The sequence below is a fragment of the Cynocephalus volans genome, chromosome 11 (genome assembly GCF_027409185.1).
Source record: "Cynocephalus volans isolate mCynVol1 chromosome 11, mCynVol1.pri, whole genome shotgun sequence".
NCBI lineage: Eukaryota > Metazoa > Chordata > Mammalia > Dermoptera > Cynocephalidae > Cynocephalus > Cynocephalus volans.
In genome coordinates this window covers 51,611,187-51,899,544 of record NC_084470.1, presented here as the reverse complement: position 1 = coordinate 51,899,544, position 288,358 = coordinate 51,611,187, and the positions used below count along the sequence as shown (strand labels likewise).

General features: G+C 41.4%; 5 protein-coding genes across 6 annotated transcripts; all 5 read right to left on the bottom strand.

The window, feature by feature from the left end:
* Positions 1 to 158,584: 158,584 nt before the first annotated feature.
* On the bottom strand, positions 158,585 to 169,612 carry ZNF621 (zinc finger protein 621). Of its 2 annotated transcripts, none has more exons than XM_063115112.1 (5): positions 169,538 to 169,612; positions 168,694 to 168,771; positions 162,617 to 162,743; positions 161,945 to 162,037; positions 158,585 to 160,287 (listed from the first exon to the last, which is right to left on the bottom strand). In XM_063115112.1, exons 2-5 carry the CDS (start codon positions 168,715 to 168,717, stop codon positions 159,230 to 159,232), a joined length of 1,302 nt encoding a protein of 433 aa, XP_062971182.1. In that variant the 5' UTR covers positions 168,718 to 168,771; positions 169,538 to 169,612; the 3' UTR covers positions 158,585 to 159,229. The 2 variants fall into 2 exon arrangements, with proteins under 2 accessions (XP_062971182.1, XP_062971181.1); XM_063115111.1 differs by lacking the exon at positions 169,538 to 169,612 and adding an exon at positions 169,258 to 169,424.
* Positions 169,613 to 171,026: 1,414 nt separating this feature from the next.
* ZNF620 (zinc finger protein 620) lies at positions 171,027 to 181,474 on the bottom strand. The gene is made up of 2 exons (XM_063113377.1): positions 181,273 to 181,474; positions 171,027 to 173,090 (listed from the first exon to the last, which is right to left on the bottom strand). The coding sequence occupies exons 1-2, from the start codon at positions 181,472 to 181,474 to the stop codon at positions 172,090 to 172,092; spliced, it is 1,203 nt and encodes a 400-aa protein (XP_062969447.1). The 3' UTR covers positions 171,027 to 172,089.
* Positions 181,475 to 181,610: 136 nt separating this feature from the next.
* Positions 181,611 to 209,402, bottom strand: ZNF619 (zinc finger protein 619). Its single transcript, XM_063113376.1, has 6 exons — positions 209,259 to 209,402; positions 204,905 to 205,058; positions 204,219 to 204,332; positions 201,140 to 201,990; positions 200,822 to 200,971; positions 181,611 to 181,712 (listed from the first exon to the last, which is right to left on the bottom strand). The coding sequence occupies exons 1-6, from the start codon at positions 209,400 to 209,402 to the stop codon at positions 181,611 to 181,613; spliced, it is 1,515 nt and encodes a 504-aa protein (XP_062969446.1).
* A 12,890-nt stretch (positions 209,403 to 222,292) lies between these two features.
* Positions 222,293 to 226,011, bottom strand: RPL14 (ribosomal protein L14). Its single transcript, XM_063114880.1, has 6 exons — positions 225,950 to 226,011; positions 225,336 to 225,437; positions 224,491 to 224,585; positions 223,060 to 223,159; positions 222,898 to 222,951; positions 222,293 to 222,618 (listed from the first exon to the last, which is right to left on the bottom strand). The coding sequence occupies exons 1-6, from the start codon at positions 225,950 to 225,952 to the stop codon at positions 222,340 to 222,342; spliced, it is 633 nt and encodes a 210-aa protein (XP_062970950.1). The 5' UTR covers positions 225,953 to 226,011; the 3' UTR covers positions 222,293 to 222,339.
* A 25,614-nt stretch (positions 226,012 to 251,625) lies between these two features.
* On the bottom strand, positions 251,626 to 287,798 carry ENTPD3 (ectonucleoside triphosphate diphosphohydrolase 3). The gene is made up of 10 exons (XM_063115399.1): positions 287,759 to 287,798; positions 284,537 to 284,664; positions 274,349 to 274,466; positions 265,309 to 265,459; positions 263,009 to 263,168; positions 261,688 to 261,921; positions 256,720 to 256,992; positions 256,444 to 256,554; positions 255,862 to 255,999; positions 251,626 to 251,862 (listed from the first exon to the last, which is right to left on the bottom strand). Exons 1-10 carry the CDS (start codon positions 287,796 to 287,798, stop codon positions 251,626 to 251,628), a joined length of 1,590 nt encoding a protein of 529 aa, XP_062971469.1.
* Positions 287,799 to 288,358: the final 560 nt, after the last annotated feature.

Sequence of the window (288,358 nt, the reverse complement as noted above, 5' to 3'; positions counted from 1 at the left end):
GAAACAGAATAGAGAGCCCATAAATACACCTGCATAAATATAGTCAACTGATCTATGAAGAAAGGGCAATACAATGGAGAAAGACAGTCTTTCAACAAATGGTGCTGGAACATCTGGATGTTTGCATGCAAAATAAAAGAATCTAGATACAAACCTCACATCCTTCACAAGAATTAACTCAAAATGGATCCTAGAACTAAAGGTAAAACTCAAAACTATAAAACTTCCAGAAGATAATATAGGAGAAAATCTAGGTGACCTTTGGTTTGGCAATGACTTTTTAGATACAGCACCAAAGACATGATCCATGGTAGAAATTGATAAGCTGGATTTCATTAAAATTAAAAGCTTCTGCTCTGTGAAATACAATGTGAAGAGGATGAAAAGACAAGCCACAGACTGGGAGAAAATATTTGCAAAAGACATCTAATAAAAGACTTACCCAAAATATACAAAGAACTCTTACAACTGAACAATAGGAAAATGAACAACCCAATTAAATTATGAGCCAAAGATCTGAAAAGACATCTCACCAACGAAGATATACAGATGGCAAGTGAGCCTATGAAAAGATGTTCAACATCATGTCATTAAAGAATTGCAAATTAAAACAACAGTAAAATACCACTGTATGAGTGTACTTCAAGAAGTTCATGGAAAAATAGAATTAAAAGATAATACAAATCTTTCCGTGAACTTTTCAAAGTACCCTTGTATGCCTATTAAAATGGACAAAATCCAAAACACTGACAACACCCAATGCTGGCGATTGTGTGGAGCAACGAGAGCTCTCACTCGCTGCTGGTGGGAATGCAGAATGGGACAGCCACTTTGAAAGATAGTTTGGCAGTTTCTTACAAAACTAAATATACTCTTACCATACAACCCAGCAATCATACTCTTTGCTATTTATCCAAACAATTTAACAACTTATATTCACAAAAAAATCTACACATAGACATTTACAGCAGCTTTGTTCATAATTGCCAAAACTTGGAAGCGACTAAGATGTCTTTCAATAGGTGAATGAATGAATAAACTGTGGTATATTCAGACAATGAAATGTTATTCATTGCTAAAAAGAAACGAGCTATCAAGCCAAGGAGTAAGCTTAAATACCTATCATTAAATGAAAGAAGCCAATCTAAAAGGCTGCATACTATATGATTCCAACTTTATAACATTCTAGAAAAGGCAAAACTATGGAGAGACAATAAAAAGATTAATGGTTGCCAGGAATTGGAGGGGAGCACAGAGGATTTTTGGGGCAGTGAATCTATTCTGTGTGATACAGTGGTGGATACGTGTCATTACACATTTGTCCAAACCTATAGAATGTACAATGCCAAGAGTGAACCCTAATGTAAACTATGGACTTTGGGAGATGATGTGTCAATGTAGGTTTATAGATTGTAATGCACTTAACACTGGGGTGTGGAATGCTGATAGTGGGAGGGAGGCTGGGCTGTGCATGTGTGGGGACAGGGGTATATGTAACCCTCTGTACTTTCTGTGAAGCTAAAACTGCTGTAAAAAATAAAGTTTATTAATTTTTTAAAAATCTACTTAGTTTTGGGGTTTGGGGGCTAAAAAGGAGACCAAAAGTGACTTGTGAATCACTCAGGAAATGGCTTGTTAATGGGCTCAAGGGAGATCAGAAGCAACTGGAAAATGCCCTAGAGAAGTTTTGGGCAAGAAATTGGGTCAGACCAATCAGGATTGGTTCCAAGTCAGTTGTGAGTCGTTCAAGGCCTGCTGACTACTCGACATTGCCCTCTCCTGGGAAACCCCATAATGGCTTAGAAACTGGAAACCGGGCATTCTTTGTGGGATGGGAACATCCCCTGAATACCTCTTAGGAGATTTTTTTCCTTGTTCAGGAGCTCAGCTGGTCCAAGATGTCCATATTCTGTTATATATGTAGGAGAGGGCAGGTCTGCCTCTTCAGGTCCTTGAATCCATACGTGTTTAGGTTGAGAAATGCCTAGTCCTGGCCTCTTCCTCTACCCAAATTTCCCTCCTTAGCTACCCTTATTTCAAGATATATCTCTATAGCCAACGTTACCAAGCGGTCCAGGGAAACAAGTTCATCACCCTGAATAGTCCTCTCTCTACCTTAGTATTTTATCTATGAGTGTGGAAGTCCGGAGAACCCTGATATGTCCTCCCTCTGATACTGATTGTGGACTCTCACAGGCCCCTCTGACTGGGGAACACGGCAGACTTTTAAGTCCCTCACACTCAGCATGGCAGATGCAACATGGCAGGTGGGACTGCAATGGGGGCCAACAGATGCAGCCCAGATTAACTACAGGTGGATCTATGCAGGAAATGAACCAAGAGACAGAGTGGCTGAACCATCCTGGCTTGCCTAAGACCGTGAGATCCCCTGAGACATGAGGCTTCCATTGTTAAAACCAAGAAAGTCCGGGGAAAACCGGGATGAGGTGGTCACCCTACCAAGGGATGAGGGTGGATATTGTGCCCTAAGAGACTCCAGCCATAGAGTAGCAGAGGGGAGGGAAGATCCTGAGAGAAGAGAAGGGCTGCGGGGAGGAAGCTCACCAAAGGAATAGAGCATCTTCTAAGATGAATTTCTACGTTAAGAAAAGGATATTTGAATTTAGGAATTTCTTGAAGGGTTGAAGATTTCAGGGAAATAGTCAAAGTTGATGAGTCCCAGCTCCTAAGCCAAAATCAGGAGACGACCTCAGAGGCAGTGAACTGGGAAACTCTCAAAAATTAAATGGGGATCAGGGTAGTCTAATGTCTCCAGTGATTGCAGGATACCCCTGAAGAGAATATTTCTGGTCAATTAAAGCTCAAATTGGCAGGAGACCACAGGGCCAGCCACAGAGCCATCCCTTTGACGGGTCCCTTGCCTCAGATAGCTTGTCTTCTAAGGTCTCACAGTTCCATGCCCAAAGTAGTCTATATCCATCCTTATCCCAAGTTTCTTTTTTACCTGAAAAAAAGTCCTATTTAAAAATACTTTTTTTTTTTCTTCATGAAACTCTCTTGAAAATAAAGTACAACATAAAACACTGTAATATAGTTCAAGATTCTGTCAAGGTTAGAAAATCCAATAATAATCTGACCCCAGGGCCTGGCTCAAGCTCTCATTGCCCTGATCCCTCACTATTTTCACTGTTATACAGTTATAGGGGGAAGGTGGTGGTCTACAGGCCTACTAGAGCTGGGACAGGGCCTCCAATATCACAGAAGTAAGATGGCACCCACCTTCTCTGCTGAAATTCCATAAGAATAATAATAGCAATGTTGACTATTGTTTATTGAGGATACACCACCTATGCAGGCCTTAGAAAGTAACTTAACACAAGTCCTAGATTGCAGATATTTCATGGAGATATATTAATACCTTTCTAATAGAGTTGTCCCAAAGAATGAAATGAACAAGTAAAGTGCTTCACACATGCCAGAGTTATATACTGTATCAGAAGACCTGCTACAGTTGCCACATGGGCTTGGTGTTCCCTGAGAACCCCCAGTCCTGGAAATGTCATGTCAGTCAAGAGGACAGTGGACCTTAAGTCATCACCTGAACACCAAATGGTAGGTCAACAATTCCAACTCTCTCTGTAGGACCCCTATTTAGAAGAGGGACAATTCCCACACTCCCAGTGGGAATTTCTTTCAGAGGAGCTGACAAGGATCAGGAAATCCCTGCTGCCCAGCAGTGAGGGGAGATGTGTGTGGCTGAACCTCAGGGAAAGGCCCATCAGGGATGGGACCAATGACCAGAGATGGGACCCCAGGGACAGAGGCAGAAGCACGAGTCATGCCCTGCAGACTCCAGGTTGTAGCTGGCATGCAGCCACCATGATGAGTATGATTATAAGGAAAGAATGGCTAGAGATTTTAAAAATATTTTTATAATTACACAAAACTATATAAAATGCTAACATCAATACATTTAAATATGTTAATATTGTTAAAAATTCAGTCAACTCAGACAAAGTAAAAGCTGCCATGACCACTGGGGGAATCACTCACCAATTCTAGTCCTCTCCCAAGAAGTACCTTTTATTAAGAGTTTTGTACGTAACCTACCAGAATTTTTACTTACATTTATTGTTTGTCTTGTGTGTATTTCAAAATAATAGAGTTATATCAGCAGTACTACTGTACAATTTGATGTTTTTACCCTACCATGTCCTGCAAATCTTGCCACATGAATTCATATAGATTAACCTCATTTGTATAACAGATACGCCATAGTTTTAATAGCCATTTGATAATTCCCCTGAAGTCATTATTAAAGTTCAAACAGTGCAGCAATAAATATCATGCAGATATATATCTGTGCCCAGGTGGTAGTCTTTCTCTACACAAAATACCATGAAGTAGAATTACTTAGGCAAATTGCATATGCATTTTGAATATAAATATGTACTGCCAAGCACAGCTCAAAAGGGTGCACAAGCTGACATGCAAGAGTAAGTGTGTATGTTTCCCCACAGCATCACCAACTCTGCATATTATTGATCTTGTCCATTTTTGCCAACCCAATAGGTGACAGAGTATGGTTTTGTTTTGTTTACATTACTTGTTGTGTTGGTCATTGTTCAGTCAGGAAAACAAACCACACTAGTTATCTTAATGGAAAGATTTTGATATAGGTAGTTGGGTAAACAGATGCTGGAAGTCTAGAAAAGTCAGAGGTAAGACAAAGGCAGCAATTGCAGGAAGCACATCCACTCCAAGGCTGGGGAAGCAAAAGGAAGGGTTTAGAGTTCTGGGATTCTAGAAGCTTTGCAAGCCAGGGCTTAGACTACAGAACAGGATTCATTGCCTGGATGGTGTGAATAGCTCAGGAGCTTGGAGAAGAGGCCTCCAAAGCTTAGACTTCAAATGCAAGGAAGAAACTCTTGCCTGGGTGTGGCAGGTACTGCCAAGGGGTGCAAGAAGTTTGGCTCAGGGAATACTGTTCCTGTGGTGACACAGAAATAGGAGATGTAGAAGAAAGGGCAGATCCCTTCTCTATTCCTCTTCCTTCCAGTCCTTGTGGCAGAAGCTAACGGGGAGCCAGCTGGCGAAGAGAAATACAGTTTACAGAATCCCACTTTCAGCTCTAATGGCCTCTGGGCAGGTAGGTCCTGTGCATCAAATGCCCTCACTTTATGTTTACCTTCTCTCTTAAACAGGGCTGCCTCACTTCAGTTTCTTACATTCTTTTTTTTTTTTTTGTCCTTTTTTGTGACTGCGCTCAGCCAGTGAGTGAACCAGCTCCCAGCGCCGCACTCTCCCGAGGGAGCCACGGGGTCGGCCCGAGTTTCTTACACTCTTAACACAACCCCTGAGGCAAGTATCTCCCTATGTTCCACGCTTCTTCCTCTTTTCTACCTTCTCCTCCATATCCCTTCCCAATCTCTCCTGCACCACCGCATATATACACATCCACACATACACACAGAAACACCTCCCTCAGCCAGGACCAGCCTTTTTGTTCTTAAGACAAGGAGCTAAAATGCCTTGTCTGTTGATCCCATAATCCCAGGATTTCATATCTTGTCTGCAGCAAACTGGTTCTCAATCCTAGCTTCATAACTGCATAACCTGAGTAGCTCTCAGAAATGTAGGTGCCTAGGTCCCATCTCATGCCAACTGAATGAGAAACTCTGCAGTGTGTCTGTCTGGACATGGGTGCTTTTCTTGTGAGGCCAACAGGCAGTATGTGGGAATTCTCAAAGATACCATCCCTGTTTCACTCACAAGAGTTCTTTTGGGGCTTGCTCCTTAAAGGAACCTACTTTTCTGGGAATCCCTGTAAGTGGAACAATAACCTTGATTTTATTATTTCCTTTTGACCATGTAGGCCAGCTGACAAAAAAGAAAAAATCCTACATTATTTCCTTTTGTGTTTGTTCCCACATGTGGACACAAAGCTGCCCACATATGGGAGGCAGTAAGACTCAGGACAAGAACATAGTGCCCACCTCGTCATGTGCTCTCCAACTCTGACCCCTTGACCAACACTCACAGGTGAAAAATAAACTCCACAAATTAATAAAGACCTAAGTAAATGAAAGAATATACCATGTTCATGAATAGAAAGACATAATATTGTTAAGATGTCAGTTTTTCCCAAAGTGACCTGTAGATTCAATGCAATCTCAACAAAATCCCAGCAGATTTTTTCTTGAAAATTATGTTAGCTTCCTAAGGCTGCTGTAACAAATGACCACAAATTTGGTGGCTTAAAACAACAAAAAGTTATTCTGTCATAGTTCTGGGGGCCAGAAGCCCAAAGTCAGTAACTCTGGGCTGAAATCAAGGGATCGCACTCCCTCTGGGGGCCATAGGGAAGGATTTTTTCCTTGCTTCTCTCAGCCTAAGGTGGCTGCCCACATTTCTTAGCTTGTGGCTGCATCACTCCAGTCTTCAAGGCAACTGTCTTGAAATCTTTCTCTTCCTCATCGTCATATCACCCTTTCCTCTGTGTTGTCAGTCTCTCTGCCTGACTCTTCTATAGACACGTGATTGCGTTTAGGGCCCACCTAGATAATCCAGGATAATCTCCCCATCACAAGATTCTTAGCTTAATCACATCTGCAAAGACCTTCTCCCATATAAAGTACTAGTCACAGGATCCCAAGGACTAGGACATGGAAATTTTTGGCTGGGGTAGAGAGGCAGGAGGTAGAAGTATGTGCATTTTTCAGCCTACCACAAAAGTTAACAAGCTGATTCTAAACATCTATGGAAATGCAAAGAACTAAGAATAGCCAAAGCAATAAATGAATCTGGAAGACAAATACTAACAAATTTCAAGCATTATTTTAAAGCTATGATGAGGTATTGGAGAAAAGATAAATAATAGACAAGTAGAAGAGAACAGAGTCTAGAAACAGGCTCACACACATAGGATCACCTGATTCATACAATTCAGTGACAAAACTATAACTTTCCAACAGATGGTACTGGTCAATTGACTAACCACATACATCCTAACTCACACTGTGCTGAAAAGTAATTCAAGATGGTTCACAGAACTGAATATAGAAGGAAAAACCGTCACAGTTCCAGAGGAAACAGCACTTTATCTTTTTGATATGACATTTATGACCTTGGGTGAGCAGAGATTTCTTAAATGGGACACACGTAAGAGTAAAAATATAAGTAAACTAACATCCAGGAAGCTAGAAAAAGAACAACAAAATAAAATTAACAAATATGTGTCACATTAATATAGATGCAGAAATTAATGAACTAAAAAAATAAAAGCAGTAGTATCCTTAATTTATAAACAAAAAGGTAGTTAAAAATACTCATAGTAAATTAAAAAAAACAAAAACAAAAAAACACCTCTCACAAAGCTGATGGGGGGTTGGGGCATGGTTGGTAAAATCTAGGTGCTCCAGTCCCTCGCCCTGGCCTCTCTGACACCTCCTGTCCTGTCCTGCTCTGCTGCCTGGCAGCAGAACTACTGGGGGGTGGGCAAAGAGCATGGGAAACCCAGAGTCACCTGCTAAGCCACAGAAGTGTCTTTATGTGTAGAGATTTGTGTAAACCCGGGCCCTGGGTCAGTGTTTATGGGGGACATTTTCTGAAAAAGCCAAGTAGGGCTCAGCTGCTCCCAGTTGGGGGTTTCTTCCCTGGGAAGACAGAGCTGAAGCTGATGCTAAAGAAACAATCACATCTGAGAGGAATTAAAAAGAGAAAAGAAGCAGAAGCAATAAAAAGTTACCTCCTAGTATATAAAACAATGTTAGAATTTCTCAGAATAAAACTAATTTAAAAATCTGGAAACATGGCCTAGGCCTCAGCCCCTGAGCAGAGCCTGGCACAGCCATGCCCAAGTCACCTGCATGCAGGAAGCCTGGGTGAGCATGGATAGGAACATTCTAGATTTCCTCCAGGGAAATGTATTCTTTGTGAGACACTTGTAGAAAACAATGTTTAGGTCTCTGGAATATTCTGTTTATATAATTAGAGACAAAGGGAAGAAGAAATTTCCTACAGTTTGCCAAGAATCCTTTCTCCTCTTCAGAGAACACTGTCTGGGTCCTCCTCAAGAGGGAAGCGGGAGAGAAGAAACTCACCGAAAATGCAGCTCCCTCAAAAGAGTCAGACTTCTATCTGCAAAAAGCCAAGGACTTCAAAACTCCACCTCAGATGATTTAAGTAGCAGAACAGATGAAGAAAGAAAAACAGAAGTGGTGGGAGGAGAAACACTTAGAGAAACTGGAGAAGAAATGGACCACCCAGAACCAAGCCAGGGTGAAGATGCTGAGCAGGGACACAGTGAGGACAGCCTGCCAAAGTACTGAACTCTAAGCAGATAAAACCGTAAACCATTTCCACATAAATAGGACAGAACTGCTAGTGCAGATGGAGAAAATCATAATGAACACTGAAAATACTAGAAATATAAGTTTCCATGATGGTGTCCTATTACCATCAAATTACTTAGGCAAATTTGAGTAGGAGGGAAAAGCTACTGTACAGTTTACCCCCAAGAACAAAATTTGGTTAAATTCTAAAGTAAAAACTAGACCATCTCTTTCCAACTTCAACTGGAAATATTTTGTTGTTTCTGTTTGTTTTTTGTTTTGGATGACAAAGTATTTAATATTTAATAAGTCTGAAGCCAAAACCCAATAAATGAATGTCTTACATAATGCTTAAAAAAAGAAAAAGACAAGGAACTCAGGGAGGGGGAGAGGAGATCAGAGGGAAAGAAAAGTCCAATAATAGAGCCTACTTATTCCCTGAAAGTCTAGGACCAGAGGTTGCGCCCAAGTTCAGGAAAAGGTTGAAGAGAACACAGCAGCAGCATTCCCAGCATGGTCTTCCAAGCACGGCACGCAAAGGTGATTTATAGGAGTGCAGGAAGAAAACGTTACATCTTCCATTTCTGTTTATGTTCAAATAAGGACAGAAATTAATATTTTTAACTAATATATGGATTGACACTGCGGCCCTTCCTCATCACTATGTCAGAGAGTCACATGTCACTTGGGATCTACGGCTGGATTTATTCACAGCACATAGAGGTCAACAGTGGAATCCCCTTGACCAATTGCACTGTCCGGAAGTGTGACCAGTTAAGTGGCTAGACAGAGTATATTGTCTAGTTTTAAATAAATACTTATAAAACAGGCAAGTGACTTAAAACCATTCCTTCAAAGAAATAGTTATTGAAAATCATTCTAAATATGGAAATGCAAACAAGAAAATTATCCAGCTGATACATTTTCTCCTGCGCCATCCTAATTGATAGCCACAGTCATATTTGCTATTAAGCACTTGAAATTTTGCTGGTGTGACTGAGGAACTGAAGTTTAAATTTTATTAATTTTAGTTAATTAAAATTTGTATTTAAAAGCTGATGCTTGATTCCATTGTTGGAAAACTTTTAATTATATTTGGAACCACTTGAGTAACTGAATCTATTCTGGCAATGGTAATTTGTGAGACTGAAATACAGATTAAGAATTTCCAATGATTTTTTGGCGGTGGAATTAAGATGTGCCATTAAGTGTGAAATACATACTGGAGTTCCAAGACTTGGTATAAAAAAAGAATATAAAGTATCTCGTTAATAATTTTTGTATGGTTAGGTGTTGAAATGGTGATTTTTAAATATATGGGCATTAAAAATATACATTAAAATTAATATCACCTTTTAAAAACTTCTTTCGAGGTAGCTACAAGAAAATTAAAATTCCATATGTGGCTTGCACTATATTTCTACTGGACAGCACTGGTAGAATGAGTTGCTTGCCCTAATACAGATTTCCCATCCTTTGTGGCCCAAGAGGGTCTTGGAAAATCTACAACCTTGTCTACCTCCACTGGAGTTCTTTGTTTCACAGCAAGTTCACTAGACAAAGAGAAACATACACAACATGGGTACAAAAACCACTGGGGTCATTTTCTCTGTGCCAGGGGCAGGCTGCCAATACCATCATTTCCACTGGCAAAGCTCTTCACACTTTAAAACAAGATGTAATGACTTTCCCACCACCTTTCCCCTTCCTACCTCATGGGACTATTATGAAGCTAAGGTGAGACACCAAGTATATGTGACAATGTGGTGACATCTGAACAAGGGATGGTTAAAGTTTCCACACGTTACCTCCCCTAAGCTTCACAGCACTTATGTAACAGACAATAACTCCATTTCTCAGGAAACCGTGGCACAGAGAGGCTACGTCACTTCCCAAGTCACACAGCCAGTATATAGTGGTACTGGCATCTAGACTTCACCTCTGCCCTATCAAGGAGTCATTAATGCTGGTGGAGTGGACAAGGGACCTCTCTGGCAACAATTTTCAAATGAGAAACTGAGGCTGGAAGTCTCTCTGCCCTCTGATCTGCAGGCTGCCCTCTCCCATCCTTGGAGGGCTGCTTCTCTCTGTGGGAGCCACAGATTCCATAATAGCTTAGGGGGAAGCAATGGGAAAAGAGGAAAAACTTCCTGAATATACTCATTGTCTTTCCAGACCTTTCTGGTAGGAGGGCTGGTTCTTGGGAAAAAAGACCTCATTCCCGAGCTGGCTCTGCATGCTCAGGTATGCACCCAGTGGTATCAGCATGGCCAGAAACCACTCTTATGTCCAAAGCAACAGTGACTCTTCAGGGCTGCTTGAACCTCTGGCCATGAAGCCGCCCTTATTCTTCCTCCCCACAGCCCTCCAGCCTGCTTTGGTTACCTCCAGCCCCGAATGCCTGTCCCTGCCTTCCCAGTCGTGCCCAGCGCTAGGCCTGGCACGACTGATGGAGAAGGGCAATATCCACTTCCAACGGTTCAGGCTTGTACACGGGACCCGGCTCAAGCCGTGGATTCCAGGCCCAGCCTCCCCTTCTGAAAGGTGGTAGTTTGACTTGGAATGAGATGCGCCTGCACCTGCCAAGTTCAACACACAGTGGAGACAAACACAGCTCTATCCCCAAAAGGCCCCGCCTAAGGCAAAGCACAGCCAGGGCAGTTCATCTGGCGAACAAAGCCAAGGCGTGGGGGCCTGGATCCAGGGCAGCCGGATGAAGGGGGACAGGGTGGGCACGGGTGCCAGGGGCCTTGAACTGAGGCTGGGGGTCAGGGGAGATGGGTTGAGTTTCCACTGCTGTCCGCCCCCTCCTTCCATCTAAATACTTTCTCTTTAGTTTTAAAATAACCCCATAAGGTTTGATTGATGTTTTTTCTTGTTTTAACAGGTCCTCCTCAGGGAGGGATGTCATAAAAAAAAGCACTTTCAGGAGCTGGCAGGGCTCAGAGTAAAGCAAGCTGCCCCACATGCACTCCCTTCCTCACCAAGCACCAGCAGCCCAGGCGAGGACTTCCTTCCCCTCCCCTGGCTCCCTCTCCCTCCTCCACCATTTCACCCAGGGGAAAAAGCACCAAATTTCAAAGAGATTCAGCCCAAACCAGTGGCATCCCATGAATGCAGAAGAAAGCCCGGCTAGGATGTCCACCAGTTCTGAGTTGTGTGACCTGGGGAGGAGGACAAGGGAGGACAGAAAAGACCACAGACAAACTACTTCGGGATGGGTCCTACCCTGTATGATAATCAGTGGCTTTAGCCTCCTTGAAGAGCTGTTCAGAAGCTTTTACACTAGCTGATTTGAGTTCCAGCCTCTGCTCTCTAATGGAGATGAATAAAAGACCCCAGGTAACCCACCTGGATAGCAGCACCTTGATAACAGAAAGGGTCTCCAGGGCCCTTTCTGGATGTGGCTGAAACTGATCTGGGATACTGTATAAGTGGCTTTATATTTAGAACTCATCTTCATTAATTATTAGAAAGTTACTAGCTATACCAGTCCTCCTGACACTTCTAATAGCAACTTAATGTTTATTTATTAAACTCCCATTATGACTGCTTAACATAACAAAACACTGTCCCCCGCCCCCCGCCCCAACCTTGGGAAGAGACAGCAGGCACAGTACAATGGGTGACTTTGCTGGGCTTAACAAAGATTTCAAGAGCAAATTCAAATGGAGGGAAAAGTCATGCTTTAAATAAACAAACCATAAATTGAAAAAAATACTAAATATACAAGAGTACAGAGGCGACCATTGTACAATTTAACAGCGCTCTCCCTCTTGTAGGTGATTTAAAATACTGTAATATTATGTTTTGCACTTGGACTCCGTATTATAGAATTCCCATTGTGGCAATGAGTAAACTCTCATATGTACATACTAATTACAAGGTTGTGAACATGAAACCTTGTATACTGTAACTTCTGAGCAAATAAAGTGACTTTTAAGCCCTAATATTCACAAAGCTTAATTTTCACTTTACGCTGTTGTTAGAATGTAATAGTTGAATAGAGATGGGATCCCACTGTGCTGCCCATAATATCTGCATTGAAATCTTACTATGTGCCAAGCACTTTACAAATATATTCATTTAATCCTTAGAACAGCTCTTGAGTTTTGTTATTATCCTCCTTTTGCAGATGAGGCACTGAGATTCAGAGAGGCTCAGACATGCCAAGATCATAGAGCTAAAACGTACTAAAAGCTAAGATTTAACCAATGGGCATCAGACTCCAGATCCCATGGCTTAATTTCTATGCTGTATTTCCCTGGTTTGATAGACCACTAATTTGTTGACTATTGACTTAAAGCTTTAGCTCTCTCGCTGAGCTTTCTGGTTTGGAAGGGGAGATATTATTTGGGCATCCTCAGTACCCCTCAGATCCCTTTTACTGTTTTTCATTCTCCTCCACCAGCTTCAATGAGCTTTTGCCTAAGTATTAGTAAATATTAGTCTTATTGCTTCTGTGACAAATTGCCACAAACTTAGTGGCTTAAAACAACATAAAATTTATTATCTTACATTTGCGAAGGTCAGAAATCCAAAATGGGTCTCATGAGCTAAAATCAAGTTGTTGGCAGGGCCTCCTTCTTGAGGATCTAGGAGAGATTCCACTTCCTTGCCTTTTCCATGTTCTAGAGGCTAAATTCTTTGGCTTGTGGTCTCTTTCCATCTTCAAAGCCAACTATTGAACTACTCTGACCTCTGCTTCTGTCATCACATCTCCTTCTCTGTCTCTCCTGCCTCCCTCTTCCATTTATAAAGACGCTTGTGACTACATTGGGCCCACCTGGATAATATAAAATAATCTCTCCATTTCACAATTCTTAGTTTAATCCCAACTGCAAAGTCCCTTTTGTCATTTAAGATAAGGTATTTACAGGTACCAGGGATTAGGATATGGACATCTTGGGGGGGCATTATTCTTCTACTGCTATTCTTCTGGCTTGTAAGGGCTACACCTGTTTCTCTCTTCCAAGGGCTTTCCTCGGGCTACTGAGAGAGCTGGAAGTACCTGTTAGGGTTACCAAATATCCTAGCTTGCCCCAGACTGGGCCAGCTAGGGCAGCTGGTCACTGCATCCTAGAGCAGACCTTAGCCAGTAACTGACAGTGCTGGATTATGAAAACCCAGCTCCCTTGCTTCAAGTTTGGACACACTCTGAGGGATAATTTTACACTTCAGAGCTCCCCTACAGGATTAGGCTGAAGCTGCTGACTTTGTCTAAAATTATACCCTTGATGGCTTCTCTCCCTTCTCTGTCCTGCTTTCCCAGTCCCTTACTAGACTTTACTGGGAGCAATTTCTTAACAAATCGCCTGCACACACACTTCTGAGGTAAGAAATCTAAGAAGAAAGGGTTATAGTAAAATTGTTGTCACTTATTCGACACACATTACTGAGCTCCTATAATGTATCAGGCACTAAACTGGGGATGAAAAGTCACACAGAAGCTTATCTCAGTCCTCAGGAAGCTCACAGAAAAGGAGACAATAGAATAGAGCCTATAACACAGCGTGCTGAGCACAAGGAGAGGTGACCAAAGGATACCACAGGAAAGCAAAGGAAGGACACAGATTTCACCGGGAGAGGTGTGGGCGGGGTTGATAGTTTAAAAGGCTTGAACTTTATTTTAAAAGCTACACAGAGCCATTAAAGGAGACACATGTCAATGAAGTTTTGCAAGTTAGAAAGCTGGTAGAGGACAGGGGACTGAGAGTCATGTGTCTGCCTCAGGGCCTCCCAAAGGTAACATTCTAGAATGAAGATTGGATTGTGCTGCTTACCAAGTACCATTCAGAAAGATCACTCTTCTGCTGGGGCCCCCAAGTTCACTCAAAGGGTTTATTACCTGTGTTTACCTCCTCTTCCTCTTACTTTTCAGTAAAAGCTTACAAAATGTGTAAACTCACAGAACAAAGAGAGAGACATCTGAATAATATCAACAAATTGTTGAAAGACAGAAAGTTGTTACCAGAGTGGTCTCTGAGTTGGCTGTCCAAAGGAAGCTACCTGAGAAGGTTTCTGCAGAGGAAGATACTGCAAACGGGAGTCATTGGAAATCTGTATACAGTGTAGTTATGCTTGTAGCCCTCTAACCCATGCAAGGGGAAGAGGGTTTGATTTCTGAATGAATTGAAGTCAAGAGTTTCAGGATTCAAGATCTCAAGCTTGGAGGAGGCTTAGAAATGTGATACAGGGCTAAAAGCAAGAGGATAAGTAGAAAACATATATTCCAAAAATTCAGTTTCCCATTCTCATTCTTCCCCCCACCTGCACCACACACATTCCCTTCCCCAAGGACATCATTCAGACAGGATCAGGCGCAGTCAGGGTGGTATGGCCATAGATATCACTCAGCTATAAACCCTAGGCAGGAGATGGATAGTTCTTCTCTTGAGAAACTGAATGCCACAAGGGAAAAGACCTCTAGATACTGACATTTGAGGGTTCCTCTTTATCTTACAATAAAGACAGACCATCAACCTCATCCATACACCAGAGATTCCAGCTAGTTAATCCATCCTTTTGGTGTCTTATTCCTAAATATAAACTCACCAAGGATCGACAAATGTTTGGTGAAATCCCACAACACAAGATAGAACAGAACCAATAGAAAATAGGTGCCCAGAGGAAACAGACATAGTTTGGGGAACTAAATAATACTCATTAAAAGTCCCTCTGAAAGTAGACTAGGAAAACAGAGGGGAAAAATAAGAGAAAGGAAAATTAGAGAATCATGCTAGAAAGTTCAACATTTGAATAATAGGAGTTACAAAAAGAGAACACAAAATATAGGAAGAAATTTTCAAAGAAGTAATTAAAGAAGTTTCCAAATCTAAAAAAATAAGCCAACAAAGTGAAAAGTCCACCAACAGCCTAACAAAATCAATAAAAGTATTCAGTACAAGGGGCATCATTGTAAAATCTCTGAATCTCGAGGAAAAGGGAAGATTCTAAGGCTTTCAGAGAGAGTATAATCTGCTACCTACAAAGACATAGGGGGGATATGCTGTAAACATCTGATGAGAAATTATTCTAAACCTGGAATTCTATGCCCAGGCAAACCATCAGTCACGTGTGGATATGAAATAATATTTCATGCATGCAAGGATCCTAATATCTTATATTCCATGCCTTTTCTAGGAAAGCTACTACAGATGTGCCCCAGAAAAATGAGAGGTATAAGACCAAGAAAAAAGAAAGCATGGAATCCAAGAAAGAGAGGATCCAAAAGAGGAATGTCAGTTACACAGCAGGTTTAAAGTGACCATCTTGGGAGGAGCAGCCAAGTGCAACTAGTAGTTGTTATTTGGTTGTTGGTTTTTTTATACTGTTAACTATCTGGAAATGTTAATACACTGACAGATCAGATAAAGCATCTGAGGATAATATTAAGGATGGGTACACAGAAAGGAGGTACCCAGAAAAGTTAGCAAGTGAAAAAAGGGACATTTACTAACTGTAGAAAAAAATAAGAAACGAAATATAATGATAGTACCCTACTGGGCTCTGTAATGAACAATATTTGCACAACCCTAAAATGTAAACTTTGATTATTGAATAAACCAAAATTTTGATAAATAAACATATAGACCAAATAGCAGGAGGTGTTGCTGGTGTTATAGGCTGAATTGTGTCCAATTGTGTCCAAAATTCATGCATTGAAGTTCTAACCCCCAGTACCTCAGAATATGACTGTATTTGAAGATACAGTTTTTAAAGAGGTAGTTAAGGTTAAATGAGGTCATGAGGATAGGCCTTAATCCAATGCCCGGTGTCAGTATAAAAAGAGGAGATTAGGACACAGACACCACACACAAGAGGAAGACCATGTGGAGACACAGAGAGAAGATGGCTGTCTACAAGCCAAGGAGAAAGGTCTCAGAATGGAACCAGCCCTGCTAATGCCTTAATTTTGAACTTCTGGTTCTCAGCACTGTGATGAAATACATTTCTGTTGTTTTAGCCACCCAGTCTGCAGTACTTTGTTATGGTGGCCCTAGCAAACTAATACAGTTGGCAAAGATGTTAAGTCAGCCAAACCTTCACAAATTATAATGGAAAACAAATATGCTAAAATGTCAAAAACTGATAAATCAAGAAATATAAAGCTAAGCATGTTATTTTAAAATATGAAACTAAATGTCATTTAAAAAGCTAGAGTTTAAAGAGTTGTCTCTGGGGAGTGGGATGGGAGATAAGGATTCATACTACAGGCCCGCAATCCACAATCTTGAATTCTTAGCACCAGATGTATTTCAGAACTCAGATATTTTCTGATTTTTAAAAGGTAATATCATGCACATACTATATCATACTTATTCTCATCAGGATGTGGGGGAGCACCCCATAATTGACACAATAGTTTTGCAATGAATCTTTAGGTTAGGTTTTGCCAACAGAATGAGCTTTGGTAACAAAAGTACCCCCAAAATCAGTTTTCAATACTTTTTTGATTTAAAAAAAAAAATGCAGACCAGCAACATAGACTTGTATTTGATATTTTTAACTGTGTATAGTACTTTGATAAATATCAAAATCATTTTTTAAAAGTCATTCTGGTGGAAGGGTAGAAGGAGATGTGGGGAGCAGGAGTCACAAGGAAGCAAGACTAGAGTTGGAAACTGATGACAAGGCCGTTGTGACAATGAGGTGGCAGTTGTAAGGATCTGAACTAAGGCAGCAGTGATTGCTAGGGAGAGGAAGAAAGGGATTTGAGAGATATTGCAAAGATAGAATCGCAGGCTTTGTCAACGAATCAAGTGAGATAGGTGAGAAAGAAGGCACAGTCCAAGACAAAGCTCAAGTTCTTGACTTAGGAAATTGAGTAGTTGGAACTGCCATTAATTGATCCAAGAATATAGGAGGATGGGGGGACCAATGAGGGTTGGGCCTGTGAGATTTTTCATTAGGAGACATTTAGGAGGCATTTGAAAACATTTCCGCTAATCATATAGATTTTATATACCCAAGGACAGGTTTTCAAAGGGGAGGGATCAGGGAAAGCAAAGGAGAGACAGGATTTAAGGATCCAGCCCTCTTCCCTGTTTTGCTTTCTCTTCTCAATGAAGTCCTGACTTAGAGGATAAAACGACCAAGCTCCTGAAGTCAGTCCATTGAACCTGGGAGGCAGCTAACATGGTGTAGTGCCCCTGGTTTTCTCTCCTGGGAAAAGGAAATAGCTTCCCAGAAAAGCCAATTCTAGGGTTCAGTTAATGGCTGAAGTGATAATTGACCACTCTCTTTGATAAGAGAAGCTGAGAATAATTCATTTTCTCCTATCTTCACAGATCAAAACTGGGAAAATGGTCAGAAAGAAACTACCACTCAAAAAAGTGCCAGTGTTAAATTGTTTCAGGGATGAGTTATTTCAAAATCAAACCTTACATAATGTTTAGGAAATATCAGAATAAAGAAAGAAGGAAAGTATCTCCATTCTTTTAAAGACACTGACATAGTGCTGATACCAGAACTCGTCCATAATAATTTTTAAAAATCACTTGGTGAATAGCCATGAAAAGTCTAAATATAATCTCAGCAATAGAACCTAAAAGTATTTTTTAAATTAATTCAAAATTAGGAAATTTAGTAATATATTTCTTTATACTAATGGAAGGGGAAACCATGTGATCTCTTGAGAAACTTCAAAAAAGCATAATATCTTGATTTTTTAATTTGATAAAATTAATAATACATACATACACAAAAACAATAGCTTGTACCTGCATTATGATTAAAGTTCCAAACAATATAAACATGATACACAATAAAACAACAAAAAGCTAACATAAGTAGCATTAATATTCTAAATGAGAAGGCAAGTTTACCATTATTTGCAGATATGGTCATTGCATTCTTCAGAAACCCCCAAAAATCAACTGAAAAACTATGGGAAATAATAAGCAAATTCAATAAAGTGTTCAATTACAAAGTAAATGCAGAAAATCAGTAGGCTTCTTATACACTAATAGTAAAATGTAATTCACTTAGAAAATGCGATACAAAAACAGATCCCACTCACATTTATATATGATACTTACAAATAAATTCATCAAACATATACATGACCTATAAGGTGAAAACTATAAAATTGTGCTAAGGGATCTAAAAGAATGTAGAAATACTATGGATGGCAACTGCATGTTCTCGATGAGGAAGATTAAAAGATGTCACTTCTCCCTGAATCTGTACATTGAACAACTGTCAATCAAAATTCCTAGGTACAGTTTTTCGAAACTTGTCAAAATGATTTTAAAGCTCACCTTGGAAAACAAATGTGTAAGAACAATTAGAATAGCCAGAAAAGGAGACTAAACAGGGGGATTTGCTCTATCAAATACTAAATGTAATATAAACTTATAGTTATTAAAACAATGATGAATGAATGGGTAGACTGATCAATGAAACGAAATAGAAGGTTGTGTACTTGAAGGTGGACTTTCAAATCAGTGAATCACTGGGAAAAATAAATACACATGATTGCCTTTCTTCTTACATGAAAACAAGATCCTTTTCTTAAAAGCTTGCTTCCTAACTCTGAATTGCTACTGGAAAAACCAATGTAACCTGTGTTATCTAATTTAATTCTAAAATACAAACCTATGAGGTAGGTTTTATTTTATTTTATATTGTACAAATAAAAAAACTGAAAGTTAGGAAGTTTAAGAAACTTACCCAAGTTAAGTGGTAGATCTGGGAATAAAAGGCAGGTTGGGGAGGTGCCAAATCTCATTCCCCAAACCGCTCTAGAGGCCCCTTCCCATCCAGTCTCTCACTGGCCTCACAAGGTAGAGGCCAAGTATAATACTTCTGAGAATGTATCCCATTGAGTCATATCTGCAGCGCTGGCATGACAAAAACAAATCTTCCCTTAACCAGTGCCCCAAGGTTGACAGGATAATTACAGATTAAAATACTGAAATGTGCACAGGTTCTGCTAACTGTAAAACACCACACCACCATATCATGCCATTTTTAGAAAGCACCCTCTCATGGAGCACCAGAGAATGTTAGGTACATTATTCAACTGAAAATGATTCAGATTTCCCTCCCTGCCTATCTGCACTCACCAAGTCGCCATTAAGCAAATGGGACCAGTCTGGAGTTCTAGACTTCACCTAATAGGCCCAGCAAATCAACCCCTTTCTGTGAAGTCTATAAAGATTCTACCACCAGGCCCTCTCATATGAACACCCCTTTAATGGTGCACTTGTCACACTAGATTCTAAGAGTCTTTCTACTCGTCTACTTACGGTGTCTTTGAGGACAGGAAGTCATATTCACATTCCTGAAACCTGTAAAGGTGCCTGGCACTTGGAAGGTATTTAATGTTCATTGAATGAATAAATGAATGAGAAAATGGGTGGTGAATGAATGATAGACAAATGGATAAAGGAATTACTCTACAGACTAGAACAAAACAGGAGTCAAAAACCAGAGAGGATACTAGTAGGCTTAGTATGGTCCCTTGCCTGAGATATGTTTCCATTCATAGAGCAGGACCAGGGAACTCCCCTGTCACATACCTCTATAATGGCACACTCTTCCAGAGATATTTTTTATGTATCTGTTTTTCACACGTTGACCTCTTGCTCCTTCTCAGAAGGACCAAGTCTTCATGTACGTTTGTATTTCCAGCAGCTGGATCAAAGTCTAGAGCGACGTAGAAATTCACTTCTTGCTGCCTCAATGCATGAACTAATGACTGAATGAGTTTTGTTCTCCTGATCTACCAAAAGTCTGAACATAAGACCCCAAATGACAGTCCTCTGATACCATGATGAGGAACTCATACGTTTTCTGTAGTTTGCAGAGGCTACCTCCCATCTCCCCTTTGGGAGGTCTAGGAACACTACACTGTGGCTGAGAGTGCTGGGGAGGACCTTGGTTATACTGACTGAAAAGTGAGGTAGCCATGGTGAATCTGGCTCAGGAAGCATATACCCAGCATCCTTCATGTCCCATTGGTCATTCGGGGTTGTGGCCAACAAAGGAAATAAGTTGTGCTGAGAGGAAAAATTAAAGACAAATATTAAGCATGCAGCTTAGCTGTGAGTAAAGAACCCTTCCTCCTTAAACAGAAGTTGTGGCAGTGAGCATGACCCCAACCTTCAGAGGCTGCAGATGCTATATCAGAGTGGCTATCTAGGAAGAGTTCTCCATTCAAGCTCTGCTACGGATCAGGGAGGCCAGACAGCTCATCCAGAAGCTGGGAGAGAATTATTATTGAGCCATTTGGAGAAATGCACTATTATTATAATTATAGTAAGTAGTGCAGTATTATTATTTAATCTTAAGGGGTCCAAAATTGTCTTAGGCCATTGTTAGTCTTTTGAGAAATATGGACCTTCCTTTGCTAATAATCATAACCTAAAACATTTGTAGAATTAATGTATAATTGTATTCTGTTCATATTTTAACTGCATAAAATTCTCCAAGAAATTCTTTAACCAGAATTTTTTGATAGCAAAAAAACCTTTTATATTTAAAAAAATAAATTCAGGTAGAGGCCACCACTAGACCTTTTTCTATAACTCAGGAAGAAGATAACATCTCAAGATAGCCTCAAAAGATCCTATTTTATAACTAATTTAAATCACTTGTACCAAATCTAAAGCCCTTAGAGCAAATCTAAAGCCCCAAACTATGAGAATCTTTGTTTGTGGTAGGAATTGAGATGAGTCTACACCCAAATCAATGTAAAAGTGGCTTCGGATGTATAAAACTGCTTTTTGTATACATATACACATACACACAGACACACATAAAATTTTCTTCATCATCTTGGTAATATTTTCTATTTGCTCTAATTCTTTTTTCTCCTTATATCAGGTAGTATGGAATCCTTTAACTTTTTTTTATAGGTAATTTCCAATTCACTGATCAGCTTAAACCTCCCCTAAACTAGGGACAATTCTCCTTAGATGTGTAACTACAAAGACAGACACCGAAGAATAGACCAAACCACTCACTCGGGTCACAGATATAAGATTAGTGGACGTTTACTTAATCAGGATTTTTTAATCAAACTTTTGGAAACAGACACAATATTTACTTGAACCCTCTGTAGTGTCCTCTCCTACTTCTATGCCTCAGAACATGAGATGTCACCCTAAACAAAATTCTCGTCTTAATTTCTTGCCTAATAATATAAATACTGATTTTTTTTTTCTTCTACTACTTTCATTCACTGAACACCAATTCTGGGTCCATATTAGAGCCTAAAGATATAAAAATGAATAAGACACAGTCCTTGCTCTCCAAAACACAGTCAAATAAGGCATGCAAATAAGATAAAAAGCGCACTATGAGAAGAACACGAGACCATTGCTGAGTGTTTTCCAAACACGAGTCATGGAGCTGAGCACATCCCCTGCAGCCTTTCACCATGGTCCTATCATATAGACCCAATGGTTATCCCCATCTGACAGAGGAGGGGACTGAGGCTTGGAAAGACCAAGACCATGCTCAGAATCCTGGAACTAGGAAGTGGTGATGTAACTGTAGCCACTTTTAAAAATCTCCTCTAACTTGCTTTGTGGAAAATAACTTTATTTTTCTTGCTTTGTAGTTAGCTCTAAGTCATTAACTAAGATTAAATCACAGCACGGCACAGTCACACGAATGCAGCTCAGTTGGGAATGAGGTGAGGTCACCTGGACCCTAAGATAACGTCAAGGGTGAGAACAGAAAGCAGAAGGAGCCTTGGTGCCATAGATGACTTCAGAAGGCAGCTGACTGTCACGCCTGGAGATTTCGCACCTGGCCCTTATACGTAGCCCCCATCCCCAACCCCATAAAACCCCCCTTTCCCTTGCAGCTGGGGAGGCAGTTGGAATTTTACCCTCTATCTCCTGGCTGATGTCTTCCATAATAAAGAGATTTTCCTTTAAGTACTACCTGGCGAGCATTATTGGCAACCAATCCTGTAGTGTCCAGTGCTCAGATGTAGTCAGGTCCGGAATTTCCCAGACCAAGACAGCCTCCGAACGTGAGAAGCGGCAGAAAGTAGAAGCTCCTCCCGGGTTAAATCTCCCAAGTTGGCTGAGGATGAAAGAGAAGCCCTCGAGACTCATTCACCTATGTAAGAGCATGTTACAACGAGGAGAGAAGGGTCAGCTCGGCCTGGATAATGCGGACAAGACTTCAAGGAGCAGGAAGTCTTCAGGTTGCGTCTTGAAGGATGAGCAAGAGGCTCTGGGTCAACATTTGCCTGGCTGGGAATTTAAAAGAGACAAGGTTGCAGAAGGTTGAATTTCTAAAATGGTTTCTTTTTGGTGTTTATTTCCTCTTTTAGCCAAAACAAAGCAATAACTAGATCACTGAAAAATTAAATGATATGTAATAGGGCACACATGGAAGACCCTCTTCTAACATCCCTTTCTCTCACTTGATCTTCCTCCCTTCCTAAAATATCAGAATTAGAGATTCATTCTTTTGGATTAAGGTAAATTGTCTGTGTCTGGTGGTTGCCTATTAATTGCATGAATGAGACAAACAAGTTGTTATTCATTAACACCCTAGTATAAATCAGTGTATCAGCTCAATGCTGGACCTGGAGATTGACCGCCAATTACTGTCTGGGTGACCTTGAGCAGTTTCCTAACTGTAAAATGGGTATGATACTAACAATACCTGATAGAATTGTTGCAAGGATTAGAGATAATACATGCAAAGCATTTAGTACAATGCCTAGCACTTTGTAAGCACTCAGTAAATGTTAGCTAATCTTATAATTAACAGATCCTGAAGAATGGAGGGTTAGAGGGAAAGTGGATCAGAGGAAGGCCAGTAAAAGCAGATTGGGGGAGACCATCACTGTCTTTCTGGAGTGGGGATCATATATAAGGACTTAAGCATCGGAAAGCAGAGATTGGGCAAGGGGAGACAGGAGGGTCCCATCCATGGTGTGGTACCTGTTATGTCTGATATGGTTACATGTTGGTTTCTCCACAAAACTTATCAGTCTTGTTTATCACTGTATCCCCAGTGCCTGCTAGGTACTTAGTGAGTGTTTGTTGACTGACTGGCTAACCAAATGAATGAGAGATTACCTATATTTTTTATCAGTTGGTAAGTAATTTTATTATTCTTTTGCTTTTATTTAGTTTTTAATTGACACATATCGATTGTACATATTTATGGGGTACAGAGTTATATTTCTGTGTGTGTGTGTGTGTGTGTGTGTGTGTGGGTGTGGGTGTGGGTGGGTGGGTGTGTTTAAAAATAATACACACGAATGCAGAACAAAGGCAGGAAGGACACACCATAAAATATTAATCAGTTATACTGGATTCACAATACTTCGGATGATTTCCTTTCAATTTCTCTAAATCTTTTTTCAAGTTTTTTTCACCAGACTTCAATTAGTTTTTATAAATTAGAGGGGAAGATTACCAGATAGTTCTTGGTTTTCTGTACCATCAGAGGTTAGATTGTTCCAATCTCTCCTTAAGGAGGGAACTTTAGGAAACAGGGCTCCTCAAACTTTAATGTGCTTACAAATCACCTGGGAATCTGGTTAAAATGCAGATTCTGATTCAGCAGGTCTGGGGTGAGGCCTGAGGGTCTGCATTTCTAAGAAGCCCCTAGGTGATGCTGATAGTGTGGGTCTGTGGACCACACCGTGAGAAGCAAGGTTATATAGAGTAATGTAAATAAACCCCAACCTAGACATACATAGAAGAAAGCAAAATTAGGAAGAGAAGACATGTGGATGGGCAGACGGCATCGCTTCCTGAAGCCAACGTGACTTCAGGACGTTTCTCTCTGGGGCTGTGCATTCTTCAGGATTCTATTTTGCTCACTTGGTCTATTTGGAGGATATATTGTTCAAAAGAAAGGATTAGAGTCTATTAAAGCCCTGGGGATACTCATATTTTCTCAACAAAAGGCAGGGCTGTGGCAGGCCTAGCTCATTTTTCCTTACTCTGTCTGCCATTAAACACCACCACTGTTGCTGTCAGTCACATTCTCTTTAGATTAATGTCTCCTAAATTAATTTTGTGTTCAATAGGCCTCCATAAATGTGTTTGTTCAGCAGACCAAACTGGACCCTTCCATTTAACTAAGGGTGGACACGCAGCCACACAATCTTTGTCCGCATCCACACGCTGTCAGCCGGGCTCTTTCATTAGTCACTGTCACCAGTGGTGGCCACTGGTCCCTGCTAAGCTCCTCCAGATAATCAAATGTTGCTCCTGTTGAAATATAATCCTCCCCAGAGCATAGAGGGGCATTTTCTAAATTGGCTGAAGAGGATTACAAAGCATTGAAGAAGAAAATAAGTAGAAGTGGAAACAGTCCTCAATATAAGATTCTCTGACAGCAGCAAACCTTCACTTTCTTTAGCCCTCATTTTCTCACAGAATGTTTAATGTGCATCCCTCCCACCCACCTTGTCCCACTCTGTTCCCATAGTCTATGTCAACCCTGCTAAATCCTAATATTACAGAATTTGGAGTTGGTCCCAAATCTTCATTTTGCAGATAAGGAATCTGGACAGACAAATGGCAGAATCTGGACAGACAAACTTTTCCAAAGCCCTCCAGGTATTGCCCCAGACACCAGATTTACCTCCATGACCTCAGCTGTCTCACTTAGTTTAATTTCTTGAGAGAACGGATTTGGAAGTAGAGAAACCAGGTTTGTTCTTGTGTTGTGTCAAGGTATTCTTTGTAAATAGCTTCAAGTATCAAATTGTGCTTTAACAATAATAATAATTTTTTAAAGTAGCCTTTGATTTTTACTTTTTAATTATAGAAATTTTCAAACATGCCCAAAAGTACAGAGAATCATATGATGAACCCACTGGCCATTCAATGCCAATGGTTATCAATGTTTGGCTATTGTTGTTGTATCTATTCCCTATTTCACCATATATTTGTGTTTCAGCAATCATTTTTAACACTTTAATTTTTTTCTGGGTTTTTACCTCTATGCCTCCAAATATGCATTTGATGTTATCTCCAGATTTATCAATTCTGTACATCACCTATTGATTTTCTATTAAGGCAAATTAAGACATATTTCTCATCTCCATCCTAATGTCCCATCCTCTGGTTCAGTGTCTCCAAAGAATAAGTTCTGGGTCTTCTGCGGAAATAGAATGGAGATCTAATATTTAACTGCTTCTTGCATGACTTTCAAATAATTCCTGTCTTCGGTGCTCCAATTTGCCCAGCATTCTAAGGCTCCAGGGGCTCCCTGTATCTGAGCCTTTCTTATATTCTTTATGACAAAAGCAAGCAAAAAAAGCCTGCATGCGCGCGCGCGCGCACACACACACACACACACACACACACACACACACACACACACACACACACATCTTGCAACCACTCAGCGTTAAGCTTCTTCTTCTCAGCTAAGCCATGAACCTTTCTTGACTGCTTACTCTGTCTTGGTGTCCTGTGATTTAGGGTTCCAGATGTTTTGTAATTTCCTATTTCTTGTTCTTCCTGTTGATTTGGGATAATTTTTTAAGAGGAGAAAGATCAGATAAACATCTTTATTCCATCATCTTCCAGAATATTCTACAGACCAAGATTTGAATCTGGCTCTGTCATATATTAGCTATGGCATTTTGAGAGAGACATAAACTTTCTGAATCTCAGTTTTCTTAACTTTACTAAAAGCATTCACTTCCTAGGGTGGACAGATTGAATGAGCATGGCCTGGGACACAGAGGAGGCCTGTTACATCAAGAGCTGGATAAAGGTCGGCATACAAGGCTGTGCTGGGGCTTCCTTGGGCAGCTGGAGAGTGGCACAGGTCCGAGGGATGACTTGATATCTTGCTCACCATTCACCTCATTTCTGACTCAGCTTGTTGCCCAGAGACCATGCAGGGGCTGGTGGTGACAGAAGGCTCACTTTCCAGATCTGCACAGTGACCATCCTGTGTTCTCACCAGAGGGAGTATTCCACTACCCTGAGGAAGGACCAAGAGTCAAAATGCATGGTCATCCTCACAGAATTGATATTCTGCATTTCAATTTTAGTGTTTTATTGTGTTTTATTTCTTTTTTAATAAATCAAAAGTAATCCATATATATAACTGTTTGATCCAGCAATCCCACTTCTATAAATCTATCCCGAAAGTACACTGGTAAAAATAAGAAAAGATATGTGCAAATGACTATTTGCTGCAGTGTTATTTATAATAGCAGAAAATTAGAAACGATTTAAATGCCTATCAGCAGAAAAACTATTGAATGAAATATGGTACATCAACAAAGTGGAGTGTTATGACCTGTCAAAAAGGAAGAGTTCTAGATAGTATAAAGAAATGGTTTCTAGTGTGAATACATAAATAACAATTTCAATGTATTGAAGTTTGTATAGTTTCTAAAAAGTGGTAGATATAGATACGCATGTATATGCAAATACATATTTTTTAATGGAAAGACAAATAATACTATTTTTTAAATGGTTATTTGTAGACAGAATGGGGATAAAAAGGGTAAAATTTAGGCTTCTCTGACTATATCTAGTTTTGAGGATTTGACTTGAAACCACACAAAAATGTACATAATTACAAAACAAAATTAAATTTTAAAAAAATCAGTAAGATCATAAGCAAAATAAAGCAGATGTACACAGATGTATATCCATTGGTAGCATACCCCCAGAGGGAAAATATTCTAAATGACTCTAAATTACCTGTACATCCCCAGTAGAATATTCCTAAAAGACAGAAAGAACTGTAAAATAATTCTGCAATTGTTTTCAGTAGTCACCTCATTGGTGGGAGTATTGGTATTGTTACTCTGAGTCTGTTGGATGTGTTTTGTAAAAAAAGAAAAAAAGGGGGAGATATTTATGATGATGTCGTTGAGAATCAGGACGTTCAGTGTGGGGGAAAAGAGACAAACGTGTCTGATCAGCGAGGTTTATTGTGTAATCCTAAATTTGAATTGACAGTGTCCATGTAAACTTATAAGGTATTTTACTTTTTATTTTTTCATTTTTTAACTTTATTCTGAAATAATTTTAGATCCACAGGAAGTTGCAAAAATAACATAGAGAGGTCTGTATGAACCCTTCACTCAGTTTCCCTTAATGGTGACGTGGTACATAACTAGTACAATATCCAAATCAGCAATGTGTACAACATGTATATATAGTTCTCTACTATTTTATCGCATGTATGAATTTCTGTAACCACCACCACAATCAAGGTACAGAATTATTCCATCACCACAAAGATCTCCCTCACGCTAACCCTTCATAATCATACCCACCTCCTTCTACTCATCATCCCTAACCCCTGGCAACCACTAATCTGTTCCCATCTCTATAATTTTGTGATTTCAAGAATGTTATATAAATGGAATTGTACAATACGTGACCTTTTCAGACTGGCTTTTTTTCACTCAGCATAATGCCCTTGAGATACACCCAAGGTGTGTGTCTCAATAGTTTGTTACTGTTTATTGATGGGTAATATTTCATGGTACGTTTGTAACCCAGTGTGCTCAGCCATTCATGCATTGAAAGATACTCTGGGTGTTTCCTGGTTTCAACTGTTACAAATAAAGCTGCAATAAACATGCATGTTCTGGTTTGTGTATGGACGTTAAGTCTCATTTCTCTGGAGTAAATGCCCAGAAGTGTGATTGCTGGGTTGTTCTGTAAGTATATGTTTAGTTTTCATGAAACTGCCAAGCTATTTTCCAGAGTGGCTGTACTGTTTTACATTCCCACCAGCAATTTATGAGAGAACAAGTTTCTCTGCATCCTTGCCAGTGTTTGGGATAGTCACTATTTTTATTTTGCTGTTCTAATAAGTCATATAATGATATCACATTGTGGTCTTAATTTGCATTCCCCTAATGGCTAGTGGTATTGAACATCTTTTCATGTGCTTATTTGCCATCTGTATATCCTTTTCAGTGAAATGTCTCTTCATGCCTCTTGCCCATTTTCTAATTTGATTGTTTGTTGACTTTACGGTTGAGTTTTGAGATTCCTTTACATATATTTATATGAGTCTTTTGTCATATATGTGGTTTGCAAATATTTTCTCCAAGAATGTAGCCGTCTTTTTATCCTCTTAACAGGATCTTTCACAGGGCAGAAGTTTAAATTTTGATGAAGTCCAACTTACTGATTTTTTTTTCTTTTATGGATCATACTTTAGGTATCACGTCCAAAAACTCTTCACCGAGTTATAGGTTCCAAATATTTTCCCCTATATTTTATTTTAAATGTTTTATAATTTTATGTTTTACATTTAAATCTATGATCTGTTTTGAGTTAATTTTTAATAGACTATTTTTTTATAGCAGTTTTAGGTTAACAGAAAAATTGAGTGGAAGGTACAGAGGTTTCCCCCAAAGTTCTGATGCAAGTTCAGATACAAATTCTGGTGTCTGCACTATGTCGGTGTCTTTAAAAGAATGAAAATGCTTTCCTTCTTTCCCCATTTTCTGACATGTGTCCTAAATCATGTATTAAGTTTGATCATAATAAAAACTCACCCCTGAAACAAATTTAAAACTGATACTTTTTAAACACTGTATTTTGTAAAGTAGTTTTAGTATCACAGCAAAATTGAATAAAAAGTACAGATATTTCCCATATACCCCATCCCCCCACACATGCACAGTGTCCCCCACTATCAACATCCCCTGCCAGAGTGGTACATTTGTTACAACTGATGAACCTGCATTGACATCATTATCACCTTAAGTCCATAGTTTTAGAGTTCATTCTTGGCGTTGTACATTCTATGAATTTGAACAAATGTATAATGACATGTACCCACCATTGTAGTATCATCCAGAGTAGTTTCAATGACTTAAAAATCCTGTTTCCACCTACACATCCCTCCTTCCCTACTGACTTCTGGCAACCACAGATCTCTTCACTGTCTCCCTAATTTTGCCTTTTCTAGAATGTCATATAGTTGGAATCATACAGTATGTAACCTTTTCAGATTGGCTTCTTTCACTTAGTAATATGCATTTGTTTCCTCCATGTCTTTTCATGGCTTGGTAGTTCTTTTTAGCACTGAGTAATATTCCATTTTCTGAATGTTCCATAATTATTTATCCATTCGCATACTGAAGGACAACTCAGTTGCTTCCAAGTTTTGGCAATTATGAATAAAGCTTCTATAAATATACATGTGCATGTTTTTGTGTGGACATAGGTTTTCAACTCCTTTGGGTAAAATACCAAGGAGCATGATTGCTGGACCGTATGGTAAGAATATGTTTAATTTTGTGAGAAACTGCCAAACTGTCTTCCAAAGCGGCTGTACCATTTTTCATTCCCACAAGCAATTAATGGGAATTCCTGTTTTTTGCTTCACATTCTCACCAGCATTTGGTGTCATCAGTGTTTTGGATTTTGACCTTTCCAAATGGTGTATAGTGGTACCTCATTTTTTTGCATTTCCTTGATGATATATGTTGTGGACCATCTTTTCACATGCTTATTTGCCATCTATGTATCTTCTTCGGTGAGGTGTCTGGTCAGTTTTTTTGGCCTATTTTTTAAATTGGATTTTTTTATTGTTGAGTTTTTAAGAGTTCTTTGTATATTTTTTAAAATATCAGATATATGTTTTGCAAATATTTTCTCCCAGTCTTTGGCTTGTCTTTTAATTACAGTGACAGGGTCTTAAGCAGAGCAGAAATTTTTTATTTTAATGATGTCCAACTTAGTTCTTTCTTTCATGAATCATGCATTTGGCATTGTATCTTAAAAGCCATCGCCATCATCTAGCTTTTATCCTATGTTACCTTATAGGAGTTTTATACTTTTGTGTCTTACATTTAGGTCCACGATCCATGAATTAAGTTTTCTATAAGGTGCGAGGTTTAGGTTGAGGTTTGTTTTCTTCCCTATGGATATCCAATTACTCCAATACTATTGAAATGATTATCCTTCCCTCACTGAATTGCTTTAGCATCCTTGTCAAAAATCAGTGTGGTTTATTTCTGGATTTTCTATTCTGTTCTATTGATCTGTGTGTCTCTATACCTCTGCCAATAACACATTGCCATAATTCTTGTAACAATGTGGTAAATCTGAAAATCAGGTAAACTATTTCCTCTCCTTTTTAAAAACTTGTTTTATCTATTTTTATATCTTTGCCCTTTCATACAAATTTTAGAATAAGCTCATGTATTTCAACAACAACAACAAAATCTTGCCGTAATTTTAACAGGAATTGTGTTGACCTGTAGATCCATCTGGGGAGAAGTGACACTTTTCTTTGTTGAGTCTTTCATTCCACGAACATGGTGTTTCTTTATTTAGATCTTTGATTTTTTATTAGCATTTTGTATTCAAGTCTTGTACAAGTTCTGTTAGATTAATACCTAAAGATTTCTTTTTTAAGTTATTATAAACTGTATGCTTATTATTTCAGTTTTCATGCATTTATTACTAGTGTATCAAAACACAGCTCATGTTGGACGTTAATCTTGTATTCTTAGACCTTACTCAACTCCTGTATTTTCAAAGATTTTTTTGTAGATTTCTGGGGATTCTTTACATAGATCATTATGTCTTCTGAAAATAGGGACAGTTTTATTCTTTCCCAATCTACTTTTTATATTTCCTTTTCTTGCCTTATTGTGCTGCCTAAGACATCAAGTATTGTATTGAATTAGGATGGTAAGAGTGCCAGGTAAGGTGGAAGTGTAGGCTCCCTGCTCAACCTTTGCTAATGGGGGTGAGGAGGAGGCATGTTTTTTTCCTGTATTCTTTATCTGGATTAGGACAATTGTTATGAAAGAGTTTCCTAATTCCAGGCTGCATCTTTCACAGTCCTTTGTCTAGAGTGAGCAGGCTTTTCTTGGGCCTATTTTTGGTCTGTGCCTATTGACATTTCTGGGTTGCCAGCTTCTTTAGCAGCTAGTCCAGGATATAAGGCGACAAAAAGAAAACCCAGGGTACTCACTGCTGGGTTGTTCCTTGAATCTCGAGGTCTCTGGCTGATCTACCTTCTTCTCTTTACCTTTCAGAGCCTTTTTATGTTTGGTTATGATGTCCAGAGTTTTCAGATGTATTTAGAATGAGTTGTAGGGAGAAATGTGTCTACTCCATTTTACTTCGAACCGAAAGTATGAGTCATTTTTAAAGTGGATACAAATATTTTCTATGTTTGCCTCTTTGAAAAATTAAAGAAGGGTTTTCTGAACATGATCTTCACTTGATATTTCAGTCAGTAATCCTCAGCTGAAGACAGACACAAAGTCTCAGATGTGTAATTACTTAATACTCCAATCAGATAGGATTTTGCTCCTGAGGACAGAGAGAGGGCTCTGTAATCTCTTCAGAGACTGTCAGAAGCTCAAGATTGCTCTTCAGATAGTTTCTAACACAAAGGACATTCTCATACAAAAGACACCTAAGATAGAAAGACAGCCGATGAACAAATTTTGGAGTACACTGTTTTCTTCAAGTATCCTGAACTCCCATAATCCACTTAATGGCCACTGAATCATTGTGTTTGGGATTTTACCCAAGAGTCCTCAACCAGACCCAGAAAGATGGTCTGTGAGCTTCAGACAGAAACTCTAGTTCTCATTCTAAACCCTGTCAGCATCATAGTGTTTTATTCTCTCCTAAGTGTTCCCATCTTAGATGTCTGTATGTGCCAAGAGAATTGCTTTATAAAATTGGAAAGAGGACCAGAAAAATCAAAAATCAAACTCTCTGGATCTGGGCCTAGACTTCCCTTACCTGGTTGATGTCTTTGTTTCTGGGTACCGGTAGCAATTAGAAGCCCTGTAGGAAGAAGGGTGATAGAAGAAGGAGGCCAGCCACACAAGAGAAGTAAAAAATGGAATTGATGCCTCATGGTTCACTAAGTTTCCCCAGAAAAAGGAAATGGTTATCCATCATCTGAAGCACACTGCTGCCTCAGGCCGTGGGCACTGGGCTGTGTGTTCTGTACTAGAGAGTTTCCGGCCCTCCTCACGGTGTGATGGAATAGTCACAAAGAGTTCCTAAGGTTGAGGGAGGGGAAAGTGTGGCCGCACCCCATCATCCAGCCCGGAGGATGCCACCAGCCTCCTGGGACTCCAGATTCCTCTCAGCCTCCTCTGGGCCTTCCTACTTGTCAGCGATGTACTCTTATCACATCTATACCTTAGTGTGATTTTCCATTTATTCTACTTATAACTCAGACAAGGTAGAAAGCTTTTAACCTCTTGGAGACCTGGCTTGGACCCCTCCAATAACACAGCTTTGAAAGTCTGGAGTTTTCTCAGAAATTGTACTAATTCCCAGACACTACTAAAATGAAACCTTTCTGGAGGTGTGGTACAGACAGAGCAAGTGCACATATGTTCAGCACACAGCTCCATGAATTTTCACAAACTGAATTCTCTTGTGAAACTACCACCTAGATCAGGAAACAGCATATTCCTGACACCCTGGACATTTGCCTGGTCACCCCCTCCTCATGTCCACTCTGACGGTCCCACTGCAGCACCTTCTGAGGGCGAGATTATTTTTCTGGGAAACGTTTGAAGACTTTCATGAGTATTAACTCATTGAGTCCTTACCACGACCCTGAGATAGTTCTGCTACTGACCCATTTTACAGGGGAGGAAAGTGGGCAACATACAGGATAAGCTTCCTGCCAAGATCCCACTGCTGGGAATTAGCAGAGCTGGGATTCACACAGCTGTCAGGCTCCAGAGCCACAATCTTGAACTATTGAACTGTGCTGCCAAAAGTGTCACGGCAGCTGGAGAAAGAGTGTGAGTGCAAGAAAACGGGGCTCTGGAGCGTGACCTCTCACCTCCACATGGCGCTTTGCATGTGGCTTTGCACGTGCCTGTTCTGTGCACATCTTCTCACTCACTGCGTAGAACCTGTTAGGGGCATGTGGCTAGGGTGGGGAAGTGACTGGACGACGGCCACAGCTGGGAGGGGAGAGTCAGGTTTGAGCCTAAACCAAACCAAGGACCATTTTTGTGCTCTCATTTTGCATGGGGAAACTGAGGCCAAGAGGGGTTAAGTGGATTACATTGCTCCTCCCTAAGTGGGCCTGGCAGGGGCTTTGCTTGTGGCTGGGCTTTTATTCTTAAGTCCTCAGTCAGGCTTGTGTCCGACAGAATGTCCAGAGGCCACCAACTCCACAGTCCCGGGTGCAGCAGTGACCTCGGCTGCACTTATGCTGGTGAGATATTTGCCCGGGAGCCAGGCAGACAGGATCCAGGAGGAAGAGAGGACAACAGGAACTGTGTACAGCACAGAGTGAGCAGGGCAGAGGCCTCTGAATTTGCGGCCCCTGCAGGGGATGACTTGTGGGTCTCTGACCTGCAGAGACAGCCCAAAGTGTCCTTGGCGGATGGCACTATGGCATCCACTTGGTCCTGTTGTCTTGGGGTGGCCATGGGCACACCCAGGTTCCAATCCCTGCCCTGTCACCAGGTGTGCACACTGATGGGTCACTTCAGCTCTCCGAGTCTTGCTTTCTTCATTTGTAAACAGGGTTGACAGTAACACTGATCAGGCCAAATCACTGCATGGAGTTAATAGAATAATATATATTTATCTTACCGGTGGCACATGATGGGCCATCAGGACATTTTGTTTCCCTTCCCTGTGACCACTTCTGCTCAACTCTGTTCTCCTTGATACTAAACTAGAGTAAGAGTTGAGGAAATTTACTCTCTTGCAATGTACAGGGAGAGAAAAGTCATGTTTTGTTAATGCTTTCCTAGTGCTGAGGGATTCAATGATCTTGCAGGCTGACACCAGGAACCACCTGGACGGATTCAGTGAGGGGCAGCAGCACTGGATGTGCTCCCTGACCCAGCTGCAGGCACCATTGGTGTGACCTGAAACCCACTTCCTGAAGTTCTCTGCAGGCTCTCAGTGTACCCCCTAGCCCTGCACTGTCCCAGGGTAGTCAGTAGCCACATGCAGCTGTTCAAATTAAGTTTTATTTAAGTAAAATTAAAAATCCAGTTCCTTGGTCGATAGCCACATTTCAAGGACTCCATAGCTACCTGTGGCTAGTAGCGCCTACATGGGACACTGCAGCTCTAGACAGTTGTTGGCTGTGGCAGATTCACTTCTCATTCACCCTGATACTTATGGTGTAGCCTTTTGTGGTCCCAGTGTTATGTGGAGACAGCACGCCTGGGATGAGCCTGGACCTTGTCAGCCCATCGAGGTGCCCCTATGACAGTCAAGGTCTGTGTGTTTGGACTGAAAAGCCCAATTGAAAGCCAGTTTTGGTGCTTGCTGACCCCTTTTGGTTCCTACTTTCACACTGTTTTGGCTTCTGAAAAATGCCACTTTTGTGCCAGCCCAGCAATGTACATAAATACATATTCTCAAATATTTTATCTCAGATTTTCGGTGTTTGGTCAGGAAATTAGTTCAGGATACTGTTGTGTCCTGCTGCTTGAAACAAGAGTCCTTACCCTCTTTGGTATGTTTTGTATCAAATCCTACTTTTCTGCTAAATCTGGCTCCTGTGATAATCCCCAGATTCCTGCAATTCTAATGCGTTGGAAAACCCTGTGACCATTTTCCTGCCCACAGCTGTTACTTGCTACCTCTGAGCTCAGTTTTTGTTTTCTTTTTCTATCTTTGTATCCTACACCTCATCCCAGCTTCTCTTGCCCTCTCTCTGTCTTTTCTGGTGGCTTTTTAAATTAGTTTACCCAAATAATTGCATTCAATAAGAATAATTGTGGTTTGGATTTGGGGGACAATAGAGTGTTGACAAATGAGCTGATAGTGCCAGGCAGAACTCTCAGTGCAGTCATCTCTAATTCATGGCCATAAACTCACAGGCCAAACTGCTAAATGTGCAGCCTTTACAGTGGCTCGTGTGGCTTGTGCAAGTGTGAATGTCAGGGTTATTATATCTTAAGTGCAGCCAGGTTGAGCCTTCCAGAAGCCATCAGAGTGTACCCAGGGGATCATTTTATTTATGTTAATCAAAGGACAGCTAGACTTCGACCAGAGTGTCTACCTCTGCAAATGTCATGCTGGATGCATTCTAAAATTGGTTCCTGAAGATAGAAGCAGCCTAGATTCTGGTCTTTAATGGAGTGAGCCCCCCCAGGCCTTCCTCACTGCCCTCTTGCTCCCGGCCATCGTTCCTGCTCAGGAGCCAGTGTCCTGACTGTAAAACGAAGAGCGGAGGGGGGCTGGCTGGTGAGCTCAGTTGATCATAGTGTGGTGTTATAACAGCAAGATCAAGAGCTCAGATCCCAATACTAGCCAGCCGCCAAAAAAAAAAAAAAAAGACATAAGAGTGGAGGGAAGAGTGGATGAGTGTCCTCGAGTGGGAAACGAATGCAGTTCCAGGTCCCTCTGGGGGACAGCTTAATTCTGCTGTCTGGTAAACCCAAGTGGGGAAATCTTGGGTGGTCTCCAAGGGCCACAAGAATCCAGCACAAGTTTCTTGTACTCACAAATCCATATTTTCACTGACACACTATAAAATGTCCCAAAGGCCAACAGATGCTTAATAGGGACTGTGCTGTCCCATGCAAGATCTTATTCCAATATCAGCTCCAGCAAGTCCAAAATTTGAATTCAATCTCAGCTCTTAGCTTTCTCATCTTTAAAATAAAACTATGACAATCTTGTGAGAGTTAAAGGATGAAGGGTTTTACAGGATAATGTATTTGAAAGTGCTTCATATGTAAGGCAGTCCACAAATGATTCTTGTATTTTATTATTAATTTTTGCCATGACATCCACATAAGATTTGTAGCCTGGAATTCAGTATTTAGAAGACCCTATGAAATAGTGATTCTTGAACTTTATTGAGCATCAGAATCCCCTGAAGACTTGTTAAAACCCAGGTTGCTAGATTCCACCTCCAGAGTTTCTGATTTAGTAGCTCTGGAAAAGGGCCCAAGAATTTGCATTTCTAACAAGTTCCCAGGTGTACTCATTTTCCGTTGCTGGGTAACATGTTACCATAAATGTAGCAGCTTAGCTGATAGCTCACAGTTGTGTGGCTCAGAAACCCAAGCGCAAGTTAGCCGGCTCCTTGGTTCAGGTTCTCACTGGGCTGAAATTAAGGTGGCAACTGAGCTGCTTTTCATCCGGGAACTCTGGATCCTCTTCCAGGCTCATGTAGTGACTGTTGGCAGAACTCAGTTCCTTGTGGGTATAGGATTTAGGGCCCCATTTTCTTGCTAGCTGTGAACCAGGGACTAGAGGTCATCTTCAGGTCCTTGTCCTGTAGCCCCTCCAAAGACCCTCTCACAATACGGCAGTTCACTTTGTCTCAAGACCAGCAGAAGAAATTTCTTTCATGCTTTGAACTTGTTTTTTCAAAAAGGGCCCAGCCCCTTCTAAGAGCTCACTGGATTGGATCAGGTCCACCCAAATAATATTTTTGACCAACTCAAAGACAACTGATTAGGGATCTTATTTATATCTGCAAAATCCCTTCACATAATAGTGGAATGAGATACCCCATCATATGCACAAGTGCACTTACATTCGAAGGGAGGGGATTACACAGGACATGTACACCAGGGAGTCAGGTTGGGGCCATCTTAGAATTCTGCCAACCTCGTCAGGTAACACTGATGATTCTGGTCCAGGGACCACATTTAAGAACCACTACTTTAAAGAAGCATCTAAATGAATACACATTTATGTGATGATGATAACAGTGAGTACAAGAAAACAATGATTATGCATTTCTAGATAAAGGAGAGTTGGAGGGGAAACTCACCCACTACACAGAACACTTATTGATTCTGAATATAATTCTTTTAATTATGAAGATACATTTAAGCTCAAAAAGAGGATAAGTAGGACAAAAAATTGGATGTAAATATGCAGTGGTGAGTCGGAGGAAAAACCTTTGGCTACTGGACTCTGGGATCGTAGGTACACATAGGGGATCGAGTTCAGCTTCTCTGGGGAGCCATTCTGTTTGAGCCCTAGGCAGCATCTGAGATCATCGACTATGCCTGCTCAACTCCATTTCACATTTCCCCAACATAGGTGACAACGGTGCTTCCTGGTTATCCTCCAGAGCCACTCTGCTCCTTCTCAGTCTCCTTTGCATGCCCCTCTTCCTCTGCCCTCAGGATGTTGCTGAGGGCTACATCCTTGGACCTGTCTTTTCACGTGACGTGATCTCCTGGGATACTCTAACAGAACCCATGGATTCAAAGACCTTCCTTAGGTTGAGACTTCTCAGTCTTTAACCCCCAACCAGGTCTCTTTTCCTGAAGAACAGACCCACATATGCAACCACTTCCGAGATAGCACAATCTGTGTGTCTTCCAGCCCTTCAAAATCAGCACGCCAAATTCGAACTCATCACCTTTCCTCCCTGCAAAATGCCTCTCTGCCCATATTTCTCATCTCAATAAATAACACTGTCATCCATCAAGATGTAACTTGGAATTCTCCTTTGGCTTATCCCTCCTCCTCGCCTCCACATCTAATGGATCGTCACCACCTGTCAGTTTTACCCCCTCAATATCCCTCCGTCCATCCACTTCTCTCCATTTCCCTGGCCACCCCCGTTGTACAGGCCGTCATCCGCTTTTGCCTACGTTATGGAAATGATTTCCTAATGTCTCTGCTTCTATTGTAAATTCTTTTTAACCCATGCTTCACTTCTTAGCCAGAGGGTTCCTGCTAAAATGCAAGTTTCATAATATCACTCCTTTACTAACAGCTTCCCTGGCTTCCCACTGCTCCTGACAGTAAAGTTTAAATTCTTTACCATGGCTTCAAATTCTCCATTACCTGGCCCCACCTTAGCTCTCCAGTCCTGTTCCTGGCAGTCCCTACCCCACCGTCTATAATGCAGTCGTGCTGAATTTTTGTTCATTCCTCCTACCCACCACCCTCCCTTCTCTTGTTTAACTCCTAGTCAATCACCAGGTCTTTGCTTACATACCCTGTCCTCCAGTAGGCCTTTCCCGATCTCTAGATAAGGCTGTAGACCCCACAAAATATATCACAGCACCCCATTATAACGTTCATCACACATTATTGTGAGTGCTGAAAGCTCCTTGAGCAAAAACACAGTGAGGGCCATCATCTGATACTCTCCTGTATCCTCAGTGCTTCAATGCTGTGGGTAATCATGTTATTCTAGAACTGGTAAATGCCTCAGTTTCCCAGAAGCAGTTCCTTGCTAGATCTATCATAAGAGGTGTCACAAGGACTGAATTTCCTTAGGAACAGGGACACAGTCACTAGGACTCAAGCAAGCAAAGAGTTTTTCATGAATGAAATATGATTTTAATTTGCACAGTATGCACATTTATAATAATAATAGCTACATAAGACATGCAATCATAAGTCCTTAATGCTAACCTGGGGCAAAATATCTAATACAAATTAAATTGGCTCTGCTCCTAGGAATTTTAGTATATTGCATTGTGGATTTTTAGCCAAAATTGTACAGAATATAGTTGATTAATATTCTAATTAAAATCAGAATAGGCCATAGGAAATTATTGGTTTTCCCCAGTAATGAATAAACAAATGCATTCCCGATAAAAGTAGGCTTCCACCAGACATTTTGATAGACTAGGCTGTCTTCTGTGGGAACCACATAGCAAGCTTCTGTGGTTTGAATATGGTTTGTCCCCTTCTCAACTCATATTAAAATTTGATTTCCAGTGTAATGGTATTCAGAGATGGTGGGATCTGTAAGAGGTATTTGTGTCATGGGGGCTCTGCTACAGTCATGGGACTGAGTGAGTTACCACAAGAGCAGGTTGTTATAAAGTAAGGCTTCTCCTCATGTTTTGTCTCTTGCATGTGCTTGCTTGCCTTTCCACTTTTCCACCATGTTATGGCACGGTATGAAAGCCCTTGCCAGAAGCTACCACCATGTCCTTGAACTTCCTAGCCTCAAGAACCTGAGCCAAATAAACTTCTATTGTTTATAATTTACCCAGTCTATAGTATTCTGTTACAGCAACAGAAAACAGACTAAGACACAGGCCTACCCAGAAGGTCTCCAGGCCTCGAAATGCTGGTTTCTCCAAAAATCTACCCTATGAATGAGTTCTTAAAAACAGACATATTTGTGGCCTTTAGAGGAATCCTAAATGCATGCAGTCATTTTCTTCTTTCCTATATACCTCAACATGGAGAAACTATCCCACCCACATTCCAAAGGGGCAACTCAATGCACAATATGACTTTGCCAACAGATGGTTGGAGCAGACATGGATACTTGTAGCAAACTGGGCCAATTCAAACGATGTGTGATCATGGGGAGCTGAGTTGGGAGGCCAAGTGGTCTTGGAGTCTGAGAAAGTGTTATGAGGGCAGCCACGATGGCTTATTGTGAGCCTCAGTGAATGAGCAGATATCCAAGTCTGCAGGGGGAGGCAAATGCAGCAATTGCCATAGCAGAGATAAGAAACCACGAGGACCCAAATGGTGAGAGAAATCAGAGTGCACAAAACTTCCCAGAGTGCTTAAAACAAACCTTCCTTTTCTTTTTTTTTTTTTCCTCCTTTTTTATAAATTTTGCCAAAATACAATGCAGTTGATTATTGTGGCCCATTACCGACACCTCCCTCCCTCCTACCTTTCCCCCCTCCCTCTCAACAACCTCCTATGTGTTCGCTTGTCGTATCAACTTCAAGGAATTGTAATTCTTGTGTCTTCTTCCCCGCCCCCCAGTTTCTTTGTGTATTTATTTATTTATTTTTAGCTCCCACAAGTAAGTGAGAACATGTGGTATTTCTCTTTCTCTGCCTGACTCGTTTCACTTAATATAATTATCTCTAGGTCCATCCATGGTGTTGCAAATGGCAGTATGTCATTCTTTTTTATAGCAGAGTAGTATTCCATTGTGTAGATGTACCACATCGAACTCTCCTTTTCTTAAATTAGGTTGAGCAATTTTCTGTTCATTTGCTATCCAACAACTCTGAAGAAAAAGGATGGTAGAAGCGTAGGTGATGTGATCTGCCCAGTTTCTTAACTTCACTCCTGGCTGGTTAAGAACTGTACCAGTGGCTTGGGTGAAGACAGAGATGGTGTCCTGAAGAAGACTGTGGGGAGTGTGAGGCTGAGCAGAGCAGCAAGAGGCAGGTGACAGAATCAGTAGCGAGTAACAAGAAATACAGGTAAATTTAACACACAAAAAGTTCAGTATGGGTAAATGTAAAAACCCATACTTGGACTGGTGAAAAAAAATCACCAGACAGCTCAGGACGAATGGTGGAAATGGAGAACTGATATAAGAGTAATGGTGCATTGAAATGACTGAGGGAATTTAGTCAAAAAACATGTCTGACTTGGGGCTTTATACTCATGAATTCAGCAACTACTGTGTACACCTACTGTGTGCTAGGTCCTGCATTAGGTGCTACATATCCACACATCAAAAATTTTATTGTGGCCTTCTTAATATAAATAAATATCATAGAAGGCCTCATTTTTAGCAAAGTGATTGAAAATGAAGAAGGGGTCGAAGAGTTACAAACTCACCAGTTTGGGCCCTGCCCCTTTTAACTTTGTCTAAACAGTCTCTTTTATAGCTATAAGGATCATCAATTCCTGCCTCTTCTGGGGCTCCCTTTTTATCATTATAACATATGGCTTAGTTTGGATTTTCCTAAAAGCAGACCTTCAGACAGGATTTGAGTGCAAGTAGTTGATTTTGGAGGTGTTCTGGGAAATACTAGTAGAGTGGGGAATGAGACAGGAGGAAAGGCAGCCAGTAATGTAACCAAACAAGTTACCACTAGGACAACTGGGGCTCATCTTGGTGGGGAACTCTGCGAGCCAATGTAACATACATATCTCAGAGTTATCCCTATTACAGAGTGGGGCATCTGGGACATTTTTCCCAGACTCCTATCAATGATTGGTCGAGGGTTGCTTCCAGGACATCAATATTCTGGCTTGCCTTGCATGAAGGCTGTGTGCTCAGGATCCAATAAAAATCTTTCAAACAGAGATTCACAAACGTCACAGTAGCAGCCTTTGCCTTGTAAGGGTAAATTCTGAGGGAATGGGATGGGGCACTAATAACTTCAAAACTCAAGTTTTCTTGAGGATTCATTATCCTTCTCCACAATTGTACTCTTTTGGCTTGGTATGTGGATCAAAAGATGGGCTGATTCTTTTAGAGCAAGCAGAAGTTGGCAGAATCAGGAGTCTATGAGAAAGGTAGGGGTTAGAGGGTGTGTTGTACAAAGTTTTTCTGCCATGTTGCGGGAAAAACATGTTTGGTAGAACTCTAAGTTCCATCTACTTACTAAAAGCACAAATGTTCCACAGTCTGAGCATCTGGAAACTCCCTTGCAGTAGCAAATTCTAAGCAGGCTGTTCATTTTCTAACATGATCCAATGAGTAGACAAGGCACTGAGACACTGAATGAATTGGCTGAAAGCAAAATTCTTCCTGTTTCTTCATCACATCTTTGACCTTGCTCTCTTTTGCATTTAAAATTGAAAATACAATTGGATTTTTTTTTAAAAAAAGAAAGTTGTATTTTTACCTGGGCTAGTGGAAAAGAAATGTGCAACTAGCAGAAATATTACATTAAAATCTAGTGTGCAGACTGTTTAAATGATTGAGGGGCAATAAAGATGGGGTAGCAATCCTTTTTATTTTCTTTTTCTTTTTTGTAATAATTGTCTTTATGCCCAAAGAAATGTTCCATCTGAATTTTTGTAATATGGAAGGAAAAATTCTTAGAAAAAGTCTTTTTCCAGCCCAACTGGAAACTTCCCTTCACCTTTATTTAGCTCATAAACACTGGCCTCTTTAATGACACCTCTTTAATGTCACCTTGAGAAACAAGGTGGTTTGTTCATTAATCCCTGGAGCAGCAGGAGTGCCTTGTCCCCTCCAGCCTCCCTCCTCACCAGTGGGATGTTTGAGCTCAGAATCATGCCTGGTTAGACTTCCTGTGTTTCATTCTCATTCCTATTTGGTGATGATTTTTTTTTACCTGGCTCATAATTGGCAGAAAATATTCAAAGCTGCATCGTCTAAAGTCAGTAGGATTCTAGAGCAGTTGTTACAAGGTCAAACAGTTTGTGACATCTCAATTCCTACCAGGCTAAAACATGATCTAATTTAAATTAAATACAGTACTTAGAGAATTGGTGATGCTTAAATGCCCACCAGCCTCTAGCACTAGGCCTTGACACAAAAAGCACTCAAATAGTGGTTATTAAATAAAACCAACTCTTGGTATCCTAGTCCATTTTGTGTCACTATAGCAAAACACCTGAAACTGTATCATCTGTAAACAATAGAAGTTTATTTGGCTCATGGTTCTGGAGGCTGGGAAATTTGAGAGCAAGGCACTAGCATCTGGCAAGGGCCTTTGTGCTGCATCATCTCTGGGCAGAAAACAAAAGGGCAAGAGAAGGCAAGAGCAAATGAGCAAGAAGGCAAGAGGGGGCCAAACTCACTTTTATAACAAGCCCACTCTTGATAACTAACCTATTCCTACATAACAGCATTGATACTTTCAAAAGGGCAGAGCAGTCACGACCTATGAGGGTACTTCAAAAAATTCGTGGAGAGATAGAATTAAAACATAATGCAAATATTTCCATGAGCTTTTTGGTTTTTTGTTGTTGTTGTTGTTTTTGCGTTTTGTGACTGGTAAGGGGATCGTAACCCTTGGCTTGGTGTCACCCACACTGCACTCAGCCAGTGAGCGCACTGGCCTTCCCTATACAGGATCCGAACCTGCGGCCTCACAGCGCCACACTCTCCCAAGTGAGCCACGGGTTCAGCCCTTTCCATGAGCTTTTTGAAGGACTCTTGTATTAGGACCCACCTCCCAACACTGTTGCATTGGGGATTAAGTTTCCAGCACATGAACTTTGGAGGACACATTCAAACCACGGCATTGGCCAGAGGATGATGGTCCATGAAGAGAAGCAAAGCCAACAGTAGAAAAAACACTGGTACTCTTCAAAAGCATGAATTTACTCCTTTATTCTGTTTCTTACTAAGTCTCTCTCAATTGTCTCATTCAATAATTTATTCAATGAATGTTTTTTGAGCACCTGCTATACATCAAGCACACTGTACATTCTGAGGATAGGAAGATGACCCTCAATTAACATGTGTCTACTCTGTGAAAATGACATGGTCCTCAGAACCATAACTGCAGCCAGATCACCTGTCATGGACACCAATCTATGAGGTTCATTTGTCAGATGTGCTATAAACTGTTTTGCTCTCAATTTTCCTCTGTGCTGCACTGACAGTGTAAACGTCACTTGGTTTGGCCAAATTGAAAAACAGCATAAAAGAGGGTGGGGGCATTTTTCATGAATTTACTATTATTTTGGGATATGAGTTTATTTGATGTTCTAGCTGATGACTCTTGAACCAAAAGCCTTCACTTGAGATATGCCATTACTGTCCTAGATCAGCCAGTCACAGAGAGCAGTTGATCAGTGGAGTAAACGTGACAAAAACCAGGCACTTGCTGATGGCCTGTAAACATCGTTTAACCACAGTTTGAAGTATGAAGAACATGAGGAGAGTTATAAGGCCAGGTATCTCGCCAATTAGAAGAGCACGTCATACCTACTGACGCATCTAAGGACATGTAACATGCATATTTATTCTGAGCACTTACTTTGTGCCATTCACTGTGCTTAGTGTTTTATTCAAATTATCTTTGACAATCTTCACAATAACTCTTATTGTCTTTCCCATTTGACAGCTGACGAAACTAAAGTCTTCTCAACAGGTTAAACATCTGCCCATGCTCACAGAGTTAAGAAAAGGTAGATCCAGGAGTCAAACCCAAATAGTCTGAGTTCAGAGCTCTAGCTCTGAACCACACAGCTTTGACAGCTCTGCCACACACATCATTTCATTTGAGTGATACCACCAACCCATGGCAGCCAGAGACCTCTATTCCCAATTTGACAGGTGGGGAACTACAGCTCAGATCTTGGAGCTGTAATGGGCAACATGCTACAAGAGATCAGAGCACAGATACATAACCTCCAGTTGGCAGAGACACAAAGAATCTGGAAGGACCACAGCTCTTACCTTGGAGTGTTCTAAGATACTACACAACAGCTGAGCTCTGCCCACACTCTCTCAGCTCTGCTGAGTACTTTGACTCATGGTAAGAGTTTCTAGAGAAATGAAATCCCAATTGCTGAGCCTAAACATGCCCTGGACTCTCCCAGAAACCAGATTCAATGGAAAGGAGCAAATATTCATATAAATTGTAAATGCATTCGGCCCTTGGCCCAATAATAATCCCACCTCTAGAATTGTGTCCTACTAATATTTTTGCACTCATGAAAAGATTATTCTCTGCTGCACTGTCTATAACAATAAAAGAGTGGAAACAAAAGGGAACTGGTTTAATTATGGTAGTCATTTAATAAAATACTACATAGCTGTGAAAAAGAGTGAAGAAGCTCTTTATATACTGATAGCAAATGGCATCTAAGATATATTGCTTAGCAAAGAATGTAAAATGCAGAAAAGTGTTTTAATATGCTATCTTTTGTGCAAGAAAGGGATGAATATGTATACATATATATGCATATATTTACATAAACTCTAGATGGATACATGAAAAGGTAACAAAATGGTGACTCCTTCATGTGTTAGGGGAATAAATACAGGAAATGAGGGCATGGGTGGAAGTGAGTCCTACATATCTTTTAATAATGTTTTGATTTTCAAATCATATGTATAAATTACCTATTCAAAAAAGGATGACCACCTTGAGCCCCAACTAAAGATGATTTGAACCTTTTTGAAGAATCACCATCAAGTCTGGTCATGAGCAAGTGTGTGGCAAAATATACATATGCAGATTTGAGAAACATTCTCTGCCCTCCCACTCCATTGGCTCAGATTGGAGTATTCTATCTGTTATGGACTGGATGTTTGTGTCCTTCCCAAAGTTAATACATTGAAGCCCTAGCCCCCAATGTGACGGTATTTGGACATGAGACCTTTGGGAGGTGATTAGGGTTAGATGAGGTCAGAGGGTGGGGACCTCATGATGGGATTAGTGCCCTTGTAAGAAGAGGTACCAGTGATATCTCTCTCTCTCTCTTTCTCTCTCCACATGCACACAAAGAAGAGGTCGTGTGAGCACACAGCAAAATGATGTCCACCTACAAGCCAAGAGAGGAAGCCTGAGAACAAAACCTACCTTGCCAGCACCTTGATCTTAGACTTTCCAGCTTCTAAAGATATGAGAAATAAATTTCTGTTATTTAAGCCACCACTGTATGGTACTTTGTTACAACAGCCCAACCAGACTAATAAAACATCTGCTTCATTCAGTATGGACCAAGCTTCTGTGATAAACACATGTAATGGTCTGACATGGTAAGATTTTATTTCTTGTTCATGTATCTGGAAGCATGTTCAAGTCTGCAGGTGACTTCCCTCCACATGGTCATTCAGAGAACAGGATCTTTCCATCTGGCACTCCCTCTCCCCCAGTTCTGTAAGGTCTAGATGTCATCTGTATCCAATTGGCAGAAGAGGAATAAGTGCAGAGAGGGCACACATGCTCACATGCCCCCTAAAAGCCTTGGCCCAGAAGTGGTCCACATCACTTCCTCTCATATCACATGACCACACCAAGTACAAGGAGCAGGGGCTGGAAAATGCAGCCTCTGGCTGGGCAATCTCTTTCTGTCTCAACATTACTGTGGAAGGGAGGAACAGACAGTTACCCATCTCTGCCACCATCTCTTTCTCCATTACTAAAGAAATTCTGGAAGGGTCACTGGTGCCAATTGCCCAGAAAAACTTTCCAAGGAACCTCTGTGTAGTCTCTGATGATATAAAGGAGACTTTGATGTGCTTTGGCCCCAAAGGAGTTTATCTCCAATTGTAAGGATGAAGGCAGAGTCCAGAGAGCCACAGGAGTTAGCTGGAGATCTCTCTTACCCTGAGCCTCCGTGTGACCCAGTGCTATGGTTTAATGTCCCCTTCAAAACTCATCTTGAAGTTTAATTGCCATTGTGCCAGTATTAAGAGGTGGAACCTTTAAAAGGTGATTAGGTCACAGGGCTCTTCCCTCATGAATGGACTAATGCTGTTAGCACTAGGGTGGGTTACTTATTGCAGGAGATCGGCTCTCTTTTTCTCTCTCTGTCTCGTGTGTGTGCCTCTTTGCCACGTGATGCCTTCTGCCATGTTATGACATAGCCAGAAGGCCCTTGCAAGGTGCTAGTTTCATGCTCTTTGACTTCCCAGCCTCCAGAACTATAAGTGAAATAAATCTCTTTTCTTCGTAAACTACCCAGTCTATGGTATTCTGTTTAGCAGCAGAAAACTAAGAAGCCCAGTATAGAAATCAGAATCACTACTGTTTCCTATCACCCATCTCTGATTCTCTCATCAGTGTTTCCATGTTCTACTCAGACTTTCTCTGTTTAGTTTATTGTCTGTTTAATGCCAAGAGGGCCCTTCAATGACCAACTGTATGTTCTCTTCTTGACCCTCCTGACTCCAATTCCAGAATTCATTTCCACAAGAATGTCTTCTTTATTCCCAGGAGACAAATGCAGATCATTCTCCCAACCCTGTCTGCCCAGTGCCTTCACATTCACAGCCGTGCTGGAAGGAAGAAAGAAATATACCAACAGGTATCTGAGGGGCAACAATTAGGGAAGAACCTAAAGCAACACAGATATTATCTAGTCCATGAAAATCAGCAGGTGGAAGCAGCAGATGCAAATTTTGAAGATTGCTACGTTAAACTAGAGCAAACAAAAGCAGCATTCATCCAGACAGTGTAATTCTAGGAGTTACTTTTTCATTACCAAGGGCCCACTTAATTATTTATAAACATCATATGGGCTCATGTTTGCAAAGATTTTTTCCTCCCAGAGAAATTACATGTATTAGATAGCAATATCTTCATTTCCCCCGTGCCTTATTAAGCAAAGACATGCAACTACCAAGCAGGGTTTCTGATCGCTCATTTGTTCATTCAACAAACATTTACTGAACCCTTACTGTGTGCCAGGCACTGGGGATACAGTGGAGAACATGGCAGACAAAGTCGCTGCCCTCCCATTCTTACTACAGAGACAATGATCATAAACATAGAAGCACACATTTGAAAGGAGAATAAAGGAGGCCATCAGAGAGTATGAGGTGAGATTTGCATGAGGTAGGACTTCAGAGAAGGCATCTCTGCCTAAGGGACACCTAAACTGGGACTGGATCCTCCAGGGGTGCGACCACCCTAAATTCAGTAATTTCCTCTAAAAGAAATGAAAAGGAAGCTGATAATGCCTACATGTCTGCTTTGTGCCAGGCAAAGGGATGGGACATTTCTCTGCACTATCTCAGCTTCTCCCTCCCCAACGCTTCCAGGTAGGTGAGCTTCTCCAGTTTTTACAGAGTAGGAACCAAGGCTCCAAAAGTTTCAATAGCCTGACAGCATCTCCTGGTTAGTAAGAGGCAGATCAGAGAGTCAAACCTGGATCCGAAGTCCTAAAGAGCTAGTGACAGAAGACAAGGATACTTGAGGGGACCCTGCTTCAGCTCTGGAAGGAAAGCCTCAAAAAGGCACTGGCACCTGCTGTGAAAAAAGGATGGATGCAGCCAGGTAATGTGTAGATGCTTACACCCCCACAGAGGGGCATGTCAGGAAACAACCACGTGTGCTTCGCAGGCTGTGGGAACAGCCATGAGAGCAGCCCAGCTGAGGAGAAGGAGTTGTCCTTTTGTACAGATTTCTATAAGGGAAATCTGTGATTTGACAGAATTTGACCTCTCATGCTGAGCTCTTTGCAGGTCCCATCATCATTCCTGGCAGGACTCTCAACCTTCCATAAAAAGGAAAGTGTGACCTATTTTAAAATTCCTCCAGGGAAAGAGTCAGCATGTTGCCTTGGCAACCGATGCAGCCTCTTTTAGGAGTCCTTCTTGGTTCTTCCTTCCGTCTAACCTACTTCCGCCCTGAGATAATTCAAAGCTCATGTGCTGGACTCCCAGGGATGGAGAAGCAGACAGAGATGACTCCCCTCCCACTGGTCTCCTGCTCCATGAGCACTTTCAGGGATGGAGAAAGGGTAGGAGAAGAGAAGAGGGTAAATAGGATAAATAGGAGGGGACAGGGGGATGATAAAAGGAGCCTCTGCACCAAAAATGGAGGCATGGGCAGTCTTGTTGTAAATTTGTACTGGTCCAATGGTTGTACCTTCATTGGCACCACCCCTCCACCTTCCTCTCTACTGGCCACTCTAACTCCCTGAGCCAACAGCTTCTGGAAGCCTGCCTCTACCCTCCATAAACTCCTACCATCCTGACCACGTAGATCTCCTATCAGGGCTTGTATTGTGGTCTTGTCTTTAGCTTTACTACACGTGTCCTGTCACCCTTTCTCCACCCAAAAGCGCTTGGCGTTAAGAGCCCATGACTGATGTTTCTTCAGCCATCATGTCCATGCACTGTAATACACATTTCTGCTGCCCTCAAAGGAGCTCCAAGACTTCCTTCCCCTTCTCCGTGTTGTTGAGCTCATAACTACCCCCCTCACCGCCTCTCCTTATGGGGGGAAATATTTGCACTAATAGGTATCAAGATCTTAATGGGACCAGCATAAGGCAGAGTCCTTCCACCTGGCCCTATCTAAAAGGTGGGCAGCAGATCTCTGGTGAAAGTGAGGGATTGGCACAATTGCTTTCCAGGACCATTTGGCTGCAAATAACAAAAGCACAAGTCAAGCTGGCAAAGTAAAATAAAGGGGGAGAGAGAAAATTTATGGGCTTATTTAACTGAAAAACTTGGCTCCAGTGGCTCCAAAAATGTGGTCTTCATCTCTTAACTTTGTTCTATTTGGGCTTCATTCTCAGCAGGCCTTTCCTGCATGGTGGCAGAGATGACTGCCAGCAGAACTGGGTGTCTACTCTACCAATGTTGCGACCACAGCAGGAAGAAAACGCCACCTTTCCCAGAGTCCCAACCAAGTCCCAGGACTGACGCTCCTAGAACCAGCGTGGGCCACAGGTCCAGCCCTGAACCATTCCCCTGGCCAGGCCTGTCCTATGTGTCTGCTCTCTGTAGTCATCCCCACAAACCTGACACCTGGAAACGGGAGAGGTGGAACTCCAGTGTAAAATCAGAAGAAGGCAACATGGAGGCCGGCGAACAAGCACAACAGATTTTCACTGCCATGCTGCCTCCTCTCTTCTCTTCCTTTTTCTTGTTTGGAAGAGTAAGACATGGAGTTGGAAGTGTCACCCCCTTGAGAAACATCTTCAGTTCTGAAGGATTGAGCAGGGCCAGAGTGAAACCCGCATTGAAAAAAAAAATGTAAGTCACCTAAAATTGGCACTGACCCTAAATTTACAAAGAGAGGAATGAATGAGGGTCTTATTCATTCATTTTCTCATTGAAATCCCCAGCTCTGTTCCACCTGGAGGCCTTTCTCACTAGCTGTTTATTGCCAGCCGGACTTTGCAGACATCAGAACGTTTTGCTTAATTATATGCCTGTATTTAAAAAGAAATAAATAGTGGTGCTTATCACTCTGCCTGCACATGGGGACCTGGATGAGCCGGCTGGCGCAAAGCAGTTTCTAAGCAACTTGAGGAGGCTGTTGCCTAATGCAGCAGCCATGAGATTTGGAGGGAAAATAAAATAAAACCTATGGAAACTCAACGTGGAACCAATTTTGATTGGTTCATAAAGGCTGCACAGGGTCCTTTGGGAGGTTAATTCCATCTCAGACTGATGGAAAGGGGCTTGTTTCTGAAAGCTGGGGTCTCTCTGGTGTGGGACACTTGATAAGTGGGCTTCTGGAGGATTCCAATAAGCATTTTGTCCCAGGGAGACCTGGTGCTGATAACATGTGATAACAGAAATGCTGTGCTGACGTTCAGAACCCGGAGAGGCTCCAAGGAGCACCATTGTAAGCAACTCCAGGGAAGATGGTGAGGAGAGGAGGGGCAGGGCGAGGTCTCCTGTGTCCACACTGCCCTCAGCCCAGTGTGGCCTTACTGTCCCAGAAAGGGGACAGTCATTTGGGGCTAGGAGTAAAGATTTGCATCCATGGGGCTGCCCTTACAGTTTGCAAAGAGAGGGGATCATTGCAAGCAAACTGGTGTAGTGAAAAAGTGAGACCTGCATTTGCATCCTGGCTGCAACACCCACCACCTGTGGGACATTGGGAGAGTCATTTAACCTCTCTTTGCCTATGTGTTCTTGTTTTTTTTAAGTGGGAATAATAACAGGAACATAATGAGGATAATATGAGGTAATCACTATAATGCTCCCTGCTCCTAGCATGTGCTTAGCAGATACCTATTTTTTCCCTCTCCCTCAAAATACTTTCCCTTACATGCTCCTGATGCTTTTTCTGATGCTTTTCTTTCCATCACTTAATTTCAGGTGTCCATTCGACAGGCAGCCCTTAAGGCCTAATGGCTGCCAGGCACCTGGGGCTGTAGGTACAGAAGCTCCCTGGGCCCAGCCCTGGTCCTAGGGATGCTCACCACAGCCAGAGCATTGGGGGAGAACAGGCAAGATGGGTGGGCAATGACAGGGGGATGAGGCCAGTGTAGCAGGGAGCATTGTGGGGTGATTGGGAAGCACAGGTATCTCAGGTTTGAAACCAGCAGGGCAATCACTCTTAAATATATGAAAATATTCGCAACACACTTACAGTAGAGAACTTATCAACTCATCAAAGATCTAAACATTAATCATCACACTACGTTGGGGAGGATGCAGAAAAACCAGGCACTTTCACATATTGCTGACAGAAGTGCAAGTTGTAAAATTTTTGTGAAGGAAATTTGGAAACCTTCAACAATGCAAATGCATAATGCCATTTGATTCCAATTCTAGTAATTTTTCTTTAAGGTAAACTCCCACTTGTGAGCAATGACATAGGTGTAAGGATAGGGTCATGCTGCATTGTTTGTCTTAGCAAAAGATTGGAAACAAGCCAAATGGCAATCAATTTGGAGATGGCTAAATTAATTATAATATATCCATACAATGTAATAGTATGCAACTGAAAAGCTGCTTATGGAAAAAGTACTTATGTAATAAGTAAGGAAGCTACTTATGTAATATAAGGAAAGACCTCCAAAATTAAGTGTTAAATTTTTTTAAAGTGCACAACATGTAAAACATGCTACCATTTGTAATATATATTCACTTGTTTGCATATACACAAAATATTTCTGAAAGGATGCACAGGAAATAGTTAACGTTGCCTTCAAAGAAAATGTCTAGGTGACTAGGGGATACATATGAGAAGGGGATTTTTCATTCCAAATCCTTCTTTATCTTTTGAATTTTAAAAAATGTGAATTCATTGTTTAATTTTTAAATGTGTCTGAAATTTTTAAAATTGCCTATCTTAAAAATAAATTCTCTCAGAGCCTTAGGGCATTAATTTTGCCCTGTCTCTAACTAGGTTTTAGGGTAATAAATGCTAGCTGCTTTAACAAACAATTCTAAATCTCAGTAACTTAATATAATGTAAATAACTCATATCAGAGATGGATGCAGGTGGGATAGATACTCTCTTCTAAGCAGTCTGATCCCATCTTGTGGCTCTGCCATCCTGCCTTTGATGTCACCATGGTTTCACCCAGCTGACAGGTAAAGTAAAGAGAGAATTTGAGGAAACCATACTGAATACTTAACTACCCCAGCAAAGAAATGACCCTCATTATTTCTGCTCACATTACATCTGGCCAGAATTAGTAGTATGGCCTTATCTAGATATAAGAAGACTCAGAAATATGGTATTCTTGTATGCCCAAAAAGAAAATGAAATGGTTTGTGGATCACATAGCATCATCTCTGCCATTAAGGATGACACTGGGCCTTCATGATGACTGTATAAAGATTCTGGAAATTCTTTTGATCATTTCCTAAATTGACTCCTCATATCTGGTAACTTTTGCTGTATAACAAATTACCCAAAACTTGGTGACTTAAAACAACTTGGTGATTTGTTTAGCTGATGATTCTGTAAGTTGACAATCTGAGCTATGCTCAGGTGGATGGTTCTGTTGGTCTCGCCTCACTCATGACTCTGCAGTAGCTGCCAGGCCAGCTGGGAACTGGCTGATGTAGCATAGCCTCAGCTAAGATGGCTCATCTCTACTCAACATGATATCCATCCTCTAGCTTGCTAACCTGGGCCAGTCACATGGTAGCTAATCAGTGTTCCAAAGGGCAAAAGCAAAAGCTTCACCTCCTCCTGAGGCCAATGCTCAGACAGGCACAATGTCTCTACCACTGCATTCTATTGGCCAACTTAAGTTATTTGGATTCATCAGAGACTCAAAGGAAATAGACTCCAAATCTTAATGAGAGGATGTGCAAAGTTACATTGTAAGGGAATGTCAATAAGGAAAAGGAAATAATCATGGCCATGTTTGCCATCTGCCATAGTTCTGTTCAAAGGCCTTTGGGGAAATAACGACTCATATCTATGCCTCGGTCTTCCTGGTAATAGCTGACCAAGGACAGCCTTCTGCTAGTAAAGGCCAGATGGGACTACCCCCACAATCCCTAATATCCAAACCCAGCATCTACACAGCTAACTTGCAGGTGCCAAAGTAAACCAAGAAACCCTCAGGGATGACAAAACAACAGATAAATTGTGGAGAAATTTGCTAATGTCCCTAGAAATCATTTAACCTACTGGTTTTTAAACTTGTATTACATGGAACATTGGGGGTTCCAAGAAGGCAATTCATGGGTTCACTGAGAGGAAAGTAGATATTGAATAGCAGTGCAGGGGAGCCCTAGGCCTCCCACACTACTTCAACCAGAACAGCCACAATTTTTTATAACAAAGAAGCTATTAGCCACCTTTTGCAAATATCCTGCTACTTCTTTTTTTTTTTTTTTTTTTTTTTAATTTTTTTTTTTTTTTATTTTTTTTTTAAATTTTATTTTGTCGATATACATTGTAGCTGATTATTGCTTCCCATCACCAAAACCTCCCTCCCTTCTCCCTCCCCCCCTCCCCCCCGACAATGTCCTTTCTGTTTGCTTGTTGTATCAACTTCAAATAATTGTGGTTGTTATATCTTCTTCCCCCCCCCCCCGGTTTGTGTGTGTGTGTGTATGTGTGTGTGTGAATTTATATATTAATTTTTAGCTCCCTCCAATAAGTGAGAACATGTGGTATTTCTCTTTCTGTGCCTGACTTGTTTCACTTAATATAATTCTCTCAAGGTCCATCCATGTTGTTGCAAATGGCAGTATTTCATTCGTTTTTATAGCTGAGTAGTATTCCATTGTGTAGATGTACCACATTTTCCGTATCCACTCATCTGATGATGGGCATTTGGGATGGTTCCAACTCTTGGCTATTGTAAAGAGTGCTGCGATGAACATTGGGGAACAGGTATACCTTCGACTTGATGATTTCCATTCCTCTGGGTATATTCCCAACAGTGGGATGGCTGGGTCGTATGGTAGATCTATTTGCAATTGTTTAAGGAACCTCCATACCATTTTCCATAGAGGCTGCACCATTTTGCAGTCCCACCAACAATGTATGAGAGTTCCTTTTTCTCCGCAGCCTCGCCAGCATTTATCGTTCACAGTCTTTTGGATTTTAGCCATCCTAACTGGGGTTAGATGGTATCTCAATGTGGTTTTGATTTGCATTTCCCGGATGCTGAGTGATGTTGAGCATTTTTTCATATGTCTGTTGGCCATTTGGATATCTTCCTTAGAGAAGTGCCTACTTAGCTCTTTTGCCCATTTTTTAATAGGGTTGCTTGTTTTCTTCTTGTAAAGTTGTTTGAGTTCCTTATATATTCTGGATATTAATCCTTTGTCAGATGTATATTTTGCAAATATTTTCTCCCACTCTGTTGGTTGTCTTTTAACTCTTTTAATTGTTTCTTTTGCTGTGCAGAAGCTTTTTAGTTTGATATAATCCCATTTGTTTATTTTTCCTTTGGTTGCCCGTGCTTTTGGGGTCGTATTCATGAAGTCTGTGCCCAGTCCTATTTCCTGAAGTGTTTCCCCTATGTTTTCTTTAAGAAGTTTTATTGTCTCAGGGTGTATATTTAAATCCTTAATCCATTTTGAGTTGATTTTAGTATACGGTGAGAGGTATGGATCTAGTTTCATTCTCCTGCATATCGATATCCAGTTATCCCAGCACCACTTGCTGAAGAGGCAGTCCCTTCGCCACTGAATAGGCTTGGTGCCTTTGTCAAAGATCAGATGGCAGTAAGTGTGTGGGTTGATTTCTGGATTCTCTATTCTATTCCATTGGTCAGTGTGTCTGTTTTTATGCCAGTACCATACTGTTTTGGTTATTATAGCTTTGTAGTATAGCTTAAAGTCAGGTAGTGTTATGCCTCCAGCTTTATTTTTTTTGCTGAGCATTGCTTTGGCTATTCGTGGTCTTTTATTGTTCCATATAAATGTCTGAATAGTTTTTTCCATTTCTGAGAAAAATGTCTTTGGAATTTTGATGGGGATTGCATTGAATTTGTATATCACTTTGGGTAGTATGGACATTTTCACTATGTTGATTCTTCCAATCCAAGAGCATGGAATATCTTTCCATCTTCTTGTATCCTCTCTAATTTCTCTCAGCAGTGGTTTGTAGTTCTCATTATAGAGATTTTTCACATCCTTGGTTAACTCAATTCCTAAGTATTTTATTTTTTTGGTGGCTATTGTAAATGGGCAGGCTTTCTTGATTTCTCCTTCTGCATGTTCACTATTGGAGAAAAGAAATGCTACTGATTTTTGTGTGTTGATTTTGTATCCTGCTACTGTGCTGAAATCATTTATCAATTCCAACAGTTTTTTTGTAGAGGTTTTAGGCTGTCCGATATATAGGATCATGTCATCTGCAAACAGGGACAGTTTGACTTCATCTTTTCCAATCTGGATGCCCTTTATTTCCTTCTCTTCTCTGATTGCTCTGGCTAGTACTTCCAACACTATGTTGAATAGAAGTGGTGAGAGTGGGCATCCTTGTCTAGTGCCTGTTCTTAAAGGAAAAGCTTTCAGCTTTTCCCCATTCAGGATGATATTGGCAGTGGGTTTGGCATATATGGCTTTAATTATGTTGAGATACTTTCCCTCTATACCTAACTTATAGAGGGTCTTTGTCATGAATGAGTGCTGAACTTTATCAAATGCTTTTTCAGCATCTATAGAGATGATCATATGGTCCTTGTGTTTGAGTTTATTAATATGGTGTATCACATTTATTGATTTGCGTATGTTGAACCAACCTTGCATCCCTGGGATGAATCCCACTTGATCGTGATGAATAATTTTTCGTATGTGTTGCTGTATTCTGTTTGCTAGTATTTTAGTGAGGATTTTTGCATCTATATTCATCAAGGATATCGGCCTGTAGTTTTCTTTTTTGGTTCTATCTTTACCTGGTTTTGGTATCAGGATGATGTTTGCTTCATAGAATGAGTTTGGGAGATTTGCGTCCGTTTCAATCTTTTGGAATAGTTTGTAAAGAATCGGTGTCAATTCCTCTTTGAATGTTTGGTAAAATTCTGCTGTGAATCCATCTGGTCCTGGGCTTTTCTTTGTTGGGAGCCTTCTGATAACAGCTTCAATCTCCTTTATTGTTATTGGTCTGTTCAAATTTTCTACGTCTTCACGGTTCAGTTTTGGGAGCTTGTGTGTGTCCAGAAATTTATCCATTTCCTCCAGATTTTCAAATTTGTTGGCGTATAGTTGTTTATAGTAGTCTCGAATGATTCCTTGTATTTCAGATGAATCAGTTGTAATATCGCCTTTTTCATTTCTAATTTTTGTTATTTGAGTCTTCTCTCTTCTTTTTTTTGTTAGCCATGCTAATGGTTTGTCAATTTTATTTATCTTTTCAAAAAACCAACTTTTTGATTCGTTGATCTTTTGAATTGTTTTTTGGTTTTCAATTTCATTCAGTTCTGCTCTGATCTTAATGATTTCTTTCCGTCTGCTAACTTTAGGATTGGATTGTTCTTGTTTTTCTAGTTCTTTAAGGTGAAGTGTTAGGTTGTTCACTTGCCATCTTTCCATTCTTCTGAAGTGAGCATTTAATGCAATAAATTTTCCCCTCAATACTGCTTTTGCAGTATCCCACAGGTTTTGGTATGATGTATCATTGTTTTCATTAGTTTCAATAAACTTTTTGATTTCCTGCTTGATTTCTTCTTGGACCCATATGTCATTAAGTAGAATGCTGTTTAATTTCCATGTGTTTGTATAGTTTCCAGAGTTTTGTTTGTTATTAATTTCTAGTTTTAATCCATTGTGGTCTGAGAAGATACATGGGATAATTCCAATTTTTTTGAATTTATTGAGACTTGATTTGTGACCTAATATGTGATCTATCCTGGAGAATGATCCATGTGCTGATGAGAAGAATGAATATTCTGAGGTTGTTGGGTGGAATGTTCTGTAGATATCTGCCAATTCCAATTGGTCTAGAGTCTTGTTTAGATCTTGTGTTTCTCTACTGATTCTTTGCCTAGATGATCTGTCTAATATTGACAGTGGAGTGTTCAGGTCCCCTGCTATTATGGTATTAGTGTCTATTTCCTTCTTTAGGTCTAATAGAGTTTGTTTTATAAATCTGGCTGCTCCAACATTGGGTGCGTACATATTTATGATTGTTATGTCTTCTTGATGGATCAGTCCTTTTATCATTAAGTAGTGTCCCTCATTGTCTCTTTTTATGGTTTTTAGTTTAAAGTCTATTTTGTCAGATATAAGAATAGCCACTCCAGCTCGTTTTTCTTTTCTGTTTGCATGGTAAATCTTTTTCCATCCTTTCACTCTTAGTCTGTGTGAATCTTTATGGGTGAGGTGGGTCTCTTGTAGGCAGCATATAGTTGGGTCCTGCTTTTTGATCCAGTCAGCCAGTCTGTGTCTTTTAATTGGGGAATTTAAGCCTTTAACATTAAGAGTTGTTATTGAAAGGTGTTGATTTATTCCTAGCATTTTATTGGTTGTTTGGTTGTCTTAGGTGTCTTTTGTTCCTTGCTTTCTGATTTACTGTTTGGTTTCTTTGTTTGTTGGTTCCTTAGGTTGTAGATAGTGTTTTTGTTAGCTTGTTTTCTCTTCATGAATGCCATTTTTATTGTACTAGCGGTTTTAGATTTTTCTTAGGTTTTTATGGCAGTGGTAGTTATTTTTCAGGAACCAAACCCAGTACTCCCTTGAGGATTTCTTGTAAGGGTGGTCGTGAGGTAGTGAACTCCCGCAGTTTTTGTTTGTCTGAGAAATATACTATTTGCCCCTCATTTCGGAAGGATAGCCTTGCAGGGTAGAGTATTCTTGGCTGGCAATCTTTGTCTTTTAGTATTTTGAAAATATCATCCCATTCCTTTCTAGCTTTTAGGGTTTGTGATGAAAAGTCTGATGTTAACCTGATTGGGGCTCCCTTATAGGTGATTTGACGCTTCTCTCTTGCAGCTTTTAAGATTCTCTCTTTGTCTCTGAGTTTTGCCAATTTGACTATGACATGTCTTGGAGAAGGCCTTTTTGGGTTGAATACATTTGGAGATCGTTGAGCTTCCTGGATCTGAAGATCTGTGATTTTTCCTATACCTGGGAAGTTTTCTGCCACTATTTTGTTGAATATGTTTTCAATGGAATCTCCATTTTCCTCCCCTTCTGGAATACCCATGACTCGGATATTTGAGCGCTTGAGGTTGTCTGATATCTCTCTCAGATTTTCTTCCATGTCCTTGATTCTTTTTTCTTTCTTTTTGTCTGCTTGTGTTATTTCAAACAGCCCATCTTCAAGTTCAGAGGTTCTCTCTTCAACTTCGACAAGCCTGCTGGTTAAACTCTCCGTTGTGTTTTTTATTTCGCTGAATAACTTCTTCAGTTCAGCAAGTTCTGCTACATTTTTTTTCAGGACATTGATTTCCTTGTATATTTCCTCTTTCAGATCCTGTATACTTTTCCTCATTTCATCATGATGTCTAGCTGAGTTTTCTTGTATCTCATTCAGTTTCCTTAGAATTATCACTCGAAATTCCTTGTCAGTTATTTCAAGGGCTTCTTGTTCTATAGGATAGTGCTGTGCCAGGTCGGGCGCTCGCTCTGTCTCTGGTTTGTTGCCTTCCGTGTTCTCGGCGCTGCCGCCTCGGGCTGTTCAGTCACGGCGCCGCTCGGGCGCTCCCAGGAATCTTCTTTAATGCCGGCCTGAAACCTCGAATCCTGAATAGGGCAGCTGGCCGCCTTCAGTGCGGCCCCAGCCTCCGGGATCCTGGCTGCATCCACAGCAGCCCTGGCGCCGTGTTCCCTGTTTCAAGACTCGCTTTTGCAGCTAAGAATCAGTTCTTTTCCTGCTCCACACTTCAAAGCTGTTGCCGGTAAATGAGGCAGCCTCTCCTGCCGGGGGCAAAGTGGCGTTGAGCCCCCACGACCGGCCAGCAGCAGCAGTCCTCCCTTAAGAGATGGCCAGAGGAAGGTCCACAAGTTTCCCGGCTGCCTGAGGCCCAGTGGCCACCTTTTCCACCTCAGCTACTCCGCGCCAGCCGCCGCAGCCGCCGCCATCTTGAAACTCTCTATCCTGCTACTTCTTATGCAAATGTTCTCCTAGAACTGCCTTGTGGTTATGTGAATTCATTTGACTTTTACCACGCACCTTTTGGGGAACAAATATGCATTGAGAAAACACCAAGAATTGTGCTAAGTCTTTCAATATCGAGTCTAATTCTCTCTGCTGTGAGGCTTAAGGGTCTTTCAAACTTCTCCACCTCTGCCTTTATTCTGAGCACCTACTTGCCAAGTGAATCAAGCCTTCATTTCAGCTCAAGTTCCAAGTCTCCATCATTGCCCCGTTTAAGGTCTTTTCCTGCTACAGTGAACATCAACCCGCTTTTTAAAGCCAAGCGTCATCCAGTTTTACACCTCCTCAGTCAACTGTAGCCTACCCAGGTCTCCGAGACCCTTCCAGTCTGATAGGAATTGTCCAGTAAGTCGCCATTGTTCCCACTTTCCACCTACAACGTGAGCCTTTCTTTCCTAACACCTGCCGCAGGACAACCTGGTATTAACAACATACACTCCAGCACTCCAGCCAGGAATCAGGGCCATTTCTTTTCAAACCTGGTCCCCTTTGGCTCACATGACATTATCTTATTTCTGCAAAATCCGTTGTGATATGAGAAATTATAAAAATATTAATAGGAAGTGACTGAAATCTTTATTTTGAAACAAAAATTCTACAGTGATAGAATATTTAATGTGAAAATGGTTTAGAAACAGTTTAAGTGCTATATAAGTGTAAGGAATTATCACTTTAATTATTATGATGCCCCACCTCATTTTTTTTCTTATTTCAGAATGGAAGATTACCTTCTATTTGAGTCTGAATTGGAAGAAGAGGCTACATTTTACACCAGACCCTCCAAATAGTCCTCTGGTGGACAAAGACCAGAGCAGGCAGCAGCACAGAGGAGCCCAAGCAGGCAGGACTCTGTCTTAGCCACAGACAGGAGCTGATGGTGTGAAGCTGAGAAAACACTGTTGCATAAAGCTTTCTCCCCCTTGTATGGGATATCGAAGAGCAAAGCTGTGCTCTCCAGCCAGAAAACCAAAAATATTTTGCACACCCTGGCCAGAGATGTTTCAAAGTGCTGAGGAGTTAAAGACAGGAGGAGCACCAAAAGAAAAACACCATTGCATCCCCAGCAGCTAGCACAGTGCCTAGTATATAGTGTGCACCCTAGGTACACAGCAAATATTGGATGGATGGGTGGATGGATGGATAGATGGATGGATGGAAGGATGGATGAAGAATGAAGAATATGCATAAAAATGCTCCCCAAATGGGCCTGTATTTTTAGGAAGAGATGTCTCCCCACAAAGAGATCAGAAACTGCCATTTCAACAAGTACCAAGGCAGGCTTTGCTATGAACAGCTGTTCATGACCCAGTATTAGCCACAATGCCACTTCTAGCTTAATGGATACCTTTCTACAAAATTTTAAAAAGGCATCCCTCTCAGAGGATGACTAGGAAAAGGTACCACTCTGAAGCTGACACAGCCAGGGCTTGCAGCTTGGATTTCAGTGCCTACTCATTCCGTCTGCCAGGTAACTTTGTGCAGTGCACACAATGAACAACTGGACAAAGAGGTTTTGATTAGTTGTATGATGAAGCAAAAGCTAATAATTTGGGACGAGACAGAATGTGACTCTGTGGTTTGCCAGACTCCCTTCTCCAGCCCCCTTTTGGGTTGGTGAATCAGGGCATGACAGCCACTGGCCTTAGGTGAGCACACACCTAAGGTGTTCTGGCAAAGAACTAGGCTGATCTCCTACAGCCAGAGGAAAGAAATCTTGTGTAATCTTTACCCAGATCAAGATAAACAAGACTCCCATTACCCCAGAGATTTCTCTTATGCCCCTTTCTTGCCAACATCCCCTCCCCCACCTCCAGCTCCCTTGGTAGCCACTATTCTGACCCCTACCACTGTATATCAGTTTTATCTGTTCTTCAATTTTATAAAAATGGAATCATACAGTATGTTCTCTTTTGTGTCTGTCTTTAAATGTGTTTGAAATTAATTCATGTTGTTGTGAGTAGTAGGAATTCATTTCCTTTTGATGCTGAGGAAGATATTCAAATGGCCAGATCACATATGAAAAGATGCTCAAAATCATTAGTCACTGGGGAAATGCAAATTAAAAACACAATGAGATACTTCTACACACCCACAAGAAAAGTTAAAACAAAGACTGGCAATATCAAGTGTTGATGAGGATATGGAGAAACTAGAACTCTTGGACTCTAAGAGTATAAACCTGTGAGGGTATAAACTGGTAAAAACCACTATGGAAAACTGTTCAGCAGTTTCTAATAAACTAAAACATTTACTTGTTTTATGACCCACAATTTCACTTCTAGGTATTTACTCAAGAGAAATAAAAACATAAGTGCACAAAAAGATCCACACAAGAATATTCATAGTAACTTTATTTACAGAAGTCTCAAAATGGTAACAGCTGAAATTTCCATCAATCAAAGGATGGATAAATGAATTGTATATCCAAACAATGGACAAGTCACTTTTAACCTCTCTAGGGCTTCAGTTTATGAAAAGAATGTTTATGCCATGCAGAGGATTATTAGATGAACAGCGTAAAAAGTGGCTTACAAATACAGGATTTATTTTTGTTTTTTGTTGATGCATAAATAACAAATTTTTTTTGAAGGTAGGTGAAAAAAAAAAAAAGACACAAACCAACATGCTATAGGCTGCCAATGCCTAAACCTGCTTAAATTTCTCATTTGCCTGGAATCCAGCTGCCATTTCTCTGGCCTACTGCAAGCAAGAAATAGTTACTGACAGGATATAAAATCACCCCCTCCTCTGACACCAAGGTAGCCAAGAGGGTTTGCTTTAAAGTCTTAAGTTTTAAGAAACAGCCAAATTTCCTGCAAATGTTTAGTCAATTCAGAAATCTTAAAGTATATATTTCTGCATCCTTCCTGTAATCTTTATTCTGTTTTATTATTAAATGACTCATCTTCTATTCTGTTTCAATCAGCAAGTCACCTCAAAACTCTTTGGAAACAAGCAAGAAAAGGATCACATGCACACATGCACACACATGCACATGCACATGCACACAAATATAGACATCACATATGTTGCAGTCTCCATCTATGAATATACGGAAGTCTACATATTTTCTATATCTATGCACAATAAGCATAATATAGAGTGATGAGTCACTTGATAGCAAACATGCCAGAACATATATATCCAAGTAAGGCTTCCATATGGGGAGCTTCTGTTCTTATTCTGACAATGCTGTTCTAGCTCAAAATATTTTTCAGATCTTTGGAAGCCATGTTATATGAAGAATTGTGAAAAGAACAGAAGCTATCAGGCTTGGAGGAGAAAAGCCTGCTCCTAAATATTTAAAGAATCATCATGTGAAAGAATAGACTTGTTATTCCCATTTTACAGATGGAGAAACTGAGGTTAATTCACTTGTCCGATAAGAGAAGATGGCTCAGTTTGAGCCCCGGCAGTCTGCCCATGGTCTGTTTTACCACTGGCCCTCCTAGAATAGGATGGTTCAGACAAATGTTGAGGAATGATAATGCACCTCAGGTGGTCTGGTGGAAGAGCTCTGGTGTGCAGTGGGTACTCCAAGGAAAGAGTGCTCAAGCGGACCTGGGGGTTTGAGAGGTGTTGGATTGAGAAGTGTCGGTGTCGGGAAGGACTTCATGGAAGAGCTGCCATTCACAAGGAAGTGTCTTTAAAATGAATTCAGCTCTTTGCAGATCCAAAGGCTTTATTTTCTCACCTTTTTCAGTTCAGAAATAGCCAGGTGAAATTTGTAACATCCCATTCCTCAGTTGCTATCAATACCCTCGTCTGGTCCTCAAAAGACATTTTACCTCTCCTGTGCTGGATGGGGATCTTGGGCACAGCCTGGGCAAATGGCATCACTGCAGGGATATAAGTAGGCTGCCAATGTCTTCTCCCCTCTGCCTCCCAGACTCCGGAAATTCATGGTCAGATTTTTCTTTATCAGTCAGGTGATGGTTCAATGAGTGTGTGTGTGTGTGTGTGTGTGTGTGTGTGTGTGTGTGTGTGTTTGCGAGTGTGATGGAAAAGAGGCAGGGGGAGAGACTGAGGCCTGGGAGCCGCTCTCTCCCCCAGCTTCAGAGCATCTAGCCCGTGCACACATGACCAAAGCTGCCTGGTGCTTTGATCGGGACCCCATGCTGGGCCTTGTTCAGGGAATCTTTAAATTCTCTTTCATTTTATTGAGCAGCTTCCCTCCCCACCTTTCATCCCTGAGTCAGGTCTTAGGATTATTGGGTCTTTCTCTGCATTGATTTGTTTTTCTGACCTTTGTAGTAGACACAGAAATATACGGATGGAACAAGAAAAGAAGGAAGAAAGGGAAGGGGGAGGAAGGCTCCTCAGACCCCTCTGGAAGAGAGGGCACATGGTGAGGGCCTCAGGTCTGGCCACATTTTACACAAAAAAGACAAGTGGGATTGCAGCTGCTTGATGCCCAAGAAGGGAACCCTGTCTGGGAAGGAAAGACCCCTGGCTTGTAGCATCTGTCCACTGACTAACAAGGTAAGGCCACTGCCCTGCATTCCCCCATGAGCACCAGAAGGTGATGCTATGGACCTCTGTGCCTCTATGCATTTGCTTCCTATTGAAAAGATTCCTATATCAGTTCCATTTTTCATTCTTTCAGTAAATATTTACAGCACCCCGTCCATGCTAGGCGCTGCACAAGAAGCCAGGAATGCATGAGCTCTTTCCTTTCCCTTTCTCTCTGAGTCATTTTTGTATTATACCAATCACACTGGTGCATCCTCTATTGTCAACACTGAGGAGAGGGAGGAGATGAGCATTAGTAGAGTACCCACTGCCCAGTACTGTGAAAGCCATTTTATTTGTATTACAGAGTGCTAGGTGAGACTTTTCTTGTTGCTCCAAAAACATAAGCTAGGACCTACAGTGGAGTCACCAACTGGAAGGCAGTGCTGGATGTGAGAAGTGATTCCTCCTGACAGGTGGAATAAGTCCCCAAGAGTCAGTGGTAAAGATCTGGAATCCCTCTGAAAAATGGGGAGTCTTTCCCCTTAATCTCCAGGGATGCCCTGTGTCCACCTGAGCAGGGACTATGCCTGGAGAGGAGGCACATGGCAGAGGGAAGCCTAGAACAGCCTGCATCTCAGCTGTTTAGTGCAACTGATGATGTGAGCTTCCCACGGGCCAAGTGGACATCACAGAACATGACTAGACTTGACCTGTCTTTCCTGTACACCACCCAAGTGGGCTGTCCACCAGGCAGAGGGTGGCTGTGGGGCAGAATCCAGTAGTGAAAGCTGAGTGGAGGTGGAAGAAGTCAGTTTCCATTAGGAAAATACCACACTACCCTTCAAAGGACCCAGACACCCACCTGCAGGGAAGGCTAGCCTCTGAACTCCTGTCACAGAGGGTATCAACAGCCAGCCAATGCTGGCCCAAGAAACACCAACACCCAGCCAAGGGAGCCTCACAGATGGGCACTGTTGTGTAAAGAGATGCTGTCCTTTTCCTCTTCCTTCTCCAGGGACAACATCCTGTAAGAACCAGGCCCTGAAGAAGGAGTAGGTACTCCAAGCTTGCCTGGGGGAGGGAGGTAATGTAGATCAGATTTCAATTGAGTTTGAGAGTTAGCAGGTCCTGTGAGCACCCCCACCTATACCCCCTCACCTTTACCTTTCAGTGCACATGGGTCAGACTTCCAACTGCCAACTCCAGGTCATTCGTGAGATTATGGACAAAATATCATCTGGGACTGCAGCCAACCAAAGGCCTCATTGGGGCTGGAGGATCTGCTTCCAATTGTTTCATTCACATACCTGGCACGTTGGTGCCAGATGTTGGCAGGAGGCCTCAGTTCATCACCACATAACCTCTCCATTATGGGACTTCTTGAATATCCTCATGATCTGTGTCTGGTTTCCCCCAGCACTAGAAATGTTCTATTGGACACATGGCCACACACATCATTCAGTATGGGAGGAAATATGGGAACAGCAAAGTTTTATGCTCTAGCCTCAAAAGTCAGATGCAATGTTAACTGTCTATTGCTGCATAGCAAATCACCCAAGCAGCTGAAAAAAATTAACTCACAGCTTCTACAGGTCAGGAATCTGGGCACAGCTTAGGTGATTGCATCTGACTCTGGGTCTCTAAAGGATGCAGTCAAGGTGCTGGCCAAAGCTGCAGGCACCTCAAGGCTTCACAGGTAGAGGACCCATTCTAGGCTCACTCATCTGCCTGTTGCCTGGAGACATCAGCTCTTTTCCATGAGAGCCTCTCCAAGGGCAACTTACAATATGGAGGCTGGTTTTTCCTCAGTGAGGGAAACAGCAAGAGAGCACACCCGAGAAAAAGCCAGGATCTTTTTGTTACCTAATCTCAGAAGTGGCATCCATTACCTTTGAAATATTCTATTGATTAGAAGTGGCCCACACTCTAAGGGAAGAGATTACCCAAGGGCATGAATACCAGGAGGTGGAGATAATTGGGGCCATCTCAAAAGCTTCCAACCAAAGGTACCACGTTCTATTGGACACATGGTCACACATATCATTCAGTATGGGAGGAAATTACACAGGGCATGAATACCAGAAGGCAAGGATCACTGGGGGCCTATGTGAAGCTGGATGCCACAAAACTGTTTCCCAGTGTTCCCTGGTGAGATTAAGCAACTTATGATAATTCATCCTTAATGTCTGCCTTCGCCTCCCTGGTTGACTTCCCCACTCCCCTACTGGTCTTTCCTGGCATCACCTCCCAAATAAACCACTTGCACATTAATCCTCATCTCAGGGTCTACTTCTGGGAGGACCCAGACTAAGATAGAAAGTGAAACTTTAAAATAGACAAATAAAAATGTGTGCATGTGCACATGCATGTGTGTTAAGAACTGAACAAAATTCGTTTATTACTATGGAACACAGCAAAAAAATTGAAAGCTGACAGGCAACTTTCCCTGCCTGACAGAAGACAGAAGTATGCCTGAGGACCCAAGCAGAGCTGGGGGCACACTGCTCCACCTGACAGAAGGCAGAAAAATGCCCATAGTACACCACAAACACTGCTTCTGCATGGGTAGTCCACCACAGCCACCACCACAACCATTCCTGCCACAAGAGTGGCTCACCATCATAGTAGCAGCCACAGGCACTGTGCAGGAAGCTTGCCACCCAATTGACTGGATTGACTCAGGAAGAGTCATCAGCAGAGACCAGAAAAAGAGGAGGAAGCCTCTGTCCTCAAAGCTCACTCAAAAGTAATAGAAAAAGCGAGTGCTCTACCAGATAACCAGACATCAATGTAGAGATACTAGAAATATGAAAAACAAGAAAATATGACACCACCAAAGGAATACAGCGATTCTCAAGTGCCAGACCTCATAGAGCAGGAAACTCTTAAAATGACTATAAAAGAATTCCAAGTAACAATCTTAAGGGAACTCAATGAAATATGAGAAGATTCAGTTAGACAACACAAGGAAATGAGAAAAAATGCCCAGGATATGAAGAAGAAAATTTACAGAGTTTAGCACCTTAAAAAAGAATGTAGCAGAACTCATGGAATTGAAGGATTCATTCAACAGCAAAAAAAAAAAAAGACAACCAAGAGCTTGAGCAGTGTGTAGAGCAAGCAGAAGAAATAATTTCTGCTCTCAAAGATGGTCTTTTAAAAATAACTCAAGAGAACAGCAACAAAAAAAAAAAAAAGGAAAAAAGAATTTTAAAAAATGAAGAAAATCTAAGAGAGCTAGCAGACAACCTTAAGCACATAAACATCTGAATCGTGGGTGTTCCAGGAGGGGAGGAGAAAGGCAAAGGTATTGAGAGCCTATTCAGAAATAATAACAGAAAACTTCCCAGATATAGGGAGAGATACAGACTTTCAGATATAGTAGGCTCAAAGACCCCCAAACAGATTTAATCCAAAAAGATCATCTCCAAGACACATTATAGTCAAACTCACAAAACTCAAAGACAAAGAGAGAGTCCTAAAAGCAGCAAGAGAAAAGAATCAAATCAGCTACATGAGAGCCCCCATCAGACTAACAGCAGACTTCTCAACAGAAATTCTACAAGTCAGAAGAAAATAGGATGATATATTCAAAATATGAAAAGAAAAAACTGCCATCCAAGAATACTATTCCCAGCAAGGCTATCCTTCAGAAATGAGGGAGAAATAGTGTATTTCCTAGACAAACAAAAACTGCTGGAGTTTACCACCACATGACCAGCTCTACAAGAAATCCTCAAGGGAGTCCTACATGTGGAATCCAAAAAATGATAACCACTACCACAAATACACAAGAAAGAACAAAACTCACTGGTAGAACAAAAATGAAAACAAGAAAGAGAAGGAACCTAAACCTTATCAACTCAAAAAGTCAACAAGCATTGAAGACAAACAAGAAAAGGGGAAGAAAGGAACAAATGATATTTAAAACATCCAAACAAATTCAATAAATGCCAGGAGTAAGATAATACCTTTCAATAACAAACCTAAATGTAACTGGATTAAACTCCTTATGCAAAAGACAGAGACTGACTGACTGGATTGAAAAGCTGGACCCAAGTGTATGCTGTTTTCAAGAGATTTACCTGTGAAGACACAGACAGACTAACAGTGAAGGGATAGAGAAAGATATACCATGCAAATGGAAACCACACACAAGCAGGAGTAGCTATTCTTATATTGGATAAAATAGACATTAAGTCAAAAATTATAAAAAGAGACATAGAAGGCCACTATATAATGATTAAGGAATCTATCCAGCAAGAAGACATAGCAATCATAAATATGTATGTACCCAACATTGGAGCACCCAGATATATAAAGCAAACTATTAGACCTTAAAGAAACTAGTAGACCTAAGGAAAGAGAAAGACCCAATATGATAATAGTTGGAATACACCTCTCTCACAATTGGACAGATCATCCAGGCAACAAATCATCCAAGAAACATGGTACTCAAACTATATTTTTGACCAAATGGACCTGGCAGATATCTACAGAACATTTCATCCAACAACTACAGAACATTCATTCTTCTCATCAGCACATGGAACACTCCCCAGGATAGATCACATGTTAGGCCACAGTCAAGTCTCAACAAATTTTTAAAAATCAAAATCATTTCAAGTACTTTTCAGACCACAGCAGATTAAAACTAGAAATCAATAAGAAGCAAAACTCTGGAAACTATATGAATACATGGAAATTAAACAACATGATCCTGAATGATGTACGGGTCTAAAAAGAAATTAAACAGGAAATCAAAACATTTCCTGAAACTAATGAAAATAAAGATTCATCATACCAAAACCTGTGGGATACTGCAAAAGCAATACTAAGAGGGAAGTTTATTGCAATAAACTCTTACCTCAAAAGAGTAGAAAGATCTCAAAGAAACAACCTAACACTACACCTCAAAGAACTAGAAAAGCAAAAATAATCCAATTCCAAAATTAGTAGATGGAAATAAATAATTAAGATCAGAACAGAACTAAATGAAATAGAGACCCAAAAAACAATACAAAATAACAGAAAAACAAAAGTTGGTTTTTTGAGAAGTTAAACAAAATAGACAAACCATTAGCAAAGTTAACAAAAAATAGAAGAGAGGAGACCCAAGTAACAAAAATCAGAAATGAAAAAGGAGACATTACAACTGGTTCCACAGAAATTCAAAGAATTATTAGGGACTATTATAAACAATTAAATGCCAACAAATTTGAAAACATGGAGGAAATGGATACATTTCTGGACACATACAAACTACCAAGACTGGATCAAGAAGAAACAGACCAATAACAAGCAATGAGATTGAAGCAGTTAGCAGTCTCCTGACAAAGAAAAGCCCAGGACAAGATAGCTTTACTGCTGGTTATTACCAAACCTTTAAAGAAAAATTAATACTAATTCTCTTCAAATTATTCAAAAAAATTGAAACAGAAGCCATTTTCCCAAACTCTTTCTATGAGGCCAGCCTCACCCTGATACTAAAACCAGACAAAGATACAACAACAAAAGAAAACTACAGGCCAATATCTCTGATTAACATAGATATAAAAATACTCAAGAAAATATTAGCAAGCAGAGTACAGCAACACATCAAAAAAATTATACACCACGATCAAGTAGGATTCATCGCAGGGATGCAAGGATGGTTCAACAGATGCAATTCAATAACTGTGATACACCACATCAACAAAACCAAGGACAAAACCATATGATTATAACAATAGATGCAGATGAATCATTCAACAAAATTCAACATTACTTCATGATAAAGACTCTTAGCAAATTAGGTATAAAAGGAAAGTATCTCAAAACAATAAAAGCCATATATGACAAACTCACCACCAATATTATCATGAATGTTGAAAAGCCCAAAGCTTTTCTCTTAACAACAGTCACAAGACTAGGATGCCCACTCTTACCACTCCTATCCAACATAGTATTGGAAGTACTAGCCAGAGCAATCAGGCAAGAGAAAGAAATAAAGGGCATTCAGATTGGAAAAGACTAAGTCAAACTGTCCCCATTTGCAGATGACTTGATCCTATACATAGACATTCTTCACAGAAATAGAAAAAATAATCCTAACATTCATATGAAATAACAAAAGACCCCAAATAGCCAAAGCAATCCCGAGCAAGAAAAATAAAGCCAGAGGCATAATACTATCTGATTTCAGATTATACTATGAAGCTATAATAACCAAAACAGCATAGTACTGGCATAAAGATAGATGCTTGGACAAATGGAACAGAATAGAGAACCCAGCAATCCATCCACATGCTTACAGCCAACTGATCTTTGACAAAGACAACAAGAACATACATTGAGGAAAAGACTGCCTCTTTAATAAATGGTGCTGGAAAAACTGGACACCCACACATAGAAGAATAAAACTAGACCTGTGCCATTAACCATACCAAAATCAACTCAAAATGGATTAAAGACTTAAATATAAGACCAGAAACTATAAAACGCCTAAAAGAAAACATAGGGGAATCACTTCAGGAAGTAAGACTGAGCAAAGACTCTATGAATATGACCGCAAAAGCACAAGCTACAAAAGAAAAAATAAACAAATGGGACTATATCAAACTAAAAATGTTCTGCATGGCAAAAGAAACAATTAACAAAGTGAAAAGACAACCTACAGAATGGGAGAAAATGTTTGAAAACTATGACTCTGACAAGGGATTAATATCCAGAATATACAAGAAACTCAACACCTTAACAGTAAAAAATGTAAACCAATTAAAAAATGAGAAAAGCAGCTAAATAGGCATTTCTCAAAGGAAGATATACAAATGACCAACAGACATGTGAAAAAATGCTCAACATCACTAAGCATCAGGAAAATGCAAATCAAAACCACAGTGAGATATCACCTCATACCAATTAGACTGGCCGTTATCAAAAAGACAGAGGATAACAAATGCTGGCGAGGGTGCAGAGAAAGGGGAACCATTATAAAAAACAGTATGGAGCTTCCTCAAACAACTACAGATAGAACTGTCATACAATCCAGCAATCCTACAGCTGGGTATATACCCAAAGGAACGAAAATCATGTCAAAGGGATACCTGCACTCCCACGTTTATCGCAGCTCTATTTAAAATAGCTGAGTTGGAACCAACGTAAATGTCCATTTACAGACAACTGGATAAGGAAATTGTGCTATAAATACACAACAGAATACTACTCTGCCATAAAAAAAGAATGAAATTCTGCCATTCACAGCAACATAGACGAACTTAGAGAAAATTATGTTAAGTGAAACAAGCCAGGCACAAAGAGAAACACTGCATGTCCTCACTCATAATTGAAAGCTAAAAAACAAAACAAAACAAAAACAAATAAACTTTAAAAAGAAAAAAAGACAGACACAATTATCACAACAACTCCCTGAACTTTCAGAAGGAGAGACAGAACTGAAGCCACCAGAGGAGGGAAAGGGGGAAGCAATGGGACAGTTAGCACAAAACTGGTAAAAGTCCACCAAAAAATGAATACATTGTGTAATGATAAATATAGTAATCATCCTGATTTGAGCATCATGTATTACGCACAGGTATTGATATTCAATGCTGGACCCCACAGATATGTACAATCAATTATGCCTCAATAAAAAAAATTGAAAGCCATTGTAATAAGCACTACAGGATTTCAGAGCATGAGTGATTTCACTTAACCCTGATGAAGTCTAGAAAGACTCGATCTTCGAGGAGATTCAAAGAGAGTAGAGAGAAAGCAAAGAAATATGAAAAGTTAGAAAGCACATTGTACATCCAAAAACAATGATGTTCAAAACCGGGGCTGTTACTTCTTGAGTGAATTCCCCATGTGTCTTTTGGAATTACACTTTTATTTCTACCTGCTCACCTACCTTACTCAAACAAGTAATGAACTTGTATCAAGGTGCCCATATTCTGCCCAAGCTCCAGCCAAGCTGCATGCCTAGCAAATATTTCACTCTTTCATGAGGGAGAATCGCTGTGTGACCAAATTGGAGAGATAAAATGCAAAAAACTTCATAGCATTGGGGGTGGGGAGTGGAGGTTCCCAAGAGTAAGCCAAGTCACTTGAAACAATGGTACATTTTCATACATTGTTCAAAACTCACTTTGAGACTGGCTTTAGATAGACAGGTACCAAATGACTCTTGACCTCTAAGCACCCAAAAAAGCCCAGGAGAAATCAAGTCCCTCCAATGCACTCAATCGTGGGTCTATCAAGGGCTGGCTAGAGGAGCTTAAATCCAAATTAATTACTCAGACATCTCTAGTTCAGAAGTTGGGCCACAGACACTCTCATCAGCATGCAACAGCAGCACCATTCCCACAGTGAAAAGAAAAGTAACCAGGATAATGAGGACAGTAGATAAAAGGGAGACCATGGAGGAAGATCTTAATTGTATCTTAATTAAGTCATACACTTTCTCCTTCATGCAGATCCTGGCCCTAAAGTCAAAAAGAAAGTGGAGTCTGCTGGGGTGCTTCCTGTGCCCCAGCTGTGGCTGGTGTCCAGGGTCAATATACTGTGGCAGTCTATCAAAAAATGAGTGTATCAGTTAACAGTTGCTGCAATGCTATGTAACAAACCATCCCAAATCTTAGTAAGAATCACTCATTTTCACTCATGCATCTACAGGTCTGCAGGTCTATGGGTCTGAAGGTCAGCTGGGGGTTGGCTGATCAGGCTGGGCTTGACTGGGTGGCTCTCCCTCAAGCTATGGAGGTGGCTTATCTTGGCTGTCACTGCAGTTTGGCTCTTATCTACTCCACAAGTATTCATTCCAGGGCCCAGAGTAAGGGAGATACAGCTACCAAGGGGGGAACTTCTCTGAGTCACAAGAGAAAAAGAAGGTCTCTTAAGGCCTAGGCTTGGACTGGCACACCCTGGTTTCTGCCCACATCATTGGCCAAGGCCAAAGTCAAGGTGCAGGGACCTACACCCACAGTGAGACCATGGCAAGGGCAAGGATATAGGCAGGTAAAGGATTTGGGGCCAATAATACCATCAACCAAAGCCTAGGTCTTGCCTCCAAACTGAAACTGAAGCCATGCTTGTAGAAACTCTGCAGTTCCTATCCATTTGTTAAATTTCTTATAACCAGGAAGTACAAGGGTGAGAATGACACGCTCACACACCTGGACACCACAAAAACCAAAGGACAGTGATGGAGCACCGGCCTACTTCCTTTGTACTGAAGAGCCAGTCAATGTAGACCATCACACTCAGACACCTAGGCGGTCAGAATACATTGTCACTGTTGTACCAAGAGTTGTGGTGTTTCCTCAACACTGAAATGTGAGGGTCATTGTGAGTTATGTGGTCATTCCTAGGGAAGGAAGAAAAGGGCCTTTCTTCAGAGACATGTGTGCTACTCTATAATTATGAATGTTTCATGGCCATCCTGCTTCTTTTACATTGGCTTTGACCTCTGGTTGGCCGGCAAGTCTGCTTCTGGAAAAGAAAAATCCTCATTTCTTTTCTGAAGGTGAAGCTAAAAGAAAAAGAAAAGCTTTTTTACTTAAATTGACAAAAACAGGAAACAATTTCAGACCACTCCAACCCGCATAGCTTGGAGTCAGTTGTAGGAAAAGTACTTTCCCAGGCCCCACAAGCCACACTAGGTGTGCACAGCATGACAGCATACAGCCTACAGATTGTCCCCTGCACTGGGGTACCCACCCAAAGAGCAAGCAGGGGCTGAATTCCAGGCTGCTCTCTGCTTACAAAACCAATTACCCAGTCTAGGGGCTGTGTGATCCCAAAGGAAGAGGCACTTTTGATAATAAATTTTCCCACAATGGGTATCTGTTGGTAATTCACAAAAAGACATCTCACCACGAAAGGGAAATTTGTCATTGGAAGGCAAATGTTTTGCTTGCCAGACTGCCCAAAGGCTGCCCAGAGCATGGGGCCTGGAACAGTGTGATAAGCTGGGTTGTTTTTCCTACTTTTCTCTACCCACCTTAGCATTACGTGACCAATTCCTTTGCCATGTGACTCTGCAATGCACCCCAACCTCCACTGGAAGAAGTGGGACATACATCTCCACTCCACTGACAAAGACTTTGCCATGTGACTTGCTGTGGCCAATGAAATGTCAGCAGATGTGAAGTGAACAGAGGCTTTAAATGCACTTGCTTTGTCTGGGTTGGCCTCTTCAGCTGCTGCCATGTGACATGAGAAGGGAATGCTCACAGGTGCCTCGGGTACCAGACAGAGGAGCCCCCTGGCCACCCACTGTCTGAAGCAGAGCCACACGCACTGCACCACAGACCGATCAGCAGAAACCATAAATATGTGCTGTTTGTTATGCTGTATTATCACGATAAAAACTGACTAGTACACATGGTGATTCATGGAGTGGAATAAACTCTTCTCTCAAAGCAAGAAGCCTAGGTAATTCAGATAAGAGAAAGCATCCAGGGTGAAAAGAAATATCAAAGCCAAATAAATATTCAGCCAGAGGGCTGAGCAAAGAGGCAGACTCAAGCTGGAATGGAAACTGAGGACAACAGACCAGAGCAAATGAGCTTAGAAGAGGAGTCGGAAATAATGCCTAGCCAAGTTCCGGAGCTGAGCCCTCAGGACTTCTCATGACGCCCCTGAGGCATGCATTGTGAGTGATGAGGGGCCATGGAGGGTTTTGAGTGTGCACAGATATTGCAATGTCAATCTAGGTGGCCCTAAAGTGGGTACCACCGACTGGAGCAAAGGCCACTGTGCCAGGAATCATGGTGGGCAAGGAAGCCCAGAACAGAGCCTTGTGTGCTGGCAGTCCACACTTTGCTCTCAGCATGGAGAACTGCAATGCACTCCAAGCGCAGCCCCTGCAGATGGCAGACATCTTGTCTGCGGGAGTCTTTCCACTGAGTCAGCCAGTTTTTAATGACTGCTGCACACCAGGTAGCGCTGCCACCTCACTGCTCTGTGTAGCCTTGATCTCCAGCTGCAGCTGATTTGGCTTTTGCAAAGACAGGTGCATTTCTCACCACTTGTAGCAATGAACTAAAGAACATTTAGACCTTACTGTCTTGTGGGGAGAGATGTTGGAATGGAGAAAGGAAGGGAATTCCTCCATTATACGGCTTCCAATCCCAAAACAAATACCAAGGTAAAATGCTTAATTCCCAAAGGTCAGTTGGGAAAATGAGCCCATGTGCAATATGCGTCACACTTGGAAAGAAAAAGCACAAGACAGCTGGTCTCTGAGTGGCCTGCTTTCAGGGTTGTCCCAGACTCCAGGACACTGAGAACAAAGAATCTGAGCTCACTCCGTTAAATCTGTTGATAACAAAAGAAATATCTTTACTAAAAACTTCCTGAATGACAAGATTCTGTTAAAAATAAGTGGACCAACTTATTTGGAAGAATAACTAAAGGAAAAGAACTAAATTTTAGTAAAGTGATGCATATGGAGAACCCATCTTTGTGGCTTTCATCTGAGTCACTGTTAATCCCTCAGCAACACTTTGAGGTAAGTGTCACCATTTCTGGTTTGACACATGTGGGAACAGAAATCAGAGAGGTGACGCGATTAACCCACCACCACTCAGCTACATGATAGGAGCTGAATTCAAATCCAGTGCTAGTCTGGCTCCAAACTTTATATTCACCACATTATAGCAGACTGACTTTAGTTAGTCTTAATGTTTTATACAAGGCAGATATAAAATCTCGTCTACAAACGAGAAATATAACTTTCTTTAGGTTTATATTACTCAAATTAATTTTTATTTTGAGCTCATTCCACCAGGATGAGGGTAACTTTAACTCTGGCAATTGCTTGCCTCTGCCCTTCACAGGTTGTGTAGCAGGCCCTTGGGATGCTCAGCACCATGTCCTCTCAGTCATCTGGTGGCAGCCCCATTGTGGACAGGTACGCTGCCAGTGCCCAAGATAAGCACATGCTTCCATGCATCTGTGCTCTGCTGCCTCATGCGAAGATAATTCAGCCTTCCCATCCTCTAGGAAGGCAATTTTGAGGCTTGTTCTTCAGAAGGTCCCCAGAGAAGCTGAGCCCCAGTTGCCTGCAGAGATAATTTGCTTGTTAATACCTTCTTTATTGGCTTTTCCTCCTTCCCTGACTCACTAGTTCTACTGCCTTACTCCTGCCTCCTGGGATCTCCTTCCCAATAAACTACTTGCACATGGAATCCTATCTCAGGCTCTGTTTTCAGGGAAACTCAGACTAAGACGGTTTAAGTCTAAGTTCCTGGGAACATCTAGAGGGCCAAGGCCTATCAAGGACAGGATGGGATGGAACAACTGATCAGCAAGTCACCTGTCCTCTCGGGTATGAGCTAAGATATCCCCATCCCATCACCTCCCGTTCACCAGGCTCACAAGTTGCTGTTAGGTTGTCCCTTGTGCCTGTCCTGTGGCTGCCTCGGGCCCAGCAGCCTATTTTTATCCCCTATTTCTATGCTATGCTAGTATGTAGGGGGCGACACAGGGTCTCTATTGGGCTGTCTAAACATGTCACATAGCCATTCCAGCCCCCCAGGTGGGGAACTTTACCAGGAAACAGAACATAGAACCCCACTGTCAGATCTCATCTGCCCATGCTGGCTCCAGCTGCCCTGAGAAGCCGGCCCTGGGGTCCTTCTCTCTGGGACTGTCGGAGCCTGTGCTTTCCTCACGTACCTCTGGCTCCCTCCTGCCCAGCCCTGAGAGGAGCCTCCCCTCCTCACACTCTCTGCTCTCCCTTGTGGCACATCTCCTGAGCATTTCGTCTGTGCCTAGGACCTCTCCACTCCCTGAGGGCTCTGGTTTTTGGAGGCCAAAGTCAGGAAGAAACTTTCAGACTCCATTCTCCTGTCTGCTCGTCACTTTTGTCTCCTGAACCAATTATCTCAAGAGGGCCTCCTAGTTTCTTGAAAGGTAGAAGAGCAGGGGAACCACTATGGTAAAAATGAGGGAATTGAAAATATTAACACTAGCTTATATTTTCCTTAATATTATCCTTCTACACTTACGCAGCATGGTAAAAGTAACCTATAGTGCCATGTGGTGTTAGTATGAAATCCAAGCTTTTCTTCATCAAGTAATTGGACCTCTCCAGATGTCCCCCATCATTCTGGGCTAGTGTCATCATTTTCTGATGTCAGAAGAGAAACACAAAGAAAGAGGAGAAGGAGAAGTAATCTGAGGTAGCAGTTCAGGGCTCATGGTGTCCCCAGGCTGCACTGGTCCATATATCTTTCCACTTTCTTTTCCCTCTGCCCCATTTAGAGTATTGATTTTTTATCTCTTGGTCACAATATGGCTGCTGCAGCTCCAGGTATCATATCCCCACTCAAAGTAGGAAGAACACAGAAGCGAGGTGCTCCCCTGGGCCTCTCTGCCCATCCAGCCTGGCCTGGGGGAGCACACAGGTCCTTGCTCTCTGATTCCCACACAAATGCCCCAGCCCAGAAAAGCTGAACCAGACTAGAGTTGCCCTTGAATTATTTTTTTCCCCCTTAGATTTAATGAAAGTCTCTATTCCATCTAATGGCTGGACCTGGCTTCTTTCCCTTTGCACTGCTCCCTTAGTCTGTCCAGACCCTATATCCTGCTTCCCACCGTTCCCACCCAGACTTCATCCATGACCTCACCCTGGAATATCTCCTTCAACAGCAGAACTCTTTTTTGCTATTTCTCGATGCTTTCAACACACACACACACACACACACACACACACACACACAGTCACACAGAGACATATATACGTGCACACATGTACATATAGAGAGACACATACACACAAACACACATAGGCAAACACACACACACACCCCTTAACCTCTTAAAGAGAATCAGAGATTCCCACCTCCTTTTCCCCATATCCCAGTGGCCCTTCCCTGTGTGCCTTCTTGTCCTTTGTCCCTTTTTCATGGTGCTGTTTATGCCTTTTCACTGCCCTGCCTGGGGAAGTCACTTGTATCAATCCAGAAACACAAGCCAATGCCAAATAAATATGATATGAAATAATCCTCTCTAATGACATTCATGTACCACACAGAACCCATGTGGGAGTTGGGGAAGAAGCGGTGAGGCACTTTTGGCTTTATTTTCCCAGGCTTCCCTTCCAATGCCTGGGACAAACCATCTTTAACTCTGCTGCTCACTGCCCAGGACAGATCCTCAACATATCTTGCTTTGCTGCACACCTCAGTTACAGCTCCTGCCAGATTGTGACACCATTAGAGAGTGCTGTGATACCAATTGGTGATATCACCCTAGTTGTCACGTTGGGCCAGCCCATACATTCAAGCAGAGAAGATCTGGTGATTTCCCTCATTTCTATACAGATTCATTGACCGTCTATTTAAAGGAATGGGGCTTTCTCTCTCCTTGTCTCTTTCTCTTTATCGTGGGATTTCAGAATTGCTATGGACCATGACTGCTGTGTGCCTCCTGTTCCTTCCCTTTTTAAATAGGAGTGTCTGTGTGATCATCCTGTCCTGGTCTCCTCAACCTAAGGCCAGGGCCTAGCAGTGTGACTCTGGCCTTCACTATCACTATGCTGAGGTAATCACCTGGCACCTGAAACTCCCCTGACAACTGGTCTTCCCTGCATCCCAGCTAACTCATGATCCTCCCTTTCAGCAGCAACCACATGTTGTGCTTGTGCAAGCCTTCCCACACTTACTAGGCAGCATCCAGCAAGTCTCCTCACTTGTTCAGGATCCAAGTTCTAAAAATATGTCTGCAGCATGCACCAAAATAATTATGCAGGATAGGGAATGGAGATCCAAAAGCACTAACACAAAGAAGCCCAATTTGCTCCTTTTCTAATCTCTTGAGAAGAAGAATCATGTTTCTACTTCCAAAAAAGCAGCCAGTAGCCAAACTGCCCTGCAGCAGAAATAAAACAAAGAATTGCACATGGCTGCCCACCACAAGAGGGTGTGGACAGACCACCACTGGCTGTGGTTTGTTTGCTGGGGAGACTGGCCTTGGTTTGGGTGTGGCTGCACCAAGGGGCTACTTGTACTTGGGAGGAGGCTTTGAGGGGGTCCAGGGTGGAAAAGATGGTTGAGGGGAGGTAAGGACGGGAAGCTGTTTACAGTCAATACCTACATGCCACATAGTTCATTGCTCCATAGGATGGACAGTGGTCTCCTGCTGGCCAACTCATTCCTCCTTTGAGTCAGGAAAGGAGCAGGCCCACGTGTGTGTCCAGGTTTTGAACCACATGTGGAAGCCAGTGAGAAGAGGAACAATCAAGAAGGGGGGAAAGAAACAGACAGGCAGTTGTGAACCTACTATACATCATAAGTTAACCTATGAGCCAGACTTTCCCACCAGGCATTAGGCCCCCAGAAAACAGAGAATGTTTGTTAATGATCCTGGTATCTCCCATATTATGGGTATCATAAAAGTATTAGTGAGATTGAATATTAGTTAAAGTGGATAAAATCCTTGATCTAGGCCTAGGAATTATTTGACTTAATCATCACAGCCACGATTTTTTACAGATGAGGAAAAAGACTCAATGAAGTTAAAAATAGTCAAACTCATACAACCAGTAAGTGGTAGCCCTGAAATTTGAATTCTGGTCTTCCTGACTCCCAAAAACTCTGTCAGAGAGGAAATGTAGAGCCCAAGTTCTGTATTTGACAAGGTAGGATATGACCAGAAGAGGCTAGCATGAACAGCCCATGGAAAAATTTCATCATAAGAGAGGTCAGGAAGCCAGGGTCAAAGTCTGGAGGTCCCTGGGACAGCAGAGTGGTTTACTGGGTAGCTGGCATAAGAAGGGACCTCAAAAAATGAGTGTACCATTCTGAACTTGGCCCTCCCTGATTCAAACCTTCACAATAGCCAAGATATGGAAACAACCTAAGTGTCCATTGATGGATGAATGGGTAAAGAACGTGCAGTATGTATACGTACAAGGAAATACTATTCAGCTGTTGAAAAAAAGAAGGAAATCCTGCCATTTCTGATATCAGGGATGAACTTGGAGGACATTCTGCTAAGTGAAATGATCCAGGCAAAAACACAGAAAGACACATACCGTGTGATTTCACTTACACGTGGAATCTAAAGAATGGTGGTTGTCAGGGGCTGGGGGTGAGTGGCATGGGAAGATGTTGGTCAAAGGTACAAACTTTCAGTTAAAAGATGAATGAATTCTGAGGATCTAATGTACAGCATGGTGACTATAGCAGAAATTTGATAAGACAGCAGATTTTACATGTCCTCACGACATATACACGGTAACTATGGGTGGTGATGGATGTGTTAATTTATTTGATTGTGGTAATCAGTACACAATGTACACATATATCAAATCACATTGTACATCTTGAATATATACCATTTTTATTTGTCAATTAAATATTTTTAAATAAAAAAATTTTATACCCTCTTTCAGCCACCCACAGGATAAAGTCCAAACTCCTCAGCACCGTGCTTACGGCCCTTTACATCCTGGCCCCAATTTCCCTCATCTCCCCAACCCCCTCCCACCCTAACCATCCTTCCCTGTGGCCAGCCACACTTGAGTTTGGGAAGAGCTGGTGTTCCTACATGTGCCACGTATGTCCAGGCCTGTGCCTCTGCCTGAATTCTCCAGTGCCTTAGGAGCACAGCCTCAGATGCTCTGCATGGCACAGGTGCCTAGCAGGTGTGCATTGCATTGAGATTTGAACCTACACTGTGCACAGAACACTTGTGTGCTCTGTCCTCACCCCCGCTGGGCAAGGGTGAGCATAGCAGTGGGTTTAGGCACAGAACACTCTGAGGACAAGCTAGCCCGGGGCTGGAAGCCTTAGGTCCAGGTGGGGTCTTGCCAGCAGGGTTCAGGCAGTTCCAGGGACCCCACAGCAATCTTGGACCATTGAGCCAGGACCTCTAGTCACTGCCGCACTGTCACTCTCTCAGTTAAGGGAGTCCTTAGCCTTCTCTGAACTTTCTACATCCTCTCTCAGCCCTCTCACCACAGCTTCCCAAGTGGCTGTGTCTTAGTTTAGGTTCCCCTGAAACCAGTCCCTGAAACAAGAACTTGGATACAGATAGTTTATTTAAAAGGAGATGCACGCTCCCCCCCCCCCGCCCTGGAAGTAGAAATGAGGGAAGAAGGGGAGAACGAGACAGGGAAAAGAGAAAAGCCAGTGAAGTGTGGATGAATGAGCAAGTTACTGGGGCTTCATGCTGCCAAGGAACCTCTGAGATACCGAGAAGGACATGCTCCAAATCTCCCAACTGGAGCATGGGAAGTGCTTATGGTGGGCATTTATCCTCGGACTCCCAACTCCGTTGCCTGTGGGCATGTGAGGAACAGCTCTCTCTCTCCAAGCAGGGTGAGGTTCCCTGGAGACGCGGGTACATTTGGCTCTCCATGCCAGGCTCCCTGTGAGGTTGGCATTCAGCCTTAGAGAAATTACACCTCCACAGCCATCAACAAGGTAAAAATCCCTTCCATTTTTGTAGCCTTTCCCATTTCCAAAGTCTTTTCACACATGTCATTCTATGTAGTTTTCACAGCAACCCAAGGGGGGAGGTATTACAATCCAAATTTTTACAGCTGGGGAAACTGAGTCTCAGGGGGTCCACCTACTGGGAAGTGGCAGTTACAAGAGAAAGATCATCATTGCTCTTGCCAACCCATATGACAACATCCAATCCCATTTCCATTTGCTCCTCCCTGGAGGAAAGGTGTGCCCATCAGTAGCCAAGAATATGCCCTTCTCCAGTGTCATTTGGCTGGTTACTGGAGTGGTGACAGGGCCTCTTATGGGAGGATAATTTGGGTAAGAGGAAAACAGAAAATTCCTGAAAACGGACTGAAAATGGACTGAAAATTGCCTGGAATCAAACATGATCAAACTAGCTCTGCACAGGAGCTTGTAGAGCAGCTTGGTCACACTAGGAGAGTTACCTCATCTCTCTGGGCACCCCATCCCCCTCCAAGGCAGAAGGCTTGGCAGGAGAAAGGTGGCCCAGCAGGACAGTCCATCAGTCTCTGTGCCTTGAGAGCAAAGGGCAATGGGGGCAGGAGCATGCTGTCCAGACAGCAAATGAGGTGACAAGGCACCTGGGGCCAGACGGGGTGCTTAGAGGAGGGGCCAAAGGGGTCAGAGGAAAGGAACTCAAAGAACTTACCCTTAAAGCACAGAATCAGAGCAAGGAGGTAGAGGTCTCCACCAGTTTCTTCCTCTTCAAGATCTAGGTCTTACAGTCCTGGTTGGGTTTTTTCACCCTCCCGACTTGCCTTGGCCTGGGTTCCCTGGACCTATTTAATGAAGCCCCAGCCTGGAATGACAACAGCCCCATCTCTTCCTTTGTTCATTGACAAGGAATGTACCTGACATGTTGGTTTTCAAACTGCACCTGCAGAGCCTTGAGGAGCAGAGGCCTTCCAGGGGCGGCAAAGGAGGAGGTAGGTGTGCGAGAACCTGAGGGAGGGACTAGGTCCCCAGCTCAGGAGTGCTCCACTTTTGTTTTACAAAGATTCTCAGCACATTCTCTTTAAAGAACAGGTTCTGAAGCTAAAAGTGCTTGAAACCAATGAACTAAACAAATTTTGAGAATCTTTCTTAACTCTACAATCTAGGCTGTTCTACAAAAGCAGACAAGGTGGTCCTGCTACTGCAGGATTAAAGGGTTTGCTGTCCTCTTGAGGGGAGGAATTTCCCTGGGAATCGCTTTGTTCCTCTTCTTGTTGGCATCTTGGTGCCATTTAGACTGGTCTAAATTTGACTTCTGGCATTTTTAGAGAATAACTGGCATGACTGCAAGGAATGGGGTTTCTGATCTTACCAAATGTGATCACAGGCAGGTTCTGAAAGATGTTAACTGCCTTCCTTCCTGGGGGTTGACTGCCACATAGTAATAATAATCACCAGCATGAAGCCCTTTGTTCAAAACCGGAAATCCTCATTTAGTCCTCAAAGCTATCCTGAGAGGTAGGTGCTACTAACTCCATTTTCCAGATGAGGAAAATAAACCTCCAAAAAGTTGAATGACTTGACTCACCTGAGTTTACCAACCAGTAGACGGAGAGCTAGAAATAGCATTGTTTTTTCTGGCACCCCATCTACATCCATTGCTCTTCTTGAGCATGTAGATAAATCTGGAAGCTTTGGCCTCCAGCTATGTAAAAGCTGCAGTTGGTACACCAACCACATCCCCTTACCCTTACCATTTCAGTGCACAACTCCCCAACTTCCAGCTGTTGGCACTTCATCTCTTTGGCTGAGGGCTTTCTCTTGCTACTGGAATCCCCCTGCCCATGAGGCAGGCCTTCTGGAACTTAACAGCCCCACTTGCCACAAGCAACCAGTTGGTCACCAATGGCCAGCACCCACCTTTCAGGTGCAGTAACTCAAAGGCATGTTCAGTACTGTCTCCCAGAGTTGCCCAGAGGGATTAAGTCCCAGTTGCCAACAGTGAGGGACTTGCTTGATAATATCCCCTGTATTAGTTCGCTTCTGTTTCCTATAACAGAAATACCTGAAACTGGGTAATTTGTAAAGGAACTGTATTCCCCTATTCCCTTCCCCCTTTCTCTCTTCCTCTCCACCCCAACTGCTCCACAACATCTTAGAATGTAAAAATATAATAAAAATAAGTCAATAAATAAATTTTTAAAATAATAAAAGTGCAAATGATTTCCTTTCTTTGCAGCGAGTTCTTTTGTTTGCTTTCTCCTTTCCTTCTGTAGAGGAGGCTCCCCTGACCCAGAAGGTGAGCAAGATTAGAAGCAGCTTCATTTAAAAAGACAAGGGGAGGATGAAAATCACAGGGAGCCTGAAATCTAAACTTGAGCCCAATAGGCCTTTGTAGCAACCTATAAAAAAGCCCTAGTAGAGACAGACAAAGAAAGCAACGGAAGACGATCTCCAGATTGGTTTAAAGTTATTGGTTTAAAGTTAACTAGACATCTGGTCATGAAATCAAAGAGTCACCAGGTACCCGAACTTGAGGTGATGAGTGGACTTTTCATGTATCTGGGATTCACAAAATTGCAGTGACCACTGGGAAAGAAGGAGCCCCCATTAAGTGGGAGTCATGATGGAAAAAGTAGTATTTATTCCTTAGGGTTGGTTTCCTGGGACTCAGCAAGCAAGAGAAACAGGTATAAAAGAAAAAGAGAGGAGCTGATTGTTTGCAGGCCAATCTGCAGTTTTAATTCACACGGGTCCCCATTGCCTGGGACAACACAGTTCTCTGGTGCTGTTAAGTGTTTCACAAACTATAGCAGGTAGTCAGCTATAGGACATATGCTGGGCGAAGGCCCCAGGGAGCCCTGCCCAGCCTTGTCCTCCTGTATCTGTCCCCGTAGAAGAGCAGAGAAGGAAGATGGGGTAACCATACAAAAGATGGATGCTAAGAGTGGGTGATCCAGCTTGGAGGTGGTGCCAGGATCCTGCCAGACACCAGGCCCACAGCAAAATGGAGAGCAAAAGCTAACTTTGCCTCAACCTGATAATGAGCCAGCCTCATTATAAGATTAGCTGCCAGGGTGAACAACACTCTCTTAATAATGCACTCATCGCTATGACAACCACCCCACTTTGGTACCTAAAGATAACTTCATGGAGAGGCCATGTTTCCTTATTTGAAAAGAAATGCTGTTGACTGTGAGTCCCACCATTCTGCTCCTCTCTAAGGCCTATGGTTTGTGCAGTGCGTGTGCCTCTACATGTGTGCAAGCAGGCCCGTGTGCAGGTATGTGCCTGTCTGCTGTGAGCTCATGGCCGGGGTAGGCAAGGAGCCCAGGCCTTGCAGCAGGCCTGGCTGCAGGGATATCGTCCAGTCTCAAGGTTGGTAAAATTTCTGTCGGGCCCAGGCAACCAAGCGTGTTGACATAATTATTCAGCAAGACAGGCTTGGCCAGGATTAATACTGTGATTAATTATGGTGGGAGCTTCAACAAGCAAGTGCACGCTCGGGAGGGTCGGGAGGAACGTGACAGCCCCGGGCTCGCTGGCTCTCGGGCAGGACGGCCCAGGAGGGTGTTGAGTGGGGAGCCGCATGGGCCTGACTGTAATGAGAAATGAGAAAAGTGCTGAAAAATTGATGGCGCCTGCAGATTGCACAGGCTGGCGCACAGCGGGGGGCCCCGCAGCCGGCGGCCGGGCGAGGGATGCTAATGCGGGGCGCGGGCCGGGAGGGGGAGGAAGAAAAGCTGCACAAAGGAGAGAAATGCAAATGATAGGCACCGAGATCAGTGCCGAGAATCCCGGATTAACTGCGTGGAGCTGGCGCTTGCCTGAGTTTAACCCTTCCTGGACCGTGTCAGGGCTGCTGCTGGGAGCTCTGGCCTGGATCTGGGTCCAGGATGAAGTGGGGATGTAAGAAAAATGGAGTTGGGAAAAACCGAGAAGCTGAAGGAAAGAGGGTGGTGACTTCTTTGAAGTGGGGGGGAGGGGAGGAGGCGGGGTTGAGAAAGTGACAGCTGGGTGTAGGAAATGCAGCGACCCAGCTGTTAGTGGTGGCCCAACAGGCAGCCAGAAGAGCTTCTACAAGATGGGCCCATGGGAAAGGAGGCCAGGAGGAGGGAGCCTGCGGGGTGCAGGGATGTCCAGTCCTGGATCTCGGTGGTGTTTATAGAGATGTTTACAACATCACTTAAATCATGTTGTAAATATAAGACGGGCCCCTTACAGTTACACTTCAATCAAAAATGAAAAGAGGTAGAAGGAAAACTGAGGCCAGAGAACAGGACCAGAGAGCCAGTTAAGAGCTTCTCAGACTTACCTTCTTGGGGAGAGAACCCTGTGGGGAGCGTTTCATAAATAGCAGGAACCCCAAACACAGATCAGTCAGGGTCGTGGTGCTGTGCTATAGTGCTCTCACAGAAGGTCACCACGGTTTGCATTCGTATAGAAGAAAACATTTGTTAAAGCACAGACACACCCATCCCCTACCCTCCTTCCTGGGGAAGCCTGTTGGGATGAGAAGTCAGCAATGACTCCCCAAGGAGTCCCAGCCCAATGTGCGTGTATGTATGTATGTACGTGTGTGTGCATGTATGCATGTACGTATGGGTGCATGTATGCATGTACGTATGGGTGCATGTATGCATGTACGTATGGGTGTATGTATGCATGTATGTATATGTGTATGTATGTATGTCCGTGTGTGTGCATGTATGTATGTATGTCCGTGTGTGTGCATGTATGCATGTACGTATGGGTGTATGTATGCATGTACGTATATGTGTATGTATGTATGTACGTATGTGTGTATGTACAGTGTCAAGCACTGAGACAAGTGAGGAGGAAGAAGGAGGGTCTGAAATTCCAGATGATAGAATTCTGTGTAAATGCGGGAAGACCTGGAAAGATGCTGATGACACAGGGTTACACGGACAGGAGAAAACATGTGCAAGGTGTCTTCAAAAAGTTCACGGAAAGATTCATATTATCTTTTAATTCTATTTTTCCGCTAACTTTAAGTACCCTCATATGTATGTTGAAAAAGAGAGAGAACAGAATCAAAGAGATTCTGTTTATGTAATAAAGTTTGTTTTTCATATGCCTATATACTTATTTTTAAAGTCTGAATGAATGTACACACAGCTATTAACAATAGTTCCCTCTGTGGGATAGAGGATTTGAACTTTCTCTGTGGTGTGTGAAACTTTTTTACAATATTCAAGTATTAGCAAAAATGCATAGAGTTCCATTTTGGAAAAAAAAAAAAAAGGCAAAGTAAATGGGAGCCGTGGGAAGACTGAACCCCTGATGCAGAAGCCCCAGAGGGCAAGGAGACCCGTCCTTCTGCACTCTGCGGGCTCTTCTCGAGAGAGCATCTGGAAGGCCTGCAGTTTCTATGGCCACTCCGAACTCCTACTCCCAGCTCTGCCTTTTTGGTGCCCTTTTCCCCCAAGATAAGAAGGAACTGTCCCCTGTGACAAGTGCAGGGAGGCTCTAGGCAAAGCGTCTTCTCCAAAGTTCCTCTCACTTATGAATGGCACTACTACGATCCCTGCCTGTCAGCCGAGAGTTTTCCCGTCCACTTCCACACGAAGTATTCCACTTGATCCCCATTATCAATCCATTTTGCAGATGGAGGCATGGAGCTACAGATCTAGAGGAGATTTTAGAGATTGCCTTTGTGGAGGCAGAATGGGTGTGGAGGTAATATTTATCTGCTACTTATTCTGTGCCCACACGGTGCAGGACAGTTTGTGAACAAGACTTCTGCTCATTTCTGCTCATCACTTTCCTGATAAGGAAACTTTGTGAGGATTCCAACTTGCCTACAGAAACTCTCTTGAGGGACAGTGTGGAAATGGCTGTGCACCCCAGGATGTGGTCACACCATCTGTGTCCCATCTCCACAGCTGCCGTGCCTAGAACAGAGTCCGGAACAGAAGCAGGTTTGTGTTGTTGTGTTTTTGTTGTACTGTTTGTATTTTTTTCCCCTGAGACAAACAAAGCAAGGCAGATTGTCTATGCTAGAGTTCCTTTGAACCAGAAATTACAATCTTTGCTCCAAGAGACAAGAGGCTTACAAAATATTTTAAATGTCCTCTTTTTCTCCTTTCACTGCAAAGCTCCAATGAACTCCAAACCCAGGGGTATTCACTGTAACACAACAGATGAACAAAATAGGACGGGGGAGTCATTTGGGATCTTTTTTTCCTTTACACAAGCCCCACGGGAGAGCAGGACTTAGGGAGAGCGTGGGGAGGAGGCTGCCTTTGCTTAGGCAAGCACAGCTTCACTAGGCACAGCAATTATTCTAAAAACATCTGGAGCATGACATTTTAAAATGCCGGAATTACAGTGGGTCGAGTTTATGCCTGGGATATTCCTTGTGTAATGCCACTGGAGAGGCCAGTCAAGAAACCTTCCTGGTAGGTAAGATCTGTCCTCTTTCTCCACCTGTGCTGAAGCAAAGGTATAGGATTTGAATCCATTTGGTGCAGCACCCTCTGACTCTTTCTGGTCTGATTCCCAAACAGGAAAAAATCCACAAACCACGGAGGATTGCTTATGCACGGGCCACGCAGAAGGTAGCCCAACTTTTGCTTTTCTCTTTCACACATGTGTTCAACTGACATTAAAAAAATAAAGAAATACCTGGCCTGTGACACTTTTACCAATCCCTTAGTCTGAAAATTGCAAAAAGCAAAAAATTAAGCAATTCCTTGCTTTTTAGGAGTAATAGTTTACACTGATACGATGATGAAAAAATTATCTCTGTAAAAAAATGCCAAATAATAAATATAAGATAAATAAAGGAATTAGAAAATCACCAGTTTGTGGCCCTAAATGAAATAAGGAATTCAGACAAGGATCATCAATGAAAGTTAAAGCCATTAGATATTAGAGTTGATTAAAGTAATTTTTCAATTATGTAGCATGGAGAAAAATTACCTCCCATCTGTCCTTTCTTAGGAGGTCAGTAGGTTATAAGCCCGAACAAAATAAGGGAGTAGACATGGCCTATGGGAACCAGTTGATCCAACCACCAGAGAGTGTGAAGGGAGGTCTTGGAGGGACTGGCAATCACCCCAAATAGGAGAAGAGGGAAGGTTGGGGGCTGGGGGTGGCAGGTGGAGATTTTAGAGATTTTACACTTTCCACAACAACTTGGTCTTGCAACAATCAAGGCAAACAATGGAAAAACAAAAGAAAAAGCCTTTTTTTTAACTCCAGGAAAAGAAAAAAACAAAACAAAACAAAAAGCAAAAAACTGTTCAGGGAAGGTACCGTCATCCCATACACTAGTTAGCTCTGCAGTGAACAATGTTTACATAGTTACAACAATGGAATCCCTGTTTACTGATTTTCAACTTTTAAAATTGATCCAGAACAAACGAGAAGACTTCAGGATAAAAGAACACAATATAAACATCCTTCACCTTGACAATGTAGACAGCTAATACAGATAATGGGAGTGGAAAGGGGTAGGAGTTTGTAGAGACGTTAACACCACACCTTCATCTTACAAAATGAGGAGTCAGAAGGTGCTGTTATTGACCTCACCAGAAATAAAGTGTAAGCAAATCACTGGAAGTAACCAATGTAACCCATAGAAAAAATGAAGAATGATATTACATTGAGCCATTGGGGACAGATGTAGAGGTAATGGAAGGGAACCACATCTTCATCTTCATAGCAGGAGCTTCATAATTAATGTCTACAATTGATCAATTTATAAATTGCAGCAGGACATACTTTAAAGTACGGTGGTAATGTTCAGAAAAAAATAGCTCAAACTGTTAATGGGGCTGTGCTGTAGATTGGATCCCCTCCCCCAACCTCATTGAGGCTTAATCTCCACTTTAACTGTTGAGGGTGGGAAATCCTATTATAGTAACTATGGGGTGGGGCCTTGAAGAGGTGATTAGATTATAGGACCGTGCCTAGTGAATGGATTACTAATGGTGGTCAGGAGTGTGGTTCTGAAGGCCTTAAAAGAAGAGCACATGACCGGTTGGTCTCTCTCTGCTACACCATTTTCTGCCACCTAAGTTCTCTGGGTCACTGTTGCCACCACCAAGGCCTTTACCAGAGGTGTTCCCTGGACTTTGGACTTCCCAGCCTCCAAAACTGTAAGCAATAAATTTCGTTCTCTTTATAAATTACCCAGTTCCAAGTATTTTGTCATAAGCAACGGAAACAGACTAATACAGGCTATCTCTGAAGAGTGGGGCTCCAATTTGGTTTTTTTAACCAAGAACATGTATTACTTCAATTTTTAAAACTCATATTGAAAATATAGTTAAAAGGAATGCACCAAACAATTAATTTGAGGATTATTGTTGTTTTAGTCTGTTTTGTGTTGCTATAACAGAATTACCTGAGACTGGGTAATTTATAAAGAAGAGAGATTTATTTGGCTTATGATTCTGGGATAGCTGCATCTGGCATGGGCCTCAGGCTGCTTCTACTCATGGCAGAAAGTGGCAGGGAGCCAGTGGGTACAAACAGATCACATGGCGAGAGAAAGCAAGAGACAGAGAAGGTGCCAGGGTCTTTTTAAGCAATGAGCTCTCGCGGGAACTAATAGAGCGAGAACTCACTCATTAATCCCCTCTCCCCCAGGGAGAGCATGAATCCATTCATGAGAGATCCGTCCCCATGACTCAATCAGTTTCCAACACTGCCACATTGGAGATCAAATTTCCACATGAGTTTTGGAGGGGACAACACATCCAAACTCCATCAATTGTCATCCCACAGATATGTATTATCTTGATTTAAAAAACATAGCAGTAACAGAATTGCAACTCAACAATTAATGTGAGAATCACTGACACTGGGTCTTTCCACTCTCAAATCAGTATGTCTCTTAAATTATTCATGCTTTCTTTTTCGTCCCTCAGTAAAATTTTTCTTGTCTGTTTAAATATTGTTTCTGTATATTTCTTGTTGAGTTTATCCCTAAAACTTTATCTTTGTATTCCTATATTGAGTGAGGTTTTTAAAGTAAGATTTATAAGTGACTATTGCTGACATGAAAAATTATTGATTTTGCTATTTTAAATGACCCTCAAACTGTAATCTAATACTATTATAGTTCTACAGTTGAATCTCTTATTTTGTTTTCTTAGTTGGTGATAATATTTCATCTGTGAGTAATGATTAGCTCAGCTCTAATTCTGCTTAGTCCATTGCTCTATTTACACTTATTTTTTAAGTTGTTAAATAAGAGCTGCAGTGGGGAGCATCCTATTTCCTCCCTGACATTAACGGAAGCACAGCTAATGTTCCACACAAGCAGGTTTTGATCCAGCTGCTATCAGAAGATGGCAATGCACAGCCGTCAAGAGCAGCTTTCAGATCAGACTGCCTGGTCCTGGTTCAGATCTGGATCCACCATTTATTTAGCAGCATAACCTTGACTGACCTGTTACTTAACCTCGCTACACTATGGTTTCCTTGGGGATGACAGTGTCTACCTCATAGGGTAGTTGTGCTCATTGTGAGATTATATGTATAAAGTGCCTGTAACAATGCTTGGGCAAGTCTAATTCATGCGGCTTTCAAGAATCTGACTATATATAACAGTCAGTCCATATCATCTGGTTAAAATTGGCCTTTTATCAGCCCCTTGAGGCCAATGGACCCTGACTCTGTCCTCAATTTCCATGGCTTCCACTAATTCAGTAGAGCTTTGCTGATTCCCCGGGCACTGGGAAGAACTCTGAGGTGTTGTATTCATTCTACAAAAGGAATCATAATGGTGACCCTAGTTTCCTGTGGATCTTCTCTTCTCTCTTGTTGGTATCCTATTGAGAAAGGGACATGGGCTTTAAAATTAGACAACCTTGGGGTGAAACCACAGTTCTGGGACTCACTGTGTGGTCTTAGGCCTGGTCTTAGCTTCTCTTGGCTTCCAGCTCCTCATTTCTAAGTGCTATGAGAATGTCTCTCTCACAGGGCTATTTTGGAAATTAAAGGGTGAACAGGAGTGCATGCCTTGTCTGGCGCCTGCACCGCATCTTCTTCATTTCTTTCCAATTTTTCACCCAGGGCTACTTTGTCTGAAATGAGAGGTAGTGTACGGCCGGGAAGGTGGGAGAAAACCGTGCTCCCTGTGTTTAAGCTCAGCTCCACTTCAGGAGGATGTCATTTGTTCTTCTTTCCAGACTCAGCTCAGAGGACAGTCAGACATGGGAGCTCCCAGGAGATACTATCACCTCTGAAAAACCAGGAACAGTACTGCTCCCTTCACCATCAGCAGCTCTGAATCCTCAGCTGAGGAACTCAGTGTGCAGCACAGAGATATAGCTCCCTCCTCTGCAGACATCAATTCTTTCTCAGCCAGAGCTTATTCAAAGTTCTTAGACCTTCCAGAAAGGCACCAACAACTCTATACAAAATATTTTTCTTCATGTTTGGACACAACAAAACAATGCATTACAATACAGCCACATCTGCAAGCAGCAAAGAGACATTCAGATCACTCTGAGTCACACTAAGCAAATGCCACAAAAACAGACAAAAACTCCCCTGCTGCCTGTTGTGGTTGACAGAATACCAATTATCAGCATCTATGGACTCATCCACTCAGCACACATGTGAGCCTCTGCTTTATCCTGCTTGCCAAGCCATCTTCACCACGGACAAGGAGAAGAGTGCAGACATTCTGACCAATGGTGATGCTTCAACCCCAGATCCAGATGTTCATGACAGCTATCCTTGGGAATCTTTCCTGAGTGACATCTGGAGCTGTTGGACCCCTGCTAAGTGTACAGCTCCCTTCAGTTGGCTCTTCCTCCTGCCTTCTCCATCTCTCTGAATGGCCTCAACCATTCGCCCAAGCCAGAGACCTGGTAAGATCCTTAGATCTCTCTTCATCACCCTTTATCCAATCAGTCACCAAATCCTGTTGGTTTGACTTCTTTACTCTCACCCAAATGTCCATTCCTTCTCCCCTTCTTCTTTAATGCCTCCTAAATTACCGCAACAGCCTCCTGCCTGGGCCCACTGCTCTAATGTCTCCCTCTCCAGTCCATTATCCAAAGCAGCTAAGTGATTGTGGGCTTCCATACCACCACAAAGGGCTTGCCTTCTGGATGAATTCCAAATCTTAGCATGGCACCCAAGGCCCTGTGTGTTCTGCCCCTGCCCACCTCTCTTTGTCCCCTTCCATGGCCCCACTGCCACACTCTAGCCAGGTGGAACGTGGTCCAGTTCTCTCACTCTCATCAGTTTCTCCCTGACTATTCCCATTGCATCCAACCACTTCCTCCCCCTGGTTAACTTCAATCCATGCTCGGACTTAGCTCAGGTGTCATGTCCTGCAGATGCTTTTCTTGATCCTACCCACACCAAGTTTGCTGCTCTGGGCTGACCTCTAGAGTAGCATTTGTTTGTAATCCCTTGATTAATTCTCAGTGTCCTTAGCTAGACTGTGAGCTCCATGAGGGCCAAGAATCTGTCTTATTCAACATTGTGCCTTCAACACAGGATTCTGTAATAGAAAATACTCAATAAACATTTATTGAAAATATTAATTCATTTCTCAAAGAAGGACACTGGCAAAGCAATCTATTGCTACTCAAATTTGAAGAATACATTACTTTTTATAAAGCACACTCACACTGAGCCACACAATACCTGTACACAGTGTGGCAAGATGGTACTATTTCCATTTCATAGGTAAGAGCAAGGAAACTCTTTGATATGAAAATTGAAGCTCAGAGAATTTAAGTTACCTGCCTAAGACCATGAGCTGGTAAACAGACCAATATTGAAGTGATGATGTGAAAGTGGTGACTACTGTTTATTTATCATCTACTACATGCCAGGCTCTGGCAAGGTCCTTTATAGGTATCATTTTGTTTATTCTTCTGAACCCTAGTCCAGTGTTCTTCCTACAAGACTACTGAGTTTATTTTAACCATCCAGAAACATTACTGAAATGAGGGACATCAGAAAGATCTTTTTCTAAGTATAACTTGCCCACTTCTACCATGTCAAGAGCCCACCTATGGTTCCACTTCAAGTTAAGATCATAGAGTTTCCATGTTAAGACAGAACAGCAGCTCACAGATCTACCTCACCCACTACCATATAGCACACTCAAGACCATTAACTGAGCTCCAGTCAGTTGCCTCGTAGACCCCAAGATAACAGGACCCAGGAGGGGGAGGAAGGCAGGAGCAGTCTTGGCAATGCTGCTGGGGTGAGGGGGAAGGCCCAGGCTGGAGACAGGAAGGTCATGACAGATCCTATCACTATCATCTTCAAACTCACCTGAGCCTATAGAGAAGAGGCAAGTGGGCACCAAAGACTGGACATACCCCGTCACAGGTTACCTAAGACAGGCCCTGCTGAGACAACATGATCAAGTGAACCATGGGAATAAAAAAAGCTGTTCTGTCCACAGCAACAAAGGCCTCAGTGGATGCCAAAAAAAAAGAAACTCAAGGAGAAATTTGGTGTCATCCCTGTAGCGAAAATTGTGTTTATCTTCTCAACATCTTTTTCATCTTATTTCTACATGTAATTTCTAGAAAGCTTGGGGGAAAAGTTATCCCAATCTGGGGTTGGGAGTGGGGATGATTCATACCTCTAACAGAAGTACAGGTTCAGCTTTGTCATGCCTGAGCTAACTAGTTCATGGCATTTCCCTTATCTAAGAAACTGGTCCAGATGTGCAGATGACCACATTCAGGCCATTGCCATTAAGATATGCATGTAGGTTTCTGAAGGTTTCAGGCAAGGAAATTTCCTCACCTTAAGTAGTCAGTCCCTCCTCCTCCTCCTCAGGAGTATGGAAGCAAAGCCTGGGGCACCTGCAGCCACACTTGCACCATGAGGGAAGCTTATCTAAGGATGAAGCTTCACATGGAGGAAGATCCAGCCAGAGTGATCAAAGACACAGCTCCAGAACCACTGGGATGATACTCTCTCTGATACCTGCCTTCCTCTTAAGGTGACATATTTCCTGGTAGTTTAAGCCAGATAGAGACATGTACTCAGACATTTTCTACAGAAAATATTCCAGCAGATACCCAATGAAAGGGCTGAGAAAGACCCTTGTGGCAATGTCGTGAGATCCCAAAGGTGAGAGAAGCGTAATAAAAGCTTGGCATCTTGGGAGGTGGTGTTTAGGACATGGACTCAAACTGCATTCAAATCCCGGTTATGACATTTACTAGATCTGCTACTGGGCATGTTGCTTAATCTTTTGAAATTTCAATTGCTCTATCTACGAAATAGGGATAATATTTCTTACTTCATAGGATGGTTGTGAAAATTAAATGAAATATTGTATAAAGAAAACTGTATAGTGCCTGGTACACAGTAACAGTAGTTGCTATTATTTAGTAGTAGTAGTAGTGATGGTAGTGGTGGTGATTAATCGTTAATAATAATTGTTCTGGGTGCCCCATAAGACCTTTAAAGTTGTTTCATGCATTGCTGTGCCCGGGAAGTACTGATGGAATTTAGAGTTGTCTGTGACTTGGAGTTTGAGCTCATTGCACCTTATAGCTGAAAGCTTTTTGCAAATAGATATAAATCCCCGATGAAATATTGTAGTGTTAATTAAGGTGATCAGGCTGAATAATGACTCCTTCTGGGCAAGTGCTGAGTCCCCAGGAGTGGAGCAAGGACTTTCTGAAACACAGGCAGAGCAATCCACCCACTGATTTACAAATGATACCAACTCTTCCCTGGCTGTGGCTCTCAATGGCTGTTTCCCCATCTAGGGTCACCTTCACTCCTTTACAAACACACTTGCCTATGAAGTGGTTGCAGGGATTTGGGGTAAGGAATCTAGATTCTCATTCTGTTCCAGTGTGAAATTTAATTAGATAAAGCTCTGATATTCAGGAGTTCAAGTCCCTCTAAACCCTGTGAAATGTAAACCTTTTTCAGTTCTGATCTTGTCCTCTCCTGACACTTCCAGGAGGGAACAGGTGCAAAATGTATATTTATTGAGGTTAACTACCTTGGGCCAGGTCTTGTGCTAGGTCTTGTGCTGGGTATTAGGATTCCAAGATTGAGTGAGGGTTCCGGAATCGAGATTTGAACCAAAGAATTGTTTAAATGATGAAATGAGTTACTTTGTGTGTTTAGAGCAGTGCTTCTCAGACTGTAACGTGCATATACATTATGTGGGGATCTTGTTAAAGTACGTATTCTGATTCTGATTCAGCTGGTCTGGGGTGGAGCCTGAGAAACTGCATTTCTTAGTAGCTCCTGGGTTTGCCAATGGTGCTGGTCCAAGGACCATTCTTTGAGTAGTGAGGGCTTAGAAGGTTGCCTCACTTAGTGAGTGCTATAGGTGGTAGCTGTAATTGTATGTGTTTGATACCGATGAACAGAATTGAACTGAAACTTTTATATTCTGATGACAGTATATCCAGTTTTCCTATTTCTCATATTCTTTAATCCTCATAATTCAACACAGTAGGGATTCGTGTCCCCATTTACAGGTAAGGAATTTGAAGCTCAAAGGGTAACCTGCGGTGACCAGCTGTCCCAGTTTGCTTGGGATTTTCCTGGCTTTAGCGCTGAAAATATTGCATTCCAAGAAGCCCCTCAACCCCAGGAAAACTGAAAAGGTTGATCACCGCAGAACTAACAAGTGGTACACTGAGATTCAAAGCCTGGTCTCTGGACTCCAAAGTCATGTTCTTTCCTGAACACTGGTACTGCCTCAAGTATTGACAGAAGAGGTGGGCATAGTGGGGCGGCGGATAAGGGACTTCCAGCTCGTGGGTGTGCTTCTCCTGGATTTTAAAAGCTTTATTTCTCATAAAATAAAACAAGGATACGCAAAAACCCATAAAACAAAAGTATAATTTAATGAATTAGTGTAAGTCAAACACTCTTGTAATTACCACCTGTGCTTTGCATCTCACAAGAAGTCCCTCATATGCCCCACCTCAATTGCTATGCCCTTCTCTTCCCCAAAATCAGCTGCTATCCTGACTTGTTAAATAATCACTTCCTTGCATTTCTTTAGTTTTACCATCCTGGGATGAATCCTTAAACAATATAATTTAACTTTGCCTGTGTTTCAATTTATGTCATATGTCTTTTCAGTCTCTTAGATTATGGGTTTCTTCTCCATCTCCCTTGTTTCCTCCTCTCAATTTATTTGTTAAAGAAAGTTGTTTGACATGGATGGACTTAGAAAAAATTATATTAAGTGAAACAAGTCAGGCACAGAAAGAAATACCACATGTTCTCACTTATTTGTGGAAGCTAAAAATAAATACACAAACAAACAAAGTGTGGGGTGGAGGAAGAAGACACAACCATCACAATAATTCCTTGAACTTGTTAAGACAAGTGAACAGATATGATGTAGGGGGGTGAGGGGAGAGAGGGAGGGGGAAAGAGGAATGGGTAAAGGGTCATGAAAATCAGCTACAATGTATATTGAGAAGTTAATATAAAAGAAAAGAAAAAGAAAAAGAAAAAAGAAAGTTGTTTGACTCATAAAGTTTCCCACAAGCCGGTTTGTTTTTGTTTTTGTTTTTGCATCCTCTTGGTATAGTGCAAAATGTTCTTTTGTCCTCTGTATTTTCTGCAAACAGATACCTGGGTGCAAAGGCATGATCAGATTCAGGTTTGATTTAGTGAGGCAGAACTCTAGAAGTGTGTTCTTCCATCAAGAGGCACAAAATGTCTAGTTGTCTCCCTCTCTTGAAAACCTGTAAATAAAAAAAAAAGATCTATCGTTTGTCCTGTTTTTCTATAGGAACTGTTTTATTCAGTAACAAATAGTAGACAAAAGGAAATGCCTCTTCAGAGAAGTACTCCAGCTAACAAATGAAAAATAAGTGACAGAACTAGAATATCATCATTTTGTAACCTTCAATTCATCATTAATGGATCATAATCCCTCTTAATAAAATTAGGAGGGGGTCAGGTCTCCCCAGCTCAGTGACAAAGCAATACCAAGGGAGGGCAGTGGCACTCTAGAGTCACTTGGAATAGATAGCTTCTGGGTCCTATATACAGACTTTGTATACAGACCAATGTCATGGTACATACAAATGTTGTCTCTAGTCTCCTCCCTCTACATCCAGGGATATATGCTCATAATACTGTAAGAGGTAGTCTCCAGAAACGTCCCCCCACCTCTTGATGAACAAAGTTTCTCAGTATTCATGTCCTCATATTGTTACACACACACACACACACACACATGTATTGAATCTAGGCTGACTGTATATCTATGATAGACTATAATATATCTATGACTATGATATATCTATGATAGTCTATGACAGACTGTGGTTGAAGAGATACCACATGACTTCCAAGACTAGATGATAAGAAGCCTTACAACTTCAACCCTGTTCTCCGGAGAAAGCTTAAACCATGTCAGAAAGCCAGCTATGCTGAGACCACCATGCTGTGAAGAAGCCCAAGTTTAGGCATGTGGAGAAGCTGCATGGAGAGAGAAAATGTCCATCCAATTCCTGGTTGTTTCAGTTCTATCAGCCCAGGAGGCAAGCATGTAAGCGAAAACATTTTAGATATTTCTGCCCTAACTGATGCCACATGAAGAAAAACCAAGGAACCCAGCTGACAGTTAGAATCAAGGACCTAGATATATGGCCCCAGTCAAGCTTTCTCAGCCATTTATAAACATTTGAGCTACCCCAGTAGAAGCCTCTCACAACATGGAGCAGAGACAAACCATCCCTGCTGTCCCTTGCCCCAAATTCTTCATCCACAAAATTGTGAGCAGAATAGAATAGTTGTTGTCTTACGCCATTAAGTTTTGAGATGTTCTGTTACAGCAGTAATAACCAGAACATACACACAAACTTTATATCCATATGCATGAATTAGATGCCTTCTGCTATCATAGGACATAGACTAAAGAGCCTGTTGGAAAAAGAAATCCCTTGATTCCTCATTGGACAAGCTTCAAAATGTCAGAGACCAGGTCTGTTTTGGCTCACCATTGTATCCTCTGGCCCCTATGCAGCCATTCTGGTCTCAGTTTATCTCTAAAATCTCCCTGGCTTGATTCACCCTTGTGTATCCTAATCTCTTATTATTCATATTTTTTCATTTATTTCTTCTGTGTCTACCTTGGATAATTTTAAGTTCCTTAACAGTAGGGATATTATCACATTTTTTTATTATGGAATATTTTATATATACTAAAATATATATATGTAAATTATAATGCATCATAATGATATAAACACCTATGAATCCACCTGGTGCCAACTTAAAAAATAAAACATGAATAATAGAGTTGACACTCCCTGGTGCCTATCATGGCAGCCCCCATCTTCCCACAGAGGTATCCGCTTTCTTGAACTTTGTATTTAGTATTCCCTTCCTTTTCTTTATAGTTTGCCACAGACGTATGTGTTCCTAAATACTGTATTACTCAGTTTCCTTTGAATTTTATAGAAATGATGTTACCATGTATTAATTCTTCAGCAACTCACTTTTTCACTCAACATTTCTGATACTACTCCCTATTAATGTGTGTAGCATCATTTTCACGCTGTATAGTACTCCAGTGTGTGAATACATCATTCTCCTATAATGGCTATTTGTTGTTTCCATATCTTTTGCTATTAAACAATACTGCCATAAACATTATTGAGCATGTCCTGGTGCATATACTTCTACTGAAAGAGAATCATTTTTTCACTGTTGTTTGTTTTTCCAGTGCCTTAAACAGTGCCTGGCATTATGGGTATTTGATAAAGTATTGAATGAGTGAATGAATGACTATGTTGTTCAGGTTTTCCACATTCTTACAGATTTTCTTTTCTGATCTATTTATTATGCAGAGAAATATGCTAAAACATCCCACTATGATAGGGAATTTGCAGTTCTGTTAATTTTGTTATACATATTTGAGAGCTATATTATTAAATACATAATGGATTAGAAACATCATGTCATCCTAGTAAACTAAAAATTTTATCATTATATAAGAATGCTCAATGTCTAGAAATGCTTTTTGATTAAAGTGTATTTTGTGTGATATTAGTAGTATTAGATCAGCTTTGTTTGCCTACTGTAGTTTTTACTATTATTTATTTTCAAATTTATACTGTTCTTTTTCTTTATAATCATTATATAGTTGTTTTTTCTCTAGTACAGTAATATATGTTTATTTAATGGTTTAATCTACTTATATTTACTGTGATTACAAATATATTTGGATTGATTTCTATCATCGTATTTTTTGCTTGCTACTAGTCCCGTTTTTCCTTTGTGTGTGATATGTGTACGTGTGTGTGTGTTCTCTTTTGGGATCTTATCTCCAGTTGATTCAGATTCTCAGCTTATTTCCAAACCTTGCAAATAATGGCATTCAGGCACCAACCCCACCTGAGGGCCAACCTGTGTCCACAGATCTGTAAAAGATATTTTTTCCCCTTTACCCAGAATCAAGGCTAGGCTACTATGATAAATGCCCTCACCTGTCCAATGCTTAAGGATGGACATGAAGACATAAGGTACAGGGAAGCAAGACTTTAGCAATGGCCTTGCAAGTCCGGGTGTCTGTGAATGGTACAGGCACACGGAAAAAGGCCGTAGCAAGCAATTTATTCCCTAGTACACTCTCCCCACCTCCTCATTGGCTGAGTACTATAGGAAGCACAATCTTCCCAAATGATGCCTAAAATTTATTACCCCCTTGCAAGGAATTCCTTTGTCTGGGGGCTCAGGACAAGCCAGTGAAAAAGGCCCGCTTCATACCTGTGAGAGAAGAAACACCATGGAATGAAGAAAACAATAGGGGCTAGTAACTGATTACCATCTCAAGGAGAGCTCTACCTGTTCAGAGACTCTCTGGGAATGGGCTGGACCAGTCAGCCAACTTTTGGGTGGGGCCTGAATCAGTTAAAACATCCTCAGATAAGTCATTTCTGAAAATGAATCACTTAGATTATTTTCTTACAGCTAATAGACAAGTTTCCTTGCATTTCTCCTCTACAGGAGGGTTTTTCCTGGCTTACTTTTTCACTAAGAGTGTAGCCCTCTGTGGATCATAGCTTTACATGGAGTGCAGAGAGGACCATGCCAACTCTCCCCAGTCTTGGTGTCTTGTCTCCCTCCAAGTCTGTGGCCATAGATGCCTCCAGGCAGCCAGTAACATCAGGACTTACTCATTCCCAATCCCACTCTATCCCTGGTCTCTGACAACTTCATTTTCTTGCAAGGTCATCCATACATTTAAAATTATGTTTCTTATAATTTATCTAGCATTTTAGTTGTTTGGTAATGGAAAGGGCTCAGATTTTCTAATTTTCCATTTTGCCAGGAACAGAAATCTCTTCTTTTTTTTAAACTCCTTACAGTGCTTAGTAAAGATGATAAATTGTCACATACAGCGAGCAAACTACCAAGATTGTTCACATTTTAAAGGGAATAAGAGGTCAGATATTATCCACATTGAGGTGTCTTGGGGATAATATTGCTTCAGGCACTTCACCAGTAAACACTTAGAGGACGATGGCATCATCAGGAAAAGATTCCATGAAGGTCCATTCTAGGAGATTTTCTTCTTGGAACAATGACAAAGACTTGCATCCGTATGGGGGGGCAAGGTTTTTCTAAACCCCATTTGCGGTAAATAAAAGCACTCCACTGAAGATCAGTGTAATGGAAATAATGGTTACAGCAGCTTAAAGTTGCATACAGGGCATTGTTTACAAAGTACTTCTATTATACTTATTGTGTCCCCATTTTGACAGATGTTCCAAAAGGACCCCCAGGCTAGGGAGCTATGGGCAGGAATACTAGTGAACCTCCTCTGGGGTCAGAAGACCCACCACCACCAATAATACAAAGAAGCCTTTTTGAAGAAGGCTTTTGACAGGCACCCTAGAATCCAAAAACCTCTGTTTTCTCCCTCCCTGGTTTAGCTTCATCATACTGAGATCTACGAGGACACTGGGGCTCATTCAGGGTCACTGTTTTTGGCTAAACCCAGTGTTCCCACGGCCCTGGGCCTTCCATTACATTTTATCATAGATTCAACCCAAGTCCATCAGAGTTTATATGCAGTACCTTCCCTTTCCCACTAACAGCCCATTTCCCAGGCTCTTAAAGCAGAGTGGATTACTGGGAGACACAATGTGAAGGTTAATTCTAGGTGTCAACTTGATTAGATGAAGGAATGCTGAGAATCCTGGTAAAGTTACCTTTTTAGGTGTGTCCATGAGGGTGTTTCCAGCAGAGATTAGTATGACAGCCTGAGTGGCCTGGGTGGGAAAGACCCACCCTCAATGTGGGCAGAACCATCCAATCTGCTGAGGGCCTGGAGAGAACAAAAGATGAAGGAAAAGGGTGAAGCTCTCTCTCTATCTGCTGGAGCTGGGATACACTCTTCTCTCCTGTCCGTGGACATCAGAGCTCGAGACTCTTCAGCTTTTGGATTCCAGGACTTATACTAACAACACCATCAGCTTCCCTGGTTTTAAGGCCTTCAGACTTGGACTGAGCCACACTACCAGCATCCAGTTTGCAGATGGACTATCGTAGGGCTTTACTTCACAATCATGTGAGCTAATTCCCCTAATAAATCCCCTCTCGAATATTTATAACATATCCTATTGATTCTGTCTCTCTGGAAAACCCTGACTAGTACACACAGTCCACCAGTGAACATTGTGAAATTCTCCCATCCTCCCCATCCCTCCACCGATGTAGGCCTTCTCAAACAATAGGATCTCCACAGTCTTAGGACACCTCCGGTGCAGGGACAGCTGTCTTGTTGGATGAAACTCTATCTCTAAGCAGAGTTATCCTAGACACCTGGCTACCAGAGGCTCCCACTGTTACTCTTTTTGAGCAGGACAAACATAGAAGAGCAGGGTTTGGGTCGGATTGATATTTCCAGAATTATCGAGAATGACTCATTGTCATGCTCCACACTCCACATTGTGTGGGATCTTCATTTTTTCAATGCCTTGACTCTTGACATCAAAAATGAGGGACGTCAATTTGTCTTTCCTTGTCAAAAAATCTGCAGTTCTAAATCCTGCCCAACACAGAGCCTCAGAAATGTCTGGCATCTTCCCTGACACCCTGACATGACCCAGAACATTCCAGGGCATGATAATAAATCACCTAATATTTCAATATTGATGTTTAGTATTTCTTCACCCTCAAAACATATCACAATCCCAGTTTCACTCAGAACACAAATATTGCAAAAAAGCGAGGCATATGGAAAATGTAAGCAAACCAAGATCATTACACATAACAGGAAACTTGGGCTCAAGCAGGTAAGTAATTTATTCCAGGTCATACAACCCCAGAGTTACAGGACCAGGACACAATTAAGGCCATCTCTACACAAATCAACTGACCTTGCCCCTACTCTGTGCTGCTGTTTCGCACTGGGTAGCTCAATTCTTCAAAATAACTCCATTTTATAGGGAAAACTGATAGTATGGCAAGATGGAAAGACCGGGACTTTGTAAAAAATTCATTATGAATATTCATGAGATACAAAGCTGGTTGTCACCCCTCATGCCCAAGACGTGAAGGCTAGATCCGTACTGGCAGCATGCCCATCAACAGAAATTGCGATTGTACCCCGTGTTCCCCACCCAATTATCCCCAACCTCCCTCCCCTTCCTCCGCCCCCCTCCACTCCACTTTGTATCCCAAGGTATGTTCTCTCCCTCTGCAAGTCCAACGCACCATGCGGTCTTTCTTTCCTTCCTTCTTTCTCTCTTAGGTCCCTCTTATGAGTGAGCACATGTGGTATTTATTCCTCTGTGCTTTGCTTATTTCACTCAACATAAGTTTCTCCAAGCTCATCCACGTTGTTGCAAATGGGACAATTGCATTCTTTTTTATGGCAGAGTAGTAGTCCATGGTGCACATATACCATAGTTTCGTTATCCAATCACCCATCCATAGACATTTAGGTTGGTTCCATATCTTTGCTATTGTAAACAGAGCTGCAATGAACATGAGAGTGCAGGTATCTCTTTGACATGATGATTTCCATTCCTCTGGGTATATACCCGGAACTGGGATTGCTGGATCATATGGAAGATCTATCTGTAGTTGTTTGAGAAACCTCCATACTGTTTTCCATAGTGGTTGTACTAATTTAAAGTCCCACCAACAGTGCAGTAGTGTTCCCTTCTCTCCACACCCTTGCCAGCATTTGTTATTCACCATCTTTTTGATTATAGCCAGTCTAACTGGGATGAAGCGATATCTCAATATGGTTTTAATTTGCATTTCCCTGATGACTGATGATGTTGAGCATTTTTTCATGTACCTGCTGGCCATTTGTATGTCTTCCTTTGAAAAATGACTATTCAGCTCCTTTGCCTGTTTTTTAACTGGGTTATTTGGGGTTTTTTTTACTGTGTAATTGCTTGAGTTCCTTGAATATTATGCATATTAATCCCTTGTTGGATGCATAGTTAGCAAAAATTTTCTTCCACTATGTAGGTTGTCGTTTCACTCTGTTGATTTTTTCCTTTGCTGTGCAGAAGCTTTTTAGTTTGACATAGTCCCATTTGTTTATTTTTTCTTTTGTTGCTTGTGCTTTTAGGTTCACAAAAGACCCCAAATAGCCAAAGCAATCCTGAGCAAAAAAAATAAAGCCAAAGGCACAACACTAACTGACTTCAAATTATGCTACGAAGCTATAGTAACCAAAACAGCAAAACAGCTATAGTAACGAAAACATGGTACTAACATTAAAATAGACACTTGGACCAGTGAAGCAGAATAGAGAACCCAGAAATCACCCCTTAGGCTTACAGCCATCTGATATTTAACAAAGGCAACAAAAACATACCTTGGGGAAAAGACTGCCTCTTCAATAAGTGGTGCTGAGAAAATTGGATATCCACATGCTGAAGAATGAAACTAAACACGCACCTCTCACCATATACTAAAATCAACTCAAAATGGATTAAAGACTTGAAGTATAAGACCTGAAACTGTAAAATTACATAGGTGAAACACTTCAGGAATTAGGTCTGGGAACAGACTTTATGAACATGAGCCCGAAGACCAGGATTTTACCATAATGCCACGGCCTGGGTGAGCATCAAATTTATCAAAATAATGGAGAGACTGAAGGGGTGAGAGAGAGATAAAAGAGAGAGAGAGAAAGAGAGAGAGAGAAAGAGAAAGAGAGAGTCTCCTCATGACGTGATTATTTTCTTTGATTTCACTTTCCTTAAAGGGTTTTTCACCTTTCAGACCGACCTCCTATTATTCTGAAATAGGACAAACACCCACACACACCTGAATAATCCAAGAGCAAGGCATCCTAAGAAGGCCAGAGAAATTGTTCTGAACAGAAACGCACCATCCCAAGCGGTGCCTTGCTCTGTCCTGAATGGCATGTGGGAGGGACACAGCCAGCCAGCCAAGGACTCTGTTCAGATAAACCCAAGGCCCAGATAAGCAGAGGTCAGATAAACGAGGCTGCTCTGTGCTCAGCCTCCTCTCTGGGCAAAATGGCCTAAGATCAGAGAACAAAACATGCACATATCTCTAGGGCTGGTCTGGATTCTCCAATCATTTAGGCAATGGCTTATTAAGAATCTGGTCCATTTAATTAGTCTGAACCAGGAGCCAAGAATTCAACTCTCCACCCTGCCGTACCACTGACTCACCCAGCCATGGTGCCTTTTTCCTCCTGTTTCCCTTCCCACCACCTCCCGGAAGGTGGAGGTGGCTGCCTGCTGGCCTTCCTCACAGGGCTGTGATTAAGTGTACGGTAAAAGGAGCAGCAACGACAGCAGCATTGATGAATACTTACTATGTGCCATATTCTTCACATATATGATCTTAATCTGCCAACAACTCTAAGAGGTGTGCTTATTCCCATTGTACAGATATAAACAAAGGCTCAGGGAGTTAGATAACTTGCCTCCAGTCACACGGCTGGAAAACCATAGGACTCACTGCACCATGCCAGAGTGTGGTCACTGTTGTTCTCACTTTCATCACAACAGCTTCTTTCCCCAAGAAGAGCAGTGGCCTATTGGAAGACTGGGGTTTCCACTTTTTTTCTTCCTTCACTTTTCTTCCTCCAAGCACCCTATCCCCGCCTTGACTGGACTTTTAATGTTGGAATCTGATGATTGAGACCTAAATTTGGGGAGTCCAGCCCATCAGTCCCGTGTTCATCCCATTGTGCATTTGGGAGACCATGTGACTATCTATTCTCAGGTGATGTCCCCTGATCTCTGCAGAGGCACAGATTGAAATGGATTTATAAGAGGATTTTCAGAGTGTGTGTTTGTTATGCGTTTCATTGTTTCCACAGCATGCGGAATTTATGAGCATTTAAGAAAGCAGCCTCTGCTGCAGAGCACCTTCAGTTCTGCTCCCAGATGCAGAGTCCCCATGATGCGAAGGTGCCCCTGCCAAATCAAAGGATATTTAGAACAAACACTCCTTGAAATATTTGCGAAATAAGGTGATAGGAAGAAGAGCATTGTGGTCTCTGCTGCCATGAGTCCAGAGTGCCTAGTATGGCAGCAGGCTGGTGCCCTCTTTCACATCCTCTCCCTGTCTGAGCCTGGCTACTGAGATGGTCCTCATATGCCCTTGGGGATCCTCCACAGTGAGTCAAGAGCTGTATGTCAGTGATGCTATTTGCGTAAAATTCAGCATTTCCAGGACATCCAGAGCCTCCCACTTCTAAGTTCCAGTGACTTGTCTGTAAATTCTTGTAGGTTAAATTAGACAAAATGGCCCAAAATATTTATATGTCGACACTATCTCCCCTACTGGGTTTGACCTGAATCAAACCAGGACAATTTCTGAAAATAAATAGTTCTTAGGGAAGGTCTAAACCTTTTAGGAACATTAAACACAAAGAACCTCTAATAGTTTGTGCAGGGTGAAGAGACTTCTTTTCACTCTATTTTTTCTACCTGCTGTCTACCCCCATTCAACTCACCTTTGCAGAAGAAAAACATCGGGGTTACAGAATCCTTCTCCGGAGCTGAGACCCTTCGTTGTCAGTCAATACCAGAAATCTCTGTAGTGCGATTCAGAACAAGAAGGGAGTTACTCATAAGAAGAGAGCTATCACTGACAAAAAATGAAGTCAGGATTTTGTTTATGTGAGGAACAGTCATCCTTTCATATTAAAATGAAAGAAATTAATTTTCACAGTGTGGAGGTATATTTGAGTTAGTTTAGAAGAAAACAAACAATAACCCAGATTTGAAGCCCTTGCTACCAACATTCTGTTATTAGTCAGGGTTCTGCAAAGAAACAGAACCAACAGGATATGTGTACATGTACAAAGTTACTTCAAAAAGTTCATGAAAAAAATTCACATTATCTTTTAATTCCATTTTCCACGAACTTTTTGAAGTACCCTCCTATATGCTAAGGAATTGGCTCACACAATTGAGGAGGTTTAGCAGGTCCAAAATCAGCAGGGTAGGCCAGAAGGCTGGAGACCCAGGGAAGAGCTGTGGTTTGAGTCCAGATGTGGTCTGCTGGCAGAATGCCCCCTTCTCCCAGGGAGGTCAGTCTCTTTCTGTTAAGATCAACATTACTACTTCCATTTCTCCCCTTCCACCACATCCCTCTTGTAGAACCAGAATACATTCCCATCTTTGACAGAACCAAAGGGCCTGAGTAGAGGAAAAACTCCTACTGATATTGAGCATATGCCTGAGACTAAAGTGCTGGGAATGTGTTAAAAGGGGAGAAATTGGGGATTGAGGGAGGTGTGAGGAACAAGAGGACATAGCGGTCTAAACGGGAGATAGGTCAAAACCAGAAACGTAGGCAGCAAGGGCTCATGCTTTGAGCTAAACAGGAAGCACACAGTTCAATACATACATGCTGTGTTTTACATACGTGGGGTTACACTCCTCATATGCTCTGTAACTACACAGCCAAGAACAACCTAGATCAGTTGATAGTTACCTGAACCCCGCCACATTGATGTGTTGTAGAGCTAGGGCTAGGGTTCACAGACCCCTCCAGCTCATTGTCCAGACTGGGTCACAAACCCTCCACACGCAGGTCCACGAGCTAGATAATAGGAAAAGGTCCTGGGAACCGTGGGTGAAGAAATAATAGGCTTTACTCAGCGCTAGAAGCAGCCACCCTAGTGGCTTCCCAGAGCGTCTCAGAAGCGCCGTATATCAGAGCTGTTAGTCCTTTATACTCAAGTCCACAATCCAAAACACCTTCAGGGACACAGAATCCAACCCCAGGATGTGAGGAGAAGTGTTGGAATCGCCCCACTGTCTGCAATTTCCATACAGAAGTGGCGGACTGGGCTGAACTGCACATGATCTTTCACATTAGACAATAACAAGGAACACCTGGGCGCATGTGCATATTCGCCTCAGATGCTTGGCAAGATTCTGAACAGCTGAGGGGTCCTGACCATTTTTTCTATATTTTCCCAACATATGTGAATAACCCAAGCTAACACCAGCAGAAACACCTAGCCAACACCCCACATGCAAGAGCAATAAATGCTCAGTGCCATATGTACCTACAATTCTGTGATTGTTACACAACAGTTTTGTGGCAATAGATAACTGATACACCTGCTTTCCAAGTCAAGGACTGTGTGACAAATTTAAGTGTCAACAAGGATAAGCAGGCAATATAATCCAGTGAAGAGGCAAAATAGAGTCTATACTGAACTAGAAAACACATGCCCATACTCAGTCTCAACCAGTCATGCCCATATGGAAATGATGGTTTTGTCCTGCCAAATTAACTTTACAAGAGAGTTGAAAATTTTATATGAAATATATTCTTTTACATATTATCAATACATTTTATTTTCCTTGAAAAGTTGGGCAATAATAATAGGAATGCAAAGTAGAACTGCACCAAGATACAATTTCTCACCTATCCCAAGATTAGCAAAATCCAGATGTTCAACAATATATTCTGTTGGTAACACTGCAGGAAAGAAAACACTTCCATATATTGCTAGAAAAATGCAAATAGTATAACCTCTACTGATGTTGGAGGTAGGGTCTGGCAGCTGGGTAGTCGGCCTCAACCCACCCCATCTTCTTACCAGGTTCTTGACTCCACCACAGGAAAGAATTCAAGGGCAGAGCCACAGTAGACAGTGAGAACAAGTTTAATAAAATAGATAAGAGAAACAGGTTCCACAGAGAAAGTGAGACATAGCTCCAGAGACTGAGCAGGGCCCACACCAAGTTAACACACAAGCAAGTTCAGTACAAACATCCAGTCTAACACAAAAGCAAGAAAAACATACTTACAGTCAAGTACAAAGTGCAGGCTGGCTCAAGAGAATGAGCAGCTGCTTGCTGAAAGTAAGTTAGATACAAAGTAAAATATACACATCTCAGCCAGCAAAGTGCAGTTGCCTCCAGGAAAGTGAACAACCACCACCCTGCTTTCAGCTGGGATTTAGCTTTTATAGTTTATCTAGTGAATATTCAGTTAAGGGGGTGGTTCCCAATTGCATGCACCAGAATGTTCTGTGTTCCCTATTGAGCATGCCTACCCACTGGATTGCATACGCCAGCCCTCTATGGTCTCTTCCTTAGTTGGTGCTAAAAATAGGTCAACCTGACAAGGTAGCTTTCTTCCAGGGGAGAGCTCAGACAAGGGGGCCTGAGACCTCAGGGAGTGGCTGGAAACCCAGAGGCATGTCCTGAAACCCGGGTCCAAGGAAACTGAGCACCTCCTGTATCACTGTGAAGGAGAATTTGGAGATACCCAGTAAAATTACATTTTCATTTACCCTTTGACCCAATAATCATACTTCTAGGAATCTACCCCAAATATGTACTGACAAAACTACAGAAGAGATATATGCACAAGGTCACTAATTGCACCACTAATTTAAAAAGCTAAGACAGACAACAGCCAATGTCACAGTCAGAGACCAGTTGAATAAATTAGGCACATTCAGATGATAGAGTACTGTACAACTATAATAAGGAATGAGGAATATCTCCATCTTTTACTATGCAATAATCTCCATGATACATTGTTACAGTATTAAAAACAAACAGACATATGAAAAAATGCTCAACATCACTCAGCATCCGGGAAATGCAAATCAAAACCACACTGAGATACCATCTAACCCCAGTTAGGATGGCTAAAATCCAAAAGACTATGAACGATAAATGCTGGCGAGGCTGCAGAGAAAAAGGAACTCTCATACATTGTTGGTGGGACTGCAAAATGGTGCAGCCTCTATGGAAAATGGTATGGAGGTTCCTCAAACAATTGCAGATAGATCTACCATACGACCCAGCTATCCCACTGTTGGGAATATACCCAGAGGAATGGAAATCATCAAGTCGAAGGTATACCTGTTCCCCAATGTTCATCGCAGCACTCTTTACAATAGCCAAGAGTTGGAACCAGCCCAAATGTCCATCATCAGATGAGTGGATACGGAAAATGTGGTACATCTACACAATGGAATACTACTCAGCTATAAAAACGAATGAAATACTGCCATTTGCAACAACATGGATGGACCTTGAGAGAATTATATTAAGTGAAACAAGTCAGGCACAGAAAGAGAAATACCACATGTTCTCACTTATTGGTGGGAGCTAAAAATTAATATATAAATTCACACACACACACACACACAAAACCGGGGGGGGGGAAGAAGATATAACAACCACAATTACTTGAAGTTGATACAACAAGCAAACAGAAAGGACATTGTTGGGGGGGAGGGGGGGAGGGAGAAGGGAGGGAGGTTTTGGTGATGGGGAGCAATAATCAGCCACAATGTATATTGACAAAATAAAACTTAAAAAATAAATAAATAAATAAGATACAGGAAAATGTGTATCTTATTCTACTATTTCTGTAAGAAAGGGAGGGATATATAGATATAAATATACAAAGATGTAGGGCTGGCTGATTAGCACAGTTGGTTATAGCTTGGTGTTATAATACCAGAGTCAAAGGTTCAGATCCCCACACTGGCAAACTGCCAAAAACAATACGTGTGTGTGTGTGTGTGTGTGTGTGTGTGTGTGTGTGTGTGTGTGTGTGTGTGTACACTCACAACAAAGGTTTAATTCTTTTTTAATGGAAGGATAAACGATAAAGATTTTGAAGAGTTTTTTTAATACGGGAAAGAAAAGAAGGTAGACTTATTTGAATATATTTTGGTTTTTATATATGACTTTGATGCCATGTAATTAGTCTATATAATTTTAAGACAAAATTAAATTTTAAAATATTAATCCCAAAATACAAAAAAAATAAAATGAGATAAATGAACTTGTGTATCTGTTTTGGTGGCATAATACAGAGAGAGGCTGTAAAGATGTCATATAACCTAAGTACAAAAAGAACTGCAAAAACAACAAAAAAAGTATTTTCAGTAATAATATTGCTGGTGGTAGTGTGTAGTTTTGCTGCTCTAGGATGGTTGTGCTGGGAATATGGGATAAAACTACTTGAGTACATGATGTTTTAATTCTATCATCCAGGATGTTTATGAGAACAAAGATTCTGTTTGTGGGAAGAAGGGAATGCAGATTAAGATAGAAGAGATAAGTACCAACCAGGTAATCCTGGAACTGAAAGAAAGCATTGGTTCAAATTCAAAATGAATTTTATTTTATCTAGATAGATACGTCTTACGTTTCCTAGTTCTGTCCACTCAAGAGGACTAGAAATAGTGACAATGACAATAGCAATGAACACTTTTAGCATTCATATTAGGATCTCTATACACCACCATTTCTCACTAAAAAGAACCAAAGCTTCTTGGAGAAAGAGCTAATTCAAGGTAAGATACAGGAATTATACAAGAGAAGGCTGAAAGATCTAATTGCATCAGAAAGCAATATGCCAACTTGAAAAAGATTCTACTGGTCAAAGACGGGATAATTTGAACATCAATGAAAATATTAATTATATTAGTAATATATAGTAATAATCATTGTGATGGATTAAAATATATCAAATATGCCTAATTCCATGAATTCATAATGATTTTTAAAAGACAATTGAAAAAATGTGAACTTTGGATATTCAATAATATTAAAGAATCTAGGAGTAATAATGGTAATTGAGGTATGTTTTTAAAAGTCTTTATATTTTAGAGATATAGACAGTCAATCCTCATTATTCACAGATTCTGCATTTGAGAACTCACCTACTTACTAAAATTTATTTATAACCCCAAAGTCAGTACTCACAGTACTTTCATGGTCATTTGCAGACATGAGCAGAGTGGCGAAAAATTTGAGTTGCCCGATGTGCATGTTCCCAGCTGAGGCTGGGCAAAGAGAACATTCTGTCTTCCTGATTCAACTCTCATACTGCAAGTAAGGGTTATCTCGTGGTTTGTCTAATGCCATATTTTTTGTACCTTAGTGCTTTCTGTTGATTTCACTGTTTAAAATGGCCCCCAAGAGTAGTGCTGAAGTGCTGTCTAGTGTCCCTAGGATCAAGAAGGCTGTGAGGTACCTTACAGAGAAAGTACATATTTTCGGTAAACTTTGTTTGGCATGAGTTATAGTGCTGTTGGCTGTGAGTTCAATGTTAATGAATCAATAATATATATTAAGAAGTTGTTCTCAAACAGAATGCACATAAAACAAAGTAATGTACTGATTGATTGCCAAAACTGTGACCAGAGGCTCACGGAAATCTCAACTCTGCATTTCCTCTAAGAGTCATGGTTCAGCATTAGCTAATTCAGTGATTCCAATGACTTTATAGAACTTAATCATCATGAATAACAAGAATTGACTTTGCTAAAATAATTATAGAGTATATGGGGGGAAATACTCTGTAAAGTGAATAAAATATTTCTGCCAGCTTGGATTTGGCCCACTGTCTCTGGTCTACTTTATACTCCTTAACTAGTGCACATTTCAGATTTCAATCATTCCCTTATTGATAGACATTTGGGTTGTTTCCAGCTTTTCACTATTATGATCATTGGTAGGTGAACATCCGCACATGTGCAAAAGTTTCTCTTGAAAAGACATGGAGAAGTATAATTGCTGAATCACAGTATACACACATTTTACATTTTAATAGATGCTGCCAAATTGCCTTCAAAGTGGCTGTACCAATAAATACTCTCACCAGCCGTGTGCGCAAGCCTGCGTTTCCCACACTCTTGCCAACACTTAATTCTACAGATATTTTTGGAATCCTAATGCTCTGTGTGAGAGACACTAATGAGGTTATGGGGGAAGAGAGGAGGCAAAGCAGGATAGAAGCTACCTGAGACATGGCATCCCAGGCACAGGGACGAGGCACTCAGGTTCTCCAGAGGTTTACCAGAGACTCACAGAGCAGTATGGTGGAATTAAAAAGTAAGCAATAGATTTTCAAATCTTATCCAGTGGCCCACTTATCTTACGCAATAACCCATAAAAATGAATTAATTCACTTTAGCGTGCCAATATGTGCTAAGATATGACCGAGATGTCTAGCCCAAGACTGTGACAAGGGGAATCCTGTTTGTTTGACTTAAAAAGTAAATTACATTCTTTCTTATTATGTATGGATATTATATATTTGGCTATGTGTATTAAGAAAAATAGAAAAAGCTGTAACATGTGCATATAACCAAGCAATTCTTTTCTGCATACATTCTAGGGAAATTATTTGAAAAATTTAAGTGCAAGGATGTTCATTCACAGCATTTTTTAATATCCCTCCCAAATGTAAACTACCCAACTAACAAAAATAGAGAATTATATAGTCAAACATATCAAACAATTATAAAGTGTTACTTCAGTAAGGTATTAAATAAATTGAACTATTAGGAACTACTATGTAACCATCAGAAATGATTTATTTGTTGTCATGGAGAGACATTTGGAAAGTAGTATTGTTTTAAAAAAAACAACTATCAATGTATATCCACGTGTTCACTCACTAACCAAATACTTGTACATACTGAGCTCCACTGTGTGTCAGGCACTGTAATGGGCTCAGGGGGCAAAGTCATAAAAGAGTCCCTGCCTTCAGAGAGGGAGCTAAGCTGTCTTTTGTTCTTGCTTGCTCTGCATAGACAGTTTTCTCCCTCCTGGATCTGAGAAAACTACTAATTTTGTTGTTGCTGATGTTGTTAAGCTCTTTGTGATTTCTCAAACACTGATGAATTGCTTCTAATTCCTACAACATATATGGCTGTATGCTCTACCTAGTTAAAACATCTCCTTTCTAATGTCACAGTACTTAGACTAGTGGAAAGAGAGTTTATCTTATCCACAAAACCAGCAAAGAGAACTTCCATTTCTTGTTGCCATTCTCAGAGGGAATGCATCTGGAATAGTAGCAATCCCATGGCTGAGGGGCCAAGCAGTCTAGGCTTTGAGTCTCTGTTCTGCTTCTTCGGCACCTGACTTGACATCACCCAGCTTCAGTGTGGCCATCTACGAGTACTGCAGGGTTCAGGTCAAATGAAATTGCAACTGTAGAGTGCCAAGACAATGACCGGCACACAGTAGGAAATCTCTAGATATTAGTTTATTTCCTGTCTTCTCTTTTTCTTGTTGCAGATTGGTTTCTTCTACAGAAATCACTCGTACAAAAAGGAGTTAGATTCAGGACCTCAGCTGGGATGTTCATTTTCTATGTCTTATAACTTTGATGAAAAGAGTTGTCTAGCTTGCCCACAGATTCTCTGAAAATGTCCATCAGTATTGTCTGATGGTTAGCAAGTGATCAGATTCTAGAGTTACAGATAAATTTAAAGCTCCTTCTATCTACAAACAGACAGACCTCAGCACAGGCACACAGACAAGTGTCTGCCCTTACCTACTTCTGAAACAGGAGTCCCTTATCCCTGCTTTCCTTCTCTCCAGTGTATGCAACTAGAGTGTGTGGGAGAAGCAGAGACTTGAAGAGGAGCCACAGGAGCAGGACTCAGGGCTGGCCAGTCAGACTATTCCACCCACTGGGCCTCCGTGACCGGCTCAGAGGTGTGCACGTCAGTCCAGTGCTTTGCAGTTCTAAGATCATTTTGGAACTATTGAAAAAAAAAAGTTTTGCTAGGGTAGTTCACTTTGAAGAGTGTAATTCTGGGGCTGCTGGGAGCCACTGTATTGAGACATCTGCTGGAGAAGTAGACCAAGCGATGGGAAGATTTGATCATCCTAATAATGGTGAGTCCTCTGGGTCCAACCCTACTTAAAGCCAAATTGAAGCCTGGTCTCTAGTTATATGAGGCTACAGATAAGTCTCTCTCTTTCTCTTTCCCTCTCTCTTCCCCCTAAAGAAGACCCTGAAATAAGGATTTGTATGCAAAGAGTTTAGTTGAGAATAAACACCAGTAGGGACTGGGAGAGTGAGACAGGGAAGAGAGGCAGCCGGTGAAGGGGGAATTATGGAGCCAGTAACTGCTAAAGGGTAGCTTGGACTCAGCCTCACTTGCGACTCTGGAGCACACATTTCAGAGCCATCCCACCCAAGGAGCAAGGGAGCAGGGATACTGGCCCACCTCACCTCACTGTGGTATGTCAGGCTGTTCCCAGGGCTAATGGGGATCCCTTCATTTCAGACCTGCTGTGAGAATGGGCAAAGCAGACTCCTCAGGCGGGGTTGAGGAGCTGGCAGTCAGCAGTCAAGCTGGTGTGCACAGCGTCAGTGGGAAATGGGTGGAATACTCTTGCTTTGTGTTGTTTCATTTTTTGTAGGAGGAGAATGATTAAGCTAGGCTTTCTGCCATTTGCAAAAGAAAAACATCCTGACGAATACGAGTGTATGTGATACTTCCACCCAAGTTAGGGGTCATTCTAGGTAACCCTAGAATGTTTTTAGCATAAAATCTCCCTGGATTTCTTTCTTAATCTAACGCCATCCCAGACATGACACCATCCCAATTACAGGAGAAATCCCTACCAAATATGTGTTGTGCTCTGCCCCCACACTGGTCACAGTCAGCTTGATCACCAGTGAGACATCCCAGAATAGTAGAAGAGGTCAACCCTGCAGCCTTCTGGAGTCTGCTGGTCCTCCAGGAGACCAGCACCTCCTCCTACAGCTCCCTGCTCTATTTCGTGCCCTGAGGCCCATCCCTGCCTGGGCGAGGGTGGCCACCCACAGGAACCACAACAGGCAACCAGCAGGCCCAGCAGCCTCTCTGCAGCTGCCCAGAGCTTACATCTGCAACCAGCCTCAGAAGAGGCAAAAACCTCCCGCCAGGTGAGCCAGGGAAACGCTGGCCCCCTATCCTCCTGTGGCAAAGGTTTTAAGAGCAGGGGCCAGGAATCCAGGCTGAAGCCATAACAATTCTCTGTCTTCCTCCACAGAGAGATACCTCTGTCCACTGAAACAGAGGGAGGAAAGTACGGCACGTCTTCCCCTGTAAGTTTGCTTCGAGGTGATAAATATCTTTTGTTTCTATTGTGAATGAGATCTTTTTTTTCCATTATTTTTTCTAAGTGGCTGCTGTTGGAAATAAAAAAGCTATTGATTTTTGTACATTTATTTTGTAACTGGTTGCCTTACTGAACTCTCATTATTTTGAATAGTTTTTCAGCAGGTAAAAAGAAAGGCGATGTGACAAAACTGATAAAAACACATGACATCAGGCACCACCATTCTATTTGTTCTGAGATGTGAAATCAAGGTAGAAGCAAAATCTCATCCGCATTACAAGCAAATCATCTCTCCCCACCCACCCCACCCCCAACACTTCAGTGCCCCTCTTTCCTCCAGGGAGGAAAAGCTACTCCCCTGGGTGGTGAAGAAAGTCTTTGAGACCCAGACCCAGAAAAGTCCTTTGCGGGGGAAAATGGCCAAACCTCCAGTCTTCCTGGACTGTCAGGCCCAGGGCATGTTTCCTGGCTGTGAGGAGCGGCCCAGGGCAAGGGCTGGCCCTGCAAACCTGACCCCAGCCTGTTGTCCATCACTCCATCTCCTCTCCAGGCATCTAGTTACTCACTCACCAAACAGTTCTCAAGCCTAACTGAGCACCTATGTGTGCTAGGTCTGGGAATGTGAGAATACAAAAGGTTTAGTCCCTTCCTCATATGACTTCCAAGCCTAGAACATTCTTGCAGATGTGTCAAATTTTGTTTTACCAGATTGAGCCTGGACACTCTTCAACATATACTTTGTTATTGACTCAGACTTTTCCTTGTGGGATATAGCAGCACAGGCAATGCTCTGCCCAGACACCCTCCAATCCCTTCTGCAGTTGCTGTGAGGCCCTCCCCTGGCTTCTCTGTGATCTTGCCTCTGTCTCCTGCACCTACAACTCCCTCAGGTTGGAGGACTTCCCTCAGGCGGCTTGAGCTGTTTTGCCCACACCTGCAGAGACTGGAAATGCCTTGGAGCCCTCAGCCAATGACTGACAGATGCAGATGCAGACTCTGGAATGTAATGCACACTTCAGAGCTCCCCTGAAGACTCGGGATGAAGCTACCCGCTGTGGGACTTGGCCTGAGCTCTTGCTCTGCCTTCCCTGTCTCCCTTGTGAATCCCCCAGGGAGCACTTCCTCAGTGCCTCACTTGCACATAAATCCTCCTCTCAGGGTTCGCTTCTGGGGAACCCACCCTGAGACCCAGAGCAAGCTTCTGACCTCCCATGGCCAGTTTCCCCATCTGTCAGATTGGCAAAATTAGAAAGTCTCTTGAAAAAAGGATGAGCATTCTCCTACTAAATTGTGTCCCCCAAGATTCATATGTTGAAGCCCTAACCCCCAATGTGACTGTATTTGGAGACAGGGCCTGTAAGGAAGTAATTAAGGTTAAACAAGGTGACAAGGGCAGACCCCTGATCCAATAGAATTGGTGTCCTTGTAAGAAGAGCTTGCATGCTTTCTCTTTCTTGCTGTGCACGCACAAAGAAGAGGTCATGTGAGAACACAGTGAGATGGTGGCCATTTGCAAACCAAGAGAAGAGGCCTCAGAATGAAATCTACCTCATTGGCACCTAGTTCATGGACTTCCAGCTTCCAGAACTGTGAGAAATCAGCTTCTGTTGTTTGAGCCACCCAGTTTGTGGTATTTTGCAGGGTAGCCTGAGCTGACAGCTTCACCTCCTCTCTGGCTGGGATCCTAGAGCAGCCTCCTCTGCTTCATTCAAGTGACCGGTCCTCGTTCCACAGAACAAAATTACCATGGCTCTCGGAACAACTCTGCCTCACTCCACAGAAAATAAACTTAAATTAAAGCCATAGACCAGAGGTTGGCAAACTTTTTCTGTAAAGGGCCTTTGCTGCTCTGTTACAGCTACTCAACTTGGCCACGGTAGCGTGAAAGCAGCCACAGACCATATGTACATGAATGAGTGTGGCTGGGTTCCGATAAAACTTTATGCAGAAAAACAGGCCTCTGTGGGCAATAGTTTGCTGATCCTGCCACAAACTGTTTGAGCTGGAAGGGAGTTTAGCAATCCTCAGATCCACCCCAGACTGAGAAGACAAGGACAAGCGTGGAGGGTGGAAGGGACTTGCCCGAGGTCTCACTGGGAGTTAGTTGCAGTCAGAAGTGGACGCCCTGCTTGTTTCTATCCTGCTGTTCAGAACTGAAGCTCAAGTGGGTAGGGCTGTGTTGTAAAGGTGCCTATGAATGTTGGTAACTGACAGAGACATGGTCCCCAGGAGGTGGAGGGAAGGATAAGGCGGCAGAAAGCCAGGCATCCTGCCAGCCCCTCAGCATTCCTGCCTGGGGATCACTCCACAGCCATGAGGCAGTGAGGAGGAGGCTGACCTGGGAGCTCCAGGACCCTGCTGTTCTTCAAAGACCGAGGTGAGGGGCTGGAGGATAGAGGCGTCCAGCGGCTGGGCACTGCAGAGAGGTGGGTGAGGAGGGGGACTGCACAGGTGTGACTCGATTCATACTCTCATGGGCCTGTGCTTTAGGCATGAAGCTGTGGACCTGTTGTGAGATAGCAGCTGCACAGACTCCAACCCACGGCTTTACGGTCACAGAGGCAGTGCAGGGCTTGCAGCCTCTGGCCCCAGGAAATCATAAAGGAGACTTGGCAGTTGTCAGGACCTATGGCCTCTTCTCTCTCTCTCTCTTTCTCTCTGTCTACTACACTCTGCTGCTGCAGACCACTGGGCTCAGATGTGAGCCTCTCAACAGATGCAGGGGAGGGAGCAGCTGTTGAAGACAATGACCCTCCTAGAGCCTCAAGTCTCCTTGCAGCCCCCCAGAGACACCTTAGGGCCCCCTCAAAAGTCTGGGCCCACCCAGCATTAAAATCTCCCAAATTGTAGGCTCAAATTGTGAAGAAATGTACAGATGTGGAAAAAGAAGGGGTTGGGCATTTGGGCCCTAGCAGAGGACTGATTAGATTTGGAGTTCTGTGTGACCACCTCAATGCTAAGGAAAAATAAACCAAACACACCACCAGCACCCTAGGAACAGATTTTCGTAAATCTTCATATCAACAAGATTTCAGTCTTCAATCATCTCAAATTAAATAAAACCGAAGCCACAGGAGTTATTGTAGATACATAGGGTAAGAAAGGAGAGGGGGAAGAAGAGCTTTGTATCACGTGACTTTTATGCTGCAGAAACTTAATGAGAAACACACCATATTTCCAGAACACTCTTTCTAGTCAGGGCTCCCGCTGAGATAAAAGGTCACAAGAAGAGAAGGAGGGAGAGGGTGGGAGCTGGCTTGGAGCAGGGAGGCACTTTTACTGGAAAGTCAGACCTAAATTTCATACAAGCTGCTATCGGACCTGATAGTCTAGACTGATTATTTTCTTTGAATGCCAGATGTGAAAGGCTTTCATAAAGGAACCTCAAACATCACCCATTTAAAAACAAACCAACCCAGGCTGCATTCACTGCACAGAGAAGAACTTCCCAGCCCTGACTCTGCAGGGAGAGCTAAGCAGCCTGGGCTGGGAGAGGCCAGGCCTGGGCTGTGTGTCCTGCTGCTGCCCCCTGCAGGCTGCAAGCCACAGGGTGGCTGGGAAGCAAGCCAAGGCTGGGGTCCCGGACTCAGCCTGGCCTCTGCAAATTAGTGGAGACTTCCTGTCCATCTGGCCCAGGGTGGCAGGAGAATTCTCCTCTGCAAGGTGTCAGACCATGGCTGGAAGGACTGAGCTGGGCCTGGGCCTTAGCGTTATGCACATTGTCTCATTCTATCTTTAACCATGCAAGGTGGAGACCTCAGCCCCTTTCACAGATGAGAAATCACACGTCCCGAGAAGGTGAACAATTTGCCCACTGGATGCAACTGGTTTATCCAGTAGTGGCATTTGACACCACTGCCCCTTCCATGACCCTGTGTGCTGTGGCCAACACTGAGATTCCTGCTCAGGGAAGATGGAATGGTATAACTAGAGCTGGAGCTCAGATACCCAAATGACCAGACCAGCAAGGAGGATACCCACTAGCCTATGAAGCCCTCGTGGCCAAGCTGGGATAGGAGGTGCATTCCTGTTGCCTCATGCTGGGTGTGATCTTGGATTGGGATTTTACCCCTGCCATGGGGCTGTGGGGAGGCTTCTTGATTGGCACACACCAGTACCTGCAGAGGGCCAGTCCCTGAGACAGGGTTTGAGAGGATTTCTAGAGCAATGAGTGTCCTGGCCAACCTCTGGCCTCTGGAATCTGCTGATGGCCCTGCATTTCTCCTCTTGTCCTGGCTGTTTTAGCCTCTGCCGCTTTCACAGGGACTGACTCCGTAAACACCATGCCAACTAGAGACTTCCGTTTGGCTGCAGCTGCAAATCACAGTGACACTTAGGATCAGTGCCCTTTAGAAGGGGCTGGGCATGGCGAGGACCTTCCTAGTGATTTGTGTTTAATCTTATGTGAAGGACCTCTGCCCTCACTGCTTCAGGCAGGATCACCCTGCTCTGTGCCCTCTGGCCTACCAGGTCCCAGCTGTCACGGAAACGAGACCAGATGCTCCTGAGAGTGTTGGGTGTTCTGCCAGTGCTGTTGGTTTTCGACTCTGTAGTGTACCCTTGGTTCTTCCTTCCTTCTCTGAACTCTCCTAAGTGACCTGCTCACCTCTCTGACTTCATCTCTCAACAGGGCTCCTTCTCCAGCAAAGCAAATCTGCTCTGGACTTCTGCAAAAGCTGCTCCTCTGCCTGGAAAACCCTCTGTCCCTTCCTCACTTGACCAACTCCGACTTGTCGGCCAGGCTCAGCCCCCCTCCTGCACAGGCTGGGTGCCCCTGCTCTGAGCTCCCACCTCACCATCACCCCTGCATTGTTGCTCTGATGTCGCCTCCCCATGCAGTCATTCACCACTGGCCTGTCTTCCTGTGTAGATTCCAGCTGGAAAGCACTTAGCAAATACCTGGCTGATCCCCTAATCACTTCACATCAGCACATGACTGCCTTTGTGTTCAGGGCCCACATTTGCTGCATTAGAAACTGGGACTTGAGACCTGACCACAGGACTTTGGGGTTATCCTGAGAGAAGAAGAGTTTTCCTTTCGGGCCCATTCCCTCCCCGGGGCACCCAGGGAGAGGAGTCAATTTTATCATTCCAGTATGAGTTGGTCAGAGTGCTCATGGGGACCCAGGGAAGTGTCACTGAACCATGGCTTCAAGTCCGCCCTGGCCTGCGTGACTTCCTAGAACTCCCTCTTCCTGGACCGGTTGGCTGAAGTTACTCATGTGTGCAGCTAGGTGCTGGAGGAGGACTCCCTGCAGCACTGCAGCTCCCTTTGCTTGCTCCTGGAATGATGGCTAGAGAATCTGGCTGAGAGAAGCCTTGTTTATAGCTCCTATGTAAAACGTGAGGAGAGCCGCACAATGTATCGGTCATTCATACCTTAATGAAAACAAATGAATGGGACCCAGTCTTTGAATCCCAGAATCTTAGACCAAAGGGGACCTTAACAACCAGTGCCCTTTCTGTCTAGCTGGCTTCCTTCCTTTAATTCAGTGCTGGTGCCATAGCTTGATACAGTTACAAAATACATCTCCTATCCCTCCCCCTTTTCACAACAGCCCCCCAAATCAATTTAAAGTTCAAACGCTAATCATGAACCTTGTAAAAACAGGCATCTCTCCATGAAATTACAAAAACGAAAAGGCACCACATCCAGTGTCCATCTAGTGAAGACCCTCTTCCATCTCATGGATGAAGCTCTGTGACCTGGGAGCCCGCAGACCTTCGTAGGCTCTTTGGGACAGGAGGAGGAGGGGAGGGTGCATCACAAGCCACCTCACTGGTTCAAGGTGGGAGGTGACACTGTCGGGTGGTGAGGAGCCTGCTGCCTGAGGAAGAGTTGTGTATTTTCTAATTCTGCACACCCAGCATGATCCCATTCAACAGGGCCTGAATGGGTTAGTGACAAATATATTCTGGAAGTGTCGCTATTCCTAACAGGAGCCAACTTGAGGCTGGAGGTGAGTATAGGGAGGTGAGAACCACAGGGAGAACAACTTTTAAGCCTCCGTCTGGCAGTAAATGAATATGTGGAAAGGAAGGCACATGGTTTTCTAGTTCAGCAACTTTTCTTTGATCAGGGGAGGCCATCTAGGGTAATGGTGAGGCCCCAGAATTCAAATTTCCAGAGCCACAAGCCTGGGTTTGAAGCTCCCTCTGCTAGTAACTAGCCTGAAGGAGCTATAGAAGCATGTACCTTACAGGGTGTGGTGAGATCTTTGGATAACGAAGCACTTAGACCCACGCCTGGCCCATGATAAATGCTGTCTAGAAGGAGGAGGGGGCATAATTAGCATCACAAAAGACTTAGTGTACAAATAGAGCCACGAGAAGCATGGAGAGCACTCTATAGTTTGCAAAGCTCTCTTGGTCCTGTTCTTTCACGTGATGCTCACAGCAGCCCTTGGAGGAGCAAGCTCTCCCCACATCATAGATGAGAAAACTGAGGTTTTGAAGTACCAAGAAATTTGCTTGTCATCCATATGGATTTCCTGATGGATGTGAAAACAGGGTACCAGAAAGGGAGAAAAGAATAGGGCACACACATGGATTTCCTGATGGATGTGAAAACAGGGCACCAGAAAAGGGCCATCTGATGAGTCCAACCAGAATTTCACCATCAGAAAATCTAGAAAGACACTTTTTGCAGCTTGGCACCATGCACATTTGGGGTCTTGTGGGCAGAGTTATGTTTTGCATATGTGGGGGAGGGGGGGCTACCATAATCTTTCAAAGTCCAAATACAGCTGTTTGTAGCCCCCCAGAGGTAAATGCAGACAGAGCAAGGATTAGACACCTGGCTCCTACTTCCAGCTTCCTTGCTGGTTTCAAGGCACACAAACCTCATGAGGCTAGCAGGGACATTCGGCTCAATGTTTGCAAATGGAACATGGCAGATCTTGGCAGGCCTGTAAGCGGAGACTGTCGTCCTGTGTATGTCTAGGGACCCCCGCCTCCACCACGGTTTCTGTCAGAGATACCAGCACAATCACCTTCCTACTCTCTGTGCAAGTTAACGGGTCTCCAGTTACTGGTTTATGCCTGCATCTGAGCACCACCTAGTGGCAGGTTTGTGGCATGGTATGCCATGGCATCCAATTGTGCATTTTCTTCCAGAGCCACCTCCCTACAAACAGAGCCATAGTGTAAAATGGACACTTTTGGCTCAGCACCCCTGTGGCCCTTTGAGATCCTGGCCATATAGCCTTCCTTGTGCCAGTCCCTTAGCTTTATCCATGCCAGGAAGCCTTTAGGCACTAACCTGGCTCATTGTAAACCTGGCCAGAAGACTGCTTGGAACATCCTTCTTTCCCTTAAAGCCTTCAAGGCTCTGTGATGTCCCAAAGGCTTGGTCAGGGCTGAACTAGCAGCCACACGGCATAGTGAGAAGAATACAAAAGTAGGTATCCAAAGACCTGAGTTCTAATTCCGCCATCTCTACAGGAGAGCTGGGTGGACTTGGGTAAGTCATCCAAGTGTTCCAAATCCACCTTTCTCCACCCGTAAAACTAGGATAACAATAACTGTGCTTGAAATCACATCATGTGGTGGTGAATGTGCTAAACAAACACATGAGACTTCTCAGAAAGAAGCCAGCAAATAAGCCAAGAGAATTCCTACACATTTTGAAGAGATGGGTAGCAATCCGTGTGCCCTGCTCTTCCTTGCCTTTACGTGTGCTGGTCTCTGTGCCTGGCATGCCCTCCCGCCCACCCCTCCTGGCTGACTCCTCCCTCATGCATCGCCTCCTCCACAAGCCCTTCCTCAACCTACCCCTGGGCAGGACTGGGAACCCCCACCTCTGGGCTCCCATTACGTACTGTTACGGGTCTCCTCACATTGAGTTGTAGTCACCTGTTCCTTGTCTCTTCCCCCAACTAAACTGTGTGCTGTTTGAGGGCAAGGACTATGTCTTTGTCACTCTTGCATTCGTGCTGCCCAGCATATAGCCCAGTATATTGTGGGCTCTCAATCCCACTTTGTGTTAAATGACTAAAAAGAAGAACTAAATAAACAAACGCTGCTCCAGGGTCATGGAGATGCTCTTCTATGTATCCTTCCAGAGGCCTGCTCATTTCAGATCTGTGACCCACCTGGAACTGATTTTTGTATTTGTGTGAGGTAGAGGTAAAGATAGTCATTTTTCCCATATAGATATACAATTGATCCAACTTTTTTATTAAAAAGACAAACCTTTCCTTACTACACTGCAGTGTCACCTTTGTCATGAACCCAGTGATACATGGGTCAGTTTCTGGACTATCTATTCTGTCCCATTGGTCAGTTCATCATCCAGCTTCCTGAGACAAAGATCCTGTTATGTATTTATGCTATGCAAATAAATAACAAAATTTAAGTCAATAACAAATTGAAGCAGTCCTGTGCTCACTTGAGAGCTTGAGCTGTGTTAGAGGAGGTGAGCAGGCTGTGAGCTGAGGTTGCAGGTGAGCAGAAGCCTAGGGTCCCAGCCAGGAAAGGACTATGAAGGAAGGGAAGGTTGCAGCCAGCTTTGAGTATCTGTATACCTCACAGGACTGAAGAGGGGTTGGACTATCACTGTAATGAGGGCAGAAGCAGAAAGGCAAGCTGGGGAGCCAAGTCAGGGAAGAACTCCGGCATTGCCTAAAATCTGTCAGGGAAGCCAAGGGAACTGTGCACGGCCCCAGGCTGCATTCACTGGTACCTGCTGCTATGGCATCTGGCTCTTAGCCCTACAGGAGGCTCTTACGGAAGCTCCCCTGCTGAGCAGCTCAGGGCTCCAAGTGGCTTATGACAGCTGGGACTGGGAAAACTGTAGAGAATCAGGGCGAGAGATGCTGAGAAATGCCGAGTTCCACTGTGCCCACGAGTGAAGAGGTCCCAAGTGGGTATTGTGAGGATCTGGACAACACATGGCACTCCTAAACAGGCAGCTGTCACTCAGGGTCAGCCAAGTATTGCCACATAGGAACGGGGACCAGAGTTGCCTGCTCTTCCAGTTTTCCAAAAGAAACTGCAAATCCAAACTTGTATGCAAGATTTTGAAGTATTGGCAGCTCTTTTCTTTTTCTTTCTTTCTTTCTTTCTTTCTTTCTTTCTTTCTTTCTTTCTTTCTTTCTTTCTTTCTTTCTTTCTTTCTTTCTTTCTTTCTTTCTCTCTCTCTCTCTCTCTCTCTCTCTCTCTCTCTCTCTCTCTCTCTCTCTCTCTCTCTCTCTCTCTCTCTTTCAATTGCAAACACTATGTGAGTCATATAAAACACATCTACAGGTCATATGTGACCATATCTGATTTAGTATATGATTGGTAGCTTTGAAACCAATTGAGGAAAAAACAAATTCTTGTATCCTGGAGTACTGTGTGAATCTACAGTATTGTTCAGATATTAGGAGAGCGTGGATGGGGTGTCCCCTAGACCCTGAGAAAATCTACTGTGAAAATGACTGAGAAAAAGTAAACAAGACCCCCTGTTGGGTTACTTTTCAGAGTATAATTGCATTTTAATAATCTGGGGCTGATTCTGGAGGTAATAATTGTTTGGTTCTCACATTGGGTTTGTGCTGATTATTTTAGAAAATGTGACAAAGCTTATTTTACTTTCCAATCTTGCACTACTTTGATGGAAATTCATTACCAACAGAGCTTTCTGAACTGGAAAGGAAGAAATTGAAAATATGCATTTGTGCATAAATAAACAGGCATGCTAAATAAATAAACTCTTTTTACATGAGATCTCTGATGCTTCCTGATGAAAAATGAATAAGGGACTGTTTCAGCCTTAGAAATAGAACAGAAAACTATGGAAATAGTAAGTAAATGAAACTATGATTTTAAGGATCATTTGGGACAACTGTGGTTTAAGGAGAAAAGCATTAAGTTTAGAATCACAAAATTTGGCCTAAGTCCTGATTTTGCCTTTTAGAGTAAATTATTTAATATCTGGATAGCAGTATTATACAGTATTTCCCTGTCCTGTTGGAGCCAATCCCCTGGCCAATAAAAGTGAGCAGAAGTGAATGTGTCACTCCTAGGTGAACCTTCAAGAGCTTGTGCAAGCTTTGCTGTGCTTTCTCCTTCTACCACAGTGATCAGCAATATTCCAAGTTGGTGGAAACTCTGTTAGCCAGAGTTCTACAATTAAAACAACAAAGATGCAAACCAGAGTTCCAGACCAACTCATGATGGATATGTATATGAACAAGAAATAAACTTCTATTGTTTCAAGCAAGTGAAACATGGTGGACTTTTTGTTACTGTGGCAGCCTAGCCCATCCCAACCGGTAGTAGTCTGTAAGTTTCAGACTCCTTAGATTAACATGACATGTATAAATACCTAACTTACAGCACAATAGCACATGCTACTTCACCTAGCAATGAGTACACTGAATTACTCATTTTTCTACATATAACATATACCTCATGTCCTCTATTCCCCATTTTGTATTTTATATATAATAGTATGTTGATCTGTTCATTATATTGAGTTTCCTTAAGACATGAATCTTGTCTTTTTATCTTTATATCTCAAATAACAAGGACAAAGAATTAAGCCAAGAAATAAGACGTATTTATTTGAGAAGGAAAACAAAATTTGAACAAAATTTTGCAACCGGTTAAAACAGGTTTATTACTCATGAGTCATCAAGTAAATGCAAACTAAAAACCACAATGATTCCAGAAAAAAAACAGAATGGAAAATTCAAAAACATTGGCAACACGAAGTGTCAAGGATGTGGAGCAAGTGGAACTCTCAAACACTGCTGGTGGGAGTGTAAAAATACACACCACTTAAAGAACAGTTTGTCAGTTCCTTTGAAAGTGAGATGTACACTTACCCTATGATCCACTCATTCTACTCTTAGATATTTATCCGAAAGAAAGAAAAACATGTACCCACTGTATTAGTTATCTATTGCTGTGTAACATTACCACAATCTTAGCAGCTTAAAAGAGCACACATTTATCACCTCACAGTTTCTGTGGGTCAGGAGCTGGGCACAGCTTAGCTGGGCCCCCTGCTTCATTCAGCCTCTCTCCTAAGACTGCCATCAAGGCATCTGCAGTTCAACCAGGGAAGGAACCACTTCCAAGCTCACTTATTGTTGAAAGGATTCAGTTCCTTTCTGGCTCTCAACTGAGGGCCTCAATTTCTTCCTGGCCATCGATCAGAGGCCGCCCCCAGCTCCTTGCCAGATGGTCCTCTCCACAGAGCAGTTTACCTCATCAAAGCCAGCAAAAGAGTCAACAGCAACCTCTGGCAAGATGGAAGATGCAATTCCACGTAATCGTGGAAGTGACATTCCATCATCTTTACCAAATTCTACTGTTTAGATGGAAGTCACGGTACCTACCACACTCAAGGGAGGGGATTATACAAGGGGAATACTAGGAGGCGGGATCATTGGGGCCATCTTAGAGTCTTCTGCCACACTTGTGCAAAGACTTGTACACAAGTGTTCATAGCAAAGCAACCTTATTCAAAATAGTCCCAAACTGGAAACAATCCAAATGCCCATCAACAGGTGAATGGATAAATGAACTGTATGACTATGCAATGGAATACTACTCAGCAATAACAGGGAATGGACTATAGGTACACACAGCAACATGAGAAAATCACACACACATGGTAACAAGTGAAAAAAAAAGAGGCATTCACAAAAGTTCTCACATAGTAGTTACACAATGTTTAAGGATGGGCAAAACCATTTTATGGTAAAAATCAGAATAGTGGTTGCTTCTGAGTGGTAGGTATTGACTGGAAGGGGACAGGAGGGAACATTCTGGGGTGATGGAAATGTTCTATATTTTGTTTTGGTGGTGGTTCATGGGTATATACAATTGTCAAAATTCATCAAATGCTTAAGATATGGGCATTTTGTTGTATGCTAATTATATTTTAACAAAACCTAGGCTTAGCCTCTTGCCATTGTAGCACTGTGGGCCCATTGTATCTACAGGTTCTGCACCCACAGATTCAAACCAATCACGAATCAAAAATATTTGAAAAGAAAACAATTTTAAAGACCCAATATGGTGTAACAACTATTTATATAGCATTTACATTATATCAGATATTATCAGAAATCTGGAGATGTTTTAAAGTATACAGGAAGATGTGCATAGATTATATGCAAATACTACACAATTTTATACCAGGGACTTGAGTGTCCTTGGATTTGGGTATTGGGGGGTTCTGGAACCAATCCCCCAGTTACAGAGTGATGACTGTAGTTAATTTTTTTTTTTTTTTTGCTTGAGGAACATTTATTCTTGTCATCAGCTAGAACAATTCTATTTTTAAAATTTTCACTTCTATTGAGAGAGAGATATGATATAATTCATAATAGCACAGGGAAAAATGTTAGCAGAACAGAACATTCATGAAGACATTTTGCAATGCATAGACGTGTTTGCAATTCAGAGACCTATTTGAATATTATTGAAAGATAATAGCCAAGGAGGAAGGCTGTGCTTAAGATGGCTCTAAAACTGTGAGGTTTTTTCTATTATTGTTTTTACTGTTGTTGTTATGATGATGATGATGATGATGATGATTAAAAACAGAGCACAGATAGCATTTGAAGTTGATATGGGCTTTTGCACTCAAAGCAAAATACATCATTCAGACACCATAAGAAAGACATCCTACGCTCATCTTCCTGCTGCAGAAAGAGCCAGCATCTGGTGGGGGCTGGAGAGAGTCCAATCACTGAACAGCCCAACCACAGCGCGGAACCGCAGCCCAGCCTGAAGGGCCAGATGCGAAGGGGAGACCAAAATGAAAGCTATCAACAGAATAAAGGAACACACAGGCAGGAAAACAGCAGGAGGGCTGCAGAAATAGATGCAAGCATGGGGAAATATACCAAGAACATGAAATGTGCTGTTACTGATTTGCATGCCGGGTTGGGTCAATACACACCATTTTTTTTGGAATAGAAAATTAAAATGGAAAATATTTAAAAAAAAAAAAAAAAAAAAAAAAAACAAGAAAAAAACGGTGTGCAGGTATATTCATAGTAACCGGGGAACGAGATCGATCTCTTCTAGTCAAAATTAAATTCCAATAAAAAGACGGCATGGGTATGTGTCTAAAGATGGGTTTTAAACAGAGAAGAAAAGGTATTCTGAATTGAGAGATATTGTGTGTCCTAAGTCCCGCTAGTTGAATCTTTAAGCAAAATAAACACAGGTAAGAAGAATAAATGCTTAGGGTACACAAGTATGATTCAGGGGCTGGAAACCCCATGATTAAAAGACAGAAGGAGTGAAAAACCAGGTATTTTTCCATCCAACGTTCCTGATGTTGTCACTCATTAATTCCACATGTATTTATCAAGCTGCAACTAAGTTCTATAACATCATTCGCCCCCTCCCTCATTCTCTATGTCTTTTCCTTCCCCAGTACCCCACTAAGGGTTGTTAAACGCCCTCCTCCCCTCACCCCTCTGCCACAGGCAAGACTCAAAACCCCAGTGTTCCTGACAGCCTGGGCCACAATCCTCAATATCCCCACTGGACTGAGGATCCAGGTCAGGTCAGAGCATTTGTACTGACTTCTCTTAGCTGTGATAATACAGGGGCTTTTTATACTCCTTATCTTTGAGAGTTATCTACTGAAATGTAAATGAAATGATACGATGTCTGGGATTTGCTTCAAAATAATATTGGGAAATATTACATGGCAATAATAAAAATAATTAGTAATACAAGGATGAATCTCACAGACAATGTTGCTTTAAAAATCTAGACCCCCAAAAGGATACATAACTATGTAATTCTTTTTATATGAAGATCAAAAATAGGCATAACCAACCCTTTGAGATATCAGTTAGAATATTGGCTACTTTGCAAAGAAACATGGTGATAGAAATCAGAAAAGTGGCTGCTTCTGGGTGGTGAGTATAGACTGGAGAAGGGCAAGAGAGAACTTTCTGGAGTGATGGGAATGTTCTATATCTTTTTTTTGATGGTGCTGCATGCTGTATATAATTTTCAAAACTCATCAAATGCTCAAGATATGTGCACTTCATTGTACTCTAATTATATTTTAATGAAAACTAGGCTTAGTCTCTTGACATCAAGTTGTTATATGTTTAGCTTGAAGAACACTCTGATCATCAGTCTTCTTCATGACTAATGCTATGGAGTCTCTCCTCCTACACAAACTTTGTGCAAACACAGAGTATTAATTGTGTTTGACTGTGAGCAAATGAATGGAAATGAATCTACTGTTATTTAGCTGTGAGAATAATTCCATCCTGGAGCCACAGATACCGAGAAAAGCCCAGCAGAACTTTGTCATGGAACAACCACCTGATTTGAGGTCTTTTTTCTGAATCACCACTTTTTGTATGATGTATGCCAAGGAACCATACCACACTGGACCAATAAATATAAAGCAAATGTTCTCTTTAGAGAGGAAGGAAAGTACCATATGCAAGCAGCCAAAGAAAGCCTGAACCCAGCCATCCCCATGAAGCCAGAGACCTCTCTGCCCTTCGTTGCCAGGCATTGGAGGGGCACAGGGTGGGTGTGGCCTGTATACTTCCTTTATAATGCCAAAGATTCTCATGAACAAGAAAAGTTTCTTCCCAGGAAAAAAACCTCAGCCTTGAAAACTAAAGTACATTTTAAAAATAAACATTCAGTAACCCATCAGAGAAGAGAAAAGTTCTCCTAGTCCTGAACATAAGTCCTAGTCAAGGTTTATCTGGCACTGAGTAGCAGGTGAATGAGACCTGAGTACTTGCCAGGCTCCAGCCTCAGCCTGAATTTATTCTTTCTTTCTTTGGTGTTGTCTATAGCTCTGTTTAAAAATACTCAGCAGCTTTCACCTTACTGGTTAGTTTATCAGTCTACTGAATAAATAGTCTGAAGTTTGCTGGCATTCTGCAGCTATTTCATCTGCCAAGGATAATTTAGTAGAATTATAAAACTTGATTTAGGGTCTGTCTTGTGCTCCACTGATTAAACAGATAGTTATTTTAAAATGAGGGCGATGATTCAGGCAAGAATAGGTGCAAGTTTAGTGAGGAACAAGATATTTACATATACCCCAAATATCTCCCACAAAAGCACTAATTAATTAGAAAAGGAAAAATATTAATTTAATGATAAAGAAAGCTGATGGACATCACCTTCACCAAATGAGCAACATTCATATCATCAGTAATGGAACAAACCCACAAAGTATGCCTCATGATATAATGCACTGAGAAGGACACAATATCACTTCTGGAAAACTCTGGCCAAAGTGTGTAACCTGAATCCAATAATGAGAAAACATCAGACACATCCATGTTAACTAATGTCAGAGTCATGAAAGACAAAGAAAGGCTGAAGAAGTGTTCCAAATTAAAGGAGACTGGAGAAAAGAAAACTAAATGCAATGTGTGATTCTGGATTAGAAATAAAAATAGCTACAAAGGACATTAATGGGACAATTGGTGAAATTGAAATAGAGACTGTAAATTAGAAAATAGTATAGGATCAATGTTAAATTTCCTAAATTTGATAAGTATATTGAGGTTATATAAATAAGAAAATGTTCTTGCTCTTTGGATATACTCATGGAAATATTTAGGGGTACAGGGACATGATGTCTGCAACTTACTTTTAAATGGTTCAGGAAAAAAATGTGTGTGTTTCTATATGTATGCGTGTGTGCATGTGTGTTGTACATACATACAGGCAGAAACCAAATACAGAAATTGTTAATAATTGGTGAATCTGTGTGAATCATTTTTTCAAATGAGGTGAAAATGAAGATGGAGATCTGAACAGGGCTCAGTCCCCTCTCTAGATTACTAGCATTCCGGAAAAGTCAGAAGATCTCTCAGCTGGTCCCATTAGGAACAAATTGAACTATTTTGGGGATCTAGTATGTCCAGCTAGATGAATTGAAATGAGTCAAGTTGCCTTTGTCTTTTCCCTTTGTTTCCATGACTGACACTGTGCTCTCTCACATAACAATTGTCAATATAGAAGTGAAAGGTACTCTAGATCATTACCACTTTTCTTAGAACTGTAATTTTCTCAAAATCTAGGCAGGTAAAATAAAGTTGTGAACAATGCCTAATTTTATCCCCTCCCCACTAATTATTAAAGACTAAACTTGCTGATTCTCACATTATTCACTTCACTCTTGCTAATGACAAACATTTACCTACCTATATACATTTGTTTAATTTTAAAGATATTTTTTACTGCATGTCTTTAAAGCAATTCTGTAATTATGTAAGTAGTTTATTCAATTCATATACAAACTAAGATCTGTAGAAATTGTCTGTATTTAATCTACAGTGATGCCTATTTTACAATTTATAGCTCACGAATCTCTATATATTTACTGTTTAATTTTCTGGTGACATTAACCTGCAGTTTGAATTATGATGAAGGCAATAACTTTTTATACAATGATGATTTAGTAATTTATTTATTTAAAAAGCACTTATTAAAAGCCTTCAACATGCCGAGCACTCTGTTAGCTATTTGGAAATCAGATAGCTGTATAAATTAGATATGTTGGCCAGTCATAGATTATGTACTCTTTTCTTATACTAAAACAAAACCCATGATGGCTACAGATTCAGATGAGAACTAAGAATCAATGCCCTCTGGTCACCATCTTTCAGCACCAAGATCACAGAAATCTATCTTATCATTCAGTCTGGGTTTCTTCATGAAGCTAGAATTGGAGAGACAGAGAAAACTCCACCAGCCCACACCCATGAACTAGACTAAATGTACCAATCCCAACCTTGAACAATCCACATTCAAGATAACACAAGATATCACAGTTGCCTAAAGCTACAATTTCAGTTTGGGAAAAGAAGAGCCCAGCCAAAAGTTTAACAGGAATATCTGTGGAACAGATGTCCATCAGGGGTGTGTAAAGCTCTAATATATATTCAAAGGCCTGTAAGACTGTGCACACGTGCTTGACTGTGTGCATACCCAGGAAAGATCTGAAAGGACTCTAACCACTTACCTGTGAATGATTTTCAGGCCTTGTGCAAGGAAAAAGTGAAGGCTGAAGTGGACTTGTAAATTGCTGAGCAATGAAGACATGACCCAACACATGCATAGAGCACTCTCAGCAAAGAATGGAAGACTTACTAGCTCAAGATATCTATTAAAATCATTGACTAATCATTAGTTGACCACTAGCTAACTAGGTAGAGACAGTGACTGCACACAACAGGGAATACAGACTTTACAGAATTAACCCAGGAAAGTCACTAAACGGTCAGCAATAGCAACAAACCATGTGTAGGAGGGAAACTGATTTCCAGAGCTGACAAATTATATTATCTAAGATGTTCAGTTTTCAACAGAAAAATTATAACACACACAAAGAAATAGGAAAGAATGTCCCATGCACAATGAAAAAAAAAAAACAAAACAGTTAATACAACCTACCCCTGATCGGTCCTAGATGGTGGACTTATCAGACAAAGATTTACAATCAGCTATCATAAATATGTTTGAAGAGTTAAGAAAATCATGTCCAAAAAAAATTAGAGGAAAGTATGACAATAATGTCAAATCAAATAGAGAATATCAATAAAGAGAGAAATAATACAATAACCAAATAAAAATTCTGAAGTTGAAAATTGTAATAACTAAAAATTTCAGTGGGAGCTCAACAGCCTATTTGAGTTGGCAGAATACTTAACCAATGAAATAGAACAGAAATGATTCAGTCTGACAAATAAAAAGACAGAAGAATGAAGAAAAATAAACAGAGCTTCGAAACTTGTGGACATCATCAAACATGACAACATATGCGTAATAGAAGTTGCAGAAGAAGAAAAAGAAAATTTGAAGAAATAATGGCCAAAAACTTCCCAAATTTGATAGAAAACATTAATCTACACATCTAAAAATCTCGACAAACTGAGCTCACATAAGATAAACTCAAAGAAATTCACACCTCCATATATCATCAAACTTCAAAAGTCAAACACAAAGAGAGAATCTTGAAAGAAGCAAGAGGAATAACAACTTATCATGTGCAAGAAATTCTCAATAAGATTAACAGCCATGAAGGCAAAAAGGTAGGATGGCATATTAAAGTGCTGAAAGAAAAAGACTGTTAAGAATTCTATAGTCTCTTGAGGAGCCCATTCTCACCATGTGATATGTTGGTTGCCATAGGACTCTGTAGAGTTCCCACCAAGAAGGCCTCACTAGATGTGGTCCCTGGACCTTGGACTTCCCAGCCTCCAAACTAAGGTGCAGCTTTGGATGTGTGCACGGTCTCCTTGGGATCAAAATGGCTTTGGTGCAGAATCTCCACTTTATTAATAAACTGGGCAAGTGCAATTGAGGCACCAGTATTTTCATTTTTTTTTTAAGATGATGGGTAAGGGGATCTTAACCTTTGACTTGGTGTTGTCAGCACCACACTCTCCCAAGTGAGCTAATCGGCCATCCCTATATAGGGATCCGAACCTGCAGCCTTGGTGTTATCAGCATCATACTCTCCCAAGTGAGCCAACTGGCCATCCCTATACAGCGATCTGAACCTGCGGCCTTGGTGTTATCAACACCACACTCTCCCAAGTGAGCCATAGGCTGGCCCTAGTATTTTTGAAGCACTGTGTCCAAGGTAGAGCTTATTTCCTATGGGTGGGGGCTGGGTGAAAGAAGAAAGCCCTCACTTCTCAGCTGTACTAACCAAAAACATAGCATCTGCAACAGGCAATGTTATACTAAAACCATATTGCAAAAGCCAGTGAATTTCTCATACACTTTTGTGAAAATCAGACACACAGTATATTTTGTTATTTTAGTAGCTATAAATTCATATGGTCAGTGGAGGTTATAAAAAAATAAATGAACCTTCTCCAACCTCAAAGCTGTTGCTCCTTTTTCCTAATGGTTTCAAAGCCTAATTTTTTCATATTTGTTCTTTTGAGATAAGGACATGTTAAAATGCAAAGGTTTCCTGAAAAAACGTATAAAGATATGTGAAAGTTTTAATTGAAAAGGTGTTAAAATTATGGATGGAATCATCATTTGTTAGTATGTTTCAGGCTGTGGTGAACATGTTAGGAATGCGTGCCTAACCCATGTCCCTTTTTTTGGAAGTAGCCTCCACAGTCCTGGCTGAAGACATTGTTTTCAGTAGCTTATGCCAATGTACCCTGCCCAAAACATAGGAAAGTCAATATGATTCTTTCTTTATAATTTAATCAATTTGGAGACTGCTAATTGGAGAATCTTAAAAAGAAACTTGGGATGTCAATGTTTAAACCATGTGCATTGATGAGTAGAAGGGAGATCTGTATTGAGAAAGAGGAGAAATGAGCAGATTTCAAAAATAAACTGAGATAGGGAGTCCTAGGCAGAAGCCAAGGGCAGCATACCCTGCCCAGAAGCAGGCAAGGGGCATGCTAAAAACACCACTTCCACATGGGTGGCCCACCACAACCACTGCCACAGCCACAGCTGTGACAAAAGTGGCTCAACACCACAGCAGTAGTCACAGCCACTGACACTCAACTGCATTGACACAAGGAGAGTCACCAGCAGAGATCAAAAAAAGAAGAGGATGTGTCTCTCCTTAAGGCTCGCTCCAGAGTAACCGAAGAAGCAACTGCTCTACCAGTTGACTAGACATCAATGTAGAGATACTAGCCAGGAAAATATAACACCACGAAAGAATACAGTAATTCTCAATTACCAGATCATATAGAGCAGGAAACCCTTGAAAATACTGAAAAGGAATTCTACGCAACAATCTTAAGGAAACTCATTGACATTTGAGAAGATTCAGTTAGATAGCATAATGAATTGAGAAAAATAAAATCCAGGATATGAAGGAGGAAATTTACAAAGAGATTAATACCTTAAAAAAGAATGTGGCAAAATTCACGGAACTGAAAGATTCGCTCAATGAAATGAAAAACACAGCCAAGCACTTAAGCAGCAGGCCAGAACAAACAGAAGAATTTCTGATCTTGAAGATAGTTTTTGTGAAATAACACAGGCAGACAGAAAAAAAAAGTAAAATAAAAATTTATTTTATTTTTTTAACCTTTTAAAAAATATTTTATTTTCTTAAAAACTTTTAAAAATTAATATTATTATTTTTTTACATTCTATGATGTTGCTGTGGAGCATTTGGGAGGAAGGGGGAGAGGGCAAAGGGGAAGGAAATGGGAGGGAAGAAGGAGGACGGGGGGGCAGGGTTGAGGCCTGTGGCACCCCCCTCATCCCACAGGGGAGACCGGGGGGCTTCCAGTGATGGGTTGGTCACTGCTGGGCTGGGTGCAGATGTCAGAGGGGTGTGGCAAAAGACCTCACCCCCCACCACCCCAGCTTGGGAACCCGGGGCCCTTCCTGCTGTTGCTTGGTGGTCATCGGTGGGCTGGTTGCACATGTCAGGGGAGCATGGCAGAGGCCATTGGCCCCCCACTGCTCCTGCTTGGGCAAGCCCGGGCCCTTCCTGCCACAGCTCAGTGGTCATCACTGGGCTGGTTGCAGGTGTCAGGGAGCATGGCCGAGGCCCTCGGCTCCCCACCACCCTGACTCAGCAGAGCCCAGTGTGCTTCCTGTGGTGGCTCGGTTGTCATCGCTGGGGTGGTTGTATGTGTTGGGTGTGTGTGGCCAATGCCCTGGCCCCCACCCTTGGGACTAGTTGCAGGTGTCAGGGGGCATGGCTGAGGCTCCCAGACCTCCACCCTTTCTGGTTTGGTAGCCCAGGGGACTTCCAGTCCTTCTAGCTCTTATAGGTAGGTATTCTTTGATGAAATGAGACCTTCACTAGTTAATATCAAACTTTGCCTCTGGCGGTGGGTACTTTGTTTTTTCTTTCAGTTTTGTGTTGGATTTTACTGTTCCCACCACTTAAACTCCATTGGAACTAATTTGTTGTCCTTTGTTTACGTCTAACATGGGGGAACTTACTGTCGGGACCAGAACTTGAGTTCTATGGTTGAGCTAAATTGCTGCTTTGCTGCTGATTCCCTAGGGAAGGCTTTTTATGAAGCTCAGGTATTAATATAGTTGACTTTATGGGTAATTCTGGCTCTCATGAGATCTGGCACACCTGGCTTGTGTAGAAACTCTGGTCTGGGCCTGAGTCTTTTCATCAAACTGCACCCCATACAATTCTATATTCCTGACCAGTCTCCTCTGAGTGGTCCTGTGATGATTGGGGGGCAGATCAGCTGTCCATGCTGTGTCCCAGTGTTCCCGTGGTGGGCCCATCTCCCCCACCATCCATTCTCCAAACACTGCCCATGGAACAGACCATGCTCCAGTCCCTTGTGATGACTCACCAGCCTCTGAGTGGCTCCTTTTTTTCAGTTGTTGTGGCTCTTTGCTCATATGTGGGTCCAAGTGGAACCCTGTTAGTGTCTTGCTGGCCTGGGGGCCACCAAGGCCCTCTTCTCCCGAAAGTAAAAAATAATTTTAAAAAATGAAGAAAATATAAGACAGCTAGTAGATAACCTTAAGTGCACAAACATTCAAATCATGGGTATTCCAGAAGGGGAGGAGAAAAGAAAAGGCAAGAAAAACCTATTCAACAAAATAATAATGGAAAACTTCCCAGGCATAGGGAGAGACATAGACCTTCAGATCCAGGAGGCTCAAAGGTCCCCAAACAGACTGAACCCAAAAAGATCCTCTCCAAGACACATTATAGTCAAACTGGCAAAGCTCAAAAATAAAGAAAGAATATTTTAAAAGAAGCAAGAGAAAAATGTTAAGTCACCTATAAGGGAGACCCTATCAGACTAACAGCAGATTTCTAAATAGAAACTCTACAGGCCAGAAGAAAATGGGATGATATATTCAAAATACTAAAAGAAAAAAACTGCCAGCCAAGAATACTGTACCCAGCAAAGCTATCCTTCAGAAATGAAGGGAAAATAGTGTATTTTCCGGACAAACAAAAATTGTGGGAGTTCACCACCACATGACCAGCCCTACAAGAAATCCTTAAGGAAGTCCTGCATCTGAAACCCAAAAAACAATAATCACTACTACAAACACACGAGAAAGAACAAAACACACCAGTAGAACAAAAAACTCAAATGAGAAAGAGAAATAAACTAAATCTTACCATCACAAAAAAACATAATGACAATGTAATAATTCCCCTGCTTTACTTTTGATTTTAGTAATTTTGGTATTCTTTCTTTTTTTCTTAGTCAGTCTAGATAAAGGCTTGCAATTTTGTTGATCTTTTTAAAGAATCAACTTTGTTGATTTTCTCTACTGTTTTTTAGTTCCCTATTTCATATATTTCTTTGTTATTTCCTACTTATATTTGATTTTGTAACTTGTTTTATCATTTTCTTAAGGTAGAAGTTTATATTACTGATTTGAGATTTTTCTTATTTTTAATATAGGTGTGTATAAGTATAAATTTTCCTCTAAGCACTGCATGAAACTCACATCCTATAAATTTTGATATGTTGCACTTTTATTTTTTTTTAAAAGGAATCTATATTTTGCAGGCTATTCTTCAAAAAAAAAGAGAAATTAAGAAATATTAAAAAGAGTTCTTTAGGTTGGAAAGAATGAACATCAGAATAAAACTCAAAGCCACACCAAGAAATTAAGAGCACAGTTAAAGGTAGCTATGTAAGTAAATGTATTATGTATAAATGTATAATTTGTATGACAATAATAACACAAAGGATAGGGAAATAATGGAGCAATATTGGAACAAAGTATCTTTTTGCTATTGAAATTAAGTTAGAATTAATATGAACTAGATTGTTTTAAGATATTATAGCAAAACCCAGGTCAACCACTAATAAAATAATTCCAAAAATTATAATTAAAAAAAAGAAATTTAAATGGTTCAATTAAAAAATCTATATGACATAAAAGAATGCAGCAATAAAGGAACATAGGAACAAAAAAGGCAGAAGACATATAGACAACAAATAGCAAAGTAGTGGATGTAACATCTACCATAGTAATTACATTGAATTTAAATGGATTAAACCTTCTAATCATAAGGTAGAAATTAGCAGAATGTAGATTTTATAATGGTCAAACTATATTCTGCCTTAAGAAACACATTTTTTAAAAAAGATGACTGGTAAGGGGATCTTAACCTTTGACTTGGGGTTGTCAGCACCACGCTCTCTCAAGTGAGCTAAATGGCCATCCCTATATAGGGATCTAAACCCTTGGCCTTGGTGTTATCAGCACCACACTCTCCCAAGAGAGCCATGGGCCAGCCCTAAGAAACACATTTTTGAGTGCATTTATTGAAAATAAATTCAGACATAAAAAGTTTTTGAAAAAAAGACACACAGTTTAGAATCAAAGGCACAATTAGACTGAAAGTAAAATCATGGGAAAATAGAGATGCTTTTCAAACAATAATCATATAATAATAAAAAAGCTCAATTTAGCATGGAGAAATAAGAACTATAAACATATATGGACATAACAACAGAGTCCCAAAATACATGAAACTAAAAGTGACAGAATTAAATGAAGAAAGAGACAATTTAACAATAATAGTTGGATACTTCACTGCTTCTCTCTCAATAATTGATAGGAAACTATACAGAAAATCAACAAGGACATAGAAAATTTGAACACCACTATCAGCCAACTTTACCTAACAGATATCTAATGAACAGTTTGATAACAACAGAACAATACACATTCTATTAAAGCACAAATGGAACATTCTTCACAATGGGCCATGTACTAGACCACAAAAAAGCCTTAATAAATTTAAAATAATTGCAATCGCACAAAGTATGTTCTCTCACCACAATCAAGTTAAATTAGAAATCAACTACAGAAGGAATTTCAGAAATCCAAAAATATTTTGAAATTAAGAACACTTTTCTAAATAATCCATAGATTAAAAAAGAAATTACAATGAAATTAAGAAGTACATTGATCTGAAGGAAAATAAAGACACAAAATATCAAAATATATGGGTTGTAGCTAAAGCAGTGCTTAGAAATGGTTTTTAAAATGCCTGTATTAGAAAAGAAGAAAGGTCTCAAATCAATAATATAAATTTTCACTTAAAAAATCTCAAGAAAGAAGAGCAAACCAAACTGAAGGCAAGCATGAGGAAGAAGCTAATAAATATTAGAGCAGAAATAAATTAAATAGAAAAAAACAGAGGAAATCAATGAAATCAACACTGTTTCTTTAAAAAGACTGACAAAATGACAAATCTTTATCTATACTAAGAATACAAGTGAGACGATACAGATCACAAAAACTATGAACAAAAAAAGGACTTTACTGCTGACCCCTCAGAAATTAAAGGGAATAAAAGAGAATACTACAAAAAACTTAAAGCTAATTAATTAGATGACTTAGGTGAAGTTTGTTCTAATTCCTACAAAGGTAAAAATACAAAAACTGATTCAAAAAGTACAAGGAGAACATCTGAATAGACCTATAAGAAGTAATGAAATTAAACTAGTAATTCAAAGTTCTTCAAAAATGAAGCCCAGATGGCTTCACCAGTGAAATTTGTCAAACATGTAAAAAAGAAATAATGCCAATGCTCCACTAAATCTTTCAGAAAATGGAAGATAAAGAAACACTTCCTAACTTATTCTACAAGGTCAGTGTCACCCTGATATCAAAATCAGACAAAGACATCATAAGAAAACTGTAGACCAATATCCCTCATAAAAATAGATGCAAAAATCCTCAACAAAATATTATCAAACTGAATCCAACAACATATAGAAAATATTATACACCATGACCATGTGAGATTTATCCCAGGACTGCAAGGTTGATTTAACATCCAAAAATCGGTGGCTCTAAGAGAAGAGCACATGTTGGAGACAACTAATAGTTGTGACACCCACCATGTGTAAGATATTCAAAATCTTTAGCTGCCTTAATCCCTAAATGTGTACCCTTCCAATCCTCAAATCTGACTGAATTTAAGCAAGAGCAAAACCTTTGGCGGGGGAGCTTCCCATCTTGGCTGGAATAGATGGCCCCCAGCATCACTCTCTCCCAAAAATGAACCAATTCATGACTAGTAAGAAGCATCGACAGACAAACTGGGACCACTAGAGCTCAGTGGAAGAGGAGAAGAGACCTATGGAGTTTGTGAAGGCAGGAGAAGCCACAGTGAGAGAAAGAAAGGATCGCTCTGACCATTTCGAGCCCCAGCCACTTCAAGGCTGGAGCTGGTGAGCACACTGTCCCGACCCGCGGGATATTCAACGCAGACCCTGGAGTGGGAAGTGGGAATTGGATGGGACAAGAGACGCGAGAAATGGAGACAAGACAGTATTCTGATCAAGTCTCGTTTATTAGCCAGAAGGTCACAGCTTATGTAGACAGTAGGAGGGAATCAGCAGATAAGGAAGCATGCAGATGTTTTCTGGGAGAAATCACAGGGCAAATCTTTCCAGGAAATGGAACATTTCTCAGCTATCTAAAGCAAAGCAGCGGTGATCTATGCCTAGGGCTGTGCAAGCAGTAAGGAGAAAAGGGCAGAAAGGTCACAGCATTTATATCTTTAGTGTCAGAGGGCTATTGGCAGGGCTTCATGACCCTGTGTAGGCTATGACCGGGCTCTTTGGCCCCAGACAGCACACAGAGCAAGAGCTTACAAAAGCCAGCTGTGCCCTATGGATGAAGTTGCTTGGAGGCGGCAGGGGAGAAGAGGGACTTCGTGGCCCCCAAACCCGGAAAACCACTAACAGAGTTCCTGTGGACCCACATAGGAATGAGAAGTCACAGACAGCTGAAAAAAGGAGCCACTCAGAGGCCTGTGAGTCATCACAAGGGACCATCACATGGTCCCATGGGAAATGTTTGGAGTGTGGAGGGGAGGGGCCCACTAGGGGAACACTGGGGCACAGCATGGACAGCTGATCTGCCCTCCTTTCAGCTCAGGACCACTCAGTGGAGACTGGTCAGGAATATAGAATTTCATGGGGTGCAGTTTGCTGAAAAGACTCAGGCCCAGACCACAGTCTCCATGCAACCTGGGTGTGCTGGACCTCACAAGACCTGGAAGTACATAGAAGGTCAACCATTAAAACCTGAACTGCACAAAAAGCCTTCCCCAGGAAATCAGCAATTTAGCCTAGCCCAACTACAGGGCTCAAGTGCTGGTCCCCACAGGAAGTTCCTCCATTTTAGATGTAAGCAAAGGACAACAAATTAGTTCCAGTGCAGAGTTTAAGTGGTGGGAACAGTGAATAATCCAACACAGAACTGAAAGAAAAAACAGGATACCTATAGATCAGAGAAAAAGTTTGATATTAACTAATAAAGTTCTAACACCACCAAAGAACACCATGAAACCTAGAGGACCAGAAGCCCCATGGTCTTCCAAGCCAGGGAGGAGGGAAGGCCAAGGGCCTCAGCCACATCCCCCTGTCATCCACAACCAGCCCAGCAACGACCACTGAGCTGCCGCAGGAAGCACCCCAGACTCCCGAGCCAGGGTAGTGGGGGGTCAAGGGCTTTAGCTACACCCCCTGACATCTGCATCCAGCCCAGTATGACCCAGCTGCTGCTGGAAGCCCCCTGGTCTCCCCTGCTGGAATGAGGAGGGGGCCAAGGGCCTCAATCACACTCCCCTTCTCCCTATCCTGTTTCCCTTCCCCCTTCCCTTCTCCTTCTCCCGCCAACTGCTCCATAACAACTCTTAGAATGAGGCTTGGAGTCGGGGGAAGCTGAACTCAGCTGCAACTTGGCCAGCTGCTGCCGCCATCCTGGGGCCTAGCTGGGAGCCCCGAGGTGTGGAGCTCGGGGAAGCCAAACCCAGCCATAATGAAGTAAAGTGCACATCAAAAGCACCATTTTCACATGGGTCGCCCACCATAGCAACTGCAATTGCCATGGCTGCTGCAAAAGTGGCTAGTCTCTATAGCAGCAGTCACAGCCACCATGCAGATGGTGTGCCAGACTCTCAACTGCATTGACACAAGATAGGCACCAGCAGAGACAAGGGGGAAAAAAAGAAGAGGACCTCTCTCTCCACAAAGCACACTGGAGAATAGTAGAAGTATCTGATTTACGATAATAGGGGAGGACTTGATCACACCTGTCTCAATACTGGACAGATCATCTAGGCAACAGACCAATAGAGGAACAGTTAATCTATCAGACGGAGAGAACAAATCTATGGTTATTAGAGGAGGAAGGGGAGGGGGAAGTACCAAGGTGGAGGATGTAGAGGGAAGGGGAGAGATTGGATAAGGGGCATAAAGAATAAGTATGATTTGTAACAACAAATGTGCTAATAAAAAATTTGGTAAATTTACCTTTTTATCATTATATAATGACCTTCTTTGTCTTCTTTTTACAGCTTTTGGTTTAATCTATTTTATCTCATATAAGTATAGCTACCCAACTCTCCTTTGGTTTCTATTTGCATGGAATAACTTTTTCCACTCCTTCACTTTTAATTTATGTATGCCCTTACAGGTGAAGTCAATTTCTTGTGAGCAGCATATAGTTAGGTTTTTTTTTTTTTTTTAATTCATTCAGTCATTCTATGTCTTTTAGTTGAAGAATTTAATTCATTTACATTAAAGGTAATTATCAATAAGTAAGATATAACTATTGCCATTTTGTTACTTTTTTTCTAGTTTTTCTATAGTTCACTTTTTCCTTTCTCTCTCTCTTGCTATCTTTATTTGTGATTAGGTGATTTTCTCTAGTATTGTGTTTTAATTACTTGCTTTTTATTTTTGGTGGTTCTACTATAGGTTTTTGTTCTGTGATCATCATGAGGCTTACAAAACACATCTATGGTTACAACACATATTTTAGGTTGATAACAACTTAAATTAGATCAAAAAGACAGAAAAAAATCCCCAAAAACTAAAAATTAAAAACACTATACCTTAGTTCCATTTCTCCCCACATTTAGAATTTTTGACATCCCAATTTACATCTTTTTATATTACATACCTCTTGACAAATTAATGGTTATTATTTTAATAATTTTGTACTTTAGTCTCCATACTAATGATATAAGTGGTTTATTCACCACATTTACAGTATTAGAGGATTCTGAGATTGTCTGTATACTTACTCTTCTCATTGAGTTTTATACCTTCAGCTGTTTTCTTGTTATACATTAGTGTCTCTTTTTTTAGTCTGAAGAACTCCCTTTAGCATTTCTTGTAAGACAGATGTGGAGGCAATAAATTCTCTCATTTTTGTTTGTGCATAGGTAGATGTTCAAGTTGATGCATCTGCAGGGAGACGTTCACTGCTCTGCCATCTTGCTCTGCACCCCCCATACTCATTCTTGATAAAAACCTTTAACAAACTAGGAAGAGAAGGGAATTTTCTCAACCCGATAAAAGACATTTTTTAAAAACCTATACTGATTTATACTCAAATTAATTCAAAATGAATCACTGACTTAAATGTAAGAGCTAAAACAATAAAACTTTTAGGAGGAAACATAGTAGTAAATCTTTAAGACCTTGGGTTAGGAAAAGATTTTATAGATACAACACCAATATCACAGTTATAAAAAAAAGTGATAAATTGTTTCTCATTAAAATTAAAAATGTTTGCACTTCAAAAGACACTGTTAAAAAAGTAAAAGGACAAGCAACAAACAGGAAGAAAATATTTGCAAAGCATGTAACCAATAAAAGATTTATATTCAAAATATGCAAAGAACTCTTACAACTCAATAATAAGACAACCAATCAAAAAATGGACAAAAGATACAAACAAAATTTTCACCAAAGAAAGTATACAAATTACTAATACATACATGTAAAGATGTCCAACATCATTGGTCATTAGGGAAATAAAAATTAAGCTAACAATAAGATACCATTTTATACCCATTAGAATGTCCACAATCAAAAAGAAAAAGACAGATAACAGCAAATGTTGTTGAGAATGTGGAAAAACAAGAATTCCCATATATTATTGGTAGGAATGTAGATTGGTGCAGTCACTTTGGAAAAGACTTTGGTAGTTTCTCAATAAATAAGTATAAACAATCCTAAGGCCTTTCAAATCCAATCCTAAGAATCTACCCAAGAGAAATAAAAACATATGTCCACATAAAGTCTTGCACATGAATGCTCATAGCAGCTTAATTCATAATAAACACAAGCTGGAAACAACACAGATGCCAATTAACTGGGAAAGAGATAGAAAAATTTGATATATTCATTCAGTGGAATACTATACAGCTATCAACTTTTCTGAAAGTACAAATTTATAGAGACAGGAAGTAGACTAGTGGTTGCCTGGGGATGAGAGATCTTACTGGGAGGATGAAAATGCTAAACTGATTTATGATGATGTTTGTGCCCCTCAATAAAGCTATCAAAAATTATTGAATTGTACATTAGAAATGGGTGTATTGTATATATATAAAATATAGCCCACTAAAGCTATATTTTCTTGGGTGTGAGAGTAGTACTGTGGTTATGCTGGAGTGAGCAGTTCTGAAGCCATGTTGAGACCTAGAACTACCTGGGCTGTAGGAAATTTTTTGAAGACATTTGTTTTTCCTCTTCTCTTTCTTCCCATCCCCTAACTTTCTTATCTTGCTTGCTAAGTAGAAAAACAAGACCGTTGAAAGCTAAGCAGTACCTTGTAAAACTAACAGTTCTTCTTTGAGGCTTGCAGAGTTCCAAGAACAGATGTCTGGAGGCTAACCATGGGCACCAGCAAGGAATCAAAATCCTGCGGGACTTTAAGATAATCTTAAAGACGAGAACAGAATCCAGATGGAGCCTTGGCAAGAATTTGCACCTGGCCTCCTAAACATCCCCCTCCTGCCTTTCACTTCCCACTTCCTCTTCCTTAACAACCCCTCAGTAAGTCTGAGGCTTTGAGATGGGTTCACCTAACATCTCCTTCAGGTTGCTGGCATTCCTGAATAAAGCTGCCTTCCATTATCACCAACATTTGACTTTCAGGTCTTTTGTTTCTGTTTAGCAGTGGGCAGGGGGACGTGGGTTCAGTAACATTTATGTAGAAGAGTGTCCTTAAAATTCTCGGGAGATGCAGCTGAAGAAATTAAGAGTGAAGTGTCAAGGTGTCTGAAACTTTCAAACGATTCAGGGAAATACATGTACATACATACATACCAAGATAGAACACACAAATGTGAAAAAATGTTAACAGTTGTTGAATCTAGATGGAGGATTACAGGTATGCATTGCATCACTCTTTCAATTTGCCTGTAGGTTTGACAATTTTCTAAATAAAATGTTTGGGTAAAAATATTCCAAAGACCATATTCATCTGCTTTAGAATAGCTCTTAAAGAATCTCTACTTAAGTAAGCAAATTGTACTAGTAAAATGACTCTATATGTTTTTATTTTCTATGTCCCTCACCCATTACCCCAGATGCACTAGATTTCTTTCATTATTTCAAATGAGCCATGTGCCTATCTTTAGGACCTTTGCCCTTTTCCCTTAGCCTCTCTTTTTCATTGGCTTCTCTCATAACATCCCATACCTTTTCTTCAGGAGCTTACCAAAATAATTATTTGTTAAATTATCTGCCCCCCTATCAGTCTCTCTCAAAAGATTATAAGATCCAAGAAGATAAGGACTTGTTCACCACTATACCCACCAGTCCTAGTACAGTGCCTGGCACATAGTAGGTGTCTAAAAATTATTTTTAAGGGAGCTAAAAATAAATAAATAAATACACAAATAAACTGGGGGGGAGGAGGGAAGAAGACACAACAATTACAATTCCTTGAAGTTGATACGACAAGTGAACAGATATGAGGTTGTTGGGAGGGAGGGGGGAAAGGGAGGGGGGAGGGAGGTTTCGGTAATGGGCCACAATAATCAACCACATTGTATATTGACAAAATAAAATTAAAAATTTTTTTAAAAGAGAATGAATAAAAAACTTGTTTAATGGATCTATCAATGTGTCATCAACTGTCATGAATCTCAGTATCTTTAGAGAAGCACTACCTTATCTTAGAATAGATTTGTCTCTAAGGAACAGTGTAGTGGATTGAATTATGTCCCCCAAAACTCCTTGATGCTTGAATTGTGTCCCACAAGTTTCATGTATTAGAAACTCATCCCCCACTGTGACTGTTAAGAGGGTGGGAAATCCTATTATGGTAATTGAAAAGTGGAGCCTTAAAGAAGTGATTGGATTGTAGGACCATACAGTGGTGAATGGATTAAAAATGGTGGTCGGGGGTGTGGTTCTGAGGGCTTTAAAAAGAGAGTGAATGAGGAGGTTACTCTCTGCTCTTTCTGCTTTCACCATCTTGCAATGTAAGACCCCTGGGTCACTGTCACCATCACCAGATGGACTTCGGTCTTCCCAGCCTCAGAAACTATAAGCAAGAAATTTCGTTTTCTTTATAAATTACTCAGTTCCATGTGTTTTGTTATAAGCAACAGAAACGGACTAATACAAACAGTCACCATTTGAGGTTCAGGTCTGCTGATGTTCCCAGGAGGTCTCTGCCAGCCTGTTTCTCAATATAACCATAGTGGACATAGTTTTGGGGGTAGTAGAAAATCAAACATAATTAGCATGCAGTCATCTGGGGATAAAATATATGTAAAGTACATGGTAAATCAGTCAGGGACAAGGCAGAAAACATCATAAAAAGTCTCATCTGATGGGTCTTACAAGAGTTGACTGCAGCATCTAGCATATCATGGATGTGGCAGGGTGATTAAGAAAGTGGCTTATTTTTTCTTTTCTTGATGTGCTGCTGTCAATCATCAAGGAGTAAAAGTTATTTTTTTTTTCCTTTCCCAGCAAGGTAGCCAGATATTTAAGATACTAAAAATCTGGATTTTTCTTTCTTCACAGGAGCAGTTAATAAGTGTTTGTGTTTCTAAAAAAATAAACAACAAATTGGAAGCTACTGACATGAAAACAATCCGTAAAAACAGACATTTGCTGTTAAGAGTAGAAGTTTATCAAGAGAGTTAACTAGATATGGGAGGGGATGCAGTGCAGGCTTTGTGATTTTCTGAGTGAGTAGGGAATCTAGAATGGAAATGGCTGTTTCCTCAGGTCTAGGGAGAGAAGTGGGAGGGACGGGGACATGAGCCTGTCCACTAGGACTTGGGAGGATGAGCTGTGTGTGGCAATTCTGTGGATGGGACCTAGTAATCTGTGTTTAAGAAACCCTGTAGATAACTCTTAAGCACATTTGAATTTGAGAAACACTGGCCTGTAGTATAATCCCCACTGGGGTTTCAAAAAATTGTATATGTGTATGTGTGTTCTCACACACATACATACGTACATAAAAATATATGCACATATGCATATATGCGTATATACTAAAATCCTATATATATATATATAAATCATACATACTCACACACATATACATATGCACAATGACCTGAATAACGCACACCCTAAACTGTTCACAGCAACATCTAGATTAAGGATTTAGATGAAAAAGGTACTATTTTCTTTTTTTCTTTCTTTTTTTTCTTACTTTATACTTATTTTATGTTGATTTTATCTTTTAAAGATATATTGGAAAGAAAATATAAGGTGCAGTATAAGCAGGGCTCCATTCTCTGATACTCTCTGGGTTCTGTCTTCTTCCATCTTGGCTGGCTCCTCTCCAGCTCACAAGGTAGAGCAGCTCAAAATAACACATTCTGACATGACAATACCTAAAGGCCCCTTCCTAAGTGTCTATTTTGTAAAGGTGAAAATTTTACTCCTTGATGCCCCCAGAGGCCCTCCCTGTGTGTTATTGGCCAGAACTGTAGCACACTGCCATATGCCTGAGCTAGTCAGAAAGGACTAGCATCGTTGACTTGGACCAAGCAATGTCTGGCCCTTGGAGATGCCCCTTGCTGTACATGGCTAATGGAGGGAGGGAATGCTCAACAAAACCTAGGTAGAAGGAAGAAGAAGATTGGATGTTTCGTAGACAATCAACTGTAGCTTCCACATACATTTATATTGCTCTTCATAGAGCTAGTTGTCCATTTTAGATAGAATCCATTAAATTCCTGCTGTGATTGTTGAGGATTTTGGTTTTCTACGTCTCACTACAGTCTACCATTTCCCCAATATTATTATGTAATGAATTATGGTTAAAACAAAATGCAGTGTTTACATTATCATGACTGTGTAAATATTGTTATTTTCTAAGCTAAGTTGTGCTCTGTGATTACATTGTTTTCTTATTCAACTTTTTGATTTTCCTATAGTTCACAGTTGCCTGGATTTTCTAGTAATTAGCTTTGTTTTTTCTGACTCCTTTCTCTCACAGACCTGTCAAACAATAGTATTTTTTCCAAACACCCAAACACCTAAAGCAATGTCATCTTTTTTTTTTTCTTCTTTTTCAGTAGTTCCTCCTCCCACAACCCTTCATCCTTCTATTGCAACCTTGACTGGTTGATGCCTATCCCCAGCATACGGTTGCTTTCCTGGGAACCTCCTTTCTCCTCCTGTGCTGGAACTCCAATTTCCTGGGTCCCTTGTATTTTTTTCTTGGTTATTTCCTCATTTTTTTGGAAGCACACATATTCTTACAACATGATGGTTTAATTACTTAGTCCCTGAATGCCTAAAATATTTTTATATTAGTTTATGTTTTATTCAGAAAAATTTCACATTTATAGAAGAATTGTTAGAATAAGATCAGTATGTGAGACACTTGTTACCCTTTGCCCATATTCACAGGTTCACTTATTAACATTTTGCTGCATTTTCTTTCGCATTTGATTTTTCTGCCTCTCTTTCTCGTGGATGGATGGATGGATGGATGGGTAGATGATAGACAGATAGATAGATAATCATTTTTTCCAAAATATTTAAGAGTAAGTTGTATACATCATAGCTCTCTAATCATAAATACCTCAGTACGTATATTTCCATACATACAATATTCTCTTACATAATCATAACACAGTTATAAACTTCACTAAATTTAACATTGATCCGATGCTTCTATCTATTGTCTAGATTCTAATGTTGTAACTCGGCCCAATAATATTTGTCCTTTATAGAAGTTTATTTTTCCTCTATAGAAGATCCAGTAAGATCAAGCATTACATTTAGTTGTCATGTCCCCTTAGTCACCCTTAATCTGTAATATTTTCCCAATCTTTGTCTTTTATGACATTTATATTTTTTAAGAATACAGAAACTCCTTTTCGAATAGAATGTACTCCATTTGGGGTTTAGTGCATCCTCGTGGTGAGATTTGGATATTTATCTCTGGCTAGAATACTTATAAGTGATGTGTCTTGCTTATGAAGGACATGATTCCCATCTGCCCCTCATTGGTGTTGTTAATTGTGATCATCTTGTCAAGGTGTAGTAATTCTAGACAGTTACCATGCTTCCTACTGCAACTAATAAGTTTTTGATGGGTAGACATTTACAACTATACATTCTGCTCCTCGTTAAATTTCCCTCTTGATTGAGCCTCCATTGATGATTCTCACCTGAACTAATCTTTATTACAATGGTTGAAAACTGATCATTTTCTAACTTCAGCACTCCCAGTACATTCATCAGTCAGTGCATGGCATTCTACTTGCATTAATTTGCTTTTGATGGGTAGTTTGACTAGGGATGAAATTCCAGGTTGAAAATAATTTTCTTTAGAATTTTGAAGGCATTACTCCACTCTTTCAGCATCCCATGTTGCTACTGAGAAGTCTGATGCCACTTTGATTTCAGTTTCTTGATGTGTGACCTGTTTCCCATCCCTACCAACCCCTAGAAGCTCTTAGGATCTTTTCTTTATCCTTGGTGTTCTGACATTACATAATAATGTGCTGAAATTAGAATTTTTTTTGTCTTTTTCCTAGAGGGCTTCCTCCCAGTTTTCCATCATCTTACTGCAATTTGAACTGGTAGTTGCCTAAGACAGGTAGGTGTACAACTGCTTTCCTCCATTTCCTGAACACTAAATCTTTCTCTTTTTTGGTTTGCTCCCTCCCTCATTTTGTTGAAACACACATTCTCTACTATATCTCAAGCATAACATAAATAGAAAAAAACGAGTTGCTGAATGATACACAGAGCTGAACATAGTCACTATACAGGGTTGCACATGGCAATAACTTTCTTCAGTGTCCCTGATACAATAGCATCTACATAAACTTTTAAAAATGGACAAAGTGATACTATATATTACTTGTGGATTAACTCTGGAAATATAATGGAGGGAAATAGAGAGGAGAACAACAAAAGGGACCCCTATTCTATCTAAAATATTCCATTTCTCTTATTTTTTAAAATCTGTAGAAATAAACTTTTAAAATATCATGACTATATCAATTATGTATGTACACTGTGTGCATCAAGCTATTTAAAAGAGATTCAAAATGAAAATATCATAAATGTTCAATAATAAGAGACTAGTTACATAAAGAATACAAATCCATGTAATATAATATTATGTAGGTATTAAAAAAGATATTTTAGATTACTTTGGATATATGCATGATATCCCACTAATTGAAAAAAAACGTTGTGATAGAATATGCATATTATAATTTGTATATGTGTGCATGTGTGTGTGAGATCGTGTGAGTGTGTGCATTGGTGTGCATTCACCAAAGTATAAAAAGTGGTGAAATTTGGGCTTAGGTACTTTTCTAGATAAGTTTTTTGCTCTAAGCATATATTCCTTTTATAATTAGAAATTTTTTCTGAGGACCGGCTGGTGGCTCACTTTGGAGAGCATGGTGCTGATAAGGTCAAGGGTTTGGATCCTTGTGCTGGCCAGCTGCCAAAAAACAAGAAAGAAAGAAAGAAAACTGTTCTAATTTAAATTTAATTTAAAAGCCACTTTATATAATCAACAGGCTTAAAATGGTCAAACTATGCAAATGAAGGAGACACCTCTTCTAAGTTGCTTATGAAACAATTAAGCACCTTGTTTATGGGCAATGAGAGACCTAAGAAGTACAAGAAAATTGCTCTGTCCCTAGAACATAGTGGCTGTAAAGGGAACCTCCCTTCTCAGAAACAGGCACAATTTGGCTTCAGATTTCTGTTACCTATACATTTGACTCTCATTATTTACACTTTTACCACCTAATGGACATCACCCCTTCCATAATTAACCAATGTGCTAGTAGTCACTGAAGAACAAATTACAATTAATCTGCTAAAACTAACTAACCTCAAAACAATAACAAGAAACAAACAAACAAAAAACCCCAAAACCTACCGCATGTAAGTAATTACCTGATACACAGAAAACTTCTGCTGTACTTGAGACTTATTCTTAGAAAGGTAACATTTGAGCTGAGAGTAGGCATCAAAATACATCCGTTCTGTCCCTAACCACTGAAATCACAAGCAAGGTCATTTACCATTCTGGAGTCTCATTTCTTTTTACACAAACCTGAGATTCAAAAAAATCTAACTTGCAATGCCCTGTGCTTAGATATCAAATGGGAAATTGTACCAGGAAAGTATATATTTTTATTATTATTGAAATCCAAGGTGTTTGTCCTTGTGGAGATAGCAAAATGGAGTAGGTTAAAACTTTTGGGCCAATTGAAATTTCCTTTTAACACCACACACATCCATTGCAACTCCTAAGTAGATCAGTAGAAATGAGATGATAACATTGGTTATTTACTCATTTAAGTGAAAGATCACAGTCAGTCTTACAACTGGGCTTTATGTAATAAAATTGTCAAAATGTTTTCTTTAAGCAATATATTCAGTCACCTGACTTTGTTCGCATTACAGACTTCCTAACTTGAAATAGGCAGGTAATTTCTACTTGTTAAATTAATTAATTAATCGTTGGAATATTTACATTAATGAGTGTTATTGTGGTTATAACAGTGAATAGGCCTAAAATGTTTGACATTAATATATGTGCATACAATAAAGACTTGAGATATGTATCAACAGCAAAAAAAAAGATACAATTTTTAGATTAAAGCAAATTGTATAACTTCTTTCTGAACAGCCATAAAATATTAATACTATTCTACTTTATAGGGATGTTAAATACCACATTTTGTAAAGTGCTTTGAGAATCATTAATTTGAAGTATTTGAAATAATTTGAAAAATACCTGTTTTCAGATAAGAAATAGGTGGCAAAGGTGGAGGGTGTTGGACCATTGGTGGGCTGGACTTGGGATTGGGTTACAGGAATTTGGGACAGAATGAGAGAAGTAGCAGGAGGAGAATAGAAAGGTAGGAGAGAGACAGAAATACTTCCTTTTATATTTTCCCAGCTGTGCCACTGATAATGCTTGATCTCTCTATACTTTTTAATTTTGTATAAAATGTGTATATCCTGAAACAGTACATTGTTTTAGGTTTTTAAGATTTTAACAAATTGTATTATACTGTATGTATTCTTTTGCAACTTAGGTTATTTTGTTTTGAATTTTTATGGGGTGTTTTTTGCTTTGTTTTGCTTTTGATGATCATTGTATATAATATCTGGTAGCACAAAACCCCCTGCCATGGCCTTCAAAAGTGTCTTAGTTATTCTTTCTCCTTTGCCCTTCTATATAGATTTTAGAATTAGTTTTTCAAGTCACATAAACACACACTTGCCCCTTTGGAATTTTGATATTGCTTTAATTTATAAATCCATTTGACAAAAATTGAAATCACGATAATATTGATCTTCCCTACCCATGAATATAGTGCATCTTTCACTTATTTAAGGCATCTTCAATGCCTGCAACAGACATCTGATATTTTATAGCTGCCCAAAATATTTTTGAAAATTCCTTCCCCAATGCAGGACTTCTCTACATTGTGAGTCTCACTTTCCTAGGCAGAATCCAAAAACTGTATTTCCCAGAAGCCCCTGCTACTTGAATGTATACACATAACCAACTTCCCACTGAGCAGGTAAATCCTTGCAGAAGATGGAAGTAAAACTCATAAGATCCTGCAGTGTCCTACCAAAATGAGTACGGTGGTATTTTCTTTTTCTCCAGTGTACAAAGTAAATCTCCTGGTGGTCCAGTCCCTCTCTTTGATGGGGGTGGCAATCCAGTAGCAGGCACCAACAGCTGCTGAGTTTCCACTGGAATCATTTGGTACTATGGTGGGTCATTTTCCCTGGCTTCTGCCCATGTGGCATCCCAGTGTCGTTCCCTCTGTCGTTCCCTCTTAGAAATGTTGTTAGCTAACTAATAGTATGCATCTAGTCCCTTTCTGCACAAACTAAAGTGGATTCTGCTGTGTACAACTGAACACTGACTGACACAGAAGTGGCAACCAGGAGTGGGTTACTAAGTGTGACAGAACCTTAAAAAGGTGGAACTGCTTAGTGGAAGTGACAGAATATAGTGGTGAAGGACCAGTTACTGCAAGCTGGAAAGTAAATGGGTAAGACCAGATGGCCAAAACTCTTCTGGGCCCAGGTTGGCTTCAAGTGTCTTCTTATTCTGTCACTGGGCTATAGGCACAGCCACTTTCTAGACCTTGCTGCTGTCTAGCAGAGGGCAGAAACACAACCATCAGCTAAGAAAGAGGTGTTGAAGGTATAAAATAGTGGGCTAGGAAAGAGGGAGGGTTAAGTGGACTGCAGAAATGTATTATGACTGTCAGAAAGCATTAAAGGCCTACTTGAACTTGCTGCTCATGAACTTAAAGCGATACCATTCGGCTTGGAAGTGTGCTCTTTCACGATCATTTTGGGTAGCATGGTTGCAGGATGTTTTAGTCCATTTTTGTTGCTTATAACAAAATATATAGAACTGGGTAATTTATAAGAAGATGAAATTTCTTGTTTACAGTTTCTGAGACTGGGAAGTCCAAAGTTCAAGGAACACATCTGGTGGTGGCGACAGTGATGGCAGAGTATCACATTGTGAACATGGTGGAGCAGAGAGAGCAAGAGAGAGCAAGAGACCAACTTCCTCATTCCCTCTCCTTTTAAAGCCTTCTAAACCACGCCCAAGACCACCATTCTTAATCCATTCACTACAGCATGGTCCTACAATCTAATCACCTCTTCGAGGGTCCACCTTTCAAGTACCATAATAGGACTTCCTGCCCTCTTAACAGTCACAGTGGGGGGCCAAGTTTCTAACCCATAAAACTTGGGGGACACAAAACTTCAGTGAGTTTTGGAGGGACATAATTTAATCCACTACACAGGAGCAGAAGAGACAAAGAATTGCATTTAGTTAGAGTTGGGGTTTTGCCAAGAAAGCATGACAAAGTAAGAGATGGGCAAAGGAGCTGAGAGAGACTGTAAAGGAACTATTGTAAGAATTGACCATGGACTTTAGGCTGAGCAGAGAAGAAAAAACAGGCACAATGGAGGCAAAGAACAAAGCACAAGGGAAGTGAAGGACAGTGAGAAAGGAGGAAGAAGTTAAAGGACTGTTAGCACATAAAAGGAATAAATTGGAAAGATAGGTGATAGAGAATGATACTTAAAGTGCTGAGATTACAGAGGAAGTGAAGTATTTGGTAACAACAAAGTCTAGCGTATGATCAAAGGAGTGAGTGGTTGAGGTAAAAATGGAAGACCTGAAACGAAATGAGAAGGTGAGATATTGGAAGGATAATCTATTTAAAGCATCAAGAATTAAGAAAGAATAATGTTATGTTTATACCTTGAATACACACAATTTTTATTTGTTAATCATACCTCAACAAAGGTCGGGGGAAATAATGTTTAAGTGAATGACAGTATGTCAGGAGCTAAAATCTTCAAGGAATGAGGGGGTGCGACCCAGAGGTCAGGTAGTACAGCCTGGTGATATGAGGATTCAAAGCTGGAGGCTTTTAGGAAAGGAGAGAGGGGAAGAAAGGTCTGGAACTGGCAAGGAGGAACAAAGAGGATCCAGGATATCTGATATTAGGAGTGTGGAAGAAAATAACCATCATTTCATAGGGTGCTGGGGAGGCAGAATCCTCAAGGGATAGGTAGGTTTTGATGAGAGGAAGGAAAAAAAGTCCATTCTCAGAGATGTCAAAAATACAGGGAATTTTGCTATCAATGGATTGTCAGTTGCAGAGAACAATAAGGTTTTTGGGAGCTGGAGAGAGGTTAATAGATGAAGACAGAATGGGAAACATGCAGAGATGTAGGGGATTAACTTTGAAGGAGATGGAGGGTGGTTAGCCTGGGAGTTCCGGGCTCCTTGTGGTGACTGAGATAAACATAAAGAGCATGTTGGGATTGTCCTGATTGATTGATTCAGGACCCATAACTATAAGGGTGGGAAGGCTGAGATTGAACGACCAATATGAAGGGGGATGGGTTTGGAGTCCCCCTCTTCATTACTGCCACTAGAGGCCTGGAGGCCTGAGGAGAGGCGGCCTTACCCCAAGAAGTGGGGGCTTCCTTTTAACAGGTGTTGATGAAAGCACAGAGCTCTAGCCTTCAATTCTGGAAAATCTTCCTAAATTCTTTGATGATTCCCTCCTCTCCAATTTCTCCATTCTTTAATGTCTATTTAACTGTCAGACCACCTATGCTGGTTTTCTTTTTGTTATACTTTCTGGGTGACTCCCTTGACTTTGTTTTCCAGTGTTTATACTGAGCATCTCATTTCTCATATACATTTTTAGCTTTCGAGAGTTCTTTTTTTACTCTGAATTTTCCTTTATACCATGCTATCGTTTCATGGATTCATGGATGCAAACATCTTGTCTAATCACAGGTTATTAAATTTTCTTGCATTAGTCTGGGTTTTTTGTTTGCTTTTTGCTTGCTTCAGCCTCTTTTATATCCTTGGCTATTTGTTTATACCTAAAAATGGGAGCATTAAAAAGATAGCTAGCAGCTCTTGTATGCATGGTTGGAACTCCTCTGTTAGAGTCATTTCATTGGGGAAGCAGAATGTCAATACCATTGGTCTTTTCTTTTGACTTTAAGTAGATCCCCCAAAGAAAGTTTTGATCTTCAGCCTAGAAGGTGCATGAGTCTAGTTGGCAGTGTTCTGCATAGAAATAGAGGGTAAGGGAGAAGGACCTAACATTCAATGTGGTACCCCTGACCTCCAAAATTCCTGTTTTACTATTCCAGAGAATGGAGGGTGCTATGGTTTGGATGTGTCCCCCAAAGTTCATATGTTGGAAACTTAATCCCCAACGTAACAGTGTTGAGAGGTGGGACCTTTAAGAGGCAATTAGGTGAAAAGGTCTCTGCCATCATGGATGGATTAATGCCATTATCGTGGGAGTGGGTTCTTGATAAAAAGATGAATTCAGGCCTCCTTCCCTCCTCTTTCACACGTGCTCTCTTGCCCTTCCACCTTCCACCTTCCACCATGGGATGATGCAGCCCGAAGGCTCTCGCCAGATGTGGGCCTCCAATCTTGGACTTCCCAGCCTCCAGAACTGTAAGAAATAAACATCTGTTCTTTATAATTTGCCCAGTCTCGTGTATTCTGTTAATGCAGCATGGACTAATGGACTAAGAGGGATTTGGGGTGTGTGTGGGGGGGGGGGGGCCTGACCTGGGAATCTAAGTGATTTCTAAATCCAGTTCTCCCATTCTTAGCTCCACTAGCACCCCTACTTCCACAGACATTTGAATTCTCATTTCTTAAGCCTTTTTTGGAACCCTACCATATAGGATAGCTGCTCAGCTTCCTCCTATATGGTTTAGTATTCACCTTTCTCAGGTGACTTTTAATAAGTCAGCACTCTTTCACCTGCTTTCTAGCTTCCAGACTATTATCATCATCTTATTTCTGTTGTCCTCGTGAGTACATTCCTTTCAATCTGTAATCTCTTTAACTGTTTTAGTGGGGTTTCAGGAGGGTGTAAATGCTAACACACATGTTCAACCAACATCTTTACCAAAAACCCTATTGTATATCTGATTTTGGTTAAGTTCATTTCAGGGTTTTGAAGTTTGTTTCTTTGCTTGTTTTTAGTGTCCAGTTAAATTTTTGTTTGTTTCCTACCACGAAGTATTTACCTCACTCACCAAATTATAAGCTTTTAAACTCTTGCTTTCTAAAAAAAATGCATCTAAGACTATAAATATTGCTCTGAATACCACCTTTTGCACATCCCATAGTCTGTCAAATGTCCTATTCTTACTGTTGCTCAGTTCTAAAGCTCACAGTTATTCAGTTCTAAACCCAAGAGCTGTTTTGAAGTACATTTTTACAATAAGAAAAAAAAAAATTCCTCATTACTTCAGCCAACAAGCAAATAAAAGGCTAATGGTAGCCAGTGTCAACCCCCACAAACCTTGTGACAGTGGAGACCTCAAGAGGTCACATCAGATCTCCTTGTCCCTTTCTTCTTTTCCTGACAGGCCATATTTCACTCTCTTTTTCTAACCTGGCACCACCCAAACTACTTTTAGATGTCTCCCTCCAGAAGATGCACTGTAAAATAAGGCAGTCCCTCCTAGACCCTTTGTCAACGTATGCCTCCAGACATCCCCGAAGCATTTTCTGTTTAAAGTAAATCCCTCAATGTATGGTCCATACTAAAGATCTGGCTATCACCACAGATACCCAAAATCAGAATTTCTGAGAGTTAGGCTAGAAAACTATTTTTTTTTTTTTTTTTTTTTTTTACAAGCACACCAGTTTCAGACACATGGCAAAGTTTAAACTAAGAATGTAAAGGTTTTTCTGTTAATGCTATAAGAGAAACATCTAAATAGCAAAAGCAACAAAAGAAGAAAATGTAAAGTAGCTCCTCTTATCCACGGTTTTGCCTTCCACGATTTCAGTTACTTGAGTTCAACTGTCATCCAAAAATATTAAATGAAAAATCCCAGAAAAAAACACTCATGTTTTAAATTGTGCACCACTGAGTAGCATGATGAAATCTCGTGCCGTCCCTCTTGGGACATAGATCATCCCTCTGTTCAGTGTATCCATGCTGTAGATGCTCCCTGTCCTTCATCTCTTAGCAGCCGTCTTGGTTATCAGATCCAGTGTCACTGTATCACAGTGCTTGTGCTCAAGTAACCCTTATTTTACTTAATAATGGCCCCAAAGCGCAAGAGTAGTGATGCTGACATATTGCTATAATTGTTCTATTTTATTAGTTATTGCTATTAATCTCTTACTGTGCCTAATTTAGAAGTTAAACTTTATCATAGGTATGTATGTATAGGAAAAATAGAATACATAGAGTTCGGTACTACCTGTGGCTTCAGGCATCCACTGGGGGGTCTTGGAATATTCCCCTGCACATATGGGGGACTACTCTATGGCCCCTTCCATCAAAGTTTAGGATCTACATTTACATTAATGCCAATAAGTGCATAACTCAAGTTCTTCTTCCAGTAATTACATCACATAGTCTTTTGCACAGTTGTAAAAATCCCTCATCAAGGCCAATCCCAAGATCAACCCAAAATTCCACTTCAGTAACCCACCAAATAAGCCCAGCCATTAACCCATTACACAGCACCCTTTATATCTAAAAAGCAATTCTGGAGAAATTCAGATTTCTCACAAGTTGGCTTTACACTGTTACTCTTATTTCTTTAGTAATTCACCAAATTTGTATTTACATGTCATGCTACATGGAGAAAATAAAATGTAGAAGCTAGTGCTTATTATTTTATTTATTTATTTATTTTTTCAAAGAGAAAATCAGAATGCCCACAAAGAAAAATGTATACAACAAATACAATAAAGATGATTGCCTTTGTGTATATTTACTTAGGAAACAAAAGTTAAAAAGAAACACCTAGATATCAAGAGCAAAACTAAAGAAAAAGAACCTTCTTCATGTTTAAAGACATGATTGTACATGATTGCAATTAATCATGTAAATGAGTTATCACTGCTATCAAAACATACTTTTTTTTGTTTTTACTGTTTACTTCACATTATCTTTTGCATAGATGTACGGGATCCTCAACGATTCATGCCAAGGGCAACGCAACTTCAATGGTATTAACACACCTCCTAGCTACTGGCCCACTGAACAATATGCACTCTTTTCTACAGTCCACTGCTGGAAGCTTATTCCATGTCCCTACTCCCACAGGTCTTGCATGCCGCCTTCTGATTTTCCCAGGTTGCTTCTCTCTAATCACAATGGCCCAGTATGAGGATATCCTCTTTCCCAAACTTCCCTAACACACCAAAGTGTACTCCCAGCACTTCTAACAACCCCACAGTGCAGATACAGACACTGCTGTTCAAGCCTGAAAGGGATCAATGCGAAGGTTAAGTATTTCCATTTTCTACCCAGAAGAAAAGAGAATATGGTATATAAACATGGTCTTTAAATGTACGTAGACAACAAATGAGTTTATGCTGACACAGTTCTAACACATGTAAAGTGAGGGAAAAAAATACAAATAAAACTCAAATTAGTTTGGATATTTGCTGGGAGTAAGAACCATAGGAATACTAAGATAAAGCTCATGAGGGGTGAGAAGGGGCCAGCATAATTGGGGAAGGCTTCACAGTGGGAGTAAGGCCCTGGAAGACACGTACTACCTGGCCAGGTGAAGAAGGTATTCCAGATGTGGGCAGCAGCATGAACAAAGGCCCAGAGGCAGGAATGAGCACAGCATGTGGAAAGGTCAGTGAAGGCATGGCCACGGCTGGAGCAAAGCATGACCCCTGGAGAGGAACAGGAGATAAGGCTGGAGAGGGGCACTGGGGACTGACTAGGGATGGCCCAAGATCCTTGACAGGCTTCTTCTCCACAGGGTGCAATTTCTGATGCTGAGCAAAACTTCCATACCATTTGAAGGCTTTCCCACACACTTTACATTCATAAGGCTTCTCCCCAGTGTGAACTCGCTGATGCTGAACAGAGGCTATTTTCTGAGTGAAGGCTTTGCCACACTCCTGACATCGGTAGGGTTTCTCCCCAGTATGAATTCTCTGGTGGACAATAAAAAGCGACCTACAACCAAAAGCTTTCCAACAATCCTTACATTTATAGAGTTTCTCCCCCGTGTGTAATCTCTGATGCTGAAGGTACGCCGCGCTCCTACGGAAGGCCTTGCCACACTCCTTACATTCATAGGGTTTCTCTCCAGTGTGGATCCTCTGATGTTGAGTCAAGGCTGTGTTGGAACTCAAACCTTTGCCACACTCCTTACATTCATAGGGCCCTTCTCCAATGTGGTTTTTCTCATGTACAATACAGTCATAGCTAGATTTGAAAGCTTTGCCACATTCCTTACATTTAAAAGGCTTTTCCCCAGTATGACTCATCTGATGCCGAATAAGCTTTGAGTTATATCTGAAGATTTTCCCACATTCTTTACATTCGTAGAACTTCATTCCACCTCGAAGTATCAGATTTGGATTTAGACTGAAAGTTTGCCTCACTGCCTTGCTTTTAAAATCTGAGTGCTGGGAAACGTTCCTGAGGAGTCCTCCAACTGGGATTCTGTGCAATTCTGTTTCTTCACAGGCTTCCTGCTTTATAATTGGCTCTTCATTCTTGATCCAGTACTCGCCACCTGACCAAAGAAATCACAAGTGTTCCTTGTTACTGAACTGAAAGGAGAACAGGATCCAGTTTCTCTTATCGGATGTGATCTTTAAAAATATACCTTTGAAATGGCTACAAGCATCCCTAAAGGAGGATGAGAGAGACAAAGCAAAATAATGACACACCACTGGAGAAGTGAAGACACTAAAAACAGACCAGGAAAGACAGGCAGGAAGTGCCCCATATATGGAAAGCTGGGAAATGAACGAAGGCAGGTGAAATGGGAAAGAGCACTGTAATAATGGGAAGGAAAGAAGGCAGGAGGGAAAAAAAAGAAAGAAAGAAAAAAGAATGAGAGAGATAAGAGGGATCAGTAAGAAATGGCAAAAACATTTTAAAGACATAGAGAGAGAGAGTGAGGGAGGTATCAAGACCCAGGAGAGAACAGAGGGAAGAGTGGAGGAGCACTGGAGTGTCGTGAGGTCTTGCAGGCTGAGAAACACTAACCAGACAAAGAGTGGATCCCCATGCCCTACCTGTAACCTGGGAAACCACCCAACATTCTTAATGGTGTCCTAATAATTCTAATTTAAATGTTCCACATAATATTTTGTGATAAAAGATGATTTCTTTCAGAAAGTCAGCTGGAACAGAAGTTGGATCAGAGAGCTGTAGGCCACTGTGTATAAGTGCCAAGGGAAACACTACATACAAAATCACAGTGTGTGAGAAGTAAGGCTTGGAAACTTTCTTCCAAAAGAAGAAGAAACCCAAGTAATCAAAACCTTCCAAGGCCAGCCACAAAAAAAAAAAAAAAAAATCATATTTAAGGGCTGGCCAGTTGGCTCAGTTGGTTAGAGCACAGGCTCGTAACACCAAGGTCAAAGGTTCGGATCACCATATGCACCAGCCACCAAAACCTTCCAGGAGTGGTAATCCCTCGCAGGGAAATTCTAGGTGTTCTGTGTGTGTGTGTGTGTGTGTGTTGAGGGCTTGGTGGGGAAATATTCCTAGCCCTTTCCTCAATAGTAACAAATACAATGTAGACCTCAAGATTATGGCAAATGAAACTTTTAGGTAATTTAAAGGTAAATGATAGCCATTTTTTTCAGTACTAAAGGCCTAAAAATAAAATTTGTAACTGTGGTACAAATAAATCAATTTGGCCCACAGAATCACATTTTCCTTACAGTTGGATGGAACCCCACTTCTTTGCAAAGTAAAATGGCATAAAATTAAAAATGTCCACTGGTACGTTAGAAAAGAAGTGGTTTAGGAGCTACTGGGTCACAGCTTTTCTGTCTGAGAGGATGGCCACAGGAATGCGCAGACAGTGTGGACCATACACTGCAAAAACTAAAGAAAAAAACTTGTTTAAAAACATGATTGTACATGATTGCTATCAATCATATAAATGATTGCTATCACTGTTATCAATGCATACATATTTTTCTTTTACTGTTTATTTCACATTATCCTTTGCACAGACATATGAAATCCTCAATGATCCATGCCAAGGTCAACACAAGCCAAACTGTCAGAACTCAATGAGAAGTCAGAAAGTGCACTAAGTACTGCTTTATAAATGACCAGGAGCTTTCTTCCCTGTGGCAGAAGAAACACTTCTTATGTAGTAAACCAGGAAGGCAAAACAAGAAACAAAGCTGCTAGGTTCTCCCACTCACCTGGACTGATGCCTCTCACAACCTCTGGGCCCCATGGTGCTTCCCCTCTTTCCAGCTGGGAGATCAAAACAGGTTTGGGGAATGGAAACACTACTTCAGGAAGAAAAGAAAAAAAGACAAGCTGAAGAGACATTCAGAGCTGTTCCTGGAACCTCTCTCAGCCCACCCTCCATCAGGATAGTTGGGGAGAGTAATGGAACACCTAGAAGACCAAGTGAGCTCCCAAGAGGTTCTGAGGAAGGGGTCCAACTGTGCTCCACGATGAAGCCAGGAAGATACAATTCTCCTCAGGAAGAAACTTTACCATCTGGCCCTGACTTAGAAGAAAGGAAACTCCCTCAGGAAAGATATGTGTACTGCTCTCCTGGGAGACCCCTCCACAAAGGGGAGGGCCAATAGCCCCAGAATCCTGGAAGGATGGAGGAACAAAGGGCTCACCTAGAGTGTCAGGAAGAGCCCTTTCCCTCAGGGCCCAGAAAAACACCCTTTCTGGGGTATAAGGAAGTCCAGTATCAAAACCAAAGGGAACCAGGGATTTCCCCACCCAACATCTCTGGAAGCTGGTGACTGCAGGCTGTCCTCTGGAGTCTTCAAACCCAAGGGCTACTAGAATCCCCAAAACATCTGAGAAAATGTCAAACTATCACAAAGGGCCATTGAAAGAGACCTTACCCAGGGAAGCCACATTTGCATAATTCTCCAGCATCACCTCCCTGTACAGGACCCTCTGCACAGGGTCCAGGCTGGCCCACTCATTCTGTGTGAAGTACACGGCCACATCCTCAAAGGTCACTGGCTCCTGAAACGACAGGTTCCTGCTCAAGCTGAGTGAGGGGCAGAAGAGGGCAGCCTGTATACAGAAGGGAGAGACCTGCCTGGGTCCACAACTCTGAGCCCCATGGAAGGTCTGCTCTAGCATGAGCAACAAGCACCCCAGCCAGGGGCCAGTCCTCAGCTAGTGTTCCCACTTTCTAATGGAGAGCCCCACTATTCTCCTATCTGCACAGCTCTGGGGCCCCCAAACTATTCCTCTCATAGACTGGCATCCGGTGCTCTCCTCCTGGTAACTGCATCTACCCTTATGTTCCTGTCTTCATCCCTCTGTCCGTCTGGCACCTCCTACCCTCTTGTACTCCATAATCCCATTACCTTATTTTCTATACACCAACCACCAGACAGCTGCCACTCACCCCATCTCCATCCATCCAAAATACACACGCACAGCCCCCATTTTTTCTCTGCACCTAGCTTCTCCTTGGTCTTCCCCAGCATCATATACTACCTGCAGAGGAGTATGTATTTTGCAAATTTCTCTTTTCTATATTTCTGCCTTATCAGAAAGCTGGCTCTCTTGAAAGAAACCTGCAGCCTGCTGTTTTGGTTCTCTGAACCACATGTCTTCAGAGACAGGTTGGTAGAGTCCTGTCCCTGGGCACAGATCCCTCCCCAGTCTTCTTTTTTTCCTAAAAAAAAAAAGATGACCGGTAAGGGCATCTTAACCCTTGACTTGGTGTCAGCACCACGCTCTCAAGTGAGCCATGGGCCGGCCCTCCTCCCAAGTCTTCTGAGCTCCACTGCACCTATGCTGTCCTCTTCACTAGGTTTGCCCTTCTCTGCCTCCCCCTGGGGCCACCTCCATCTTCCCAAGTGAAGGGAACTTATACTTGTTGATTAGCCCCTGTACACCAGGCTCTTATGTGGGTGATTTTAAATCTTGTATTTCATTTAATTGTTACAACACACCTGTGAGGTAGGAATTATTACTCCCATTTTTCAAATGACGAACCTAAGGTTCAGGAAGGTAAATTACTTTGCCCAAGATCACACAGCCAGAAAGAGACAGTGCTAGAACTTTAACCCAGATCTGTCGAACAGCAAACCTGGGCTCTTCCCACAAACCAAGCTGTCTCCCAACCGGGCTCACGAACTTCTCCAAAAACATGGCTAACCCTTGACCCTCATCAGAAACTGGTGCTGCCCCAAATTTGGAGAACAGCTTCTCAAACTCCCCAAATCAGTATTCAATCCATCTTTACCACACTCCCTCCAGGCTACATGGGCCCCCTCCCCCAATTTGGATTGCGGGTCATTTAAAAATGGCACACATCACCCTGGGAGTCAGAACCTCTAAACCTTCCATAATGCCCCAGAGCAGTCCTGGATTGTGTCTACTGGCTACTTTCTCTGCTTCTATAGTCAGAATAATGCAGACCACAGAGAGTAGGTCCTCATCCTGGAGGGGTTTCACAGCTTATGCATCACGGTAGGTAAGCCTTGATGCCCCCAGAGATGATCCCACCTCCTAGGAGATTCCCACTACCCTATGCAGTCAGCGTTGTTCTTTTCAGCCTCTGAAAATGAAAATATCTACCATCAGGGGCTACAGCCAAGCACCTAACTCATGCATGTCACATTCTGACTCCTGGCAGCCCTTAAGGCAGCCTGTGCACCGGAGTGGGCACAGGGGAACAGGGAGAAGGGAACACTACTGTTACTCATCTTGGAGGAAGCAGGGAAGAAATGTACACCAAGGATAAATTCTGCCAACTCAAATCTCTCACAGCAGCTCTACTGGTTACATGCAGATCTTTATGTAGTCTTCTAGTCTTTCAAAACTAGAGCAATTGGGGAACTCAGTTCTAAAAGAATCACTGAACGTAAGGATCAAATTTAGACACTGGGCAATGATGAAGTCCAAAGAGCCCTCAAAATAGTGCAAGCCAAAAATCCAAACAGCAGACTGAATCCTGTCCTGTGAGTAATCACTGCTTCAAAAGCAAGACTTTAAGGCCTTCTGAGGACAGCAACCACAGGCTCACAGGTGAAACCAAATTTCACCTCCACTTACAGCAAGTCAAACCTTACTCCCTAACACTTCCAGGGTTTCTCTCACAACTTCCTCTTCCCAGCCTACCACCATCAATCTCTTCCTCCCCAGAGGCAAGGAAGAGATTGTCCTTCCCACTGGCCATCAAATATCCCCAAGTTTCTTGAATCCTAAAAGACAACTAATATTAAAAGAAAAACTTTCTGATTTAAGGCAGTTGGGTTGGGGATATATTTTACTTTTCTCTACAGTATTTTTCATTATCTAACATATTATATTGTTTATTGTCTATCTCTCACTACCAGAATGCAATTCCATGAGGCAAGAATTCTGTTTTGTCACTATTGGTTTATTAGCACACAGTACAGTGTCTGGCATGTACTAGATGCTTAATATACATTTGCTAAAATTATTAATTTCAAAAGTGGTTTGACTGTAAATAAAAATTTTTAAACGTATGAAGAGTGTGAGAAACCAACAGCAAATACCACCTTAACTGTGAAATGCCAGAGCCTATCCACCAAAATTGATACCTGATAATTTACCATGAGCTGAAGCTTCACTTTCTACAAAAGACAGAAAAAGAGTATAAATACAGGAAAGAAATAAACATAAATATCTTTGTTTGCAGATGAAATAACTATCTGCCTAAAGATATCTAAGAGCCAAGAGAATATACTAAAAACATTTAGAACTGACAAATTAATTCATTAGTTTATCTTTATATAGGATAAGTCAACCAAATTATTAGCCTTCCTAAATACCATCATAAATAACTGGAAAACATAGTGAGAGAAAATAAGATGCCATTCATATAAAAATAGCTAAAAATAGATCTAACAGAATTGTGTAAGACCAAGACGAAGAAAACTAAATGGTTACTAAGATACATAAGAGAAGAACTGAATAAATTGGAACATACAGTGTTGCTAAATGGGAAGAATCAAATTTGTAAAGAAGTCAATTATCTCCAAATTCACCTACGAATTCGATAAAATCCATTCCCCCATGTCAAATATATCAATATTTATAAAGCAAATGTATTTCACAGGGCCTACAAAGCCCTGGAGTTTCAGGTTTACCCTAACTTCTTAAAAGTACATATAGAAATGTTAACCTTGCAAAAGACAGAAAATTTTCCCCAGGCTAAAGTCTCTGTTGTAAGATAAAGAATTGTAGCACAGCAAGGTTGCTGGCTCAGCAACAGACAGGTTACTGACTGATATGTAAAGACACTGGAAAATTGATGTAGGGAAAAACTGTTTGCTAAGATCAAGTTTTTGTTGGTGGGTCGACTTAACCTTTTGCAAACTGCATTATGGAATGTCACTTTGCTTATTTTACTGAATGTTACCAGTCTCTACTGTTAAACTATAATTGGCCATAACCCCACCTATGTTCTTTTCCTGTAACTTCCTGGTCTGGAGAATAAATGTGGGCCGAGAACCCCAATTAGTGGTTAATTTCCCAAAAGGAAGGAATGACTCTCTCTTGAGGGTTCTGGGAAATTAACCCCTTCAGGGTCTCTCACTGCTCAGAAGAGATGGGCTTTGAGTAATCCTTTTGCAGCTCCATCACCCAGGGGAAGAGAGGTGACAAATCCGTGGGAGGCAAAGCAACGCCCCCAGCAAAATTATGTGAGATTTCTGTAGGGATAGGAGATCATTTAAAGTCATCTAAAAAAAAGTGTATGTGAAATACCAACCAACTCATTATAGGGGAAAAAAAAAAATGAATGAAAGAAAAGAAAGGTGAAGGAGGATTGAACCATACTTTAAAAGGGCAATATGCCAAGAAAATAAGAAGTCAAGCCACAGACTGGGAGAAAATGCTTTCAAAACACGTACCTGATAAAGCACTACAAAAAACTCTCACGAAAAACCCAATTAAAAAATGGGCAAAAGACATGAAAAGACACTTCAACAAAGAAAACATACAGTTGGCAAATAGGCATTTGAAAAGACGCTCAACACACGTGGCATTAGGGAATTGCAAATTAAAACAACAATGAGATAGCACTACACACCTAATAGAATGTACAAAATCCAAATAGAATGTACAAAATCCACTGACAACACTGACTGCTGGCCAGGGTGTGGAACAACAGGAACTCCCATTCATTGCTGATGGGAATGAAAAATGGAAAAACCACTTTGGAAGACAGTTTGGCAATTTCTTACAAAACTAAGCATACTCTTACCATACAATCCAGCAATTGCGCTCGTTGGTATTTAACCAAAGGAGCTGAAGACTAATATCAACAAAAAACCCTGCACGTGAAAATTTATAGCAGCTTTATTAATAATTGCTAAAACATGGATGTGACAAAGATGTCCTTCACTAGGTGAATGGATAAACAATGGTCTATCCAAACAATGAAATATTATTCAGTGCTAAAAAGGAATGAGTTATCAAGCCATGAAAAGTCACGGAAGAACCTCAAATGCATATTACTAAGTGAAAGAAGCCAATCTGAAAAGGCTACATACTGCATGATTCCAACTACATGACATTATGGAAAAGGCAAAACTATGGAGAAAGTAAAAAGATCAATAGTTGTCAGGATTTATGGGGAAGGGAAGGATGAATAGGTGGAGCATAGCAGATTTTTAGGGCAGTGAAATTATTCTGTCTGATACTATAATGGTGGATACATGTCATTGTACATTTGTCCAAATGTATAGAACGTACAACACTAAGAGTGAACTCTAATGTAAACTATGGAGTTAGGGTGATAATGACGTGTCAACACATGTTCATCAATTGTAACATGTACCACAGTGCTGCAGGATGTTCATAGTAGGGGAGGCTGGGCATGTGTACTGGCAGGAGATATATGGGAACTCTCTGAGCTTCCTGCCCAATTTTGCTGTGAACCTAAAACTGCTCTAAAAAATAAAGTCTATTTTTTAAAAATTGCCAGTTTTAAATTGTTTCAGGGATGAGTTATTTTGGAATCAAATTTTATATGCTATTTAGGACATATCAGAGAATAAGGAAACTATCTCCATTCTTTTAAAGACATTGACATTGTGCTGATATCAGAACTTGTATCTAAACTTGCATCAGAACTTGTACCAGGGTGCTTCAAAATATTCATGAAAAAATGGAATTAGAAGATAATACAAATCCTTCCACGAATTTTTTGAAGTACCTTCGTATATGCATGTGTGGGGGCAGGGAGTATATGGGAAATGTCTGTACCTTTTACTCATTTTTGCTATGAACCTAAAACTGCTTTAAAAAATGATGACTATTTTAAAAACTATTCTGTCACCTGGACTGCAATATCCTCTTAATTGATTCACATCCTTCAACAATCAATTCATAACTAAGGGCTGGAAAAAGCTTTTTAATATACAAATTCAACCATGTCACACACACCCCCCACGCTTAAAACCCTTCAGTGCCTTCCCACTTAACCCAGAACAGAAACCAAAGTCTTCACCATGACCTACAGTACCCAAGCCTACTTCTCCCACCTCGTATTAAAACACTTCCTCTGACCTTTTCCTGTTTCTAGGAAACATCCACCGTTCTCCCACACTTCAGGGCCTTTGCATCTAGCGTTTATAAAATGCTTATTGAAAGTATGCTGGTCTGTCTGAGACATATCCACAATTTGTGGGGCAAGGTCTTCAATGAAATCAAGTGGGTGATTTTCATTTGTAGAACATGATCTGAATTTCTACATTTAGAGTGAATTTCTTGGCTTGGATCCCCTTTCTTCCACTTAAAAATACACATCCAAACTCACCACTATACACAAAACTCTTATTTCCACCACCACATATTTACATCTGCCATAGCCCTGGTGATAGAATCAAAGGTGAAACTATAGCTTAGCCAAGTTAGGCTTTCTCCTTTCCTAATTACCTGATAGCTAACGCGAGTAAAATGACTGAAATAAAGCTCAGCTTACCTGAGGCCAAGTTGTTTGGAGCATGGCTGATGTCCCCTGGCTTCACACACTGTCTTCTGGATTTGGAAAAGCAAGATCCTTAGAAGCGAAAAGAGCCATGAGTGCTATGAACTCTGCCTGCATCACCCACAGCCACCTATGGCCCTCCCAGTCTCCACATTTCCAGCACATTGGAAAGACTCTTTTAGACTCCTCTCTGTCTCCCACACTGATCGCCCCCCAACCTCCTTATGAATTGCTCTGCCTTGTCCTCAGGACAATCCTCCATCCGAAGAGCATTCCTGAGCCCATTCACACGGAGTCGATTGAGGAATCCAAGAAATCCCTGCCTACGTTGTTGGGTCTGTAAAAACGTAGAGAGTTTTTACAGAATGCTTACAGGGACCATAGGAGTGACCCAAAAAAGGATGCCTCTGGAGAGGAGTAACAGGGGTGGCTGAATAAGGACTGAGGGTAAAATACTCAGTGTCCCAGAGAGTGATGCTGACCAGAGACAGACCCAACTAAGATCGAAACACTCCACCCGGGGAAGCAGAAGACCCCAAACATCGGAAACGTCAGTACCGGGCGCGGGAGGTTGTTGGGACAAGCTCTTTAGTGCAGAAAAGATCACGAGTCGGTGGCAAGGAGCGGGACCCGCACTCCAGAAGGCCGTACAGCCACCTCCGGCAGCTTCTGCGGGGCCCGGACGCCCAAGCTCCGGGTGAGGGAGGGACGGGCCGCCATCAGAACCGAGTTCAGGGGAAGGGGAGTTGAGAAGCCCACAGGGGCAGGAAGGAAACCGGCACCGGCAGGACCTGGCACGTAGAACTCGCTGAAACCCACGCTTTTTCTCCCGTAATACCTAGAAACTGGTCACTTAAAGCCGACCCGGAAGCAAGAGCGCGCCCGAGGGCCCTCTAGGCCGCCCGGAGGTCGCCCATCTCGGTCGTCCCGGCGGTCCGGCCCCACGTGATTCGCCCCGCCCTGTGGAAGACGCCGCGGGCTGCTGTCCGCTGAGCGGTCAGTGGCGGGCGCTGGACTGCGACACTCCCCGCAGGGCTTCCTCCTGCGCATCCATTGGCAATGCCTCGGGACTGGGTGTCGCGGCACTGATGCGGCTGGCTGTACCCAGACCTTGGCTTCTAGGCAGGTGAGGCCCCTCAGCTGTCACCGCCTTTACTCCGTGAGTCACCGGAAGCCTGGGCTCTGCAGGTGTGGGGAGAACGGTGCCTGTTGTATCACCTATAGGAGGCCCAAGCCAAGGATCCTGCTGTGGTCCAAGGCGGGACAGCCTTCAGGAAAGCCACGGTTTCCATCTGCTCTTTGAGCTCTCTCTCTCTTTCCAAGACCTAAACAGACGTCTGTGGGTCCTTTTAGGGCAGATTAACAACTCTCATACAATGCTAGTGGGAATGTACGGAAATGTACAATGATGGCACAACCACTTTGGGAGAAGTTTTGAAAATTCTCAAAAAGTTAAATATATACCTACCTTATGTCTTAGCCATTCCACTCCTGGTATTTACACAAGACACGTGAAAGCATACGTCCTTATAAAACCTTGGACAGAAATTTTCATAGCAGCTTTATTTGTAAAAGCCAAAAACTGGAAACAACTGGCCATCAACAGGTGAATGGATAAACAAATTGTGGCATGTCCATACGATATGCAATATAAAGGAATAAACTATTGACATATGCAACAACAGGGATGAATCTCAAAATAATTATGCTGAGTGAAAGACACCAGACCAAAAAAATAAAGACTACATACAATGTGGTAACATTTATGTAAAATACTACAAAAAGTTAATCCAAAGTGATGAAAAGCAAACAGTGATTGCTTGTGGAGGGCCAGGAGGGATTATGAAGGGGCACAAGTAAAGTTTTGGGGGTGATAGCTATGTTTATTATCTTGATTGTGGTGATTGTTTCCTGTACACACAGGTCAGAACTTATCAAAGGCCTTATTATAATAGGTAACGCTTCTGATTATTTATTATGCACCACTGTCCGAAGCACTTCTACATGTGTTAATGCACTTAATCCTCAACACAGTCCTATGAGGTAGGTTGAGGTAGGTTGTCATCTCCATTTTGCCGATAAGAAAATTAGTACAGTTTCTGTAACTGAACCAAGTTTACACACCAAAGTCTGCCTGGCTCCCTATTATTAACCACTACCCTCTGTTTCCTTCAATGGGCAAAATCAAGCTGTCTGCAGAATGTTTAAGTGAATGTTAAAACAGAACACATGTATATCTTTCCTTATTTCCACAGAAAATAATGATCGGTTCTTCCATGATCATAAAAAAAAAAAAAAAAAAAAAATAACTACACGATGTTGCAAGGAAACACTTCCTGCTTTGAGGTCACTTGGAACAGCAATGAGATGGATAAATGTAAGACATATAGGGCCTTGCATCTGTCTCAAAGGGCATATACACGGACTTTTGCAAAGGCACAGACTGCAATTGAGTAGTGAAGAGTAACTGCAAAGTAAGCAGGATGGATAGGCACTGCACCTGAGGTAGGTCTCTTAAAGCTTGCACCCTGCTAAGAAAAGCCTCCAAGATGTGTCTGGCTCCAGACGGACAGGGCCCCTCTGTTTTTGAGTTTAGGAGCCTTCTGATATACAGATTGTAATAGGGTATCCACATATCTATCTTTTAATTTACTGGTTTAACCCTTATTTAGTGAGGAAGGATACATGGGAGATAAAGTTTCAAATCTAAATGGTCTGAAATGCCTTTTTCTATACTCACACCTGAGTATATAGAGTTCTGGGGGAAAATCATTTTCCCTCATAATTTTGAAAGCATACACCACTGTCATCTAACTTTCATGGTTGCTGTTGAGAAATCTGATGCCATTCTTACTTCCGATCTTTTGTTTTCTCTCTCTAGAAACTTTTAAGGATCTCTTCTTTAAACTTGGTATTTTGGTAAAAGGCCACAAAAAATGTTTACATTGTGTAATGATAAAACAAACAAAAAATTTAAAAATAAATAAACTTGGTATTTTGATAATTCAGGGATGTTCTTTAATATAGGTTTCCCCCCAATCCATCTTGCTGAGCACTCAGTGTATCCTTTCAATCTAGAAACTTACATTTCCTTTTATGTTTGTAATTTGGGGGTTTGTGTTTTTTTTTTGTTTTTTGTCTCCTAACTTTAAAGAGAGTTTATGTTGGGCAGACAGTGAATTTGAGGAAGGTTTCATGATGGAAGTGAAAAGTCTGAATTAAACATACTACTGGGACAGGTAGAGAAGTGACCATTCCACATATGCAGAGCCATGGGAACAAAGGTGTAGAGTTAAGAGTCAGCACAGTCCAGAAAGGACAGGAGGACACTAACAAAGAGCAAGAAAACAGGGAAACACAAAGAAAGGCACAATGAGCCTGTGAATAGCCCTATGTCTGGACAGGTGTCTTCTGAGTGTGCAGTTTCTGATGCAGAATGAATCTTCCACACCAGCTGAAGGTTTTCCCACACACCTTACACGCATACGGTTTCTCACCAGTGTGAACTCGCTCATGCTGAACCAGGGTTATTTTCTGATTGAATGCCTTCCCACACTCCTTACATTCAAAGGGCTTCTCCCCAGTGTGAATTCGCTGATGCTGAGTCAAGGCTGTGTTGGACCTTAACCGTTTCCCACACTCTTTACACTTGTAGGGTTTCTCTCCAGTGTGCATTCGCTGATGGACAATGAAGCTTGAGCTACAACTGAAAGTTTTCCAACAGTCATTACATTCATAGAGTTTCTCTCCAGTGTGGAACCTCTGGTGCTGAAGGAAGACTGAGCTGCTACTGAAGGCCTTGCCACAGTCCTTACACTCATAAGGCTTTTCTCCAGTGTGGATTCTCTGGTGCTGAATCAAGGCTGTGTCTGAACTTAAACCTTTCCCACATTCTTTACGTTTAAATGGTTTCTTTCCGGTGTGAATTATCTGATGCCGAATAAGTAATGAGTTATATCTAAAGTCTTTTCCACATTCTTTGCATTCAAAAGATTTTTCACCAGTGTGACATCTCTGATGTTGGTGGAAGTCCACCATTCGACTGAAATATCTGTCACATTTTCCACATTCATAAGTTATCTGACCACTAGGAATTATCTGATCTGTAGTGAGTCGTATGCCGACACTAACATTTTTTCCTAATTTCTTATACTTTTCTTCACTCTCAACAGCAGAGGCCTCATGATGCCCAGCTAACCCATATGTGAAATCTCTCCTCTTTGTCTTCTTAACTATCCAGTGACTATGGGGCTGCTCTAGACTGCTCCCAAAGTCAAGATGCTGGGGAGCATTCCCTGGCAGTCCTCCCAAGGCCGGTCTGTGGGGCTCTGTTTCTTTAGAAATAGGTTCCTTTGGAGTTAATTCTTCCTTCTCAGTTCTGGTCTCACCCCCTAATATCATAAAAAGAAAACACATGTGTCAGCCCCTGATATCACAGAAAGAAAATACCTGTGCTAAAGAGGAAACAGAATCAACTGATTGCAATTTGCCCTGAGTATAAGGATATTTTCCATTGTGCTGACCAAATGGCTACCTAAGGTCACCACACAGCAGAGCTCCACAAGTGACATGAGGTCCCTATGTGAGAGAGGCAAACAAGGCGGCCAGGAGGCATGCCCATAAAGACTGTGAAGACTGGAAAACAGCAAAGACTGTTAACTAGGGCAGAAAGACCAAGAGAAAAGTGAATGAGGTGGATAAAGGGGTAGACCTAGAGAAATGATGAATAGATACCAAAGATGGGAGAAGGGGTAGGTTGAGCAGCTCAAGCACTACAAAGGGCCCCACAGGCTAAAATTCCTTAAAAGCCACTTTTTTTAAAAAAAAATAAAAGCATTATCCATATCATAATCTTTGAAAAGAGAACTGATCTGTCATGAAATTGGTTCTAATAAAGCAGCAGGCTCCTATGCTGTGGCTCAGGGGACTGTGCATGGCAAATACCACAGCATCCAGAAGGAAAGGAAAAGGCTTACAGGCTTGCCTCTAAAACAGAAGAGTACTAGAAATATGAAGAACCCTCCCAAGAATGAACATAGTCCCAAAGAGAACCAGGTAATGAGATTCTTGCTCTTTTTCCTAAAAGGTCATACAGGATATGTGTACAGTTTAATAAAACAGTATAGAATGTGAAATCCTAAACTATTGTACTAAAAAATAAAAACCAAAGGCTATTTTCCTTCCACTATTGAAGACTTTCGCAGACTAATATAATCTTCAGCAATGGGCCAGGGCAAAATCTAATGTGTTCACAAGCAAGTTGTTTAGAAAATATTTTACCAGAATAACCTGAAGTCCTGGCATTATATCCAGAAAGGCACAACTATAACACAAGGCTGGGGGAGGGCACATCAGTAATGAGCATTCTCTGCAAAGAGTGTCAAGAGCACAGGAAATTTTAACAGGCAGAGAAAGGGTGAAGCAGAATAAGAAAGGCAAGAAAATACACCATGTTGTTACTTTTAATTCTCATATCCACAACTCTGAAAATGAAGAGGCCATTCACCTCTAAAAGTAAAACAGCAAGTTTTACTTCAAAAGTTCATCTGTTAAAAAGAGATTTTTTTACTTATTTGTGGGGGAAAGAAGAAACAAGAATGGCAGGATACTGGTGATATTGGGGCTAGGTGAGGGATACTTGGGCTGCATTATGCTGGTATTTGCATATGTTTGAAAATTTCTATTATAAAAATGAATTTTTAAAAGTTTGTTAAGTCAGTGTTTGGGAACTTATAATTCAGTTTTCCATAGAAACAATGTACTCTATGGTATGTCAGTGGCCAGACAGGCTGCAAGAAGCCTATTTTCCTCATAAGGTATCTGACATCCTCATCTTTGCAAAAACTAGTAAAAAAAAATAAAATGTTTCCATGTGACAGGGAAGAAAAGATCTGATTTAAGTGCAGACAGTCTCCTTTGGCAGGTCATGAGGAAGAGAAGCAAAGATGAACATGCAAAGAAATGTTCTTCCTGTTTTGGAAGAGATGGGCCCTTCTCATTTGAGGTAGCCTACCACTGTGAACTCAGTGACATGTAACGATCCCATAGGGACAAAAACAGTCTCCCAAGAGAAGACACACTTCTTACGTATTGAAATGTGAAAACAATAAAGCAGGCCAAGCAAAAAAGGCAGCTGGTAGGTTCTTATGCTCACCTGGACAGACACATCTGATGGCCTCTCTGCCCACAGGTTCCCAGAGATTGAGACCCCATGGCAGTTTTCCTTGCTCCAGCTGGGAGGCCAGGACAGGTAGGGTGAATGGAAAAGCTGCCCAGAAAGAATGAAAGAGGAACAAAATGATAAAGGGAATCATGAAGCTGGGTCCCCTCTCAACCTTCTTTATCTTTCTGTACTGAGCCAGGTAGAGAGAGATGAAGTGAAGTCAGGGAGAAACTTAACAGCCTTAGAGACTATCTTAGAGGACAGAAAATTCGACAAAGGGGACAGAATCCTAGAATAATTCTGCATTCAGAGGAGGAAGTCCCAAGTCTTCTTCAGAAAACTTGGAAAAGAGGCACAAAGGGCTCTACTGAGCTCCCAAGAATGCCACATTTCCCTCCATGCCTGGGGTACTACCCCTCCCAGGATTGGAAGTACGGCTGATTTCAAAACCTGGGTACACAAAGCTGTCCCACCCCGTAACCTCTGGGGAGCTCAGACTTCAGAACGACTTCCCATGAGGGTTATTAGAGATCCCACAAAGTTCTAGGGAAGAAAGAAGCCAGGATGCTCAAAAGGCAGAAGCAGGCAACATCAAAGAGAAGAAATGTCTTACCCAAGGAAGCCACATTTGCATAATTCTCCAGCATCACCTCCCTGTACAGGGCTCTCTGCACAGGGTCCAGGCTGGCCCATTCATTCTGGGTAAAGAACACAGCCACGTCCTCAAAGGTCACTGGCTCCTGAAACAATACATTCCTGCTCAAGCCCTGTGAGAGGGCAAAGGACAATCTAAGTAGTGGGGCAGAGACCTACTGGGTATAGTGGTATTGTGAAAGACAGCTATGCAGTGCCCTGCCAGGTGCCAGTCCTCAGCTAGCATTGGTCTTATCACCTGCACCCTTCTGTGGTCATCCCTAGCAAACAGTACTGCCTTCACCTGCTGATCTCTGCATCGACTCCACTGTGCCCAGCTCTGTGTGCCTGTCTGTCCCTCTGGCTCCTTCCCGCACTTAAGTTTTGTGTGCACATATGTATAAACATAGCCAAAAGCACTTTTGTACTAATTTCCACTCCCTCCCTAACCCTCCTAAAGCAACAATAATACAAAGGCCCAAGAGGAGAAGAGTCAAAGCAGACAAGAGATGTTAGAATTTTAGAAGGTAGAAAAAGGAGGAATGGGGCTACCCAGTTAGCTCACTTGGGAGAGCATGGTGCTGATCAAGGGTTCAGTGACACCAAGATCAAGGGTTCAGATCCCTGTACCAGCCAGCTGCCAAAGAAAAAAACAACCCCAAAAAACCAACAAAAAAAACCCCATCAAAATGGATGAGTGGTAACTAAATCGGAAGAGCAGACAAGGATGAAACTTAACTGCTGGCAGAGAGGAAAACCAACAAAAAGCCAACCAATTCACACCATAGAACCAAGGATGAGCTCATGGTTTTTAAAGTATGCACTGCTTTTTATAACTTGGTAAAACACTCTTATCTGCTTAAAAAGCACAAGGAGGAGGACCCACAAAGTAGTTAGGACAATGAATAAAAAATACCTACACAAAGGCACATCATTGAGAAAACTCAGAAAAATGAGAACACAAAACAGATCCTAAAGGCTTTCAGAGAAGCAAAAACACACATATGAAGACTGGGGAGTTGGGATGGCAACAGGCTAAATAGCAAAAGTAAAAGGGGAAATGGTTTCAACATGTTGAGGGAAATCTTACACTCTTCACCTAGACGGAGTCACAGGGATCAGATTTACCTTCCTGCCTGAACCAAAATAAACCAGATAAATTACATAAAACAACAGTTTTCAAGTTACTGGACATCAGGCAACAAAGGACAATGATCCCCAAGAGATGAGAAACAAAGAGGTGAGCCCTATGATTCCTTAAGCTTTCTATCTTGAAAGAACTTCCAGGCTGCAACACAGAGAGGGAACTGAAGCAGAGACTGGCAGATTACCTGGTAGAGTCTGAAGAGATCGAGGCAGCTAGAGTTTATAGGACAGTATACCAGAGAGGAGAAAGCTGCACAGGGAGAGAATCCCAGTTATCTGCAGAGGATCTCTCTAGAGTATTCAACAAATACTCTGTGAGCACACTGGTGTGAGAAAACTATCCCAGGCCAGAAAAAGGATCATTTGAAAGAACTGAAGGGAACAATGCACAGTGTTCACACAGGGTTGGAAACAGTGCCTATTTCTGCTAGCCACACTGAAAAAACTCATAACTCATGGGCCATTGGATAGAGCATTCAAAATAATCTTTTCTCAGTACTGGAGAATAATTATCCCTAGGCTGATCACTACTCCAGATTCTACTAACAAATCATAAAATCAAGACCAGAAAGGATCAAATTGGTTCCAAGTAACTCAACTTTATTCCAGAAAAGACACAATATTAATGGAATATAAAAATATCTAGCACCCAACAAGGTAAAATTTACAATGCCTGGCATTCAATCAAAGATTACCAGACATTCGAAGAGGCAGGAATACATGACTCACAATGAGGATATTAATCAATCAGTCAAAAACCAACCCAGAACTGACAGATACTAGAATTAGCAGAGAAAGACAGGGACATTGAAATAGTTATTATAAGTGTATTCCACATACCCAAAAGTTAAATAGAGACAAGGAAGACATATTTTTAAAGAAGATACAAATCAAACTTCTAGATATGAAAACTACAATGTCAAAGATGAAAAATATACTTCATGGGATTAACAGCAAATTAGACACCGTAGAAAAAAAAAGACTAGTGAACTTTAAAGCATGACAATAAAAACTCATCAAAATGAAACACAGAGAGAAAAAAGATGGAAGGCAAAAGAACAGAGCACTAGTAAGCTGTGGAAGAACTTCAGGAAGCCTAACATACTGATAATTGGAGTCCTTGAAGAAGACAAAGAAGGAGGGACAAAAAAATTTTAAAGAAATAATGGCTAAAAATGTTTTAAACTTGACAAAAACTATAAAATCACATATTCAAGAAGCTAACCAAACCCAAAGCACAAGAATTTAGGAGAGAACTATACCAAGGCACATCATAACCAAACTGATCAAAATCAGTGATAAAAAGTATATAGTTTTTTAAGTCAGAAGAAAAAAGACATATACAGAGGAACAAGTATAAAAATGACTTCAGATTTCTTGTCAGAAACAACACAAGTAAGAAGATGTGGATCAACATCTTTAAAATACAGAAAGGGGGAAAAAACTAGAATTCTAGATGTAGCAAAAGTATCTTTCAAAAACAAAGGCAAAATAAAGATGCTTTAGACATACAGAAACTGAAAGAATTCACCACCAGCAGATCCACACACTACAAGAAGACCTTCAGGAAGAAAGAAAATGATACTAGATGGAAATCTAAATATACACAGTGGAATGAAGAGCACAAGAAATGGTAACTATGTAGGAATTTTTTAAAGTATTAAATCTCTACAAAAACTAATTGACTAAAAACAATAGCAATGTAATGTGGGATTCATAAGATGTGTAATAGTAGAATGCATGACAATAACTTAAAGGCCTTGAGGTGAAAAATGGAAGTATACTATCACAAGGTTTCATACTACTCATGAAATGGTATAATATTACTTGAAAATGAACTGTGTTTGTATACTACAAACCCTAAAGCAGCCACTAAGATAATAAGAAAAAGACTTACAGTATATCCATAGCCAACAAAAGAGAAAAAAAAGTAGAATCATAAAAAAAAAAGAAATACCATTAATCCTAAAGAAGATGGAAAAAGAAAAGAGAACAAAGAACAGATGGGACAATTAGGAAGCAAATAGGAAGACGAGAGACTCAAATCTAACCATACAATCCCACATCAAATGTAAATACTCTAAACATCCCAAAAGGCAAACATTGTCAGATTGGATTTTAAAAAAACAAGAACCTACTATCTGCTATCTTCAAGAGATTTACATTAAATACAGAGACAGAAATAAAAGCAAAAAGATGGAAAAAGATATACTAGCCAAAAGAAAGCTGGGATTGGTAAATTAATATAAGACAATGTAGATTTCTAGGCAAAGAATATTAAGAGATAAAGAATACCATTCCTAAACATAAAATAATCAGTTTACCATGAGGACATAACAATCCTACATGTATATGCACTTAATATAAGAGCTTCAAAATACATGAAGCAAAAACTGATAAAATTGTAAGGAGAAATCGACAAATACATAAGTATAGTTGAAAATTTCAATACCCTCTCTCAAAGAGGTTAAAGCAGGTGTGAATTATACTATTAACCAACTTGACCTAATGGACATTTACAGAACACTCCATCCCACAACAGCAGAACATACATTCTTCTCAGGAGTAAAAAGAACATTTACGAAGATAGATGATATTCTGGGCCATGAAAGAAGTCTTAATAAAATTAAAATTATGCAAATCATACAAAATATGTCCTCTGACTAAATGGAATTAAATTTGATATTACAGAAAGACTCCTGGAAAATGCCCAAATATTTGGAAACTAAATAACACACTTCTAAACACATGGATCAAAGAAGAAATCATAAAAGAATGTCAAATGTATGTTGTACTATATGAAAATGAAAACACAATGTACTAGAATTTGAAAGATGATGCTAACACAGTACTTAGCAGGGAGGGATTTATAGCATTAAATGACTATGTTAAAAAACAGAAAAGAAAGGTCTCAAATCAGTGACCTCAGCTTCACCTTTAGAATCCAGAAAAAGAATAGCAAATTTAATACAAAGTAAGCAGAAGAAAGAAAATAAAGATCAAAGTGGAAACTAATGACATAGAAAACAGAAAAACAGAGAAAATTAATGAAGCCAAAAGCTGGTTCTGTGAGAAGATCAAGAAAATTTGCAAACCTCTAGCTAGATTAGTCAGAAAAAAGAGAACACATAGATACTGATATTAGTAATAAAAAAGTGACATCACTGCAGATAATAAAAAGATAATAAGGAAATATATAACCTCATGTCAATAATTTCTACAACTTGGATAAAATGAATAAATTCCTTGAAAGACACAAATTACCAAAACTCCCTCAAGAATAGAACACATGAGTATCCCTATATCTACCAAAAGAATTGAAACTGTATTTAAAAACCTCATGAGGAAAAAACTCCATGCCTAAATAGCTTCACTGGTGAATTCTACCAAATATTTAAGGAGGAAATGTTTCAATTCTACACAAATGTTTCCAAAATATTGAAAAGGAGGGAATGTTTCTCATTCTATGGGACAAAAGCATTACAATACTTCTTATGAACATAGATTCAAAAATTCTAAACAAAATTTTAACAAATCAAATCCAACATATAGTTAAGAGAATAATACATCATGACCATATCGGTTTTATCCCAGGAATGCAGGGTTGGTTTAATATTTTAAAAATCCAATGTAATTCACCACATTTACAAACTAAGAAAGAAAAATCATATGATCATCTAAACAGAGACAGAAAAAACATTTTTCAAAATCTAACCTCCATTCCTGATAAAAACTCTCAGCAAACTAGGAATAGAAGACACTCAACCTGAAAAAGGGCATTTACCAAAAAACGAAAACCTACAGTGAACATAAGACTTAAGATGACTGAATGCTTTTGCCCTAAGATCATGTATAAAACAAGGATATCTGCTCTCAGCACTTCTATTCAACACCGAAATGAAAGTTTTAACCAGAGCAGTGAGGCAAGGAAAAAGAAACAAAAGGCGTCTAACACTGTAAAGAAAGATGTAAAACTGTCTTTATTCTTAACGACCTGTCTATGCAGGAAATCGAATGGGATGTACAAAACAGTTACTAGAATTGCTCTAAGAGAAGAGTTCCCTAATTTTTGTGGATAGGGGTGAAAAGGGGCCTTCATTGTATGCAGTGATGCAGATTTCCACTTTTCAGAAAATTTGGGGGAGGGGGCTGGCCACAATTGCCAAATGTTTCCCAATCAATTCTCCCACATTCACTCGTTTTCTCCATCCCAATTGTGTCTTGGTTTGGGCATTCTCACCTCTCCACCCCGCTCACAGTGACAGATACACAATGGAAGCCAGGGCCCGCACAACTCAGGATCTGGAGGCAGAGCTGACACCTGCTCTCTCTTGTCATCAAAAGGGAGGGAGGGCCAGAAAGAGGGGCAAAAGAGGCTGAGAGCGTGCTCGCTCACCTGGCGCCGAGGGGTCCGGAGCATAGCTGGCGTCTCCGCCTCACACACTCCCTCGGGGTTGGAGAAGCCCGACTTAAGGGAAAAACAGAGGCACGGGTGAGAGTGATGCCACTTCCCACCCCGCAAAGGCCCTCTGTCCGACCTGGGCCCCTCTCCGTCCCGCCACCCCCTTACCCCAAGGGCACAGGGGTTGGAGAACCGGGCGGTACACACCGCGGGGAAGCAAATCGGATACCTGGCCCCCGAACCCCGCTCCGCCGCGACCGGCTCAGCCCGCGCGGCGCCGACGCCGACAGCACGGGAACACCACCTGCCGCGGGCTCTCGGGAAAGCGTCCCTCCGGCTCGGCCGGAAGTGCCTTTTTCCGTTCCCTTTCTTCCTAGGAACCTGGAAAGTTGCCGGTCTCTGTGGTACTGTACCCCAGCCTCAACTGTCATCGTCCCTACTCCCAGCGATACTACGGGCCAGAGTGGCCCGCCCCATGCTGTGTCCCGCAGCGCCCCCACTCGACAGCTCCTTCGGGGGGATGCCCTCCGGCCAGCTCAGGCCACAGAATGCTTACAATCCTAGGAATTACCCAGGGTTCTCTGATGTTTGCCGCTCTGGCTGCCCTTCCAGGTACAGAGGGGACCGCTGATCCACATGTGCCAAAGCTGCTTGGGTTCTGCGGCTGCGCTGCAGTGGGAAGAGCATGCGTGGGAAGAGAGGGGCCCACGTCTCAGAAGGCCCAATGTGTATCATTTGAGAGCATAGACTACCTAGGTCCAGAAACCTAGCTGCACTGCTTACTAGTGTGTGACCTGCAGCAAGTTATTTGCCTGTTTCCTTGTCTAAGGTGGCTTACTCACATGACTGGCAAGTTGGTGATGGTTGTTGGCAGGAAGCCTCAATTCCTTCCCATGAGAGTGTTTTTACAACATGGCATGTGGCTTCCTCCCAAAGGGAGCAATCCTAGAGACCAAGGATGAAGCTTTTATGACCCAGTTTTTGGAAGTCATGCATGATCATTTTCTTAATACATTCTCATCAGAGACTAGTCACGATTCAGTGTGGGATGATATACACAAGGGCTTGAATGCCAGGATATGAGGATCACTGGGGGCCATTGTGGAGGCTGCCTAACACAGAGAATTTACTTGCCATAGAAACAGTCCATTTTATAAAATCTATAGTAATTTCATTGTAAATTTATGCACAGCAATTTTTATAAATAGATTAATTAGATTTCCAGGAACGATAGCATGATAAGAACAGACATTTGCAAAATGCTCCTTCTCTAAACCTGTCAATATCATGAATATTGATCGCGAGAGAACATTTATCATGAATAAGCACACATACGTGGATGCACATAAACATATACACTACAATCTCTAAAGAGTATCAACCAGTAGAACAAATTGATAAATTGGACTTCATAAAAATTAAAATCTTCTTAAGAGAATGAAAAAGACAAGCCACAGACTGGAAGACAATATTGCAAATCATATTCTAATAAAGTACTTGTTTGTGTGTGTGGTTTTTTTTTGGCAGCTGTCCAGTAAAAGGGATCGAACCCTGGACCTCGGTGTTATTGACAATACACTCTAACTAACTGGCCAGCCCTAATAAAGTACTTGTATACAAAAAATATAATGGACACTTAAAACTCACTCATAGGAAAATAAACCAATTAAAAAAAATATTGCGCAAAAGATTTGAACAGGGCTGGCCAGTTAGCTCAGCTGGTTAGAGCAAGGTGTTATAACACCAAGATCAAGGGCTTGGATCCCCAAACTGGCTAGCCGCACCCCCCCCCCCAAAAAAAAAGATTTGAACAGACACTTCACCAATGTGGAAAACAATTAAATACATGAAAGATGTTCAACATTATTAGTCATTAGGGAAAAACAAATTAAAACCACAATGAGATAGCATTACACACTTATCAGAATAGCTAAAATTTAAAATACAGACAACATCAAGTGTAGGCAAAGATGTATTGGAATTGGAACTCTCATACAATGCTGGTGGAAATGTATAATGGCACAATCTCTTTGGAAAACAGTTTAACAGATTCTTTAAAAATTAAATATACACCTATCTTATGATCTAGCTATTGCACTCTTGTTATTTACCCAAGAAAAACAAAAGCATATGTTCTTACAAAGACTTGGACACAAATTTTCATAGCAGCTTCATTTGTAATAGTTAAAAACTAGAAACAACTCAAATGGCCATCAACAGGTGAATGGATAAATGAATTGTGGTATAGCCATACAGTGGAATACTTCTCAGCAATAAAAAGGAATGAACTAATGACATATGCAATAACATGAGTGAATCTCAAAATAATTATGCTGAGTGAGAGACACCAGACAAATAAATAAATAGTACAAACAGTGTCATAACATTTACATAAAATTCTAGAAAAGGAAAATTATATTGAAAGAAAACAAATCAGTGCTTTCCTTTTGCTGGGGGCAGGGGAGGAGCGAGCTGGGATGAAGGATTATAAAAGAGCATGAGGAAACTTTTGGGGGTGTAATTATGTTTGTAATCTTGATTGTGATGACTATTTGACAGGTATCCATATGTTAAAACTTATCAAATTATACACTTTAAATATGCATGGCTTATTTCATGTCAGCAATACCTCAATTTTAAAAAAAGAATATACTGGAAAGACAACATAATCTTAAAATGCATTGTGTCCTTAAATCTAACCCTGTTAGTTTTAATCCTGATTGGACAACCTAGAGGAAGAAGACATCCATCAGGGAGAAAAATCTGCAGGCTAAAAGTACTCACCGAGTTCCAGCAAATACTAATAAAGAGGAATCAGCAACAAGGCACATCCTACTGAAATTACTAAACTTTAAGATATAAAGTTCTACAAACTTCCAGACAAAGTAGTTTCTAAAAATGAAGCAAAATCAGGCTGCCTCAGACCTCTCCTTGACAATATGAGATGCCAAAACACACAGAGCAAGGTCTAGAGCAGTGCTTATCAAATTTTAATGTACCCACAAATCATCTGGTGGTATTGTCAAAGTGTAGAGTTTGATTCTATAAGTCTGTAGTTCTGAAAGCCTCCAAGGTGATGCCAGTGCTGCCGGTATTTGGATCACATTTTGACAGCAAAGTTCTACAAATGGATTTTGAAGTTTATATGGAAGAATGGACAAAAAGACAAGCTTAGAAAATTTGGGGGAGAAAAAAGGGAGAATTTGCTGTACCCAGATATCAGCACATACTATAACATTAATCATTTCCTTGGCTGGACTCCTACAATAACTTCCTAACTAGTCTCATTCATTTTTCACTCTTACACCCCTAACAACAGATTTTCTGCACATTAGTGTGAATGATCTGATAAAAAGGTTGTATAAAACTCAAAAACTCTTTAAGAACCACCATTGCTCTTAGTATGAAATCCAACTCTTTCCTATGACCTTACCTAAGGTCCCATGTGACCTGCCCCCTGCATCTCTCTACAACTTCAACTAGCATAACTATCTCCCTAGGCTCTGTGTAGTTTAGCCACTCTGGCTTCCTTTCTCTTCTTCAAACAAGTCAAAATTTTTCCTACCACAAGGCCTTTGTGTTTGTTCTTCCATCAGCCTGGTGTTCACCCCCCTGGTTTTTCCCTTCTTTTTCATCTCAGCACAGGTATCACCCGTTCAGTGAGACTTTCCCTTACAACTCTGGGTGAAGAAGGCTTTGTCCAGTTGTACAAAATCAAAGCCACACAAGAGGAGGCCCACTTCTCTCTCTCTCTCTCTGGCCTTATCTCTAACCACCCTGTCTGGCCCTTTCACTCCTGAAATACTTGCCTTCTCTCTCTTGCTCAAAAACTCAAACACTTTTAAAATTGTTCACACCTTAGAACCTTGCTGTTCCCTCTGCCTAGTTTGCCCCCTCACATCAGTCTGTTCAAATATCACCTCCTCAGAGGCCCTCTCTGACCTTCCTCCACTCCCTGCACTGTAGTCACTTTCTATCCCCTTACCCACCTTCCCATTTAAGCATGTATCACTCCCTGACAGTGCATTACACATTCACTGGTGTTTTTTCTGTTTTCCCTACTACATTTTACAGCTCCGTGAAAGCACTGTCCTGGTCACCATTGGCACAAATCAGGAACTCCATAAATATTTGTTACATGAAGGAATCCACAGAGTAAGAGCTCAGTAAGTCTGTAACTAGTATTATTACTAGTATTATGGCATGGCATCCAGAGGCTGCTTGCTCAGTATACATTTGCTGAAGAAACAAGTCCCCAGGCTTATGCTATTTTACATACACAATTTACTGAGCAAATGTATTCCCAAAAAGACTTTTCCTGCCTAAGTTGGTAGATTTCATCTGTAAAAAGTGATATGGATTTCTAGTTCCCAGAAAATTTTACTAGTAGGTGCTTCCACCTCACCAGTTAAATGACTCTTCTCAAAAATATGTGCTCTCTCCAAACAAAGCTATCTCATATCTGAATAATCTCATTTTGCCTCAAATTACTTTCCCCAAAAAACACACACTTTCATGTACATAGACACACATACACACTTGCCTGGGTGCCCTGCAAAGGGGAAGCCAGGTTAGGCTCCAAGTCCTGTACTGACTTCTCTGAGAGCTCATCTAAGACAGGCTGTTAGGAAGCCCAGCTCCCCTGGACCAGCTGCCTGGAGACAGCTGCCTTTCCCTGGTTTCCTGCACCACTCTCTGATTTTGGAAAAGAAAAAGCCTTAGGATCTAAGTGAGAGGAAGTCAAGAATGAGACTGACCTTCTCTGGTGGCCCATACATGCATTATTCCCCATTATCACCAAGTCTGGAATTGGTTAACTCCTAGAACAATGACTGTCCTCACACCCCAGGGCATCCTGGCCCCACCTTCACTGCAGTTACAGCTGTTCCTTCATTTTATTGCTCCATCCACTTGCTGGCAACATGCAAGCCACCACACTCCACTGTCCAGAACTGAGTCTCAGAAAGAGGAGAATCCTGGCCTCAGAGTGACCTTGGGTTAGAATGGAAAATAGTTTTTACTATTGTGACCAATGACCCTGACCATGACCTAGAGAGGTGGCCCCTGGAAAGAAAGCAGGCAGAGCGTGGCTGGACCGATATGGGCTACAGGAAAAAAATGCAGGTGGAGGATTGGGTGTTCTGAGTCTGGCCTCAAAGGCTGTCACTGCAGGGCCAGAGCACCAGCACACAGGTGCCCTCCCCCGTGCCAGTGCAGGGGCTCCACCAGCCCACGATAAGCCGGATGTATGACGGGAGCCCAGTTCTCTCTAGCAAGCCCGCAGGTTTCCCCTCTTGGTGTTGTATTGGTTCAGGATGCTCAGGTAACCCTCCTACACAGCCTGGTCCTCCCGCCGCAGTCAGTGTCAGAGATACCCTGCTGCTTTGAAATGCAGCTCTGCCTGCCCAGGCCCCAGCAGCAGGCTACAGGTGAGGCATCAGTAAGGCCTGGGAGAAAGCAGATGTTTTGGGGTCCTGCTTGCACTCCTAGCTGCCCCACATGCGACTGAGATTGAAAAGCCAAACTTCTTGGCCTCAAGAGTGTGATATCATATAGGAAATGGCTGTTTGCACTTCTCCCTAAGCCTTCACCATTCCTAGGACCCTGTCCAGGGGCCGGACTGATAAAGGTGAAAGTTTTAACAGTCTCCAGTCTGTGCTCAGTGGCTGCACTCTCTAACACCTGAGGACTTGTTAACACAGCAAGCTTTGACATACTGAGTGTTAACCTTTCCCCAGGGGAAGGCTACAAACTAGAGACTTAGCTTGACTTCACACTATAAACACAGAAGACTATCAGATGAGCACATCACAATTTAGAATAAACTGTAGGAGGCAGAAGTTTCCTGCACAGCTTGCCTCATTGTTTTATAGTATAGAGAACAGGGAGTGTACTGAATGAGATATTGTTGAAGGTGCTACTAAGAAATCTCAGCATGGGAAGATAAGGGCTGGGGGCAAGGGCAGTCAAGGAAGAGGAAGGAAATACCCCGCTGGAGGCCTGTTCCTCCCAGAAGCATGGCAGTGCTGGCTGAATTAAAAGAGAAATCATGCAGTCACATTGTTTTTGTTACCACCATCACAGCTTCCACACTGGAGTGGCTGTGAAAATATAAGGATAACCGAGAACTATAACCACAACTGAACCAGACAGAGAGCTGTAATCAGACAGCCAGGCTTGCAGCTGCTGACTTGACTGCGCACATACATTCCAAAGAGAAAGACCCAAGATACACAGAGATTCACCCTCACTCAGTCACAGCCAGAGGTGCCTGTTTATCCCAAAGACAATGAATGCCAAGAGGAAGTCAGAAGAGACCAGTTTCCTGCTTTCCATAACCCCATCAGCTCTTCTACCCAACACTGGCTAGTCACAAACCATCAACAAAAGAAGATCTGAATGTACAGACTAAGAGAGCCCACCGTGAGCCAAGAAACATTAACAGAGGATGATCAACACTAAGGCATAACAGACTGTCAAAGGTACATTTCTAAAAGCTTCCTGACAGGAGGGAAAAACTATCCTGAAATGCTCCTCGGTTATTTAGTTGTCAGGAGGCATACAGCAATGGAAGCAAGGGAAAAGGTGGTGACCAAAGAAGTTAGAAACAGATTCCTTTTAAGTGTCTGATCAGCCCAGTTAACCACCCCCTCACCCCAGAGTGGGGCCCTAGAAGCCTCATTTACACTACAAGACCTAGTCTCCCACCCCTGCTTCCCCTAGGTGTAGACCAGAAGTGAACACCTAGGCTAAACTGGGCAAATCAGATTCTCCCAGGAATTTAGAATTAAGTTTGGGAGATTCTAACTTACTTTGACCTGGTCTCTGGAACAGAATTGTAAACTTGGGACCTCTGGCAACTTCTGCTATGTTGCTACGTACAGAGAAAACAGGAGAGACAAGAGGGGAGAAAGGAACATAAATGAGGAAAGAGCTGAGACTGAGCCTGGGTGTGCTGCTTGTTATTCCTGACTGCTTGGATATTCTAGACTGCCCAGCTGCATTCTTGCTCTTGAGTGCCAGAATACATGCAGAAATCACTTAATAAATTAAGTGTACTTAACGTTTATTCAAGTAGGTTTCTGCTATGTTTAATAAGTCCTAAATAACATACTTAGCTAAGTCACTGGTAAAAGCAAAAGTCTGAAAATGAAAAAACTCAGGTAATAAGACACCCATACTTTTCCTGAAGAAAGTGGGCAGTCCTTATGAAAAATCTTAAACTAGCAAGTAGAGGGGGATATGAACTGTTTTTACTCACACTTATGACACCAAATGTGTGTTTTTCTCCCACACTAACAACAAATTCTCCAACTCTTTGGTATCTAATCATTCAGCTGGGTATCTAATCATTCAATTCTGGCACTAACTACCCAGAGTAGGTGTCAAACCCCACAGGTTGGTTAAGGGCTCAGTCCCACAAGACTACCCCCACTTCAGATGTCAATCATGAGTCCTGGGCCACCTGTACGTCTGACTGACAAGCTATTGTGGAGAAAAATATAACTTTAACATGCGCAATTTGCTTCTGTACTAATGCTTGCTAAAAACGAGAAAACATAACTAATGCCATTTTAAGTAAGGCAGCTTCTAAGGGGTTATGTAAAGACCAGGTGGGCCCAGGCACACTAAATTCCAGGAAGGGATTAACCACCACCCGGTCCCAGGAACTGACCCATTCCTTATCTAGAGGCCACCTGGCCACAAGGAAGATAAACGATTGGGAAATACACTGTTCCTTATCAGTGTGCCAGCCGCTAAAGCCCACCAATAAATCTAAAGGTCACCTCAGATAACCCGTAAGCAGTATACAACTCATCCTGTTGCAAAAAGTCTGTCTAAAAAAACTGTATAAAAAGTGTCTGTGTTAGGGGCTTGGGGTCGCTCTTGTCCAGGAGACTGAGTGACCCCAGCATGCTGGAATAAACTCCTCTTGCTTGATTGCAACGGTCTCTGTCTCATGGTCTTTGTGAAGCGAGCCATCCCAACGTGTGGGATTTGTGCTTGGTGCATGAGTCTTACATTTTTGGTGCGTTGGCTGGGAAATAGCTCTCTCTCCAGGACCAGAGACTAGAGAATGGAGGATTGCTCAAGCAGGTACCGCGGTTGTCTCTGTCTGTCTGCTTTGTCTGTCTTTGAGTCTTCTTTGTTGTTTACTGTAATCTGGTTTCGGGTTTTTCAGTGGCTCCAGGACGGAGACACTGATCTGGTTTCAGACTTTCTGAGGCTCCGAGGTGGAGCCATCGGTCTGTAGTGGTCATAGTAGTGGGTAGACGTACCAGCACGTCACAGCCACAGGAATCCTGGAGGACACTCCAGATTCCTCTGTGGGAGATAAACAAGTTCAGCTCCCCAGGAGATCTCTAGGAAGGAGACCCCTCCCAAGTTCTCTGATAATCTGGTTGTGGCACCCGTGGCAGGGGCGCATCAGTGTTTTGGTTTTTGTTTGTCTGGTTGCGTGTGTGTGGGGAATGACCATTTTCTGGGGCAACATGGGGCAGACTGTCTCTACCCCTTTAAATCTGACTCTGAAATACTGGACTGACATGAAGGCTAGGGCTAATAATTTGTCTGTTCAGGTCAAAAGGAATAAATGGGCCACACTTTGTTCTTTGGAGTGGCCGACTTTCCAACTTGGGTGGCCCGCTGAAGGTTCCTTCTCTCCGCCGTTGATCACAGTGGTAAAAAGAAAGATTTTCAGTTCTGAAAGTAACCCAGACCAGATACCTTATATCATTGTCTGGGAAGATCTAGTCACAGATCCTCCTCCATGGGTCCATCCCTTTGTCCCCCTAACAGGCCCGTTGGCTGTATTTGCGCTTCGAGGAATAGAAAAGAAACCAGAGGTCCTGCCATCCACTGACCCAGACTGGCTTCTTTCTGATCCTCCTCCCCCTCCCTATCCCCCTTCTCTCCGATCACAGGCAGCCCGGCCGTCAGCTCCGCCAGAGGACCCACAAGAACCCGAGAGAGAGTCTGCTCAAGGGACACGCAGTAAATGAGTGGCTTCTCCAGAGGCAATTCCTATCTTCCCCCTGTGGGCTTATGGTCCTCCTGATGAAGAGGGCAACCAGACCTTACAGTACTGGCCTTTCTCTTCTTCCGATCTTTACAATTGGAAATCTCAGAATCCCCCTTTCTCTGAAAACCCCCAGGGTCTCACTAACCTTGTAGAATCCCTTCTCTTTACTCATCAGCCCACCTGGGATGACTGCCAGCAGCTCCTCCAGGTCCTGTTCACAACCGAGAAGAAACAACGAATCTTCCTGGAAGCTCGGAAGAACGTTCCAGGGGACAATGGGTGACCTACCCTCCTCCCTGATGTTATAGAGGCAGGATTCCCATTGACCAGACCAAACTGGGATTTCAACTCGGCAGATGGTAGGGAACACCTGAAGGTCTACTGCCAGGCTCTAATGGCAGGTCTCTGAGGGGCAGCAAAATGCCCCACCAGTTTGACTAAGGTAAGAGAGGTAATCCAGGGGACGAATGAGTCTTCGTCAGCATTTCTGGAGAGACTCATGGAGGCATTCGTCAGTTTACCCCGTATGATCCTACTAGTGAAAAGCACAAAGCTACAGTGACAGTTGCTTTTATTGACCAGTCTAGTAGAGACATCAGGAAGAAACTGCAGAAGCTTGAAGGGTTACAAGATAAGTCATTGACGGAATTAGTGCAGGTGGCTGAAAAGGTTTATCATAATAGAGAGTCAGAGGAAGAAATGGAAGAGAGAAAGCAGAAAGAGCAGGAGGCTAAAGAAATAAAGAGGGAAAAGCGCCAAGAAAGAAATTTTCACAGAATTCTGGCCACTGTAGTCAGGGAAACTAGGGAGCCCAGTAAGACAGTACCGGGCAACAGGAAGGGACCCCTGGCAAAGGATCAATGTGCGTACTGCAAGGAGAAAGGACATTGGGTCCAAGAATGCCCCAAGTAAAAGAAAAAGCCTCAGGCCCCCAAAGTCTGGGTCATGCATAAAGACAGCGATTAGAGGGGATGGGGTTCGGACCCCCTCCCCGAACCCAGGGTAACTCTTCTCTAACAGTGGAGGGGAAGCCTACTCAGTTCGTGGTAGATACTGGAGCTGAAAATTCAGTATTACAACAAGCAAATGGATCCCTTCTCAAAAAGAAGTCATGGGTACAAGGGGCTACAGGGTACAGGCAGTACCCATGGACTATCTGAAGAATGGTGGACCTAGGCATAAAAGTGAGTATCATACATAGCCGGGGCCACCAGAAAGGGAATTCCCCCATCGCCAGGGGAAATAACTTGGCTGATTCTGAAGCAAGGGTGGCAGCCCACGGGCCCGCGTCTATTCTGTTAGTTAATGTCCCTAAGCTAGAAAAGCCCAAGTTTAAATACTCTGCTGAGGATGTAGCAGTGATCTCAAGGGACTCTGATAACCACTTCGATCAGGAAAAAGGGCGCTGGTATGCAGCGTCAGGCAAGCCAATCTTGTCACAAGAACAAGCATGCATCATGATCAAACAAATGCACCAATGGACTCATCTGCGAGTAAACAAATTGGCCCAGACTGCCCTGAGGACAAAATATCATATCATAAGGGTAAAACAATTAGCAGAGCAGATAGTTAAAAGCTGTGTGCCTTGTCAAAAAGTAAATGTCTGTAAAAATACAGCGGGACCTGGCAAGAAACTCAGGGGAGACAGACCAGGGGTGTATTGGGAAGTAGATTTTACAGAGATCAAGCCAGGCAGATATGGTTACAAGTATCTCCTAGTTTTTATAAACACCTTCTCCAGATGGGTAGAAGCATTCCCAACAAAACAAGAAACAGCCACCGTCGTGGTCAAGAAAATCCTGGAAGAAATCTTCTCACCTTTGGGGTGCCCAAGGTAATTGGGTCCAACAATGGACCCGCCCTTGTTGCCAAGGTAACCCAGGGAGTGGCCAGACACCTAGAGGTCAATTGGAAATTACATTGTATCTACAGACCCCAGAGTTCAGGACAGGTAGAAAGGATGAACAGAACTCTAAAAGAGACCCTGACTAAATTAACCATGGAGACTGGCGTAGACTGGGTGGTGCTCCTTCCCTTGGCCCTGTTTAGAGCTAGGAACACCCCCTCCCAGTTCAACCTGACCCCCTTTGAAATCCTCTATGGTACCCCTGCCCCCTTGACTTTACTGGGGGATGCCTTTGAACCCACTTGCCACAGTAACAGTGACTTGTATGCCAGGTTAAAAGGACTGCAAGCAGTGCAGAAGGAAGTCTGGACACAGCTGGCGGCCGCCTATGAGCCTGGGACCCCTGAAGTTTCTCACCAGTTCCAGGTTGGAGACAGTCTATGTGAGATGACATCGCTCCCAATCTCTGGAACCCCGCTGGAAGGGACCTTACTTGGTGCTTTTAACAACCCCAACGGCTGTGAAGGTAGACGAGATCTCCGCTTGGATCCACGCCTTGCATGTAAAACCCGCATCACCAGAGGACCAAGGACCAGGAGTCACTGCCTGGAGAGTCCAGAGTTCCAAGGAGCACCCCTTAAGACTGAACATTGTTCGGACACCCTAAATGCTGTAAGATGAAAACTCTCTTGCTCCTCTTATGCTTAACCATTCTCTTCCAGGGTGCAAGAGTTAGCATCCCACATATCCCCCAAAATTTCACTTGGTATGTTGTAAATGGGGTGGGAGATACAATCTCGAGTCAATCCAAGGTAACTACAGGAGGGTGGTGGCCTGACTTATTTCCAGATGTGTGTAAAGTAGCCTTAGGAGCCCCAGGCAACTGGGATTTAGAATACTTTGATAGCCATAAACCCCCTGTCACCCCCAGACCACCAGGCCGCCCTGGGATATCAGGAGGGGTAGGTTGTGCGACCCCTTCTAGAAGGAGTTGGCTAAGTGCTCTCACCTTTTATGTATGCCCTGGGTTCCACCGCAACAGGAAACTCAGCTCCCAGTGTGGAGCAAAAGCAGATTATTTCTGCAAGAGCTGGGGGCGCGAGACCACGGGAGACACATATTGGGGCCCATCGTCATCCTGGGATTATATAGAGGTAACTGCTAATTATATCCACCAAAAGATTGTCCCTGCCTGCAAGGGATGGTGCCACCCCCTCCGAATGTCCTTCACGGATTCGGGGAAAAAAAGCCATTGGATGGGAAAAGGGATTTACATGGGGACTACAGTTTTATAAAACAGAATATGATGATGGGCTGTTGTTTACCATCAAACTCAAAATAGAAACCCAGTATACTGCCATAGGCCCAAATAAATACCTAATTCCAGGGGTCAAACCAAAGACTACCCCAGCATCCCCGAGTACCCAACCAGAGTCCTCAGTCCCAACTGCAGAGACAGAGGCAGCAGCACCAAAGGATATAACTCAGTCCCCTGAGCCTAAGCCTCAAAAACAAACTGGGTTATTCCGCTTAATTTCTGAAGCCTTCAAGGTCTTAAATAGTACCAATCCCAATGCTACCCGCTCCTGCTGGCTTTGTTATAATGTTGCTCCTCCATATTATGAAGGAATAGCCTTCAGAAATAAAATTAATACTGCAACTGATGTCTCCAACTGTCGTTGGTAGCAAGGACAGGTCAAGCTCACTCAGCTGTTACGGGGCAAGGAACATGTGTGGGAAAAATACCTTCCTCACACAGCCAGCTGAGCAACCAGACTCTTAACGTGACCCAGTGGTCTAGTGACACATATCTGTTGCCCCTTCCAGAAGGATGGTGGGCCTGTGCTACTGGGGTCACGCCCTGTGTTAGCTTACAGGTCCTAAAAGAGACCCAAGATTTCTGTGTCTTGGTTCGGTTGTTGCCTTGGCTCGTTTATCATCCCTATGAAGAACTATTATCATATTGGGATAAAAATAACGGGAACTACCGAACCAAAAGGGAGCCCCTAAGTATCACGCTCTCTGTCCTCTTAGGCTTAGGATTGGGAGCAGCTGGGGTGGCTACAGGAGCTTCAGCTCTGGTTATTCAACATCAGAATTACCAAAGTTTGCAGGCAGCCATAGATGCTGATATTAAAGAAATAGAAAATTCAATTACTAAATTATAGGAGTCCCTCACCTCTCCTTCTGAGGTGGTCCTACAAAATAGAAGGGGACTAGACCTCTTGTTCCTTCAGCAAGGGGGACTCTGCGCTGCACTAAAAGAAGAATGTTGTTTTTAGATTGATCACTCAGGGGTAATTAAAGACTCCATGGCCCAAATCAGGGAAGGCCTAGCCCAAAGAAAAAGAGAAAGAGAACAAAATCAGGGCTGGTTTGAGTCACGGTTCAACTCCTCACCCTGGCTCACGATTCTTGTGTCAACCCTGTTAGGACCACTAATTATTTTAATACTGCTTCTGGCCTTCGGTCCCTGCATTTTAAATCGCTTAGTAGCTTTTGTTAGAGAACATGTTAGTACTGTTCAAATTATGATGTTAAGACAACAATATCAGGAATTAAATCAACAAGAGACAAGTATTTCACGATTGAAATATGCACAAGAAAAAGGGGGGGATTGTGGAGAAAAATATAACTTTAACATGTGCAATTTGCTTCTGTACTAATGCTTGCTAAAAACGAGAAAACATAACTAATGCCATTTTAAGTAAGGCAGCTTCTAAGGGGTTATGTAAAGACCAGGTGGGCCCAGGCACACTAAATTCCAGGAAGGGATTAACCACCACCCGGTCCCAGGAACTGACCCATTCCTTATCTAGAGGCCACCTGGCCACAAGGAAGATAAACGATTGGGAAACACACTGTTCCTTATCAGTGTGCCAGCTGCTAAAGCCCACCAATAAATCTAAAGGTCACCTCAGATAACCCGTAAGCAGTATACAACTCATCCTGTTGCAAAAAGTCTGTCTAAAAAAACTGTATAAAAAGTGCCTGTGTTAGGGGCTTGGGGTCGCTCTTGTCCAGGAGACTGAGTGACCCCAGCATGCTGGAATAAACTCCTCTTGCTTGATTACAACGGTCTCTGTCTCGTGGTCTTTGTGAAGCGAGCCATCCCGACGTGTGGGATTTGTGCACGGTGCACGAGTCTTACACTATAAATCAGAGGTTCCTGCAACTGCCTCCTCTTGTTTTGCAATGTGCTAGAATGGATCACAAAACTCAGGAAGGCACTTTACTTACCATTACTGGTTCATTATGAAGGATACTGCTCAGGAAAAGCCAAGCAGAAGAGACATGGCAACATATGGGGGAAGAGGCCCAAACCTTTCAGGCCTTCTCTAGGTGCATCACCCTCCCAGCACCTCAGTGTGTTTACAAACATGGAAGCTCTCTGAACACCCTTGTTTAGGGTTTTCATGGAGGATTCATTACATAGGCATGATTGATTACATCATTGGCCACTCATTAACTCAATCTCCAGCCACTCTCCCCTTAACAGATTTTGGGAGCTGGAGTTAGAAGTTCAAAGTCTCCAATCATAACTTGGTCTTTCTGGCAGCCAGACCCCATCCTTAAGCTATCTAGGGGATCTCAGCCACCAGTCATCTCATTACCATATAAAAAGACACTCATCACTCCAGGGACTTCAAGGGTCTTAGAAACTCTTGTGTCAGGAACTGGGGACTAAGACCAAACAGGAGTATAACAAAAGATGCTCCTATCACTCCTATCACTCAGGAAATTACAACGGTTTTAAGAGCTCTGTGCCAGGAACTGGGAATGAGGATCAAATATATATGTTTCTTATTGTATCACAATATCACAGGGGTAAAAGTGTGTTTGAATATAACCATTTCACTTTCAGAGAAAATAGAAACTCCTTGATAGAACACTTTGTTGGAATTTAAGTGATGAATGAGTTTATTTTTACACATCGGTTTTCACCATAAACTACCCACGGCCCTTTTCAGAAAACACCTGAATATCTATTAAATGCCAGACAACCTGGTAACACCATCCCCTTTGTTAAAAAGAATGGCACATTATTCATCTGTCTACTCTCAGCACCTAGTATAAGTGCTGTGGGGGGTTGGGTAATAACATTTGTGTAACAATGTGGAAAAACCTCTAAATGCCTATTGAATGAAAGGACAAATGACAAAATAGAAGTCACTGGTCAGAAACCCATAAATCTCTTGGCCATGAGGTCTGGAGCAGATCCTTTTATTTTTCCCTACACTCCTTTCTTTTTTCTCATCTTATAATCTGCTATCCTCCAAACGTTACTTAGAAGTTACTTTTTTCCTGCAGACTGGCTAGTTGAGGAGTCTCTCATTCCTACCCTTTCTTGCTATACTTCTCCCAGAAATCCTGAGGCCCTTCTGTTTAATGGTGTTTTGAAGAAGTAAATAGGACAAAAAAATTGTGTATGCATACATGTCTGAAATATGGCAAACAAACCAGTCATTGTCACATTCCTACATTTTTACTGTTTTACTTAGCAGTGATTCTGGGCTCTGCATAATCTGGAAGCTCTGACTGTAGCTGGAAAAATAAATTTGGTTTTTGCTTTTTCTTCTCCTAAATCCTAGGTATTGTACAAATCTTATTGAGGAATAAATTTTTTTTAAAAAATCCCCAACATCTCACCAACCATTTACATTTCTCCTTATACCAAGGAAACTTTTAGGGGGTGATGGAAATTTTCTGTATCTTGTTTACACAACTGTACTCATATAATAAAACTCATCAAACTGTATATTTTAAAAGGATGAAATTTATCATATTTAAAGTGTGTATCGACAAACCTGACCAAAATCAAAACCAGTGTCTCTCAACGCCCACTCTTTCAGACATAATTTTATGCTGTTAACCTAACACTGTACATATTATTTTCTTAGTACTATATTCCCAGTTAATTTTTTAAAGTACATTTTCATGTTGTTACTGTCCTAAAGCAGTGATTCTGACAAGGGTCAGGGCCTCTAGGCACTACACAGAAAATACAGCCAAACAGGTGAGAGCATAAAATCTGGTAAGACCAGTGTCTTAGTTCATTTTTGTTGCTATAACAGAATACCACAGACTGGGTAATTCATAAAGTTTAATTTAGCTCATGGTTCTAAAGGCTAGGAAGTCCAGGGTGGAGGGGCTGCCTCTAGTGAGGGCGTTTTTGTTGTGTCATAACATGGAGAAAGCATCACATGGAGAGAAGGAAAGAAGGTGTATGTCAGCTCAGATCTCTTTTCCTCTTCTTATAAAGCCACTAGTCTCATCATGGAGGCTCTCCTCTGATGACTTTATCTAATCCTAATCACCACTTAAAGCCCCCACCGCTTAATACTGCTACAATGGGGATTAAATTTCAACATGAGTTTTGATGGGGGCATTCAAATCATAGCATTCCATCACTGGTGCCCCAAAACTCATGTCCTTCTCGCATACAAAATACATTCATTCCATCCCAAAGACCCCCAAAATCTTAACCCATTTCAGCATCAACTCAAAAGTCCAAAGTCCAGATTGTCATCTGAATTAGATAAGGATGAGACTCAAGGAATGATTCATCCCAAGGCAAATTCTCTCCAGCTGTGAGACTGAAATCAAATCAAGTTGTCTACTTCCAAAATACAATGGTAAAACAGGCATAGGATAGACATTCCCACTGCAAAAGGAGGAAAGAGGCACAGAAAAAGGGTAATTGGTGCCAAGTTAGTCCAAAACTCAACAGGAAAAACATTAAACCTCATAGCTTCCAAATAATCCTCACTCCATGGGCCACCTCCTGAATACAACTGGGGGAGTTGGTCACCCAAAGCCTCAGGCAGCCCCAACCCTATGGCTTTGCTGGGCTCAACCCATGCTTCAGCTGTCTCAGGTTGGAGTCTCATGACAACAGCTCTGGCATTACAGACTGGCATTGCATGCTGTTATCACTCCAATTCTAGGTGCTCAGTGGCAGTCCTGCCCCTGTGGGTCCACTAGGCGTTGCCTAGGGACAATCTATGGCAGCTCTGACCCTACATTTCCCTTCAGCATTGCCCTAGTAGGCTCTCTGTGGAGGTCTACCCCTGCATCAAGTCTCTCTGGACCCTCAGGCTGTTTGATACATCTTTTGAAGTCTAGCTGGAGGAAGCCATGCCTGCATAGCCCCTGCATTCTGTGCACCTGAAGAATTAGCACCACTTGGATGCTGCCAAGGTTTACAGCTTGTATTTTCCAAAGAGGTAGACTGAGCTGCACCTGGGGTCATTCGAGCTACAACTAGGTAGCCAAGGAGCACTGTGCCAGAATGAGGAGAGATCCATGGCTATGCAGGCCAACAAGTCCATGGATAGTGCACTGATACTGTCCCCTGAACTGTTCTGCCCACCTAGAGTTCTGGGCCTATGACGGGAGGGGCAGCTTCAAACTCTCTACAATGCCTTCAGGGTTTTTCTCCCATTGTCCTGATAAATAGCCTCTAGCTTCATTCTATCCATACTAATCTCCTTACCCACTGGTTACTTGGTCACACTCTTGATTTTCCTCTGCTGAAAATGATTTCTCATTCTCTACCATATGGCTAGGCTGCAAATTTTCCCAATTTTTCCACTCGTTTCCAATTTAAAGATAAATTTTATCTTTAAATCATCTCTTTCCTCTCTTACTTTACTGTAAGCAGCTAAAAGTAGCCACCCTTAACACTCTATTCATGGCAATTCAGGCTTTTTCTAGCCTGTCCCTCCAAAATCTTCCAGCCTTTACCCATTACCCAGTTAGTTCCAATGCCACTTCCATATTTTCAGGTATCTATTATAGCAACAATCCACTTCTCAGTACCAACTTTCATTCTTAGTCTGTTTTCTATTGCTATAAATGAATACCGCAGAATAGGCAATTTATAAACAATAGAGGTTTATTCAGTTCACAGTTCTGGAGGCTGGGAATTCCAATATTAAGGTTCCAATATTTAATGCAGGGCTCCTTTCTGTGCCAAGATATGGCAGGAGGCATCATATGATGAGACACAGCAAGCATGCACCTCAACTCAGGTCTCTCTTCCTCTTCTTAAAAAGCCATCAGTCTCATCCTGGGGCCCCAACCTGATGACCTTATCTAATCCTAATCACTTCTTAAAGGCCTGACCTCTTAATGCTATCACAATGGGGATTAAGTTTCAACATGAGCTTTGTGGGGACATTCAAACTACAACAATCAACATGCTTAAAACACTTCTTGGTGTTACCAAAGTAGTTGACGGAGTTTGGATGTACTGTTCTCCCAGAACTCGTGTGGAAATTTGATCCCCAATGTGGCAGTGTTGGGAGCTGTTTGAGTCATGGGGGCAGACCCCTCATGAATGGATTAATGTTCTCTCTGAGGTGTGAGGGTAGTGAGTGAGTTCTCACTCTATTAGTTCCCATGAGAGCTGGTTGTTTAAAAGACCCTGGCACCTCCCTCTCTCTCTTGCTTCCTCTCGACATGAAATCTGCTTGTATCCACTGGCTGCCTGCCAGCTTCTGCTATGAGTAGAAGCAAACTGAGGCCTGTACCAGATTCAGCTGTCCCAGAATCATAAGCAAATAAACCTCTGTTCTTTATAAATTACCCAGTCTCAGGTATTGTGTTATAACAACACAAAAATGAACTAATACAGTAGTTAAATATAAAATTTATTTAAAAGTACTACCAATCACAAATTTAGACTTAAATCACTGGAGAATCCGGAGTAGGTAAGAGAACACATCCATGTAGCTGTATAGTAACTCATGAGGAATGGACTCACTTCTGAAGCAAGAGCTACAGCAAGTTATGGTTTGGGTTCTCTTTTCCTTGCCTCTGATGTTTACCAGTGCAATACCACTAAGTTCACTCTGTGTATAATTTTAGACATTACTACACTCAGGCACCTACCCTAAACTGCACAAGCCCAAGTCACTTTTTGCACCTACATATTTAAGTGGGTATTGAAATTAAGCAAAAAAATGTATAGGAATAGAAAAAACAAAAAACAAAACAAACAGAAAACTACATCCCCTTCCAATCAAGTTTAAAGACATAATTTTACATTATTGCTGTCAATGCCTACTCATCACTTTATAATCTTTTCACTGAATATTTGGTTGATTCCATACTTACACAAGACTCTTATAATGTTCACTATCAAGGTAATAAAAAATTCCAAGGCTAAGATTCTCCCCACAGTGAGCCTTGCCACTGACCCACCAAATGGCCCTCCTTAAATCCTGAAAGCAATCATTGGATACTTTTTCTGATTATCTCCTCCCATGGGCTTTTCACTTCTCCTTTATCTCTAATTACAATGGCCCATCTCATCATAATGCCATATCCCCTAAAACACAAAATGTTCTGCAAACTCTTCCAACTCCAATAGTCACAGAAAGCAGATGCAGCCTGAAGGTATAGGCCAAAACTGGACACTATAAAGAACAAATACTTACATTTCTTACCCAGAAGATAAAAGAGAGTAATCAAACCTGGTCCTTAAGAGTGAGAACTTAAAAGGGAGGTGGGAAAACAGTAATAACTTACACAAGACAAGGGCAGAAGAATATCAATAAAGACATGATGAGGAGTCCAGTGGAAACCCTAATAATTCAAGATGCAATGGGAATTAAAACACGATGGGGCTCATGGGGAGTGAGACAAAGGATTCAGGCTACAAGGGGATGACTTCCCAGGAGAAGTAAGATCCTGAAAAAAATGCACTATTTGGACAGGTGAAGAGCTGGCCATCTCAGATGAAGGGAATAGAAGGAAGAGAGGCAGAGAAGGAGGAAGTAGCACTGTATGTGGAGAAGACAGGGGAGGTTCTGGTGGGGCTGGGGCAGAGCACACATGTTGGGGAAGCAGAGAGGAGAGGACTGCTGAGGGGCAGTGGGGCTTTACTGTGGATGGCCCTGTTACTTGGACTGGTTTCTTCTTGGTATGCAACTTCTGATGCTGAATGAAACTTGCACTCCATTTAAAGGCTTTCCCACACTCCTTACATGTGTAAGGTTTCTCTCCTGTGTGAACTCGCTGATGCTGAATCAGGGTGATCTTCTGATTGAACCTCTTCCCACACTCCTGGCACTCATAAGGTTTCTCTCCAGTGTGGATTCTCTGATGCACTATGAAGCGGGACCTACAGCTGAAAGTTTTCCAACATTCATTACATTTGTAGAGTTTTTCCCCAGTGTGGAACCTTTGGTGCTGAAGAAATACTGAACTACGATGGAAGGCCTTGCCACACTCTTTACATTCATAAGGTTTCTCCCCAGTGTGGATTCGCTGATGCTGTATCAGGACTGAATTGGAGCTATAACTTTTCCCACACTCCTTACATTCAAAGGGCTTCTCGCCAGTGTGAATTCGTTCATGGATAATGCAATCATGGCTACACCTGAATGCCTTCCCACATTCCTTACATTTAAAGGGCTTCTCTCCAGTGTGGATTCTCTGATGGCGAATCAGTTTTGAGTTGTAGCTGAAGGTTTTCCCACAGTCTGTACATTCATAGGGCCTCTCTCCACCATGGAGTTTCTGATGCTGAAGAAGATGGGAATTTTGACTGAAGGCTTGTCCACATTCCTTACATGAGTACGGTTTCTCCCTAGTGTGGATTTTCTGGTGCCTTGACAGTTTTGAGTTATATCTGAAGGCTTTTCCACATTCTTTGCATTTGTAGGGCTTCTCATCAGTGTGAGTTCTCTGATGCTGGTGAAGATCTGAATGTGGGTTGAAATAACTGCCACATTCACCACATTTATAAAACACCTGTTCTTTAGGAAGGCCCTCCTTTGTAATAAGATGTGTATTGACACTACTGCTTCCTTCCAATTTCCTGGCTATCTCCTCTTTTTCCTTGGTGGAGGATTTATTATCCTGGACTGTCAAATCTGTGCAATCTGCTTTCTTTGAGTTTGTTTTCTTCCCCGTCTCATACAGTTGCAATTTCTCTAAACTGTCCTTGAAGTGAGGGTGCTGGGGAATGTCCATCAGCAAACTCTCCACTATTAGTCTGTGAGATTCTGATTCTTCAGAAATGTTCAGGTTTGGAGTTCTTTCCTCATTCTTAGTTTTGGTTTTACCACCTAGCACAATAAAAAGAAAACATGAGTCCCTTATTATTTATGCTAGAAGGGGAAAAGGATGAAGCACTACCAGTTTGCATAGGAAACATGTATTTTTGGAGACACAGTCACCCATTGGTGCCCCAAAGGGAAAATAAAAACACAGGAAGTGGAGAAGACAAGCAATGCCATAAGGATGACAAAAACAGTGAGACAGCAGAAGCTGTTGATGGAGGCAAATGGAAAAAGAAAAACTGGAATGGGGCGGAGAAGTCACAGGAAGAGGAAGCAATGAAGAAATCAAGTGAGGAAAGAGATCTCTACACTGGAAAAGAGAGCTGGGTGAGCAGCTCTAGTGCTACATGGTATCCAGAGGGTTGGGAGATGCTGTCTGCCACAGAGGATCCCAAGACCCAATCAAGCATGAAATCTGTCCAAACACTTTACATATTTTGTCATTTTAAAAGAGATATTCCCTATCACAAGCATGGCTGGAGAAAAAACAATTTGTAACACCGCTGGCTAGGAAGGGTTCATAAGAGGACTACTATTTCAAAACATATGTGCTGTCCTCTGGGAGAGAATCTGACCCCTGAAAGCAACAAAGACAAGCCGGGCCAAGAACCCTGCCTAGACTGGAGACAGCAATTGGGGTGGGAGTGGAAGGTTTCCCCTCTTACTGGTAGAAACCTTCTACAGCATAGAAACCTTTTTTGTTTTGTCTTTTTAGTACCAAAGGTCAAATGAAACTTCCAGCTAAATGTTTCTTGGACCCTGCTGACCAGGATTCTTATTTTAGATCCTAATCCAGTACAGACATGCATAAACACACATACAACTGAAACAGAAGCAAAAGTTTCACAAAACAATATCCTGTATAAGAATGATACATTCCCAATACATTTTATACCATTTTGGTCTAGTTTATTTACATCTATAGTCTAGTCTAATTTTTATTTAATTTTTAGTTTTTGGTTTCAGTGGCTGGCCAATATAATCTAATTTTTAAATGCTGATCACAATTCATTGATGAGTTGTAACCCAGAGTTTAAAGAACATGGTTCTAGATTCTCAATAACAGTGGTCTCCAATTGTGGTCCCTGAACCAGCATCATCTGGAAACTTGCTACAAATGCGAATTCTTAGGCCCTTCCGCAGTCTACCTAATTAGAATGTATGGAGGTGGCACCCAGCAATTTGTGTTTTAATAAGCCCCACAAGTAATTCTGATGAACACCAGAGTTTGAAACCTACTGATTTAGAAACAAAAAAGACAGATTGAAGCTGTTCTTTTAATTAAGACTGTACTGTTCAATAATGTGGCCACGAGCCACCTGTGGCTATTTAAATTTAAATTCATTAAATTCATTAAAATGGAATAAAATTAAAAATTCAGTCCCTCAGTTGCACTAGCCACATGTCAAGTGCTTATGTGGCTAATGGCTACCATATTGGACAGCACAGATATGTAACATTTTCGTCACCGTAGAAAGTTCTATTGAACAATGCTGGCTTAAAGCCTTTGGCATGCTAAATAGACAACATGCAGTTGTGGTAAAGGGAAATACCGACAACTTCAGGAAAGCTGCTGGAAAAGGTGCTTCGTCAAGACAACCTGAAGTGCTAAAGTCAACTTAAAGGTATTAAGACCGAAGTGGGGGGAATTAGAAAGGGGCACTTGATGTACAGAGTCTCTAAATAGCATAAAGGATTAGGAGAATATGAGAACAGGGAAACTGAATGAGAAAGGCTACACACCAAATCTCTGGATTTTTTTTACATTTACCTCAACTCAACGTCTCTCACACAAAAAAAGAAACCATTCATTCCCAATACATAAAAAAGTTTTTTTTTCAAAAGCTAACTTATAATTCAGTGTGCAGGCATTCAGAAAAATTCCATTCTCATGTACAGTTTCATACACACACACATAACACAAACAAAATGTTATGAAAGTAAGTTCTTACCATATTGTGTTTATGTTCCTAATTGACCAACAGAAGCCTATTTTCACTACGAGAGTTTGAATCTTTTACCTTTACAAAGAAAAATGACAGAAAACGAAATGCTTGAACTGGTCTTTTCCAGTTTGGAGCTGAAGCTCTAGTGAGCAACACTTCCTTGAATAAAAGTGACCATTTTCATCCCCACAACAGCCCTATGACAGGAGAAAATGCTTTTTCATGTTAAATCGCTAAAAGAAAGGAGAGGCAAGGCTGGAAAGGAAGATGGAAGGTTCTGCTGCTCACCTGCACACATGCCTTTCAGGGATTCTCCCCCGACACGTGTCCAGGGATCCAGGCCCCTTGGTGCTTCCCCTTGTTCCAGCTGGAATATCAGATCTGGTTTGGGGAATGGAAATGCTGCTAAAGGAGAAAGAAAAGGAACAGGAAGCTGCAGAGAGTCACCACTGTCCTCCCTCAGTCTACTCTCTGCTTCACCAGGTGAAAAAAGCAGCAGCAGATGCCCCGGGAGACTAAGTGGGGTCAGTGAGGAGAGAATCTGGGGAATCGCAGGAAAGGCTCGATGTTTATTCTAGCCTCTACCTGAGAGGCCAGAGAACTCCCACAATCATGTGAGGTATGTACAGGGGGGTCCCAGGTCTCTCACACATAGAGGTGGGGCCAAGGTCTCCTCCAGGGAAATGAAAGACTGAAGGAATGAAAGTGGGGCACCAGGAACCTTCTCAGATCTCTCTGTACCCAGAGCAAAGCCCCTCACAGTAAAGTCCCCACCAAGAATCAGGGAAGAGGGGAGTCCTGTTAAAAACCAAAGTGAATCCAGATCTTTCTCCATCCAGCTACTCCTTGAAATGGGATGAGGGAGCTCAACTCATGGAGCATCAATCCTGGTGGTATTAGAGATCTCAGATCTAAAAGGAGGAATCTAGGAGTCCCCAAGAGTAGAAGCTGAGTTTCAGAGAGGGAGGACTTACCCAGGGAAGCCACATTTGCATAATTCTCCAGCATCACCTCCCTGTACAAGACCCTCTGCGCAGGGTCCAGGCTGGCCCATTCATTTTGGGTGAAGTACACGGCCACGTCCTCAAAGGTCACTGGCTTCTGAAACAACAGGCTCCTCCTCAAGCCCTGCATAGAGCAAAGGGGTCTGAATTCCAGGGAAGGAATAAATCTACTGGAACCCATGGCTCTGAGCCTCAAGGAAGGTTTATACTGGCAAAGAGAGCCACACAACACCTCAGTCAGGGGCAGCCCTCAACCAGCGTTCCCACTCTCCCTGTACACACCTTGGAGGCCCCAATATTGTCATTCTAAGCATGTAGCGCAGCATCTGTTGTTCTGTCTGGTGATCACGTTAACCCACGTATGGTTCCACGAGCCAGGTTTGTCTTTCTCGCATGTTTTCTAAATCGACCAAAGAAGGTACCTGTCTTTTACCTTGCCTCCATTCATCCTGAAGCACCCATCAAGAGCCCTCCACTCAGCTTCTTTCTGGTCTTCCTTCTCCACATCTTCTACTATAGACAGAGGAGTGATTCCATTGGGATAGAGTTCCTTTCATTCTGGATATTTCTCCCTCTTCCTATCATCTTGCCCTATCAGAAAGCTGGTTCTCCCTAGAAGGCAATGTGCAGTGTCACCTCCTCTTCTCCTGACACACTTGAGTCCAGTGACAGGATGGCAGTCTCCCGCCCTCGTGCAGAGACCTGCCCCCTGATCACCTAAGCTCTGGGTGACATGCCAATGTTGTACTCTTCACCAGGTGTATCTCTCTCTGTCTCTCACTGAAACTACCTTCAACTTCTTGAGAATGAAGGAAACTATCACAGGTTTTTTAGGGTTGTGTACCTTGTCCCATGCCGGTTACTTTTACATCAATTTGCTCAATCATTACAACACATCTGCAAAGCAAGAATTATTATTTCCATTTTCAGATGATGGGAATCAGCATTGTTAAGCACTTTGAAATACGCAAAAGGGAGTCTTCTGTGAGTACTTATTACAAGGTTGTGTAAAGAAGCAAAAACTTCAAAATGAACTGACCACGTCTATATAAATTAGTCCCACTATAACATCTCTTTCTGACTCACACTGTACTCTAGCCCAGTTCATTATGTCAATAACTTATTCTTTGGGCTTAGTCCCTTCTGGGAGGAAGGAATATAACTATAGGAGTTCTAGAAGATTTGCAGTCATCATTGTAATTGGTTCTGGCAAAAATCAATGGATGCTAAACCTCAGAGAGAATTTTGATGAGGAGCAAGTTATCTGCATGATCTTAAATGTCTCCACATAGATTGTTTATTAGTTACAAGGGGGAAATAGTAACAATACAGTGAAGAAATCAGATAACATATTGACCAGGAAGTTTACATGTGGCTGCTGTGACTGAGGAATGGCATTTTAAATTTTAATTGACTATAATTTAAATAGGCACATGTAGCTAGGGGAGTTCTTATTGGACAATGCAGAATAGACACTTTGCTGATCCCAAATGCTAATGATCTGTCTTACTTTCTCCAGAGTCGACAGCTGTGGACATGGACCTCACCTTCATTCCCTTTGTTATGCTCTACTCCTCCATACCTCTGAGACACCTCTCTAATTATCAATGCATTGTTTGGTTCCTTGTTTTCTGGAACATTTAGCTTCTCAATATCCTGCTGCATATGTGACCACTCTGCTTCTGTCCTTTGCTAGCACTTACTCTTCCTCCATTATTATGTGGGGCTGTTAATTCCCCTACATGGGAAGTAGGTTACAGACCCAGCACGGCATAGTGACAAACAGCACAGACTTTAGAGCTGGTGTTCTCAACATAGGGGCAATTTCGCCCCTCAGGGGATATGTGGCAATGTCTGGAGACATTTTTAATTATCATAACCACAGCATGGTCGTGGTGGTGATCCTACTGATGTCTACAGGGTAGTGGCCAGGAATGCTGCTGAACATATCACAATGCACAGGATGTCCCCCACAACAAAGAATTATCTGGCCACGAATGGAAATACTGCCAAAGTTGAAAAACCTTGCCAGAATCCTGGGTTCAACTCCCATCCCTGATACTCATTAGCTGAGTGATTTTGGATGAAATACTTTGTTGTACCGCAGCTGCCCCATTTGTAAAGTTGAGATAATAGCAGTACCTCCCTTACAGGGCTCTTGTAAGAACTGAATGAGTTAATATGTGTAAAGAACTAAACATCACCTGGCACATGATGTCATATAAATTCAGCACTTATTACAACCACAGATGAGACTGGGAAAACTTCCTAGAAGATTCTAAATAACAAACGTTCCTCATAGAGAGTGCAGCAAAGACTGACAGGTGTGTGTGTGTGTGTGTGTGTGTGTGTGGTGTGTGTGTGTGTGTGTGTGTGTGTGTGTGTGTGTGTGTGTGTGTGTGTGTGTGTGGTGTGTGTGTGTGTGTGTGTGTGTGTGTGTGTGTGTGTGTGTGTGTGTGTGTGTGTGTGTGTGTGTGTGTGTGTGTGTGTGTGTGTGTGTGTGTGCTTCCTATCTTCCTTAGTAATAGAACCCTAATTCTACTTGAGGTTGCACCCAGCCCTGACAACTAAATGAGGCCAATGAAATGCAAGTGTAAACATTGTCAGGGAATTCTGGAATGAATTCTAAAAGAGAGCAAACTCAGTGGAGAGGTTCACCTTTTTTGGCATTGCCTCTTCTAGCTGAAATGCACACATGATGGGTGGAGATCAAGCAGCCACCCTGGACCGTAAAGTGACCTAAAGCATGAGAACCAGTGCTAAGATGATAGAGAAGAAAGAAAAAGCCTAAGCGCATGATAATAGTGTGGCTGCAAAACTAGCCCTGAATGGACTCTCCCAGACTTCTTTTGCATGAGAGTTCTCTACCTTTTTTAAGCCACTGTTACTTGGGTTTTTCTTAGTGGACCCTAATCCTGAGTGACAAAGCACCAGGAGAGAACAGACTGCCCCCACAGATGTTTAAACATTTCCTGATTTGTAGGAGCTAATTTTGGCTGAAGTGCTCAAACAGAAGTGGATGGTCCAATGTCCACAAAAAGTAGCTACATACACATTGTCTTTAAGTCTCTGGATTGAAGCTTTTTCATTTCATAATACATCCATCACATGATGCCCTTAGCTTTCTCACTACACGATCCTGGACACTGGAGAAAAATTCAGTAAAATCAACTGCTTCCAATGCTGTATAAATTTGTGCCAACAAATGATACAGGCTCTCATAGAGGTTAAACCGCTATCTTTGCATTGTGCTAAAGGCACAGGCTTCAGCTCCAAACTCAGCATTCCTCCAAGAATACACCTCCCTCATCAATACATACTTTCTAAATGCTCCCAGTTTTGGCTTCACTGTACCCTAACTGAGTGGTCTGCAGGGCAAACTCCTCCCATGGGAGTACCTGTCTAATCTCAGAAGGTTGCCTTCCTCTGTAAATTGGGATACAGACTAGCAGTCCTCAAAGTTTAACTTGCCCCTTAATTCCCCAGATCTTGGGAAATGTAGATTCTGATTCAGGAGATTTGGATATTTTGAGATTCTGCTTTTCTAACAAGCCCCCTGCTGATCCTGAAGCTACTCATCTGGGGTCCACACTAGAAGATTTAATGTATGTAGATTCCCACTTTCCAGAATTTCTTGGCTGGTGCTTCCTTCTTTCCCAATCAACCTGATCCTCCCAAGTTTACCTACTCTCCCTCATCAACTCCCCTAGCATATCTCTTTGCCACGTTGGTGGATGCAAAGCTAAGCACAGGACTGGCCAGGTCAGGTTTCTGGGCCTGTACTAACTTTCTTATCTGTTCTGAATATGGAAAGCTGGAAGAAAGCTCAGCTCACCTGGGACAACACAGTCTGGAGCATGGTTGATGACCCAAGGCTTCATGCACTGCCCTCTAGGTTTGGAAAAGCAAGAACTTGCAGAGCTAAGAAGAGAGAGAACCACAATGAAGCTGATACTGTCTTGTTTCCCACACTTGCCACCTCTTCCCCTCTCAGTCTCTGACACTATTACTGGAAACAAATATTCTTAGGACATTCTGGCCGTTCTCAATCACCTTATCCACTGATTAACGGGGTGCTGCAAATGCTACCATTGTACATTCTCCTGTAGATCTGCCTGGTGAAGCTGGAAATTCCTAGAAAGAATAGCTACGAAACAAGAGTCAAGAACTGCAGTGGATTAGTGGCTTTTAAGAAAATCCTTGGCCCCACTATAAAAATGCATTATTAAGCAGTTTGTACTGAATGCTTATCTAGTGATCTTGGCAAATACCTAAAACGAGCCTCTGGAGAGAAAAGTCGAATATTTGGGACCCCTGAACCAACCACGGGCTGCAGGGCAAAATGCAAGTGGTGATTTAGCCTCCGGTTGAAAAGAGCCAGGCGCTCAATGACCCGGTGGGCGATGCTGACCGAAGACCCGACCGGGATCTGAACGCTCCACCCCGGGAAGCAGGCGACTCCACACATCATGGGCCCCCGCCCTGAGTACCGGGAGCCAGAAGATGTCAGGCCAGCTCTTCGGGACCGGAAGGTCAATCGCGCCTCTGCGGGCAGAGGGCTGGACCCGGGCTCGGGGCGGCCGCGCGGGCCCCTCGGGCGGCGTCTGCGAGGCCCCAGTGCCCAACCTCAGAGTGGCTAGCCAGGTTAGGGATCCCGGGGCTGCTCACCCCGAGAACCCGCAGCCCAGCGGAACGTGGTCAAGACGGAAGCGCGAGCAGGTGGGCGGTCCCGCGCCTCTCTAGGAAGCCGGGAGGCTGGCCCTTCTCCATGGTTCCCCAGCCCAGACACACACTACCCCACCCCCGACTACTCCAGCGCCTGGATTTTATCAGGTATTTTCTCTTCTGTCTTAGCACCCCACCTAGACGATAAATTTCTGAAGGACAGAGAGCCCACATTATGCTTCTTGTGATGCTTTGAATTCTGGCTCTAGCGTTTACCAACAGTAACTTAACCTTCTGATGAGTTTATAGCTCCTGCCTCCCACTTAATGGCTGATGGACTGGACTGTGACCTAAGATTGTGGTGTCTGGAGTGCGAATGTCTGGTTCAAACCCTGGCTCCACTGTTTATTAACTGTGTGTCCTTGCTCAAATTATACTTAAGTCTTTACCTCAATTTCTCAATTGAGAAGGGTAATAACTTAGAATTAATAAACTCAGTGGATTAACGAGTCAATTCATGTGAAGTACTCATGACGACTTCGCTTTCTGTACTGTCAAAATAAGTGCTAGACATATTGTTGCTGACATTATTATTATTATTCCTGTGTATCATCGCCACTCTCCAGTAACACACTCCCATTTCTCTTTCTGTAGCCCAAATATAATAATTATGACGATAGTGCTGCTATTGGCCAGGCACTGTGCAGATTGCTCTGAGCTAGAGACCTGTGTATCAAACTGCCTACTGTTTATTTCTACTTGGCTATCCCACAGGAATCCTAAACTGAAAATATTCCCAAATAATTTCATCATCCTACCCTCGCTCTCCTGTTCCTCCTCCAGGGTTCCCCCACCTCAGTGAAACGCACCAGTCTGCACCCAACCAATAAAGTCAATCATCGCTGACTCCTTCCTCTGCATCTTCTCTCACCTGGATTACTGAGATAGCCTCCTAATGGTTCTCCTGGTCTCCAGTCTAGCGCCCTCCAATCCTTCCTCTCCACACTGCAGCCAGGGTGATTTAAGATGTGTCTAGTCATGACACTGTTCCGCTTTTAAAAAAACCTTCAGAAGTATCTGGGGCTTTCAGATATTGGCCCTAAATGTTTCAGATTTGAGAATAGCTGTCACTCAGGTCTTTTCTGATGTCCTGGGTGATAGTCTTCTGGAGTCCCATGCTTATTGCTGACATTACCTTTTCACTTTCTTCCCAGTACACTATGAGCTCCTTCAGGAGAACTCCCTTAGTAGGTGAGTAGGCATCCAACAAATATTTGGTGAATGAATGAGCTTACTTATTTCACCTCTCTTAGCCTGCTTCATGTGAAAATCGGAAGACTGTGGAAAGTAAATCAGATATGTGTCTAATGCCACTGGAGCAGAGTAGAATTCACAAATTCTTGTTCCTGTCCCTGCATTTTCCAACAGTGCCCAGTCCCAAGTAAGAGAGAGAGTAAGGGTGCTGGTGAACTCTCTACAAAGTTCCAAAGGAAGATCATTTTAAATCTAGAACTCTACAGAACCAAGATATCATACAGATATAAGGTCAAAATAAAAATACTTTCAGACAAGTAAAAATTTAGAAAGTTTATCACTCATAAATGTTAGCTGAAAGCATACTAGAGGATGCAGTCTATGAAAACAAACCAAAGAATCCGAGAGGAAGAAGAAGAGATGGATGCAAGTAGCAGTCGTAAGCCAAGAAATCAGTAAAAGTTACTATTAAACAGAAATAAGTGTTGCCTCTTTAGATATTGTTCAGTGAGGGTAGGTGGAAGATCTTGATTTAATTCTACAAGCCAATAGAAAGATATAAATAGAAGGTATGTGACTTTTGAATCAATTAAAAAACAAAAGGCAGAAGTATAGGGGAGAAGTGGGGAATACACCAAAAGAGGATGGCAAATGGAAAATACAAAGTAAGATGACAGAAATAAGCCCAATTATAGGGGTAATGTAGTCCAACATAATGGATTGCATTAATGTATGAAGAGACTCAGATTGGGTTTTAAAAAAAACAAAACAGCTGTATGCTGTTTACAAGCACACACAAAAAGCAAAATGAAAATGGTAAAGTTGAAAATAAAAGGGTAGAAAATGATCTACTAAACTATTGCTAACAAAATAAAAAGCAGGCACAACAATATTAAATTAACATCTGAAAAAATAAAATTCAAGAAGAGCATTAAAAGGAAGCATTAAAAAAAGAGAAAGCATTAAAGGAGAGATATTCATATTGGAAAATAGTCTAATCCACAAGAAGTTCTAATGATAACCAATTTTTATGTATCTAATATATATTTTAATATATGTAAAGCAAAAAACTGATAGAAATATAAGAAATTGGTAAATCCACATTTGTAAAGAGAGATTTTAACACAACTCTATTTAAAATCAAATAGCCAAAAATATGAGAACACAAAGAATTTAAATAATTTAAATAACTGTTTGAATAACTATTAACAGGATCGATATACCCTGCAAGAAGTGTAACATGTAGGCATCTAAGAAAATTTTAAATTTCAAAAAGCAAATGTCATTCAAGTCACACTCTCTGATAACAAAGGAATACACTTACATATTAAGAATAAAACTTTAAAAACATGTAAAATATTTTCAACTAAGTGTTTTTTGAATGGCTACATGTTACTAAATACCTCTTGGGGTGAAAAGAAAATTAAAACAAAAATTATAAATTATTAAGAAATCAAAGAAAAATAAGAATAATCAAAACATGTGGAGAGTGACTACAGCAGACTCAGAAGAATAAACATAAACTTAAATGCAGGTATGAGAGAATAAAAAAGCTAAAAAAATGAATTAGGATTGCTATTTGACAAGCTAGAAAGAGAATAAAATATACCCAAAGAAATTTTGCAAAATAAACCAATAAAGATAAAATCAAACACAATTACATAAAAGAAGAGCAGTGAAATATGAAAAAAAGGAGACAATAAAACTAAAAGGCGGTTCTCTGAAAAGTCCAATAGACATTTGTTAAAAGAGATTAACCTTAAGTTTGAAGAAAGAGAGAAAAGGTGCACGTAAACAATAATAGATATAGGAAAAGGGACAAATTCTTCAGACATGGAAATGTAAAGAGTAAAATAATTTTATACAGTATATTTGAAAAGCTAGACCAAATTACTTCCTATATGAAAAATAAAGTACCAAAATTGGCTAAAGGCATGAAAAATCTGAACAGACTGATAATAACCAAAGACAAAGAAAAGGTTGTCAAAGATCTACTCATAAAAAGGTGTTGGGTCCAGAATGATTTTTAATAGGTGAATCCTTCATAGCTTTACAGAACATTTAGACCCATTGTTATACTTTCGTAAAGAATATCAAATATAACATAGTTTTCAAATCATTTTATGAGGCCTGCACTATTAATAGCAAAACTGGATAAGGACAACCTAACAAAAGAAAACTCTAGGTCAATTTCACTTCTGAACACTAATACAAAACTCTTAAATCTAGTACTACCATGTATTCAAGGAATGCTAGAATGACCCAATATTGGTAAATCATTTACTGACCTAAATACATGGCATGTTGAAAAGGTTGGGGGGTGATGATCAACTCAACATGCAGTGGAAAAGCATTTTACAAAATTCTTTACCTTTTCTTGATAAAAACTCTTAGCAAAGAAACCTTAATTTAATAAGAGGGCAACCACCAAGCCTAATTAGGAAACATGAAAAACCTCATCAAAATCCTACAAGAATGCTATCTCCATTGTAGCAAAACTTGCCATGGAGGTCCAACGCAATAAGAAAACTAAACATGCAGTTTGAAGATGAAAATTATAATAATAATGTCTACAGTAAGAAAAAAGAAAGATCTCAAATGAATAACCTCACTTTACACCTCAAGTAACAAGAAAAAGAAAAACTAAACCCAAAGTCAGCAGAAAGAATGAAATAATAAAAACAGAGCAGAAATAAATAAAATATACCAAAAAGACAACAGAAAAGACTAATGAAACCAAGAATGGGTTTTTTGAAAAGATAAGCAAAATTGACAAACCTTTAGCTAAGCTGAGAAAAAAGAGAGAGGACTCAAATAAATAAAATTACATATGAAAGAAGAGATATTACAATTGATACCACAGAAATATAAAAAATCATAAGAGATTTCTACAAACAGTTACACTATAACAAATAGGATAACCTAGAAGAAATAGATAAATTCCTAGAAACATACAACCTACCAAGACTAATTCATAAAGAAATAAAAAATCTGAGCAAACCAATAATGAGAAAGAAGATTAAATCAGTAATCAAAACTTCCCAACAAAGAAAAGCCCAGGACCTAATGGCTTCACTGGTGAATTCTTAAATGTTTCCAAACATTTAAGGAAGAATTAACACCAATTTTTCTCAAACTTTTCCAAAAAATTGAAGAGGAGGGAACACTTTCAAACTAATTTTACAAGGACAGCATTACAAAGCTAGACAAGGACACCACAGGAAAAGAAAATTACAGGCCAATATTCCTGATGAACACAGATGCAAAAATTCTCAACAAAATACCAGCAACCCAATTCAACAGTACATTAAAGAGATCACATACCATGATCAAGTGAGGACATACACCATGACCATCCTGGGATACAAAGACAGTTCAACATATGCAAATCAATAAATGTGACACACCATATTAACAGAATAAAGGATAAAAATCATGTGATTATCAATAGATGCAGAAAAAAGCATTTGACAAAATTAAACATCCTTTCACAATAATAATAATAATGATGATAATAATAATAATAATAATAATAATAAACTCAACAAATTAGGTATAGAAGGAATGTACCTCAACATAATAAAGGTGATATAAGACAATCCCACAGCTAACATCATACTTAATGTTGAAAAGCTTTTCCTCTAAGATCAGTAACAAGATAAGGATGCCCATTCTTGCCACTTCTATTCTGGATAGTACTTGAAGTCCTATTCAGAGCAATTAGGCAAGAAAATATAAGTAAATAAAAGGCATCCAAATCAGGAAGGAAGAAGTAAATTTGTTTCTGTTTGCAGAGGACATAATCTTATATATAGAAAACCCCAAAGACACCACCAAAAAAACTGTTAACAAATAAACAAACTAATAAACAAATAAACAAATTCAGTACAATTGCAGAATACAAAGTCAACATGCCAAAATAAGTAGCATTGCTATATACCAACAACAAAATATCTAAAAAAAATCCCATTCACAATAGTATAAAGAAAAATACTTATGAATAAATTTAACCAAGGAAGTGAAAGATCTAATATTGAAAACTATAAAATGTTGATGAAAGAAATTGAAGACACAAAAAATGAAATATCTCATGTTCATGGATTGGAAGAATATTTTTACAGTGCCCATATTATGCAAAGTAATCTAGTTTCAGTGCAATTCTTATCAAAATCCCAACAGCATTTTTTGCAAAAATAGAAAAAAAAATCTTAAAATTCATATGAAACCACAAAAGACCCTGAATAGCCAAAGCAATCTTGAGCAAAAAACAAAATTGGAGGCATCACATTTCTTGATTTCAAAATATTCTACAAAAGTATAGTTATCAAAACAGCATAGTAATAGCATAAAAACAGACATATGGACAAATGGAACAGAATAGAGAACCCAGAAATAAATTAACACATTTACGGTCAATTGATCTTTAACAAAGGTACCAAGAACACACAACGGGAAAAGGAAAATCTTTTCAACAAATGGTGTTGGTGAAACATGCAGAAGAATAAAATTGGACCCTTATCTCACATGATATATGAAAAATCTACTCAGCATGGACCAAAGACTTAAACATGAGACTGAAACTATAAAATGACTAGAAGAAGACATAGGAAAAAAATTTCTTGCTATTAGTCTGGGTAACCATTGTTTCGGATATGAGCTCCAAAGCACAGGCAACAAAAGCAAAAACAGACAAATAGGATTGTACCACACTAAAAATATTTTGCATCACAAAGAAAACAATTAACAAAACGGGAGAAAGTATTTGCAAAATGTACATCTGATGAGGGATTAATTTCCATAATACATGAGGAACTCAAGCAGCTAAATAGGAAGAATACAAATAACCCGATTAAAAAATGAGCAAACCTGAATAGACATTTCTCAAAAGAAGACATACAGATGGCCAACAGGTATATGAAAAAATGCTGAACATCACTAATCATCAGGAAAATGCAAATTAAAACCACAATGAGAGATCACCTCACACCTGTTAGAATGGCTATTATCAAAAAGACAATAGATAACAGGTGTTGACGAGGATGTGGAGAAAGAGAACACTTGTACACTGTTAGTGGGAATGTAAATTAGTACAGCCGTTATGAAAAACAGTATGTACGTTCCTCAAAAAAGTAAAAATAGAAATACCATATAATCCAGCAATCCCACTTCTGGGTATATATCCAAAGAAAATGAAAACAGTGTGTTGAAGAGATGCCTGCACTCATCTTCACTGCAGCATTATTATAATTATTTGCAATAGGCAAGATATGGAATTGACCTAAGTGTCCATCAATGGATGAATGGATGAAGAAATTGTGGTATATTTATATAATGAAATATTATTCATCCTTTAAAAAGAAGGAAAACCAGTCATTTGTGACAACATGAGTAAACCTGGAGGACATAATGCTATGTGAAATAAGCCAGGCACAGAAAGACAAATATTGCATGATCTCACTTACATGTGGGATCTAAAAAAGTTGAACTCATAGAAGCAGAGAGTTGCCAGGGGTTGAGGTGGGGGAATAAGGAAATGTTTGTGAGAGGATACAAAGTTTCAGTCAGACAGGATGAAGAAATCAGAAAAAAAAAAAAAAAAACCGCAAAAAATAGAAACAATTTTAAAAAATAAAAATAAACCTGTTACAGATGTAGGAAAAAATTATTATTTGTAGATCACATGATTATTATTACAGAAAAGACAGCAGACTCAACTTAACAATAAGACTCTTGTTGTAAGATGTTTACTGGAGGAAAGCAGTAGGGGAAATTCTCACTAGCCAGGGGACTGGGTAATCACACTCCTACTCCTTAGCTCATCAGTTTCAGGATTTGTATTGTTCATAGGTATAAAAGAGGCAGGCCCTTCCCAATGATTGTCCTGGGGGCCTTGCAACAGGAAGGTATGGGAGATAAGACCTTGTGGTACTCTTCAGGGAGGGCAATCTTCAAAACAACTATTTGAAGCTTAAAAGAGTTGCATGTTTGTCCATTAAAACATCTAAGAATCTATCATTTAATTGAGACTTAGTCTATGACATGTAATACTACTTTATTATGGGGAACTTGTTTTCATAATCTACATAGATAATCCAAGAAAATCAACTAAAATATTCCATTAGAACAATAAGAGAGTTCAGCTGTAAGACCTGTGCACCGTGCACAAATCCCACACGTCGGGATGGCTCACCTCACAAAGACCACGAGACAGAGACCGTTGCAATTAAACAAGAGGAGTTTATTCCAGCATGCTGGGGTCGCTCAGTCTCCTGGACAGGAGAGACAGGAGCAGCCCCGAGCCTAAGTTACTTTCGGTTTTTATGTTTAGCTTGGGTGATCAGATGATTGTCAACTTTAAAACTAGCCAATGCAAGCAAGCCTTGAGTACATAAGCTAATTTTGCAGTTACCATTTAGCAGAGGCTTTCTATCCATCCCCCCCGCCATTACTCTTAAAAAAACTTATATAAAATGGCGTTACTTATGCTAACTTTAAACTGGCAGTTAGTGACATCCTGTTAGGCACACAGGATGTTCTGCAACCGCGAGCACAGCTGGCTTGCAGAAGCTGAAATATGGAGGTCACAGCAGAGCATAAAACTTTCCACATAAACATGTCTTTAAGGAAGCTTTTGGGTAAGGGTCTTAACACACCTGGGTACAAGGGCAGGAAGTGTGTTTACCTGAGGAGGGGTCTCTGAGAGCTAACCTGCTTCTCATTTACACAAGAAGGAGCTGAGAGCTGACAGCCTGTGGTTTCCTTGCTAACACAAGCACAAGCTTGTGACCACAGAGCTATAGAGTACAGAAATATTCAGCTGTTTTTATATCTTTACACAGCAACGTGAACATGTTTAAAAAATCCGTATCCCTTCTATCACAGTTATCTTTAACACAAAAATCCATAGCCCTCCACTAATGTTCAATTAGAATAGGTATTAGGAACTGGTTCCAGTTCAAAGTCACTAGGAATAAACCAAGATATACATATATAAAGAAAATTCTGAAATCATAGAAGACCCAAGTAATTGGAGATATACTAAGTCCTGAATGAAGAGTAAGTATTGCTAAGTTGGTGAATATTCACTCCCCCAACACATCTATAAATTCAGTACAATTTCAAAATCACAATAGGATTTAATTAACTTGACCAGGTAATTCTAAATTTTATCTGACAGAGAAAATGTGGAAGGAAACTAAAGGAAAACATTGAAAATAACTCTAAGAGAGAGAACTTGTCTTAATAGCTATCTAAATAGAACATAAAGCTAGAATAATTAGTGCCATACTGGGCCAGGAAAATGCAAGTTAGATACTACTTTTCAAACACTGATTGGCAAAAATTTAAGTGATGATATCAGGAGTTCAAGATTTCCAGGCAGGAGTGTCCTCAGCCACTGCTCATGGAAATCTAAATCGGTAGAGCAAGTCTAAATTCATAGAGCCTACTGAAAGAGAGATAAAAACACACACACACTTCAATCCAGCAACTGCACTGATTGGTAATGTGTCCCAGATAAATACTATAATGTAGAGAAGGAGGTATATACAAGGATATTCACAGAAGCACTGTTTAAACAGAAAATACAAACAAAAGCAAACAAAACTGGCATTACCTTTAATGTCTATCAATAGAGGTCAAATGAACACCCATAATAAGAATCAACAAATCATATGAATATTCAAATTGAAGATTATTATGTAGAAGATAAAAAAATTAGGTAGATAAATAGGGGCTATGATAGTTAATTTTATGTTATCAACTTGACTGGGCTAAGGGATGCTCAGAAAGGTGGTAAAACATTTCCAGGTATCTGTGAGAGTGTTTTTGGAAGAGATTAGCATTTGAGTTGATAGACCGAGTAAAGACCACCCTCACCAATGCAGGTGGACATGATCCAATCTGTTGAGGACCTGAATAGAACAAAATGGTAGAGGAAGAGTGAATTTGCTTCCATTTGAGCTGGGACATCCATCTTCTCTTCTCAGACAGGCGCTCCTGTTTCTCAGCCTTTGGACTCAGAGCAGGACTTCCACGACTGGCTCCCCTGGTTCACAGGCCTTTGGACTTGGACTGAATTACACCATTAGCTTTCCTGGTTCTCCAGTTTGCAGATAGCAGATTGTGAGATTATCTGGCCTCCACAATTGCATGAGCCCGTGCCTCTAAATCTCCATATATATGTGTATACACACACACACACACACACACACACACACACACACAATTATTTCATTGGTTCTGTTTCTCTGGAGAACCATAATATAGAAGCTCCAGAATGTTTGTTTTTTGGCAGCTGGCCGGTACGAAGATCTGAACCCTTCCAGAATGTATTGAGAAAAATGGAAGTTAGAGAACATGTACAGCACAAAACTTGTTTAAAACAAGCAAACTATATTACTATTTTTATGTACATTTACTACAAATGCATAGAAAAATGTCTGCAAGGATTACATAACAGTTTCCTTTACAAAGGGTACTGAAATTGGAGATAATCTAGGGGACCTTTACTTTCAACTGTAGTATTTTATTATGATGTAAATGTACTCATGATTTAGTTCAGATTAAACTTTTTTTCAGCCAGCTGGTAGACTTAGAGGTAACCTTTAATTTAGATACTAAAGGATAAATGACATTCCATCCAACAGATGAGTGGAAAAGAAATAATGTGAATTAGAGGACATGACAACTACCTGGAGATGGGAGGCTACTGAAATAGAGGATCTCTAAAAACCAAACTGTCCAACTTCTTAATTTTGCTATTAAGGTCAGTGCAGCTCAACACAATTCAACTCTGAATTCTGAGTACCGAATGTGCGAAAAGAACTGCACCAGGTGCAGATGATACAAACACGTCCTCACTTTCACAAGCATCTCATTTGATCCTTACCACAATATATGGCAGGTATAGGTTACCTGTTTAGATGAGGCTCATGTGAGGTGCAAGAATGGGTTTGACCTTAAATAGGAAACTAAAAAGTATATCTAAATTGATAAACTAACAAGTCCTTAATCACCAAAAGAAAATGTGGGGAGGCTTTGTTTGCTTTTGCTAAATTTCTTGTTTTTAAGACACAGCCAAGGAACTGAGAGGACACAAATGCTTTTACTCAACACATGAGAAATAAGCATTACACACACACACACACACACACACAAATGGGTTTGAGCACAATGACAAGATTTACACCTGGATGTGATTCTGAAATTGGTATTTTCTCTATGCCTTCCTAATGAGGGTACCTGGAAAAGTACAGAGTTCTCTATAATCAAAATGGACTTTTGTGTTTGAATATTTTAGTAATTTCCCAATCTCCTCCTCCATCCTCCAACCCATTCAGACTATGCTGCTAGACTGATCTTCCTAAAGATTACTCCCTAACTCAAAAATCTTTCATCACGCCCCACCTTACTAATTTTACTTCCTACTCTTTTTCAGGTACCTTATGCCTCAATCACTTTCCTGAAGGTGGAATTCCCAATTTCCATTGTTCCATATTGCACTGTTCTCTAGGTGCAGCTTGAATGCTGCTTCTACCCTGAAGCTTCCTCATCCTCTGAGCATAACATCATGGACCGGAGGCAAAGTGCCCTCAGTATCATTGCAAATTGACAGAAATGCTCTCCCTTTTCTCCACAGTAACTATAAACCTGTATTCTCTGCAAATCTATATTTCCTCATCCCCCTTTCGAGTGTATGACCTTGCCAACTGAAGAGAAGTTCAGAGATCAAAGTGAAAAGTCCCCAATTTTCTGACAACGAACCTACAGATTTAGTATCCAAACCACCTTTTCTTTCTTTTTCTCCTCATGGAAAGGACTTCTTTCTTCTAAACTAATCCCTCATCCTCTTCTCTAGATTCCACACAGCCCCACTCTTTCAAGGACAAAGTCTCTTTCCTTCAATTAGCTCCTTTCCCAGCATTCAAACATGCGCAAGTCACTCCAACTTTGCAAAACTTCCAAACCCCATATAACATCTCTATCACTTACTTGAAACCTCTTCCCCTCCCCTTGACAATCTCTACCAAACTTCTTCCCCTGGCTTCCATGTGCCCTTCCTAGTTTCTCACCTCTCGACTCTTTCCAAATCTTTTCCTCTACTCATCTTTTGACTGCTGTTCTCTATCCCTGGGCAACCAGTGACCACTTGTATACTGGTGATTCCCCAATCTGTCCTGAGACCTTTTCTCCTTGTTATTATCATCACAGATCCAACCATGAGCCAATTACTGGGCTACACAATCATGATTTATTAACAACTTCAAAGCATACCACACAGATGAGGAAACTGGGCTCTGAAGATTAAGGGACATCCCTAAATCAGTTTTAAAGAGGCAGAGCCAGGATCTGAGTACAGGTTGTTGCATTGCTGCCTATCCACCCAGAATAGTCTGCATGGTGTGCAACTCATTGCCCCTAGATAACCTTGCTCCTGCTGTACTCCCACAACCAATGAGCCAGTATAAACCAAAAGCCTGAATCACATTTGGATTTTTTACTTCCCTTCCAGCCCATGCATGACCAAAGCTGACTAAATAGCACCACCATGTCCTTGGATCATAAAACTTCATACCACCAATCTGGGCCTTCCCAGTCTTGATCCCATAAGATTCAATCCCACAGTGCAATACCTAAATCTTAGGTATCACTCTGAAAAAACCCTCAGTGGCTTCTTACACTACTCCCATAGTTTGCTTCCTTGTTGTGGCCTCTAATCAGTTCTCTACATTATCAATAGATTTATTTCCTTCTTATCACATACCATTCTTCCCTTTCCATCACCTTCCCCTCAAGTTTTTGGTGTAGATTCCACTTCCTCTAGACAATTCCCTATCCCTAAGAGTAGTATAGGTGACCTTTAGTTGTTTGTAATTTTCCCCATCACAAATCCTATTACACTACTATCACTTGCTTATTAATACCAAGAAAATGAATGTGCTTTGTCCTGTACTCCAGTGAAACTTGGAAGCCAGTTTTTGGCTAGAAAGTGAGTTTCTTTTTAAATATATCTGTAAATTTCCAAAATGCAGTGTAGCCTTCTAGTATTTAAGTCCATCCAGGATCCTAAAATCTTGTAGTAGAAAGGGAACCAAAAACTCCAAGTAACCAACCTACCATATGTAACACTTGTCTTGTTTTCCTGCATAGTGTATTTTTGCAAGCCACTGAACTTTTGAGCATCAAGAGACTGGAACTTTACCTATTTATGAAAAATATATTTGTACAAGAAAAAAATGTCACCTGGTGTTCTAATTACCATGATTTCCCATGAGAGCACTCCAGTTATTACTCTGTGATGGCTTTCTAACATCTATCCAAGTCTGGTCAGAGTGAGGTAAAGGAATTGATTCTTTAATAACGTTTACAATCCTATTACCAATCTGCATCCTAACCCCAGCCTCAGCAACATGGTTTAAATCCATATAGTTCAACAGATTTGCCAACATGTCAAAAAGAATCTTTATTACTTTTACAATAATCTCTTATACTTTTTTGCCAGATGCCTTTGGAGCAGGTGCTTTCTGAGCTGGAGCTTTTTGACCCTTCTGAGCTTTCGGAGGAGGTGCTGCCTTCTGGCCTGTGGCTTTCTGGGCAGGAACCTTCTGGGGTGGAGCTTTCTTGCCCACAGTAGTCACCTTTTTTGCTGGAACTTTAGCTGCAGCTGCAGTAGCACCCTTAGCAGCAGGTGGTTTTTTGGGAGAAGCTTTTAGAAGAACTGCCTTTTGAAGCTTCTTTACCTCATTCTTGATTATTCTGTTCCTCTGAAAAAATTCAATATAAGAAAGCATTTATTGTATGTGCATACAAAAAACTAATTTATGCTAGTTCTTAGAAAGGGTATTGTCTGTTCTCTCTCACTACTAAATCTGGATAAAGGTAACAAAATTCCTTAAGGACTTTGTGAAATACAATAAATGAGGATAAATTCTTCCTTTTCACACTAAGCACCCAAGCAGCTAGCAGTTTGAAATGTCAACTGGCTACTGCTCCATTATTATCCTGAAGCAAAGGTAGACAAGAATATGGATCTTAAAACCTACCATTTTCTTTGCCTTCATGACTTTGTAACGATCAAAATCCGTCATTTTGGCCTTCTGTTAAAAACAAAAAAAAATAAAAGGAATAAAAATTATCCTTCTCACACTACCCTCCAACCTTCCAAAAAAGAAAAGATCAGAATTCAAATGACCCTAAGTCATTACCCTTTCTCTGGCTTCAATCTTCTTGGCCCATCTTGTGGCTGCCCACTTTGTATTGATATCAGCCTTCTGCCAGGCTTGTCGCACATACTTCTGGCGGGCACTAGAAAGAGCCAAGACCACAGATTAAGGAATCAGCTTTGAAGACACACATATCCAAGGACAGCTTTTTGTTCTTTGAAAAGCACCCTTTCCATTATACTTCCAGCTTTAGTTGTCTTCACAGCACACAGACCACCTGGAATACTATCTTTTATCTATTTGAATCGTGTTCATTAAGCCAGGCTATTCTATAATTTCAAGCACAATTTTAAACAAAACTGAAATCCAGTCCATTTTATATATTTAGAAAAATGTCCTCTCACCATATACTACTACTTAGGGTAGAGAATGGGGAGAAAGCCCTTCATTTTCATAATAAACAAGGTGAAGTTATTCCTTAGGTCTGTTTTTATTCTGTATAATAATCATTTGCAGCCAAGCATCCTAAAAATAAAACCCAGTGTGCAACATCCAGGGATCTAAGACACAGAATTACAAAAGTACCTAGAGAAAACATAAGCTGCCAGAAACTCCTCTACTTCTGTAAACTTCAACAAGTACCCTCAAGATTCATTCTAAACTGTGCTTCAAACAACATGGTAGTCAAAGTAGCAGCAGCATGGACATACTCCAGGTTGTCTGAGTGAAAAGTTTTCAATAACCAGCACTTGAAAGTCCATTATGCACATGCCAGGCACTAACCAACTTAACACAACTTTCATTGAGGGTTGACATAACTGTACAGCAACATACTATAGTGTTATCTGAGTGAGAAGTTTTCAATAACCAGCACTTGAATGTCCATTATGCACATGCCAGGCACTAACCAACTTAACACAACTTTCATTGAGGGTTGACATAACTGTACAGCAACAACTAGTGTTATAATTTCTATTCTGTCAAAAAAGAATCATTGCCAGTTGCCTCAATTCCCTACATGTAAGCTACAAATAGAACCTCTTTATGTTAAATACCTTATAACTGGGGCACACTAAAAGCTAAACTAATGACAGCTAGTATCGGAAGAGACAAATTAGTATTTCTGTTTGTGTTAAAACTAAAAGTAACTATGTTCAGTAGAGAAATCAGAATTCCTTAGGGAAGACTATCATGTGACAATACTAAAGAAAGAGGGACCAGGAGAAAAGAAGACGGCAAGTCCAGATAAAGGCAAAGCCAGAGAATTATCAGGGTGGAAAAGGGACCATAGGACTTAAAAGTAAGTCATGCCTATTTACTACTACAATGTAAATGCTTCTTCTGAACTGCTCTGAATCTTCTGCACTGCTTACTATCATCTCAAGGAAAAAACAACAAAATAGCAAAACAAATTTAAACTAAACAAACTTCTACTAAACTGGGGGGGGGGGGTGATGATTGGTGGATAGTTACCTGTGTGGGAACTTGAGGATGAAGTCAGTGAGCTGCATGCACTTGAAAGGCATGGCCTGTCTCCTTACCTGAGTGCAAGGTCCATCGACCAAAGCCTAGAACAAAAAGATCAAGGATCTCAGTGCAAAACATAACAGTGATTTAAACAGACAGATATTCTGTATAATTACTTGTCTTCTCAGGGCCATTAAATTCACACTATTTAAATAAACTGCTCACAAAAAAACAAACACTGTCCTACTCTATAGCAGTCTTTTAAAATTCAGTTTGAATCATACAGCTTTGCTTCTTCTGGTCAACAAAAACACTTCTCTACACTACTTCTTAAAGATTAAACTACTACCATTAGTGTACCATAGAAACAAACTACATTTAATTTACTTTGTGATACTAAGTCTTTAATCTTTATATTTCCAAAAACTTAATGTTTGTTCACAGCCATTAGTCAACCGCTTAATTTGCTGCTCTTACATACTGACAACAGCAAACACAAAGTGATTTCTATGTGCCTGGATCTTTTCTAAACTTGTTTTACATATACTAATGCATTTTAACCTCACCAGTGTTTTAGGCCGTAACTGGCTAAAAGCTCTGGCTGTTTAAGTGACTGAGACAATACTTAAACCCAGTAGTAATAGCTAACTCAAGTCTGTGCTTCAACCCCCCCCACCCCCACCGCCTGTTTCCTCAATAGTAAAATAGGAGGTAAAGCAAACATCCGTAGCACTACCTTACAGGGTCATTTAGACAGTTACCATTACTATAGTGTACACCGTTCACTGCCATGTTATGTTAAAAGTTGCAATTAAAAGTTTAGATAAAAAGACACTTTCTCCTACAATTACCCTGTTCTGATCAATAACATCTACGATCGCGACCAGCTTTCCGGCATGAGGCCCAAAGGAGACGTAGGCTACCCGGCCAACCTCCACGAAGCGCCTGAACACCTAAAATGGGGGGAGAAAAGACAGCCAGACTTAAAATACTCTCTACTTCATACGATTCCAGAGGTTAAATGTAACATGGTTAATCACAGCGAAAAAGAATGCTGAGAGGGAACATGCTCAAGCCCATGGGCTGAGCCGGATGAACAAAACCGGAAGAGGCAACGGTGGCGAAACTCCGGCTCCCGCCGGTCTCCAGGGCTAAGGGGCCTGCACGCCCCCAGTTCTGCCTGTCCCCGGAGGCTAGCCCTGGCCACCAGCCGCCTCAGCCATCCAGCTCTGGTGGCGGCGACAGCGCGCACGCGTGGTCCAACGCGCGGGGCTTGCCAGGCTCTCCACGCGCTCACCAGCCCTGCGTCCGGGAAGAACCTGAACCCCGTCCACAGCCCGCCCCAGGATCCTCTTCACACACTTCTCAGGGACCTCCGGACGTCGCTCCGCGCCTCAGTTCCCCTGCCGAAGCGGAGGTCGAGCGACATACCCGCCAGACCGGAGCCCAAGACAGCGAGACTCACCATGTCGGCGGCGTCAGGCGAGAAGAGAGAAGGCCCGCCCAACCGTGCGCATGTGTAGAAGACCGTCCCACCCCTGCGGTTAACGAGACGCCGACGTGGGCACCGATTGGTCGGGGCGTACGTGCGTACACGCACGCATGCTTACTGGGAAAATATGGCGGAGCCGGTTAGGGGTCGGCTGGTTTTTGGCAGACCTGTGCGGTGAGATTGGCTTCGGTGATTTGGTTTGGCGAGTTGTAGGACGGTCGTCGTTTAGGGCTTTAGGGCAAAGAACACAGAAACTATGCCTTCCATTAAAACTCTGTCAGCATTCCATTTGGCTTTTTTTTTTTTAAAACATTTTTCCGTCTTTCCTTTCATTATTCAGTACTCTCGATTTCTGTCTAAATGTTGCTATTACTCGTGGCTTAGCACTAGGTTTTATTGCTCCTCACATTCTCAGCCTAAGTGATCCCAGTAATTCTGTTAACCTTTTATTTTAAAGTAATTCAGACTAACAGAAGTGTTGCTAAACTAGTTCAAATAATTACCATAATCCCTTCTAGATTCCTTAAATGTTAATATTTTACGTTTGCTGTATCACTCATTTTTTTTCTGAACCAGCTGAGAGAAAATTGCAGACACGATGTCCGTTTATTTATATATTCTTAAATTTTATTTCCTAACAAAGACGTTCTCAACGTTATCACTACAATTATCAAAATCAGGGAATTAATGTTGATACAGTACTATTATCTAATCCACAGTCCTCATTCAGATGTTATCAGTTGTACCACTTATGTCCTTTGCAGTAAATGGCAAGAGAAAAAAATTTTTTTTCTCCGCCCAAGATCTAATAGAGGATTACAAGTTGCATTTAGTTACCAGGTCTCTAGTGTTTTAAGTCCGTAACAGTTCCTAAGCCTTTCTTTGTCTTTCATAATACTGACATTTTTAAAGAGCATATGCTAGTCGTTTTGTAGACTTTCTCAATATGAATTTGTTGGAGTTTTCCTCATGATTAAATTCAGCTTGTGCATTTTTAGTAGAAATGCTATGTCCTTGGTGCTTGACATCAGGACACACATGCCTCACTCAGTTTGGTGGTGTTACCTTTCATTACTTGATTAAGGTGGTGATCTTTGTGCTGACAATTCCCGAATGTATTTCAAGCCTTTACTTTTCTCTAAGTTCTATGCCAGCATATCTTCCCAGGACTGCTCTAACAACCTTTTAAGTGACCTGCTGTCTTTAATCTATTCTCTGCTCAGCAGTCAGAGGGATCTTCTAAATAAGTAAAATAGATCACATCACTTTCTGTTTAAAATGCTTCAATTGCTCTTCACAGTATTTAGAGTAAAATCTAAACTCCTTACTCTGGCCTTGCATTATATGCTCCTATACCCGTATACACCTTATGCCCCCCTTCCACTTTTTCATTGTTCTTCAGCCACACTGGTTTTAAACAGGCCAAGTTCTCTTCTGCTGTATGACCTTGGCACATGGTGTCTCCCCTGCCAGAATGCTCTTCCCTCTGTTCATACTCATTGTGTGACAGTGCCAACTCATCTCGTATTTTTTATTTCCTAGTTATTTCTTCTGAGAGACTTAACTTAGTTACAGCATAAAAAAGAAATTAACCCCTCCCTCCATTTCTAGCTCAGCTTTTGTTTTCCTCAGAGTTATTATCAGAATTACAATTGTTTGACTTATTGTTATGTCTATTTAGGTCGTTTTGTGCCAATTAGAATAAGTTTCACGAGGGCAGGACTATGGCCATCTTTTCTGTTCCATCTCCTGATCTTAGCTCAGTACCTGATAATTAAATACCTGAGCTCAATAAATGGGTAGTGAATGAATTAGTATTTAGGCCTTAGTATCTTGCTTTATAATTTACAAAGCAAAAGACACGAATAAGAATGTTCACAGCAGCACTAGCCCTAAACTGGAAACTACCCAAATGCCTATAAACAAGAGAATGGTTAAATTGTAATCTGTAGCAATGGAGTCTACAGCAACTACAAGGAACAGTATGGATGAATTTCACACATAACACTAAGTGAAATAAGCTGACACAAAGAATATATGCTTAATGATTTTATGTATATAAAATTCAAGACAGGCAAAACTAATCTGGTTGTTGGAAGTAATGATTGTGTTTACCCTTTGAGCAGGCAGCAGCAGCTGGAGGGGAAGACAGGGCTTCTCAGCTGCTGGTCATGTTTTCTTCATCTGAGGGTTACCTACAGGAGTGAAAATTCAAGCTCTAGCCCTATGATTTGTGCATTTCCCAAGTGTATGTTAATTAAAAAAAAATTTTTTTTAATGTTGTTTCCTGGTTCTACAACCAGAGAATTTGATTTGCAGGTCTGGGAAGGGGCAAGAATTTTCATTTAAAAACAAGCTCCCTGAATGGTTCACTGAATACACCTTAGGAGACATTTTGAGATTCTGCCTACAGTTACACAATTATTTTTCTGATTATGTTACCATGTTACAGGGTACCTCTTGGCTGAGGCTCCCCAAAATTGATACCAAACTCACAAGTCTGGCTGCCTGCCCCCAGACAAAAGCAAACCACTCGAAAGTAAAATGTTGGTAAAATGGAGGTCAGCTTTTATTCAGGAATACCGGTGACCTGAGGAGGGCTATTAGGTTGACCCATCTCTCCGGTAAACCTGAAGGAGAATGACCAGGCTAAAGCCACCTCCTTGGTAAACGTAAAGAAAATGACCAGGCTAAAGCCATTTCAGAGACTCAGGTTTACTGAGGGGTTTTTAAAGAGGGGGATGAGGGAATGAAATGTGGGAAATGAAAAGCAGGAGGGAGGAGCACATGAGCTATGAGGGGTCCATGTCTATGAGTCAGGTACAAGGTCTTGCCAAGGCCTTGTCTGGTTTCTGCTCTCATCCTTATCTCAAGGTCTGGATGGTACGTGCACATCTGCAGCTTCAGGCTGACTGGAAAACAAATTTACATTCATGTAAATAATGTCATCTTGCTCTATAATCAAGGTTCAAATTATCAAATAACCATGGGAAAAGAGGGAACAAAGAGAAACGTGTGACAAGAACAAAAACTGCCTTTAAAATTTGCCTACAGCGTATGTGCTTCTGTCCTGCTCATTCCGACAACCCCTATTTGAAGTCCTCAAAATGTTTACTTTTATCCCCTAACCTACGGGATAAAGCCCAAACTCCCTAGGCTGACAATTAAGGGACTCCACAGTCTCACCCCCAAACACCTTCCTAGCTTTTCCCACCACTCATTCTTCGTCTCCCACTCCTATCTTGCTAAAGCTACAGATCCCAGTGGCTTTCCAAGCAGTTGAGTCCCCTCCTTTTCCAGAATGTGCTCCCCACTCTTCCTCCCTGAAGAACCACAGTGCGTCCTTGAAGATGCATCTCAAGATCACCTCCTAAGCAACCCCAGGCAGTTTTCAGGTTCCTTCCAAGCTCCATTATAATGGCAAGGTTTCTCTAAACAAGGCTTGTCTCCCTCAGTAGGTTGCGGGAATCCGTGAACGAAATAGATACGCATGATCTGCTAACAGGCTTCAGTAACCAGACGACCAGACTCACCAGCACAGAGCTCTGGTTGGCCGACTACATGCCTTCCGGAACACCCACCCTGCTCCTCCTCCTCCAATCACCAAAAGGAAGGGCAACTTGAGGGCGACGCCAGGAATGGAGATGGTGTCCGGGACTCCCTCTCCGCTCCTCGGCCTCTACCTGCGGAGCCACGCCCTGCCAGAGGTCCAATCACGCAAGGCGAGGCCCGTACCTAAAGCAAGTGCGGAGGGCGGAAAGTGCTCTCTTAGATTTAGGAGTCGTCTGTGGGTACCGTGATCTGCCCTGGAAGCCGTTCCTCCGCCCGCCCCACCCACCCTTCGAAGCCGTGCCCCCTTGCACTTGGCTTCTGTCAAGGAATGGATGTGAGGGTCAGGGAGGGCGCCATGCTTCGGGTTCCTGCCGTGGGGCGCCGAGCAGAGGGGTTGCACTGGTCGTGGGGCCAGGATGGGAATGCTGCCGAAAGGGTAGCACCACGCCCATTCCCTGCAGTGTCCCGGTGTCTCTGCATGTGTCCCCGTGGCCAGAACTATCTACCTGTAACTAGATGGACCCTAGTATTTCTGTCAGCTGCAGCTGAGCAGAGAGGTCTTGGTTTTTTTCTGTCACTGTGGTTGGACGCGTCAGTTTAGCAGATAGAGTGTTTTTGTCTGGAGCCCCAAAGTGAAAGAAATATAAGCCTGTTCAGTATGTGAAGCTAGGGCTGGCAGGTTAGCTTAGTTGGTTAGAACACGGTGTTGATAACGCCAAGGTCAAGGGTTTGGATCCACATATTGCCAGTTGCCAAAAATAGAAAATAAAAAGTAAAAAAAGAGAAAAGTAAAGCAAAAACTACCTAGAATCCTGACTTTCTTGTTCCTGTAGCCTTCCCAAGATATAAATCAACTGTTGTAATGACCAAATTGGCATGGTAGCCATCAGCATGGCTACCTGCATGATGGACAGGTGCATGTATATTTAGGAATGAAAACAATGTGTTTCATCTGTTTTCAAAATTTGCAATCTTAGGACCCCTGAAATTGAGCAAGACAGTGTCCAAGGTCATCACAGCAACCCAGTGGTTGCCCACTTCCAACTTCCAGTTCCAAAAGAGGCTAATGAACTCTGGAATGGGTCAGGACTCTTGGAATGCAGTGCTCAGATCCTTAAGTAGAACAAGTTTGTCCAATACTCCAAATGCTTAGATGGGGTATTTTGTTGTCTATGCTTTGTATTTAACAATCAAGGAGGTTGGTTTTTTGCTTTTGAAAGTTTGGTCTAGCGTCAAGAAAATACTTGAGAAACATAGCAGATCTAAGGAACATGGAAAGGTAACAGCAAAGATGGAGGCTTTTGTTGCCTTTGAGCATGAGAAGCTACTCACAGAAAGATGTCATGCTCAAAAACAGAACATTAAAATCCTTATTCTCTGTGGAAGACAGAATATTTTCTTGCATGGAAGGCTCACTAACACCAAGACTATATCTGCATTCTCACTTTATATTACAGAACTAGACCCGGTATTGAAAGATGTTAGTTGTGTACTACACAGTACTCTGGAAGCAGACAAACAAGTGCAGAATGAACCAATCAAGGTAATAGGTCTCCAAATCCAGGAAAAGCTTCAGGAACAGGGAAAAGCAGCACAATCTTAATTGGATCATAGATGGGAGCACTAGAATCTCTTCCAAAGAAAATCTCTCCCTCTTTATGCACTATGTTCACCAGAATAAAGAAGGTAAGGTGGAGCTTTGTAAAGGCCTGACTGATTTTGTAGAGACTATTGGCATGACTGAGAATCTCCTGACAGAACTCTTCCTGCAGAGAATAGCAGTATGGGGTTTACCACAGGAACTCCTGCAGAGTTTCAGTTACAGAGGGTAATTACATGAATGGTCAGCTGGCAAGGATTTGTGAATCTTTCTCAAGGCCTTGCACTTGGCCTCTAAGATGTGACTGAATGCAGCTATTATTTGGTCCTGTGCAGTAGAACTAGTCACCAAACTTCTAGACACTATGGGCAAACTCATAGTATTGCTAAGGCCATCCTCAGAGCATTTCACCACTTAGCTGGGGTTGCTGCAGGCATTTCTGAATGAGTGGGGTGAATTATGGGAGGGGGAGGGGGAGGAAGAAGAGAGAAGCATCAGAGAAAATGCCAGGTGGAGCAGACTCTCAGTGTCTGAGCCTTTTCAAGGCCAAGTATGCAGTCATCTTCAATGTTTTGTAGGAAATAGGCACCCATAGGGGAGCTGAAAGACCTTTTTACTTCATCACCAAGTTTACTTCATAGTGATGATGGTGTTTGTTAAGTACGTCTTTTCGTGTACCAAGTCCTTGTGTCAGAACACGTAGCAGACTGATACCTCATTCACTTGTCTAATGAAACCAACTTTTTCATTCTAGAAACTCCTGAAAATGAAGGATGGTGGGAACCCAGTCTTTGTGTCCTTGTACAATGACATAAAGCATGGGAATAGAAGAATCTCTTTCTTTCTTCGCTGTGCTATGCGTCCAAGTTCTCCACAATGTCTTCACAGCCGCAGGTCTCTAAGAGAGCCACAGAAAGTCCTTGTTCATTCCCTTTCTGAACCGTGTCGTTTCTGAACTGCAGAAGAAGCTGTTCAAGTGCTTGCTGCAATTCATTGCTCAGTTTCATCCCAAGCAATCTGCATTTGTAGAATGATGAGTCTGAGGTGGCATTGTATGAGGCATTCAAGGGAGATATTCCCTACCTGGACAGGTGTAAAGCAGAGCTGTAGAGATGGATGGCTGAGTGGATGAGTGTCCCCATGCAAGAGCAACCAAGTAATATCCTTGCCACCCTGCAACACTTGAACCTCATCTCCTATCCCAACATTAATAGTTCTCTCAATCCTGGTGCTATGCCTGTCCATGTTCCACCTGGAGGGTGGAGAGAACAGAATCTGATAGAGGCACTCTGGAGGACAGCAAGGACTTGCCTGGACTGGCCCTGTCCCCAAGACATTGAATTTGTTGTGCATCAGGTCTTGGATGACTTTGAACCATCCACACACTAACAGAGTGACTGGAATGCTTTCTGAGTTGCTGATTTTATGTACTGGTGCTTGGAACTTGTCCGAGGACAAATGTGTCTGCTGAATATTTTGGGGGGGTTTGCTAACTGTTTTGCATGACTGTTTTAACATGGAATAAATTATTGTTAATTTCTAGATGCCTTTCTAGCTATAATTTTGTGTCTAGTAATCAGCCTCTCACTATCTTCCCTCTTACCTCCCCTTCCCAGACTCTAGTAATCACAATCCTACTCTCTATTTCTAAGAGTTTAACTTATTTTTTTAGATCCCATGTATGATTGAGAACATGCAGTATTTATCTTTCTGTGCCTGACTTACCTCACTCAACATAATATCTTCCAGGCTCATTCATTTTGCCACAAAATAGGATTTCATTCCTTTTCATGGATAAGTAGTATTCCATTTTGTATGTATACCACATTTTCCTTAATCATTCATCTGTTAGTGGACACCTAGATTGATTCCATGTCTTGGCTACCATGAATAGTGCTGCAGTGAACGTGGTGGTGTAGATATCTATTTGGTATGCTAATTTCCTTTCCTTTGGTTTATATTCTCACCAACAGTGTATAAGAGTTCCCTTTTCTCCACATCCTCACCAGCATTTATTATTTTTTGTCTTTTTGATAATAGCCATTCTAACTGTAGTGAGATATCTCATAGTGGTTTTGATTTACATTTACCTGATGATTAGTGATGTTGAGCATTTTTTCATATATCTGTTGGCCATTTGTATGTCTTCTTTTGAGAAATGTCTATTCAGGTCATTTGCCCATTTTAAAATAAGATTATTTGGTTTTTTGTTGTTGAGTTGTTTAAGTTCCTTGTATATTCTGGATTTTAATCCCCTGTTGGATAAGTAGTTTGCATAAATTTTCTCCCATTCTCTTCACTCTGTTGGTTATTTCTTTTGCTGTGTAGAAGCTTCTTAGTTTGATGTAATCCCATGTGTCTATTTTTACTTTTGTTACGTGTGTTTTAGAAGTCTTTATAAAATTTTTTTCCAAACCAATGTTTTGGAGTAGTCCCCCTATGTTTTCTTCTAATAATTTTATAGTTTCAGGTCTTACATTTAAGTGTTCAGTCCATTTTGAATTTATTTTGGTATATAGTGAGACACATATGGGTATAGCTTCTGTCTTCTGCATATGGATATCCAGTTTCCCCAGCACCATTTATTGAAGAAGCTGTCCTTTTCCCAATGTATGCTTTTACGTTTTTAGATACATGGATTTATTTCTGGGTTCTCTGTTCTGTTCCATTGGTCCATATGTCTGTTTTTATGCCAGTACCATGCTGTTTTGATTACTGTAGCTTTGTAGTGTATTTTGAAGGCAGAGAATGCAATGACTGCCAGGTGGATATTCTAATTGCTTTGCACACATTCTCATTTAATCTTTTTGGCAATTCTCTGAGGAATTATATAATCATTACCATTTTTCCAATGAGGTAACTGAGTCTTGGAAAGTTAAGTATCCTGTCCAAGGCCACATAGACCGTTGGAAGGACTGGTTTTTGATCCTTGATCTTGAGACCCCAAATCCCTTGTTTTTCATCACTGGTTTTTTTTTTTTTTTTTTAAAGATGACCGGTAAGGGGATCTTAACCCTTGACTCGGTGTTGTCAGCACCACGCTCTCCCAAGTGAGCAAACCAGCCATCCCTATATAGGGATCCAAACCCGTGGCCTTGGTGTTATCAGCACCACACTCTCCCAAGTGAGCCACGGGCTGGCCCTTTCATCACTGTTTTTATTACCTTCTATAAGAATGACACACCAGTAAGCATGAACTGTGAACTGTTTTATCTGTGGTGAAGGGTTTTCCCATCCATTTGCACATCTAATGAAGTCCATACATTTGTGAGATGACCATTAGGGCTGGGGATGTGTTCTGTATGGCTTGTGGAACTCTTCTTCTCTTTGTCTTTAAATGTTTTGTTCCCATAAACATATGTATCTATCATCATTTCCTTTAGGGTCAAGAGAGCCCAGTTCTGGGCCCATTCTTCACTACTACCTAGTTGTGTGACCTTGTATCAATGTTTTTCTCCAGTCTTCTCATTTTAATTAGAATACAATTTCTTTCTATGCTAACTGAACTGATGAAGGATATACGCACTTGGGGAATATTTAAGGCTGTATACAAGACAGCAGTAAAAAGAAAAAGGGTGAAGAAACTCCTGATGAAAATCTGTAAATATATTCTCATTAGAAAAGGTCCAGGGGTTTGACTCAAATGATGATATGAAAAAGAAAAAAAAAAAGGTCCAGGAGGTTGAGATAAAACACAAAAATTAAACCATAAGGTAAGATAAATGAGAGATATTGGTATTTGTCTAGACACAGTGAAAAGTAAATTTCTTTACTTTTCCATTTCCCAGTCACCAAGTTCAACAGTTTTTTCCCTGAAGGTAACCATTATTATCAGTTCTTGTGTATCTCTCCAGAGATATTCAATGCAGACACAAGCTCATAAGCTTATATCTTCTTCCAAAGGCAAATTCTCTTGGGCTTCCTTGTCTCTGGGTAAAAGAGAGGTCAGATTCTTTCTGACAGCTTGATGGGAAGGTTAGCAGACTAGTGGGAACTCTTCCCAGCTGAATTCTTTGATTTTTGTGCATACTGTTATCCAGGTAATCTAGTTTCCCATGTTCCCAGGACAAATCTTTAAAGCATGCATCCTTATTTGTCTGGGACAGTAGGTTGAAAGGAAAGAATGGATTTGGGAGAGTTTCACGAACTGTCTAAGTTAGGGGTAGGATGGATAAACAGGGCCTAGAAGCCACAGGAAGAGAGAAAATGTCCACAGCTCACCACACTAAAGCTGTCATGAAATTTGAACAGATCACTCCAGGCCACAGAGCCTTTAGGATTTTCTCAGTTTTTTTAGTGGGCCTTGAATCTGAAAGGCCTCCTCACCAGCTCTGCCATCCCCAGGCTTCATCCACCAGGCTTCCAGCCTACAGTGACTGCTGGGGTTGACAGGAAGGCTAGGAGATTCATTGCAAGTGGGTTACTTTAGTGATGACCCTTCCAAAATGCCCAGCTGAGTCCCTGCTACTTCTGAGGCCAGTGGGCAGAAGGCTGGGCTTAGAGTACAAATGTGCACAGCTCTGACTTTTTGGGATTTGATGTGAGTATCTGAAAAATAATGAATGTTTCTAAGTGTGAGCAGCAAGGGTGTTGGAGAGAAGGAGTGTCTGGTGTGTGTGTGTATGAGTTTTGGGGTATAATGGAAAGACAGGTACCTATGTAGGAGGGGCACACCTATGGGTGGTATGGGAGTCAGGGGATAGCTGGGACAGTGTAGTGGGTGTGGGGAATAGGCATGGCTTTATGAGTGTGTGTGCATGAAGTGGGTAGATGTAGCTATAGTGTGTGTAATGTTTCAAAGTGGACCCAATTAAGTGAGAGTCTTATGTCTCTCATTCAAAAGAATGAGACAGGGAGTATTTTCCTCTCCTCAGCACAAGGACAGATTGACAGGCTTGGCTCTTTCTAATGATTACAGCTTCCAGAACTAATAGCTTGTTATTTAACCATGATCCTGAACACTCGGAGCTTTTATTTTTTTGATAAATAAAAATAAAAGGACATGTGTTTCGAAGGACATGTGTTTTTTCTTACTATACATATTTTGCTTCAGTGGGCTGCAAGGCCTGGTGCCAGAGATCAGCAAGCAAAATCAAGGTCTTTGACACACTTCACAACATCAACAAGGTTGGGTAATTTATCATAGAACTAGGAACACAGGGTGGAGTCACTGGTGTATGCCAAGTGCCTAAAACAGTGACCGAAATAGAAAATGCCTTCTGTAAATATTTTCTGAGTGAATGAATGAATAGCCAGAGTCTTAGAACATACCAAATTTCCATCAAAAGAGGTTTTCTTAAATGAACTAGTCTACACAGCTGCTGAAAAGCACCAGGCAAATCATCTAGCTAGCTATATTGATAAGAGAATACACTCCAGGACAGGAATGGAAATTTCCATGCGTGTTGGAGTCTTAACACTAGAAATAGAACCTTTCTACAAAGAGCTGTCTGAGAGGCCCACGAGTAGGTGAAAAGCTCTTGCATCACCATGGAAACACCTCTCCCCAAAAGGAATGACATTACATTGAAGATAGATGTGGGTAACACAGTGTAGTGAGAATGGTGGTAAACAAGGATGTGGAATAAAAGACAAGGGCGCTTGGGGAGGAGAGATGCTGACACTGTGCCATCTGGAAGGAATGAGCAGATTCATTTACTCATGTATTAATTTATTTAGCAAATGCTGAGTGCCTGCTGTGTGCCAGGAACCATTCAAGGCACTGATGACACAGCAGTGAACAAAATAGGTTAAAATTTTACCTTCAGGGAGCTTTCATTCTATTGGGCAGATACAGACAAGATGGCTCTAGGACTTATGATGCACTTATTTGTCAACTAGCCATCTCAAACTTCACAAGCCCACACAGAGCTTCTGATCTTTGGCACCACCCCTCCCCCCATGCTCACCCCAACCCCCTTAATGTCATATTCTTGCTGATATCTTGATGGGAAGGTTAGCAGACTAGTGGGAACTCTTCCCAGCTGAATTCTTTGATTTTTGTGGGTACCATTATCCAGGTAATCTAGTTTCCCAGGTGCCCAGGACAAATCTTTAAAGCATGCATCCCTATTTGGGTCAGTATGTTATAAGGAACCTTTTCTCACACATGCTGAGAGAGAACTTGTTCCCTCTGCCTAGAATTCTCTTCTCCCAGATACCCACGTGGTTGGCTCCCTCCCCTCCTGTGGGTCTCTATTCAAGTGTCATCTTCTCCTCAGGGTCTTCCCCTACCTCCCTAAAATAGCCACCACTCCCTCTTGCAGCAATTCCACCTGAGCACTTTTATCCTTCTCCCTGCTTTATCATTCTCAGTAGCACTGACTGAGCTAAACCTTACTGTTTAGTTTTCCCCATCTGAGTCCATGGCTTCTCCATCCTTCCAGTTGTTCAGGCCAGACAACACGGAGTTATCCTTGATCCTCCTCTTTCGCAGCCCACATCCAGTCAGACTCTTCTTGGCTGTGCCTTTAAAATCTACCCAGGATCTGACTTCTTCTCTCCTGCTTTATTACTACCAACCTGTGCGAGCCACCACTATCTCGTTTGGATAACTGCAATAGCCTCTGTGGTAGGCACTTCTAAAATGGCCCCAAATGATTTCTGCCTTCTGGTGGTCACACCTTTGTGTAGTTCCCACACCTTCAGAGAAGCTGGACCAGTGACTTTCTTCTAATGCATAGAATATGACAGAAGTCATGGGCTGCACTTCTGAGATTAGATGAAAAAGACTGTGACGCCTCCTTTTGTCTCTGTCTCTCTCTCTTCCTCTCTCCCTCTTGCTCTTTTCTGCTTGTTGGCTCTGATGAAGCAAGCTGCCATGCTGTCAGCTGCCCTATGGAGAGGCCCACATGGCAAGGAAATGAGGCCCATGGTACAAGAGCCCGAACAAACTGAGTCCTGCTGACAACCACCTGTGTGAAGTTGGAAGTGGTTTGTTGCCCAGTTGAGCCTTGGGATGGCTGTAGCCCTGCTGACACACCTCGACTGCAGCTGTGAGGGACCCTGAGCCAGAGGACTCAGCTAAGCTGCATCTGGATCCCTGATCCACAGAAACAGTGGGATAATAAATGCTGTTATTAGAGGCCACTAACTAATACAGCTTCCTAAATGGTCTCTCTCCTTCCACTCTTCACGCTACAGTCTTTTGTCCACACAGCAACCAGACAGATCCTGTTCAAACATTAAGTCAGATTATGTCACCTTCCTGCTCAGTGGCCTACAAGGTCCTTCACAATCTAATCCTGTCACCTCTCCTTCCTCATCTCCCATCACTCTCCTCCACACTCATTTTTCTCCAGCCCCACTGGCCTTCTTGCTGTTCTCCAGCTACGGCAAGCAGGCTTCTGCCCAACCTGTTGTTGATGTTGTGAAGAGTGCCAAACACGTGCACTGACTGTTCCTCTCCTGGGACACTCTTCCCTCAAACATTAGCCAGGCTGGCTCCCTCATCTCTTTCAAGTCTGCTCAAATGTCACCTTCTTGGTGAGGCCTAGCCTGTCCATTCTACTTAAGGTCTAACACAAAATAATTTACTACTTTGTCACATCATTATTTTATCGTCTGTCCCCCTTCTGTCTCTACTAAAATTTAGTCTTTGGAAAAGCAAAAATCTTTGTGTGTTTTTTTTATGTAACCCAAGTGCCTCAAACAGTGCCTCACTCGATTGCATGCCCTCAGTGAATATGAGGCTGCTTCAGAAAGTTCATGGAAAGATCGTATTATCTTTTAATTCCATTTTTCCATGAACTTTTTGAAGTACTCTCATATTTGTTGAATAAATGGGTTAAATAATTTATTAATTGTGAAACTAAGTCCTATCTGCAAGGCTTGGAGGGCCTTGTTGAAATAGCAAAAAAGAAGTTCCTGCGTTTTAAGTTGTGGCTGGGGTAGAATCATCCTTGATGTATTTGGAGCCAGATCCTTGTCCTGATTTCAAATATCTGAGCTGGGGATAATTATTTTGCTGTCCTATACCTTTGACCCATTCTTCTCAGCCCACCTGTGATCTAGGCTGTGCTCCTAAGGCTGGGTGAGAGATTTTACAATTCAAGGAAGACATAGAGCCATGATTAAGCAAATGAAAACCATAATAATAAAATTTTGTGTTAAATGAGTCATTCTGAGTATTTATTATTAAAGTACCTCTAATGTTTAAGAGGATTTAACAGATTATCATGTAATTTCAAATCAAAATGTGTAATTGATTTTATGTATATATATATGTGTGTGTGTATATATATATATTATATATAATTTTTTTTTTCTTTTTTTTCTTTTTTTTTTTTTTTTTTGCAGCTGACTAGTATGAGGATCCAAACCTGTGACCCTGGTGTTATAAGGCAGGGCTCTAACCAACTGAGCTAACCAGCCAGCCCTAAATGTGTAATTGATTTTAGACTTTGGGTTTTAAGTTAAAAGGTTTGTGAAAATTTGGTTGTGTGTAGACAACTTTGGGATGTTTAAAAGAACTTGATTTCCTACATTATAAGTTTTATTTTGGGGGGTTATACATGAATTTCTTTAGTGCTTATAAAGGTTTGTTAGGTTTGTAACTCTGCCCTGTGAGGCCCATGAAGTGCTTGAAAAATTAAAATATATGACATTTATGAAGAGAATTTAAAAATTTCAAGGAATTTAATTAGTAACATTCTTTTCATCTTTTAAAAAATTAATTAATTTTAATTGACACATTGTAGTTGTACTGTACTATTCATGGGGTACACCTTGATGTGGATACATATATATGTTGTGTCATGATTGATCAGGTCAGGATAGTTAGTGTATGCATCACCTCATGCATTTATCATTTGTTTGTAGTAAGAACATTCAAAAACTTCTCTTCTAGCTATTAATGTAATATACAAAACTTAATGTTAACCACAGTCACCCTACTGTGCTATAGAACATCAGAATTTATCCCTCCTATCTAATTGCAGTTTTGAAACCACTGTAATTAATAACACTTTTAAGATGTGACACTGTTTCTGGAAATTTAATCTCTTAGATTTGATTTAGTTGAACATTAATCACAAGGCAAGGCAAAGTTATTGTTTCTAATTTACATAAAAATGGCCAGATGTAAAAAAGAATAATAAGATTTATAAATTGAAATAAAAGGCTTAAGAAAATATATGTTTTTAAACATAAGACTTAAAAAAATGGAATATTATTTTAATGGCTAGTAACTGTCAATAGTCCATTCTTTGCACAGAAACCTTCCTTGGACATTAGAAAAGAAAAATCTCTGACTACTCTGAAGGAATGGGTTTGAAGAAACATCCAGATTGCAGCATGAGAAGGGTGAGGATTTTGAGAGCCTGGGAAACTTAACAAAGACATAGGGTCATATCTGAATGAGAAGTTGACTGCATTCAATTCTGGTCACCTGGCCCATGAGAGGTGGCATCAGATCCAGTAAAGGCATCCCGAGGGCAACTACTATGACTAAATGGGGGAGTCAGTTTGTGTTGTGGATTGACTGAATTTTGTCCCCCAAAGTTCATATATTAGAAGATTAAGTCCCCCTTGTAACTGTTGAGGGTGGGTATCAGAGAAGTGGGATGTTGCTTATAACAAATACTTGAAAATGTGGAAACAGTTTTGGAACTGGGTGTTGAGGAGAGGCTAGAGGAATTTGGAGGAACAGGTTAGAAAAAGCCTAGATGCTGGTGAAAGTTTAGAAGACAAGAAAACCAGGGAAAGTTTTAGAGACTGGTTACGTGGTGGTGACCAGAATGCTTATGGAAATATGGACTGTAAAGACCATTCTAAGGAGGTCTCAGATAAAAATAAGAAGGCACTTATTGGAAAGTGGGACAAAGATCACCCCTACTATGAACTTGCAAGGAACTTGGCTGCATTGTGCTCAAGCCCTAGGACTTTGTGGAAGATGGGACTTAAGAGTTGTGACCCAGATATTTGGCAGAAGAAATTTCTAAGCAGCAAAACATTAAAGAAGCTGCATGCCTACTTGCAACAGCCTGTGCTGTTATGGTGGCAAAGGTATGACATAAAACCAGAATTTATAATTAAAAGGAAATCAGAGCGTAAAGATTTGGAAAATTTGCAGCCTGGCCTTGTGGTAGAGAAGCAGAGAGCATTTTCAGGAGAACAATTCAACGGTGTAGTCCAGCCACTGTTTGCTAAGAAGATTCTTACAAAAGAGAGGGATTATCAAGAGAAGGGGGAAAAGGCCCTGAAGGCATTGCTGAAGCCTCTGGGGCCAACCCTTCCTTTACAGGCTGAAAGGCCTAGGGAGACAGAATAGTCTTGGGGAACAGGCCTGAGGTGCCCTCCATGGGCTCGCCTCCCAGGGCCACCTCGGGAAGCTGCTTCCAACACCAGCACCCCAGAAGCTGCTCCAGCTATGGCTAAATTGGCCCCAGGAGTAGCTGGAACTTCTGCTTTGGAAAATACAAGCCAGAAGCCTTGGTGGCATCCATGTGGTGTTAGCTCTGCGGGCTCACAGAATGCCAGAGCTGTGCAGGCTTGGGAGCCTTCACCCTGATTTCAAAGGATATACGGAAAAGCCTGGGGACCCAGGAAGGGATCTGTTGCAGGGCGGATTCACTACATATAGCCTTTGCTAGAGCGACACTGAGCAGAAATGTAGGTTTGGAGTTTCAGCAGAGGAACCCCATCAGCACCAAGCCTAGTGGAACCATGGGAGCAGTACCAACATGGAGACCCCAGAATTGTGGAGCTACCAGCATGCAACACCAGCCTGAAAGAGCTGAAGCATCCCCTGAGATTAGGAAAGCCAAAGAAGTCGAGCTTCCTGAGGACTTGGAGGCACAACCCCCACACCAGCATGCAGAGGAGGTCAACCATAGAGTCAAGGTACATGATTCACCAGGTTTGAGATTTCATGCCTGCCCTGCTGAGTTTTGGACTTGTTTGGGACCTATTACCCTTTTCTTTTGGCCTATTTCCCTTTTTGAATGGGAATATTTACCCTATGCTTGTCCCACCATTGCATCTTGGAAGCAGATAACTTGTTTTGATTTCACAGATGGAACTTTGGACCTTTTGAGTTGAAATAAGTTAAGACTTTGGGGATGGAATGAATGTATTTACCTGTGAGAAGGACATGAACTTTGGGGGCCAGGGAGGGAATGCTGTGGATTGATTGAATTGTTGTCTCCCAAAGTTCATATATTAGAAGCTTAAATCCCCACTGTAACTGTTGAGAGTGGGAAATCCCTCTATGGTAATTGGAAGATGGGGCCTTGAGGAGGTGATTAGATTGTAGGACCATGCCGTAGTGAATGGATTAATAATGGTGGTTTGGGGCATGGTTCTGAGGGCTTTAAAAGAAGAGCACATGAGAGGTTAGCCTCTCTCTGTTCCACCATTTTGCAATGTGATACTCTCTTGTCACTGAAATCAGCACCAAAGAAAGCCTTCACCAGATGTGTTCCCTGGACTTTGGACTTCCAGCTTCTGAAACTATAAGCAATAAATTTTGTTTTCTTATAAATTACCTTGTTCCAGGCATTGTGTTATAAACAACAGAAATGGACTAATACAGTTTTACCAATTTAGCTATGAGTTATAAAGGCTCTCAATAACTGTGGCTTAAGGCTTCATCTGAGAAGTGGTGGACTAATGGATACAAAACTATGCTACCTACTCTAAGTGAATTATTTTGAAGTATATGTATGTATTGAAATAACACTCTGTATCCCACAAATATGTACAAGCTAATGTTAAAATAATAATAATAATGAAAAGACTTTATTTGGAATGGCAAAGTTGAGTGGGGGAGAAATGATAGTCATAACCCTAACCCTAACCCCTAACCTTAACAGGGCAGACATGGGCTTGTTCCTCAAACATGACAGAACTCTAGCTGTGCTTATGTTCAAAACTCCAAAAAAGGTCATTTTAGGGCAAATAAATACTCTTTTAGAGTCAGCATTTAAAAAACAAATAAGCACACCCCAAAAAACTGAGGAATGAGTTAGCCCAAGAGGAGTTATGCACAGAAAATATAAACTTGGGTCCAAAACTTTTTCATCGTTTTACAAATGGCATATTCCTGGAGTTGATTAAGAGCAAGAACCATATAACATTGAAAGAAATTGCTTTGCTTATGTAGTGGGGAACCCTGAGCATTTTCTGATTGTTAAACCTGCCCCCTTCTGCTGGAGAAAATGTTTTAGAAATTTTATGCTTGGCTGTCTTAATCACGAACTTTAGCTTCTGTAACCTAGCTTGCTTCCTGCACCCATGCAAATTAGGCTCCAGAACTGACCAATGAGCTATGTCTCATAGCCCAACAATCTGGACTAACAGACTTGCATCCCTCATTTGCATAAGAGGACCTAAATGAGAACTTGGGCAGGAAGTTTTTGGCTATATAAGGTGGGCCTTTTCCCTCATTCAGGGAGACACGAACCTAATGCTGTTGCTCTCCTTGCTTGCAAGCAATGAGGTGCTGTAACACCAAAAAGAGCTGTAACACCAAAAAGAGCTGTCAACTATTAAAAGAGCTATAAAAACAATGTTGGTCTTGGATTCCTCTGTGCGAGTACCTCACAACACTTACACAGAAAACAGCCTTCATGCACAAAATCCTGGCCTGGAAGTTCTCATCCACATGTTACCCTTCAATTTTTTTTTTTTTTTTAAATTCAGAAAACCTATTCCTTCTCTCTTTCTTGATTAAGGTATGATTTCCCTGAAGTAAAATACATAGATCTTAAATGTACAGTTTAATGAGGTTTGAAAAATATAACTATGTCCTTGAAACCACCATCCAGACCAATATAGAGAGCATTTCTGTCACTGCATTCAGTTGCCTCTTTCTTCACCCCACTCCCTGGGTCCAACCCCTATACCGCCTTCTACTATAATGAATTTGTCTTGCCTATTCTTGCTTGTGCTTGAACAGTCTACTCCCTGTTAACTCTTTGATCTTGTCTCTTACCTCTTCCAGCTGTTTATTCTGCTGCATCCTATTGGCCTCCTTACTGTACTTTGAACATGCTCCTACCTTGGGGCCTTTGCATATGCTTAGAATGCTCTTCCACCAGATATTCAAATGGCTGACTCCTTCCAGTTCTTCAAGTCTTTGTGCAAATGTCACCTTATCAGAAAAGACTTTCCTGACCTAATAGTAATCCCCATCCCCTGCTCCTGGCACTCCCTATTACCCTTACTCTGCTTTATTTTTCTCTGCATTAGTTACAATCTCCTGAACAGTATGTATTTAGTTGTTTAGTGTCTGTCTCACCCACTAGAATGTGAACTCCATGAAGGCAAAGACTTTGTCTACTTTGTTCACTGGCGGAGCCACAGCACCTAGACAGGATCTGACTCAGAGGATGAATTCAATCAGTATTAGTTGAATCAATGAATGAATGAATAAACAAACTGAATGACTATATTAATGGAAATTGAGGCATAGAAAGCCTAAGAAGTTTAGGCCAAGGCCACACAGTAGTGATCAGCAGAGCTAGGATTTGAACCCAGGTTTGTATGCTGTCAGAGTCTCAGTTCTTAATCACTTGGTTTGATATTTGGAAAGAATTTTTAATGAGGTTTGAAAGAGCTAATGGCATAATGAATGCTATGAAAGAAGCAAAATATAAAATTGTAACTCCAGCATGATCTTAACGGTATAAAAATATACAGAGAAAAAGATGCAGAAAGAAAAATATCAATAAAGCAGTGAGATTCTGAGTTTTTAAAGTATATTTTATTATTTATTTATTATTATTTTTTTTTTTAAAGCTGACCGGTAAGGGGATCTTAACCCTTGACTCGGTGTTGTTAGCACCACACTCTCCCAAGTGAGCTAACCAGCCATCCTTATATAGGGATCCGAACCTGTGGTCTTCATGTTATCAGCACCAGACTCTCCTAAGTGAGCCACTGGCCGGCCCAACTACAGTCCCCAGTTATTGATTAATCTGTGTTGCTGTGAAAGTATTTTGTGGATGTGATTAAAACCTATAATCACTTGATTTTTAAGTAAGGGAAATTATCCTAGATAAACTGGGTGAGCCCATTAAAACAGTTGAAAGGCTTTAAGAGCAGAGCTGAGGCTACCCTGGGAAAGATGAAATTCTGTCTGTGGATTACAGCTCTCGTTCATGCCCCTGGGGTTCCAGCCTGCCCTTCCTGAAGACCTGCCCTGTGGATTTCAGACTTGCCTAGCCAGCCCCACAAGCCATTTCCTTGCAGTAAATCTCTTAATACATATCTCCTACTGGTTCTATTGCTCTGGTTGAACCTTGACTGATACAACATATGTAACATTTCATGTGGAAATAATTCAGCAAGTATCTAAAAAGTAAGAATTCTTGAAAAAAAAAATCTGCCATACCATTATCTCACCTAAACAAAAATTAACAGTAGTTCCTTGGTATCATCAAATGTTCATATTTTCAACTGTCTCATTTTATAATATTAAAAATATTTTTGAACTAATGACATTTTTCAACATTTAATTAGAAAAGAAGAAAAAGGCTCAGCCTGGGAAAGTTTTCTCCATGGCTCCAGCAGAGGGCCTTCAAGTCTCAGGTATTTCAAGAGAAAAGACGTGTCTCATTTCTGTTTCAGCCTCAGTCACTTAGCTCAGTGTTTGATAATAGACTTTTGGTGAATGTGATGAGTGAATAAAGGGATAAGTAAATGGGTGAAAGAAATGCTTTTTGTTTTGTTTTTGTTTTTGGTGGCTGGTGGATATGAGGATCCAAATGTTGGAAAGAAATACTTTTTTAAAACTCATATTTATTAGCTACACTCTGTGCCAGGTACTGGCTAAGTGTGCATTTTTTCTTTTCTCAACTATCCCATAAAGTTGGTATAATCTCCATTTTAGGTATGAAATCAAGGCCCAAAGAGATTGAAAGACATTTTAAAGGTTACAGAGGTAACAAGTAGCAAATCTTACTATAGCAAGTAATCTATTATCAAGCATGGAGCTAAATGACTATCCTATAGGACATACAGAAAGTACATAAATGGTTGAAAAAAGGAAGACCTGTAACCACTATCTAGTTATAGAACAACACTGTCACCCCAGAAGCCCTATTGGTATGGACTGAATGTTTCTGTCTCCCCAAATTCATATGTTAAAAACCTAACCCCCAATGTCATGGTGTTTGGAAGTGGGGCCTTTGGGAGATAATTAAGGTGAAATGAGGTCATGAGGATGAGGCTGTCATGAAGAGATTATTGTCCTTGTAAGAAGAGACACCAGAGCGGTCGTGTACTCTTGTCTCCCTAAGAGCTCAGAAGAAAGGCCACGTGAAGACATGGTGAAAAGATGGTCATCTGCAAACCAGGAAGAGAGCCCTCACCAGAAACTGAATCAGCTGGTGCCTTGATCTTGGATTTTCCAGCCTCAAGAACTGTGAGAAATAAATTCCTGTGGTTTAAGTCTCTCAGTTTATATTATTTTGTTATGGCAATCCAAGCAGACTAAGATTCTAGTTTGTCTATTTCTAAACACAACTTCCATCTTCCCCCAAATTTAAGTAATAATTTCCTTGCTTTTCCTTAAAGTTTACCTTCTGTATTTAGCTTTGCTTGTTTTTGAACTTTATATAAAGGGAATTTATATGTTACATATATTTACATATATTTTTTGTGACTTGCTTTTTACCCTTAACATTATATTTGTAAGATCCATCCATACTGAGCATATATTTGTAGTTCTTTGGTTTTCGTTGATGTATGATATTTTCTAGTACAGATATATTACTATTTTATTACTATATATTATATTATACATTACTATTATATTACTAGTATTCATTGATTTCATGGGATGAGCTTTTTGGTTCCTACTAAAAACATTCTTAGGCATGTATCCTGGTATATAAAAGAACTCATATCTCTAAGGTATATACCTTACCCCAGAACTTCCTGGTCATTTAGTATGTATATCTTCAACTACATTAGACAGTATCAAAATTTTCCAGTGTTGTTGTTTTAATTTACATTCCCACCAACAGAATGGGGGTGTTCCAGTTATTCCACATCCTTGCTAAGATTTAGTATTATCAGACTTTTTAATTTTTGCCAAACTAATGGTATTTTCTGTTATCTCATTGTAGTTTTAATTTGCATTGCTCTTATCTATTAATGAGAGTGAATATCTTTTTATGTTTTAGACATTTAGATTTCTTTTGTGAAGTGTCTTTTTGAGCCTTTTGCCCATTTAGAAAAATTGAGTCACCAGCTTTTTTCTCATTGATTTATAGAAGTTCTTCATATACTTTGGAAACTAGTCCTTTATCAGTTATATATGTTGCAAATACCTTCCTTCACTCTGTGGATTGTCTTTTCACTTTTAATTGTGGTTTTTGATGAACAGAACTTCTTAATTTTAATGTAATCAAATGTATCAAGTATTCTCTTATGGTTAATGCTTTTTGTGTAGTGTTTAAGAAACCCTTTTCTTACTCAGGATCCTAAAATTTTTCTCCTATATTGTCTTCTAAATCCTTTATATGTTGTGCTTCTGGTCAAGATGGTGGAATAGAAGGTCCCCAGCATCACTCTCTCCCACAAATCAACCAATTTATAACTATAAAAATGCAACAACAGCCAAGCTGGTGCTGCTAGAGCTCAGGGGAAGAGGAGGAGAGACATACAGAGTTCATGAAGGCAGGAGAAGCCATGATGAGAGAAAGAAAAAACGGCTTGGAGCATTTTGGACCATGGCCGCTTTAAGGCTGGAGCTGCTGAGCGCATGGAGCAGGAGCCAGCAGAAGCTGCAGCTGTGTCCTTTGGATGGAATTGCTTGGAAGTGGCAGGAGAGAAGGGGGCCTTGGTGGGCCCCAGGACAGCAAGATCACTAATAGGGTTCCCGTGGATCCACACAGCAGTGAGGAGCCAGAACAACTGAAAAAAAGGAGCCTTTCAGAGACCGGTGAGTCATCGCAAGGGAAAGGCACACAGCCTGTCCCATGGGAAGTGTTTGGAGCATGGACAGTGGGGGAGAAGGGCCCACCAGGAGATCACTGGGACACAGCAAGGGGAGCCGATCTGCCCCTCAATCAGCCCAGGACCACTCAGAGGAGACTGGTCAGGAATTGCATGGGGTACAGTTTAATTAAAAGGTTCAGGCCCAGATCAGAGTTTCCACACAGCCCAGGTGCAACAGGTCTCTGGAGAGCCAGAAATACCTATAAGGCCAACCATTAAACCCTGAGCTGCACAAAAAGCCTTCCCTAGGGAAACTGCAGCAAAGCAGCAATTTAACTCAACCACACAGCTCAAGTACTGGTTCCCACAGGAAATTCCCCCATTTTAGAAGTAAGCAAAGAACAAAAAATTAGTTCCAGCCCAGGCACACCACCAGCATCTTGGGGACCACCAGGGGACCTGAGGCATGGAGCAGGAACCAGACCACCACCACCCCCCTGCCACCTTCAACCAGGCACACTGCCAGCACCAAGGAGCATGCCAAAAACATCACCTCCATGTGGGTGGCCCCCACAGCCACCACAGTAACCACGGCTGCTGCAAAAGTGGCTAGACATCACGACCACCATGCAGATGGTCCACCAGCCACTGGAGTGCATTGACACAAGGAGAGCCACCAGCAGAGACCAAAGAAAAAGAAAAGAAGAGGATGTCTCTTTCCACAAAGCCCATTCCAGAGTGAGAGAAGAAGCATCTGCTCTATGATAATATTGGGGGACCTGAACACACCTCTCAGCATTGGACAGATCATCTAGGCAACAAAGCAACAGAGTAACCATTACTCTTTCAGAAGGAGAGAAGAAATATAGGGTTATCAGTGGTGTTAGGGGGGAGGCAGAGGGAGAAATTGGACAAGGGACATAAAGAATAAGAACAATTTGTAACAACATATATACTAGTAATATTGATTTGATTAACATATGTCAACATCGAATCCCAAAAATATGTATAATCAATTATGATTCAATAAAAAAATAAAAATAAATTGAATAAATCCTTTATATGTCTTTAACCTACCTGGAAACGATTTTTTGCAAATGGTATGAGGAAGGGGTTGAATTTCATTTTTTCTGCATAAAGATGTCCAATTGTCCCACATGTTTTCTCACTGCTCTTACGTGACACCTCTGTCATAAAGCACATATCCGTGTGTGAATGCGTATGTTGGACTACAAAATTCTAAAACCAAACTCCTAACTGCTGCATGACACTGCCTTTCAATGTGAAAGGTGACGTGATGCAATGAGTTCTAGACTCCACCAGGCCAGAATCTCAACTCACAGTCCCCATCCCTGAGCCCACACCTTTCTTAGGTGGTCGTTGTAAGGAATGGACACAGTTTGTGATACCGCATCACTTCTGTATGCACCACATGTTTCAAATGTAAGCACTTGCTCTGTTTGGAGCCTTGGGGCTTGGGGTTCCTTGGCTGTATTCATTTTCTATGACTGTGTAACAACTTGCCACAAACTTTGTAGGTTAAAACAACACCCATTTATTATCTCACAGTTCTGTAGGTCAGAAATTGAAGTGGGCTCAACTGGGTTCTCTGCTTAGGGTTTCACAAGATGGAAATCAGCGTATCAACTGGGTTGGACTCTTCTCTGAAGGCTCTGGGGAAAATCTGCTTTCAAGTTCATTCAGGTTGTTGGCAGAATCCAGTTTCTTGAAGTTGTAGGATTGAGGTCCCTGTTTTCTTGCTGACTGTCAGCAGGGATTGCTTTTAGTTCCTAGAAACTGCTCTCAGGACCTTTTCACACGGCCCCTCCATCTTCAAGCTGGCAACAGCAGTCGAATCTTTATGCTTTGAATCTCTCTGACTTCCTCTTCTGGAGAAAATGCTCTGCCTTTAAAGAGCTCATGTGATGGGATTAGGCCTACCTCGTTAAGCTCTTCATTTTAAGGTCAACTGCTTAATAATTACATCTGCTAATCACTTTTGCAATGTAACAATGTAATCACAGGAGTTAACACCAGAGGGTGAAGGTGCTGGGGACCCTCTTAATGTTCTGCTCATCACAGTAACTAGATGTTACTTGGACTGCAGTTTTCACAATAATCCATTTGATTAGAATTTTTTAATATGTGTCAGAAAACCTAAAATCCCTCATCAGCTTATTCCAACTTCACAAATGGGTTAGGAATGTTAACTTAGACTTGCCTTTATGGAGCGTGGCCCTCTTTCCTACACAGACATGTCCTTTTTTTCTTGTAATTTCTTAGTGATTTGGATGCTGTTTTTATCTGATATTTCTATAGTCTATTGCATCCCACAGTCATTTATGGAAACAACATTAATCAACAAATACGAATGTATACTACATTCATAGCACTTATCCAAATCCAACATCACATCTGGCAAGATGGTAGGCCATAACAGATGTTTCTTAGATGTCTGTTGAATGAGTGAGGGATAATTGACAGGCTTTGCTCTTAAGTTGCATACTGTCTATTTTAGAAATAAGCCGTATATACCTACACAAAGATAAGTAACAATATAAGAATATATGTGACTAGTTTTGAAAAAGTGGTCCAGGAGGTAGATCATAGTGTGTGTGTGCACGTGTGCGCACACAAGGAAAGCTTCATGGAAGATGTAGAGCTGGAACTGGACCTTGAGAAATATGTATAATTTGGATGAGTGGGAGGATGGTCCACAGTGTAAGTAGTGAGGTCCATGTGAGCAAAGGTGCAGTTTGGGAGCAGCCATTTTGGGTGGGAATTAAGATCCGAGTGGTAGGTTGTGGCCTCACAGAGGCTTACAATGTCAAATATGGAAATATCAAGCAGAATGTCCAACAGAAATGTTTGGCTCAATTACCTCACAAAGCCAAAGGTTTATCAAAGTGAAAGGACTTTGAACTCTCTGGAATAAAGGTAATATTAATGCATGATTATCTTAATCCACTAGGAAAGTTTTAATAAAATTTGATTAATTTTAAAAAATTCCTCTCATAAATACCACTTTAGGACTCTAGGAGAAAGTTAACAAACAGACATTGCAAGTCAAAATAAGTTTTTTTTTAATTCCATATTCAGCTAACAAACAGCAATCTGAAATAATGTTGATACTTAATTTGTAGCCATTGTACTTGCTGGAGTTCTTTCTCATCCCACTTTGGAGGTAAATATTCCTGTAGCTTCCTTTTCTTTCCCCAAAGTCAAGACCTATGCAGAGAGATCTATAATCTGGGAAAGTAATTGGTAAGCAAATCACAGAATAGAAAGTCTTATGATGATATATAATGACATATAATCTGGGAGAGTAATTGGTAAGCAAATCACAGAACTGAATGTCTTATGATGGCATTAAGTATACCTGCGGTATGGTAGGCAAAATACACACACCACGATGACAGTGGAAAAAAGGAGCAATGTGCACAGGGACTGCCGAAGAGGCGCTTTGTCAAAAATCAATATCTGAGAGGCACATGACCTAGATATTTGACTTAAGTTGTGTTTCTGGAAGGCAGCCACTTAGCTTGCATTGTCTGGTGCCACCCACGCTGGTTCTAGGCAGCCCTAGGGCTCCAGGAGCTGCTTTGAAGGCTCACTCAGAATCCACTGCATGGTCAAAGGCATGTTCGGAGTGCCTCTTTTTTCTGTACACTGAACACAGGTACACAAGAAACGCCAGACACAGCAAGGTCGCCGCTGCGAAGAAGGCAAGAGTGCCCACAAAGATGGGCGGCTGTATGGGCAGGCGGATCAGCGGGCTTTCAGCTGGGATCTGGTTGGTCAGGCTGAGCATGTAGCCGAGAGACCAGGCTATGCTGCTGTTCCCCACCTGTGGAGCAGAGGAGACGGCTCAGGGAAGGGCTCGAGGCTAGAATTACATACCCACAGCACACCACTGACAACCTCACAAAGCTCCCACAGGAAGCTGTGGCCTAAGGAGGTCAGAGGCCTTGCCCAAGTTCAGACACCGCACTGTGGCCACAAAGGCTCAGGCATCCCACCTCCAGCACTGCAGGGAAAACAGTAAGAAGACCAATCCACGTAACCTCATCACAGCCCAGCGTGAGGAAGGCACAGTGAATAACAGTGAAAGTAGGGAGTTCTGGTCAAGATAGCAGAATAGATGGTCTCCAGCATCACTCTCTCCCACAAATCAACCAATTTACAACTATAAAAATGTAACAACAGCCAAGCTGGGGCCGCTGGAGCTCAGGGGAAGAGAAGGAGAGACCTATGGAGTTCATGAAGGGAAAGAAAAAACTGCTTGGAGCATTTCAAGCTGCAGCTGCTTTAACGCTGGAGCTGCTGAACGCCAGCAGGAGACTGCAGAAGCTGCAGCTGTGCCCTTTGGATGGAGTTGTTTGGAGGCAGCAGGGGAGAAGAGGGCCTTGGTGGCCCCCAGGACAGCAAGACCACTAATAGGGTTCTCATGAACCCACACAGGAGTGGGGAGCCAGAACAGCTGAAAAAGGGGAGCCATTCAGAGCCTGGTGAGTCATTGCAAGTGACTGGTGCAGGGCCCATCCCATGGGAAGTGTTTGGAGCACAGGCAGTGGGGAAGACAGGCCCACTGGGAGAACACTGGGACACAGCAAGGACAGCCAATCTGTTCCCCAATCAGCACAGGACCACTCAGAGGAGACTGGTCGGGAATGCAGAATTGCATGAGGTACAGTTTGATTAAAAGGTTCAGGCCCAGATCAGAGTTTCTACACAGCCCAGGTGCACTTAGTCTCTGGAGAGCCAGAAATACCTATAAGGTCAACCATTAAACCCTGAGCTGCACAAAAAGCCTTCCCTAGGGAAACAGTAGCAAAGCAGCAATTTAGCTCAACCACACAGCTCAAGTACTGGTTCCCACAGGAAGTTCCCCTGTTTTAGAAGTAAGCAAAGGACAAAAAATTAGTACCAGCCCAGGCACAAAAGCAGTGCCTCAGGGCCCCACCCAGGGACATAGAGCCAGGGATCTGACCCCCTGCACACAACCAGGCACACCACCAGCACCATGGGGCTCTGCCTAGGGACTGGGGCATGGAGCCAGGAACCTGACCCGACCCACAACCAGGCACACCACCAGCACAAGGAGCATGTCAAAAACATCACCTCCATGTGGGTGGCCCCCACAGCCACCACAGTAGCCACGGCTACTGCTAAAGTGGCTAGACATCACAACCACCATACAGATAGTCCGCCAGCCACTGGAGTGCATTGACACAAGGAGAGTCACCAGCAGAGACCAAAAATAAAGAATAGGATGTCTCTCTCCACAAAGCTATTCCAGAGTGAGAGAAGCATCTGCTCTATGATAATATTGGGGGACCTGAACACACCTCTCAGCATTGGACAGATGATCTAAGCAATAAATCAACAGAGTAGCCATCACTCTTTCAGAAGGAGAGAAGAAATCTAGGATTATCCATGGTGGGAGGGGGGAATGGGAGGGGGGAAGGAGATGGGTATAGGAAGAGATTGGGCAAGGGACATAAGGAATAAGTATAATTTGTAACAATACACATACTAATGATATTGATTTGATCAACATATGTCAACATTGAATCCCCAAAATATGTATAATCAACTATGATTCAATAAAAACAAAACAGTGAAAGTACTCCTATTGTCCATGGGTACAGGAGTGCTTGTGGCTAAAGAAAGAGAGTATGAGTAGTTTACTGAACCCAGAATCAGTTTCTTTTTCTTTTTTTTGGTGGCCGGCTGATAAGGGGATGTGAACCCTAGACCTTGGTGTTATAAAGCTGCGCTCTAACCAACTGCCTAGGAGCACTTTCTAAGAACAGGGGATCAGTCTGATTGGGAAGCAGACTTTGTCAGTTTCTTCTGAGAGTTCTACCTATTGTTGTTTTACATGTTTTTAGGCTGTTTGATTAGGTGGATAAATGTTTCAAATTTGCAATCTTCACAGTGAATTGAACTTTTTGTCATTATTTTGTAACCCTTTGTACCTCAAATGATGCTCTTTGTCTGAAAGACTATTTTGTCAGATATCAAATAGCTACACCAGCTTTCTTTTGGATAGTTTTTGACTGATAAATAAAAAGAAAATTATTTTTCATTTTCAATCTTTCCATTTCCTTATGTTTAAAATATGTGTTTCTCTGTTTTAGTCTATTTATGATTATTGTGATTATTGCTATATAATTTAGACTTTTTTCTAATATTTTTAAAAATTAAAATTAGTGCTCTTTTCCTACTTTTTCTTTTCCTTTCCTTTCTTTTCTTTTTTTTTTTTTTTTTGCCTTAAAAATGGTATCTGTATGTTCCCTTTGGCAAGATGAGAATTTTAGGCTGCTTTTATATCCCTGTGTCCTACAACTCCCTACTGTACCCCATCATGTTGGGTATTTTCTATACTTGGGTTATATAGATGGATTTTCTCTTTTACCTTTTTCTAGTGTTAGTTTTCTTTTTTAATATAAATTTTAAGACAAGATCATTTATTCTAACTTCCTATATTTTGTAACATTTCCTGAATTTACTTCTCTTTTTATTTGATTGCTTCCTCCAAAAATGTTTTGTTTGTTTGTTTGTTTGATTTTTTTTTTGTCAGCTGTCCAGGTGACAGGGATTAAACCCTGGACCTTGGTGTTATCAACACCACACTGTAATCAATTGAGCTAACCAGCCAGCCATACTTCCTCCAAAAATATTTTCAGTATAAGTCTTTGTGTGGCAAATCTTCTGAAGTCTTTATGCCCTCACATTTAAATACTAATTTGGCTGGATATAAATTCTTTATGATGAAAGGAATGAAATGTTAAACCTAGAATGTAATACCAATCCAAATTGGTATTCAATGGAAAGTCATTCTCATTCCTTGTACATTACTGGTTATTAGATTTATTAGAAGCAAAGCTTAGAGAGTACATGCCATCAACAGTTCTTATGTCTCCAGACATCCTTATTTTTTGTAGATGACTCAATTTTATTTATACAAATATAGACAGTCAGAGGCCTAATGCAGGATATTGACTGGTTTAATCTAATTGTTGCCCAAGCTGGTATTGAACAGGCTGACTCCAGATATCCCTCAGGCTTCACATCAGCTATTCCTGAAATGAAAAAAACCCTCCTGGAACCTGGGGAACATAGAGTTGGCTGAACATATTTGCAAGGCTGAGTTCTGCCTGAAAACAAGGTCTGGAGGCCCCTTCACCATTCAGTCACCTGACAGCTATGATTCTAGCTTTGGACCATTCTAGTCACTCAATATGTAAATATATAAAACACTGAGCTAAGATCCTCCTCATCCCCCAAGACTTTGTCAGTAAATACCGTGACCTCAAATTCATTCAAAGAGAAAATTCTTATTTAATGCTAATGTAAATTCCTTATGCTTCAAAGTCTGTATGTTACTATAATGTCTGTGTAAAATGGAGAACGATTAGTTACAATCCTCTTAAAAATTAAGTTATATTTGAAGCTTCTTTTAAGGATGAAAAGCCTCAGATCTTTAACGTATTCATTAATTCAAGAAAACTTTACTAATCACCTACTAGGTTCTAGCCCTTGTGCTGAATGCTGGGAAAATGAAGATAATAAGATAAGTCCCTGCCCTTGAGGAGCTCACAGTCCACCGACCCTGGCTTCCAGTTCTTTCCCCATCTGGAAGGGTCTCCTGTGAGCAACTCCTTTAAATTCTCCATTATCTCTTCTCCTGAGAAGTTCACAGGTGATCTATCTGATCAGCTTCCACCAGCAAGTTTAAAATCACCAATACCTCATTTACTTTCTACATTTCTTCCACACTCATACATATAAACCTCTCTTTTGGGAGGAACAGGAGAAAACAATTTGTGCTTTGACTTACTTCTTTTTTAAAATGTATTTGGGGCCAGGTCTCCTCTGTGAATCTGTATCCATTTACAAGCAAGTGGTAGATATAGTGGGCTGAGAAGCAGTAGGAGCGGGCGTACACCTCATCAAATTTGGGGAGCAGGAAAGGGAGCTGAAAAGGAGGTTTAAAACTTCTAAGAGGCAGGTGTGTTTTCAAATGCACATTTCAGAACACCTTAGACTAACAGTCATATTTTAAGGAATCTTATCACCCAGAATTTCATAATAAAATGACTATATAATATAAAAATACCATCATACAAGTACAATATAATAATTAAAATATCTTTATACAATATCACATAATTATAATCTCTAAATTCATTGTGTGCTTATTATGTGCCAAACACTGTTCAAACCACTGTGCATGTGATCATAACATTAATTCACAACACATGTGCGAGGTACATTCCCTTTTTACCCCCATTTTATACATGTGGTGGAAGTTGAAGAGCCTAAAGGCCAATTCAGACTATACATACAAGTGCATACAATTGGAATATAGTCTGCTATACTTTTTTGTGTTGACATTGATCCTTTCTTTTTAAATACTGACCTGACTCCAATTCTGTGAGCAGAAATTCCAGGTGCTTGAGTTGAAGGTGTCCAGGGAAAAGCTACCTGAAAGATTTAAAGCACTGGCTGTGTAGTAGAATCCTGCAAAAGCCTGTAAGTAAGTAGTACAGAAGGAAATTAGTTCTCAGAATGGGCTATAATATGGAGGTTTCAGAATGGGGAATAATGAAGTGGGTAACAAACAGGTCAGCAGAAGAGAGACAGTAAATATTCGAGAGGGGAAAGAAAGAAATCTTTCAGTGGGTTTTGCTCTTACCACAAATGGCCCTTTAACCTTTGGCTGATAAACTCTATCAAAGGAACAAGCTTCTTGTTCATGGCAAGCTTTGAAGTCAAATATGGAAGCCACCTTCTCCCTACACACTGATGGGTCCCCAGTTCCTTCAAAAGTGATGATGTCATCGGGCTTATAACTTGCTGGCCTCTCGTCCACTGTGCACAGGCTGTCAAATAGATGGCCCATGGTGAAGTTGGTGCTATAATTCCGAGGGTAACAGGGGTTGGTGAGATCAGTTTTGGTAGTAGAATTCTGTAGATACAAGAGTGAGGTATTAGAAACCACTCTTTTGTGGACGATCAACTATGTCCCTTTTGCAGATTCTCACTATCACTACCCTCCAATGCCAAGAGAGAAATTGAAAGAATGACATTCTGTGTCAGTGTGCACTTGATCCCAGGTTGTCTAGGTAACTCAAATATGAGCAGGAAAGGGAGATAAGTGTGACAGTTACCCTGTACCAGCCACTACGCTAGGTTCTATCTGATCCAGCCATTACAATAGCCCTACGAAGCAGGTTTTATGAACTCCATTTTGGTGAGAAAACAGGTATCTTCAGATTAATATATCACTTTGAATGGAATATTATCTACACCTAGAAAACTAATCCAAAAGGTACAAATAAACATGTTATGAAAATGAAGTTTCCTTCCCACCCACTTCCAGCCACTAGACCCTTGTCTGGAAGCAATCAGTATAGCCAGTTTTGGTGTATCATTCTGGAGATCTTGTATGCACATGCAAACATATTTCCTCCCTCACTTTCTTTTTCTTAAACTATAAATGGTAGCACTTTATATACACTGTTCTACCCCTTGTTTTTCTCACTAAAAATATATCTTTGAGATCTTCCCATTCATTGTACGTGTAGAGTGGCTCCTCTTTTTAGTAGCTGCATAGTACTCCACTGTACAAATAAACCATAGTTTATTTAAGGAATACCCTCTAGAGGAACATTGAGGTTGTTCCCAATCATTTTGCCATTACAAACAAATAATGTCCTTATTACACATAAATTTTTCATCAACTTGCAATTTATTTGATATAAAAATTGAGGTAGGAACCTGACTTTACTTTTTCCAGATGACTATTTAATCTCTTATCTACTGGCGCAAAATACTCTCTTTATCTCATGCTATAAATAATTTTTGATTTATTTATATTTGATTCTATTTATGGACTCTCTTTTCTAAGGAATTAGATTTGAACTCTGTTCAATTTCAAAGCCACTAAGACATACTCCTTCCCCTAGAGTAAAGTCTTGACTCAGATATTTAGCCCAATCCTTTCATTTTACTGATGAGGAAATTGAGATACACATCAAAATAATACAGGTCAGTGACAGGATTCTGCACAGAATCCTATAACACTCATCCAACATAACTCACATGAGTGTCTTCCAGAAAGATCTTGATATGACTGAGGAGGAGGCAAGTAGGCTCCTTTCTGCCTCAATGGTGTGAAAAAAATGTATGATTTTCAAAAACTGTTATATCTGATTTGCAATATATCATATGTGGGTCACCCTATGGCTGAAATATTGGTTGAAAGAAAAAAAATCACATCAATAAACTGGTTATTTAGTATCTACCTCCAAGTCTGACTTATACTTTTTAAATGATTGAAATAGTATAAATCATCTCTGGCTTGACCCAGAGAAGAAGCTCAGTAAATATTAGTTCTCTTCCTTTTGCCTTTGAATTACTTGTCATGGCATTCCTTAAGTATAATTTGCCAGTTTGCCAAGTTCATGCACTCAACATTCAACAATCTTCACTAAACTTAGTGTTTGCAGGGCACTGTCACGAAAAGGTCAATCAATGGGCTTCAGAGAGAAAGGTCTACTAGAAAACTACAGCCTAATCTGTTCTCAGAGTAAAACCAGTTAATATTGGGAAAAAACAGTGATTAAAAACTATTCTCAATAGCAATAAAGTATTAAAAACACACATAAAGAAACGATATTTAACAACAAACGAACAAGACAAATGATGAAAACTATAAATTTTATTGAAGGATACAAACCAAGAACTAAATTAATGGAAATACATGTTACAATTCTGGAGAGAAAATCTTAATATCATTAGTAAACCTATTTTTACCAAATTAACATATAAATCAATGCAAGTGCAATCACAGTCTCGATGAAAAACTTCTTTTGTTACTTCTTAAAATAATTTTGAAGTTCAAAATAAACATCTGAGAGTACAAAAACAAACTATTGCAAGTAGAACAACATGATATTGGCCCAAGAAGGGAAAAATGGATGTACAGAACAGAACAGAAAAATCCAGAAACAGATCCTCATTATTTAAGTACCTATTATTGGAATACCTGAAGTTATAAGATTTCAAAAAGTCATCACAACATTGGCGGGAATCTGAATGGTTTTAATTTTGTTGAAGATTGCCTGTTTTTTCATTTAAATAAAAATACAGCTATCCCTTGACCCTATCTTACAGGAGTAAAATCACTAGTCCATAAGTTTATACGTGCAAGAAGGTTTACTGTATTGTTGTTGTAGCAACAAAACAGGACATAGCTTGCTGCCCACCAGGAAGAGAATTGTTGACAAATTACGGGATATTAAACAGTAAAGAAAATAAATTGTACATTGAGCTAGAAAGTGTAGAAGAACAGCACATCAAGCTGTGACCAGGGATGGCATTCATTTTCACTTTAACACCTTTTTGTATAGTTTGAAATTTTTACCATAAGTATGTACTTGCTTTTATAATAAAATGATTAATATCGTTTTTTCTTTTTAAATTCTGGTACTTCGAATGTTATGCTCCCATAAAAATCATAATTTCAAAGACTAACAACACAGGAAGTTGCTCATGATACATTGTTAGGTTAAATAGAAGCTGGATATTATTAGGTTAAACAAAAACTAGAGATACGTATGAAGCCAAGTTTGTAAATACAGATTCATGCATGAAAAAAAAAAACCCTGAAGAAAATGCAACAAATATGTTAATAGTAGTGAATTCTGCTTTTTAAAAAAATTCTTTAGTTTTTTGGTGTGCATCCTTAAATGTTTTTCAGAAAATATGTATTACTTTAAAAACAGAAGGAAAATTTCTTACTTAAAAGGAGAAAAAAAAGGTGAATGCATGTTCCGAATGTCTAACACGCTGTCTGAGTGACACTTGAGCCCTGAGGTGACTAGAGACTTGTTAATAATAAAATAACTTGCAAAGTACATATCCAGGTATCATTCTCCCCATACAATGTAGCTCGTTATATTTCAAATGAGGAAATGAGATTCAGGCTGGTGGAATTTACTCAGCCAGTGTTCATGATGCAATAATTTGTGTGAACCTTCCAAGTCAGGGCTTGGCAACACATATTTGACCCAGGAAAGTTCTGGTCAGGCAAGTCTGGACCTGCATTTGTGGGTGATCCTCATCACATCTGTATCTTTCCCTCTGACTGAGTCAGAAGTCCTTGAGGATAGAGCTACTCTCTCAGGCATCCAGAGGTTACCAGGTAAATTGGAGATCCCTGTCCATGTCCCTGTAAGCTATGAGGGGCTGGGAGTTCATTCCTCTACCCCCATCGCTGGGTTCACACTTGGAGACCTCCATTCTCAAACCTAAACGAGACCTCAGAAAAGTGCAAATAAAAGGAGTTGGAGAAAAGGATCTTCCAGAGCTTCTCTCCTAAAAAAGCATGTTGATTGAACTACTTTAATGATTAAGTGGGGAGGAGTGGTGGATATTGAGACCCTCACTAGAGAGGACAGATTTGGTTACCTGTGGGGCTTGGTTTGGCTGAGTGCGGGAGGGGGCAAAAGTGTGGGGGGTGGGATCCATGGAAGAGTAGCTGAGACTGCCTGCAGCTCTCACGTCTGTCCTTCCCGGGCAATGCTCAGACTCCTGACAGTGAAGGTCACAGGCATGTGTACTGGGGCTCCAGCCTTTCCTGTGAGGCTCAGTAAGGTTTTTGAGAGAGGCCAGAACTATAGGGCAAGTTCCTGCAATACACCTTCCTGACTACTGTGTAAATGCAGGGGTCTGAAGATATGAGTACTGCTGGAGATGACACTTTTGTGAGCCAACTGAATTTTTCTGCAGGCTAAATGAAACTGTTTCCATCTTCGGTTTCCAAGGTAGGTTGGAGGAATGGGATTAAACTACTGATTCTGTGTCCACTGTGTTCACAGGCTGATCCAGGCCTGTCTCCTGCCCCTGGGTCTCATCAGAAACCAGAATCTGTGGCTTCTGGTTGTCCTCATACCCCTCTAGGTGGTCAAGGCCCCTCCCCTCCATCTCAGCAGCCCAGGCATGGCTGACATTGATGTCCCCTAATCCTGGAGTTTGGGGTCTGGGGTCTCATCTATGGAGTTAGTGCCCTCACTGACACACACTGCACTAATGCTGCTTATATTAGTGACCAGCTGATGCCTGAAGTAGGCTTCTGTGCCCTGGAACACTTACTGTATGCATTACTGACCAACACAATTAACTTTGGTTGCTGTAAAGTCCTACCATATAAAGGGCATCGAGTCTGCCTAATCTAAACCCATCTAAGAGGAGGCTGAGCCTGGGGAGGGCTCCAACCTCTTCCCTCTCAGCAAGCGTTTCTCTTGTGATCACTAATATTATTTTATCTGCACCCAGGGGAGTCCCCAAATTCCCAGACTTATTTAGCTACTAGTTTAAAACAGTTTGTGTCCATAAAGGGATCTCAGGTCTTGAATCATTTACAAAATATCTGGAGCCCTGAAATTTCCTGTACTTCTTACTCAGATTTGCTGGTAGTGGTCAACAGGAGAGAGAGAGCTTGGACTGCTCCCCCAGGAGCAAATTGGAAAATGCTATTATTTCCATCCACCTTCCAGTTGAAGTGGAAAGGACAGACCCCAGAAGGCAGAGCACCCTCCCCGTGGCTCAGACCCTCATGGGAACACCTGTTGCACCCCCACCTCCCAGGCCCACGTACCTGAAAGAGCATTGCCAGAAACCTCTTCTCAGCCTCGTTCCGGCCATAGCACTGGAAGCTGTGCGTATAGAGTGTATACATGTAGCCATACAGGGACACCTGCACGAAGTCGCTGGTGTTTAGCCCCACCTTCTCTCCTGCCACGAAGGATATTTGGGTGGAGGCACCACCTAGATCCAGGGCACCTGTAGTTTCTACTCCATGTGGATGCACCCACATATGCCACAGGTTCTTCTGCACAGTGGGAAAAGAAAGTGAGAAAAAAGGCCAAAGGCACCATCTCTGTTCGCCTAGGTTTCTCCACCCAAGACCCATCTCCTAATACTAAGAAGTATGACATGGGGAGCATTCAGGGCCAGTTCTCTCCTTTTATTTCAGGGGTGGTGAATTCAAATGCTTACAGGAGCTGGGCAGATAACATAAATGAGAAATAAATGAGTGAAGTAGATTAGGTGTACAACAGGGAGTGGTGGGGACTGCAACAAACTGGAGAGTCCATGAGTTACATTTTGTTCTCATTAGTTATAATCACGCAGGAATGTAAATCCACTGTGATCAGTTCCTCCAGTTTTGGGAATGGGAAGGTGAGGAGGTCAGAAGAAGCTAGAAATGTAAATTTTTATGTGAAATTTCCCAAATATTAACTATTGGCAATTATCTTATAAATTTAAAATACATTTGCAGGGAAACAAAATAGGTCTTGGGTTGGATATGGTCCCAGTACCCTCAGTTTGTACCCTCTGTAACAGGGCAGTTGTCTCTGAGAGTTGACTTTCCTCCACATCAAAAAAACAGGGAGTGCAGGGATTGGACTGTAAGGAGACCTAGGGACACAGAGTGAAGACCTCTCTGTCTCTGGGGACTCGGGGAAGCAGACTGTCTGAGGGCTATGTATATCCCAGATGGCCATGGAGTCTCTCAAAGAATCATGGTCCAACTGCCCTTCAAAAGACCCATAGCCCAGTGTTAAATCTAGATTCCACCCTCTCCAATTTCTTACAATCTAGTCAAGTGATGACATTCCTCCTCCCCCAAGAATTTGGTCCTGTTTATGATCCATGCTTTTCCCCCAGCTGTACATGTGTCTTTTCTTAGTTACTGTCTCATAGGTGTTATCCTAATGAATTACATGAGATTACACATAATAATGTTACATGTTATCCTAATAATTACATGATATGACATGTGTTATCCTAATGAATTACATTAATGAATGACACAGGACAGATGTCCCTGTCATCATGTACTTCTGCTTAAGCTACCACTCACAGGGGATGGGATAAAGAGCAAAATTAAAAACCATGCATTTGTTTCCACACACCTCCAGGAAATTTCCCATTAAATAGTTGGCTGTAATCCATCCATATACCCCTTCCTCTTGCCCAGAAATGATTTGAGCACCCCTAAAATCAAAGGGCTGGGCCTTGAAGTAGCTTTGGATGCTTGCAAGGACTTCTTTAGCTGCTGTTTCATTTTGCAACCTATGCAAGGCACAGAACACAAAAGGCTGAGTGCCCAGACAACACAGTCTTAAAATAGTCTCCCTCAGGTGAAAATGTAAACATCCCCACCTCCTGCTGACAGGGATGATTGTCCAGATGTGTACCATACACGGCAACCCCTTTTGCGAGTTGATGTCTCCTGGGGCCACCATGAAGGCAGGATGCACTTGCTACCTGTCAAACTACCAAGCAGGAAAGTAGCTTTCAGTGGAAGTACAATTTGTTCTCCCCATCCATCCCTAACTGTTCCTGTTCCAGTTCCATTCTCTAGCAATCAGCAATCAAAAGAGCCTCCTACTTAGCTGCTATTGCTCTGACTCAGATCAGCAGATTGGTGACAGCAGAAGAGTGACATAGGTAATCCCTTAAGGGCATCATGCAAAGGAGCCCTGGTCAAGCCAGAAGGAAGGGCAGTTTTGGAGGAAGGGGGAAAGGAAGAAGATTGAGTTTTTAGCTGTCCCTGCTTCACTCTTTGGAAGAGCTTCATCATAAGAGGATATGATGGTAATCACGGTTATCACTGGATTGAAAAACCACTGGTGTGTTGACCCACAGAGGAGTGGAACATAGCATTACTGTGTGTTATTATGGCATCCACCTGCTGCTGTTTTACCCTATGAAAGAAAGCTCACTTGGGAGATTACTTCCTCTTTCATCAGTGGGTTAAGAAAGCCAGGGACCCTGGCTCAGTCTTGGCTCAGGGAGAAGAAAGAGCAATGCTACAAGCAGAAGTCCATTCCAACTCAGTGGCAAATAATCACTGCTTGGAAAGTAATTCAGTTTTCCCAGTTTTATCAATTCCCATTCTAGCTGATTTACATCAATTGTTTTTTTTAAAATTTTTTTGTTTTACTTTTCTAATAATTAAAATATCAGCTAGTTCCTCAGAAGAAGTAGATCACTATCAGAAAACAGTTTTACAAGAAAAGTTAATTATTCAAAGGGGACATCCACTTTTTTTCCCAAGTGGTAAGTTTTCTTTTCATGGTTTTTGCCATGGGCTATAAATTGCAGGACCTTTTAATAATATCTCACTGAGCAACTGGGGGAAAAGCAACTAAGAAAAAGTCAGGTTCTTTAGAACTGTTTTCATGAGAAAGAAAAAGCAGAAGGAAAAAATTTCTATATAATTTCTATTACAGGTCAACTCAATCATTTTGAAACACACTGCAGATTCCAAGAGTGAGTTAAAAAAAATACAACTTCCTTCCACATTTCTGCTTAGTCAACCAGGACATCAAATAATAACAAGAATAGGAAAACTCCAAGGAAAAGGTCCAATCCACTGAGAGAGCTTCATGATTTATTTTTATGGTCTTGTTAAAGTGGCTCTATTTATTTATATTTTCTTCATGCCCAGACATATATAATTTTACATGACTGAGATCATGGATAAAGTGTCTTTGAAGAAAATGAGTGTTGTCTTCTCTTGAAAAAGCCTTATTTCCAATGCTTGGAGCAGCCTCTACCTTGAATAGACTTAAATTTGATATTTTTTTGGAACTATTTTTCTTTTATTTCAAGGTCAAGGAAATATTATAATGGAGAGAAAAAAAAAAAAGGACAATCAAAATCAATCCAACTGGGCTAAAAGTCATGGCTGCTAATTTAGAAGGAACTGATTGATTGAATGAAATGAGATGTTTGTTTCATCACTCCAAAGGCTTTGACTGACGTGAGGTGTAGACATTGCATTGTTTTAAACCAGACTTCAGTGATGTTTTGTACATGGGCAGAAGCTACATAGCTATGGATCGCACTTACTACAGAACTTAGCTGGTTGTTCAGAAGTGTCAGAATGCCAGGTGTCAAAAACAACTATTCTAAAGAACCAGAGGATTCTTTCTAGTTCCCATGAGCAGATTTCATGTTACCTCGCTTTTTTCAAAGTTTTCAATAAAACCATCAAGGGAGAGGGAATCAATTTTAGAATTGTTTCTTGCTGGGTTTTAAAATAAAGACTAAAAATTTCCCAACATTTAAAGCCTAAATTTATGGCAGAATATGGACTTCTTCCCTTCGTGTTTGCTCCCAGAAATAGAGTTACATTCCTGGCAAGGTTCAACACATTCTTGGCTATTTGGGTCAAATGGGCTCCTTTGGGCCATTTCTCCTTTACCTCAGCAGGCGCATCCCAGCCGTGGCTCCCAGGTAGATGCGGGTGGACCCATGGAGGTGGGCTGGAACCTGCCCCTTGACTTTTCCCATACAATCTTCAAAGGCTTTGGGGGCTTCTTGGGGATTATTCCCATAGCTGGAGATCCCAGAGCCTGAAGAGCAAGCAGTCAGTACTTGTCAGCATTCCCAGAAGTTGTATTATTATTGTTGGCTTCTAAATAAAAGGCAAATTGGCTTTCAATTTTACTGTTAGGTTGTGGTAGGGGGTTGAAAACAGGTAGATATGCTAATTCCCAAGGGTCACACTGATCGGTCCTCTCCCAACCTCTGGAAGGAATAAATTACAAAGGTGAAAAAAGTGAGCTTTAAAAACATGTTTTCATTATGGAAATTTCAAATATAAATGGAAGTAGAGAGAATAGTATAACGAACTCCAAGCACCCATCTCCCAGCTTCAACAATGATCAACTCCTACTTCATCTGTTCTCTCTCCACTCTCTTCCCACAAAGCAAATTGCAGACATCGTATCACTTTATTCCCAGTATTTCAGTATGTATCACAAAAGGTAAGAATTCTTTGAAAGAAGCAAAACGAAAGTACCCTTATTACACCTACAAAAATTAAAAACATTCCTTAATATCATCCATTATTTGGTTAGGGTTCACATTGCCTCCAAATTCATTCTCATTCTCCCGCTCTGTGCCTCTTTCTCTCCTTCCGCTCCCTCCCCACCTCTCTCTCTCTCTCTCTCTCCACTCCCGTTTGTATAAATCAGGTTCCCAATAAATTTTATACATTGCAATCTTAAGCCCCTTTTAATTTATTGGTTCCACCCTCCCTTTCTATTTTTCCTTGTAATTTTTTTTTTAATCTTTGTAATTTCTTTGTCCTGTAGAGTTTCCACAGTGTAGAATTTGCTGATTGTACCCCCACAGTTCAATTAACATCTTACATGGTCCTCTGTATTTTCTATTAATTGCTAATTGAATGTAGAGGCTTGATCAGATTCAGGTTTGAAATTTTTTGGAAAGAATACTGTATAGGGATTAATGTGTGCTTACAATAGAAGGCACATAGAGTCTGGTTGTCTTTCTTTTTGTGCTTACATCCATTATTCCATTAGGGGTTGCAACATAACGATATTTATTTTTATTTATTTATTTATTTTTTACTTATCACTACACAAATTATGAAAAATAGTGATATTTTAATTCTACCTTTTGTTCTTCATTTATTGCCTTAAAAGAGAAAGACCTCCCCAGCGTTAACTATTGGGTTACTCTATGCTACAGTTTGTAAAGGAAAGGCAGGATAACTGCTTGATTACTTCCTTTATTTGCCATCTTAAAAAATGTAGGTTGCATCTCCAACATTCCCCCTAATTTAACCAATAAGGGATTTTATTTGCTTTTTAGATCTGTAGGAACATATGAATTTAAGAGTATTTGAGTGCTTCAATTTATTGCAGTTATTCTTATTGATGGTCCCACCTTTCGCCAGTGGGTTCCTCCTCAATGTGGTCCCTAAGTCTTTTTTTTATTTTTATTTTATTTTTATTTATTTTTATTTTTCTCATTTTTTTCTTAATTTTATTTTGTCGATATACAATGTGGTTGATTATTGTGGCCCATTACCGAAACCTCCCTCCCTCCTCCCGCTCCCCCCTCCCTCCCAACAATGTCCTTTCTGTTTGCTTGTCGTATCAACTTCAAGTAATTGTAGTTGTTATGTCTTCTTCCCCCCACCTCCCCGGTTTTTGTGTGTGTATGTGTGTGTGTGTGTGTGAATTTATTTATTTATTTTTAGCTCCCACCAATAAGTGAGAACATGTGGTATTTCTCTTTCTGTGCCTGACTCGTTTCACTTAATATAATTCTCTCAAGGTCCATCCATGTTGTTGCAAATGGCAGTATTTCATTCGTTTTTATAGCTGAGTAGTATTCCATTGTGTAGATATACCACATTTTCCGTATCCACTCATCTGATGATGGACATTTGGGCTGGTTCCAACTCTTGGCTATTGTAAAGAGTGCTGCGATGAACATTGGGGAACAGGTATACCTTCGACTTGATGATTTCCATTCCTCTGGGTATATTCCCAGCAGTGGGATAGCTGGGTCATATGGCAGATCTATCTGCAATTATTTGAGGAACCTCCATACCATTTTCCGTAGAGGCTGCACCATTTTGCAGTCCCACCAACAATGTATGAGAGTTCCTTTTTCTCCACAACCTCGCCAGCATTTATCGTTCAGAGTCTTTTGGATTTTAGCCATCCTAACTGGGGTGAGATGGTATCTCAGTGTAGTTTTCGTTTGCATTTCCCGGATGCTGAGTGATGTTGAGCATTTTTTCATATGTCTGTTGGCCATTTGGATATCTTCCTTAGAGAAATGCCTACTTAGCTCTTTTGCCCATTTTTTAATTGGGTTGCTTGTTTTTTTCTTGTAAAGTTGTTTGAGTTCCTTGTATATTCTGGATATTAATCCTTTGTCAGATGTATATTTTGCAAATATTTTCTCCCACTCTGTTGGTTGTCTTTTAACTCTGTTAATTGTTTCTTTTGCTGTGCAGAAGCTCTTTAGTTTGATATAATCCCATTTGTTTATTTTTCCTTTGGTTGCCCGTGCTTTTGGGGTCATATTCATGAAGTCTGTGCCCAGTCCTATTTCCTGAAGTGTCTCTCCTATGTTTTCTTTAAGAAGTTTTATTGTTTCAGGGTTTATATTTAATTCTTTAATCCATTTTGAGTTGACTATAGTGTATGGTGAAAGGTATGGGTCCCTAAGTCTTTTTGACATGACCCTTAAAGCCTTTGAGAGCTTCTTTGCTTTCTGAAGTGACAGAATATATCAGATGATTTTGTACATTTCCTGCCCCAGATCTGGAATCCACCATTTCTCCAAGGATCCCTGGTACCTTTTATTAAAAAATAGTATTTAGTGTACAAAATTTGGAAGCTAGGATATTCATTGAAAGCCTTTTCATAGGACAGACCTAGGACAAACTTTATTTAAGAGAATATACATCATGAATTCTTATTGATACATCCAATTCAAATTCAAAACTAGAGGATTTTACTTAACCTCTTTGATATTACATCTTTATTTTCTTTTTCCTATGCTAAAAATCATGATTCCCAGCAACTCCAACATAACTCATTTGCCTTACTTCACAATCTACACACAACAGTCTCAGTATAACAATACCAGCACTGCCACCAACTTTGTGATTATTAAAAACAGTTTTACACATTTTTAAAAGTTTTTTTGTCAAATTACCATGTTTAATCATATTAAAATACTCTTTTTATATGGCTATGCCAATAACTTGATGTAAAATTGGGCTAGTTTGTTTCATTTGCTCTTAAATTTTAGGAACTGTCTTTTTTAAAACTCAATTTTGTTTTATAGCTATTAAAATAGTTCTAAAGTCAAATCTTCAAAACTTGATATATTCAGAGACATCTAGATTCTATCTTTGTCTCCTCTCCCTATAGTTTCTTTTTTAAAAAAAGTTTATCTAGTGTTTGTTTAATATAAGCAAATACATATATATTTGTATCACCCACCTTTTAGATAAATGGTAGCTTAATATATACACCTTTCTCCAATTTGCTTTTTTGGGTTGAATGGATTGAAGACTTTAAAAAAGACCTCAAACTATAGAACTCCAAGAAGTAAACATAGGGGAAACCCTTTCGGATACAGGACTAGGCAAAGACTTCATGAATAAGACCCCAAAAGCACAAGCAAAAAAAAAAAAATATATATATATATATTTATATATATAAATATATATATATATATGGGATTATATCAAACTAAAAAGCTCTGTACAGCAAAGGAAACACTGAACAGAATGAAAAGAAAACCTATAGAATGGCAGAAAGTATTTGCAAACTATACATCTGACAAGGGGTTTAATATCCAGAATATACCAAGAACTCAAATAACTTATCAGTAAAAAAACATATCATCTGATTAAAAAATGGGCAAAAGAGCTAAATAGACACTTCACAAATGAAGATATACGAATGGCCAACAGGTACATGAAAAAATGCTCAACATCACTAATCAAATGCAAATCAAAACCACACTGAGATATCATCTCACCCTAGTTAGACTGGCTATTATCAAAAAGACAGAAAATAACAAACGCTGGTAAGGATGACGAGAAAGGGGAACCTTCCTATACTGGTCGTGGGACTGTAAATTAGCGCAGCCATTATGGAAAACAGTATGGAAGTTTCTCAGACAACTATAGATAGAACTACCGTATGAGAAAATTATGTTAAGTGAAATAAGCCAGACACAGAAAGAGACATACTACATGACCTTACTCATAAGTGAGAATTAAAAATAAATAAATAAAAGAAAGATAAAGAAAAGAAAGAAGGAAAGAAGGAAGGAAGGAAGGAAGGAAGGAAGGAAGGAAGGAAGGAAGGAAGGAAGGAAGGAAGGAAGGAAGGAAGGAAGGAAGGAAGATCACACTTCCAACCTTCTGAGTTCAACCTTCAGAAAGGTTGAACTTTCAGGAGAGAACAGAATTGTGGTTCCTAGAAAGGTGGGAGGAAACAGGCTAATGAGAAATTGGTTAATGGACACAAAAAATGATTATGTTTTGTAATGATGAATATGTTAATTATCTTGATTTGATCATAACATATTGTACACAGGTATTGATATTCAATTCTGTACCCTACAAACATGTATAATCAATTATGTTTCAATTAAAAAGAAAATAGTGTGGTCACTCTGTATCTCCCACCCTGCTTGATTTCTCTTCACAGTTCATCTCCCTGAAATACCATATGCGCATTTATTTTTTTCTATCTCCTTCATTGGAATGCAAGTTCTATAACATATACCAGCAGAGACTTTATATATATTTTATTTCTGAATTTCCAGTGCCAAGAACAGTTCTTGGCAAATAGGCACATAAATATTTATTAAATGAATGGCTGAATCGATCAATCAATGAGATTTTCAAACCAGCATACACTTCTATAGTAAGGGGATTATGTAGTCCAATCTAAGACAGACAAAATACAGTCTGCTAGAGCTGGTCTCTGGATAGGAAGTGGTTAGGAGTAAGATAGAATAGTGAAACCTTCAGGAATGTCACTCGAGGGCCTATTTGCATAAGGTCCCTTAAGCCTCCTAGAGGGAAAAAGGAGATGAGGCTCACAGGCTCATGGGATACAGGGATTTAGAACCTCAAAAAGAGATCTGAAATTGCTATTTCAATATGGGGAGAGAGGGTTGAACAGATGGCACAAAACTTGCCGGGGGGGACAGAAACAAAAGACATGTGCCTTAACTTGGGCTCTGACCAACTATTGGCAGAGGACACTTTTCAACACTGTGGTGCCTGGTCCCTGAAGCTACTCTTTGAGGCATTTCAGTGGAGGAGATAGCTAAGTTTAGGCTCCAGTGGAGCTTAAAAAATTTTTAATCGCTGGTTTAAAGGAAAAACATCTTGAATGTCCCTTGTGGGAGAAGGCAGCAGCAGGCACAAGCACTGCAAAAGAAATGAGAGGCATGCAGGTTACCAGCCCCCTCAAGGGGATGGCTTGACCACAAGCAACCAGAGCGAACACCAGCACTGGACCACCAACAAAGGCAGTGCCCAGTGAGCTCATGGAAAACAGCAGCAAGTGAGGATTGACACCCGCTATGAACCCCCAGATAAAGAAATTCTGAGGGCTTAAGTGTCTGGGATTACTGCTGGGTGAGCAAGCATTCACCACCCTCTTCACATTGGCCAAGGCAAGGGAGCCCTGGCAAACTTGCAACTGAGAAACCAGAAACCCAAGTTATACTTGGAGAAGCCACGTGTTCTCAAGGGGATGACACTTGCTGAACTTCAACTCTGTAATTTAAGCTGCAGTGTGTGATCTTCTGGTCATTCAGAGTACCATATGGATCCCTGAGGCTACTGTGATCAAAGAAGGGAAGATCCATTTGTGGATGTGCTGCAGGCTCCATGACCCTGTCCCTCCCTTAAATCACATATGGCATCCAGGGTGGGCCAAGAGTCCCTTCCCCTGAGAGACTGCCTGTGACACCTCCTCATAAAAGCCCTACCTCTCCCCATGGACAAAGGGCCATCAGGACTGACTTGGCTGAATTGGTCTCTCAGGTCTAAAGAAAGAGATCTTGTAACGGTGGGACAGACTAACTGACAGAGGATCCACCAGGAGCTCTGGAGTGTGATGCCCCATGAATAACAGCTAACATTTATCTAGCACTTACTACAGTCCAGGAATGTGCTACCTGCTATATATATACTGTATTATGCCATTTAATCTTCTAATCATTCATATGGAGTGGACTATGAAAATATTACTATTTTTCTTATTTTAGAGATGAGGGGGTGAAGATTCAGAGAAGATAACTTTCCAGAGCTCACACAGTAGGGATGAGGTAAAGTCTTACTAAGCTACTATTGTACATGACTCGCTCTTTCTTGAAGTGGATGGTCTCTCTTTTCAGTAGGACCATTCTGCTGCCCTGTTTCCCACTTGGAGATGAGGAAATGGCTTAGAAGTTAGGAGAACAGAGATGGGACTGCTGGCTGAGGTCAGAGCAAAACTGCGGCTGCCTGTGTCTTGTGGATAACAGCACAAGCAATACTCAGAAAACATCCAAGCCCCCTTGGTATACACAGAGATAAGCCACACAGATGCCCCTTCAAATAAAGACTTATTGTCCTAACCATCAGTTCCTTCAGGATTTGCCTCAGCTGCAGAGAGCTGCCTTGCTCAAGGTCTTGCTCTTCCCACAGTGGTGAACATGCAATGACTGATGGTGACAGAGGTACTGTAACCCAGCCATCTCAGGCCATTTCAGCCCAGTGTAGAAAAACTCTGATTGGCTGAAGCTTCGTCATGACTGCATTGAAGTTTGACTTTTCCTCTGTCCAATCCTTCTTCTTCCCCCTTCTTGCTACTGGAGTGGGTCTCTAATAACTCCCTTGCATTCTAAACTCTGTCTCAACATCTGCTTCTAGAGATCTTAACCTGTGACACCCATGCACCAGGGTAGGCGAGCTCCTGGCTGTCCTGCCAGGAAGGGGAGAACTCATCTGGTTACCCAAAGAAGACACTTGGTCTCCCTATGGGAAAGGCTAACACTGCTTCCCAACTTTTTCAGTGCCATGACCTCTAAGAAATCATAATAGTTGAGCAGCTCACTGAGGGAAATGAAGGAGGCTGCTTGGGACAGGGAGGACAGATCTGGAGTCTCTAACCTGCTGTCCTGTGGACTGAGGATATACCAGTAACCCATTCAGGACACACTGGTTGGGAAGCTCCAGGCTAAAGATCACAGTGCTCTAAAAGCAAAAGAGGGTAGTTTTTAAAAAGTTGCGCATATATACATACTCACTAACTGGGCTTGATTATGCGGACTAAAGACTTAATTGTAAGAGGCAAAATTATAAAACTTTTGTTAGAAGAATATCTTAATGAACTCAGGATAGGGGAGGACTTTTAAAATAAAATATACAAAAGAAGAAACCACAAAGGAGATTGATAGTTATACCTACATAAAAACCAAGAACTTCCATTCATCAAAAGATATCATGAAGAAACTAAAAAGACAAACTGCAAACTGTGAAAAGATATTAGCAACAACAAAATAATATTATTAGCAAAGAATTCACATTCAGAATATATATAAAGAATTCCACCAAATGAGTAAGAAAAGGTCAAGCAATTTAGTAGACAAATGAGCAAAAGACATGAACACACATTTCACAAAAAATAGGAATGGCCATAAATATATGGAAAGATACTCAATCTTAGCAACCAGGAAATTACAAATGTCCATTATCAGAGAAAAATGAATGAGTTACAGCTACTCATATCCACATAGATACATCTTGAAAACCCAGTGTTAGTGAACAAAGCAAATTACAGAAAGATTTGTGTTTGATTTCATTTACATAAATACATGTTTGATTCCACTAACAAAAACAGGAAAAACAGAATATATAAGACAAAACTACAAAGAAGAACAAGGAAACAGCTGACTTAAAATTCAGGACATGCTGTGGGGGAGGCAGGGAGTTGCATGGAGGGTCATTAAAGATGCTGATAATACTCTATTTCAGGGTTGGCAGCCCATGAGCCAAATCCATTTCATCACCTTTTTTGTACAGCCTGTGAGCTAAGAGAGTTTTTGCATATTTTTAATGGTAGGGAAAAAAATAAAAGAAGAATAGTATTTTGTGACATGTGGGAATTTTATGAAATTCAAAATTTCAGTGTCTATAAATGAAGCTCTGCTATAACAGAGCCATACCCATTTGTTTATGTATTGTCCATCTTCCTCCACCTACCCCCAATATGTACAGCCACCCTTTCCCCCTGTTGGAAGACAATTTTCCATGTGTCTCTTATGTTTCCACATGTCTTATAAGCAGAGGTGCTGATTGCCTTTGTTCTGTTTTTCAAGAATATTTGCATAGCAAGCAGTCTTGAAAGACAGACATAGTGTTTCTAGAGCAAAGAGCAGGCATGCTCACTGCCCATTATAAATGTTTCAGGTTCCCCAACCTCAGGGTTCCTCTTCTGTAACACAGCCCACTGTGTGTACACGTACTATCTGGCCCTTCTTACATTATCCTGTGCAATTTGGGAGTCAGAGAATCAGCCCAAGAAAATGCTAATACTCTGGCTACTGCTATTACTGTGAGTAACAAACTGTCCTTTGTTTCTGATCCAGGAGTCTTGTGTCTTCTATCAAGATCTGTGAAAGTACGACAGAGTAAAATCTCAGACCATTCAAAGTTCTTGACACCACATCCCATGTTTAAAGATGAGAAAACTGAGGCCCAGAGAAGGGAAATGACTGAACCAAAGTCACTCCACTGACAAGTAGCAGCACTAGCACAGATCTCACATTTTCCTGACTACCCATCCAGTGCTCATTCCCTGCCTCAGGCAGCTTCTCAGGATCTCTCCAGGCCTCTGAAGGACTTCAGACACTATCTTGCTTTTGTTTGGGTCTTCCAGACACATTTTGGTCCTTACCTTTCACGCTACATTTGAAGGTCTGACTGACCACTCCAGTATTGTTCTCCTTTTCTGCAGGCCACTGATACACGTAGACTGTGGTTCTGGAAGACCCGGCATCCAGCACGATTCCATACTTCATAAAAAAGCAAAGGGAAAGTCAGAAATGGGCTGGGCCTCTCTGAGGACTCCTCACCATGGAGAACCCCAAATACCTTAATCCACACTGCTTCACTTAGGTAGGGCTGACCAAAAAGAGAAGATTATTTTCTCTGAACCAATTTGGCCCCTTGAACTGTGGGGGAAAGGGATGAGGTGAGACAGGTCAGATTCTAGGGCATGATTCTCAATCTTGGCCACACACCAGAATCACCAGGGAAGCTTTTAAAACTCCCAATGCCAAGGCTGCATCCCAGATCAATTAAATCAGAATCTCTAAGGGTGGGCCCAGGTGTCAACAGGTTTTAAACTTCCCCAGGTGATCTCGGTGCAGCCAACGTTGAGAACTGTACTCCAAGGATCTTGCATACTAAGACAGGTCCTCTGAGTCCCCCCCCGCATCCAGACCCATGAGGTGAGGGACAGAAACCACCTGGGTCTCAGAAGGGAGAGGATGCTTAGTTACTTGGATGCCGTCCAGTTTTCAAACTTCCAGCTGATCAGCCTGGAAATGAACAACCAAAGAGAAACTACAGGAAGAACTTGTAAAAAGTTTTCACAAGGGACAGCCATGTAAAGGTCTATAACAGCCCTCAGAGTTAAAGTATTCATAATTAAGAGGAAAAAACAAACTACAAAATAATATTAACATATTGCTCCCACTTTGGTAATATGTATGTGTGCAGGCAGGCAGGTGTTGGTGGGCAGTGCTGGGGTGCACTCTCCCTCTCTCCTCCCTTCTTCGCACACTCTTACTAGTCTCTGGTAACTACTATTCTACTCTCCACTTCTATGAGACCAACTTTTTTAGCTTCCACATATGAGCTGTACACAGGACACTAGGCTGTGAGTCCTGGACCGTCTTGCTCAGCTTGAAACAGACAACAAGGAGTTTCATTCACCTGAAGGTATGGCCCAGCCCAGACCCTGGACCAAACCTGACCAGAAACGAACATGTATCAGCAGCCTATGGAGATCAGAATTAATGATGCTGACTTAAGCCCATTGTCTAATTGTGCCTAGAGTCATCCCAGGGCAGGCAGAAGCCTTCAGGATGGCACCCTTCCCCCATTCCACCAGCGCTGGGTTAGCCTAGGTTGTCCCATGGAAGAAAATGAAGTTGGATCTGCAGGCAGGTCAACTTGGATGAGTTCTTGATTTCACCATGATGGTAAGATGCCTAACCTCTCTAGGTTCCCTCATCTTTAGACAACTTACTATAAGAAGTAAATAGGAGACCAAATAAACAAAAAGAGGAAAGAAAAGCAAATACCCCTCAAATCCAACTATTGTTTTATCCTTTGTTACATATCTTTTCTAATGGTCTTCTGTACATACAGCTATATATATACATATGTGTTTAGATGGATGTTTTAAAATTAACACAGGATCATACCATACATAGTTATTTTGCAATGCTCTTTTTTTGTGTGCTTACAATTTTCTTTCTTTTTATTGTGATAAAACATATACAACATACGAATTGCCATTATAAGTGTTTTTAAATACAGAATTGGGTGGAATTAATTACATTCACAATGCTGTGCAACCACTACCTCTGTCTATGTCCAAAACTTTTCCATCATCCTAAACATAAACTCTGTACCCATTAAGCAATCACTTCCCATTATTCTTTTCCCCTATTTCTAATAACCTTTAATCTACTTCTGTCTCTGAAATTTTTTTTCTTTTTAATTAATTTTTTTCTTAATTGACCCATGATAATTATATATATTTATGTAGTATAATATGATATTTGGATACATTTATACTGTGTGCAATGATCACATCAAGATACTTAGCATATCCATCACCTCAGATATTTGTCATCTCTTTGTGTTGGGAACATTCAGCATCCTCTCAACTGGCTACTTGAAGTTATACAGTGATTTGTGTTGACTGTAGTCTCCGTATATTGCTGTAGAACACTAGATCTTATTCTTCCTATCGTTCTACAATTTTATATCCACTGACCACACTCTCCCTCTCCCCTCCGCCCTTCTCTCCCCACCCTCACCAGTCTTAGTAACCACTATTCTACTCTCCACTTCTACAAGACCAACTTTTTTAGCTTCCACATATGAGTGAGAACATGTGGTATTTCTCTCTCTGTGCCTGGATTATTTCACTTCACATCATTTTCTCCAATGCAATGCTCTTTCCTTAATAGTATTATCATGAACATCTCTCCCTGCCAGTAAAAGTAATCTGATATCACTCTTTTCAGTACATTCATCACATCCACTGTGATACATAGAATAATTTATTTAACCAATTCCCTGATTCTAGCCATTTAGGAGGTTTCCAACATTCTGACGTTACAAATGCTTGCTTCATTTGAAATGAGATCAAATTTTAAGAAGTTGTTCTAGTTCCTGAATTATAGCTTCTCTATTACGCTGAAATAGAACATCCTGTGTACATTGATGTGATATTATGAAATATATATTTGGTCTTTGTCCCAGTTTCCTTCTAACTCCTAAAATCCTTGGAATCTTCAAAGTGATAAGTGTCTTTTGGCATGCTAATGAGTTGACAGGTGGCTGGCAGCCCCTAAGCAGCTTCAGGATGGGGGCTGGTCACAAGAAAGACCAAGGCAGGGTAAGAGGGTTGGGACTTTCACTTCTAGCTTCCAACCTCTGGGGAGGGGAGAAGGGATAAGGTTAGGTTGGTCACTAATGGCCAAGATTTAATCAGCCATGCATACATAATGAAGCCTCTATAAAAGCACAAAAGAAAGTGTTTGGGGAGCTTCTGGATAGCTGAACACATGGAAATTCCTGGAGGGTGGCATGCCCAGGGAGGGCATGGAAGCTCCACGACACTCTTCCCCCATACCTCGCCCTGTGCATCTTTTCATTTGTATCCTTTGTAAAATCTTTCATAATAAACTGGTAATTGTAAGTAAGTGTTACCCCAAGTTCTGTGAGCTGTACCAGCAAATTAATCAAATCCAAGGAAGGGTGTCCTGGAATTGGCGATTTAGAGCTGGTCAGTCAGAAGCACAGATAAAATAATCCAGGGCTTGCAATCGGAATCTGAAGTAGGGGGCAGTCTTGTGGGACTGAGCCCTCTATCTGTGGGATCTGATGCTATCTCCAGGGAGATAGTGTCCGAATTGAACTAGAGGGCACCCAGCTGGTATCTGCTGCAGAATTGATCACTTGTTTGGTGTATGGGGAAAAACTCCCACACATCTGGTGTCAGAAGCATGCTGTGAGAGTATACTAGGAGAAACTGAGTTTGTTTTTTTTCTTCTAAATTGGTATTCAAACCTGGACAGCCTCTTAATCTTAGCCTTTCAGTCTGATGAATGTTGATCGGGATCCTGATATAACGTCTCCCATGGTGAACAATGGTGGCATTGTTCAGTGTGTGCTAGGCAGAGACTCACAGTGAGATTAAAATGCAGGTTGAAACTGAAAGCAACAAGGAAGGGGTCTGGGCCTCCATATTATTGGTTGGCTTTCTTTCCTCCCTCCTCCTGCCACCTGATCACCACCATTCCTTATTATCCTCTTGCTCTCCAAGGGGTAAACCAGGGCAGACCACAAGGCAATAGAAATGCAGGCTGATGAGCAAGACTCAATGAGGATTAGAAGGGAAGGATTTCAACACAGCCCGGCCAAATGGCTATGCCTTTGAGAGTAAGGCTGAGCACAGGCATGTGAACTAAAACGGTCTATAATCTTGGATCCAACATGGGAAACTTATGTGGCTTGAGCAGGTCACTGCAGAAAAGCCCAGCCCTGAAACCTGAAGACATGCAGGACCCATCTTCAACAGTGACATAATGTGGGTGCAAGGGGCAATGGCAATGTGGTGTTGATCATTGGACTGAAAAGCTCCAAGGTTCTGGGATGGTTGTGATTGGGGGTGGGTGGGCGAAGCCTCAAGAGGAAGATTTTGGACTTAATGATAATAAAGCAGGGGGACTCAAGTGAAAAATAAAAGGGACGGCATCACGTTTACTTTTCAAGCTTTGTGGAGCAGGTCAGACCAGTAGCACAAGGGACTGGTGACATCTTCATCCCTTGACTGAGTTTTAATAGTTCTGCTCTTCAACTCACATAAACCAGGGTCAGGCAAGCCAAGGTTGGATGTAACAGCCAAATTTCACGACCTTTCGTGAGGGTCTTGTGTAACATTCCAGGGCCCTGCAGACAGGCTGCCGAGGAGCTGCCCCCTCAGAACCAACTGTCAGCTGCACACAAAGGCAACACAGGGCTCCCGCTATACAAACATGAGCGTGACAAACAGTTAAAAAGCCCTCCTATTCATTCAACTTTATTGCTACAGCACTCTTCCCCGCCCCCAGCACACACTGCAAAACAAAAGGAGAGGTCTTGCAATACTCTGAGAAAAGCCACAGGTGGAAAGCTCTCTTCCAAGGCTGTCATTCTGCTCCTGGTTCAACTGGCCCAGAACATCTGTCTTTTCTCACACTTAATCCACAGAGTTAGTTAGGCAGAATGGACCTTTGGAACCAATCTTCTTATGTTATACAACTTCCTGGCTCTTGTAACTGTGGCTAGAGCCTGATAGCAAGGATCTGAAGAGATTTAAAATCCCCTCTTTGAATTCTATTCTATCTTTGCTATTTTCTTTTTTTAAATATATTTAAAAATATTTTAATTGACACATAATAATTGTACTTATTTATGGGGTTCACTGTTGTATTTTGATACATATATACAGTGTGTAATGATCAAATTAGGGTAATTAGCATATACATCACCTCAGACATTTATCATTTCTTTGTGGTGCGGACATTCAAAATCCTCTCTTCTGTATAAACATGGGAAGCTATTTGCCCTTCTGTTGGAGGGAGCAGGACTGAAGCCATGCTGGGACCTAAAACCATACGGGCTGTAGGCAAATTTTAAGACACAATTTTTTTCTCGGCATGTATTTCTCTGAGTTCCTTCTTTTCCCATGGTTATTTGAAATTTTGAACCTTGGTTATGGGGCAAGATGACAGTATTTACATGAATGTAAAGTTGTTTTCCAGTCAGTCTGAAGCTGCAGACTTGCATGTACTACCCAGACACTGACATAAGGATGGGAGCAGAAACCAGGCAGAGTCTTGGTGAGACTTTGTACTGAGACCTTGCACGAAGCCCTCACTGCTCACGTCCCCTTCCCTCCTGCTTTTTATTTCCCAAACTCCATTTTCTCATTCCCCTCTTTAAAAACCCCTTAGTAAATCTGAGTCTTTGAGATGGCTTTAGCCTGGCCATTCTCCTTCTGGCTTACTGGAGAGGAGGGTTAGCCTAATATCTCCCCTTAGGTCACCAGTATTCCTGAATAAAAGCTGACTTCCATTTTTACCAACATTTGACTTTGTTGTTTTTTGTCTGGAGGCAGGCAGCCGGACCTGTGGGTTTGGTACCAATTTTGGGGAGCCTCAGCTGGGAGCTAAGTATGCCCTGTGACACTTCCTGCTCCTGCTTTCTCATAAGACCTTACTACTGTGGTGGACAACCATCCACCTCCCACCTGCCTGGAGGCTCTCTCTAGTGGCCCAAGCCTACCTGAGCACACAATATGACAGAAACTAGAGAGTTAATGTCCCCCAGGGAGCAGCCTCTCAACCCGTGACTGATGGAAGTTGGTTATAACCATGCCCTTGAGTGAAACAACTGAGGGGAATGTGTCTCTGCACCCCTTGATATGGGATAACTCTGAGGTGAATTCTGCACTGGTTCCCAGAGATCCCCAGCAGCACTGAGCCCCAGGTGTCCACAGTGCTAACACTTTGGATAACAGGCTCCCTCTTGTCTGCCTTACCTCCTGTCTCACTTCCCCTTTCTCCTACCCATGCTTCCTGTGATCACACTCACATGATCTACTTGCACTCACATCCTTGACTAGGGGAACCCAACCTAAGACAGCAGCATTAAACATGTGAGGTCCTGCGTTCTGGTCAAGATGGCAGAATAGATGGTCCCCAGCATCACTCTCTCCTACAAATCAACCAATTTACAACTACAAAAATGTAACATCATACAAGCTGGGACTGCTGGAGCTTAGGGGAAGAGGAGGAGAGACCTATAGAGTTCATGAAGGTGGGACAAACCATTATGAGAGAAAGAAAAAACTGCTCAGAGCATTTCGGGCCACGGCCGCTTTAAGGCTGGAACTGCTGAGTGCATGGAGCAGGAGCAGCAGGAAACACAGCTCTGCCCTTTGGATGGAGTTGCTTGGAGGCAGCAGGTGAGAAGAGGACCTTGGTGGCCCCAGGACAGCAAGAGCACTAACAGGTTTCCCGTGGACCCACGCCCGAGTAAGGAGCCAGAACAACTGAAAAAGGGGAGCCATTCAGAGGCTGGTGAGTCAACGCAAGGGACCAGTGCAGGGCCCGTCCCATGGGAAGTGTTTGGAGCATGGGCGATGGGGGAGATGGGCCCACAGGGAGAACACTGGGACACAGCAAGGACAGCTGATTGGCTCCCCAATCAGTGCAGGACCATTCAGAGGAGACTGGTCAGGAATGCAGAATTGCATGGGGTGCAGTTTGATGAAAAAACTCAGGCCCAGATCAGAGTTTCTGCACAACCAAGGTGCACTGGGCCTCTGGAGAGCCGGAAGTACCTATAAAGTCAACTTTAAACCCTGAGCTGCACAAAAAGCCTTCCCTAGGGAAACAGCAGCAAAGCGGCAATTTAGCTCAACCACACAGCTCAAGTACTGGTTCCCACAGGAAGTTCACCCATTTTAGAAGTGAGCAAAGGGGATGGCTCAGTTGATTAGGCTCAGCCATGTAACACCAAGGTCATGGGTTCAGATCCCCCTACTGGCCAGCCACCAAAAAAAAAAAAAGAAGAACTAAGCAAAGGACAAAAAATTAGTTCTGGCCCAGGCACACCACCAGAACCTTGGGATCCACCAAGAGACCTGAGGCATGGAGCTGGAAACTGGACCACACTCCCACATCCAGGCACACTGCCAGTGCCTTGGGGCCCTGCCCGGGGGCCTGGGGCATCAAGCCAGGGACTAGACCCCCCACCCACAACCAGGCACACTACCAGTGCCAAGAAGCATGCCAAAAACATCACCTCCATGTGGGTGGCCCACCACAGCCACTACAGTAACCACGGCTGCCACAAAAGTGGCTATACGTCACAGCCACCACACAGATGGTCCACCAGCTGCTGGAGTGCATTGACACAAGGAGAGTCACCAGCAGAGACCAAAGAAAAGAAAAAGACATGTCTCTCCACAAAGCCCATTCCAGAGTGAGAAAAGAAGCATCTGCTCTATGATTATATTGGGGGACCTGAACACACCTTTCAGCATTGGACAGATCATCTATGCAACAAATCAACAGAGTAACCATTACTTTTTCAGAGGGAGAGAAGAAATCTAGAGTTATCAGTGGTGGGAGTGGGAAGCAGGGGGGGATGGGGAGAGACTGGACAAGGGGCATAAAGAATAAATACAATTTGTAACAATATATATACTAATAATATTGATTTGGTCAACATATATCCACACTGAACCCCTAAAATATGTATAATCAATTATGATTCAATAAGAAAAAACAAAACTGAGCCAATATGAAATAGATAACCTGTGTAGCTCTGTAACTATTAAAGAAATTGAATTTGTTATAAAACAGCTCCCTGTGCTCCGCCACCCCCCCAAAAAAAAATGAAAAAGAAAATAAACATGTGAGGTCCTCTCCTTCCAAGGTGCCCTCTATATTGCCCTGGGATCCACTTCTCTCCACTCAGTCTACTCCTCTGGTCTTCCATCTAATTCCTCCAAGTCCCTCCAGTATGAACAGAGGGCATACATCACACCTCCCAGAACGAGTGGAAGCCATCAGCTGGCAACTGCCTTAACCAGCCCATCCCCAACATTTGTGGGGACAGAAGCAAAATTTTATAAATGGAGGCTCTGCCTTGTCTCCTCACCTCCAAACCTGTTCTCTTCCCACCCCTGGAAAATCCAGAGTAAAGAGCCTCATGCACCTGTGTGTGGACAGCTCAGAACCCCGCATCCATGCTCTGTCTATATCCCCTGCAAGCAGCTGCCTCTTGGCCACCTCTCAGACCAGAGGTGAGGTCCTCCTTCAGAAGGAGGCTCACACAGACTCTGGATTCCGGGGTCCCAATCACCATGCTCCGGGGAGCATGGGCACTGAGTAGGCACATTCCTTTGTCCCATGGAGAGATGAACCTGGAGTGCAGCTAGAGCTGATCCTTCTGAAATGTGGGGCCCAGGGCAGGGACTCCAATTACTAGGGTCTAAGAGGGGAACTAAACTCCCCTCCCCCAACTCAAAACTTTCTTGCACCCATCTTCCCCACCTTCCCTCCTGTGCAAAGGAGGATGCGTTCTCCTATCAGAGGCCAATCCCTCCTCCTAAGGTCTCCATTCAGAACTCAGGATCAGGGAGGAGAGGGAGGTCGTGAAGAGAGCCCCGGCCTTGCGACAGAAGGGACCAGGTTTCAGTTCTGATTTTGCCATTCACTGGCCAAACCCATATTTCCTTACTTGCTGAATGGTGAACAAGGTGCTTGTTTTGCCCACCTTCAACATTCGGCACAAGGGATAAACAAGAAAAATCAGGGAAAAGTGCTCACTAAACTGAACAGCACTGCACAAAATGTAGTGCTCAAAATTTTATAAATGGAGGCTTCTGTCTTGTCTCCTCACCTCCAAACCTGTTCTCTTCCCACCCCTGGAAAATCCAGAGGAAAGAGCCTCATGCGCCTGTGTGTGGACAGCTCAGAACCCACATCCTGTACTCAGTATGTCAAATACATACTACATTTTAAACACAGTACTTTATAGAAGAAAGCAATGCTGGGAGCTTGGGAAAACACCTTCTCTAGGTCTCAGCAAATGTCTTTGGACAACCAGATAATTAGTTTTCCTCTTATTCATGAAGGCTGAAACTCTTAAGTAAAATATCCTATCAAGGAACCAAATGCCATTATCTAAAGGAGATTATACTCTAATCCTTTAGGAAAGTAGCCTCAGAATGTTAGATCAAACCCACCCACAGAGCCCAAGGCAGTATTAGTTTCTTTCCTTGTAAAAACTTCTGCATATTTCAGATATAGCTTTTGAACAATTACTAATAGCAGGAAGATGTAGAAAGGACTTGTGAGGTCAAGTGTAACTGCTTAAATGAGATTCAAATCACAGGGCTCAATTACCTGGACCCTATGGCCCTCCAGCTGAGAAGGGTTTGTACATTTTTAATGAGTCAAAAAACAAAGAATAACATACAACGGACTATAAGTGGCCTTAAAGCCTAAAACATATACTTTTTGGCCCTTTACAGAAAATGTTTGCTGACCCCTAGCCAAAATGATTGAAGGATCCACTGATTCTTGTCATCTTTCACTTCACAGCCCCTCGTGGGATCACCTCTCATCTCCAAGGACATCCTCAAAGCCAAGGCTGGGGTGAAATATTATAATACTCAGCTCACCAGAAATGATCTAAGAGGCCATTGGGGATGAACTTATCAAGTGCTGAGAGAGGCCTCTGGAACTAAGCACAAGGTTTGGAGTAATTTTTTGGAGAGGAAAGGTTATGCGGATCATGGCACATGTCCTAGACCCTAGAGAGGCAGCACAAATACAGCTCAAGGAGACCTTCTGAAGTCGTTGATTTTTTGTTCACTCAGGCTAGGCCAGAAGAGGATCCTGGTTTCCTGGTCTTCACTCATAATCAGGGTTGTGTGGTCTGGGGGAAGGGGCAAGCTGGTAAAAATGGAAACTGCACCAACTGGTAAATCTTTGGTAGCCTTCTGCAATCCCTAGCTACACACTTTAGCTTTGGTTCCTACAGTCAGAAGTCAAAGCGAGACCGCATAGTTTTTGGAGAAGGTGTCACCACCCTCAATCTGTAGCCTCAAACATCATAAACCTAGTGTATCCAGACCTTCTCCCTTGGGTCTTATACCACCTTCTCCTGCTCCAGCCAAAGGCAGGGGGGAAAGGACTTTCTTCCTTTCTAACTCGTGGTTTTAGAACGATTGATGTCATATCCCATTTCTTTCCTTTGATGCCCATCCCTTCACTCTTACCTTCAGTCCTGGAGAAAGGACCTCTTGCTTGTGGATCTGGATGAGTGTGACAGACACAAGAATCACAAAGCTCATGAGCAACAACACCAAGGTAATGATGGCTGGAGTCCGGTAGAGGGCCTTGAGGCCTAAAATGGAAAGACCCAGAAGACACATGAGGGAAAAGTAGGAGCCAGGCACTGGTCTTCTTTGTAGAATCCGTGGACCAGACCCATAATCATGTGCATAAGTCACTTTGTCTGGCTTTATTGAGACCCTGCACTATAAAGGCAGAGCAGCAGTTGGGCTTCAATACCCATATTTTATTCCCCCCAAATTGTGTACTAAAACAGTGTTTGCAGGGAGGGTATGCATGGTCTACTTTTCTAGTATTTCTCAAAGTATAAAATGCATATTACTAGTCATTCCTGAGATGATTTACAATAACATTTGTTTTAATGTAAATTTTAAAAATTTGGGTTTTCTATTAAAGCAGTTGATATAATATTCCATCTAAAAATAATGTTGGGGCTGCCAATTAGCTCACTTGGGAGAGCATGGTGCTGATAACAGCAAGGTCAGGGGTTCGGATTGCCATACCAGCCAGCCACCAAACTAACAATAACAATAATAAAGTTAATATAATCTCAGTTCAGTAAAGAGAAATTAGTACTATACTATACTAAAATGATTCCGTTTATGTGAAGGTCTAAAACAGGCAGGTAACAGAAATCACAACAGTGACTGCCTGGTGGTTTGGTGCAGGGATTCACTGGAAATGTACATGTGGGCACTTTCTGGGGGTATTGGAAATGATTTATATCTTAATAGGATTGTGGGGGTATAAGGGTGTGTACATTTGTCAAAACTCATCAAACCTTTCAAAGTCCTTTAGGGAAAAGTTGAAAATCAAAGTAAACCAGCTTCTTAGGTACAAATACCCTTAAAAAAAAAAAAAAAGATTCATATAAATTGTCCCCACTATCCTAAAAACATATACTTTTGGAAAACAAGAATACCTGATTTAGGGGAACAACTTAAGACCTACCTATTTCACTTTATATAAATTATATCTAACTTTTAAAAAGATAAAAGGACATTCAATTAAAAAACTGACTAAACAATAGTCTTCATAGAACTATTAGGTCATAAATATAAATGGCACCCAAATGGCTAAAATATGGTAAACAATGGCATAATAGAAAGATCACTGGATTCAGAGAATCCCATAAGCTTCTCACCAATTGGTTATTTAAATGTAAATTAATTTGAATTAAATAAAATTAAAAACTCAGTTTCTCAATCTCACTAGCCACATTTCAAGTGTTCAATAACCAAATATGGGCTTGTGGCCACCATATTGGACAGTGCAACTACAGAACATTTCCATCATTGCAGAAAGTTCTACTGAATAGCAATGAGGTAGATCCTGCCCTATTCCAGAACATTTACTGTTGTTTTATCCCTTCATTATTTCTAGGAGACATTCTCGTGGAAGAAAAAAGGGGCATGTATGCCATCATGATAGAATTAGATTCAGCCCCAATATCCAATCACATCACAACATTGACTACTTGGGGAGGGCAGTCATGCAATGGGTCTCAGTGGCTCAGAATAGCCAAATCTACCTGCCCCATCTGATTCCCCTGCAATATAGAGATAGTCACAGACACTTCCTGATGTCAAAAGTAGTCACAACACCTTCATTCTCCTACCTTGTCATTGGGAGTGCAAACTGGTACAGCATCACTAAAAGGCAATTTGTCAATGTTTATCAAAATTTTAAATGAGCATACCATCTGATTTGCAATCTCACTTTTTGTCCCACAGAACTAGATCCATGTGTGTAAAATAACTTATGCACATGGTTATTTGTAATGCAGACTCATTTGTAATAGCAACTGGGGTAGGAGGGTAAACAGCCAACCACTGTGGAGTAGACCTTCAGAGCATCTGAAGGGGTCCTAGATCATTTTTCTGTGGTTCCAGATAAAAGTACACAAACCAGCCAGGAACCGGTTAATCCACAAAGGTGAGGTTTTGCATCAACTTTCGAAGAATGCATATGTCAGTGTTGGTAGTAGAGGTTTAAGGTATTTTTTCCCCCCAAACAGACATAGAGATTTAATGAGAGATTTAATCTGCCAAGTTAAACTTGTTCTTTGGAAGGAATGTAACAGGTTAGACTATGTGTTATGTTACAGTGTATGTGTTAAAATTTCAAATTGTTTTGGGGAAAACCTGGAAATCAAAGTAAACTAGCTCCCTAAGTACAATTTCCCTTTACAAAAAAAAAAAAAAAAAAAATTACATAAATTGTCATTACTCTCCTAAAATAATATCCTTTCGGAAGACAAGAACACCCAATTAAGTGGCATGACCAAAGAACATCTACCCGCCGGGGAGGGGGATGTGATATGTAGGCAGTTTGCAACCACAACCACAGCCACGTGGCTGGCCTCCTAAGTCCTCTGTGCTTCAGCAGTTTTCAAGTAAAAAGCTGTGATTACCTTAAGCAAACCCTTGCCCCAGGAGAAAAGCTTATTACAAAGCAAAATGGACTAGATCAGATCTCATTCATTTAGGGAACACAGCCTACAGCTGTGCTGTCATTAGTGCTGGACAAACATTATAATTGCAAGGTGCCTACCTGAGCATGGAGAGGCCAGAGCCTTCTGGGTTTCCACATGAGCAAATCCAAAAAGTGCTCCAGAGGCAGGCAGGTGGGGCAAACTTGAAAGTGTTTGTGTGTGTGTGAGTATGTGTGAGAGAGAGAGAGAGAGAAAATCCACACTGCGCCTGCAGTATCAACCATAACAACACTGTCCCATGATAGGGGGTGGAGGATGTTGTAGGCACTGTGCCAGCAAGCACATTTGGATGGAAATACAGGAGAAGGATCCAAGCACTTTATAATTCATCACAAAATCAACAATATTCTAAAGCAAACCTTACATGCAGCTCAGTAAGGGAAACCACAAGGGCCAAATTAATGGATTATACAAACCGGAAAAACCATTTAAGTGAAACATGCGTGTTAGTCCTTGTTTTGTGTGGTTTGATGGAAAGCATTACTTTTATCTGAGGAATGCTGATGGTGAAACTCCTGTGAGTAACTGAGTCTCAAACCAAGGAGGTTAAACAGTCATTTGCAGGGGACCTGGATGTAAAGCTGTGGGCTGAAGCTGGGATTCTCAGGTGATTTGACAAAACCACGCTTGCTGCCTGCTGAGAGATACTAACCTGCTTGTTCACATGGCTGGTGGGTCAGTACCGTGAACATCTTTTCTCCCAGCTGCAGGTGAGAAAATACAGAATGACAATATCGCCATGGCTCCTGACTTCAGAAATTCAAAAAACTTGCCCACATTAAAACACAAACCCACTTCTCTTCTTCCAAATCAAAACTTCATTCAGGAACAGGTGAGCCCAAACCCAGAACTTCAGAGATAGACCCAAAGATGGAATTTAAATTCTCGGGTTACCTACCCAAGTGTAAGGAAAAAGAACGGGTTTGCTGAAACTTTAAACTGAAAAAAAAAAGTCAAAAAAAAAAAAAAAAAAAAAAAAAAAAAAAAACCCAAGCAAAAATAACCAAACAACAACAAAAAACACAAGTGTCTTTTTCTGCAGATTGTTCCACCTATACATCACCCCGGGCAGAACAAATCTTCTCCCTATTATTAACCTTCACAGGGCCGAGGCAGGGCTTTTCTTCAAAGCACACCAGCAAGCATGGTTTGTGTGTGTGTATTCCCGGCCAGCGAGCCTGCAGTCGCCCCTAAAGACCCGGAGGGGTATCTTTAGCTGGAAACAACTGCAGAAGGATGTCTGGCCCCCGGG

Excerpts from the sequence above, each read along its gene's own strand:
- ZNF621 (XM_063115112.1), bottom strand. The coding sequence starts at position 168,717 with ATGCTCCAAACAACTTGGCCTCAG. Across the intron at positions 162,038-162,616 it reads TGCAAATGTGGCTTCCCTGG|TAGTGTTTCCATTCCCCAAA; the intron begins GTAAGGTCTCTT and ends TTCTTCCTGAAG. Across the intron at positions 160,288-161,944 it reads TGTGAGAGGCATCAGTCCAG|GTGGCGAGTACTGGATCAAG; the intron begins GTGAGTGGGAGA and ends TTCTTTGGTCAG.
- ZNF620 (XM_063113377.1), bottom strand. The coding sequence starts at position 181,474 with ATGACAGTTGAGGCTGGGGTACAGTACCACAGAGACCGGCAACTTTCC. Across the intron at positions 173,091-181,272 it reads GAGCGGGGTTCGGGGGCCAG|GGGGTGAGACCAGAACTGAG; the intron begins GTATCCGATTTG and ends TTATGATATTAG.
- ZNF619 (XM_063113376.1), bottom strand. The coding sequence starts at position 209,402 with ATGTGTGGAGTCGCCTGCTTCCCGGGGTGGAGCGTTCAGATCCCGGTC. Across the intron at positions 204,333-204,904 it reads TGCAAATGTGGCTTCCCTGG|CATTTCCATTCCCCAAACCA; the intron begins GTAAGTCCTCCC and ends CTCCTTTAGCAG. Across the intron at positions 200,972-201,139 it reads AATGTAAAGAGTGTGGCAAG|AGGTTCAATCAGAAGATCAC; the intron begins GCCTTCCATCGT and ends GAGTGTGGGAAG.
- RPL14 (XM_063114880.1), bottom strand. Across the intron at positions 223,160-224,490 it reads ATCCTCAAGTTCCCACACAG|TGCCCGCCAGAAGTATGTGC; the intron begins GTAACTATCCAC and ends GGCTCTTTCTAG. Across the intron at positions 222,952-223,059 it reads AGATTGAAGCCAGAGAAAGG|AAGGCCAAAATGACGGATTT; the intron begins GTAATGACTTAG and ends TGTTTTTAACAG.
- ENTPD3 (XM_063115399.1), bottom strand. The coding sequence starts at position 287,798 with ATGTTCACGGTACTGACCCACCAGCCATGTGAACAAGCAG. Across the intron at positions 265,460-274,348 it reads CTTCAAATGTAGCGTGAAAG|GCTCTGGGATCTCCAGCTAT; the intron begins GTAAGGACCAAA and ends CTTGCTCTTCAG. Across the intron at positions 256,555-256,719 it reads AGGTTAAAGGGCCATTTGTG|GCTTTTGCAGGATTCTACTA; the intron begins GTAAGAGCAAAA and ends ACTTACTTACAG.